The sequence below is a fragment of the Equus asinus genome, chromosome 8 (genome assembly GCF_041296235.1).
Source record: "Equus asinus isolate D_3611 breed Donkey chromosome 8, EquAss-T2T_v2, whole genome shotgun sequence".
NCBI lineage: Eukaryota > Metazoa > Chordata > Mammalia > Perissodactyla > Equidae > Equus > Equus asinus.
Window position 1 is genome coordinate 52,474,809 of NC_091797.1, and position 288,358 is coordinate 52,763,166.

At 39.7% G+C, this 288,358-nt stretch overlaps 3 protein-coding genes and 1 pseudogene across 6 annotated transcripts in view; 1 reads left to right on the forward strand and 3 right to left on the reverse strand.

Moving 5' to 3' along the window:
• Nucleotides 1-5,401, reverse strand: part of FAM8A1 (family with sequence similarity 8 member A1) — a 9,699-nt gene extending 4,298 nt beyond the window's left edge. Inside the window, exons 1-4 of one of the 2 annotated variants that reach the window (XM_044773200.2) lie at nt 4,555-5,398; nt 3,172-3,292; nt 1,399-1,522; nt 761-900 (exon numbers count right to left, since the gene is read on the reverse strand). In XM_044773200.2, the coding sequence (XP_044629135.2) occupies nt 761-900; nt 1,399-1,522; nt 3,172-3,292; nt 4,555-5,266 (1,097 nt within the window). In that variant the 5' untranslated portion in view covers nt 5,267-5,398. Of the gene's footprint in view, nt 1-760; nt 901-1,398; nt 1,523-3,171; nt 3,293-4,554 lie in introns of both variants that reach the window. The other variant, XM_044773201.2, reaches the window with a different exon arrangement.
• A 3,455-nt stretch (nt 5,402-8,856) lies between these two features.
• Nucleotides 8,857-11,632, forward strand: LOC106847198 (small ribosomal subunit protein uS2 pseudogene; annotated as a pseudogene).
• A 16,536-nt stretch (nt 11,633-28,168) lies between these two features.
• CAP2 (cyclase associated actin cytoskeleton regulatory protein 2) lies at nt 28,169-160,254 on the reverse strand. Of its 3 annotated transcripts, XM_070515600.1 has the most exons (14): nt 159,854-159,947; nt 150,319-150,374; nt 132,620-132,741; nt 129,042-129,142; nt 105,131-105,208; nt 66,818-66,961; nt 66,412-66,497; nt 60,985-61,090; nt 42,543-42,732; nt 41,335-41,510; nt 40,131-40,254; nt 39,956-40,038; nt 33,168-33,308; nt 28,169-29,593 (listed from the first exon to the last, which is right to left on the reverse strand). In XM_070515600.1, exons 3-14 carry the CDS (start codon nt 132,738-132,740, stop codon nt 29,510-29,512), a joined length of 1,434 nt encoding a protein of 477 aa, XP_070371701.1. In that variant the 5' UTR covers nt 132,741; nt 150,319-150,374; nt 159,854-159,947; the 3' UTR covers nt 28,169-29,509. The 3 variants fall into 3 exon arrangements, with proteins under 3 accessions (XP_070371701.1, XP_044629137.2, XP_044629138.2); XM_044773202.2 differs by lacking the exon at nt 150,319-150,374 and having other exon boundaries at nt 159,854-160,254; XM_044773203.2 differs by lacking the exon at nt 150,319-150,374 and having other exon boundaries at nt 159,858-159,993.
• A 70,396-nt stretch (nt 160,255-230,650) lies between these two features.
• RBM24 (RNA binding motif protein 24) lies at nt 230,651-242,771 on the reverse strand. Its single transcript, XM_014866401.3, has 4 exons — nt 241,994-242,771; nt 240,779-240,902; nt 239,280-239,334; nt 230,651-232,802 (listed from the first exon to the last, which is right to left on the reverse strand). The coding sequence occupies exons 1-4, from the start codon at nt 242,159-242,161 to the stop codon at nt 232,439-232,441; spliced, it is 711 nt and encodes a 236-aa protein (XP_014721887.1). The 5' UTR covers nt 242,162-242,771; the 3' UTR covers nt 230,651-232,438.
• Between the last annotated feature and the right edge of the window lie 45,587 nt (nt 242,772-288,358).

Here is a 288,358-nt window from a genome sequence, read left to right on the forward strand (position 1 = left end):
CATCAGCCATTATGGACTCTCATTAAAAGTAGTAGCCAAGATTATTATAATCACAAAATTGTAAGGAAATTTTGACGATGTCAGCAAAATCAAGGCTTCTTCTAGAGTCTCTTGTTCATATTTCTTTATATAACAATCCAGCTCTGAATCACTGGCAGCAGTTCCTGCCAGTTTCTTGTATTGCTCAACGGATTACCACCTACTCACCTCCACAACTTCCATTATCACTGTCTGTACCTCCCCCCACAGCCAGACGCCAACAGCGAGCCATGAGTACTGGGAGTATTACAAGTTCTATCACTTAAGAGCAGGAGCAAGATGCATGCATGCATAGCTGTCAAAACTCTTACTGCCTATTCAAGATGGGGTAATGACAGGGACTACCAAGCGGAAGCTCAAGGCAGATCAGTAACCCATTATCCAGAGATCTAGAGGATAAAAAAGCTAGGCACAGAGCCCTGCTATCGATAGCATCAACAGCCAAATCAGCCTCTCATTATTGTGACTTATATTTCATAAAATGGTTATCTTGAAAATGTATACTGAAGAGGGGTCCACAATCAAATAACAGTATTGAAAAACTCATAAACTTTGTTTCAAACTTAATAAATGTAAGCCTATCTATACATGCCATGAAAAAGAAAAAAAAAATACCAACATCCTAAAAATACTATATCAAATGGTATAACTTAGGAATTATATTACTATACTTAAATTTTTTTTTCATAAGTACATAGATTAAGCTAAGAAAAGAACTTACGTTGTAATGCTAACATTTGAGGAAGGGATCACTAAAACCCGACTTGGTGCAATAAGCACTGATGTGTCACATGTCACAACTCGAAGCCCTAGCAGGAACTTCCCTGGGGTAGCTCCACCTGCTCCCCAAATGCAAATTATCTAAGGAAAGAAGGATAATTTAGAAATAATTTACTGGCTCTACTATACCAATTTTAAAGGTAAGTTTTCCTGCTATACTATAAATGTTTTAAAAATTTCAAGTTGAAAGAATTTCATAGAATACTAAATGGTTAACTTTTTAATGCATTTCTGCAGGTCTATCATCTTCAATACAAGATTTCTACTGTAATATTTCTCTATGACCCATTATATTTTTTAGCAAGTTGTTTCTATGGAAAAATACATTTCAAGTTCCACAACCAACTTATATTTTTGAACCACAAGACAAAAATACATTACAAAGAAATTGCAAAATGTCTCCATTCAGAAACTTTTTTTTAACTTGAAAAGTATTACGTTAATTAAAGAAAACTTGGAAAAAAACAGAACGAGACATTTGACAAATACATGACTATAAATTTCCATTACTTTTTTGTCTTGGGCTGATACTCTAAAATTAGATTGTTAACTATTAATGTGCTAAAGCCAGCAGCTTACCTCATAGAAACAAACTAATAATCTGTATACAAGAGCCACAGCCATCATTTTCTGCAAGTCTTCCATTGACGTGTCCTCGTCTATTTCTTCTATTATATAGTGCATAGCAAACTTAGAGATATCCCTACACAAAATTAATAGTTGGGGGTTAGAAAGAATTAGTTACCAGAGCAGCTGCTTTTTTTTTTTTCCCATTAGTGTAAGTCACAAACTTTAATTGAAATTCTAAACTAATCTTCAGGTTTCCAACCATCTAGTTTCACAAAACGTTCCTTCGATCATTCAACAAATAAGCAGCACTATCACGAGCAGGCACTGGACTAGCCCTGGGGATAGAACGGCGAATGCGTTCAACATGGTCTCTGCTTTCCTGGAGGTTCTAACCTAGCAGGGAAAAACAGTGATAAGTAATAATAAAGCGGGATAAGGGCTATGATAGGGAACTGCAGGGTACTTAGAAACACATACTAGGTACTCTTAACTTAGTGAAGGCTTCCCAGGAATGACATTTGAGATCTAAAGGATGAAGAGAAGTTAGTCAAACTAAGAAGGGAGAAGTTCCAGAGAGAGGGACTAACGAGAGAAAACCCTGGAGCAAGTGTGAGGGAAGCTGTAGGCAGTTTAGTATGGCTCAAATATTAAGTGTGAGAGGCGACAGTGACTAGGAAATAAAGGCATATGTAAAACCCTATGAAAACATTAAGACTTTATCCTGATGGCAGTGAGAAGCCTCTGAAGGGTTTTGAGGCAGGAGAGGGGCAGAATCAGAATTTGTGATCTCTCTCGTGTTCTATCAGAGACTGGATGGAGATAAAACAGGAGACAGGACACTGAGATACCAGTCAGAAGATTTTTGCTATAACCCAGGCAAGAGATGACTGACTGGACTAGGGAGAAGCAATGACAATGACAAAAGGTCAGACAGCAAAAAGAGGAAATAGTCTGGGTTGAAGGTCAGGAGACAGCAGAAAGGAGCGCTTACCGGATTGGCTGTGTCGTGGGGAGGGGAGGGAGGGAGGGAGAGACAGGGAGGAAGCACAGTAACATTCAGACTGCTGGCAAGGGCCCTGAAATTTCACTACCAGGGTTTGAACTTGACTCTCACTTATTACCTTTCAAACTTTGTAAATTCTGGGTTTACATTCTTGTAAGCCCAAATTTCAATCTCTATAAAATGGAGGTATTAACCTCTGCCTCACAGTGACGGTAAGATTACACAAGAATCCATCTAAAGAGGTGAAGTCAATGCCTAGTTTGGAGAAAGTCCTTAGCAACTGATAACCACTATTATGATCATTCATCTGAAAGAAGGATTATTCAAATAAATGGCTCACTTTGCAGTTCACTTGGGACTTGCCTGATCCTATCTATAAGCAATCCCCTTCGGAAAAGCCATCTGGCTGATTATTAATACTTCATCTACCAAAAACTCTTAATGCCTTTGTCTTTAGGTACTCCACTCTGCACGAGGAAATTAGTCCTTGACCTAAGAAAACAGTGACTAAAATCAAACCAGGTTTGGAGTTTCCTTTTACCTACTTTTGATAGATGAGATTCCCACAGATCTTGTAGAATTTATTAAATGTTTTTCTCTCCTTTGTAGTTATTTCTTAAAACCGACAAGATAAAAACAAACCTGAAAAAGCTCCTAAAGAACTCATGACACTGGCACACAGATTATCCGTAGTCACTTGCAGGCATGAACGGAACTTAAGAAAGCAACATCTCTAGACAGTAGGCATTAAAACCTTTCTGCAAATGGCCTGAACTTACTTTATTCCACTGAGGTGCATAATGCTTAAGACAATGGTTGCTTTTATAAAGAAGAGAATAAAGAAATCCACCATCTCTGCCATAAATCTGTGGGCCAAGGACGGAATAACATACTCTCTGCCTGCAAAAAAAAAAAAGGAAAGAAAAAATTAGGAATACTAATCATTTCACAGAGGGCTTGGAACACTAGCCAGGTAATAAATGGGGAAGGTAAAGTCAAGATACAACTTAGCCATAAGAAACAATTTCTAACCTTGCAACAATTATTGGTATTGACTCCATCAATAGTGCACGTAATGACTCCATCGATAGTGCACGTTATTAAGATATAGCAACCCCACTTCTCTATTTCCTGAACAGTTTAAAGTTTGCTTTCACGTCCATCATGTTGAAAAGTGGTTTCACAGATAAGTTTAATTATTTAAGGTACTCAATACATTTCACTAGGGACTCAAATGAGAATCCAGGTGATCACAGCCTATGACACAAAATTAAACTTTTTTTTCTTTTTTACCAAAAATCAAGGTTAAGTATAGACAATTAATACAAAGTAAATCCCTGTGTTCCTCACATTACCACCTATTCATTTCGTTTGTCTTGCTTTCTAGGTAATAAATTCAAGGATTACGAATCTGTCATCCTAAATTCTAAATGGGATCTAATTCCAGCATCAACTAGTTCTTGTCCCATATATCTGTGGGCTGAATAAGATAAAAGTCTAAATAATAAACTAAAAAGTGCAAGCAATTCAAAATATTCTAATTCCCATACAGAACTAAACAGACAATATACAAGATTACGCCAGGGCCCAGTGAAAGGTTTATAACTCCAGTGGTAATCATGTAAATCTCTTTTTACATCCGTCAGTTCCACCGTCCTTAATATACCGGGAATACGTAATTATATTAGTTACATATTCTATGTTATCGATACCATAAATCTTATAGTACAACATATAGATAATGTATAATAAATCCACGTCTGGATTATTTCCAGCATTGCCAGTCAACCCCTCCACCCCCGCCCCGTCCCCAGAGTGTGGGTTTGTCATCTGAGAATTACGCTCTGCATCTCACTCTCCAGAGCGTGGCGATCACGGTTAAGAGGACGGAAGAGGGGCCAAGATTGCTTTACGCTTGGAAACTAGTCCCAAGAGGAAGGCAATCCATTCGGAGTGCCAGGTCTAAGGGAAGAGGAAACCGTCCAGCCCCGCTGGACGCTTCGCAAACGGACGCCTGGGCAAACGAAGGCTGATGCCCACGGACACAGCCCGGTCCGGGCGGCCGCGGCAGGTACCAGCCGTCACGAGCCTGCCCGCCCTGCCCCGGGAGCGCCGCGGCCCTTGCCGCTCCGCCCAGCCTCTCCCCCCGCAGCGCGTCTCACCTGCCTGCTGCCCGGTCTCGCTCGGGGCTCGCGAAGGGGCGGCGGAGCCTACCCTCGTCACTGGGGCTGCCCGGACGGCTGCCTGCCCGTGAGGAGCCCGGGGTCCCAGGCCCGCGACGGGGGCAGGGGTGGGGACGCCGGGAGCCGCCCCCGGCTCGGGCCCCGCGGCCGCGGCGCTCAGGAAGTAGAAGGGGTTGTAGTAGCCGAGCTGGGGGGTCTGCGGCCCGGCCGGGGGGGCGGCGCCGGCGGCCGAGAGGCAGCTCGGCGTGGGCGGCTGGGGGCTGCAGTAGGCGGGCAGGGCGGCCAGGCCGCTGTGCCAGGTGAGGTAGCCGCAGTAGGACTGCCACAGCCACTCGTGCACCTGCCGGGAGTACTCGCGGGCGCTCAGCCGCGCCGGCCTCTCCCGGGGCGCCGCGGCCTCGGGCGCCTCGCAGCCCGCCGGCTCCTGCGGCCCCGCACCGGGGCTGGAGGCCGCCTCCCCCCGCTTCCCGGGCTCGCGCGGCGGCTGCGACTCCTCGGCGGCGGCCGCAGCGGGCGCGAGGCCCAGGGCGGGGGGCCGGCCCGGGACCTGGGGCTCGGCCTGCGACCCGTCCCGGGGGCGTGGGGCGGCGGCGGCAGGAGGGCCTCTCAGGGAAGGGACGGGCTCGGGGTCCCCTCCGCCGTCGTCCTGCCCGGGAGGGCGGCCTCGGGCTTCCTCTGGCCCCTCTGCCATCGTCGCCTCAGCAGCACCCTCGGCGATCCTGTCACTGCGCCCTCTCCCTCCCCCACTGGGCCCTCCCCAACGGCCCGGTGGCCACCGCAGCAGCCGCAGGCGTCAACAATCCGCCACCGGAAGCGGAAGCCCCGCCCCTCAGCAGCGACGCAGGCCGCGGGGCGGAGCCGGGCAGGGAGGGCGTGGAACTGGGGCTGTGGGGCCGTGGGCTGGCCTGGTGGGACTCGCGGGCTTATTGGCTGTTGGGCATAGGCTGTCACCCAGCGCCGCCTCTCTCGCTCTTAAGGTTTTCATGAAGGCCCAAGGTTTCTCCAGATCATCCACGGGATGTGGACTCGGGCTGTCCCGGGAGAAACGGCTGATGGAGGAAGACGATTTCCGAGAGGGGTCCCAGAAGTCCGCGCCGCCTTGTCTGTTACCGAACTGTTTTAGTCTCCAGGCACTGGGCTCGTTGCTTATTTCCACCTGCGGTGTTCCAATTAAACTACTCCTCGGCCATGTGTACTCAAGAAGGTGGTACAAGACGTATCCCCTTAAGAGGATAAGAAATTAATAGTCAAACTAGGATATAGATCAATATAGTATGCCTCAGCTGCAGAGGTTTTCATTGTTAAGAGAAGGGAAGAGAGATAATGCTGATGGAAGAGCTAGACGCTGTCATCATCCTGGAGCTAACGTGTGTCCATAAAATCTTAGTTTCCACTGCTGTAGACACGAACTTACTACGCCAGTAAAACTGCATTTTCTCAAATCCATTGTCTCAACTTTTGGTGCCCTTTATTTTGTGTTAAGGCAAGGCCCTGTTCATTGTCCAGGGCTTTCAGCCTTCTCTGAGTACCCTAGCCCAGGCACGATTTCTCCTTCCTCTGAACTATAAATAACACCTTACATATTTATATGTTAATGTACTTTCTTATTTCCTCAAGTTGATTGAGTGATAGGAGTATGTCTTTGTATCCGCAGTACCGTACAGAAGACCTACAGTGGCCAAGTACTGTGGGTATACTTAGTCCTAACGACATGGAGAATCATTCTTGACTTTGTTTTGGGAGATATAAAAGTGAAAAGGTGTAACTTTTGCTGTTAAGAAGTTAATGATTTAGCTAAAAGGTGTAAATATTCCCCTTAAGAAGCTATAGAGAAGGACTTTCACTTGAAGACCTATTTATGACAATATGAGTATAATGTGAATCCAAAATAAGGGAAAGATCATGGTGGCCTGTAGCTAGAAAGGTTACCCTTACAAAGTTGGTTTTAAAATCAACTGTGAGGACATTGTAACACTTAGACAAGCAGCCCAAGTTTAGGTGAGGGAAGCAGGAGGAGTGGGAACAAAGGCATGAAGATGGCATGGAATGAGTGTGAAATACTGTGGTTTTGGAGACGTGGACTTTGTTTTGGATACCACAGATTATATAGCACCTGGCACAGTGCCACCCACATAGTAGACATTTATTTTAATCGGGCTTCTTGGTTGTAATTGTCAGAAATCCAATTATAACTGATGCAAGAGAAAACAAAGTATGTGAATTTATTGACTTGCATAACTAAAAACTTCAAGAGTAGTTTAGGTTTCAAGGATATCTAGTTACAGATAATCAAATAATAACTTTCGGAATCACCTCTTTTTCTCTGATGTTGATTTTGAGAAAAGTAAGAGTGTTTTTGTTTCAGTGAGAAAAAAAACCTAATTCTAACTGGCTTAAGCAAAAATGAAATTTTTTGCTTCATGTAACCAACAAGTTCAGAGGTTCTACAGAATATAAGAGGGTGCAAAAGTCCACATAATAGGCATTCCAAAAGAGAGAAGAAGAATTAATGGCCAGTAATTTTCTAGAATTAAAGAAAGATGACTCTTCAAATTGAAGAAGCATAAGTTTTGAGAAAACAATATATGCATCATGATGAATTTAAGCAAAGAGAAAATTTTAATGATCTTAATAGCAGTTAAAACATAACCTACCTACAAAGAAATGACATTTAGACTGGAAGCCGAATTTTCAAAAGTAAAAATATATGCTAAAGAGAGTGGATATATATAGTGCTGAGGGGAAACTATCAACCACCTAGAATGTTATAACGAAGTAAATCATGCTCAAGAATGAGGATGCGATGTAATGCACCACTGCCAATACAAATGACATCCTGGTCAACCCTAGCTCCTTCCCATCACACTCAGCTAAGGACTGAAGTCTCAGGAGTGTAGAAAGAGACATATTCATGAGACAAAAATATAAATGGATTCTGGATAGGTGACAGTGCATGAATTTTGAATCTCCATGAATCCCCACATAAAAACAGACTAGATAGTGAAACCAAAAATGCATAGAACAGCATTTATAATAAATCTAGATGACAGATAACTCCATAAACCCCAAAATACAAGAGGGTGGAGTCAAACCACAAATGCAAAACTTGCACAGTGTCAGTGCCCAAAAAATCAAATCAAAACTGTATTAAGAGATTAAGAAAATGATGTAAGACATGAAATGGCAAAATAAGTCAGAATAAGAAAAACTCAGAACTGAAGTAACAGAACTTGGGAAAGAATTAGAAATAAGAGAAAAAATGATTTCAGAAAAGAATACTAAACTAGAAGGAACAAACACAACAGATAGTGCCCAAAAGAACTAGAATTTGAAAATAAGATTTTTTTAAGTCAAAAAGAAATATAGAAAGAGAAATGATTTGAGAGAAATGATAAATATTGAAGCTAGGCAAAGAAGATCCAACATATGGATAGAGGGTCCCTGATAAAGCAAAGCAAAGCCAGTTAACAGAATACAACACATTATAATTCAAGAGAACTTTTCCTGAAATAGAAATATATACCTTCTATTTATATATATTCAAATATATTTATATATTCCTATGTATATTTATATATATATTTGAAACCTCATATCAAAAGAGCGTACTGTGTACCTGAAAACATTGAGAATGAACAAGATATGTTCTAGTAAAATTCTTAGTCTTTACATTTTGAAAAGTGGTCATTTAGGCCAAAAACGTAATTTATGAGAGAAAAAAATTGGATTATCATAAGACTTCAACGTTAACACTTTATGTGAGGAAAAAAATGGTGAAACATTTAAAATATTCAAAGAAAGAAAAGGAGAACCGAGGACTTTGTATCTAGCAAAACTAGCTTTCAAGTATAAAAGGATAGACTAATTTGTTATTAAAATGAAAGAACTTAGAGAATGTTATTCACTTGAGTTCTTCCTGAGGAATCTACTAGAGAATGAAGCTCAGCAACCAAAATGACTAACAGAAGCTTCTTGGAGAAATGGATGATTCTAGTTCTGGTGCAGGAAATTTATAGAATGAGTATGAAATACCTTGTCATACTAGAGAGCAGAGGAACTATTAAAGATGTCTAGGATCGTGCCCAAAGGATTCAGGAGCAAACTGGAAGAGGCTCCCTCCGGCCAAAGATGGGACAATTTGAGGTCAATAAGGGTAATGATTAGAATGGACCAAAACCCAATACGTATGTTTGAATACACAAATTCAAATAATGTGTAGTCTTACCAAAGGGATTACACCTGAGTCTGATCAAGCCTCTAGATCCAACTGCCCATTTGCAAGAAACAAAGGACAAAGAAGTATGCTGAAATATACCACGAATGTGCGATCTGCAAAATCCAGACTATGGAGAACCCTACAAGTCAAACGACTGAGTTCTTAAGTAGATAAACTGTAAGAAAAAGAAAGAAATAGGAAGAACCATTAGATTAAAGGAGACTTGAAGACATCAAATTAAAGAAAAGATCAAGACTAAATTTTAGTGTCTAGGAATACACAAAGAAATACAAAAAGGTGATGACTTTCAAAGTCAGGATAGTGATTACTTTTCAGGGAGGAAGGCATTTGTGATTGGGATGGAGCACACAGAGGCTTCTAGTATGGCTGACAAAATTCTATATCTGGATTTGCAAAGCAGTTACAAGGATGTTCACCTTATAATAAACTATCAAGCTGTTAAATTGACAAAAATGGAGGGTTAAATGAATTTGAGAAAAATAGTCTGAAAAAGCATGGTAAACTGACCACATGTACTCAAATCTTTTCCAAAACACCCATTGAAATGAAATAAGAGAATAAAATTATAAACCTACAAAATAGATGTAGTTTTGCAAGATAGAAGTTCACGACTTAAGGAAGAGAGCCTCAGAACTTGGAGGTATAAGGTACTTTGGAACGTGGAAGTGAAGCATGGGGCTTACAGGAAGCGGGTTAAGTAAAAGTTTTTATCAGTGACTCTATATCTCCCCATTTTCCCAACCCTGTTCTTGAAATTCCATCAGCCAAACCTGTGCCTCCTAAGCTAGATATTGGAGTATTCTTTTGAGAACCTGGATGGTCCCAGAGAAATCCTTCAATATGTTACCATTTGGGGGCCCAAGAACAAAAGTTTGGTTTGCCAGTTTATCACTCTACCAGTAGATAAGAGTAGACATTTAGGAAAAGTCTCCAGAACAAAAGTGAAATCTATAAATATGTTTGAGTTGTGGAAAATAATATTGATGAGCATTTGACAATTAAAAAAATAGTTGGATAGGCATACAGAAAATGAAACAAAATTTTTTTAAAAAGGCAATCATTAACCAGAAAAAGCAAGTCTTTCCATGCTACCCAGAAAGGCATTCATACGGCATTGTTCCGAGTTCCCGTTGTAACTTAAAGAGAAACTTTCACAATGTCCAGAGCCCTTGATATTCTGCAAAGGAAGGAGGTGGATGTTCTCAAATTCCTTGCAGCAGGAACCCTTTTAGGTGGCATCGACTTAGACTTCCAAATGGAACAGTTCATATACAGGAGGAAAAGTGATATCCACATCATAAATCTTAAGAGAACCTGGGAGAAGCTTTTGTTGGCAGCTTTTGCCATTGTAGGCATTGAAAACTCGCTAATGTCAATGTCATATACTTCAGGAATACTGGCCGATGAGCTGTGCTGAAGTGTGCTACTGCCACCAGGGTCACTCCTATTGCTGGCCTCTTCGCTCCTAGGACCTTCACTAACCAGATCCAGGCAGCTTTCCAGGACGGTGACTCCTGGTGGTTACAGATCTCAGAGCTGACCGCAGCCTCTCACAGAAGCATCCTATGTTAACCTGCCTGCCATTGCTCTGTGTAACACAGATGCTCCTCTGCACTACACGGACATTGCCATCCCATGCAGCAAGAAGGGAGCTCACTCAACAGGTCTGATGTGCTGGATGCTGGCCCAGGAAGTTCTGCACATGGGTGGCACCATCTCCCGTGACCATCCATGGGAGGTCACACCTGATCTCTATTTCTCCAGAGATCCTGAAGAGATTGAAAAGGAAGAGCAGGCTGCTGCTGAAAAGACTGTGACGGAGGAGGAACTTCAGGGTGAATGGACTGCTCCAGCTCCCAAGTTTACTGCTACTCAACCTGAGGTCACAGACTGGTCTGCAGGCACACAGGTGCCCTCTGCCTATCCAGCAGTTCCCTACTGAAAACTGGAGCACTCAGCCCACCGCTGGAGACTGGTCTGTGGCTTCTACTGCTCAGGCCATTGAAATGGGTAGGATCAACCACTGCGTTGTCTTAGAAGCTGTTCTTCCACAGACTCTTAAACAGAAAATGGAAATAGAGTGATGGAAAATAAAGTTTTTTACAAAGCCCAAGAAAGGAAATGAAATATAATCATAATTACTACTTATTCGTCACTGAATAATATTTACAGAGTCATAATAATATCAATCATTTTATTTTAATGAAAATTGTGATGTATTTAAGAGGGTGGGATATAGAGAAAGTGGGAGGAAGGCATAAGTTAGCTAAATGCTGATCTCCTATATTAAGAAGTTAATAGATGACATCTAAAACTGATATATATAAAAAAAAATTGAAGTAAATATATTATTTAGAAATATGGAAGAAAATGCCAGATGAAAAAGCTAAAAGAATTGAAAGTACTCAGGGTCACCTTCATAAAAGGCACTTAAACCTGTCAGAAAGTTGTTGTAATATCCTGATTTTGTAAAAGTCAAAACAAAAAACACTCCCATCTGCAAGAAAATAAGCATAACATCTATGTTGTGAAGACACCTGCTAGGGGTATGCAGTGCACACCCTGCACAACAGTGAGCTTCTTCCAGGGAGCAGGATGGAGGTCAGAGTGAGGAATGTGAGGCAGGGTATTGCCATTTTTTAGTTGTTTGATTTTTTAAAACTATATATATTACTCTGATGGCAAAGAGGAAGGAAAGTAGAAAAGAAGAGAAAGATATGGCTGATTTCTGGTATGGCTGAATAGAGAGGGTTCAAATAATGTCATCAGGATCTGGGTTCTGTCTCTACAATGCAAGCTCTCTTGTTAGGATCAAAAGATGGCTTCGGCCTTTACATTTTCTCCTAGTCTTGAGAAGGAGTGAGTTTTCTATGGGTGAAAGTTGTGGGCTAATAGATGGAGCCTGGAGCAGTTAAGGGATAGAAGAGTCAGTGAAAGAACAAGACAACAATAGCAGGAAAGAACACTTAGAACCAAATAGGAAATAGAAGATTCAAAAAAAAAAAAAAAAAGGAAAAATTTAAAATCTAGCAGAAGAGTCAAGGAAAATGGAGATGGAGAAAAGAACACAGAATTGAAGAGGACATTGCTGACTCTGACAGAACCGTTCCACGGAGCACTGGAAGCCAAATCGATCTATTGCAATGGTTTTCAAAGTCTGGATCTTAGACCAGCAAGCAATAGCTGCATCACCTGGGAACTTGTTAGAAATGTAAATTCTTGGGTCCCATGTCAGACCTTCTGAATCAGAGACTCTGGACCTGGGCCCCACCAATCTGTGCTTTAACAAGACCTCCAGTTGATTCTCATGCACTCTAAAGTTTCTTGGTGGTGTAAATTGGTACAATCCCTATCTGGGACAATTTAACAATATTGGTTATAATTAGAAATGCATATATATGTCCTCTGACTCAGCATTTTCACTTGTAGAAGCACATTTTACAGTTATTTGCATGCAGACAAAATGACTTATGGACAGGTTTGCAGCATTATTTGATTGGAAACCAGATGTCCATCAGTAGGGGATTGGTGAAGTCTGTAGTGGTGCATCTATACCATATAATGCTATGTAGCCATAATAAACATGAGGAAACTTTACATGCTATCTCCCAGACGAGTTGTACTGATATTTCCAGAGTAAGTTGCAAAAACAGGGGCCAGCCCCGTGGTTGAGTGGTTAAGTTCACACGCTCTGCTTCAGTAGCCCAGGGTTTCGCCAGTTCAGATCCTGGGTGTGGATATGGCACCTCTCATCAGGCTGTGCTGAGGTGGCATCCCACATAGCACAAACGGAAGGAACCACAGCTAGAATATACAACTGTGTACTGGGAGGTTTTGGGGAGAAAAAGAAAAGAAAAAAAAAACATTGGCAACAGATGTTAACTCAGGTGCCAATGTTTAAAAATAAATAAATAAACAAGTAAATGTATTCAGTTGCAAAAACAAGGCGCAGAATAGCATATCTATTGTGCTGTCATTTGTCTGGAATAAGAAAGGAAGAAAATAACATACATAATGCATTGACCTTATGTGTCTTGATAAAACCTCTGGAAGGACAAATATGAAATAATACAGTTACCTATTGAGAGGATTAGGAACTAGGTTATAAGGAAAAGGGTGAGAGGGTATTTGAATCCTGGGACTTTATTACTTAATCCAAAAAACATATATCTTAAAATTCTCCCATGAATTCTCTATTACTCTAAAGCAGGTTGTCATCGATTTTACTGGAGAGTGCTATGATATCACCTGCGATGCCACTGGTCTCCCTGTCTCCATCTCCAGTCCTGATCACCTCCAGTTCACTTCGTACACTGCTGTAGACAGAGTTCCTCTAAGTCCAGATAATCAACCAAGAGACAGAGCTTGTGATACCTTTCCTGAGTCCCACAAGTCCTCCTTTTCCCCAAGTGATTGATGCTGGAAAAGACTATCCCATCCAAGGTGACCAGGTCTCTGTGCTGCTCATGCATTTGCAAACCTCAATAATATACTGCATTCAAAGGCAGCACCGACTCATACACATAAAGTATCAAGGGGGCCATTTTATTTCTCTTTCTGTAATTGTTATTCAATGCTTTGGATTTCAGGTCCAAACTAGGAAATTTTACTTTGAAGATTTTATTTATTTTTTCCTTTTTCTCCCCAAAGCCGCCCGGTACATAGTTGTATATTTTTAGTTGTTGGTTCTTCTAGTTGTGGCATGTGGGACGCCGCCTCAGCATGGCCTGATGAGTGGTGCCATGTCCGCACCCAGGAACCAAACTGGTGAAACCCTGGGCCGCTGCAGCAGAGCACGCAAACTTAACCACTCTGCCACGGGGCTGGCCCTGGAAATTTTACTTTAAACATATTTGATATTTTTGGTTTTTATGTAACAAGATTGCAGAAGGTTGGCTTTATCTTTATGTAACCCTAACTTACTCTAGCCTCTGAGGTTTGGGAGCAGAGTGAGAGGAGGACAGCTGGTGTTTGGGTGTGTAGTGAACCGCTCTTGGGTGTGTATATATATGTGTGTGTGTGTGTGTGTGTGTGTGTGTGTGTGTGGTAAGAATACATAACATGAGATCTACCCTCTTAACAAAATTTTAAATGTACAATACAGTATTGTTAACTATAAGCACTGTGTTGTACGGCCGACCTCTAAAACTTATTCATCTTGCGTAGCTGAAACTTTATACTGATGAGCTGTTGTTTTTTTACTGCCAGTATCCTTTCCCCCTTCTAGCAACAGCCTCCTGCTTATGCCTTGGAAAACTGTCTCTCCCCCATTCTTTTGATTCTTGTGGAAGTGGGACTGTCAAACACAATTCTACCAACCTGCCCTCTTCTGCTTGCATTTGGGCCAGTCAGATTTTTATCTCAATAAAACTTGCATCTTGAATGGTGACTGAAAATGGTCCATCAGTCTAAGAAGACCGTCCATGAGTTTCTGTTACTGGATCTTTGGATTGTTCCTGGTTCCTCACCACTTTAAGGCCCAGTTGTTCACCTTTCCCTTTGATTCTGTGAGTGACTCATTATTCTTATAATAAGTATTTTTTTCTTATCAGCCAGAGTCAGATTCTTTGGATTGTAACCAAAGAATAGTAACTGTAACAGGATAATAATCACAAAAGTCTGTGCCAGTAGAACTACATGAAATAGACTTATTTTTTTGCTATTTGGCATCTCTTTGGAGAACTATGCTTCCTTCTATTCTTAATTTATGTGGTTCAGATGAGACTGACTTCACCCCTCTGGCCCCTAGATGTAGGCACATGAGAGTATCCAGCCCCATAGCCATTGTTCTGGGATAGGAAAGTGATATGACTTGGGCCACATAGAGTTATCCCTGGGATTTTACCATCTGAAGGAGGTACTCATGGTTCTCCAGACTGCTAGCTACGTGCAAGGATGGTGTGAACCTATAGCTGCTGGTGGCCATTTTTGATGCCACATGGATCAACCTTGCCTAAAAGTGAAACCAACATAGAGAAGAGTGGAACCAAGAGATGGAGAAACAGAAAAAGTCCTCTCGTGACATGCTTCTCTCCTGGATCCAGCTATGTCTGAAACCATCTCCTTGAATTTTAGAGTTGCTCAAGTTAATAAATTCCTTTTTCCTTTGTTTCTGTTACTCACAACTAAAAGAATCCTAACACAAAATGAGATTTCAAAGCTCTTCACATTCCTTCTTTTTCCTTGTCAGTGAACAAAATAGCTTACAAGTTCTCTCGTGTGCTATTTTCCTTGGGAAGGAGAAAGGTTGACATCACTGTTTATAGCTTTTTACAAGATTCACTTTTGACAAACTTCCTTAGAGCTGGGTCATAAAAATTCAAGTGGTACGATCTGGTGTTATTCTTGAAAGCATTCCTCCTCATTGATTACACACAGTGCCCAGGTCAGAGACCAGTGATGTTAAAGCTCTTCCCTTTATGAGGAGCCATTTGCTGCCTGGGCAGTGTGCTCCTCATTATCCCATAGTCGGGCTGCAGCCATTTCAGGAGTACGATGTACCAGCGGTTCTCAGTGCTGGCTGCACGCTACAGTCTCTGAGCAGCCTGTAAAAAATCACCCATGTCTGAGCCCCACCCCTAAAGGTTCTGATACAACTGGTCTTGGTTAGGGTCCAGCCACCCATATTTTCTAAAAACTTCCCAGGCAATTCTACTTTGCAACCAAAGTTGAAAGAACCACTGGCAAACACTGTGTCTCTAGATAGGCCTAGCTCAAATCAAAAAGTGTTGTCTCTGTTCTCCCTGAGTTCCTCAAGGAAGTCTCTGGACTTTCTCTGCCTTCTCTAGTCACAAATTCATTTCTCTACTCATCCACTGAGCATTTTAAGTGCTGGATACTATGCCAGGTACGAGGAGTACAAAGGTGAACGAAGCCCAGTGTTTGTAGTCGAGGGGCGACAGGATAGATGGAGAGATGGTATGTAAATAAGTACAGAGCAGAGTGTGAGCCCAAAGGAGGGAGTGGTTAGTCCCAGCTGCGAGGAGACAGAGCTGTGACTTGGGAAGGGCTTTTTATAAGAGGTGACTTTGAGCTGAATTGAGTCTTCAAAGTATTTATCATAAGGACAAAGTAGGGCAGGTTATTTCAGGGAGAAGGTGCAACAGGAGCAAAGTTCATGAAAATTACTAAACTGATGTTTATGCTCTGGGATGAACCAGGTAGACATGAATCTGGAGAAGTAGAGAGGGCTTTGAAGGGCTTTTTCCCTTATAAGGGAGTTTGGACTTTCTTCTGTGGGCTTTAATCAGGGAGATAAACCCGGTCATATTTGTTTTTTTAGAACTATCTCTCTGCTGGCCATGCAGAAGATGGGTTGGAATGGTGTAAAACTGGAGACAGGGTCTCCAGCTGGGAGACTGTCATCTAGATAAGATGAAGAGAACCTGAACCAAGGCAATAGTATTGGGAATGCAAAGGAGAGGAGGCCTTTGGGGGAAATTGAGGAAACCCGATTTGCAGAATTTGGTGACTGAATGGACTTCGGAAGAGAGAGAGAAAAGCATCACACAGTCTCTGGCTTGGATGCCTGAGTGAGTGGACCGTGATGCCATTCACGGGAATGAAAGCAGGCAGAAGGAAGTGCAAGGTGGCAGAAGGAGGAACAGTAAGTTACTCGTGGAATGTCCAAGGGATACTGGCCGTTTAACCTATCATATCTGTAAAGATCCGGATTGAGGAGTCGTAAGCATGCAGGTGGTCACTGAAGTGATGAGTAGGTGGAAAACCCTGTGAAAAGAGAGGAAAAAGAAGCCAAGAACAGAGGCCGGGGGAATACTAAAGAAGAAGAAGAAAAGGCTGAGAAAGAATAGTGAGGGGGAAGGAAAGTCGGATTGAGTGGGAGGAGATAATTTCCATAAGGAGGGAGCTCTACCTGGTGTCAGAACCATAAAGAAACCAAGGAGGATGAAAACTCTGGTGGGCATTTTTCTTTTTTGACCCCTCTACCTCTTTCTCCTTCTTTTGGTAACAGCACCCCAATTTCCTCTTACTGAATAACCCCTCTCCCAATATGTGCAGCCATGGTAGGACTGTCAGGGCATTCTGCTCCGCCTCTCCAAGCCATGGGGTGGCCATGTGACCAAAGCTCGGCCAACTGGACGTGCTCACCTGCTCTTGGAAACTTGAGTCAAGTGATCCCGGGATGGTGTAAATTTAATGCCAGCAGAGACCCTGATAAGACAGTTGGTTATCTCTTCCTATCTATACTTCTTCTTTAATTTCAGATGCTGTGATAGCCTTCCAATAAATTCCTCTTACGTGAAAGTTAGCAAGTGCTAGTTATGATCCTTCCAGCTCAAGAAGCTTAACTGCATTTGGTCACCGGTGGCTTTGCCTGAATAGTTTCACGGAGTGAAGGGTGAAAGGCTGATTGAAAAGGGAATGGAAGGTGAGCAAGTAGAGATAAGTTCTAACCTTTGAGGAGTTTGTTTTGGAAGAGAAGGTGTTAGGGAGTAGCTAATTATTTTTAACCATGTTTGAATCCACGTTTTGCTAGGACCACTGAAAAGAGATTCCTGAAAATTGAGCAGCCACGAATCTGTTGTTTTAGTATTGATTTCTCTAGTTTTTAGTGAGATTTTGTTTATCAACATATTGTAACTATTCTTACTAGTAATATATGACAAACCCACCCAATGATGGCAAATCACTCTTTGAAGCATCCACTTCAGAATAAAGGCTTGTCTGATTTGATTTGATACATTGATAGAAGACAATTTGAAAAAAAAAAGGTATGACCACCATCAAAGACTTCTTCTGAAAACACGTCCAATGCACCAAATAAAGGATTAAATTTTAAAATAATATGATTTTGGTACTGACTTTTAGAGATACACATAACAGAAGGCATCTTTTCCTTCTCTAGCCAAACTTGGAATGAAATGCTGTATGATGCTTTTCTGCCCTCCAGTGGTTGTTAAGCAGCATTAAGAAATTTATCATCTGTTTTAAATATTTTATAACAATATGTTTTCTTTATAACAGAATTTTTGATTTTAGGAATTCAAAGTGATTTATAAATGTATCAGCATTCACAAGAGGCACGTGTGACTCTTAAAAATGGGCAGAACTCATAAAGCAACAGCAAACCTCATTATATAGTGCCAACTGACTTTAGGTAACCAGCAGGTGGAGAGAGATCCAAAGCTAAGAACTTCACGCTATCCAAATCCAGCTTCAGAACCTTTAAAAATAATCGATCCAGTCTTCTCCGTTTTATACTAACAGAAACCAAGGACAGTTGACTAGCTCCAAGTTATATATACATAACCATACAGTGCCCAGGAGATTCTGGTAAAAAGGAAGACCATTTTAGGTTAGGATTAGATTTTACTTGCAAAATATGAGAATTGGGGGTGAAGTGAAATCTTCTTTAGGTATGGCTAGCATGACATAAAAAGCTGAAAATATGTAGAGTCTATGAAGAAAATGACTATGACATAAGGAAGGAAAGAAGCCAAAAAGAGAGTGGCCTGGTCTAGTGTTAGAAGGCATTATGATGTACAGAAAGGTCAAGGGAGGGAGGCTGAGTTTGCCTTTGACCCAGTCAGCAACAGGAAGATATTGGGACAGACAAAGCACAAATATTTGTAAAGTATAAAGTGTTGGTACCAATGAATGTGAAAAACATTCATTTGCCTCTGCCTGCTGCTTTCTTTCTTTCTTTCTTTTTTGCTGAGGAAGATTGGCCCTGACCTAACATCTGTTGCCAATCTTCCTCTTTTTGCTTGGGGAAGATTAGCCCTGAGCTACTAACACCTGTGCCAATCTTCTTCTATTTTTTGAGTGTGTGTGTGTGGGTTGCTGCCACAGCATGGCCACTGACAAATGGTGTAGGTCCACACCTGGGAACTGAACCCAGGCAGCCAATACAGAGCCCACTGAACTTAACCACCAGGGGAAGGGGCTGGCCCCCTGCTGCTTTTTTATTAGCACTGGAAGCAACCAATCCAGAGGGAAAGACACAGAAGCTCTCGAGTACTCAGGAGCTTATATACCTAACTCAAATTCTTCCCCTAGAATTTCCTCCTTGACTGTGGCACCACTCCTTCTTCCTAAACTCCCTCCAAGACAGAGCCAACTAGCCTAAATGCTACTCTCTCCCTCTTCCCTATTATTCACTTTATTTACATGATTTTTCCCCATCATGTTATCATTATCATCAAGTGGGGCCCCACAGCCAGTCCAATCTGGAGTTGCAAGCACACGGGACAGTAACTGAAACTTCAACCCAACTTCATCAGATTCCCACTCTGCTTTTAGCCCGTCTCTTTCTTGTGGTCAAAAGAATGAAAAATTCCACAATTCTCTTAGTTTCTTTTCCATTTTCTCTCTTGTCTTGGTTTTGTTGACCTGTACACTCTTTTATAAATTTAATGTCCTGGTTCATTTTATGCTTGTTAACTAACCATGATAACTTATCTTCTTTTTATGCAATAGGCTCCCCCACAACCCCTGATGAATTTTATGTACCTTAATAGGCCACATCAGACTGGAAAAATTACTAAGATTGTTGGTATTCAGTGTTGACAGGGTATGGTGAAATAGGTTCACTCATACATAGCTTGTGCAAGTGTAAGTTTGCACAACTTTTTTTTTTTAGGTACGGCACCACAGCATGGCTTGATGAGCGGTGTGTAGGTCCATGCCTGGGATCCAAATCCGTGAACCTCCAGCTGCTGAAGTGGAGCACGTGAACATAACCTCTATGCCACCAGGCCAGCCCCTGCACAACTTTTTTGAAGGCCATTTTAGTGACATCCACCAACATTCACAATATCTAAGCTTTGTGACTCATTAATCCCCATTTTATGAATCTACCTTTCAGAAATATGAGCATGAGGGTATAAAGATGCAAGTCAAGCATATTTCCTGGTAAAACAATAAAAATAAATGAGATAGCCATAAAAAATTTAAAGATTAGAAAGCAGAATGATAGTATAATTTGTCAATAAATCTAGTTCTTTGAAGGAAAAAACAACACAAGATCTAAAGTTATCGCAATGTTAATTAAGAAAAAATGGATAAATTACAGTATAGAACATTAAGAATTAGATAGAACATATAATTTAAAATACCAAAACAATAAAAAAAAACAGAATATGATGTTTGCCTTCATTCCAACAAATTAAAAAATCCAGAGATCCAGAGAAAATGAATTTCCTAGAAAAAGATAAATTGCCAAAATTGACTCAAGAAGAAGACAAAAACCTAAAGACGTTTATAACTACTGAAGAAATTTAAAAATCAAAGAGCTACCCATCAAATGGTTAATCTTTTAGTTATTTTTTAATTCTCATTTTCTAACTTCATTGTCTTGAGCTCAGAGACAATGCCTGTATATTTTGGCATTTTGGAATTTGAGATATTGGTTTTGAACTACTGTATGATTAATTTTAAAATGTCTTCCGTAAGATATTGGAAAAATAGTCAATATAATTGGCACTTTATAGCCAACTTGCAAAAAATAGAATGTTCCTTGCCTGCCTACCTCTCTTTTATTTTTATTTGCAAAAGTAAAATACGCTTGTTATAACAAATTAAACCGCAAAGAAATATCGGTGCACCCCAAAGGATTACCATCTACATTTTGAGCATAGATCTTTCTACATTCTCTTCTACTTTTTTCAAACATAAAAGATTACATTTTAATTTTTATAATTCGTTAATATTTGTTTTATTAATTTATTTCTCCTATATTCCTTTGATATGCCTTGTTTCCTTTTTCTAACTTTTTGGCTAGAATGCTTATCATTCTATAGTCTTTTATATATTGCACTTCCATTGTTGCTATTGTTATTGCAGTATTGCTTTCTTCTTTGATTCAGGAATTATTTAGAAGAGTAATTAAACATTTTCAGTGGTTGGATTACTTTGCTAAAATCTTTACTTCTCTGTTTGAGCTTTATTGCCTTGTTGTCAGAGACTATGACCCATATGATATTTACTTTTCAGACTCTAAGATTTTCATTTTGCCCTAATGCAAGATTAAGTTCATAAGACACTGGAAAAACAAGTATATCCTCTATTTTTAGAGTTCTAATAATATTTCAAATCAATCTTGTTAATGATATAGTTTAGCTTTTTGGTCAGTCAAATTTATTTTGCCTACTCAATCTGCGCAAGACAGAAACATATATATTAGAGCACATTACTTTTATACGTTTGAAAACTCGTGTTATTGCTTAATACATTTTCGTGAAAAACAATTCAGTACTGTGGCAGGCAGAATTCTAAGTTTGTCTCCAAAATTCCCGCCTCCTGGTGTCCGCACTGTGTAGAATCTCTCCCCTGGAGTGTGAGACAGATCTGTGAATCTTATTCCCATGATCAGGGTACATTATATAGCAAAGGTGAAGGGATTCTTCAGTGATAATCAAAGTCCCTAATCAGTCAACTCTAAGTTAATCAAAAGGTAGATTATCCTGAGTGGACCTGACCAAATCAGATGAGTCCTTTAAATGAGAGTTTGAAGGTCAGAGATGGAAGAGTTCGGAGAAATTCGGAGAGACATCCTCATGTTGGTCTTGAAGAAAGAAACAGCCATATTGTGAACTATCTATGGAAGGGGCCATGAGGCAAGGACTTGAGGGTGGCTTTTAGAAATTAAGAGCAATTCCCAGCTAATATCCAGCAAGAGAACGGAGACCTCAGTCCTACAACCTCAAGGAACTGAATTCTGCTAATAATCTGAATGAGCTTGGAAAGGACCCCAAGCCTTAGATGAGCTCAAATGAGAATGCAGCTCGACGCCATCTTGATTTCATTTCAGTCTTTCGAGTCTCTGACCAGCGCCCTCAACATCACGCCCAGACTTCGGACTACAGAAACAGGCATTGTTTTAAACCATTAAGTTTATGCTAATGTATTATGCAGCAATTGAAAACTAATACAGACACATAACGACTTCTGAGAGTGATATTTTTGGTGTGAATTGTATCCTTTATCATTATAAAATGAACTGTAAATTTCGGTTTAATGTATTTACTTTGAATTTTATTGCATTACATATTAGCATTGTGACTCCTGCTTTCTTGTTATTTGCATTCATCCAATATCCTTTTGCCCCTCCTTTTAGTTCTAATGTTTTGAGACACTTCGTTCTAGATGTGGCTTTTGAAAACAGTGTATATACTTGTTGAATTGAGTTTCTGTATTCTCATGGTATAATTTATCACATTTATATTTATTTTCACAATATCTGTGGTCTTATATTTTATCTTCCTCTGTTTTTTCTATCTCATTCATGCTTTTATTTTCTGTACTTTGGTATATAACTTTTTTTTGTTTTTTTTCTAGTGTTTTATAAAGTATGCATTTATTTTTAATAATTTTTTAGAAATTGAAAAGAAAGTTTGTTTCTCTAAAGAATTATTCAACCTACGTTTTTCTTCAAAGCAGTGTCTGTGACTCTTGCCCACTTGTGTCCTCAGTACCAGTCACATAGAAGTGTTCCAAAAATATTTAATTTACAGAATTGAAATCACTAGGTTCTAAGAAATTGTGCAAGTAAATAGCTTTTACCACTTTTTTTGAAATAAGCTTTTAAAAAATATTATTTGATTTTTCCCTTTGGATTATATTTTTTCATGTCGATTAAAAAACACTTCCTTCATGTGTACTCTTTTGAAACAAAAACTTGTAATCTGAAAGAGGTGAATAATAAATTTATGAACTAAAACATAATTATCTTCCTTTGAATGTATTTTAAAAATTATTGATGTCTAATAATCACAAAGAATTATGGGAATTTTAATAAACAAATACTTATAAGGCTTAATCTGACAAATTCAACCAATAAAGAAGAATAAAAAGTGAAAAGGTCTTTCCCTTCAACCCCATACTCCAAAGAGAGCTATTGTTGCCATTTTAGTGCATTTATCTTTCCATGTTTTTCCCTATGCTATAATGATGATAATAATAGTAACTAATACTTATATAACCTTTACTACGTGCTATACATATATTAATTTAATCCTCAAAACAACCAAGTGGGTAAGCACTATTATTATCATCTTTATGTCAGGGATGAACAAACTGAAGTGAAATGATTTTTCTCAAAATTATACAGCCAGTAAGTGATAAAACTAGGATCCATGCTCTCAACCACTATACTAAACTGTCTTGCATCAGATATATGTTTATATTCCTTTAGATGCAAACAAAATATAGCTTTTTTAATTGGCATACATTATAATAAAAATATTCTTACTATTTGTTTTTCTGATACATGCTCATTTTACTTAACATATTGCGCACATCTTTCCGAATTCTTTGAAGGTATTTCTGATGACTGAGCTAGTAAATCAGAGGGTTCCTTAGGTGGCATAATAGTTTAGGTAGCCTAACCTACTCTGATAAACAAATCCAAATAGGTAATAGTTTAAGCACAAGGTAAGTTTATTTCTCATGTAACTGCTTCTGCAGGTTCACGGCAGTGAGTGGCTCTCTTCCACATTGTGACTCAGGGACCCAGGCTCTTTCTAACTTGTTATTCTTGCATAATCAGAGCATGTTGTCATCTACATGATGAGACTAGTTGCCATGTCTAGGATCTGGTTGGAGGAAGGGAAAGGGAACATGGGGAAAACATGCTGTTTTAGAAAACTGAGTCCTGAAGTGGGATTTATATTACTTAACACTGACCTTCCTTCAAGAAGAATCTAGTCACGTGGGATCTGACTGCAAGGGAGGCTGGGAAATGTAGTTTACTAAGGAAAGAAAGACTAGATTTTGGTGGGCAGCTAGTGGCTCTGCCTCAGCAGTTTTATTATATATTTGTTTAATCATATTTGAGAAAAATTTTAACACATTGATCTCATTTTTAAAGGATTACATATCTTTAGAGGTGTCACAGGCATTTGTCAAACGCATACACCTCTGGTTAGTGGTTTCCAGAATGGAAACCAGGTCTTACAACTCCCATGCCAGAGCTCTTTCTAATTAATGCAAAATCTATTTTCAGTTTTTTGAAGAGTTAGTGCAAGTATGAACTTTTTTACCCTCAGGATAAGCCCTGTTGGAAACGTGTCTATCTGGTAAGATGTTAAAGAGAGAACTTATTTCTGTAAACTATAGAGTTTATAGAGTCAATCCAATTTGAGAAAATAGTTGTCTAGCCAGTTGGTGGAAGCAGGCTGCAGAATGTAGACCATATTGCTGTGTAATTATTTGAGATGTTAACAAATGAGAGAACATTTTGATAATTCTCTAGTGAACCAGATTTTAATTGTTAGTGATGGGATGTTACTCCCTGAATTCCACATCCACGGAATGGGCTCACATTAAAATAGTCCTGCTTTATTCTTCAGATAGCTGCATATCAGCTGTGACTGAGCACATAGGAAAATGTTGACCACTTATTTAGTGAATTTGGACAGGCAATTTTGATAACTTCAGTTTTCAAAGACTATTTCTTTTTCAACAGGCACACACAATTTCTTTTTGCTTAGTCAGATAAATATCTCTGTTTCGATTTGGCATTGTAGTGAGAGCTGAAGAAATGAGATTCGTAATGGTGGAGGAAACTCCTGGTTATTTCTTCCAACTTTTCTCTGTCCCAGGATATGGAGAATACATATAACAAACTCCTTTAAATACCACACTGCCATGAATTTATGTCCTTTTCCTGAAGATACATATCATACATGACTCTTGTAAAATATTTCGCTGGACCTCTATACATCTTTTACTAATGCTACCGTAGGACAATATCTTTAAATATCCAGAGAGGATCATAGACTTTGCTCATGCCTGATTGAGGAGGGCAATTACTCCCCTGGAACTGACAGTCTGCATCCACCTAACTCTGATATTTTTCCTACAGCTTTTAAACTGAAGAGAAATGTTGAAGCAGAGGGTGTTATACTATCAGCTGCATGCAGGGCAGGCTGCTGAGGGACATGCGTCATTAGCATCACCCCTGCTAGGGGATGTGTACCATTCATTATGTGTGGGCATGGTTATGGTTCATAGGGACAATGAACAGGAAAGATCAGTCTTCCCAAACAAATCTATAAAACCATTGTGTTCATGGGAAGACTTCCCATTATATGTTTATCAACTTATGAGTTGAAGAAATGAGGTCACAGAGTTATTAAAAATAACAAAAATTTTTAAAATACACACCTTCTGATTAGTTTCCAAGAATTATTGAGCTCATGGGAAATTACTAACTGAATTTTAGTGAGAAAACCTTTGTGATATTGGTGAATGAGATTTAAAAATTAGCATTATGGTTTGGTAAGTGTGGTCAATGATGCATTTCTTTCATCTGGATCTTCACGTCAGATGAGGTATCATTTTTTGACTCTGATGGTCTTAAAAACCAAGATAATGAAATAAATGTGGATTTAGAACTCAAATATTCAAAGTTGTGGGTTCTTTTTTTTCCCCCCAAGGAAGATTTGTCCTGAGCTAACATCCATGCCAATCTCCCTCTATTTTGTATGTGGGTCACCACCACTGCATGGCTGTTGATGAGTGGTATAGGTCCACACCCAGGAACCAAACCTGAGCTGCCAAAGTGGAGCAAGTCAAACGTAACCACTAGGTCACAGGGCTGGCCCCCCAAATTGTAGTTTTAAGCAAAAATTATCTTTAAATATAAAATAATACATTGTACTGGTGGGAAACATGAAAAAAAAATCTCTACTGCTAGGCAAACATTATCCTTTCTTAGCTGCATATTCTGTGCCAAGTTACTAAACAAACAGTAGAGGAACAAAAAACATTTGGAGAAATCGGGATGAATTATCAATGGTTAATTTCAGTTGACTTACTTTCTACTGGTAGCACAGACATAAATTTCACCATGTACAGAAACATTGAAATGGTCAAGCTTGAGGAAGATTGGCACAGATGTTAGCTCAGGGACAATCTTCCTCAAGCAAAAAGAGGAAGATTGGCAAGAGATGTTAGCTCAGGGCCAATCTTCCTCACCAAAAAAAAAAAAAAAAAAAAAACAACGAAAGAAAGAAAGAAAATGGTTAAACTTGCAAAAGAAATCTGTGAAAGACTATAAAGTCAGCTTGTCTCAGTTAAAGCAATTAAAACCCTTAAAATTCTGTCTGTATCTGCAGTGCCGCAGACAGTGCTAATGGTTTAAAATAATTCTTTTAAAATGAACGTGTTTAATGAAAGTCATTTTTTGGAATATTAAACTTATGAAATGATTCTTAAGGATTTGGTATCAGAGGCAATGGAAGGACTCCAGACTAATATCCAACTGTCTACTCTCCATTTCCCATTAAATGTCACAAAGATGCCCCGAATCAAACATGTTCAAGACTGCACCATGGCTCCCTCCAGATCCTGGATCTCTTTCAGTGTTTCCAATCACAGAAAATGGCTGATTTGAAATCTCTGTGAAAAGTATGAGGAGGCCCTTGACTGAACTAGAAAGGCAGATGAGGAAAACATGGATTTGTGTGGAAAATGTGCATTAGTTTTAGTTATGTTGAATGAAGTTGGGACAGAAAGCTAGAAATACTCAGTGGACTCTTGGAATTAAGAATCTGGGGAGATATGGGGCCTGCCCAGTGGCATAGGGGTTAAGTTGGCACATTCTGCTTTCGCAGCCCGGGGTTCGCTGGTTCAGATCCTGGGTGTGGACCTCACACAGCTTGTCAACCCATGCTGTGGCAGGCATCCCACATATAAAGTAGAGGAAGATGGGCACAGATGTCAGCTCAGAGCCAGTCTTCCGCAGCAAAAAAAAAAAAAAAAAAAAAGATTGGTGACAGAATGTTAGCTCAGGGCTAATCTTCCTCAAAACCAACAAAGAATCTGGGGAGATAGATTTGAGTTGGGGATGTAAATTTGGGAGTCATCTACATAGAGGTGATAGATGAAGTTAAGGGAGACAAATGAGCATATGAGAGGGGGGAAAAGGTAGAAAGGAGAGGAGGCAGATTGTGTATCACAAAATCAAAAAGAGTTTAACAAGAAAAGGGCAGTGTCAAGAATCTCAGTGGATGAGGAATGAGATAAAGCCACTGGATTTAATGACCTTTGAGAGTGTCAGAAACACGGTAAGACTAGAAGCCAAATTACAGTAACAAAAAGGTGTGTGCTTGTGTGTGTGTGTGTCTGTGTTCTAGTCCTTGCTTTACCTCTAACCAGTTGCTTGTCTTTATTCAAGTTGCTAATGTCACTGGACCTCTGCTCTTTCATCTTTAAAATAAGGGGCTTAGATAAACTCATCTAGATTCTAAGAAGTTGCAGTAGACATTTTCAATGATTGAAAGGGTAACTATATGTATTTCCTATCAGTTCTAGAAAGAATTTCCATAGATAAGGAGAAGTGGTTCGTATTGACTACTCACTTTAAGATCCCTTGCTGTGAAAGGAAGATTATTATAATGGATTATCTAAAGGAGATAGCAGTATCGAGGAAAGGATTTTCAAGACACCAAAGACTTTTGGATTATCATTTTGATTCTACAAATGATACTTAGTAATATTACAAAGTGAAGAGATCCAGGAGACCCTTGGCACTCAATTTTCTGGCTGATACTTACTTTTCTTTCGATTTTTTTGCAAGTGTGCATGACATGCAATTCTGCTACATACGAATTTCTTACTTCTTTGACACTATTTACTCGGTCATAGCACTGGTGACACTGGAATTCAGCAATGTGCAGGAGCGAGTGTAGTGGAAACACAGCGTTGCTTTGTTGTTTTCCTATACATTGCCAGTTTCTTTGTTTTTCTTTTCCTTTTTCAACAAATTCAACCTACCCAAAAAACCAGTAGGTGACGTGCGGCTGGTAAAATTATTGTTTGAACCTCAAGTCCAGGTTTTCAATGACTGTGGCGAAGCATTTTGACAGGCTGATGCCAAGTCGAAGGCGAGTCGGCAGAGTCTAAGAATTTTGACTGGACTTCTTTTTCAATATAAAATTATTACTACATAATGGGTATGGAGCATGTCCTTTTAAGAGTCTTTTCTTCCTACTTGAATTTTTTCGTCCAGACGTTTATTTATAAATTTATTATAAAAGTTATTCATATTTATATTACACATTAAAAAACATAGCAGATGTAATACTGTATCATATTTATAAATTAAATTTATTTTCTGGGATGTTTATATTAACACAGATGTATGAGGGGGATTTTCTCAGTGAAGAGGACTTGAATTATAAAACTGGATTCTAGAATTTTATGACAGTCATTCCAACTGCACAGGGCCTTATCCGATATCTATCTCAAAGACGCCACTCTTCAGGGAAGCTGATGGCACACTGTATACATTCTCTAATTCAACCAGCAGGACTCAGCTGTCTTTCCTTAAATCTGACATGTGAGCAAGGGGCAAATCAAAGCGGAAAAAAATAATTCTAACACCCAGAATTCATCACAGTATTTAAACAATTAGAACTTTACTTTATTTCAGAGTAAGTTTACAGTTGAAAAAAAGATATTTACTAAAGCCACCACATTATTCATATGGACAAAACTTTTATAGCAAAACCTCATCCATGAGCATTAGTAATCTGAATACTATATGGGTATAGAAGATATTTAAAAAACGGAAATGATATATTCCAAAGGCTGTAATAGGCACAATATATATGCTTGTATTGGGTCTGCAAGCATTATGCTATAATTCATTACACATGATCCGAGGAGCTGCAGACTTTCAGCACTGTGTACTGAAAAGATACCACGGAATAGCGTAGTCACTCTTGGGTTGAAAAAACACGTACTATCAAAATAGGAGCAGAAAGCCAAACCAACAGACAATTCCTCAGGTTTTGGAAGAAGTAATACATCTCTGGCTTTTTCATGTTCATTTTTGAGACTGCTTAGCAAGTCTGGCAAGTGGAAAAGGAGAACGTAATTTGTAATAAAACATTAAAGACATCATTTACGAGGCATCTGATATTTAACAGGTTCAAAATTGGGAAACAAAAACACTGAGCTTGATCTGAGAGCAAAATTGTGAGGTGTTATATCAGCTTCCTCCCTACCAATTTCTGGCATAAAAAGTTTCATGCGGAAAAGTAAGTTTTGCAAGTGACATGGCGCAAAAATATTTAAGATAAATCATTAGAATTTACTTTTGGCTTTTAGTAACTGTAAATTCAACAAGTCTTCCGAGGACCAAGAAACTGGATACAGTCCTTAGTACGGAATTTTCTCAAGTTTTGTAAAAACACGGGTTGAAGTTATTCGTGCCGACAGCGTATCCACGCTGATAGAGGTGAACATGTGGCAAAACTAAGAAAAAAATGGTATATTTTTTAGAGCACACTACTCCTACATCATATCGAAATTGTCTAAAGGGTAAAAACGTACATCTTAGATCCTCAAAGGTTTTATTTTCCAACTAGCAATTAAACGTAAGTGTAAAAGGGAATCATGCAATATTTTTACGTATCAGCTACTGTGTTAATGACAGGAGGGAACAGAATTCCTTTTTTCCCCTCTAAATGTTTAATGCTCACAAGTCATCCTGTGGAACTCAAATCACACACAAAGGCAAATCAGGAAGAAACGTTAAATACTTCAAAATGCCCACGATGGCGTGCCAGAAATGATGCTGTTTCTATAGCACGGAATTGTTGGAGGCCAAAACTAAAGTAGTAGGTGCTACTGCCACTTCTAGATCTTTAATGCTGCTTTTTTCCTTTTTTTTTTTTTTTTTTTGCATGGGGGAATTCACATCAGGGGGCTCGGTCTCTCGAGAGGTTAGGCCATAATTTCTGCAGGTTCAGTGACCAGCTTGGATCCATCCCATGCCGTCTTGAACTGTTCAGGAACAGGAAATTCTCTCTGGAAAAAGGCAAGAAGAACCAAGTTTTTTAAACCCAAGGTTTCCTTTTGCCAACAGACGGAAGGCTGATTAGTGTCACATGATGGACAAAGACATTCTACGGAACCCAAATATCATGGAGAGGTCTTCTGTGTCACAGGGAGATTTGCACAGTCATGTGTCAGTTCTGTGACTGTTTGCCAGCATCATCCTTAAAGCTAGCACTTACTAAAAACCAGCCATTCTTCTAAGCACTGGATATATGTGAACTCAGTTAATCTCCTACACATCCTTATGCACCAGATATTATTGAGACACACCTACAGGCAACAGGCCTGAGAGGTTAAGCAACTGGCCCAAGATGGCATCACAAGAAAGCAGGGCAGCCAGAGTCCAAACCTAGCCAGCCTCTCTTACCCACTACTCTCCACCAGACTCTAACACGCACACGAATCAACTAGGCATCTTGTTAAAATGCAGATTCTGATTCAGCAGATTTGGGAAAAAGAATGAGAACCTTTATTTCCAACAAGTTCTAAGGGGATGCCAAGGCTGCTGGTCCCCAGTCACACCGAATAGAAAGGATTTTCCCAGCATTGTCTATTCTTTGATGAAATATAAACATGTGCTTTGGGCTGTATACAAATTTCTTACTCTTTATCCTGTCCCCCTGGTCTTCCTATTGAGAAATACATGCACACCATCACATACGTACACCCACCCACACATACGCACACATACACGTCAAGAAAAATGCAGAATAGCCAAAATAAAACCAGTTTGGATTCTCTCCTTTCCCCAGAGAGTGATTCCCTAGTCATTTCAGAAAAGGATCGAAAAGGAAGGCAAGGAGCAGTCCCCTCGGCCCTGGTTTCAGTGGCCTCCCTGGACTTCCTGGCCACACAGCGCTGTCGAAACCCCAAGAATCTGATAAGCATGATGAAGAAATGAAAAGTAATAGGATATATTATGGGAAATGAGGAAGCCATTTGGTTTAAAACCAATGAGGCTTGGCCTTGTTTTTCCAGAAAGGCCTGACGTGGCCTGCTGAACATACATTGTACATCTGCTTTAAACACTTACAACATCCCAAAGCCAAGAATGATGCCCTTAAAGATAGAGATGTGGCTCCCCACCCATCAGCATTTCTTTAAGGGTAAGCATCTCTTCCCAGAATCTAAGGATTAATTACTGACTTGCCGTGTTCACCTTGTGACCACTGACTTGCTGACCCCTGACCTACTGAGTTCATCTTGTGACCACGGACCTGCTGTGCCAGCAAAGCATCTTGTGATTGCTGTAAAAGGGAAATTCCTGTCATATGTGATGTATACTCTTTGTTTCAAGATGGTAAATAACCACTCTGTACACTCTGCTTCTTTGGAGTGCTTCCTTCCTTTGTGAAGGTACTCCCCCAGGCTTTATGGTCCTTTAGGCTTGGCTCATAGTAAATTCACCCCAATTTTGATTGATAGATTGATTATGGATTATTTGCATCGACCAGCTGATGCCTGTGCTCATCCGCTGGTGAGATGTGATGTTTCAGTGGACTGCACACAGGAGTACATATCTTCCTAGATGTAGGATCCAGCTGTTTCCTTTGGAAGAAGGTGTTATTTATTTATTTTAAGGGGAAGGGTCTTTCTATAATGAGTGATGTTTTCTCCTTGAGGGAAATCTGCAATGGAAGGTCTTAAGATGAAGCAAAGAAGCCACAGTCTTAATAACTGAGTGTGTGTGTGTGTGTGCGTGTGTGGCTGTGGGGCTGTGTGTTTATGTAGCCAATATTCCTCTGGGGCTCTTCTTAATGAGTAAATGAGGCTTTCTATTTGCTCTTAAGTACCAGCCCAGGGAGAGAAGCTCCAGAGTGGGAGCACCTCTTTGACAGTTAACAGCTTTACAGCTGTTCCAAATCTTTTTGGGGAGTGAAGTGATAGTCACATGATCACAGATCTCCATTTATCTTGATGGATAAATCATCTTCATCATCCATTCCCAGATGACAATGCCCCTGGCAGGACCTCTGTATTGCTCCCTATTACCTCCAACCGGATAATTGCGGGGAGAGGGCCATGGACTGAGGGCACAAGACAATTCACCTGTGAAGGGAAGACTTGACTTTTTCAGCATAAAAGCTCAGGTTTTGACCTATACTCATCCTTTAGGTCAGTGGAGCTCAGTCTTGGCTCCACAGTGGAATCACTGGGAAGCTTTAACAAATACAGATGTCGGGGTCCCACGCCCAGGGATTCTCTCTTAACTAGTCTGGAGTGTTCATCCAAACCCCACTGCTTTTCTTAGTAGATCCGGTTCCCATGCAGCTGTGCCTTCTGCTGAAACAGCTGCAAAGGCCAGGAATCACCCCAAGTTTTGGCTCTCCCACCTGAAGCTGGGCTGTACTGGCTTCAGCTCCTCAGTAGTCTGCTTCAGGCGGAGAGCCCAAGGGGAGAGTCCTCTGACTCAGGGTTCAGCTGGCCATACACCTAGTAGTGAAGCATGGCCCAAGGCTGCCAGAGTTTTGCTTCTTAGACCTAAATGATGAATTCAAGGCTTCCATATGTGATGTGTGGCTGGGTAGTGCTGAAGAGCTTACTGACAGGTGGGGAAAGAGAGCACAGCAGCAGTCATATTATCTGCCTAAGGAGATTAACCGGACCGCCGACTGCTGTGTAGACGGCCAGTGATTGACCCACAGGCTGACAGGCGCCCCTCTTCCAAAGGTGTGCCTACTAAATTAGGTTTTCTCCCATCCTTCCCTAGTTCACAACACTCTTGCACAGTTAGAATCAAAGGGCATCATCTCTGGATTTATTTCCCTACTTCCAAGAAGTAACACCTAGTAGGAAGCAGTAAGTCGCTTTCAAACAGCAACAACCAGTGGGTCCACTGCACTGCGCGATGCAGAAGATGTACTGATGGATACTTTGCTCTTAGCGTGTGAGAATATCTGCATGCTTCTTTTAGAAGCTGCTTTGCTTGGGAGAGGAGACAAAGAAAATAAATGGTGGCAAAATCATTAGGCTAGTGTTTCTCAGAAGGGTTGTTGGATGGACTGATGGCATCAGAGTAACCTGGGGTGCCTATTAAAATACAGATTCTGGGCCCCACTCCAAGCCTCCTGCACCTTAGGTGCAGACTTTGTGAGCTGGCATGTCCATCAAGCTTCCCAGCTGACTCTCATGCTGAGTTTGAGACCCTCCGATGTATAAGTATACCTACACAAATAGGCCTACTTATTATCCCATTTTTTCTCCCAAGCATTTCCCCCTCTTTTCTGTTTGCCTTCACCATAGCAAGTGAAAATATTTAGTCCTAAGTAATATGAACTCAGATGCATGGTGTACTATTTGATAAAAGCTAGCTTATTAAAGTAATTATTAGTAAACTGCCTTGAGAATCACAAATCCAGGAGTAAGCATAGTCAAGAAGCTAACAGGGGAGAAGATATGTGGAAGGCAGCTCTGAATACCTCTCCTGCCCGTGAATTATTCTGCAAATGAAACTCATAGCTCGGGAGCTGATTAATCAATCTCTAAGAATGTTAATCACAAAGGCTCAAGAAAAGTGCTTTACAGACTTTTACAAGGTACTTACATAATCCCCATCCTGAGGGATAAGTATATTCATCTCGGATGACTTGGCGCTCACAATCGCACAATCTAGTGCATCTTCACTGAGGTATATGTGGCAGCCTTCTGTCTTATTAATGGAAATTGTTGGCACTTTCCCCATTACCTGAAATAGGAAAAAAAAAATCTTGGACCAAAGCAAAGAAACGGAAATTACAACGTCCCCAAATAAGTACAATTCATGGGCCTAATCAAGCCTTAGGAATAGCTGGGCCAGGGCTGGACAGGCTGGGTAACGCACCGTCTCCAGGCTGAATTGGTGGTGTCATTTGGGGACACAATGAAAGGACCACACAAGGGGATTCTCAAACCTCAGGGTCTCTTTCCTGAGACAAAGTGAAGGGATTAATTTGAAAACAGCAGCTGAATGTTGAGAAAAAGTCTCGCAACCTATTAGTGGATTTGAAACATATATTTGATTTCATGATAAAAGAAACAATTTGCATTTGCTTTTATGGGGTTAAAATTTAGTTTTGACAAATCTCTATGAAACTTGGATTAAAACAAGTAGTAATATTGTCACTTAAGAGTAAATAAATTATTCCGTAATTGAGTAGATTTTTCCTGAACGTAAATAAGAAGAAATAAGAAAGATTACAATTCTTTTCACATAAGTCCTTTGCTGGATAAAAGTCTCACTGGCTGAATGTGAAGCTTAAATGAGATAATGAATGTCTAGGTATTTTGAAATGTATTAATTTCAGGAGCCAAAACTGGAGACCTGGTTCAGGCCACTCATTGTATAGGTAAACAGGACCACAGACCAGAGGAGGCCACTCTTTGGATTGTTTACAAATATCAAAGTGCTATAAAACTTCTGATCAGTTTTAAATTTCCCTTTTAACAGTCAGTTTTCAGACAACCCCCCAAAATCTCTATAGGGGCAGACTGTTCCCCCAGTGACCATATTACTCTATAACTTTTCTTGTAACGGTAATTGAAGCGATAAAGACATCTCCTCTTTCACCCTGAAGAAAAGACTGGATTGCAAACCAAAGGAGCAACTCCTGTTGACGGTGCAGGTGATGTAAAGAATTCCTCAGGGGCAGTCCTGCCAGGTCACTACACTTCTCTGTTTTCTCCTCTCTCCATAGAAACTGGACACCGAGTTGGAAATGAGCCCCAGTAAAAACAAAGAAGGCAGAGGTAGTTCAAGGTCAGGTAAGCACAGGGCGTTGCCATAAATAAAATAAAATAGTAAGACATAAATGCATGTTTCAAAGATGTGTTGGCAGTAATGTGTCAGCAGTAATGTTTTGGCAATCTAGATTTGTTTATTTTATAATGATGAAGAGCGTTTACATACTAATCAGAACTGTATAAATATCCAGGCAAGGCAAGGAAAGGAGTAAATTGTCACTGAGTCTCAGGTGATTTGTTTAGGAGACAGAGTGGAAGCACATGAGGCAAGCACACTATGCTAATACATTTTATTTATATTTATGTATTGCTATATTACGTTAACAATATTGACATGCCCTATGTATCCAAAAATCTGAAAAAGCAATAGCAGAATTTAAAAAATAGCCCTGATTTTGTAAGAATTATCATGTCCTACCGTTTTGGTTAGTACTACATTAAAGTAGATTATATACATGCCTTTTTTTCCCTGGTAGCCTGTGACCACTTTGAAAACAGAGATTCTTTCTTATCAGCAGAACTGGGACAAAATGTACTCCTCTGCTGAGTGACAGGTGATACGTGACCTTACCCAGGCCAATGGCTTAGCATTTAATTCATGTTTCTGTATTAGTTTTGTTTTTCATGAATTTATTTCTTTATAAAATTTTAAAAAATTTCCATGGAATATCTTCATCTCTTCTCTTCCCCATAATTTGTACCATTTTCTTGGATACTTTGCTAAAAACATAATTATTGGACCAAATCATATGAACTTTGGTCCACGCCCTTTTTTTCCTTTCAATCTTTTTAACAGCATTATTGAGGTAAAATCTGCAAACGTAAAATTTACCTATTTTAAGCGTACGATTTAATGATATTTAGTAAATTTATAGAGTTGTGCAACCATCACTTCAATTTGGTTTTAGAATATTTCCATCATCCCCAAAAGATCCCTAATGCCTGTTTACAGTCAAGCCCTGTCCTCACCCCCAGGCAGCCACTAACCTGCTTTCTGTCTCTATTGTGTCCAGGCCCTTTTAAAATAATTTATTAAACGTTTTAAATAGGTAATGACATTCACTTGGTTTGAACATCCAAAAGTTCAAGAAGTATTCAGTGAAATGTCTCTCTCTTGTTTCTGAACCACGCTGCCAAGTTTCTGTCCCTCTTGGACAGACAGCCACGGTTTATCCTTCCAGATTATTTTTAGAATGCATGCCCACAGCCTTAAAAAATTATGATATACTCCAAACATAGAGGCATACAAAGAGTAATATAACAAATACATAAATACGTATATGTCTGTTAAACAGCTTTATCAGAGCTTAACATTTTGGCTTATTTGCCTTGTTTTTTGGGACTATCATCTTACAATATAGTTGAAGCCCCCTCTATACCATCCGACATCTCTTTCACCACCCTTCTTCGCTCCCCAGATGTAACTACTCTTCTGAATTTTTTGTTTATCATTCACACCAAGTCTGTCCCTTGGGTGAGGTGACCTTGAGCCCTCATAAGTATATTTAACACATGCATATTGTTCTCCACGTTTTTACTCTTTAGCTACAGGGACACATTATACAGTGCCTGCCGTTCTATCACCTGCCTTTATTGCTCAATGCTGCTTTTGAGATTTACCTATACTTATACATGTAACCGTAGTTCATTCATCTTAACAACTGTACGGTATTCTACTAGGTGGATTTATTTATTCATTTACCAGTTGGTGGTCATTTAAATTGCTTTTGTTTTCATTGCCATTATGAATGATACTGCAATAAACACTTTTTACACGTCTCGTCGACATATGTACAAGAGCTGCTTTAGCGTAGGCTGTGAATGTCTTTATTAGATGGTGCCAATTTGCTCCGCACAGTGAGTGTAACAGCTTTACTCTCCTGACATTGATATATCAGGGTTCCCATTGTTCCACTTCCTTCACAATCCTTGTACTATCAGACTTTTTAATATGCAGGCAGTCCTCAAGTTGCACAGTTCTGATATGCCTGAGTTTCAGTTAATGGGCTCCTTGCAAAGTAAGGACAGCCTGAATGCAAAACTGATGAGTGTGAAAAGATATATCTAATTGTAGTATTAATTTACACTTCTACTTTTATGAGGTAGATTATACATATGTTCACATACTTATCAAACACTTCAGTTTGTCCTTCTCTGAATTGCCTTAACATTCTTTGCCCATTTTGCTACTGGGTTGTTAGTCTTTTCCTTATTGACTTATGTTAAGTTCTTTATAACTTCTAGTTACAAATCCTTTTTGACTATCTGTGTTGCAAGTATCTTTCTTCAGTCCATGGTTTGTCTTTCACCTTTGTATATGATGTCTTCTGTTGAATATATAATTTTAATTTTAATATGGTTAGATTCATCAGTGCTTTTCTTTGTGTTTTTTGACCCTAATTAATTTCTTTCCTACTCTGAGGACATGAAGATTTTCCTCTGCATTTTATTCTCAAAGTTCAAAAACATTTCTTTTCGCAATTAGGACTTTACTTTCATGTATGGTGTGAGGTAGGAATTCAGTAGTTTTTTTTTCCCATATGGATTGCCCCAAAATATGTCTCCATGTATGCATTCATCTATTTCAGGGCTTACTATTCTGTTTCATTGGTTCATTTTTGTATCCCTCCAACAATATAACAGTTTACAATGACTCTTACTATCTGGTATGCAGGTCCCTTATTGTTCATCTTTAAAACTGTTTTAGCTACTTTTGTCCATTTTTCTTCCAACTGAGTTTTAAGACCATTTTATAGTAAGGACCCTGTTAAGATTTTGAGCTGAATTTCTTTGAATTTGTAGATTAAATGGGACAATTGATATTGATATCTTTCTGTACATTTATTTACATTTCTTTTGTATTTTTTTTGAATATCTTATATTTCTGCTGTTTAATTTTTTCCTAGGTACCTTATAGTTTTTTTTTCTTTTGCTATTTTAATCTTATTTTCTAATATTTATTTGTGGTGTAAAGAAATGGTATTGATTTTGCATGTTGATACTATACCCAATCATCTTGCTGAATATTCCTATAGTTTTGTAGTTTCTTGAATCTCTTGGGCTTATGTAAAGGCAATCATTTTGTTGGCAAATAAGGACATTTTTGTCTCTTCCTTTTCCAATTTTATATTTCTCAATTATTTTTCTTGTCTTATTGCATAGGTTACAACCTTTAACGCATTACTGAATGGAAGTAATGATAGAAGGAATTCTTTTCTTGATTCTGACTTTAATGGAAATTCTAAAGTTTTAAATGAAGTATGATTTTTGCTATAAGAGTTTGATAGATACCCTTAATTTGGTTACAGAATGTAGTATATCTTCTGTGACTTTTTTTCTAGGATTATCAGACATGGATATTATCTGTGTATATATGTATGTATGTGTATTTAGAAAAATGAAATCATTCTTGACATAATGGTATAAAAGTGTTTTCTTTTAACAAGATATCATGGTCTTTCTAGGTCACTTTTTAAAATGGTCGCATAGTACACTGTAACAAAGTACATAGTTACATTGTATCGAATTCAGAAGTTTAAAATTTTTAAGTAGACATATCTGTCTATCTTTTTTGGTAATTTCTTCTATTCTCAATTTCGATTTTTTTCTCCCTCCAGAAATTTGATGAATATTTAGAACTGTTTTCTCTACTTTCTTATAGTTTCATGTTTTCTATTTAATTCATTTGGTTTTTTACTTTGAACCTGATGTATTTACATTAAAAAAATAATGCTAACTCCTTATATATGGTATCATCATTGCCACCCATCCCATTTCTGTAAGAATAAAAGCTTGAAATAAGCCCTCTGAAATGAAGAGGGGGGATGTTAGATTAGATTATTTCCAAGATACTTTTCAACTGGCTAACTATGTACTCTCATCTCTGCTAAAGAATATTATTTCTGGTTTGTTTGTTTTGGTTGAAAATAATGTGAAGTGAGAAAGCCTGGCTCTTTACATAGGAACTTCCACCACGCAAAACAGTTCTTCAGAAATTGTGGACTCATTATTAGGTTTCTATGAACCATACTTGTCCTCGAGGAATTGAACTTTCTCTGACATGAATGATTTCCTTAAAATTTTCATGTGTAATACTTTGGGAGAGGCAGTGTTATTAAATGGATAAATGTGGTTAACAGAAATACAAATTGGGAGATAGTGTTATCAGAATGTAAACTTCATGAGAACAAGGATTTTTGTCTCATTTGCTCTCTGCATTTTTAGTGCTGAGAGCAGTACCTGGCATATCAGAGATGTGCAATAAATATTTGGCAAATATATCAATGAAAAATATGAGTGCTAAATGCTACGTGGTCTTGGGCAAATAACCCACGTTTTGGAATCTGAAGTGTGACCCAAGGATAGTCAAATTTCCCTGTTTACACAGTGAAGGTGACAATACGCTATATGTCTGTGGGGGATTGTTTGGTGCTTTCTTCTAAATGATTTTCTATCAAGGAATGAAATTTACAAAGGACTGGAAGCAGAATGGTTAGGGGATGGGGATAGACACAGAGGCATTGAAAAGAATATAGGGAACTGGAAAGTGAAAGAAATCAATGTATCCATCCAAGCTATGTGGCAAGAATATTTAAAATTTGGTCTGGAGAGAACTTAAAATTCCTTAGCTTAGCCTTGTGTTTCAGGGCAAGGAACTTGGAGTCAGAGATGAAGTGAATCACCCAGGGGCACAGAGTGGGTGAGGGCAGAGCTGGTGCTGGTGCCCAGGTCTCATGGTGCCCAATTCAGGGCTCTTTCCATTAAAGGGACACACACAAAACCAAGTTCTTAAATGGCAATTAGTGAAATGTAAAAAGTGCAGTTGAGTGTACTCTAATTAAAAGTGGCAGTGGTAAAAAGCCCAGTAAAACAAGAGAAAGCTCTATAAAACCAGAATCCAATTTTAACAAACGCCATAAGGGAACATCAAATAATAAGGGGTAATTAATAATATGAAAAGAGTGTAATCAAAGATAGAAGTTATAGTTGGCTAAAAGTAAGAAGCTCTTTAGCTTTTGGCGTATTATAAAATCCCATTGGGCTAAGTCAAAATTTCTAGAGGAATGCAGATTTCCTTCCAATCCTTCTTTCCAGTTTCTTAGTCTGATTATCTCATTGACTCCTCAGAAAAACTTCTCCTCCTCCTTACCCAGAACCAATTTTTCCCAAGGAAAAAAATTTCTCTTCGGCACGGTACTATTATGCCACGAGACTCTCTTAGTATTTTTGTTTATTCATTAGTCAATTCATTCGAATCAGTCACTCATCAAACATTCACTGGACACCTACTGTGTGCAGATACAGCAAACATTTCTGGGGTTGTAAAGGTTAATTAGCTGTTCTTGATGTAAAGATTCATTAGCTGTTCTTGAAATAGAGATGGTAAACCAGTCATTGCAGTACAAGATAGGATGTGTTATAAGAGATTGAAAAGGAGGAATTAACATTGTCTAAGAAGAAGATAGGGCTTCAAAGAACAGCTGATGACAGAGCTGTGTCTAGAGGGAAAGGGAATAGGAGGTTCCAAGAAGACACGGAGGGCCCTTGCAGGCAGAGAGGATGGTCTGTGCCAAGCCATAGCAGGGGCAAAGCATGACTGAAAGGGCCACTTACCTGCATTTGAATGTCCTTGGAGTTGATCACTTCCACAATGCCTACCACATTGTCAAACACGAGGCCAAACTTCTTACAGTTGTCTGGGGGGAGAAAACAACTCCACTAAATACACATAGCATGTTTATACAGAGCAACTTATGATAGTAACTACAGAGCCATAGTTCTGCCCTACCGATTATAATAGAATTTATTTTCCCTTTCATCTGTAGAGTAGACTTGTTGCAATTGAAAATGTAAGCCACTTGTTTCAGTTCAGTCTGTGGAATCACAAGGTCATTCCTGTCTTCTTGGTACTCCTAAAATGAAAACATAGGCAAATATTAAACATAAGGATGTGCAGATAAATTGAATCCATTGCCTACTGAAATTACTACGGAGTTCAGCATTCATTAATTATAGCTTTTCAATATGTCTTTTCTTTCAGAAACCATTTTCTCACAGACTAAAATACAGGTCTTACTTTGTCATTGTAACATTAGAAATGGATGGAACCACTACTTGGAAGAGGGTCAATTTGCAAAGAGTCAGGTATCAGGCCCCCTGGCCAGCGGGTGGGGGCTGAAGCAGGGATGTGAGAGCGTTTTATTGAGTCTGGATGCTGAGTCCAGACTTGGTACTGCAGCAAAATCTGCGGTGTCAAGTAGGAGTTAGGCAAATAGGCTAGTAAGGGTCACAACAGTGGTGTAAGTCCCAGTGTCATTTCAGACCATGACAACCCTTCCGGGGAATTTGGCCCTCCATCTTTAGCGAAGTGCCTGGATTGGCAGGGGGCACCAGCTTCCATCCACATTCAAAGTGTCTCTGTCCTGCTCACACAATGGTGAAAGTGGTGGGGGAAGTGGTAGCTTGTATCAGTGCCTCCATGAGTGGGATAGAAGGAAACACCCTGCAGCAGATCAGAATGGGGCACAGATGAAAACAAAGGGCTGTCAAATTCAGAGAGGCAGAAAGTAGAATGGTGGTTGCCGGGGGCTGAGGTGGGGAGGGAATGGGGAGTTGTTGTTTAAGGGGTACAGAGTTTCCATTTTACAAGAAGAAAAGAGCTCTCTGGATGGATGGTGGTGCTGGTTGCAAAGAATGTGAATGTACTTAATGTCACTGAACTGTACACTTGAATGGTGAGATGGTAAATTTCATGTTATATGTATTTTACCTCAATGAAAAAAAATTTCTAAGTTGAAGAAAAGAGTGCATGAGAAATAACAAAAACCAAAAATGTTTAGGGAAGCATTCAGAAATGCCCCAGTTTCTGTTTTAGCCAGTGGCTTCTGCCTCTGTCATTTCACTTAGAAATCCTTAAGACCTCGGTAAACGGTTCAGCCATTGGTCCTTCCATGGGACCATGTCAGGAATAAAGGTACAAGGGCTTCACTCACCACTCTCCATTTCTTTCCTTCCAACTCGAACACAGGAGCATGTTTCTGAGGAGGAGGAGACTGGGGAGACTTGGGGCCTGGCGCGTGGCTTTTGGTTGGAGATGGAGTTTGTCCTCCTTGAGCCCGTAGGCTGGGATTCTTGTATGTCTTCTGGTCATCTCTGACATGCCGGAGCCCTAGGAAGGTAATACACAGGCACATTTCTTTATATTTTATGCAAAGAGAAATGTCCCTCGCTTCTTAGATCAACACGATGTAAACAGCACAAGAATTTTTGATAATGCTGTTTTCAAAGCAGCCTAGTTAATAAGCAGTCAAGGTTAATATGCAGAGTCTGAGACTCTGCATTAAATTTAGAGTTAAGAGAAGCACTGTAAGTATTTTTTAATTGGAGGAACCTCTTCTTTAAGGAGATAAGATGATAGATAAAAATTCTGCAAAAAGCAAACCATCTTACCATGAAGGATCATATGATTTACTTCTCTCACGGCTAAATCATTCGCCAGACATAGCCTAAAAGGTTAGGGCACCCCAGTAAGTATATGTCAGAGCATGGAATTGACTTTAGGGTTATGAGTCCATTCCCTCATTGGCAGATGAGGAGACAGTGCAGCTGGTTGGAGCCAGAAAACAAGTTAGAATTTTGGGTTCTGAGCTCCCAGCCCAGTGCATAGGGACACTTCTACCACAATTCCTATTATTCATGCAAAGCAAAAATACATTTGCATAAAGTTTTGGGCAACATGATTTTATTGTTTAGAATGCATGTGCCCCTGATCCTGATATATTTTAAATATTGTATTTTTTTTAAATTAACTGTTCACTGTGAGGACAAAGGTAGTTCCATGATAAAATTCTTTGACAAGTCTGCACACTGCTTGAGAACAGAGGTGCTGTTGTTTGTCATTTTTATTTCACTCGATCTTGACGCCTTGGTTGTAGGTGTTGCTGCAGCATCCGAGGCTGAAGTGGTGATGCAGTGCAGTGGTCCATTTAGAACCCAATGTATCTGAGTTCTTTCTGGTCCACACTATGGGCCACTGAGCCCATCTATCTCAGGATGAAGAACGCTGCAGGCTTCTGTCATCCCAAGAGCAGCTCCCTGTGTGTTGGGGACTGGGATGGAATGATGCATCCATCACTGTGGGCTCTGGGGATCTGTGTGCCCGGAGCCAGAGGGAGACACCTTCAAGGTCTGGTTTTCTCACCTTTTGTAATCACTGGTCCTTGGTTAAGTTGGGCAAATAAAGCTGAGCGTGAAGGAGAGGACTGCTCTTTTCTGCCTTCATTCTCAAAAAGTGGAGGTGGCCCTGGAGGAGGTGGAGGAGGCGGGGGTGGAGGAAGGCCAGGCCCAGGGGAGAGGACAGACAATGCTGATGCAGTTGATGCTACTGGACCCTGTGGGAGAGAGAAGATGGAAAGCATTGCATTGAGACGGTGCCCTCGCCAAGAGCTAGGATTTTGTCCATGTTACTGAGAACCTGTTGTCAATGAGGGAGTGAGATTCAAGACTCACAAAGGGCACCCAGGAGGCACACTTGTGCATCACGAATCTGTTTGGGAGGACCTGGGACCCGGGGTGGGGGGGGGGGGAGTCACCTTGGGAATGGAGCATGACTTAGCTGTCCAGCCTTTTCAGTAGAAACTGCATGTCCAGGATTCACACTGCCAACTCAGAGGCAAACAAAGCCATATTCACAGGTTCACGTTCAAAGCTCAGCATTTGAATGAAACCAGGCCTTAGGCAGTTGAGAATCATAAGAAAAATGTGGTCCAAATGATAACAGGATTCGCTTTTTTGGGACGCTGGGAATTATAACCACCAACAGAGACAGAGAGTGGTGAAAAATACTGAGTGGCTACTAGATGTTTTTGAGCCTTTTTGAGAAGCTAAAGAAAGACATACTGAAACCTTTGGAACTCATTTTTCAAGGAAGTATGCCTCAAAATGACCCCCAAGCAAGGACCATATTTGATCCGGATGCCCGTCAAACGCGAAGGTGATAAGGATCCAGGACCCAACTGATGGTTTGGTTCATCTAATGCTGATTGTTAGTGAACCAACCAAAAATTGGATTTTTCCTGAGCATGACCTATGCTTATTTTTTTTTGTCTGCTACGTGAAGTGCATATGAAGTTGCAAGAGATTCAAATGGCAGTAAAAGGTGTTAGAGAAGAGGGGGATTTGTTTTAATGTTTGGAGAGGACCCCATAGATGAAGTTCTCACAGAGCTTAAAACTAGTAGGATAGAAACACACATGTACAATAAACTTAGGTGATATACCATTTTACTTTTAAACCCTGAAGTAGAACTAGATACCTATGAGAAGGAATTATAAGCTACTTCATTTAACATAATAGCCAGGAAACTTAAAAATTTGAGAGTAATGGAAATGTGGCTTAGGCTAGCATATTTTCCATATCAAATAGAAAATGCAAAACATCACATAAGTGCTAAATATGAACAAAGACAGCATATCCTTATTTTCATAAACAACTCAGTATTACAAAGGGTCAGGAAGTTTTAATCTGTGGTAGTTTTCAGTTGAAAAAAAAACACCACACTATTTTCAAAGGACTTACGTAATCCTTTTAAGTGTAGAATTACCCTGAAAACAAAAGATTCTTCTCTCATTCAGAATGCATGTCTTAAAAACTGAGCAGGCTGGAGGTCTCGTCTCCTGAAGATATAACTTGGGATGGTTTTTTGTTTTTAAGAAAGAGCAGCTTAACTCCATCAGGAGTCTCAGGTCAAGGAGAAAATAACTGCACAGTTCTTGAGACCGATCAATTTTTCTTTTTCCAGTATCTTAAATGTTTTCAATTATGTTACTGGAGTGAAATTTGAGAATTTGCTTTGAATCATAATATAACATAAGCTTTGCGCATCAAACAGTATTCCAGTCCTTAGTTCCAGACACTGAGAGCCACGAAGTATTACTACTCATAAGCACGTAATAACTCACATAGTCAGTGAAGGGACAGACCCCTCCTCCACGTCCGAAACACTGCAGCTTTATCCTCCTATTTTGTAGAAAGAGGAGACGATACTGGCCTCCAAATTTTAGAATGTCTTAGTTGGTTCCCTAGCTCTCAGAATTCAGAGCCTCTCTCCAAGAGCCTTTAGAGGACACTGAAACCAATAAGTCACATATTCAACTTTTTGGAACTTTGATACATTTGGATGGCTGACCCAGGAACACCAAAGGATTTACTGCAACAGATGTTGACTACAAAAGCCAAAAAATAAGAGAACCCAGGACCAGCTGAAAATCTGCCTTGGACTTATCCTTTGTAAGTTCTGGCTCATTCCTGTATCAGCCCCAGCGAGAGCATAACACTAGGCTCTGGTTTCCACGGTTACTGTACAATTAGCATTCAGGGGCTTTACTGTATACAGTGCACTCGAAAGCAAACTCATTAGACATTCCCTTACCAGGATCTCTGTGGGCTGCCCCTTGCAGCGCCAACTTCTCTCTGCCTCTTTCTCCTCTTCTCCTGCAGGATACTACAGCACATGAGACCAGAACTTTCTGCATTCTCACATGTGCCTGGCCATGAGTGGCAGCCACAGTGACACAATCACAGCCCAACACTAAAGTCTTCAGGTGTCCCAATAAAAACAGAGAGGAGATGGTCAGGGAAGGAAAGGGAGCCAAGAATTCTGGAAAGTCTAGCATGTGCCAGTCATTGTTTCCATTCAGGGAACACATATTCAATGCTCCATATAGGACAGGCTCTATGCCCAGGGTTCCCAAACTTGGCTGAACACTAGAATGATCTGGGGATCCGTTAGAAATTCCAACGCCCAGGCCATGTCACAAAAACGCTCTCTGGGGAGGTAGGACACAGGCATCTGTATTTTTTGAAGCTCCCTACGTGATTCCAACGTGCAGACAAGTTTGGGAACAACTCCTCTATGGTATGTGCTGAGACCGATCTGAGTTATCACAATATTACTAGGAATACATTGAAATCCCTCTTTAACAGAACATAAAGCAGGACATCAGAAAGGCTGACCCAATATTAAATGGCCAGTAAATGGCAGAGACATAATTCAAGCATATATCTGCTTGACCCTAAACGCTTCTTCAAGATTGGTGGTTGCCAGAGGTGGGAGGTGGAGGTAGGCAAAATGAGTGAAGGGGGTCCAAAGGTACAAACTTCCAGTTATAAAATAAACAAGTCCTGGGGCTGTAACGTACGGCATGGTGACTATAGTTAAGAATATTGTATTGTATATTTGAAAGTTGCTAAGAAAGTAGATCTTAAACATTATCATTAGAAGAAAAAAAATTTGTAACTGCACGTGGTGACAAATGTTAACTAGACTTATTGTGGCAATCATTTCACAATATATACAAATATTGAACCACTATGTTGTACACCTGAAACTAATATGTTATATGTCAATTATATCTCAATAAAAAATTACTTAAAAAACCAAAGCCTTCTTCAGGGAAATCCTTTACACTAAATTCACACTTTTTTTTTTACTAGTCACTAGTCAAATGAAAGAACCAGAGGCGTGGTCTACTTCAACACATATGTAGTGTTGCTCTTGGGCCTCTGGCTTGAATATACATGACTGAAGTATTGGGAGGTCATGTAATAACTGGCTTAGTTTGTAGATCCATCCCTCTATGCCTTAGCAGCTGACTGAGCTCCTACAGCCAACTGTTGAGCCAGGTTTGATCCTATGGTGATAGAAGAAGTCTTAGGTGTTAACGCTGGCATCTCAGCAGCAAATCACCTTTGACACTGGTTTGTTGTGACTCTGTGCCTTGGCTCTAGAAATTTGTCATATACATTTTTCCTGAGTACCCAGCAGTTCCAGGAATACAGTACTTGCACCTAAATCTTGTTTCCCTGCTTAGCGCTCAAGTTGTTCTAAGATGGGGTCCTGAACCCCCTCCTGGGGACTGGAAATTTAAGGCCATTTTCTCTTGGTGGGATTTCCTTTTGAGATAAAGTCTCATGGCAGAGGGAACGCACCAGGTTGTCTAGACTGAATGAAAAGCAGCGGATCCGATCAGGGCATATAACCTCAGCTGCCTGTTGACTGATCCACCACTTCTTATTCTCAGTGGGAGAGAGGCCCTGTGGGAAGTGGAGCTAAGAGGAGAAAGGAAGCCCAGAAGAGGGCAGATTTGGCAGAGTTCACATTCTGAGTTGGGTCAGTGTAGCGATGGAGAAGGATAGCTCCGAGATGGGCATACTTGTCTGGGGGGCGCTGGCAACCAGGGCTGGGGAGAGCCTCTGAACCAACATGCCTGCTCCAGGAACCTGAGAGGGTCCTCAGAGAGTCACAGAGGATAGCACTTAATTAGCTTACAGACTACATTCATTTCTCCTAGCAGAGGCTAAGGAGTCAGATCTACAGAAGCAGAATGAAGCAAAGACATTTAATAAAAGATGCCATTTACTTGCAAATTATCCGAATATTTCTGGTCTTTCTAAAAGAACCCCTTTCTTTTTTTTGTTATTTAAAACAATGTATATTTATTGATATCTGAATGTTACCTCTGAGCAGCAATTAGAATAGTGGAGTACCACTTTTATTGTACAAGCTTTTTTTGGTAATAGCTTTATTGAGGTATAATTCACATGCCATAAAATTCACTCATTTGTAGTATATAATTCAGTGGTTTTTAACCTATTCACAGAGGTGTGCAACCATCACTACAGTCAATGTTAGAACACTTTTATCAGCCCAAAAGGAAACCCCCAACCTTGAGCCATCAATCCCCAGTTCTTCCATCCCTCCCATTAAGCAACTGCTAATCTACTTTGTATCTCTCTGGATTTGCCTATTAAAAGAACCCCTTTCTTAACAGAAAAAAATTCTTTATAGTGCCTTAGACCTTGGCAATTAATTTTATTTCTACAGTGTAGAATTATACATCTAAAAGCTTAGAAGCTACAGGATTAGGATATCATGGGACTTGCACAAGGTCACATCACCCGGAAAGTCAAGGTGAAGACTGAAATAGAGGAACCTGAAGGGAGAAAGACTTCACCTTAGTTAAGCACCAATGACCCCCACACAAATGATTTTTTTTTTTTTTTTTAAAGATTTTATTTTTTCCTTTTTCTCCCCAAAGCCCCCCCGGTACATAGTTGTATATTATTTGTTGTGGGTCCTTCTAGTTGTGGCATGTGGGATGCTGCCTCAGCGTGGTTTGATGAGCAGTGTCGTGTCCGCGCCCAGGATTCGAACCAACGAAACACTGGGCCGCCTGCAGCGGAGCGCGAACTTAACCACTCGGCCACGGGGCCAGCCCCCACACAAATGCTTTTTTAAAGTCCTACTTTGTCATGTTGATGAAATGAGTCTCAAGTACCTTAGAGACCCGGACTGGGAACAACTGAACAATAAATTTCATTAAGGTCATTGTAACAGTGGCTTACAACTTAAAAACAAGACAAGCAGCACACGTGATTTTAAATGTCCATATTAGGAGTGCAAAAGTTCACTTATGTTGCAAGACCACAGCACAAAACCTAAAAACGCTGCTTTTGAAAGCTCAATTAAGATTAATTTTGGGAGCAGACGTTTGATTATATACTTTTTTAGGGGGGCACAAAAAGACTTTTTTAAAAGCCTGCAAATCCCTTTCTCTAAGTTAATTTCAACTGTCCTGGGTACGGCTGCCTCCTTTGATTTTAAATACATGAATTATAACTATAAAATAATGAAACCATTGTATGCAGCATGTGGAAAGCTTGTAATGTTTTGGTTGTATATACTATATATACACAATTATATAACTATTTTACATATAGTATAATTACACACTAATGTGCATCAAAATTTTTTTTGTTATTTGAAATAATTACTAATCATTTTATTACTTTAGAATTTAGATTTTATTCTGAAAGGAAAACTACTTCTAGTTCTTAAATGAAACATCCACCTTGCTTTGTTGGTGGCAACTACGTATGTAATTAACAACCCACTTCTAGCTTCCATGACAAACCCAGTTGCCTTAGTTGTCCAGCTAATTCTGATACAGTCTAGTTTTGGATCTAAGTAATCTACAAAACTGACTTCAGGGGGCCAGGCCGGGGGCACAGCGGTTAAGTTCCCACATTCCGCTTCGGCGGCCCAGGGTTCCCCGCTTTCGGATCCCGGGTGCAGACATGGCACCGCTTCTCAAGCCATGCTGTGGTGGGCGTCCCACATATAAAGTAGAGGAAGATGGGCACGGGTGTTAGCTCAGGGCTAATCTTCCTAAATAAATAAATAAAATGACTTCAAGGATGCGTTTTGTTGACTTTGTAGGAAGTATGACCAATAGGGTACTTTTAGAGGTTTTACGTTTTTGTGCAAAATTAAGCAAAAAGTGAAGCATGGCTGCTCAAGTTAAAAAAAAAATCAGCTATAAAGAAAATTTTTGTATGTAAGATTTTCTGTCCCAGATAATTAAATTGTTTGGAAATTTCACATTTTAAATTCTAAGATTTTTCAAACCCAACAATAGAGGTAGCAAGTGATTTGGTCCAAACAGAACCTAACTCTTTACTAGATGAATTGAAAATGAATTAGACTAAGTAGGGCTCATCTGTCAGTCCATTCGACAAGCCTTCACCGAGTGCCACCTTGCAAGGACCGGGGTATACAACGAAGTAGGCATACGTCCTGTTTGTTAGGAAGTTCATAATCTAGGGGGGTGGCAAGTGCACCAGTAAGGAACTGCAGGTGCACTCTGATATGCGGCATGTGTCACAAGAACAAGGGACACTGGAGGCACAAAGGAGGAAGTGACTGGCTCTCCTCAGGAGGGTGGGGTGAGGGCAGCCAGAGAAGGGGCTGATTCGGCTGAGGCCTGAACCACGCCATCGTATGCTTTGTAGGTCTCTGTCCCATAAGGAGAGACACCAAGGGGTTTAAAGCAAGGGAGAAATGTATGTATAGATAACATTAATCTCCAACTTTATGAATAGGTCAGGCAACCTATATCCTGGCCTGTGTTTTAACTAATTTTTTAGAAAGCAGAGACCAAGAAAATAAAAATACCTTGTGACAGTCTCTTGGAACAGGTGGATTGTGTCCCTCACAACAGAGCTTCTGTTACGATGTTTCTTCTATAAAACTAGCTTAGTGATAGTAATATTTTGAGCCACCTGTCTTTAAGTATTTGTGGAGATCGTAGAGAAACCTACAAGTGAAACAGCTAACGTGCAGTGATACTGTTTATGGGTTTTACTGCCCCCCTGTCCTTCCCTCATGGCCACTGTCCCAACTCTCCTTTGTACACACACACATACTGCTGTCTTCTGGTTCTTGGTCAGATCCTCTCTTTAGCTGTCTGTCTTTGAGCCATCCTGGCCCATTAATCACCGGGATTACAGTTAATGATCTCCAGGTAGCAGTGACAACTTACATGTGCCCAATTACACACGTCAAAAGCAGATTAAATATCACAAAGCCATTTCAATCACAAATACACTTACAGAAACATGCTTCAGCTACAGGAATTCACAGTGTCTCACAACTGAACATTTTTGTAAAATGCAGCTTATTAATTTTTCCAAAGACGAAGAATCTCAAATGACCTTGTGTAACATGGCACATAAAATAAGAAGAAGATAAACCTCTCATATACCACAACAGGAGGAAGGGATTAAAAGAAAGAACTATTGGGCTAGCCTCATGGCCTAGTGGTTAAGTTGGCTCACTCTGTTTTGGCGACCCAGGTTCAGTTCCCAGGCACTGACCTACACCCCTAGTTGGTGGCCATGCTGTGGCGGCAGCCGACATACAAAATAGAGGAAGATTTGCAAAAGATGTTAGCTCAGGGTGAATCTTCCTCAGGAAAAAAAAAAAGAAAGAAAGAACTACCAATTTCAGAACTGAAGACTCACTTTTTATACACATAGTTTTCACAGCAGCAAAAAATACTTCACAAATTCATGGTTTAGGGTTTGTTTACATTTTAGATGTCAAAACTAATTTCTTTCTATTTTCTGCAAGATGTACTTTGATCAAGAACAAGACACATTTCCAAATTTGTCAATTTCGGTAAGTACTTGCAAATTTTACATTCATATTTATATCACACTTTTATTGGCAGACAACTATAATCAAGAAAAAAGATTGCACATAAACTAACAGATGATCATCCTGTACAACGTTAAGTGTAAGCCAAAGTGAATTTATGACTTTCGTCTCTATTCTCTTATTTTTATCACTTTCTATAATTTTGAGACTTCTTCTGCCAAGGAAAACAAAGTTTCTGGAGGTCTTTGCAAGAAAACAGAATTGTTAAAAATACTACAATGAAGGGCGGTATAATATTTTAAGCATATGTTTATTAATAATTTTTTAAAAGTCAATTTAGGGAATATTTTCTATTTCATCTATGTAACAGAACACCACTGGAATTTCAGATTTCCAGTGAATTTCCAGTGCAACGGTACTTACATGCAGCCGAAATAAAACGATGGTCCTACAATTATGACAGAAACGTGGGGCCCATTTTGATGAGTTTTCTGCAGAGGCAAGACTCTAAACACCTCGATCTCAAGATTGAAGTACATGAGGGAAGGTAGTGAAAAACCTAAATCTTCTGGTTTCATCAATGACTTCTGATAGTTTCACTCTTCCCCATGCCTCCCAACCTCCTGTGGTCTCTGATGACCTGGAGGGTTGGAAGCTATGGCGGTAGTTGAAAAAAGACAGAACAAGAACCAAAGTTGCTTTGTAAAAACAGCTTTAAATTGGGAAACAGCCTGGGAATGACATATGCAGTTTACATTAGTTCATGGAAACCAGTAACTTTGGTGTTTATGCTTGTCGTTCTCCTAATTTAATATCTGAACGTGGTCCTTCAAAAAAAACGGGGTGATTTCTGTTCTACATGCCCAAGGCAGAAATGTTTGATAAAAGCAGACCAAGCCCTCACGGCAGAATATGGAACACCATCTAATTCACTCACGTGATCTAGCTATTTTGCATAAATGGTCTTGATAAGCAGCCTTAATTAATAGTTTGGCCTTGCTTTGGTCCTGCCATGTGAACCAAATCTGGGATTTCCAGATTGACTTCTCTTCTTATCTGCCAGGTTCTGCAGCTTGAAAATATAATTTCCCATAAAAAAAGAAAAGATAAAATTAAATCTTCCACGGGAAAATTTTCCAGAGTTAAAGATAGAGGATACCCATCAAAGAGAGAAACTATAGATAGCCAACAGTTATATGAAGACCAAGACAGACATGTGGCTTGAATTATCTGGACAACTACTTCATCCGGCCAGAAAAGCCTAGATCTGAACTATCATTGAATGAAAGTTTTTGTTTTTCTTTCAGATTTTAGGGTCATAAATAAACTACCGTATTTCTCAAATTATCCATACTTGGTAAATGGCAGAGGTCGGGGGTGAGGCAAAATAATAGCTGTTACAAAGATGATTACCATTTGGCTCTATATTAGGTACGTTATTTACCTAGGAAAAAATTTAAAAATAGAAGAGTCAACATCTCCTGAGCTTTAGAGTTGAGGCACACTAAGACAGAGCAACATTTGCCTCCATTTCAGTTCCAAAATCCACAGGAAAGGTTAATTGGTGCTTAAGTCTGGGATTAGCAAAGCTTGCATCAAGGCTACCACCTGGCCCAACAAACTGTGATCTGGGCTGGGCTGTGTGTTATATTCTATGAAAGGTTTGTTTTTATCTTTAGAAGGCAATCTGGACGTTTCCCCCATCCCTTCTTAAGAAAACCTTTTTGCTTAATCTAACATTGGCTTGCATTTCCTGAGTTTATACCAACTAGGAATTAGGGGCATGTGGGTGGCAAGGGACAGATACAGGGAGGCATTTGTGATCAACATGCCGTTGTCTGTAATAAAATGCGTTGTCCATTTCCATCACCATCATTTGATAGAAGAAATAAAGAAATGTTATTTATGTAGCTCTTGAACAACGAACACAATCTGTAGTTAATGGAATAACACTCAAAATTTCCTTGTGAAGAAATGCGATTACAAATTAAACTGTACAATTTAGCAAATGCATTTGGACATTGTGTTTAAGGCCGCGTATCAGTCACTGCTGCAGATCCCAGGCAGAATGGGAAAAGGATCGTCCTTTCAATGAGCTCACAGCCTCGGAGGAGACAGAAGACACTCGGTGTTCCCAGACAAGGTACTTGGCTCTTGGCCTTCGTGTCCTTGCTCAGGCTGGGCCTTTATTTGGAAGGCTCTTCCCCAATTAACTATCTAGAAAGCTCTTACATATCCTTCAAGGCTCAACTCAAAGGTCTCTTCTTTTTGTAGGTTTTCTGGAGCTCTCCTAAGGAAATTTTCTGTTTCTCTATTATAAGGACCTGTTAGAAACACCCTTATTATGATACTTCATATTATTTTGTAATTATTTATCTGTGAATTCAGGTTTGGTCATCTCCCAAGGCTGAGCTCTGAAGAGACACTCATTATTCATCTTAATGTCACCAGTAATGTGCCCCAGTGCCTGAAACATGGTAGGTGCTTCATAAATATTTACTGAAGTGACTAAGTAACTGCTTTATAAGGTAGAAAGCGTTAAGCATCACAAAAGAAGTACAGATTTTAAGAAGTCCTGTGGAGGGAAAGGATAACTTCCAGCTTGGGGCAGGGCATGGTGATAAGCAGGGATCAGAGAGGCCTTTGGGAGAGAAGATGGTTTGAAATAGACTTCAAAGGATGGATGGACCGGATTTGACATAAGAAAGCAAGAGCAAGGGGATCCCAGGAGCAGGGGACATGAAGGTTGTCATTACAACAAATAAATGTAACTGAACTGTTAGCCGTCACATAAGAACTTACAGATCCACATTAGTATTGTCTTCCAAAGCATTACCTTCTGATGCCACACACCTTGTTTCATGACTTTCTTTTAGGATTGCCTTCAGACCTGTTTCCAAAAACAGACACACCAAATAATCATTCATGCCTTATACTCTGCTCCTTTTGACTGGAAAGAGTATTATTTGAATTAATCTCTCTCCAGAGAGGGTCTCAATGGGTTTTGGCCATTTGAAAAGATAAAATTCACTTTTAAAGAAGAAAGATATGCTACCAGTTAGTATCCTAAAAAGGATGGGCCAAAGGCTTTATCTGCCATTGCCCTTTCTCACTGGAGGTGGGGAGGGACAGGGAGACGGAAAAAGCCATTCAGCAGTGGCAACACTTACTGGGAGGCCCAGTCTTAGGAAGTGGGGGAGTCCTGGGGGAGTAAAGGCTAAGGGGGCGGACCCAGAGGTGTGGCACCTCCGCAGTGAAGGAGAACCCAGGGATGCCCAGTGCGGCTCCGCTTTCGGCTGGACTGACAGCCGAGTTTTCTCAAAGTCTCCTCCTGTCCAGGCACCACCCGCTCTGCTCTGGGGAGCACCTCTGGCTGCACCCTTCAACCACAACCTCCTGACTTTCCTAAGAGGAGCTGGAGGAGAGAGGGGCAACAGGACCTCCCCCCTCCCCCACTGCCTCCAACATTGCGCATTAAAGAATTTTAAATAAACACGCCTTAATTAAAATATTCCTGAGGTGATGGTTTAAACAGGAATGTATATTAACTTGCTGGACCTCAGGTTTAGAGAGTTTGAGTTCTTGGTTATGAAACAGTTCTAGCAAATAAAATTATCTTGATCGTTAAATTAGGCAGTTTTAAAAGCTACTACTGTTTTGATTTAGGGAGAGAAAGATTTAAATACTCTAAAAACATTTATGTATTCTTATCAACTAACAATAAAACTCAAAGGTATTTATGAGACAAAAATAGTTCTAAATATAAAAAGCTTACTTAGAGCTTCAAAAGACAGCTAACTTTAAACTACTGTGAATGACATTGTAGACATTTATTGTTGACTTTACAGCACAGGTAAAAATAAAATTCACAAATAATCCCCAACCTTCAAATGGCAGAAATTGAACCTATCGGCAATAATCCATCAAATCAGACAACTGGTCCATAAACAATTAAGAGATCATTACACAAAATCTTCTTACTCCTTAATTCTATAAAACTGCATCTACCTCCAACCTTCCAGAAACTATTTTCTAAAGGTCACTAATAAGATGGATGATGGCAGCCTTTTTCCAATCCTTACTCTCCCTGACTTGTCATAGTTGATAGCAATAGCTAGTCTCTTTCTTATAGCTTTGAGACCCTCAAATCTTTAGTTCTTTTCTCTCTCTTCTTTGTTGCCTTGACTCATTTACTCCATTCCCTAAATAAGTTTTTATCTGTTTTATCTTCCATCACATTCTCTTTTTTTCTATCTTTCCATCTATTCCACTATCATCTCTAGGTCTCCCCTTTCAGTGAATTTCAGACCTGCATTTCACCTGCCTGCTCCACCTCTCCATCCAGATGGACGTCTCACTTGCACCTGCTGAAAGCTCATGTGAATACTTTCCTTACTCATGTGACTATCTGGTGAAAAAACATGGTGGAAGCTCACATGAATATTTTTCTTGCCCTTCTATTAGCTCTTCCTGTTAATTTCCCTATTTTTATTGATGTTACTATGATTCTCTCAGACTTCCAGATTGGAAAATTTCTGTTTAGACTTGATCTCTCTCTCTCTTTCCTCTGTCCTCCAACTCAGCGTCCACTCCATCTCTTTGCATTGCCACGGTCACACTCTAGGTCACATACTAATGACCCCTCCCCTAGCCATCCACTTGTCTTCTAACATGTATCAGGGCCTCTAATCTCTTCCCTTTTCCATCTATCATGAACAACTGCTAAATTATTATTTACAGTGTGTAACTTTCTGCTTAAAAACCTATCTTGAAGGAAAAAACCCTGCACATCACTACAGACCCACCTTCTCAGGTAACACATAAGGATTTCACTACCTGGCCCCAATTTGCCTTTCTGGCCTCACCTCTTGCTATGTTCAGCTCTGCAAAACTACCAGCTTTTCTCTCAAAGTACTTTGTTCACATCCTACGTGCATGTGCTGAATTCTCTGCTAGAAATTGCCCCTTCCTTTATTGTCTGCCTAAGGAACACCAAAATTGTTCTCATCCTTCCAGACTCAATCAAATGTCAACCTCCTTGTTGCCTTCTGTACCCACCCAGGTGTCTAATTTGCAAGGTTTACCTGCTAATAGAGCTTTGTATTGTTGTTATTTATTTTTGCATCATAATTAAAACCTGCTCCTTGATGGCAGAAACTGTGCCATAAATGTAATGTCTAGTGTGTGCTTTGTGCATGGTAGGTAGCCACTAAACGGTTATTAAGTAAATGAATTACTAAATAAATGAATGAGTAAAAATTAACGATCTCCCTTGAGGCTCGCTCAAATTGGACTCCTTTGGTCCAACTCGAACATACTAGAGCAGTGCTTTTCAAACTTCAATGTGCATATAAATCACCTGGGGAAATCTTGTTAAAAATGCAGGTTCTGACTCAAGAAGTCTGGGGTGGGGCCTGAGATTGTACATTTCTAACAAGTTCCCAGATTGCTCCTGGTCCAAGAACCACACCATACTACAGGACTCGGTGTTCCTCCCATGTTTTCCTGGTCAATGCAAGCATCGTGCCTTGCGCTTACCTCTAGCACATTACTCACCTTGTTATATATTGTGTTGTATTGTTCATGTCTTCTTCAGCTAGAATGTGAGTTTCAGTGGACAGGAACTGTGTCTATTGTGTCATATACCCATCTTTGTATTCTTCGCACCTTGCCCGAAACCTGGTGCACGTAGGTGCTTAAGCAATGTTTGTTTAATTACTGTAGTCTCTTTCAGGCTGAACTCACGGCCATTTCCAACCCAACTTCATTATCTGTGCATTTGGAGCTCCTTTCTTAGTCAATGACACTCCTAACTCCTCTGAGCATTCTGGATCTCTTCCACAGGAGAATGAAAGTAATTGGCTACCCAAAGCCCCCAAAGGGAGCCAAAAACCCAGGAGCAATTAAGTAGACTGAAAGCAGCAGTGGTCAGGCAGACTGGTGAGAACCACTCTCTGTAGACCCATAGAGGAGATCAATGAGCTTTGTGATCCAGACAACCAATACACCCTCTGAGGCTTTACTTAAACGCTTTGATTAACAAACAGAAGGCACAGGTTTGGCACAAGTTCTAAATGAAAATTTTGATATAAAAGATTGAGAACAGTTTTTGCTTGTAAAAATCAAGAGAGGCCAGAAGATTTGAAAACTTACAAGACATACATATTTAAAGACATGCTACAGAGTCTACATTATTTATAAGTCAGGATACCCTCTGGCTGAGTTTTAATTTGATCACAAGCAAACTGTTAAACTTTCGCTCTGTTAATGGACACTTGGCTTTTATATTGAGGAATAGGCTGAAAAGAAATATCCACCTGGAGGAAAAGGATTGATCATAGAGAGTCTCGCTTTGAGAAAAATAAAACCCCACTTTGTCTGTGATTATAACCACTCTCAACTATCTGCATTTTCTGGAGGGCAGGTTAGGATGCATGACAATTGGTGTATAGGATAGATTTCTTAAATCCACATTAACAGAAAGAATTACATCACCACTGCATAAGACTTTCTATACATCCATCTATGTGTAGTTTTACTCTATTCCGCAAATAATTATACCCTCGTTGTTCCAAAAGGCAAAGTAATTCGGAAAGACATACGAAAGGACAGAAATATGTTAACAAGTTTAATTCCAGAAAGTTAAGAAAACAACCACATTTTTATCCTATTCATTGAATTCTTTTCATAACCTTTTCCTGGCTATGTCCACACAGAATAGAATAATAATGTTGATCTGGACAATTCATAGAAAAAAATCAGTCATTTCAGTAATTATAAGTGGAAAGATTAGGCCTTAGTCTTTCAGCTTTAGTTATCTGATTTGCAGGAACTGCCAACGACTATTCCAAATCTGACCAACTACAAGGGATGATACACAACATTGTCTCTATTGGGTTCGTGCCAAAAGATCAATTTATTCAACAAAGCGCATTTGAAACCCGGCACTGAGGAAACTATGTAAATTAACATGGGAAAGAATTCCCAATAATTAAACCAACTGATAACTGCGAGAGTTTCTGGTATAGTCCTTCTAGTTCACGGTCAGGTTGAAGAAAAGCTTACAGAAACAAGAAGATTCCTTTTACCACAGTAAATGTAACAAGAAATTCCAGATAGATTACTCCACAGCCGCTTTTTCCCCCAAGCACACCCCTACCCCCGCGCCAGCACACTTGTGCACACACATAGATCCCACTCTCCAATCACGGTCCTGAAAAATCGCTGGCCTCAAAGTTTTACATTTTGCCGTGACAACTGAAGGGAGCAACAGTTGCCCGTCACAGCTGCAGCCTGAACACAAAGGTTAGGAGGTGGGAGGAGGCAAATTCAGTTTCAACTATTAACTCGGGGAATGATAATTTCTTAGAGTGGCGCACCCTCAGAAACTGAGTCCGGGGCAGCATGTTGTCCATCACTAAAAACCCCCAAGAGCTCAAATCTCAAAATCCAGTTTGAAAATAGAAGAAAACAACAGTTACTCAAAATACTTGAGATGTTAAGTCGCCTCAGCTTTTCAACTGTGTCCATTAAGATGGAATGCGTCTCTTAAAATTTCTGAATATTGTGGTCTCAGTGAACACTAACACGACATCTCTCCACATTCTCGGTGATCCTTATCATCTTACAAATACATACTTTTGGGATAGTTGTGACCAGCGGGCAAATAAATGATTTTTATTTATTTTTTTCTTCCCAAAGGCCATTTGATCAGACCATTCTAATAGCTTTTTCCTTTCTCCTTACAAAAATGCTGTGATTCTGGTTAAAATTGTTTATCATTTATTTTGCTGGTACATCGACAGACCATAGTAAGTGAGGAGAAATTAGTTTGATTTATGCTATGGATTATGTTTTGGAATCTTTTAAATAGTTTTTAATAATTTAGATTAAAAATTAAAAACTATAATTTTTATGATATACTTTATAATCATTTTTTTCTACCCCTAAACCTTAGAAGAGGACAAAAATATTAGGAAATATATTTCTATGCATGTGCCTTAAAGCCTGTCAAAAAATTTTGTACATATGATGTTATCTCTGAATCAACATTTTCTTGCCATAATCATTCCTCACTTTTAATATCTGGCCAAAACTTTATCGTACTACTTTTCCACTAAAGAAATGAAGTAGATGCTTTGCTTTATAATGATTACTATTTTAAATAGAAATTTCTCATAGCATAACATGTACTCAATAAATAATAGCTGTCATTATTATTATGGCAATCCATGCTGCCCAATGTATGCTCTAAGGATTATATTCTATATAAATGTATATATATTTATATTGTATAAATAGAACATTTATGTTTTATAATGTGTTTTTCAAATGTGGGATGTGACCCATTAGTGGGTCATGAAATCAATCTAGTGGGTCTCAGCTAGAATTTTATTAAAAAAATGAAATAGAAGAGAAAATATCTGAATGAATTTCACGTGGTAAGAGAAAGCATTGTTTTGTGAAACTTGTTTTAGCATTGTGAGTAGGGTGCGTGTGTGTATAAAATGTATTTCTTACTATGGGTTGCCTTTAAAAGTTTGAAAGTCATTGATTGTCACAAGGCACATATTTCCAATGAACATAATGAAAAGATAAGTATTCACTTTAGAAAAAGGAAAACAACTACATTTATTTTTCTATAATTAATAATCAATTCTTCTCTTTTATGTTCAAAACACGATTACTCAGCTTAGTACATTGCATTAAAGGTATTCAAACCATTTAAAAGTAATTTTCTATTCATTTTCCACAGGCACCATTAGAGAATTAATAGGCTAACATTTGTTGACATGATTATTTTCCCCAAATGGATTCTCACTCCTTTACCATTTATCTATCATGAAATAATAAGACATCCAAGGACTCTCGATGTTTAGTCTATATTCTCTAATGATGACCTATCTCCATGGCTAACACGTGACAATTCCTCTGTATGACACACCGATCCATAACAAAACAGCATCTCATTGGAAATCTATGAAAAATAATTCCAATTAGTCTGTACAAACATCCACCTACATCCACATACACCCTTCCATATTAAAACCTTTCAAATGTTTACAGGCTCTCTTCTCAGAAATCATAATGTTGTGTGTGAAGAAAAATAATCAACTTAGTTCTTGTATCTTGCACTGTACATTTCAGTACTATGCAGAAAATAGGCCAAGTAGAAAATAAAAAGAAGCATCAGTCTTTAGGAATCAATTTTAACATTTGTACACATGTTGGGGAACAAAGGCAGAAGTCCCATACTCCCTTGAAAAATCACAAACTCTGCCTTGGTATTCAGCCTGCTATACTGACATCAATATTCAGAACGAGGGTTGGGTGCTAGAGTATAGCTTTCAGCAGAGTGAAGGTTCTGCCCTTGAATAGAATTCACAAATACGCCACGTCGTCCTCTCAACATTTACTCCAGTGAGACCATCCACCGTGACCATTCAAAGGTAACAGTGATTTCTAATGGAAAGGAGTTTCCATGGGAATACTTTCTATAAGAAGTGCGGTGACTTAAAAGGGCAGGGAAGATTCTAAGAGTCCTCTGCCTCACAATTTAGTGCAAACCATTTACTGAGTACTTACTCTGTGCCAGGCACTATGCTGGTGACTGCAGACAGAGATGAGTTTCCAATCAAGTAGTAAAGTCCCAAAAGCACCAAGAAATTACAATTCTATCTGCTAAGGACTATGATTGAGCTATACTCAAGATATGAAGGAGGCGTAGAGAGCCACCCAACCGGGACTGGGAGCCAATGGAGATCAATGGAAATTTCTTAAAGAGGCAACGTTGGAGCTGAGTATTGGGGCAGAGGGAGGGGTGCTTCCCTGAGGGGACTCAGGTCACACGGCATAATATATGTTCGGGACATTGCAATACAGTCTAAACCATATGAGATTTGCAGATTTTGCCACAACAACAATTGGATTTGGTTTGACCTAATCATTGCATGTGTTCGGAATTTTACACGTGGTCTGGCAGTACTGGGATGCAGGGAGACACAGGAAGATGGGAGAGACGAGGCCGAAGAAGAGGGCAAAGGTCAGACCAACTTCTCACAGGGAATTCAAGTGGGAACAGATGCAGGCTGAGATTTTATCCTAGGTCTAGGATAACACTAGGATTACCCAAATATTCAAAAATATTATTTGATAAACTTTAAAACAGCAAAAAAGAAATTAAAAACATTTAAAAAGACAGTTTATTCATAACTCCACCTCCTTAAAATGGTACCTATTTTCAAAGCATCCTGTTTCCTTCCCTTTTTCTCACACAATTTCTTAATATATATGCCATCCTAGTACTTATAAACTTCTGCATTCTCCTTTATCACTTAACATTGACTGGTAAATCACTTCCTACGTAATCATCCTATACGTTATTGTTAATGGCTGTGGAGTGTTTCATTGCATTCTTACCGTGAATAACTCAACCATTTTCCTTCTGTATGTCATGTAGGCAGTTTCCAGATTGTAGGCATTTCCAGTCCTATGACAAATGACATTCTCATAAACAGTTTCTACATGTATATTTTGTCTTATGCTTTTCTTGAGGTAAATTCTAAAGTGTGAGATTACGAGGCTACCAGGAATGAATATTTTTATGGACTTTTATTACCTTGGTGGAAGGGGGCTTGGTACTCACTGTTTTGCTCCAAGTGAGGCCCGTGGTGTGGTGCTCCTTGATGTATGTTTGAAGCTCACTCCAAATGTTCAAATATGAATTCACCCAATCCACATGGCGTAAATCACTTTGTTATAAAAGAGAGTGGAAGAGAGTGGAGTTAGGATCCAAAATAAAATTTAAAAAAGACTGAGGGGCACATGGAAATCCAGTAACCAAGACTCCAGATGACTCTGGAGCAATTGTCTTTCCAGTCCAGTCACCAAGAGCTGATTCCAGAAAGAATCGTGTAAGGATGTTGGTCCAGGTCTCTCCGAGAGAAGCCAAGTGGAGAAGAGAGGACCACAGAGAGGGGACCCCACCGAACAAGCCAATTTGGGCTATGTGTCCTCATGTCATCTCTAATGGGGAGATGAACATGGAAAGGAGACCGTTTCTTTCTGAACTGCTTCTGATGCAAAATGAAAAACAGCTTTCAGGAGGGAGAATGGTACAGAGAAGAAAAAAAGTCCTTTGGCTGGTTTTCTAATAGTTTGGTTGAATTATTCAGTTGAAAGTATAACCAAATTAGAGAATTTTAGATTGGTAAGGAAGTTGCTATTATAAGAAAAGTTATTTCCTACAAATAGGTAACACATCATACTTTTAAAGGGACATTCACTCAAATTACCTTAATTTGATACTCCTGATGACAAGGGCATGATCAGTATTTTTATCCCAATTTTACTAAACCAAGAGGTAGTAAAATGCTTACCTTTTAAAACAAGATTAAGATACAGGATTGAGAAAGCTGTTAGAAATATTAAACTTAAAGACAGGAAAAAAAATAGTTGCATTTCCTTTGGATAATTTCCACCCACGTATTTTTTTTCCACTTTGAATGAAGTAGCGATAAATGAGAAAATGATGAAATCTCAGTTAACAAAAATGTAATCATGAACCTGGGCGGGTAAACTGAAGACAATCACTGAAGGAAATCTCCATTATTCAAGCTCTTGTCAATAATGACTTGTCTCTGGACATATTTTGTTTTGTTTTCCTTGAAAAGCTCCAAGTACCACCAGCATTTTTAGAATCCCATTGCATTATCAGGCCATTTAAGACAAGTGAAATAGGGAATTGAAGTCATAATTGTCCACCCCTCAAAAAGGAAAAATGTGAGCGTGATTTTGTTCCACATTTTCAGGTTTACCGAACATATTTATCAAATCTATGAAATACTTCATTGTCACTTTCTCTCACTTTCACAGTCAAAACCCAAAAGGCTAAGTGTGGCTCCACATGTCTCTCATGTCAGTTTCCTTATCCTATAGGGTTTTGTGCAGGTCTGAGTACAGTGCCTTGCACATAGGAAGCAGTATATACAACAGTTATTATTAGAGAACTAAAATCATCTCAACATAAATGCACACACATTTATATATATGATCATTTAATACATATTATGAATATGTATATATGTGTATGTAGATATAACACACACATGTCTGTAGACATTATAGAAATAGCAGGCTGCATGTTCAATATACTTTCTATTAAAAAGTTTAACAACTGGGGCCGGCCCCGTGGTATAGTGGTTAAGTCCGTATGTTCTGCTTCGGCGGCCCGGGCTTTGCGGGTTGGCATCCCAGGTGTGGATCTACACACCGCTCACCAAGCCATGCTGTAGCAGCGTCCACATACAAAATAAAGGAGGACTGGCAAAGATGCTGGCTCAGGGACAATCTTCCTCACAAAAAAACGAAAAACAAAAAAAGTTTAAGAACCGATGAAGTCCAAACCTGCATAGGCAAATTCATTTTTCTTTTAACTATTACAGTATGATTTTGACTTGAAGAAAGTGCTAGCAAAACTTGTAGTAAGGAATAACAGTATGGTGCCTTTTAACTTGAACTCAGTCTCTAAGAGACAACAAATTGAGCAGGACTCAACCACACACTGGGAGCTGCGAACCCATCCTCAGTTTCCATTTGCCCTGGAAGAAGCTATGGTGGGGGCATGTGACTTTTAATGATCATGACTCAGAGAGGTGGTACCTCCATAACATCAAAATAACTAACTTGCCCTATTCATTTATTAAAAAAGAGCCAAATGACAAGTCAAACCAGTCATAAGGTTTCACAGACAGAGTCCATTGCCCACAGCCCTTCTGTTTCAACCACAAGGAAACCTGCCTTTCAACTCAGCTCCACAGGCCTACCTGTCAGGGAGGCAGCAATGAATGACAAATGACTGCAACATCCCGCAGCTTTCACTGAGCCCACACAGAGTGAAGGCACGGTCAGCCTGGGTGCGTCCAGAAATCGGTGTTAGGCGAGTGGTGTGGAGTACTCTGTTTTTGTTGGGTTACCACCCCTGGAAGCTCAACAGTGACTGTTGGGACTGGTTTGACTGCTTCTGGAAGGGAAGTGAACGAATCCACCACACCTCTGGCTGCATACGTCCAGCACATTACACAGTCTTCAAGGGGTCCTTTAAGTTTGACTGAGTTGTCCTTGATGCTGCCAGAAGTACACTTCTACTTAATAGCTGACGTTGAGGGGCAAATACTGGACACTCTCCATATGTGTACAAACAAGTGGAAAACCCCAACCTTCTTGGCTATGCCACCACGTGGGGAGACTCACTGACACCCATGGCCTCAACATACACTCAAGTAGGGACTGGGAGGAGGACAGAAGCTCATGGACTGAGATCAAAACAAAAATGGCCTCCATGGGTGATAGGCAAAAACTCAGAGGTCTAGGAGGTGCCTAAGGTCTGAAAAGGAATGTATAGGTGTGTGTTTGTACATCCTGAAAAAAATACTAAGTGAAGAGGTCTTTTATGATGTGGAAGTCACTATGGGTATATGTTCATGCTGACACATTTTTACGCCCAGGTTTTGTAACTTAAACTTGTTCTTTCCTGAACTGTTCTTTTTATGTGAGCACAGCAGGCTGACTTCTATGTCTCATGCCTTTTCTCATCCTTATTGCACAATCTTACAGTCTCTAATGCAACATGGCGACATTTGGAGTTGTGTCATTGGGCACAAGCACAGTTGTGGTTGCCTCCACCACAGTTCTCTGGGTGAAGGAAATCTGTTACTGAGTGTCATTGCTTTAACCAAAGTTTCCTCAGGGTGGAAGACACCTTAGGAGGGAAAGAGGCAGGCTAAAGTCTCCTAAAGCTGCAACTCCTAAAAGCTACATGACCTATTTTGCTAACATAGATCGACAAAACTCTATGAGGGGAGCGGAGGGCTGTTTTTGGTTTTGTTTTTTTAATATAATAACTTTATTGAGATATAATTCACAACCCATACAATTCACCAACTTAAAGGGTACAATTCAATAGTTCAACATCTAAACATGTGCAATCAACACTACAGTCAATTTTAGAACATTTTCATCACCCCAAAAAGAAACCCCATTCCCATTAGCAGCTACTCCACATTTCCCCCAAACGTCCCCAACCCTAGAGAACTGCTAGTCTACTTTCTGTTTCTATGGATTTGCCTATTCTGGAATTTCATATAAATGGAATCACACAATATGTGTTTTTTTGTGTCTGACCTTCTTTTACTTAACATAATGTTTTCAAGGTTCAACTATGTTGCTGCCTGTATCAATACTGCATTTGTTTTTAGTGGCTGAATAATATACCACTATGTGGATATACATTTTATTTATTTATTCATTAGCTGATGGACATCGGACTGTTTCCACTTTTCGACACTATAAGTAATACTGCTATAAACATTTGTGTACAAGCTTTTGTGTGGACATATGTTTTCATTTCTTCTGGAAATATACCTAGGAGTGGAATTGCTGAGCGTGGCTATTTTTTATAGCCAAAAATATTGGTACATATTTCTTAAACTGAGTGGTGGATGTATGGGTATTCTTTGTATTATAATTCTTTATATCTTACCTATATTATATAGACATTCTTTTGTATCTACTCAATGTTTACTAAAACCAAAAGTAACCTAAAAAAGAAATAGTTACGCAAAATTGGAACATGTAATATTGGTCAATGAACTGGAACTACAGTAGGTATTTATTTATACATTCTATGCAATTTTTCTATATTCCATATAAAATTTGTCTTGTAATGTTATTTTCTCTTTTTCCTGTCTTAAAATGCACCTTTTCTTCTGGTTCATATTTTTGGATCTATGTTAGTAATATAAAGAGGTGAATTGAGGCAATAATCCAGACCATTCAGATCCTCAACTTTCTTTCCACCTGAACAGTCTGGGTCCATGAGTGAGACGCAGGGGCCCCTGCCTTTGCTGACTGATGGTCGCTTTGGCTTCTGCCACCTAATGGCTCAGAGGGGGAGCCACTCTTGAGCCCAGCGCCTAGGGGGTGGAACTTCCTTGCTCACACCTTTGCCTCATTCCTTCCCTGAGTGACTAGGCATCAGCCACATCACATTTAGCCAGCTGTTTACAGGGCAAGCCATGACATTATCAGAGGATGAGGAGTCTCATGATACCCCTTTAAGGGGTTTAGAGACATTTTCCTGGCTATTCAGCTCTGGCGTCTCTCCATTCAGTCCCATTTTCAATTCTAACCCCAGTTTAAGCCTCTCTAGGATCTGCTACTTGTGCTAGAGAAAGCAATGTCCTCTTAAGCTCATTCTTCAGGCAAAACCCCTTGATTCAGACTCACCTACTTCCAGCAGTCCTTTTTTTTTGAGGAAGATTAGCCCTGAGCTAACATCTGCTGCCAAGCCTCATCTTTTTGCTGAGGAAGACTGGCCCTGAGCTAACATCAATGCCTATCTTCCTCCACTTTATATGTGGGACACCTACCACAGCATGGCTTGCCAAGTGGTGCCACGTCCACACCCGGGATCCGAACTGGCGAACTCCAGGCCGCCGAAGCAGAATGTGTACACTTAACCGCTGTGCCACTGGGCTGGCCCCTCCAGCAGCCCTCTGAATGGCGTCTACTCTTACGATGTCTCTCTGTTCATCCCAAATGTATTTCATCTTAAGCCAGGCTCTGGTTTCCCTCTCTTCGGACTGGTTTATTGTCTCATCTCATTTCTGTTCTTCACTCACACTTCATTTCCTGATTCCTCCTTTCTTCTCTCTGATCACCCACCAACTTTATTTTGATCAATGTAGAAGTTTTGTGACCATATAGAGCTGGGCTATCACAAACCACCACAGAGCCCTCTCTTTATGATGGGAATATGTAAGAGTGACATGCATTGAGGTGGGGCGAGTTTATTCATTATAAGAGCACTGAGGCCGACCTTCTAAAACACTTGTATTACCTGGATAACTGATTTCACTCTCCACTTTGCTTTACCTGCAAAGATGGGATTTTTCCTTAACATTTATAGTAAACTAGGCTTTGAAAGAAATCAGTAATGAACTATATTATGTTTTGGGACAAATGTCTAAGAAGGGATCAAAGGAAAATTCGGTCAGTAAAAGAGGGTACGTACCTGTGTTTGTAGTCCTTTAAGACCCTGTTAGTGTAAAAGGTGGCAGCATCATTCATCTCCTTGACATAAGGACCAGGTTTGGGGGACTGAGAGAACAGGACCATCACCCAAGCATAGAAGGGAAAAAAAAAAAAAAGGATAAGAAAGAAAATGCCTTGAAGGAGAAGAAAAGCAATGGAGAAGTTAACTTGAAAGTTGGAAGCAAACTTTGCCCTGTAAAGGTGGATGAGACACTTCCCACGCCTCAGAACACAAGGCACTGAACTTCAAACAGGGCAAGAAAGAGCTGACGCATTCAGCCTGATCAGTGTAGCAGCCGCAGGACGAAGGAGCCTGAAGGTACTCTGAGCTCTAAACACTCCAAACATGTGACGAGGTGCAGGGGCAACATTCCATCCGGACTCACCACAGCGATCCATCCAAGGGCAGGGATGCTTTCGCTGACGGCCGAGAGATGATTAAACATTTTACTCCCCCGGTTTCTCTCTCTGAAAGTTTGGATTTCCTGAATCTTTTCTGATATTGGTTTCAGAAGTGCAGCCACGTCATTCTGTAAGCAGTCAAACAGGACTGTTACTAAGGACAGAACAGAAACACATGAAGCTCTACCCATGTTGACCCGAGCAGAAGCACTCCGGACTAGCCATTTGTCCAGGGGCCTAAAAGAACAGGTATCCATCTTTCAGAATAGAATGGATGTTTTTTTTGTTATGGTAATACTGTATTTTCGTTCTCTGAAGTATGAACATTGCACATATTTCTAACATTATGAATGCTGTGTCCGGAGACATGGAAAAAAACCAGCAGGACGATACAGCCGCTGTTTTGGAGAATCCTGCAAGGAGTACAGTGAAACTGCATAGATCAGTTATATTTTCCAATGGAATGCACGGATCACACACTAGAATAACACAGGTTTCAAACTGGGGCGGGCAAGAGGTCAGTAAAAGGATATCTTCCCATTCCTGTGAGAAAATGATGTGAGGGATGGTCCTTGGTTTTACCATAGTTACCATAATCCATGTGAAAAAGTGGAACTCTTTCATTGAGTCTCTTTTCAAGAAAATGTGACAGCTTCTAATATTTATAGTTACCTTACTGTGATTTGGCTTTCTCCATTGTCCCCGGCCAACTTGGCCTATGACTACAGGTCACTCCCACTTCCGATTAACTCAACCACTGACTTCTCTGGTCTTATAAAAAACGACTTTCAAAATTATGTGAGCTTGGTTCTGAAGTATCACAGAGACAGGTGCTTGTAACATCTCCCCATCCATCCCTGTAGCATTCTCTACTTTCTTTGGTTTTGAAGAGCAGATACAAGGATACCTGATTTTGTGTGTGTGCGCTCCAAAGAAACAGCAACAGTCTTGTACTTCAGCTTGGTAAAAACAGCCGAAGAGGTTTCAGCAGCATTTTACTAAATCTTGTTTGCATGAAGTAAAATGGAAAAGCCCTTAAAACTCCTTAATTTCTTTAGCCAAGACTTCAGGGCAAAGGTTCCCAGCCTTGGCTCACACTGAAATCACCCAGGGAGCTTTAAAAACCAGAGGCCTGGGGCCCATGCCCAGAGACTCTGATTTAACTGGTCTGGAGCTGGCCCGGGTTAGGGGGGGATTGGAAAAGCTCCCCAAGTGCAGATTTTAATCACTGCTACAGGGGTGGCTTAACACCCCAAAGGACAGTTGTTTCTACCAGGACAGCAAACCATTAAGAAAGAAATTATGTTCAGCTGTGGCAGCTTCTAGACCTCACTTCTCCTTCTTGACTCCTTTATATAACCCTCCCCTAAAAGAAAGATATGTAAGGGGTTTGGAATTACAATGACTTTGGTTCAAATCTCAGCTCTGACACTTACTACCCCTGGGGCCTTGAGCAAATGACTTAATCTGAGCCTTGGTCTCCTCATCTGTAAATCAGAGACAATGATACCTACAGAGATAAGACATTTTAAATCTCGTCAAGGGATTCTTTTTACTCCAAATTCAACATCCAATCAAAGGTGTGTCATAGGTTTTCCCAGAAGGCAGCTGATTTTCAATTATGGCAAAATTAAATTACTAAATTAAAATACTAAAAAGCATCCTAACTTTCCCCAACAATTTGCTAAGCCATAATATTTCTGATGCAATGACATTTTTGAGAAAGACCAGAATATCTGAATTGTCCGTGATACCTGGCCTATTGCCCCAAGGGAAAAAAGAACCAGAAACTGTGTATTTACAATGTTAGATAGATTTATTAAGGCCATCTTTGTTTATCTCTAACTTCTCAAGAACAAACTCTAAAGTCCGAGGAGACAGAATATTCTGGAAGATATTTTATATTGGTTATCTGATGAAAGCATTATAAAGATTGAGATGGTTTCCTTTTGCCTTAGTTTGGCAATTCCGTGAAGAATTGTGTTCATTTAAAAAAAAAAACAATTCTGAGAGAACTAAGTACAACGGCTATTTGCAGAACCCTAATAAACAGTACGGCTTTTATTCTGTGCCAATAGATTTCTCCCGTACTTTAAAGTAGGCTTACATTCTCCAGCTCATCTTGAACTTTCACAGCTGGAATCAAAAATAGAGAGAGAACATTAGAGTTATGGTGTGATTTCCATCAAGGCTGATCATGTGGGATGTCAGACGAAAAGCAAATGGGGGAGGCTGTTCATTAGGGGTACTTCCACCTGTTTAAGTGTTAAGACTGTATTAGGCGTGCTCAATAAATACAGGGTGAATTGCACTGATGTCAGTTAACACTACAAAAGGGCTTTCCACCAATACGAGAGAAATTTAAGAGGCGTCCTGGCATCCTGGGTTTTTCCAATGGAATGCCTTGGTGGTGGCTCCTCAGACACACCTAGTGTGACTAGTGTGCTTTGGAATGATTTCAAAACAGCCAGTTTTACATAGATCTCACTCAGATTGCTTTTTTAACTTCTCACTCAGGTTTCTTTTATTCTGAGAGACATTTCCCTGAAAGAAAATAATTTTTCAAGGCTCACGTGAAGATTAGCTGAAAAATCTACCCCACCCTTCCCCAGGTTTCTGGGGCTTTAACAGAAGGTGAAAAATGGCCAAAATGGAAGAGATGCATGTGCAAACTGCAAGAGTCAGCAAAGGTTTCCAGGGAATATCTTAGCTTGATGCATCTGTACTTTGGAGCGTATTTCAGGACTCCATGTCTTTATGACCCTAGTTTCTGCTTTAAAGTTGAAGCTTTGAGATCCATTATCAGCTTCATCTCAGTTTAGTTCCAGAAATAATTGTTTTGCAGAAAGCAAAATTAAAGAGCTTTATCAGCAAGCTTTGTAGAAACTTTACCCAAAAAGGGAAACCAAATTCCCACTCATGCTGTTTAGTACGGGATGGAACAAACTCTGAGAGTTTGACCTCGAAGATGTGTCACTGAGTAAAACGAAATAAGCCTGTTATTTCTGGAATCCAGGGTTTTTATGTGGTCCTACATCAGGTAGAAAATGGATCAATGTCTTGTTACTTCTTTTTAAGTAATTTCTTTTTCTGATTATAAAATTAATATATGCTTTTTGTGAAACATGGGCAAGTACAGATGGGAAAACATAAGTAAACAATAAACATTCTTAATTCCACTACATGAAAAAAAGCGGGCTAATTGGTTGTTTTCCCTGTAGACATAATTACTAGAGATATCTTCAAAAATAACAATAATTATTTTAAAAATAATGACTATTAAGACCATCAAGAATGGTTCTAAGAGTTCAATTCAAGCAGGTCAATTAAAATAAGCAGCTACACAAACAAAATCGCATCACTATATTCTCCTCAAGTTCTGTGAGAAGGCTATCATTTTAGAGAGAATGTTTTAAACATAAACACTACAAAGGCATTACTAGTACAAACTTGGGCAAACCTAACAGCATTAAAGTAAAAATTGGACTTTTTAATATTCGTATCCCACCTACGTTTAAAATTCTAGGAAAGCTCATATCAAGGAGCACTTCTTAATCAACCATGCCGCCAAATATCGACCATTATTACTATGGCTTATGTGTTTTTGTGCAAAGCTTTACCAGTTGATTCCACCTGGGTGCATGTGTGTGCAAGTGTGTGAGTTATAGCACAGAAAACATATGGAAAGATATACACCAAAGTGTTACCATAAAACATTTATTTAATTTTATTGGTTTATCCATAATCCTAAGTTTTCTAATATGTACATGCATTTCGTTTATAATTAAGGGAAAAGTTTTAAAACATATTAACCAGTTTTGTACCTTCAATGGTAGAAAAAATTTCACATAGGTGCTATTAAATTTACATATACTAAAACATATTAAGATTCTTTCTTACCATCAGGGAAGTAACTTCAGGAAATTATATTCAAAAATTGCCAGAATATTAATCTCCATAATATATAAGGAACTCACACAACTGAACAATAAAAAAACAACAGCCCGATCAAAATATGGCCAGAGGATATGAACATTTTTCCAAAGAAGATACACAGATGGCCAATAAACACATGAAAAAATGTTCAACATTACTAATCATCAGGGAAATGCAAATCAAAACCACACTAAGATACCAGCTTAAGCCTATTAAAATGGCTACAATCTAAAAATAACTAAATGTTGGAGAGGGTGTGGAGAGAAGGGAACCCTCATACACTGCTGGTGACAATACAAACTGGTGCGACCACTATAGAAAACAGTATGGAGATTCCTCAAAAAACTAAAAATAGAAATACCTGCGACTCAGCTATCCCACTACTGGGTATCTACCCAAACAACTTGAAATCAACAATCCAAAGTAACATATGCACCCCTATGTTCATCGCAGCACTATTCACAATAGCCAAGACATGGAAACAATCCAACCCATCGACTGATGATTGGATAAAGAAGATGTGGTATATATACACAATGGAATACTACTCAGCCAGAAAAAGAGACAAATTCACCTTGTTTGCAATAACAATGGAAGGACCTGTAGGGAATTATGCTAAGCGAAATAAGCCAGTCTGCGAAAGACAAATACCAGATGATTTCACTCATATATGTAATAGAAACAAATACACGGACAAAGAAAACAGTTCAACGGTTACCAGGGGAAGGGGGTGGGTGGGCACAGGGGGTGAAGGGGAGCACTTATGTGGTGACAGTCAAGAAATAACATACAACTGAAATCTCACATTGATGTAAACCATTATGAACTCAATAAAAAAAATTACCAGAATAAATTATTCAGACGAAAAAGAATAGTTAACATTTTCTCAGACAAAGGTTATCCAAATCAGGAACAGCATTTGCTTCTAAAAATATATTATTTGGGTACATTCTAATAACTGAAGCAATTGTTTTCACCATTTTAAGTCAGGAGCAAATATTTTTTTTATCAGAAATGTTATTTCGAGTTAACTTGCTTGGGTGCAATTATAGACATTTTCCTAGGCTAGTTCCCCTTCATGTTCTTCTTATATAAAAATTTTCCACTGTCCAGGAACATTCTGGAAGTTTCAGAATATGCCTCATGATAATACTTTCAGAAACATTTGTGTACTTAAGACAACCTGAGATTTTAAATCATTTGCAAAACTGTCACAGAAGTCAATTTAAATTAAAAAAACATACTGAGCACCACAAATATACATGATACTATAGGACTTGCCATTATATTGCATCATGACATATTCCTTGGAAAATATTTTTATATGTTCTTAAGGCTCTACAGTCCACATATATATCTCATTTTATGGTTGCTAAACTCTCTTAAAAATACACTCAAGAATCTGAAAGACTTTTGCTTATATTTCTTAAAAATGATTCTTAAAGGGGCTGGCCCAGTGGCACAGCGGTTAAGTGCGCACGTTCCACTTCTCGGTGGCCCCGGGTTCGCTGGTTCGGATCCCGGGTGCAGACATGTCACTGCTTGGCACGCCATGCCACATATAAAGTAGAGGAAGATGGGCATGGATATTAGCTCAGGGCCAGTCTTCCTCAGCAAAAAGGGGAGGATTGGCGGCAGATGTTAGCTCAGGGCTAATCTTCCTCAAATAAAATCATTCTTAAAGAGTAAAACCAAGGAGATTTGGTCTCCTTGGGGTAAGAATTCTTTGGAGAGTTGCATTATCTTGATACTTTAGAGAGAAGCTTCTAGCACACACGAACTCCTACTTACATTTTTAATACAAATCTTTCAACAACTCATTATACTCATCAGCACATTTTTTTTAGCAATAATTTTTTTAAAACAAACTCAGACATACAGAAAAGCATAGAAAACAATAATGATAGGCATTCATGTATATGAAACATAATTTAATATCACATTGGGGTCCAGGAGCATCACTATGACATTGCTTTACTGATAACTGCTGAAGGACAGCTGGAAATACAGAGACTTGGAGCCTGGGACATAGAAGCATTTAGATAAGATCTCAGAGGTTGCACTGAACCTTGTGTCAAATTGTTCTGTTTTTCTCATAAAGGTAGAACAGTGCACTTGCAGTTGCCAATTGGACATTTTTAACATAGTCTTTTCTGCAAAAGCATTCAGCAGATCATAGGCCAAAGAGCCTTCTCCAAAGTCATTTTCTTATTCTTCAGATAATAATTTACACTGTTGCTATCAATATATTTTGATTTGTCAGAATCATTTAAAACCTTATTCAGGATTTGGGGACCACTGACACAACGAACAATAGATACTTCTTTGTCAGTTACCACTTACTATTTTTTCTTTGCCACTGTTCACAGGTGCGAGCCCAATCTCCCATCATTTCTAGCTTTTGTTCTGCAGTATCCGAGGAAGTCCTCACTCTAAAACCTACAATTTATTCATCAGAACACAGTCCTGCTGACATGATATGTGAGCCACAACTTTTTCTAAGCTCTCAACATTTGACATGTCTCAAAAGGGTAGGTATGTGATATAAAAAGTGAAGTTCAATAGAAATCTAAATGTTTACACAGTGACCCACAATAGTTTGTGCCCTTACAATATCTCATGTCCTGAATATTGCTCTAATGACAGTGGTCAGAAGATGGTAAATAACAAAACAAAAGAACTAACAAACAAACTTTTTTTTTTTTCCTGAGGGAGATTAGCCCTGAGCTAATGTGTGCCAATTTTCCTCTACTTTATATGTGGGTCGCTGCCACAGCATGGCTGATAAGTGGTGTAGGTCCATGCCCAGGATCCAAACCCGCAAACCCGGGCCACAGAAGTGGAGCGTGCCAAACTTAACCACTAGGCCACTAACAAACAAATTCTCAACATTAACTGCTCCCTCAGGTTGCGATTGATAATTTTCATTCTAGTTGTTCTGACAGGTAGAGCCTTTCACTGGTAGTGCAAAAAGATAATAGTCCAGTCAGAGAAAACATATCTTTTGTATTCATGCATTAGTGTGCTGGGTAACAAACAAACATGGGGTGCACAGGCTGTTCTAGTATATCTCTCCTGGATGACTGGACTTGACAAAATGGGTTCCTAGAAAATGCTGGGTTCATGACAGGGACATGGGATTAGCTGGATTATTTGAGATCCAGAAAGGAAGCAGTGGGTCTTTTTTTGAGGAAGATTAGCCCTGAGCTAACATCTGCCAATCCTCCTCCTTTTGTTTTTGCTGAGGAAGACTGGCCCTGAGCTAACATCCATACCCATCTTCCTCTACTTTATATGTGGGACGCCTGCCATAGCATGGCTTGACTAGTGGTACGTAGGTCTGCCCCCAGGATCCGAACCACCAAACCCCCGGCCGCCAAAGTGGAACGTGTGAACTTAACCACTGCACCACCAGGCCAACCCCTAGCTGTGGGTCAATAACGGGCAATGACAAAGACACATAAAATCATGGCAGAGAGAAACCAGAGGGGAAGATTAAGTTGAAAATCAAAAGCTTAACCTGGTCATCCACAATAAGCATAAGAGAACAGACTGGGTGGCCAAGATGACTCTCATTTTGCACTTTGTTATTGTTCCAGCTTACTTTATTGGCCCAGCTGAGAAGATATCAACTCTTGCCCTATCTGGGTAGGTACCATGTGGCTCCTGACAGTGATGAATTTTACAATCACCTATAATTTTCCTTTATGGGATTCTGAACATTAAACTAAACAGCAGTAGATCTAACTGTGCTTTACTTAAACGCACACAGGCTTCACTAACTAACAATATCCAGGTATGCAGATTGGAGAAAACAGCCAAAATCATTCAAATTCACCAGCCTTTGAAAAGCTAAAACAATATACTGTGATCAGAAATTAGTTCTCTGAAATAGCAAAAATAAAAAAATCTGAACAGCCATTAATTTTTTTCCTACCAAAATTGGTTGAATGTTGACTGTATGCCAAACACCAGGTTGACTGGTTTTTACCAGTATGTCTACTTCCTAATGATAAATCTCAGTTAAACTACCAAAGCCACCATTTGAGAGATCCCAGCCCAGTCAACTGCATTTACTGGGTCATTGTCTTTCCCCCAGATAAGTGGCCCACGGTAAAGGGATGGCCAGATCTTTTCTCTGAGATTCATCTAAGCAGAATGTCGCTGAGATGGTGTAAATCTATAGTTCCCATTTCAAACTCAGGAGATACAAAGGATTTCAACAAACTACCCTGTGAGTCCTAACTTATTCCACAGGGTAGATGAGGCATTACTGTACAGAGCTACTGATACTTAGCTCCAATCATTCTTAATCAGAAATCTGCTTTTTCTTTTAAGGATAGCACGGTCTTTACAAGCTTCCACTGTTCACTTTGCTCAAGAGCAGTGCTTCCCACAGTGCCTTGAACAGAGCACAGGCCCCAGTTTGGTGAGCAGCTCAGCACAAATGGCGCTGCCTGGTCAATGGAGTTTGGGGGAATTCTGCATATGGCATCTCCTTTTTGGTGGTCAAGATTTACCTCAGAGTACTAAAGGAGGTACTAAAGAAACCTATTTACCTTTCTTTAACCAAGCTGTTTCTCAAGCTTTTTTGCCCGTGGAACTTTTTATCCCCCCCGCCACCTCCACCCCCAAGTTTTCCAGTGAACTGGTACTCTGCACAACAGATCCTAGGAAATGCTGCTAGAGGAAGTCTGCGGAGTGGCTTCTGGGATTCACAGGGATCAGCTAGGTGCTCATGGTGTATTCATTCGTCCTCCTCCTTTCCAGTATATTTTTGCTCATTACCATGGAGACGCTTCCAAGGGCTGTTAATGGAGGTAAAGACGTCTCTTCTCTCTCACCTCCAATACACACACACACACACACACACACACACAGTGGAGGTTTTCAGGAGCTATAATAATCTCTGGAGGGCACACCCGTCACCCTCTGCACTGAAATTCTCTTTTCTTGCTGCCTCTTCTGTCAGTCTTTCTTTGGCCAGCCTTGGCCCCGCTTCTAATCACCACTGGCAGTAACAATCTCTTTCCTCTCCTTCTTTCTCCTTATCTTCTTTGTTCTCTTTCTACTGTCACACATCTAACTTGAGCATGAAAAGGCAGACGATTTAGAAACAATGCCACTGAATCACAGTATTTTTTTCCTTCTGCAGAGCAAACTCATGGCCAATGCCATTTGCTTTAATCTTCAGGTCTTGAGCGATCTTTCCTCCCCGTGCTGCCCCACGGGCATGGGATGCTTCTTTGTTACCCAAGAGAGATTTCTAGCTACTTCTAGGTCCAGAGGAATCCCATGGCTTTTCCTGATTTAAGGCTCCCTTATGCCATGGCTCACATGCACGCAGAGTCTCACCAGTGCTTGCAGATGGCTGTGCTTTGTTTTTCACATTGACCCCAAAGGGAAAGTATGGCAAACAGTATGTGTGAAGCTGGCATCAAATGTGATGTACACGCGGAACTACTTTCTACGAGGCATGTGCAAGAAGGCCGCTCTTGGATTTTTGCCTTAGTTATTAGATATAAAGCCTATAGCCCTTGACCATGTAATAAAATGGAGATGATTGTACTCACCGTATCTCTAAAGAGAGTTATCTTGGTATCAGTTAGTTCATTTGTTTCTTCACTTATTCAACAAATATATACTGCGTGCCATCTCTGTGCCAGGCTGGCCAGAGGTGCTGGGGTAGAGCAGCAAACAATACAGGGACTCATACCCCTGCCATTTTTTGTTCAAGTCGGGTGGGGAGTATATTAGGGTTCTCCAGAGAAACAGAACCAATAGGATGTGGTATATAGATACACAAAGAGTTTATTATAAGGAATTGGCTCCTGCGATTACGGAAGTTGATAAGTCCCCAAATCTGCAGAGTGAGTCAGCAAGCTGGAAACCCAGGAGAGCTGATGGTTTAAGCTCCAGTGTGAAGGTCATCCAGCTTGAGACCCACAAAGCTGATGTTCAGTTCGAGTCCAAAATCAGGAAAAAGCTGATGTCTCAGTTTGAAGGCAGTCAGGCAGGAGGAATTCTCCCTTAATAGGGGAGGGTCAACTCATCAGATGGGGATGGGGCTCACTCACGTTAGGGTTTCATTTGGTCTACTGATTTAAATGTTAATCTCATCCAAAAACATCCTCACAGAAACACCCAGATAATATTTGACCAAATATCTTGGCACTTCATAGCCCGGCCAAGTTAACACATAAAATTAACCATCACAAGGAAAGACAGGCAATAAACATAACGAATAACTAAATTATATAATATGTTAGGTGTTAAAAGCCACAGGGAGAAAAAGGAGAGTTGAGCAAGGAGGTTCAGAAATGGGAAAGAGTTGCAATTTAAAATAGGATGGCCAGAGTAGGTCTCAATGAGAAAGTGACATTTGAATAAATACTTGGAGGAGGCATTAGCCATGTGGATATCTGGAAACACGTCTTTCCGGACAGAGAAAAGAACCATTGCAAAGGTCCTAAGGCTGGAATGTGTCTCCAGTGTTCAAGGAATAGCAAGCAGACCGGTGGAGCTGGAACGAGTGGAGGAGAAAGAGAGGGGGTATGAGATGAGAGAGGAAATGGTGGGCAGCAGGAGCACAGATCACATAGCCTGTTGAAAGGACTTTGGCTTTTATCCTGGATGAAATGGAAATCACCACCGAGTTTAGAGCAGAGGAATGACATGATGTGATCTTCCTTTATAAAGATGACTCTGGCTGCTGTATTGAGACCCCACTGTCGGGGGTGGCGGGTAAGGGTGTAAGCAGGGAGATGATATTTGAGACTCGCAATAATTTGGATGAGCAATGAAGGCAGCTGGGATCAGAGTGACTGTAGAGAGACAGTGAGAAGCAGACTCTGGAGTGGATGCGGGCTATCTGAGCAAAGGAGGAGTTAAGAATAAGTCCTTGGGTTTTTGACCTGAGCAACTAGAACGACGGAGTTGCCATCGCCTGAGAAGGAGAAATCGCAAAGGAACAGGTTTTAGCAGCAGACCAGGAGTTCAGATTTAGACACACTGCTTAGTCTACCCTTAACCAGCCTTTCCCCAATTCACTACTAATACTATCTGCAACATGGCTGTTGATATCCTTAATGTTTTTCCCCCCAGCTCGGTCCCTTTCTGGTTTCACTCTTCAGCTTGCCTTTGCTTGGGAGCATCTTCTCACATTCTCAATTCAGTGCAACACGATATATAAATGCGCAGTTCTTCACATACAAGGGTGCTTTGCGCCCGCAATCAGCAAGGAGTGAGCTCTGTGCTCTTTCTCCCCTGGTGATGGCTTGTGCTGAGTCATCCACTTTGGCCAGCAGCAAATGTTTGTGAGACAGCTAGCCTGGATGATGGGTACACTCTGTGGTTGGCGGTAAAATTATTTTTGTTAATTTCCCAGGTTAATTATTCATTATATCTGGAAACTAACTTGCCCATAAAGAGATCAAACCTTTGCACCTGGCTTCATCTGTATCGTATTTTAACTAATTGAGGTAACAGAGAGAGACACACTGTTTAAGATGGTTGATCTGGGGTAGACAAATCATGTCATAAGTGTATACTGGAGATCCAGCTTGCATTTATGCTAAATACAGTGCTTGTCACATAACAGGTAAATGAACGAATGAACAAATTAATGTTGAAGTGATAAATAAAAATGAACCTTCTGAGAAGTCAGATGTGATCTGGGTAGCAGAAATAAACTTATCTATCTAAAGACAGCAATAGTTTAGCCTGTTTTGACATGTGTACTTTTTTATTTATAAGTGAACAAAATTATCAGATATTTTCTTTTACATCTTCCTCCCCCCATTTTCCTTTCACCTTTTGTCTGCCTGGTGTCCACTTACCCTGATCTCATCATGCTTTCTTGATCCTTTTATCTGTTAATATATTTATTGGGCACCTATTATGTGCCAGGTATAATCCTAGGTATTTGGAATGCATTAGTGAGAAAGGAAAGACTTCCCCTATGCAGTGTATAATAGACAGTAAATAAATCACACTATGAAAAAAGGAGTAGAATAGTAAAAAAGCAGCAGGGGTGCTGAGAAGTTTTTATTAGTGTCAATGGCTTAAAGGAGAACATTTGGCTGAGTGAACATTTGGTTAATCCTGATTGCTCTAGCCAGTCTGTCACATGCTAGCTGCTGATCAGAATGGAAGATGGAGCAGCCATGAGGAGAAAACTAGAAGGGGATACAAGTTGTTTTCCCCCACAACTGGCTAACCTGAATTCAGCCACTCATGGGTCATATAGTTCCCTTTCAATTCCAGACACTCTTGACCTTGGCACATGGCACAGGATAATATGCTTGCTGCTGATGAGCATTACAGAATAAAATCCACCAGCTGTAGTTTCAAAGACCTGCTTGACCACCTCGGTGTCTTACCAATCTTGTTTTTTCTTGTAGGTACCTATTCTCAGCTCTGGGTCCTTCTTACTTCCAACCCACAGAGTTACTTTATTAAATATACTTGGTTTCTTGGGTTCTTTTTTGTTGGCGAGCCCAAAATACAAAATTAAAATATGAATACATGCACCTTCCCACTGGCCAACATCCTAAAAGAAGTTGGTAAGTTTACAGAGAGGAAAAATATATAACCATTTCCCACAGTTGGTTTTAGAAGATTTCTCTGAATTTCTAAGATGCACCTTCCCAGCATCACACGTTAGTGTTGCAAAGCACAAAATATCATTCTGGCAAAGGAAAGGCCAAAAGGTCAAACTCCTTCCTTCCTTCTGGCACATTAAGTGCTCCTTCCAGAACAGACATAGGCACAGGCTGGGCCAAGAGCGGCTGAGCTGGGCAGCCTATGGGATTTGGTCCTCATCAGCAGGCCATGTTAGGAACCCCACAAAAGTCTGTCTGAGCTGTGTGGCAGTGAGTATCATCTGAGGATCAGTTTAGGGGGAGGGAGAAAATGAATTATTGATTGCCTACTATAAATCAGACACCGTACTTTGTATTCTATAGCTTATTTAAACACTGCAAAACCTTTGAAAGATTGGCATTATTATTCTTGTTTTACAAATCAAGGGACAAGGTGGAGAAATACTTAATGACTTGCTCAAGATTACCTGGCTACAACTGGAACTCAAACCAAGATATATCTGGCTCTCAAAACTTATATTATTAGGCACAACAAAGAAAGCACCGGCTTTGGAGTAGGACACATCTGGATTTAAACACATCTTTCACACCATTTGGGGCTAATTCCCCTTTCTGAGCTCCATTATCTTCAAATGAAACGTGTGATATTCATCTGTGATGTTCTGATGATGACTAAATCAGATAATGTGTGCATAATTCTGACACATAACAGACATCTGAAAATGGTAGCTGTTATTATTTTCATAATTTCCAGCATTTTACTCACCTCAGATATCGAAGAAACAGTATGTCATTGATAGCCAAACAAAATGGAATTATTGCTGAGTTAAACATCATAGCTGATAAAGGCACTGAGGGCAGAGTGCCCACAATACACAGTCAGAAGGACAAGCTTAGTGCAGGCCCTCCTGGATGGGGAGGAAACTTGTGTCTGTTCATCCCAAGAATCCCAGGCAACTTTCTCATGTGCTCCTGGGACATGCTAGATAAGCTGAAGCACAGATGGGGCACCCTGACAATCTCTGGAGCATTGAGGGACAGTCTTCAATAGGACTGGCCGCCCAAACTCAATGCCAGGAATGACTGTATCACCTCTGAGGTATCGGCACTGGACTCTGAGAACGGAACGCTGTTGCCTGTTGGAACCAGCACTGAAGAGTAGTTACTCTGCTGCTGATTTGCTTTCAAGGCAATTTCTCTGGCGGCTCATTGTAGCCATCAATTTGATAAATCTTGGAATTAATATCAGTTTCTAGACTCTGGTGGAAGCGTTTCCTGGTGTTTGTAGGAGGGACCACAGGCAAAGACACATGTCAACCTCTAGTGGAAGAATGTCCTTGTGCTACAGATCCCTCAGGCATGAGGAAGGGCACAACGGGGTTTCCACACACCATGAGCACCGGAGTCAGTCCTGGGTTTTAGTCTTGACTCTGCCCCTTATTAACTGAGAGAATAATATTCATCTCACAGAACAGCTGTGAAGCAACAGGTGCTCCATCTTCCTTAATCCCCTCCCTCCTTACACTTCCAGAGGGTATAATTTGAGGCCAACTGTGGTCACTCGGAATGCATACTTCAATGACTAACACAAATTACTGCTATTTAGTGAGATGCTCTGATATGACTGATACTTATGGTTTCCACCTCGATAGATGCTAATTCTCCTAAAAACTTTGAAATTAAGTATTATTATCCTCATTTTTCAGCAGATGAAACTGAGGTTTAGGCAGACAACATTTTGTCTCTGAAATTAATGTTGGCTTGTAATATGAATGTTTTTTCTTTTTTTAAAAAAAAAAACAGGGTCTACAATTTTGAACAATTACTACTAATTACCACAATGACCACATTCCTAGACGGTCCCAGGAGCAAAAGGTTACAAGTGGTCAATGGAACTGTGGGACTGAGCCTCGTGATGGGGTGGGGGTCAGGTGGGACAATCCAGAGAGGCCATGTTTGCTCATTCTTTAAGGATGAGAAGAAAAGTGAGGGGAAGAGGTATTCTAGGCTGACAGAAGAGCAGACAGAAACACACAAAAAAGCACAGAGGCAAAAAAAGTCATGATGTGCAGGAAACAACAAATTTTCTTGGATGGCATGGAATACAAATCCTGCGGGGGCATTCTGGGTGATGAAGCTGCCCAGCCACAGGCGATCTGCTCTGGGGGAGCCCCACGTGCAGTGCTGAGGAATGTGGATTTTAGTAAGGAGCCTGGGAGGGTTCTAAGCAGAGCTGTGCCCGATTCAGAAGCAGAGAATAAACCCATCTGGCAGGAAGGGGAGATTCAGTGCAAGGCGCAGGGGGCCAGCACCAAAGCAGAGGCAGCGAGGCTGGTTGGGGGGGCTTATAAAGCATTGATAAGGGACTGAGGAAGGCAGTGACAAGGACAACTGGGAGAAGGGGGTGGATCTGAGAGGAATGTAGGACGAGGATGGATTCTGTTTTTCTTTTCTGCTGTATCTTGAGCACCTGGCACATAGTAGGCACTCAGAAATCAGGTGCTGAGTTGATGAATGAGGTAAGTATGAAAAGTGATGGCAGAAGAAGACATGGAGGCTGATTCTAAGGCTCCTTGTTTGGAGAATGCTATTTAAAACTACAACTGCCTTCTGTTAACGAAAGCAAGGAAAACTGCCAGATTCCATAGCAGAACAGAGATGGTGCAGGCCGCCTCCAGCAGCTCATCCTGGAAGCCAGAGGTGACCATGAAAACCTGCTACACAAGGACTTCCATATAGCCTGGGATTTCCACAGGACATGGATTGAGCAATCAAGCCCATCTTACCTAAATCCTAAGGGGAAGAGTGACTTCAGGTGGCCTTTGGGTTACAGTCAGAGTCAATAAGAGAAAACATTTTAGAACTCTAACCTTTAATGATCCCATGTGATGGTATTTGGGGTCCTTTTATAAGAAGCACTCCTATAGTCTTTTTATGATATCCTGGCCATGCTGCAATGTTATAAGTTATTTATCTAGGTTGTTCCCTTAAAATTTTTAAATTAGCAACAGTCACAAATTCCTGGAGTTTTACTTCCTATTCGTTTGTGGGATTTTTCTATTTTCTTGGTTCTTAGAACATGTTCGGCCACAAACATGGAAGATTGTTGTATATGAAGGATGTTCGGGTTCTTAGACTTTCACAGGGTTACGGCGCTGTGGACGGTGGTGACGTCCACTCGGCATCCATCCGCTATTCCTCCTTTCCACGGCCCTCCTCACCCTCAGAAGCCCCTGCACTGTGTGGGGCCCTAGCAGAGCCTGCCATGGAGGTGTAGTTTGAGGGCTACTTCAATAGAAGGTTCTACGATTCTGGTTCCTGACAATGAAGAGAAAGAGCTTTTAAAACAGGGAAAAGGAGGTAAGGGTGGGAAGACCTGGCTGCCATTTAGATTGTCCTTTCAAAATGCATACAACTTTTGGATAAGTACGACCTTATTAATAATTACTAACCCCTTTAGCTATCAGTTAACCCTTTTTCAGGGTCAGTGGGAATCAACCAAGGGCAATAAATAGGCTGACAAGAAAGGAAGAGGAGTGCAAGTGGGAGCTGGCATGGCAGGAAAGGGGTGCTGAGGTCCAAATTTACCATTCTCATTGCATCTCAGGGCTAGCCCTCGTCCTAATTCTCAGAACCAGCTCACTTGCCATCTTGGGCCAGATGTCACTGGTGACTAAGCCTGGCTGGGGAAAGCTGGGTGGCACTGGTAACCAGAGGCTTCTGCCCTGGGCTGGAAGAAGCCCAGGTGGTCACTGCAGGTCTCTGGCAAGTTCTGTAATTAAACATCTGCAAGCTTTGATCTCTCCATCTGTAGATGGAGTCTAACATTACTACCCATGCACTCTAGCATGACACTGAATATTAATAGGTGATAGAAGAGTTTTGAGATCCTTGAATTAAAAGGTCCCTCATAAACAGTCACACAAAATGCCATCAATACTTATACCATTTATATTAGGATTGGGGGGGAAACCCCTCAGGACTGGGAAATTTATTTATTTTACTATTTCTATTTGCCCTTCTACTTATCTCAAATTCTCTCCCTGCTGAACTCTTCAACTTCACAGAAGAAATACTGTCCCTTCTATACTGGCACTCTCACTGCGAGTAGAGAAAAGATCGGACAATAACGTTTGAATCTTGCATTTTGAATTCATGTAGAAGGCTCTTCATACTACAAAATCATAAAGAATGATTTTCAAAGACAGTGAAAGAAGACCATCTTTGGTTTAGAATAGTTTGTGTCCAGAGAAACAACGAGATGTGGATCCCAAGACAATGACACAATCCATCCTTCATATATAACAGGGGCAAATCCAGGCTTCTACAGGCAGCTGCTCAATGGTCTCAAAACCAAATTCTTATTGGGTTTTTTTACCCAAGACAATTCTAAGGTGCTGCCACAGTCAGATTTCCTGGTTAGGTACGTATGTGTTGCTTGTACTGAACCCAGGTCCACATAAAGTTACCCCCACACTTGACTGTCCAAAACTCACAGCACACACACTCAGCCCCATATGTTTCCTCCTTGATTTTTTTCCATCTGTAAAACCCTATGGGAAACATGTCAGATAGAGATGAGGAGTAAGGTGTTTACAAACTGGTAAAGAAATATGATACTTATCCTGTCAGCTGAACTGAACCTGACAGATGTATTTTTGGTTAAAATTAAAATTGTGAGCCCTATCCTGTTACCCATGATGATGCCACCAGATGCACAGCATGTGTCTGAAAAAGAGGCACCCGTGGTCACTTGAGCCAGGCTGCGGGTTCCAATAATTCACGACATGGGAGCTTACTATAAGGACTTGCCTGGGAGGTGGGCCCCACCCTTGTGTCGAATACACAGAAGCAGACTCATGAAAGTGGTATAGAAATGTCTATTTTCTATCTTTCCCTACCCATAAACATTCTCACTGTCAGGGAAGAGCTCTGAAAAGAAAACGAATGGAGTCAATCATCTTTGATTTTGGTCTGCAAAAATGGTTCTCATCACAGGCTGGTAGACTAGACATGTTCCCAAGGACATAAGCGTGGGAATGGATCAGTTCTTCCCACTGCTTGCTGGGACTTCTCTTCCCACTGGACTTACCCAACTCCAAATAGGAGTGACCTGTATATGTCCAGAAGACATATAGGAGAGATGCAGGAGAGAACTGAAAGGGCTATTTTCTAAGGCAAGCTCCTCTGGTCTTATTCAGGGTTCTCCTCTAATGGTTTATGAGCATGGTCCGGTTTTCTTATCACTGAACAATGAGCTGATGGTTCCTGGTGTGAAAACAATATTGCTAGCAATACCAGTGAAAGAAATCCCTAAACTGTTTTTAAGACCAGCCTTCCTAAAGGGCTCTGTGGTGCAGTGGTGGGAGCTCAGCATGTGACAATGCTATATCAAGGGTTCCTGGGGCTACAAACAGGCCTGAATTTCCATCCTTTCGTACCTTCCCTTTACGCACTAGTATTTGTTTCTTTTGCACAGAGGTCTAAGGCCAACCGTATCCCATTGTAAAAATAAATCCTAGTCAAGTTGTATCCTTTGCCATCACCTTATCTGCCCCGGTAGAACTAGTCTACTGCTGGTTATGTCTCCCTCGAATGTGGCCTCCTGCATGCCCACCATGTCTTTCCTTCACATTTACATGTGTTCCGTGAGTACACATGACATCTTAGGAAGTCACAAAGATTTTCACAGAATTGTCCATAAGAATTAAAAAGGAGACAATGGAGGGAAAAAAAGAATTAAAGAAAAGAGCTGTATGTTACTCTGGACTCTTGAGAAGGAATTTTGGGGATGGTAACACCCCCCCCAAAAAAGGATCTGAAGTAGAGAACCAACAAGACACAACAAACACAATATGCTAAGCTTCATAAAGAATAAATAAGTTGAACAAATAAAACTCACCAATTAACAGTCTGAGTCCTATATAACAGTTTTGCAATTTTGAAGGGAATGAACAAAGCCCTGGGGACCTGGGGCTATCCACATGAACACCTCTGAATGAACTAACGACAACAGCTTCCAAAGAGAGAGAGAAGAAGTAGTTATCACTATAGAGGAATATGGAGTGATATGAAACTCAGCAAAACCTGCAAATATTACAAAGGAATAAAAACACAAAGAGAAGAATTGGTGCAGCACAGACGGAGCTAGTGTCACCATGACATGCTAAAACATCTGGCCCAAGTTATGGCTGCATTACACAGATAATAATATTGGGAAAGTACCTGGCAAACCTAGTGTTAATCATTGAATTTTATCTCCCAAAATTCATACGGTGAAGTCCTAACCTAAGTACCTCAGAACATTACCTTACGTGGAAACAGGGTCATCGCAGATGTAGTTAGTTAAGATGAGGTCATACTGAAGTTGCGCAGGCCCCAATCCAAAATGACTGATGTCCTTATGAAAAGGAGAAATTTGGACGCAGACACATGCACACTGGGAGAATGCCATGTGAACATGAAGACAGAGATCAGGGCGATGTGTTGAGAAGCCACGGAATACCACATTGCCAGCAATTCCTCAGAAGCTAGGAGCCAGGCTTGGAAAAGATCCTCCCCTGGAGCCTTCAGAAGGAGCAAGGCCCTGCTGACACCTTGATTTTGAACTTCTAGCATCCAGAACTGTGTGACAATAAATTTCTGTTGTTTAAGTCACTCAGTTTGTGGTACTTCGTCACGGCAGCCGTAGCAAACTAAAACACTTATGAAATAGAATAAGGAAGCTCAAGCTTTGGAGAAGAGAAATCCAATGGAGTCAGGAAAGGATCATGATGAGCACAAATTTAGGAACAGTGATAACAGAAATTTGCTGACTGGAAATAGACTTTTGACACAGACATCACGAGAATCCAGTCAAATCCGCTCAGGGGTGGGTGACTTCACAGGCCCAAATTTCCCTTCACATGCTTGTCTATCACCTTTAAAAAAATACATAGAGACAAAGCAAAGCTTTAAAGCTATCCCAAATAAGGGAAGTTGGTACTTAATGATATGAGGATAATAATTTCGTTAGATTTCCCTCCTTAGACTTTGGGGGAGAATAGGGCTGGGTAGAAAAGCTATGACAAAGCCAAGAGAAAGAACTTGACTAGGGTCACCTTGCTCTGTGAAGGCAGAGGAGAATATTTTAAGACTTAGAGGACCTAAAACATTTGGCCAACTAAAATTAAAAAGTGGGTAACAAAGACTCATACCCATTATGTCATTGTAGGAGATAATTAAGGCTAGACAGAGAGTTAAAGACCTCTTTGAGAAACAAACGAACTAGAGTATTAAGTAAGGATTAATTAATAATCCTTTCACTAATAATGAAAACAGTTGGTAAATTAGCAGATAAATTCTTGGAACTATCAAGCATTAGCAGAACCTCAAAAGGGTCTCAACTAATAACTACAAGGAATGAACAGTAGAAAGGGAACAAAAGGCTCCTTTCGTTTCCTAAAAGGGAATCAAAGTTTATTTAGTTAATAATAGAAATAAATTGAAGCAATTAAAATGGTTTTTCTGAAATACATTAATGTTAAAATGGTAACAAACAAACCAAGGAAGGTTATCTTTTGGTCCAGCTCAAAAAGAAATAGAGTTTAAAATCCACTACAGAAACCACAGAAGTGAAAAGAGAAAGCAATAAATGACTACAACAAAGATAATTTACTTGGGCTTAAGGACAAATAATGTATTAAAAAGTAAATGTGAACAGCCAAAACTTGCTTATTAAAACAAAAAAGTAACTGACTGGATTAAAAAATAAAATTCAACAATCTGTTGTTTAAAAGAAATATTTTTAGCACCAAGTCATTTTGATAGATGGAGTGAGAGAAAATGATCTGAGATTTAACCCACTTAAATACAAAGGCGGACATACTTTAGCCTCTTCCATTTGTTAGATGCAATTTCACATCCCTGAATCCTGTTTATCTTGCAAGATGGGGTTAAAGGGGCTCCTTTGCTGTGACCCCTTCTCCAACTTCCCCATCCCACAGGCAGTGTTCAAGACTGCTACCCAGAGGCCCTCATTAGCTCAGCACTTATTACAATGAACCACAGTTAGACTTATCTTTTACCCTCATTAGACCTGGAGCTCCTCGAGAGAGCAGCTCTTGGTGTTTCTAAGCCTAGGTAATCAAATTATGGAACACGATATATCAAAACGAAAAATACACAGATTAGGAAGGAAAGGATGGACATTTCGGTCTATCATTCATTTGCATGAGCAAAGGAACATAGGCATGGAAGTATGTATGTTCAAAGAACTTGGTTGTCCAGTGTGATTGGGATACAGGATTCGTTTTTGGGGAGGAGTTTTGGGGAGAGGACTCAGACACCTAAACAATAAGTTGCAAAGAGCCTTGAATGTCATCCTACGCAATCTCTGGAGTTGATTGCATAGGCAATGGTGAACAACGGCAGGATTCCAGATGAGTTTTGTTTTCTGTTTGTTTGCTTTGTTTTGTAACAGTACCTATGATGAAAGAATGAAGAACAGAATGAAGGAGAGGGAGCTTTGAGGCAGAGAGACGAGTTACAAGGCCAGCGTTTGTCAGGGAGTGGTGGGAATTTTTCTTCTTATGTCCTTTCTTTATCTCTCAGTTTTTTAAAAAGCAAGCTTTATATTAAAAAATTTTTAAATTTTTAAATTTATCTCTTTCTTCTCCTTTCCCCTTCTTTTTCTCTTCTCTTTTCTTCTGTTCTCTTCTCTATTTCCTTCCTTCTGTTCTCTTCTCTCTCTCCTTCCTTCTCTCTTCCTCCCTCCCACCTTCTTTTCTCCCTCCTTCCCTCTCTTCCTTCTTTTTTTTTAACTTCTTCCTCCCTTTTTGCCCTCCTCTCTCTCATCCTTTCTTTCTGCATTAGGGCAAGGAGGGTGGAGCCAAGGTTGCAGATCCCATAGATTCCTGTGGTCAGGGCGTTGTTAGGACTCAGAGACTGGTTGGATGTGACAGGTGAAGGAAAAGGAGTAGTCAAAAAGACTTAGGAATTTCTAGTTCAAGTGAAAGGGTGGTTTGGGGTTCCATCAATTGAGAAAAAGAACCAGGAGGGAGAACAGCATTTGGTTGAAGTGTGTGCAGTTCTGGACAAAGTGCATCTGAAGCTCACATAGGGCATCCGGACCTAGGGTTAAGGAGTAAGAGCCTGGAGTCTGGAGACATACAGTTGGCACTATTAGCATATAGGTGATTGACACCACCATGGAAATAGATGAAATCAACCAGGAAGAGACTAGGTTTGAGAAAGTCCTCTTCTGATGACAAAGAATGAAATCCTGAAGGAATGTGTACATTTAAGGGGTAGAGACAGAAAGAGAAGTAAGAGAAAGAAATGAAATAGATAATTTAGAAAGAATAGAGTTTCATTCGCAAGGGAAGAAAAAGTTTGAGGAGGGTGATGGTCAGTGATAAAAGTTCTTCAAGGAGGTTGAATGGAATGAGGAGAATTAGAAAGATACCAGAGCACTGGGGAAGTCTTTTTTGGTAAAACGATAAGGAGAGAAGACAGATGACAGGAGACTGAAAAGTGATGGGGAAGTGAGGACATGAAATCAGAGAGGACAGATATTCTTGAGAAGTTTGGCAGTGAGGAGAAGAAAAAAGATGGTGTAGGGGGGTCAAGGAAGCTGGTTTTTGTTTTAAGGGATACAGAAACCTGATTTGCTTTGTAGACTAAACAGAAGGAGTCAGTTGGGAGAGAAAGAAGGAATGATTGATTAGATAAGGTTCCAGATAAATCAGGAGGTCAAGCAAATAAGGATATTAATAATGTTATCAGATTAAAAAGAGAATTCTGAATAAAAAGCAATGAGGGGTCACTATAGGATTGCAATAGGCAACCTACCTAAAATAGTAAGTGTTATTATTTAAAATAGTAAGAAACATAAAAAAAATACATATAAGAAAAGCAGGGAAAATGCCAGAAGAGATAAAATTAGTAACTGCATAACTTAAACTCTCTTCAAGACATGCCTGAACAAATAAATAAAGAATAGAGACAAAACTGAAAATGGCAATAATTAAGGAAAAACTAACAGGTATATCAAATGATAGAATTAAAAATATTTTCTTTTCAACAAAAACAGATCTTTCCCCAAAATTTATCACATAAGAGAAATAAAGTCACACTTAATAAACATATATCTACAATATTGTTAAACAATATTAGGAAAAAAATCAACTGAATTTAAGCAATATCATACAATTAAAATTTTCTTCTTATAAATAATATCAATAAAAGAGGCAAGCCATAGCCCAATCCTTGTACCCTTGAATTTCTCTTAGAACCTAACCCCTTAAATCTATTTTCACCCCAACTCTTCATGATTTCTCCCCAAGCTCAGCTGAGGACAGTGGGTGGTGTTTGCTCTTTATAAATCCTGACTTGTTTGATGGTCTTCTCATTCTTCTTCATAAATACAGATTATCTTTTATATGTATGGGCTAAAATTTATTAGAGAATAGAATAAAGAATTAAGGTATGGATTATAAGAATTTATGACTAACCAAAAGTAACTCAAAGATAGGAGAATGCTTAATCAAATCATGTCATATATAATTATTGAATACTGTATACCTATTAAATTACAGACATATGGATTATGTTGATATGAGAAAATGTGAGTATTTAATTATGTTACACGCAAAGAGCAGAAAAACTACTCTGACACAGAACTAAGGAGAATGTGAAATAATATAAGCCATTAGAGGATAATAATATTCATTACATTATTTCCTTTAGAATTTTTTAAATTCACTTTTTCTAACACAACAAAAAAACCAGGGACAAAATGGTAATCCTCTTTGAAGAGTCAAGAAAATAGGCAGATCATAGAAAATTCCAGCAAAAGTAGTCTTTTTAAGCGAAACAAGTCTATCTCCAGGTCCCATTAATAGTAAAATAAATGCTCCACTTAGAAAAACCAAACAAGATTAAAACCCCATAGAGCATTTCAGAGAAATAAACAGCTTGTTGGTGAAACTTGTGGCAACGTTCATTTGGCTGATTTTACAAGTCAGTTATCTTGATGTTCAGGTAGGAAGAACAAAGTTTAATTAGCATTTAAGGAAAAAACAAAGAACAAAAAAGCCAAATCAAAAAGAGATTAAGGTGATGCATACATGCTCAGAATTGGAAAATTTGGCTGTCAATTTTTTTCTCCTGTTGAGGGACATCACGCAAGTAATCTTTCTGTGCTTTCTTCCTTATCTACATGGGAAAAATATTAGTTTTTCTTAACCAACTCACTGCCAAGAGATAGTTATGCTGAGGGCTTCCATGATGGTCTTGTCGAGTATCACTCTCACTTTTGCTAGAGAACATGCATCCCACACGTATGGAGAGAAAATCCTCTTCCAGACACCCTCCGATTCTTACTGTAGAAAGTGACTGAGGTTGACTCTCCATGTACTATTTGTTTCCACCAAGCCAGACAAGAGGAGGTTCCCAGAGACTCATTTAATAAGTGATCTTGGATGATCAATAATCATCCTGAACATCTGGGATCTGGTTGGTTTTAGACGGTTTAGTCATTCTGTTTCTTGTTGAGCACCTTCTATGGGCACTGGACAAGAGCTGGGCATTCACTGCTCACAAGGACTGAATAATCACATCTTATTATATTAGTCCCTCCCTCCTACTTACTGGTAGTCATTTAAGTGATTACTCACTACCTAGGTCAACAGTCAAATTGATTTGGTGCCAGGAACAACATAAGAGCATTAAGAATCAATCAATATAGAGAAAACAACTAAGTTTAGGGTAACCTGACTCAAAATAAAGATATAAAAACAAGTCAAAGGAAATTAAAGTGGTCTGATGACATGTTCCAATAGCACAGGCAGCCCCATTCCTTCATTCCTGCTTTCTCACTAACACCCATGCTTCACTTTCCCGTCTTGGGGGCTACAAAGGATGGACAAAGACACAAACAAGAAAATAAGAGCGAAGTGCTCCAGAGAAGTCACATGCTAAAAAGCTCCAAGGTTTTTGGCTCCCAGCTCCCTCCCTCTCTTCTAATTGATAAACCTCAGGGATATGATTTTCCTTCTCTACTCTTTTTCTTCACATTCCTCTCATTGCTCTTCTGTGACTCTTTTCCCCCTGAAATCCTGAGAGATGGAAGAACAAAGAAAAGATGACTGAGAAGTCCACGGCCAAAAGAACCCTCCCAAACATGCTCCTCGGCCAGGTCTCCGAATGCCGTGATTCTTTGGTTACGACTGTTGAAAAGGATAATTCAATCTCAAGCACAGTATTAGAGAATCACAGAATGATTCTGAACGTCTCTGTCCAGGTCAGAGAAATGCTGTCAAGAGAGGAAAAGAAAAGGCAAGAGTTCTCATTTTCCACAAAAAGTATTTTAAAGATATGGATCATCCAGTGCATCTCTACAAAAAGACTCTGCATTCTAAAAAGTCAAGTAAAATCACTACAGCCCTCATCAGTTTCAGATAGGTGAGTTAGGATACAGACTTTTTATGAGCTGTATATGCAGTTAGAATTCATTAGGGACTCATAGTTAAAGTGAACAGGATATTTAGAACCACTTTACAGGACGTGGTGTTACATTTTCCCATTTTAAATAATTATAATGTTTGAGTTGTATCTTACTTTTTGTGAAGTATAGTTTGCCCTGTCTGCACTTTATTGGCTGTCACGTTGGTAAAAGATGAAGTTTCAAATTATATCCTCGCTCCTATGGGAAAATGTAATCCAATTTCTGACTTTCCGAGAGGAATCCTGTACATACCCAACTATAGGATATTCAGCCAAAGAAAATGATGGGACTCCTGCTGTTTGAATCATTTAAATCCAATTTGTGTGATGTGCTGCCCATTATTCTATGTGGAGAATCCATCTGGACGGAGCTGGGATGAAAGCCTGAAGTTCTTCCGCACTGCAGTTTCTGAGGTTCGAACTGCGACGTTACCAGCTTCGGAGGGCGGACGCTGGACACTCACCATAATTGCACAGCCTCAACAAAGTGCTGTTTTTCACAATTTACATGAAAACTCTGCACAGGGAAGAACCCGTTTAATGGGAACACTTTTGCACAGCATTTAAATAGCAGGCCAGCTGGATCTCCACAGCACACTCTTCCCAGAAGCTATATTCTCTAATCGTTGAATGCTTGAGCTACATCTGTCACCCAAATCTGGCTGTGACCATTTGTCATCATTAGCTCCACACATCCAGAAATGAACCATTCTGTGGGAGCCTCAAAGGCACTCATATTATAAAAGGGTGCATAAGAGAAATGGGATCTTTGAAATGAAATGCCTTACTAACACATATCACTATTCTTCCTCTGATATTCCCTTTTCCAAATTCCCATAAGGAATATTTTTTCAAGGCTAATTCTATGTGGCTGATCCATGACTTACATTTTATCAGTTATACCCTCAGCTGATATCTCAGTCTACACCAAAGATACCTCCAAATATCGAGTTCTTTTCTTTTTTGGTAAAAGATAACAGTATCACTAAATAAAGACATCAATTCACTCTGTTCGCTTCCTGCACCACACTGTAATCCATTAACCCAGCTTTTATTTCTCCAACAAACCAAAAGCAATCAGGAGCCCAAGGCTCTGTTCTTATCAAACTTGACGTCAAATAAAATATAGTTAAGACCACAATACCTCACAAAAGCAAAGACGCATCAACTAGAAAGATCCTCGAAGCTTTTAGAATCTTTTTGAAGGGATGGAAAATATGTACAAAAAATTAACAGTGGAATGTTTCTAAAATAACACAAACAAGTTACTGGTGCTTTGACGGAAACTACTATATAAGTGCTGAGGACATTCAGAGCTGCAAAGAGACCATCAGAAAGCAGGGAATATGTTCCTTAATAGAGGAGAGTGGGTAGGCAGGTTTGAATGGTGGTTGTGTTGGAGGCAGAAGGATGGTAACAGCTAAGTGCAAAGCACAGGGATATATGAATCATGACAAAGAACATCACTCAGACCCTATTTTTCCAAAGTATGTTCTCACACAAATGAGATAATGATAGATGTAGAAGTACCAAATGCTATGGCAGCTCTATAGTAGGCATCCAGTAAATGATTTGGTTAAAAAAAAAAGCCCCAAGAAATAAATTAATGGAGTAGAAGAAATGAAAGCGGGCTGGAGGATGTAAGGTGAACAGGGTCTAACAAAGATTTGAAGCAACTACTTACAAGCAGATTTATCTAATGAGCAACTCCAGATATGGAAACACTAGTCCTCACAGCAGCTAATCTCCCAAAACCTGGCAAGAACATTTTTTCTCTGTTTAGGTTTACGAAAAGACGTAATCATCAAAGAAGCACATTCTCTAGGTGTTTGCCACTAGAAACAAATATTAAGCCACACTGAGGGAAGCGATGTGGAAAATAGAAGAAAAAAAGCTTGTGCATATTTTCTTCTCTCAATGAGTTTGGGAAACGTATTTCCTTTAAAATAAACTGCCATCAGTAAGAGGCTCTCTTGTTCAGATTAGGAGAGGAGCTAGAAAGTGTATAATGGTGAATCGGGGTCTTTATTATTCTGGCAATGCTGACTTGCTCATGTTCAAAATTTGTGTTTTAAAATCTCTGGAAGGCACAGTACATTTCAATTACTTAGGATATACAGTAGCTTGTCTTCTCCTAAAAACAATTATGCAAAATTTATTCTGGATTATCTGTAATTTTAGTACTTAAGGAAGTGTCTGCATTTTCAATTAAGGGCTAAATATACAAATTAAAAGTGCTGCACAGTGAAGCTTAAATCGAGCCCTCACTAGTTGGTGCACATAAACACTAAGATCAAATGATGGTTTTGTCATGTGATTCGTCCCCCAGCACATACAAATATAGAACATGACCATAAAAAGTAACGGTCCATGCCCTCTGCTTAGTAATTTATGACGGCGGATCCAGCCTGGAATGCCAGCTGGAATTACCTTCTCCCGGTCTGCTATTTTCACATATACAGCTTTGCACAGATGATAGAAGTTATGTCCTGCAAAGAGGACCCAAGTTAAAGCTGCTGAAATGATGAGCAAGTAGCAAATCTGACGGCCAGAATACGTTTGGCTTTTAAAAAGATTTGTTGAACAACTCATTGACCTCTTTTAAAATTAATTTTTGATGCAGGCCGTAAGAGAAAAACTTGCAAGCCTTCCAATTTTTTTATATCAGATTTATGGTGGCTAGCAAGCAAACATTTAGCTTCACAGTAGAGAATGATAAATAGTTGATAATTATTTTATTAAAAATACAAAGTGATCTTAACATTTGACTAAATGGAGGATGAAAATTCCCTGGCCATATACATAGTTCTAGCCTTTATGCAGAATTTGCCATCGAGGCAGTCTGGAATGGTAACAAACTTAGTATGAAATAGTTGATAAAACAAAAGATATTATCCTTCTTTATTAACCTTTACCCCTCAGATAATCTCTCAAATCCCCTGTGTGTGATAACCACCTCACTTCCTTTGGGCAGCCATTCATTATCTAATTCATGTCTTACACAAAGAGAGATGAGCTAATGTGCTTTATCAGATTAAAAAAAAAAAGTCACCATGAGTGATGTCCAACAGAACAGGATCTTAGCAAATCCTTTCTGCCTCCATAGTCCTGGGTTTCTAAATACCTATAAAGCTACTAACCCATGGGCATAGCTCGCAGGCTCATTCACAGCTTTATGGTGCTAAAGCAAACAGTCTGGGCTGAAGAATGACAGAATTACTCTCCTTTCTGATTAGCCTCCTCCCCGTATCCTGATAAACTAACGATTAGCTTTCCTGTCGGGATTCAGCCCTGACTGGGTAGCTTCAGGCTGTCAACTCAAGCAGACCCTGCTGGTATCACACAAACCTCTCCCTCTCCTTCCTTCTCTGGAGCTTTATTCTTCATTAACCAGGTCGATGTCCAGCCTTCACATGCTAGCCAGGGTGTAATTACTACGGAAAGGCTCACATGAAAATCAAAGGCTTCTTTTTGCCTCACTTCTCCACCTACAACAGGAATTGCTACTCAGAAACTGGCTAGTTACAAAAAGTGATCCTGTAGGTATCAGTAAGCACTCAGTTTTCACCTGCTCTTCATAGACTGTATTTCAGCAGATATAAGAGTTGGGCTTAAGCCTGTACTCTTCCCTAGAAACTAAAGGCACCTATTGCCTTTGGGGGCTTTTGAGTAGCTGCTGCAGAGAAGCAACCCATTTAGCAATATCAGTAGGAGCAGAAACTTACGCATATTTATGAACTGAGAATATAGAATTAATTTGGAAAAGTCCACAGAGTGAGCCACTAGTTAGATTCTAAAGCGCTATTCCTTCCTGAAACTCTGTCAACCCAGACCACTGGGAAATACTTCTACTTAATGAAAACATAACTGAGTATGATACACAGGGTGAAAATGTTTTACCTTTTATTTCTTGTAGGGTTTTTTTTTCTATTTTCAAGATAAATGTAGAATTCTATCTTTAAAAATGCATTAAAAATACTTGCTTAGCACATATAGTTAACGGCAGTTACTCAACAGAATATTTTCTTGATGCCTTCATATTAAGAAAAAAGGCTTTACAGCAATATTTTAAAGTAGGCATTTCATTTTACATTAGGGCCAGAATTACTTGACTTCATTACATTATCTGTCATATGCCTCCTAACAACAGAACTTAGCAGCACTAATCATGGCCAAATCTTTCAAGAAGATTCAGCAGCTCTGATTGAGCAACGTGGTGACATTTTCTGGGCATGAACTTAAGGAACACGTGGGAGTTTGGCTTCGTTCATTTGTTTTCCTTTACAATTTCCAGACCTGCCACTAACACCACCTAGTTTACCCAAGGCGTGCTCTGAGATCAAAGTCACATGACCATTTTATTTGACATTTTAAAATCCTGGACAATAATTTGACACCTTATAGTTTTGGTAAAACATTAGAGAGGCAAAAAAGGATGAATTCACTCTAATTAAAAGAAATTTTGAGATATTTGTATAAATATATCTCTATGTATACCTCTCTAAATATACCCAAGTGCAATAAAAACACATTCAACTGTTAGATTTGAATGTTTTCTCTGGATGGCTAATGGGGGATTAACTTGAAAAACCCAGGTGAGTATTTAGAAAGATAATATATTTCCACTGAGATAGACCTCACTTTAGCCAAACCAAGTTACCCACTTTGGCAGACTGGCTAGCTGCTCACCAAATCTATGACTTCTTCATTCCAGACACACAGGCTGGTTAAATTCCCCTGCCCATCTTGCTGCTAGGAACGGCCTTGGGACTGAATGAAGGCAGAGGTGACATATGCCACTTCCGGGTCTGGCCCATAAAGCTTTCCCAGGAATGATCCTGCATTCTCTTTCCTAATTCAGTGGCTGAGGACCTAGAGGAGAGAAGGGCCGCAAGATGGAGTGGGTCTCTGAATGATCATATAGAAGACCATCAACCAAAAACACCAGAGCAGACCTTATGTGAGCAAGAAAAAATTTCCACTGTGTTAAGCCTTTAAGATTTAGGACTATTTTTTTTAATTATTTTATTTTATTAAGCCTAAAGGATTTGGACTATTCTGACTAAAGCTGAACACTTCTACTCAGTCACTGACTCTTGCATGCTTTTTCTTATTCAGTCCTCACATAGGAACCTGGGAACAATAGTTCCTGTGAGGTAAGAACTATTATCCTCATTTTGAAGATAAGGAAACACGGGCTTGTGAGAATTTAACTTCCTTCCCTCAAATGGGTAACTTGAGAAGTTGGCTTGGTTATTGTGGCTCAGTGGAAAGTATTGTGACCTTTACCAGATTAATCTGCCAGTAGTCACCCAGAAAAAGATAGAAGATTCTCAAATTTAGGAGACACAGATGAATTGGCTTTTCTTGCATTTAGATTAGCAGAGTTAATGAGTAGAAGATCTGGGATTCAAATCCAGGTAGGCTCAAGTCCAAAGTTTCTACACATCTGATCGCCCTCACAAATTAATATGTTTACAAAAATCTCAAACATATTTAGGCCCACTAGTAATGTGGATCTATCAATGCGCCAAGTAATTAGCTAAAGTCCTAAAGTGACTATCTCTGGGCTTTCTTGCTTAGTTTAAGAATAACAAATTGTTAACAAAGTAGATTCCTGCTCCATGCGTTAGAAAATCCACTGAGCGCTTTGAGCATAGCACTGTGCTCGTGTGCCTATTCACTCAGAGATGGAGGAATGGCCAGAAGGAGTCTCTCATCTTCCTTCCCTTTCTAATTTTTCAGACTGTGTAAACAATGAAAGGACAAAGAATCAGTTTTCGATTCTGCTCTATGCACAGGACAGCACTATTTCCCATTTAAGCGCAAGTCCAAATAAAGACAGAAAAGGGGAGGGAGAGTAGAAGAAGCTCTCTTTGTCACTTTTGGAGGAATGAAAAAACTCAGACTTCCTAGTCATCCTAATAGCATAAAATCCACAGTCAAAGACCATAATCATCTTCCCTGAAGTTGGAAACTTGGGGTTAATTTTTTTCCTCTGTGTAACAATACACATTAATTCCATGCAAACATATGCATACCATTTCCTTGTCAGGTCTGAGCAGCAGAAGAAATGCTGGGGAAAATATGGCAAGTGGGGGTGGGAGGGAATGAGAAAGCCTGCTGTGGTGATGGCACAACAGGTGTGATCTTCACGGTAGCTCTGCTTCCCGTCGGCCTACACGCTAACCAGGGCTACAGGTCGTGAGGCCTGGGTGGGAGACCCCCTGGGAGCCCCCTGGGGATAGCCTCCTTGGAAGTGGTGCCCATCCAGGGCTTCAGAGGCACTGGTCTACTGGAGGTTACGTGTTCAGCTCAGGCCAGAGTTTTGGGGTCACCCATGGTGGAGATGGTTAAAGATTATGTTTCACATCTCTCTCAGGTGATGTGAGATGTCTCAATGCCCAAAACACTTGTTTCACCTCTCTCTATCCAACTAAACACTTCCTACAGTTTTATTTTGACATATAACTCCTATGAAAGACTGTGTGGTATGGCTCTTATTATGTGTAGTGTCTGTGAAAAGGGCTATGAATGATCAGTAAAGGAACAGGTCCAGGTCTAGATTGCGTGGTGGCCAGGTCATTCATGTGTCACTGAATTTCATTTGCATGCGTGTCAATTAGAAATAACAGATTTTCTCTATACTCACCTGTTGTAAAAATAAATGAATAGTTGAGTGTGCCAGGGTCCCTTGAAAAATTCTGCACTTACAGAATAGGGACTTTTTGGCCATTTTCCATAATGAGAATCCTTCCATCAACTGGGAAAAGGTGGGCTTGTTAAATTATCACCAAAATTCTTAAACAATGATACTGAAAGAACTAGGCCGTGGGGTTTTTTTGAGGAAGATTAGACCTGAGCTAACATCTGCCACCAATCTTCTTCTTTTTGCTGAGGAAGATTGGCCCTGAGCTAACGTCCATGCCCATCTTCCTCTACTTTATGTGTGGGACACCTGCCACAGCACGGCTTGACAAGTGATGCACAGGTCCACACCCAGGATCCAAACCAGAGAACCCCAGGCCACCAAAGTGGAGTGTGTGAACTTCACTGCTGTACTGCCTGGCCAGCCCCCTGAGCCATATTTTTCCCCAAAGATTATTTTTATAAATTACAAGGGGAGAGAAGAAAAGCATGAGATGTTCTGCACATGTTTTATAACTTGTTCTATGTCATGAGCATTCACTGTCATGTTCCACTTCAGTGAGAACGGTGCTTTCAAAGTGCAAGGTGTGATGACCCATTAGTACATCAAGAAATTGATTCAGTGGGTCATGATCAGCCTTAAAAAAAGAAGAAAAGAGCAGAGCAATAAAATGGACTAGAAGAAAAATACCAGAATGCAGTACATATGGTAAGGATAACTGTTGTTTCATAAAACTGGGTGGTAAAATAAAATATATTTTGTTCTACGGTCATGGTTAAAAAATTTGAAAGCCCTGGGGCCAGCCCGGTGGCGCAGCAGTTAAGTGCGCACATTCTGCTTCTCGGTGGCCTGGGGTTCACAGGTTCGGATCCCGGGTGCGGACATAGCACTGCTCGGCACGCCATGCTGTGGCAGGCGTCCCACATATAAAATAGAGGAAGATGGGCACAGATGTTAGCTCAGGGCCAGTCTTCCTCAGCAAAAAAGAGGAGGACTGGCAGTAGTTAGCTCAGGGCTAATCTTCCTCAAAAAAAAAAAAAAAAAAGCCCTTATATTAGAGAATATAAAAACCATGTTTCTTGGTCCAAAATGAGAAAGGAAATTTGAAATTGGATGTCATCATTGCCAATCAGGGCTGTAGATGAAGCTCTTATCCTGCCTCTCCCAGGACAGATGCCGTGATTGGGATGGGGGAGGAACTGGGGAGCAGGGGAGAGAAAGCAAATGGCAGGGTGGCTCGAAATTTTGGTCTGTGGCTTATGGCCTTATTAAAAAAACCCAATTAATTGTTTTAGAGTCTGGCAAGGAGAAGGGAAAAGAGGCAATCTGTATTAGTTTTCTATTGCTGCATAAATTACCAGAAATTTAGTGGCTTAAAACAATATCCATTTATCACCTCACAGTTTCTGTAGGTCAGAAATCTGGGCAAGGCAAAGCTATGTTCTCTGCTCAGGGTCTCAAAGGGCTGAAATCAAGGTATCCACATGGCTATATTTCCATCTGGAGCTCAGGGTCCCCTTCAAGGCTCACGTAGTTGTTGGCAGAATTCGGTTCTCTGCAGCTGTAGGACTGAGATCCTTGTTTTATTGCTGGCTGTTGGCAGGGGATCCCTCTCAGCTTCTAGAGGCTGCCCTTTCACAATGTGGTGGCTGACATCTTCAAGGCCAGCAGGAGAAACTCTCTCCAGCCACTGTGACAGTCATATATGACACAACTTGATCACTGGAGTGACCAACCCACACCCTGCTCATAAACCTAATCAAAGGAATGATATCCCATAATTCTCAGGTCATGCTTCCCCTAAGGGGGAGCAGATTATACTGGGTGTGTCCATTAGGTGGTGGGAATCCTGAGGTCAATCTTGGAACTCTGTCTACCACAGAACCCCTGCTAATAGAATTCACCTAAAGCAACGACCATCAAGCATTTAGAACAACTTAAAAGAAATGCACACATCGACATTCTGCAAACGGGGCACCAGCCTTCTGCAGGACATGAAATAGACGTCCCTCTATGAAAAGCCTCCATGGTCAAATAAGTTTGGGGAAATGTGGGTTTAATAATGTTTAACACATTTCTTCACTGAACAGAGTATGGAATTTTCCCAAACATATTTAACCCAGGAACGTTTTTTTGAATTTGTGCTAAACAAATCCACCACTTTATTAATATTAATATTACTGTAATATTAATATTATTAAGAAGCAGTTGTATTACTACTCTTGTATTGTTCTTTGATTTCCTCTACGAGACCTTTCCTCATCCCCTTTGTCTACAAGGTCCCTACTGCTCCGAATTTTGGTACCACTAAAGGTCTACCTTGATTGATTGGCAGTTTGCTTACAATTGGTAAATACAAAATATTTTAATTGTTTGATGGTCACCCCCTAGTAAACTTAATCTCTTTGAAGGCTGGCACTCTGGCTTAAAGCAACAGCGCAGACCACTGGAGGCGGCTGTGCAATGGTGAAGCATGTAGGCTGAGATTTCTGGGGATCAGAGTTATCTGGGAGCAGTTTATCAGCATTGGCACTCATGAGCAAAACAGTTACCCTCCCTCTGAACCTCTCCTGGCTCACCTTTGCATTGTGAGTGCTGCACGAGATGATTTCTAAGGTCCCTTCCCATCGGATATTCCACATATGCCGGTCCCCAAGCCCTGCCCATCTGATAGGGGTTTTTCCAGAGCCTGGTTCACAGCAAGCACTTGATAAATATTTGCTAACGTTAATTGCAAGCTTGCATTGCTGTGGGTTCCAGCATTTTATCAGTGTTCTTCTTCTGTGTTCTAGGAGGTCGCCAGCTTCCACCCAGCCAGGGTGTTCACACCCCATCTTGGGTATCTAGCGTATACAATCCTCAGGCCACAAGTGACCTCTAATGTTGGTTTGGCCTTGCCTTATGCTTCTGCAGTCTAAGTAGTGCCCTTCATCAACGGGATTGCAGGCACCGCCTGGAAGGTTCTCTGCCCTAAAATATCTTCCCTTCCCAACGCCCGAAACTCCTATTGAAGATTCATTCTCTACCCTTTCCTCTCAGAGCCCTGTTACAACTCTAAGTAAATAATTGTATGAATAATTACTTTAAGTAAATAATTATCTGGGTGATTATTTAATAACTCATCCACTAGAAAGTAAGCCACCCTGTAACAGGCACATAGTAGCAAGAAACAGACTGCTGTTATGTCACTAACACTTAGGAGATGTTTGTTACTGCAGCATAACACAGCCTGCTTTGATATCGAAACGTCAGGAGAAAAGAACATGAGTTTGGTATTTGACTACTAAGGGATTTTGTGCTTGTAGGGATTTCAGGCGGTGACACCTAAAGTTTTGCTGGTCAAAGTGTTGAAACAGACTAGCAGAATCAGCAGCACTGGCAGCTTGTTAGAACTACAGATTCTTGGGCCTCCCCCGAGATTTACCAACCCAGATGCTGCACTTTAACAAGACCTCCAGGTGATTCAAATGAAGATTAGAGTTTGAGAGGCACTGGTCTAGAGGCAGCTGGGAATGAAAGTCAGAAGCATCTGAAATCAATTTGAGCTACAGGTGTAAATAGGAGAGCAATCCATGCACCACCGATTCTTGAAGTGTGGTTGGTCCCTGGACAGGCAGCAGCATCGTCACACGGGAACCTTTCAGAAATGCAGATTCTGGGGCCTCGACAAGTACTTAGTGAACTGGAAACTCTGTGAGGCCCAGCAATCTTGTCTTAACAACCCTGCAGGTGCTTCTCACACACACTAAAGTTTGAGAACCACTGCCATATATCACTGAGAACTGAAATTACAGGAGTTAAATTCTCCTGCAAGAAGAGAAGACGTGGACAGTAATAACATTGTTCCTATGAGAAAATACAACTTGCTATATGATAATCTTCTTTATGATGCATCTTCTAGAATGTTCACAGGAAAATCAAGGCCTCATCATGGACTATTTTCACCAAATCTGCTTTCCTATTGAGTGGAAGTACTAGGTGCTTCTGGGCAAAGATGGAGGGGACAGAAAGGGAGGTGGTCATCAAAAATCGCTTTGCATTTGCCTCCCTTATCTGGAGCACCGTGCCAAACGCTACAGGGAACCTTTCCAGCACGTGCCCTTCCTGAGTACAAGTCCCCTGAAACCATTCCTCTCCCTTTTCTCAAGAATGCAGTAGAGAAAGTGGAAACTACAGATACTATACCCAGGAATCTCCACAGCCACATGCTAAGCCACACATGATCCCTGACCATGGCTCATTTTGGAATGCCATGGTCCCAGTGCCTTCATTCATCTGTTCCCTAGTTCACTTCTTCATCTAAGATTTAGTGAGTTGACTTTTCTGTGCAAGGCCAATGGAGAGGCCTCTTGTTCTGTGCTTAAAGAAGGGATCGAGCAGGGCATGAGCCAGGAAAGTCATGGTTCTTCCCTTCATCTGAGACTCTCTATGATGCATTGAAGTCACCTCTCCTCCCACCTCAACCACAGAAAAGCCAGGCTAAGGCTGTTTCTAGTATGTATCACACCGCGATTTCCTAGCCTCAGTGTTCTCTTTTGTAAAGGGAAACAAAGAGGAGATTGAGAAGGCCAAGGAGGAAAATGCATCCACAGCGGAACATAGAATATTTCCATCCCTACAAAGCTGCTGCCTAGGCTGTGTGCTAACTCCTCACTTCACAAGAGGGAAGTGATGCATCCATCCAGGGTCGGGGTGGCAGCTCTGTCTGCAAGTTAGAATCACCTGATGAGCCCGTAAAACTCTCAAGGCCAAGACTACTCCTCAGACCAATTAAACCAGAACCTCTTGGAGTGAGATCCAGGCACTGCTATTTTAAAAAATTTTCTGGGTGATTTCTCTAAACAGGCAGGGCTGGGAACCACTGTTCCAAGGAGGGTCTGGGGTCTCAGGTCTTGGCCCTTTATAGAGCTGAGCTTCATCCCCTGAAAGTCAAAGTCCTAGTTTCTCAGGATTCTCAGATTTTCTTTTCTTTTTTTTCCTGATGAAGATTAGCCCTGAGCTAACACCTGTGCCAATTTCCTCTATTTCGTATGTAAGATGCTGCCACAGCATGGTTGACGGGTGGTATAGGTCTTCACCCAGGATCTGAACCTGCAAACACAGGCCACCAAAGCAGAGTGGGCTGAACTTAATCACTATGCCACAGGGTCAGCCCCTCAGTTCAACTTCTCAACTTCAGGAGTTTGTTTTAGAATTCAAAATGAGCTATTAAATTTAAGCTATTGTGTTATAATGAATATTTAATTATTTTTTATATTTATATGGTTGTTAACAGACTTCAGATACAGAGTATTTAGTCAAGAGAACAATTCTTATTTTTTTCTTATTAACAAGGTATGCTGGTTGTAGTTCTACTTTTTAATGAATAACTTCATTTATTACATAATTAGCACAGTTAAAACGTTGTTCTTATGCACCCTTGATAGAGGGAGCAGAGTTATGTGCCTGATACAATGTCAGTGGTTTGGGCTGCTGGTGGTGGGGCCTGGGTTTAGAGAGTGAGAAATTTACAGTGGCTTGGCAATCAGAAGGACCCCTGCCAATCGCCACTTTGCTCTTAATATCCGCTATTATTAATTTTTTTTTTTCCTGAGGAAGATTAGCCTTGAGCTAACTACTGCCAATCCTCCTGTTTTTGCTGAGGAAGACTGGCCCTGAGCTAACATCCATGCCCATCTTCCTCTACTTTATACGTGGGATGCCTACCACAACATGGTTTTCGCCAAGCAGTGCCATGTCCGCACCTGGGATCCGAATCTGCAAACCCCGGGCCGCCGAGAAGCAGAACGTGTGAACTTAACCACTGCGCCACCGGACCAGCCCCTATTTTTATTCCTTTCTATTTTGAAGTTTACTCTGGGCCTCATACAGCAATGTTATGGTAGGTTCAAAGTTGTTAAAATCATTCTACTGGTAACATCGGTGCACTTAGCACCAAAATCTCTAAATATCTTAAACCTAAGAAAAGTTAATCCATATTCATGGTGGCAGAGAAAAGAGAAGTAGAACATGCCTAAGTACGAATAGAGTCAAAAGATTCTCTCCAGTTTTGGTGTTTTGAGAATGAGAATCATCAGCATGCATATGAACTTATTAAAAAGCAGATCTCGGGCCGTATTCCTGGCCCAATGGATCAGAAAATGCACTGAAGCTCCCTAAATGGTCCATATACACAGTACTTTTAAGAAGCACTGACTTAGCCTAGCTACAGTGTTTAAGAAATAGGAGCTATCAAATTCATACACAGAATTTATACATGATGACAGATGTGAACAGTTTTTGATAACAAAGCAGCACAAAATATGAACTAAAAATCAGTAGTAAACACTTCCTTGATTATAAAACAGTTGTGAGACTAATAGAAAGGAAAAGCTACGGATGACATAAATATATTGACCTTTTAAACTGGTGAAGTCAACTGTTACAGTATGAATTCAGTCATAATAAGAGTATGAAGACAGAAGAAACATTCCACACTATGATCTGGATCTGAGACAGAACCTACACATGCTAAAATCTCATTTTCAGGATGTCTGTCACAGTAGCTGGTTCTGTTGCCTCCTTGTTTTCTGTCTCACATCACCCATTCCCTAGGCAGCCCCTCTCTCAGGACACACTCTTACCTCTTGGGGTTGTTGGTACTGAGAGGCCATCAGAAGGAAAGCCCGCTGGGCCTGGAAAGCACTATGCACCATTTCTGCCTGGGAACAAAGAGGAAGAGGGAAATTTAAATGTCTGAGCTCCTAAACAAAGAGTTACCACCACCAGCATTTCCACCTCTAGGTATATACCCAAGAAAAATGAAAACATAGGTCCATAAAAAAACTTATAAATTTGTTCACAGTAGCATTATTCATAATAGCTGAGATAAGGAAACAACTAGAATGTCCACTAGGTGATGGATGGATAAATGAAATGTGATATAGCCATGTAAAGGAATATTATTCAGCATTAAAAAGAAATGAAGTGCTGATGCATGCTATCACATGGGTGAACCTTGAAAACATTATGCCGAGTGAATGAAACCAATCAAAAAAGACCACATTGGCATGATTCCATTGATATGAAATGTCCAAAATAAGCAAATCTACAGAGCAGAAAGTAGATTAGTGGTTGCCAGGCACTAGTGGTGGGAGGGTGGAATGGGGAGTGATGGCTAATGGGTAGGAGGTTTCTTTTAGGGGTGATGAAAATGGTCTGGAATTAGATGGCGGTAATTGTTCCACGACTTGCCAAATATACTAACAACCACCGAATTGTACACTTTACAAAAGTGAATGTTGGGGCCAGCCCAGTAGCACAACGGTTAAGTTTGCGTGCTCTGCTTTGGCGGTCTGGGGTTTGCAGGTTCGGATCCTGGGCACAGATGTATGCACTGCTCATCAAGCCATGCTGTGGTGGCGTTCCACATACAAAAATAGAGGAAGACTGGCACAGATGTGAGCTCAGCAACAATCTTCCTCAAGCAAAAAGAGGAAGATTGGCAACAGTTGTCAGCTCAGGGCCAATCTTCCTTACATACACACAACAAAGAGTGAATGTTATGATATGTGAATTATATCTCAATAAAATGGTTAAAAAATGTTTGCACCATAAAGTGCAGTTGTTTTTAAATGGTGTCTTTCCTGTCCTCTTTCATGATGTGCTCAAATTTGTCCCATACCTTCTGGTGGAAAGAGAATTGTCCCTTAAGCCATCCCCATAAAGATATCCTCACCAAGAGCCAGTGGCTTCTACAATTATCATTAAGATGGATCTGGAAGAGATTTCAGTGCCACTTGGATTCAACCTACCAAACAGGAGCTGTACAGGTGGGAACATCTTCAAACACGTGGCATCGTATTCTCTTATCCTCACCCTCTACCTGCTCTTAACTAATTCACTAATTCTTTAATTTTTATTTATTTATTTTTATTTTATTTTTTTGAGGAAGATTGGCCCTCAGCTAACATCTGCTACCAATCCTCCTCTTTTTTGCTGAGGAAGACTGGCCCTGAGCTAACATTCATCCCCATCTCCCTCTACTTTATATGTGGGACACCTACCACAGCATGGCTTGACAAGCGATGTGTAGGTCTGCACCCGGGATCCGAAACCACGAACCCCTGGCCGCCGAAGTGGAATGTGCAAATTTAACCGCTGTGCCATGGGGCCAGCCCCAATATTCTTACTAAGTTTTAAGAGTATAAATTATATTCTTAGTAAGCCATTGTGAGGAATCTGTTTCTGTTCTTTAAGTTTTATTCTCTTTGAGGGCTAGTCAATGTCTTTCCTTTTGCATGTTATTTTCCTTTCTCACACACTATTTGTAGCTGCCATGTGGGTGATTTCTTGAGCTTTTTGCCACCATATTGGACATCAGTTAATTTTCCCTTTCGAGCAACAGTTTGAGAGCTAATTGCTTTGCATTCTGTCTACTCTTCGAAGGGCTGACAGAACCAGGAGATAGGGAAAGGAAGAGCTCAGCTGAGGTGATGTCCAGTCTTTATGAGAATTTGGGTGCTATTCATTCTTCTGGGAATGTTAAATATCCTAAACCAGAATTCACTCCATCTACTTGGAACACAGACCATTCTGATGGAGGGTCGCCTCAGATTTCAGATCATTTCTCCAATTCAGAACCCAGACATGAAGCCTTTACCTCTACAGATGGAAGCAGCCCCATGGTTTCTTTTTCCTGTTTCATATTTCCCTCTCCTAATTTCATTTCTTTTATGGTATATCTTTAAGGGGGTGGGGAATACAAGCAAAGTTAGGAACCAAAAGCTGCTCAGTGTTCAGTTACTGAAATGTATTGCTTTAGGTTATAGCTTTTTGTTTAGTTACTATCAGTGAATTTTTTTTCACCTTTTTTTTTTTGGCTTATTTGTACAGAGGGAAAAATTCTGATTCAATTTTATTTGGTCATAAATTTATATTCTTTTGTATATTCTTTTACACTAGCGATTTCATCTTTCGTCTCCTCCTTGTTATCTTCACATCTGTTTGGGGGCAGTTTCTATCTCTCTGCCATCCTGGATGACTAACTTCTCTAATAGACAGGTAAGAACCAGCTTAATACATTTTCAAACACGGGTAACTTAAAACAGCAATACCAGGATTAGGTTAACTTCATCCCAGTGTCAATAGCAGACAATTTTCTGGGCTAAAATGGTAAATGTGTTAACTAACTGGGAAGGGACTAGTTTTTGTCATTCCACTTCATTATCACGTTTTGGTATCTGACGAATTTTCCAAATACTTACTGAAATGAACACCTTAATCCTGTTTCTAACTTTTCTCATTATTTCTTATCCAAGGATTTTTTTTCCTTACTGAGAAGAAAATGCTTGAAATCAAACCAAGATTTGTAGGCTATTTATATTTAAAATCAAAAATTCAATCATCAACACTGTAAGAGATTAAGTCTCATGAATGTTTAAATGAGGGTGTATTTTTCTTTTTGGAGTACACCGTCTCCTCTTCTCTTTGTCCCAGTAGCCTGATTGCTGAGATTATATTGCTCAAATCTCAAATTTTTGATATTCCTTGAGGAGGATACAGGATGTTCAAATTTTATAGTCCTGGAGGCCATTATGACCCTATGAATGTGAAGCTCTAAGCTGCATGAATGTGTATCCATATATCGAAATGCGTATTTTCAATGGTTCAGAAGGAATTTTGTCAGTCTCTAATGATGACATTTCCAAAAAGAAGACTATGAGACAACTTTCCACAGCCTGGATATAAATAAAAGAACTGCACTTCTCCTAGCAACAGGAATACAGAGGTATCGTCCTCATCTGTGACGAGCCTTGCAGAGTCATCTAAATTGTAGTTGCTGTGGGAACAGTAAATTCGGGTTCGCCTGACTTCTGTAGTTAACATTGCAGCTCAGAGGTGGCATTAACAATATTTTTGTAGTTATCCCAAGATGAATGCTATCATTAGCCTTTCTTACTTTCCCTAGTTACAACATTTAGCCTGTTGCTAATAGAGCAATTTTCTGGCGGGTCTGATTAGCGAAGATGGCCAATTTCATTAATTAGTCTCTTCCCCCAAATGGCCTTTCACTCAACAATAGGTGTGGAGGTTGGAGTGGAGAATAGCTGAATACCTAGACGTGTGCTTCAACTCTTCCCTTCATTTTGCTTATGTAGGAAAATCTTTCTGAGGAGTCAGCTGTGTGCTTCTTCCAGCTCCCTGGAACTCTGGGCATCATTAGCAGACTCTAAACCACATTCATTTTTAACCTCATCAGTCCACATTTCAAAAGATTTTCATCACACCTTTGAGATATTCCGATCCACCTGCTTCATACTTCTGGAAAGTTCCATGAATCCCCTCCACCAGACAGCATCCTATTTAGGAGCAATTTTACTGAACTTGCTGAGTTCTGACAACTTGAAAGGGAGAATTTGGCTCACTCAGGCAGTTCAAAACATGGTGAAAGAAAAAGCCAAACGTAGGGATTTTCAGTAACGACAAATAATTGAGGGTTTTTGCTGAGTTTGTCCATCACACATGTGCAGGGCTCAGAGAGCCTCAGTGACCTTTGTGGGTAAACATGGGCATCTATCCACCTGTGAACACGTGTGTGCAGGGATGAAAGAGAGAGTCTGAGTAAGAGTGAAAGCTGTGCATTTTGTTTTGTCTGAACTCCATCAATAATCACTTAGGCAACTGCAGCTCTTAGGCAGATAGGTTGGTGGACTGTCTCATTCTGTGGTCCTCAGGGACAGAGTAGGAGAATGAATTTCAGTAATCAGTTTAAAGCAAGCAGACACCAGCTAAATATGACTTATTTCCATCTAATCCCCTGGCAGGAGAGCTGGCTCCCTGGGGAAGCCCAATTGATCTCTGAACACTCATCAAAGCTTTGCATTGTTTCACTGGGAAAGCTACAGGCCGCAAAGTACCATGTGGATGGCAAAATGAACAGGCACAACTCGGGGAAAAGGCACAGGTGAGACCAGGAAGAGATGCAAAAAGCATCCAGCCAGAGTGCCTGTGCTGAAGGCATTTCCAGATCTTCCAAAACTACATCAGCCCTCTTCCTGAGAACCAGACAGCCGAGGGAAGGGGCTCCTCTTCCTCTGACTAAGGACAGGAAGATGGGCATCTGCTCGTCGGATGCAATTTGTGAGCTCTGGGAAAGTCACTGTCAATGCTTTCCCCACATACCTTCCCAATTAGTCTGCCAATGTCATATATTTCATAATTAGAGATATTGCATTTTTAGATTTTATTCTTTAGGGGCCTCTACTCTACCGTAAAGGAGAAGTCCCCTGAGTTTCAGCCAATGAAGATGTAAAAAGGGATCTGATAGATGAAAGCAAGACAGGAGAATGGGCTGACAAAAAAAAAAGGTGACAGGATGCCAAAAACACATTTCACCTACAACTTGATTTTGTTTAAAACAAGACTGAAGATGCCTAATTTTGTAGCCATGAACATAAGCACTGACTGTATGAGTCAGATTATAAAAGGCATCTGTGTTGACATATTAAGAACCAGAAAGAAGGGGTACACCAGCGGTTCTCAAACTTGAGTGTGCATTATAGTCACCTGGAGTGTTTGGTAAAACAGACTGAGTCCCAGTTGAGTCCCATGCCCAGGATTTCAGATTCAACAGATTTTGGTGGGCCCAAGAATTTACATTTCTAATAAATTCTTAGGTGACACTGATGCTATTTGCTATAATCACTTATTAGGTCCAGGAAGTATTTTGTCTTTCAGATTTTCTAGGTAGATGATCATGTCATCTGCAAAGATAGTTTTATGTCTTCCTTCCAAATCTATATACTTTTTCTTTTCTTTTCTTACCTTATTGCATTAGCAAGGACTTCTAGTACCATGATGAAAAGGAGTGGTGAAAGGGAACATCCTTGTCTTGTACCTGATTTAGTGGGAAAGCTTTGAGTTTCTCACCATTAAGTATGATGTTAGCTATAGGTTCCTTATAGATAGTCTTTACCAAGTTGAGAAAGTTACTCTCAAGTCCTAGTTTACTGAGAGTTTTTTCCTCATACATAGGTGTTGTATTTTGTCAAATCCTTCTTCTGCATCTATTGATATGATCACGTGATTTTTCTTTTTCAGTCTGCTGATGTGATACAATACATTAATTGACTTTTGAATGTTAAATCAGCCTTGAATACCTGGAATAAATCCCACTTTATCGTGGTTAGAATTCTTTTTATACCTTTTGGATTCAATTTGCTAATATTTTGAGGATTTTTGAATTTATGTTCATGAGAGATATTAGTCTGTAGTTTTCTTTTCTTATAATGTCTTTGTCTTATTTTGGTATTAGGGTAATGTTGGACACATAGAATGAGTTAGAAAGTATTCCCTCTGCTTCCATCCTCTGAAAGAGATTGTAGAGAATTAGTATAATTTCTTCCTTAAATTTGTGGAAGAATTCAGCAGTGAACCCATCTAGGCCTAGTGTTTTCTATTTTTGGAATGTTATTAATTATTGATTCAATTTCTTTAATAGATATATTCAGGCTGTCTATTTCTTCTTGTGTGAGTTTTGGCAGATGTGTCTTTCAAAGAATTAGTCCATTTTATCTAGGTTATCAAATTTATGGGCATAGAATTGCTTATAGTATTCCTTTATTATCCTTCTAGTTTCCATGGGATCTGTAATGATGTCCCCTCTTTTGTTTCTGATATTAGTAATTTGTGTTCTGTCTCTTTTTTTCATATTTAGCATGGCTAGAGGCTTATTGATTTTATTCATCTTTCAAAGCAACTGCTTTTGGTTTCATTGATTTTCTCTATTGATTTCTTGTTTTCAATTTCACTGATTTTTGCTCTAATTCTTATTATTTCTTTTCTTTTTCTAATTCCCTAAAGTGGAAACTTAGATTATTGATTTCAGATCTTTCTTCTTTTCTAATATAGTCATTCAATGCTATAAATTTCCCTCTAAGCACTGCTTTGACTGCATCCCCCAAATTTTGATCTTATGTTGTCATTTTCATTTAGTTCAAAATATTTTTAAATTTCTCTTTAGATTTCTTCTTTGACCCATGTGTCATTTACAAGTGTTTTGTTTAATCTCCATGCATTTTGGGATTTTCCAGTTACCCTTCAGTTATTGATTTCTAGTTTAATTCCAATGTGGTCTGAGAGCACATATAGCATGATTTCTATTCTTTTAAATTTGCTAAGGTGGGTTTTCTGTACCAGCATGTGATCCATCTTAGTGAATGTTCCACGTGAGCTTGAGAAGAATGTGTATTCTGCTGTTGTTGGATAAAGTAGTTTATAGATGTACATTATATCCAGTTGATTGATGGTGTTATTGAGTTCACCTCATCCTTACTGATTTTCAGATTACTGGATCTGTCTATTTAAGAGAGAGAGGTGTTAAAGCCTCCAACTACGGTAGTGGATTCATCTATTTCTCTTGCAGTTCAACCACTCTGATGGTCTGTTGTTGGGTGCACACATATTAGGAATTGTTATGTCTTCTTGGAGAATTGACTCCTTTATTATTATGCAACACCCTTCTTAATCCCTGATAGCTGTCCTTACTTGGAAACTTGTTCTGTCTAAAATTAATATAGCTGCTCCTGCTTTCTTTGGATTAGTGTTAGCATGGTATATTTTCCTGCATCCATTTACTTTAAATATATATGTCTCTTTATATTTAAAGTGGGTTTCTTGTAGGCAGTATATAGTTGGGTCACGTTTTTTTGATCCACTCTGACAATCTCTTTCTTTTTTAGTACGTTTAGACTTTGACATTCAAAGTGATTATTAATGTAACTGGATTAATACCTACCATATTCATTACTGTTTTCTATTTGTTGCCCTTGTTATTTGTTCCCATTTTTGTCTTCTCTTCTTTTTCTGGCTTTTGTGGTTTTAATCGAACATTTTATATGATTCCATTTTGTCTTCTTTCTCAGTATATCAATTATATTCTTTTTTTACTTTTCTAAGTGGTTGCCCCAGAGGTTGTAATATACATTTACAACTAAACCAAGTCCACTTCAAATAACACTACTACTTCAGAGCAGTGTGAATACCTCATAATGGCAAAATAATTTTAATTCTTTCTTCCCATCCCTTGTATCATTGCTGTCATTGGTTTCACTTATATGTAAGCATAAATATCTATATACATAAGATATATAAATAAACATACATATTTGAATACATTGTTGCTATTAGTATTTTGAACAAATTATGTCAGATCAATTAAGAATATGAAAAATAAGTTTTTATTTACCTTCACTTTTTCCTTCTTTGGTGCTCTTCCTTTCTTTATATACAACCAAGTTTCTGAGCTATATTATATTCCATCTCTCTAAAGAACTTGTTTTTTTCCCCCTGGGAAAGATTTGCCCTGAGCTAACATGTGTTGCCAATCTTCCTGTTTTTTTCTTTTTCCCACCCCAAAGCCCCAGTGTATAGCTATATATTCTAGCTGTAAGTCCTTCTAGTTCTTCTATGTGAGCTGCTACCACAGCATGGCTAGTGACAGAGGAGTGGTGCGGTTCCAAGCCCAGGAAATGAACTCAGGCTGCCCAAGCAGAGTGTGCTGGACTTTACCCATTAAGCCATCAGGGCTGGCTCTAAAGAACTTGTTTTAACATTACGTGCAAAAAAGATCTACTGGCAACAAATTCCCTCAGTTTTTCTCTGAGAAAGTATTTCTCCTTCACCTTTAAGGGATTATCTTGAAAGGTACAGAATTCTAGGTTTGTAGTATTTTTCTCTCACCATTTTAAATATTTCACTCCACTCTTTTCTTGCTTGCATGGTTTCTGAGGAGAAGTTGCATGTAATTCTTATCTTTGTTTCTCTATAGATAAGGTTTCTTTTCCTCTGGCTTCTTTCAGGATTTTTTCTTTATCTTTGATTTTCTCTAATTTGAAAGTGATAGGCTGAAACGTAGTTTTCTTTTTTGGCACTTGTCCTGCTTGGTGTTCTCTGAGCTTCCTGGATCTGTGGTTTGATGTGTGACACTAATTTGGGGGAAATTCTCAATCATTATTGTTTCAAATACTTCCTCTGTTCCTTTCTCTCTTTCTCCTCCTTCTAGTATTCCTGTTATGTGTATGTTATGCCTTTTGTAGTTGTCCCACAGACCATGGATATTCTGTTCTTGTTTTTTTTTTTTAAGTCTTTGGTCTCTTTGTTTTTCAGTTTTTGAAGATTCTATTGATATATCCTCTAGCTCAGAGATTCTTTCCTCAGTGTCCAGTCTACTAATAAACCCATCAAAGGCATTCTTCATTTCTGTTACAGTGCTTTTTATCTCTAGCATGTCTTTTTGGTTCTTTCTTAGGATTTCCACGGCTTTGCTTATACTGCCCATCTGTTCTTGCATGCTGTCTACTTTATCCATTATTTCCCCTAGCATATTAACCATAGTTGTTTTAAATTCCCATTTTGATAATCCTAACATCTCTGACATGTCTGGCTCTGATGCTTGTTTTGGCTCTTCAAATTGTATTTTCTTTTGTCTTTTGGTATGCCATGTAATTTTTTCTTGATAGCCAAACACGAGGTACTGGGTAAAAGGAACTGCTGTAAATAGAACTTAGTAATGTGGTAGTGAGGTGTGAGGAGAGGGGAAGTGTACTTTAATACTGTGATTAGGGCTCAGTCTTTTAGTGAGCCTCTGCCACTGGAATGTGAAGTTCACAAGTGTGTCTCACTTTTTTCTTCTCCCTTATGTGGGATAGGACAGCTAGGTGGGCTGGACTTGGCTATTTCCCTTTCCCACGTGGATGACTAGAACCAGTTAGAGTTGAGTATTTCCCTTCCCCAGGTCAGATATGCTCTGATAATACCCTACCAGGTTAGGTTGTGATTAACTACTTCCCCTTGAGGGCAGGCCTTGTAAAGATCAGAGTGGTCTGGCTTACTTCAAAATGGTTCCTCTTCCTCTCCCCCTGCCAGAAGCCTGAGGAGATTTTTCTCTAATATTTACTATGGGAACCTGGTCGAGCTCTTGGAGGTAAATCTAACAATACTGTGGGGGCCCCCTATGAAGGGTCCCCTGGAGCTCTTAACTCTCAGAGTGGAGCCTCCCATAAGTCATCAATTATAGTTCAGGCTTTCCTCCTCAAGTCCTGGTTCTCCTGGCAGTTTCCCTCATGTGTAAGCCACAACTCCCTGTATTCGCCTGTCTCTCTGTTCTTGGAGACAGCAGTCTGCCCTGTGTCCTCTCTTCTCTCATGGATCTGAGAAGAGGTGTTGGCTTTTCAGTCTGATCAGCCTTTTACTTGTTGTTAGGATACAGTGGTGACTTCCAAACTCCTTACACACAGAACAAGAAACTGGAAGTCCTTCCTTCACTTGTTTTAAAGGAGAAAAAAGTTATTCCATTTCAACTTTCAGAAAACATTTCGGAACTTCACTCTCAGCTTCATCTTCTTGGTGACAGAGCATCTCTCCATTACCCGTCTTTTGATGTGTATGTGGAATTGTGCATAAGGTGGGGGGTGGGTATGAACATACAGAGACGATATGAACACCTATGTGGGAGGGGCTTAGGGGCAATTATCTGGTGGAAAGGATGGTGGGACTGTGATGATGGAGGTCACTAAGAGACTCTATGATAAACACTCTATTTTTACTTGGATTGTTTCTCTTTGTTAAAAATAGCAACGTTTTCTAAATATGCTTTTATCCTCATGACATGAGATTTTATTCTTTGTGCTTATTATGGTTATTTTTATCATATTTATCTCAGGATGCTTGGAGGTGCTCATGGAGATTATGGGGGAAGAGGGACTAACGCAACATCCAAACTGCCCCTTTACGCTGTCATAGCCAAGAACAAAACATACAAGTATGCAGTGTTTCTTCACTACGACTTCTTTAGTTCCCATAGACTTTACCTATTTTGCATGATAAGTTTGGGAAACAGCTCTCTCTCTTCCCAACGTGCCGAAGGAAAGGGCACAAAGAAGCAAGCCAGAATTGCCATTAACAAACTTGTACATCTGCTTATGCTAAAACTTGCTCTGAGGGCAAAATCTGTTTTGTCAGTAACGTTAAGCCAAAAGTCAAGAAATAAGAAATCAGATTGACTGCTATTTGTTGTTGAATCTGGAGTTGCCACAGTGACACAGAAGAACCAAGTTTTGCTTGGACTACAATCAGCCCCATCATGTCAGTCAGCATCTGAATATCTCACCTGGCCTACTCGTACCCTGCCAGTGCCTGGCCTGTGTCACTTGTCCTTATACCTACGGCTGGCAGAGATTACAGTGTTGATTCTATCTTATCAAGGAGAAAATAGGACTTTGAACAGTGTCTTCAAGAAATAGATAAGCCATCATATCAATGAGAGTATCTCTGAGTCGTGGGATTATGAGTGGTCTTTGTTCTCTTCTTCATAGAAAATTTTCAAATGTTTCTACATCAAATATTTAAATTTTATTATCAGAAAAAATTATTAAAAAGATATAACTGCATAAGATAGAAGTTCATTATTTAATTCACAATCAAAAAGTATTTTCTGAGTACCTCCCATGTACCTAGGTTCTACTAGCTATAGATCAGGGGAAACAAATCATGAACACAGAGAATGACTAGTGAATGGGAGTCATAAGTGATATGGTGCTGGCTATGTGAAACAGAAAACAAACATCCAATCTTGAAAGAAATGGATTGCTGATATCAACAACCCATGACTGAATGGGTAAGTTCTCCCATTCAGTTAGCTTGAGAAAACACAAGAAGCATTCTCATTTAAAAAAGGGGAATGTTTTCTTTTTTCAAGAAAAGATTTCCTTCTCTCTAGAACCAGGAAGTACAAGGCTTGGTACCTAGCCATTTCTAACCATCGTTCCCCTCAACATGGCTCTCTGGCTCTTCGAGACACAGGGTTCCCTAAAGCCTAGGACTCACCTACAGCTGCCTACAGTATCCAATGTGTACACAATAAAATGGAGTCTAAATTTACAGACTGTCTAGGGGAAGGAAACAGTAATGTCACACTCCACTCACTTAAAAATATGTTGGCAATGCTCCACTGAATCACAAAGACAAGTTAATTTAAAGACTCTGGCCTGCTTAAATACCAGCCAACTCCCAGTGATTCCAGGCTCTGCCTTAACCACAGCATATAGCAAAAGGGCAATAATTTTATGTTAGGTAAATGTTATAAATTAATATTTTTACTGCCCTTACAATTGACTGTTTTTGTTTTTTTCAATGATTCCACCTCCATTGGCAGAGAAAGGAGGCACACATATTGAATAGAGGTAAATAGTTTTGCAGTCTAGGAAGGAAAGATGAGTAGGTAGATTGAGAATGTCATTGTTAGACTAGTAGGCACATCTTACTAAAAAAATAATCATTCAGGTACTGATAATAAAAGAGGTTTATTCTTCATTAATAGCACTGTTGCCCTGGCAACTTCCAGCTCACATAAGTATTTACATCAGCCATGGCGCACAGTCCTGACACTAAGGAACAACTCTAACACACCTCTCTACATCCATGCCCGAATCTTCTAGTATATATCTCAGCCACATTATTGATCTCAGTTAATGTGACCTCAGCACCCAACCACCCCCACCTAAAACAGATCATATCCAGCCGAAAAGAGGCAATGTAAACAAATTTCTCGGTACATTAAAAAGATAAAAGGTAGAACCGATCACTGATTTTCTTTTGCAAAAAGGATGGCTTATATAGAGAAGTACAGCTCTGTCTTTATTTTCCTGCTCATCCAGCAGAGGGCAAAGTATTTTTAAACAATCAATACTATGAATATTAATGTGCATTCAAATCATGCATTGTTTCCCTAAAATTCTTATTTTCCTAGTTCTTAATTATCACCAAATAGCCTAAGGACTTTTAGACACAGTCTGTCTAAAGAGTATGAATCAGGACAACGTGTGTGTGAGTGGGAGGAATGGCGGGGGTGGGGAGGGACAGTAAATATTAGGGAGTGCTTGCCATTGACCCAGCACACTTCCAATTCGAGGAATCTTCCTGAGAAAATAATTGCATAATTATAAAATAATGTTTGTACAAGAATATGCACTGCAATTTCATTTCTAATAGAGGAAAAGCTGAAAACAAGTCAAATGTCACTCATTTTTTCAGTGATTATATATAATACTACTAGATGACCATCCTTGCAAGGATAGGACCAGGGTGAGGCTGGTGAGGAGCTCAGGCTTGCTCACTCTCAGGGTCACACCCTAGGACATCCCTTGTCTCACTCTTAGTCCCAGCTCTGCATTCTTTTTTATTTTGAGGAAGATTGGCCCTCTACTAACATCTGTTGCCAATCTTCCTCTTCCCCCCCCCCCCAAAGTCCCAGTGCATAGTTGTATATGCTAATTGTAAGTCATTCTAGTTCTTCTATGTGGAATGCTGCCACAGCATGGCTTGATGAGCAGTGCATAGGTCTGCACCAAGGATCTGAACTGGTCAACCCCAGGCCACTCAAGCAGAGTGCACGAACTTAACCACTCAGGCACAGGACCAGCCCTGGGCTCTGCATTCTTGTCCATACATTATTTCCCTCTTGTATGATTTGGATTGTTTAAATCAATTATGGTGTAACCACACAATGAAACACTATGCAGTTGTTAACAATGATAATGTAGACCTCAAGTTGCTGACACGGAAAGAGGCCCAGAACATATGGTCCAAGTCAAACAAGCAGGTTACAAACCAGAATGTGCAAAAAAGTTTACAAAATCTTTAATAGAAAACTAATCACTGTAATTATAAAAACCCAACATAGAACTCTTCTAAATAATTAATTGTTACAATTTACATTAAAAAAAAGGTGAAAGGGGCCAGCCTGGTGATGTAGTGGTTAAGTTCGTGTGCTCCACTTTGGTGGCCTGGGGTTCGTGGGTTCGGATCCCGGGTGCGGACTTACACGCTGTTCATCAGCCATGCTGTGGTGGCATCCCACGTACAAAATAGAGGAAGATTGGCATGGATGTTAGCTCAGGGACAACCTTCCTCAAGCAAAGAGGAAGACTGGCAACAGATGTTAGCTTAGGGCCAATCTTCCTCACATGCACAAAAAAAGATGAAAGATTTGAAAGAATTAAAAACAGTGAGTATTTCTCAAGGCATGGGAATAGAAAAAAAGAAAACCCTATTGTATGTTTCAATCCATTTGCTTTTCTAACAGGTTATAAATACTGATACAAGTTTGTATTCTGAATAAACCATTCTCCTAAATTAACTTCATTTTCAAATTCAATCATTGTGTAGCTACAAAACACTTGGCAGACTGGCCCCTCTCCAAATTCTCCAACTTGTTTTTCTAACACTTAAGGAATCTAAAGCATTTTATCAACATGTTTAAACCAAATCTTTTGACTTAGGAAGCCAGAACTGCTTCATGGTTGATGCATCTTGGGTCTATACAAGTAAAGGATACTTGGCTGCTCTAAGCCCACTCAGAAAAATTAGAGACAACAACACACTCCTTCTTCTAGAATGCACTGTAACACTACGCATTGTCCTTTCAGGTGGTGTTATTTAAGTCACATTTTTATTTAACTTCCATGCATGTGTACATGCCTTGTGTCTCCAAGTAGGTAATATGCTCTTGAGAACTAGGCCTGTGGGTACCTACATACTAGGGCCTTTAGTCTAACAGAAGCTCAATAAGCACTGCTTAATAATGAACGATGAGGGGCCGGCCCCGTGGCAGAGTGGTTAAGTTCTCGCGCTCCGCTTCGGTGGCCCAGGGTTTCACCAGTTCAGATCCTGGGCACGGACATGGCACCACTCATCAAGCCATGCTGAGGTGGTATCCTACATACCACAACTAGAAGGACCCACAACTAAAAATACACAACTATGTACCAGGGGGCTTTGGAGAGAAAAAGGAAAAATAAAAATCTTAAAAAAAATAATAATAATAATGAATGATGAAATCTTGGAAAGCCGTGTGATGGAGTAGAGAACCCGTGAGCTTCAGGTCTTCACATAGGCCTGGGACAGAATCCAACCCTACCCCTTACTACATGCGTGGCCATAAGCAAGTTACCCAACGTTTCTGAAGCTTGGCTCCTTTATCTGGAATGTTACCCAATCTAAAGGGTTCTCCTAATGCTCAAGTGAAGTAATGCTTGTGAGTAGCTGTGCAAAGAGCCTGACACATAACAGGCCATCAATAAATGCTAGTTCTCTTTCCTCTTCTTTACAATCGCCTCTCTTACTAACACAGAAAATGAAAATAAGGCGGGGAAATAAAGTTGATCTCTAGTGACTACAAAATTTGGCTTAGAACCAGATTTTGTTCATTCATCAACCATATCTACCCAGCATCAATCCATCCAGACTGAGGTCTTACTATGAACACTCAACCCATGAAAGGTCCTGCTGAACAGTGGTTCCCCAACTCCCCATGGATTCCCAGGCAGCTTGAACCCCTGACCACTAGGACGCCCTGCAGCCAAGCAACACGGGATCGACACCACTTGGTGCCTGCATTTTCTCTTCACTTGTCTTTTGCCACTCAGTGAACTCCCTTTCAGGCAATACTTTGATTCCAACATTCTTTCTTCCAGTACCAAATAGTCCTTCCCCCCTCTTCTGATGAGAACAGTAACACATACTTGTTGTAAAAAGTTCAAAAGACATGGATCTTCAGGAAGTGGAAGCTTCCAGTAAGTCGAACCCCCAAAGTGACCATTGTCAGCAATTCAATGAATATCCTTCCAGACTTTATTTTTTAATACAGTGAATCTTTCTTAGGTGTATATATCACCTTTTTACTCTCTCTTCTTTCAATTCCTGCTCAGTTATCCTCAGAAAATCTCTTTCCTTGCCTTTTTTGCCCCATTTGTGAATTCCAAAGTTACCCTTATAATAGTTGCTAACTATCAAGGAAGTGTAACTATATACTCATATAAAGAAAAAGAAAAATCCTATCTTTGGTAGCAAAAGTAGAAAAGAATCAGGCCCAACAGCAGCTGAAAGTACGTACAATCTACACAGGAATCTCCATCTATTTCTTTGTCTGTCTCCAATTATACTCACATTCCCCTAGGTATCAGCATTCATAATAAATGACTCCTTTTCATTTAATGTTATATCTGGTGGCAGACCATTAGCAAAGAGCTTGGGGACAGTGTTGATGTGTGTGCTACAGATGGAGCAATGCTCTTCTGTATCTTTCCTTCGGAACAGAACCACCATCACTTAGATTAGCTTCCATTAGGTCTATGGGCAAACATCTTCCAGGTTTCTAAGAACCAATTCACAAATGAACTTTGGGGTGGAATTCCCCATTTAAAAGTTTGAGACTGTCTGTATTTCAACATATTGAAGCAATCTACTGAATTTTTCCCTTTTCATCCAGATGATTAAAATTATATCGATACAGCTAAAGACTCCTGAAATCAGCAAGAGTTGATTATTAGAAATATGCCTTAAAGTCCTAGACATAAATTTAATTTCCTAACTGGCCCTTTCAGACTCCAAAGTTATTTCTTGCCTGTAGCTATCATTTTGAATATTAATGATCAAAGGGAAAAGCAACGTGCCAAAACCCAATCCAAAGAGAAAAACCACACAAAATTCTATTTCTTTTTAAAATCGGACCTTCAGTTTAAAATACTTACAGTAAAGATCACAAAAATATCTTGTCTCAGACAGAGCTCACGGGATTTCTACTGGCAATGACTACAAGTCAAAACATTGATGGATTTTCACGTTACTGATGAATTCTCATCTAGTTTTCTTAAGTTGCCTTAGAGTTCTAGTCTTTCAATGGCTCACTTTCCTCAACTACAAAACAGACACAAGAATGAAGGGAACAAGGGAGGTACTAGATAAAGTCTCAGGGCTGTGATAAATTCAGGACGTGTGTGTGTGATAAACAAAAATCTACAGAGTATGTTTCTTCATTTTTCACTCGCTAATTGATGACTTAAAACCTGGCCTTCATTTTTTTTAACTGCTAGTCTAGGATATTGCTTGATGTAGATTGTCAGCCATAGTACATTCACCCATCCATTGATTCAGTAATTCATTAAGGATTTGATTCATTCATTTAAACATTTGTTTTCATTCATTCATTTAGCAAATATCTATTAACCACTTATTATGTACACAGTACTGGACACTGAGAGGGCCAGGGGAAAACAGCATACTTCTGGAACCTTGAAATAAGCCCCAACACTCAACAGGTGGGCCTAAAGTGATAAATCACACTGCCTTTTCTGTACATTAATCTGTTTTAATTAAAGCAATTGAAAGTCAAGTATCAGCGTTCCAAGTACCTTATTTAAAATATTTATTTTGCAAAGTGTTTTCTGAAAGGGAAAAGATTTCTATTGCAAACACATACAAGTGATAAATTATTAATTCATTGAATACTCTTTTCTTTTATATCACTGAAACATCTTTTAGTTAATGTACTAAAAAGAGTTGGCTTGTAATGTGTTATAAAATGTATAAACTGCCATGTTCTAAAACTTACAACGTTAAGCCACAAAACTTACAATGTTAATCTAAATACAACTGGAAAGGGAAAAAATATACTAAAGGTGAGAAAGCATATTTTGTACTTGCCTTGTGCACTAACAAATCTGCAAACGCATTTCCTACAATCAGAGAGACTCTTGGGTCAGAGCTCCCATATAACTGACCGAGACTGCTTTTTTTTTTTTTTTTTTTAAAGATTTTATTTTTTTCCTTTTTCTCCCCAAAGCCCCCCAGTACATAGTTGTATATTCTTCGTTGTGGATCCTTCTAGTTGTGGCATGTGGGACGCTGCCTCAGCGTGGTCTGATGAGCAGTGCCATGTCCGCGCCCAGGATTCGAACCAACGAAACACTGGGCCGCCTGCAGCGGAGCGCGGGAACTTAACCACTCGGCCACGGGGCCAGCCCCATGAGACTGCTTTTTTTTTATATGTAGCTAATATATATAGCATTATGAAGGATTCTTAGGTGAATGGTGGATATGTGCACGCATGCGTGTGTGTGTGTGTGTGTGTGTGCATGTGTGTGTGTTGTAGGGATGGATGCATAGACAGAAATAACAAGATAACCTAAATGAAATCAGGTCATTACTTTTAGACAAAGTATTAATTTTCAGATGCTGAGGCAGCCTCCAGGCAAGCAATTAAATTATCCTGAAATCTAGATAGAAAACAACAACAAATGTTCCAATTATTGACATAGCTTTAGAAAGAAGGAAAGACAGGGAAAAAAGAAACAGGAAAGAGAAAGAGAAAGGGCATCTATCTTGCAGCACTGGGTACCATGATTAAATTTTGACATGAGAAGTAATCCTCTGAAAGGGTATTTCTGAGGAGAACAACATTTGGAGAAAAGTTGCTGGTTGCCCTCAGGAACTCCTGACATGGACCGAGTTGTAGATTCTTGCTATGCTTTTACGTAGAGCAACGCCATTCATGTGAGACTCGATAATCTAATTTTTCCCCAGGTGCAGACCAACAGGTGCCAGCTGGTGGGTGACATAGCTTACTCTCAACCACAGCAGCCTGGGCGTGCTCAGAATGCATCCCTGCGTATTTTGGCTCTTCCATTTTGCTTATGCCAGTGAACACAGAACAGAAAACAATAACCAGGGCTGGCATTCCAGTTTTCCTTAGAAGGTTTCCTTTAAGAAGCAAAAAGAAAATCACTCAGGCAAGTTTGGCAAAAGCATTATTGACCGTCCAGAAAGAAAAAAGGGCAAGTATCATCTTAACACGAGAGATTCATAAAACCTAATGCGTTGTTTCAGAAAAATATTTTAGTGACATATCTTATTTTTGGTAGCATAAATGGGGCGATCCTGGTCATTAGCGATGCCTGGTGGCCCTTCAAGAGATGTTTAGATTCCATGTCCAGTTTCTTATGAGTCAGTCGCCAAAGCTCTGAATGTGCTATGAAATTAGAATGCTCAATGAAAGAGACAGGGATTATATGTTCTAAAAACAAATGTGCTTAAGTAAAAGAGTGGTCAGAGGAATGTCGAACTAAGACCAGCGACTTAGCAGGAGATGAGCTGTGAGTCAAAGCATATGTTTGGTAGCAAAGTATGTGTTCAATGCTGAGAATAAAAATTCTCCAGATTCTTGGGAAGAAATGATAACAGAGACTGATCTATCTGTGACCTTTCTGAATTCTGCAAATTTGGTGCCAACAGCTCAGTGAGTGATGATCAGGCTGAGACGAGGCCAGTGTGATGGAGCCGAAGCAAAGACCCATGAGGGACACGGTTCATCTGTCCTGGAGGTCATCATTCTCCCTGTCACCTCTCTCAGCGCTGCTGTGAGGAGACACCTGAGAGACACGAGTTACAGTGATGTTCCACCCTCTCCTCAGCCCTGAGCCTGAGCCAGCCGTAATAATGACATTTCCGTATATTGTGGGTATTTGGTGGGGGGATGGTAACAGATGTAGAGTGCACAGGGCAGGACAAAGGTGGCAGGTAAGTGCCACTTGCTTCTCGCTAGGGATCCAGTTACCCCAAAGGTGGTGGGAGACACAGCTGCCCAGCAGGTCAAGGCCAGGCGTCTCCCAAGGCCTGATGGAGACTCTGAAGACAAGATTCCTGGCTCTGCCACTGAGATACAATGCTCCATTCAACACATCGCCTATGTCACCTAACCTCTCTAGTTTGCAGTTTCCTTCTCAAAGAAAGGAGAGAAAGACAGGTAAGAAGGAAGGAAAGCAGAAGAAAGGGAGGAAGGGAGGGAAGCAGAGAGGGAGGAAGAAAGAATGAAGGAAGGAAGACAAAAGAAAGGGGCTACTGGAATGTATGATTTCTACGGTATTTCCTTCTCTAATAATTCAGACTATCATTAACTGGCTAAGACAGTAAGAAAGGAGATTCCCAATTTAAAGCCTGTATGAAATCCAGAGCTGGAATTCTTTATACAAGTCAATTTTTGAATCTCTGCCATTTGGAGAATGTGAAGGGCATACAGATCCTTTGGGCTCGAGATTGCCGAGGTATTTCATGTCTAGTCATAATAAAAATAAATGTGCAAATTAAAAGAATTAGCAGGAAAATAGAAGTGAATGGCAAGCCCATCTTAGCTGAAGGTGAGTGGGAGAGTCCGGGAGATCTGTGTAGAATGGGCTGTCAGGTTGAGTCAACATCCAACCTGTGCTTCTGACAATTTTGGTGGGGGGGCGGAGGGGAACTATGGCAGGAGGGTTCACACAGACCCAGATTATAAAACACCAAAAATGCAAACGGTCACTTTTTATTTGAGTACGAATTACCTATAAATGTTTTCTAAAATCAAAGAAAGCATATGGATACAATTAGTAAAATAAATGTGCATTTTGTATGATTTATCCAAGACATAAGGTTACTGATTATTCCAGAGATAAGGTCCATGTAAAGGAGGAAGTGACATCCTGTAAGACCAAGACAGACAGACTCAGGGAGGCCTCAAGGTCTTTTTAAATGAAGGAGTCTGATCTTCTTCTCTAGCCTAGGAAAGCAGGGTGATACTTTATCTTTAGTGTTCTGGGTATCCTTTTCCTGACATGTTTTCTTCAGCTTGTTTCGCGTGTTCAGATGATTGAGGTGCCTTCCCTGGCACAGCTCAAGATGCTTTTTATAATGGGGATGATGCTGCCCTGTCGCAAGCTCTTTGTTTGGAAACCAAATAGCCCCCTCATGCTTTAACACTGAGACAACGAATGAGTCACTCCAACAGGCTGTGAGAGCCAGAAGGCCCTTGGAAGAGATGTTGTCCAGCCTCATAACTGAGGAGGTTAAGGGACTAGTTCAAGGTCATGCTGTATAAACTAGAGTCAGCTCAAAAACTCCAAATGCAGGGGCCGGCCCGGTGGCAGAGTGGTTGAGTTCGTGTGCTCAGCTTTGGTGGCCCGGGGTTCACAGGTTTGGATCCTGCACAACGCTCATCAAGCCACGCAATGGTGGCATCCCACATATAAAAAATAGAGGAAGACTGGCATGGATGTTAGCTCAGGGACAATCTTCCTCACCAAACAACAACAACAATTCTAAATACAAACTGTGGGTGCCAGTCAGAGGAGGAGGTACTTCTCACTTTGTACTCTTTGAACCTGTTACCTACCCAGCATGGCATAAAATGAACAAAACATTTTGTAGATGATTTAAGCAAATGACAAAGAATAGGAACATGTAGAACAGGGGTCATGACCCATCAAAAGTGCCGCTATAATAATTGTCTAAAAATGCCCATCCTTTATAAAGTCAGGGAACTCGAAGATGTAATATTGTGCAGTGTGATTTAATCCTACTGTGCTTATGCACATAATAGTTCTTAGTTGAATTTTATTGCCCTTTTGTTCAAATTGTGGTTCTCTCATTTTTACTATACAATTAATAAAAGAGAGTTTCTTTTTTACCCATTTTAAGCAAGAATAGGACATGAATGTTCCAGACTTCTAGAAACATTTAAAAACGTAAATTCTTCTGGGTGGTGAACACAACGTAATCTACACCAGAATCGAAATACAATGATGTAAACCTGAAATTTATGTCATGTTATAAACCCATGTTACCACAATTAAAAAAAAAAAGAAAAAAATGTAAATCCGATAAATCTCCAAAATTTTGGTTTGAGTTAGGAAGAGCTATATGATTTGCAGGTGTTTCAAGATTGTCACACGGTTTAGGAATAGACCTGAGATTAGTTGCATAGACCATGAATAACAACAGGACAGCTTTGTAATAAAAAATCACATTAGACCACTTAAGGATAAATGATGTCTGACCAAGCGCTTGGTATTCTGTAGGCCCAGTTTCTAGAGGAGCCTTTCCTTTGACACTGAGGACTATATTTACTCTAAACATCTATTACAAAATTATGCGTTGTTTATTCTTTCTTAAAAGGGGTGCAAGCTGTGTCAGTGTTCCTGGGTTGAAGAGTAATTTAAATAAGCCCTTTGGTTTATGTTGCATACAAGAAGGCTTTACAAGATCTAATCTTTTCTAAACCTGTTATGTTCTTCGGTTCAGCAGAGCTTCCTAATTGTAGCTATTAGTTCCCCTTTTTTGTGGTCTGTTCTGTCAATAGACTATTGAGCGTGCAGTAAATTAAGCCCAACCAGCAGCCAACACATCGAGACAGACGTTAAATCATAGCTTAGCTGCCCTTATTCATTATTAGTATCTGTAAAATAGCTTTTATGCACAGGGACAGGATTTAACATGATGCACATTTGTGTCATTCTCAAATTTCCATACTGTACAATCAGGTATGTGAGGGTTTTTTTCTAGGCAACAGGTGTGTTCTTGGAACCAAAGTTCAACCCCCACTTCTGGCTTCCGTGAGAGGCAGCAGCTGCAAGCTTAATGGCAATGACACATGGTTCTATAAGAGAGAAAAAATAAACCACTTGTTCAATGTATTAAAGTAATGGGCAGATGGACGATTGCTGCCTGGACTTTTTTTGTGTTGCAGAATCAGAGTCTAAACTTTCAGATGACAAGTGTTTTTCTCTTTCTTTCTCTCTCTCTCTTTCTCTCCTTTCTTCCTTCTTTCTCTCCCTACCTTCCTTCCTTCATTTTTTAAAACATAGTGAAAAACATAAATTTCTTTCATGATTGAGAATATTCCTTCATTTGAGTCATACTTTTTTCAGGCTGATGAGTGGAGAGAAGAAAAACTTAATATAAATCAAGCTATACTTCATTCGTTTATTTATTAACTCACTTTGTTCTAAAAAGAATTTAAAGGAACTGTTTACGATGCAATTTGAAGAGACTTACTATGCAAAGTCTACATTTTTTAAAAAAGCAAAATTAAATATACTTATTCATTGGCCTCATGATTCTCTAGTATAAAATTTTTGCATAGAATTTTGTGAGATATTACTAATAAGAGTTATAAGGTACTGTGTACCTCAGAAACATAGTGTCAATATTAATTAATAATAACAATAATGATACAATAATTATTGTAACTGTTCAAGAGAGTGAATATTTGTCAAGCACTCAAGAATCTCTTGTTAGTGTCTTGGCAGGAAGATTCCATTTTATATGTTAGCTTTCAGGTATTATCATGCCTCAGAATACAAGCAGCTCAGTCACTATCTCACGGCATACAAGGTTTCTTATAAACGAAAACATTAAGCTCAAGAACAGACCAGGGTAATTATAGAGCTCTGTGACACATTTGAAGTGAACATGTCTTATTAAAGACTTTTCTAAAACTCCTGTGTGTCAGAGCTTTCCCTCTTTTGCCAATGGGTATGTCAACAGGAATATTTGATAAAAATGGAGGTCATGGGAAGAATCTTCATTTTTCTCAGATGTGGTGAACAAATTGGTTTTAAATGTGATGAGATAAACGCCTATTTAATTATAATCCTGGAACCTCTGGTATAACTTGAGTCACCAGATCCCCTGGAAGAGTGGTGTTGGGTGTTGCATATGTCTAATTGGGGAAGGAGCAAAGAGAATCCCTTTTTACATTTTGCTTTCTTTTTTTTTCACCTCAAACCACAACTTTATTCAAGAATCAGATTTTCTATGAATCTATAGTGAAAATGGTTTTGCCGGGATTGTCTCATTGCTGAGAACTCTATAAGCAGATGGATTTGGAATGCAATCCTCTGTGAGAAACAAAGGCAAATGAAAGAGAAAAACCTGGTGATAAATTTCATTTAGGTTTTTAATTGGTTTGGCTACTGCATTAGGTTTTCACTGAATGCATGCAAATAACGACTAGCCTTGGAGAGGATGCTAAACATTTTTAAATGCATAAAAAGTGTCTACAACTGAGAGGCTGGCCTAGATATCATGAAAGGTCTCTATTAATCGAGAGATTATCCAATTCCAGGACTTTGCTCTTACTCAGGCTGTAGTTTTTTTAAAAACTGTGGTAAAACACACATAACACAAAATTTAGCATCTTAACCGTTTTTAAGTGTGCAGTTCAGTAGTGTTAAGGATATTCACATTGTTGTACAACAGATCTCCGGAATCTTTTCTGGAGTTTAGTTTGCATTGCAAAACTAAAACTCTGTACCCATTAAAGAAGTTCTCATTTCTCCCTCCCGCCAGCCCCTGGCAACCACCATTCTACTTCCTGTTCCTATGAGTTTGCCTGCTCTAGATGCTTCATAGAAATGGAATCATGCAGTATTTGTCCTTTTCTGACTGCCTTATTTCACTTAGCATAATATCCTCAAGGTGCATCCATGTTGTACCATGTGTCAGAATTGCCTTCCTTTTTATGCGGAATAATTCCCTTGTATAAATATACCCTATTTTGCTTATTCCATTCATGTATCGACAGACACTTGGATTGCTTCCATCTTTTGGTTATCGTGAATAATGGTGCTATGAACATGGGTGTACAAGTATCTCTTAGAGACTATCCTGCTTTCAATTCTTTCGGTTATATAACCAGAACTGGAATTGTTGAATTGTATGACAATTCTATCTTTAATTTTTTGAAGAACCGCCATACTCTTTTCCATACTGGCTGCACCATTTTACATTCCCACCAGAAGTGCACAAGGGTCCCTATGTCTCCATATCCTCACCAAGACTTGCTATTTTCTGTTTCTCTCATAGTGGTCATCCTCTCCACAGAACACTGGGGAGGAAAGTACTCACATGAGTCTCCACATCACCAGCAAGGATCCTACTCTTCTTTAAAAACTCGGTCACCATGCTGTTCATCAACTTATCAAAGGCTTCCACCGAGGGTGCCACACCTTGGGAAGAAGAACACTGTTATTCCTGGCAGTTTCATGAAAAGATGGTACTGCTTTGCCATAGGCAATATGGAAATTTAATATCATTCATGTCATTCTCATTCTATTCACTAAGTCATTCATTCACTCAGTCAGTATTTATTAAACACTTCTCAATGGCTCCAGAAAACAGTGTTTTGGTATTTTTCATCCTCCTGAGGAAGCACTACATAATTTCACTTAATTCTCCCCCAAACTCATGAGGTAAGTAGCACCATCACAGCTTTACCGGAGACGCAAAGAGAGCACCTAACTTGACCCAAGCTATATATCAAATAAGAAGCAGAACCAAACACGGAAGCAAACCTTAGTAATCCAAAGCCAGTCTGCTTTCCTCTATCCTGACCTGTCCAGGTGCTGTCACAACCTTGCAAACAATTATCAAGATTATCCAGGACAGCTGAAAGGTAATAATGAACTCTGGGCCAACAGGAAAAGAAAGTTGATTTCACACATCTGGTTCCTTCTGCACTTCCCCAGGGGAAGAGGCGGGGAGGCAGTGACAGTGGGCATTAAAACGACTGCCGAGCTAACACACACTATGTTTTGATCTGCCAAATTACTGCAAAAGCTGAAATGACAAGGGCCCAAGCTGGTAAGCTCTGCATTTCTTTCCCTGCTTTTTAATTAACAGACAAAATGTGTCTAAGTCCTTGACTTCTTGTCCCTAATACTGAGAAATACAATATTGGGAAACTCAGCACTAAACTATTAAAATCCAAACCAAAACCTAGAATTCCCTTTCTCATATGGGACAGAGCTATCCATGCACATAAACTTGAAAGGTTAAATGTCATTTTCTCCTTTTCCCAGTTGTGCATTTCCACAGGCCCAAAGGGTGACAGAAACAGATGTTTACAGCTCTCTGCATCTACAGACTAACTTCTAAGTGGGCTACTGAAGCTGAGTTATCTTAAAGTTCAAAATACAGTGTGTACCAACTTCCAGAACATAAAAGGGGCGCAGGCCCAAAGACTCCTTGTGGATCCATTTGGAAACAGCTAAACGTGTTTGTTGCCATGGGAGAGGTCTGAGAGGTCTTTGCTGAGTATTTAAAGCAGGAGAAAGTTTCAGAAATGTGACTGAGGCCTCTACATAGCAGAAGGTACAATGATAAAAGGGAATATTTTCCAATGTCCTTTCATCACTCAGTTCTGCTCATACCTCCTCCGGGCAGCCTTTAATGACCTGTCGTTCTCCCTAGCTCACATCCTTTGAGCATCCCTGAATCAAAGCATTTGCGGCCCTGAATAGTAATGCATCAAGACCAAAGATTCTGGAGGATTAGGACTGTGTATAATTCATCTTAGATTTCCTTGCACCTAGCATAGTATTTGTCACTTGGCACGCAGGCAAAAACATTTCTTCAAGTGTGGAGCCAAACTTACCTGATTGTCAGGGAAAAAAACCCACATCATAAAATACATCACATCACCAGTATCATAAGAAGGCAGTGCTTTGATTTGTGCATATTATGGTTTTGTAATAGATTGGGTTCCTTCTAAAGTTTCTTTTTAAATAAAAAAATTTTTTTTTATATTTAGTTATAACATCAGTGTAATGATGATGTTTATATTTAAGGTGAACGGTTGTCCTTAAGGATTTGCTAAAAATAGAATTTAGAAAATTTCCGAAGTTTACTAATTAAGAAGAAATGGAAGTGATGTTTAGGATTAGCAAAACGTTTTAAGGATGGATATCATTCAGACATTTTACTAATTATCATACTTACTAACTACCCTACTTCATTTCAAGTAGGATAATAAATTGCTAGCTAAGTTGTTTTAAAAGATCTTTAATAATTGGTTTGGAATAATTTGTTACATTACAAAATATCTGTTTAAACACTTAAATAATTTAATTATATGCCTTCCAATTTTGTTTAGCCTATTTTTTTTCTTTAAAGAAAATACAAAGTGCAGCCTAGTACCTCTTTGAGAAAGCAAGGCTCAAATTATGAGAGTTTTTAAAATTTCCTTTACTCCACAACACTAGACAATCTCCTGCGAGTTGGACTTTATTTTATGTATTCACAGGCTTTATGTTTGTAGTCAGCAATCTTAGAGAAATGCCTTTCGACCACCTGACGCCAAAGGCATAAGGAAACAAAGTTACTGAAGATATCATGAAAACATTTTCTTACAAATAAGATCTACTGAATGTCATATATTAACTGTATAGTTAACAAAAAGAGGCTTAAAATAAAATCAGAGATGTGTCTCAGTCGATGCGGAAAAAACGTACAGGCCTCTGGCAGCCTCCCTTTAGACAACAACCCCTTTCAATTCATTCAAAGCATTTTAACTTTCATTATGCTCAGGGGAAAAAAAAAAAAACCCAGCCTGTGTATTTGTGCTCACACAGTCATTTTTGTCCCAGGGCATGTAATACAAGGCACAGCTCCAAATATCCCTGAAATTCTACAAGCTCCAATGTGGATCTTGCCTGGTGAAAGCTTTTTTTGAAGCCCTCTCTTCCCTAAGGTTTTTCTCAGCCCCCAAAAGGCTGATAGGATTCAAAATGGGTCAGATAAGGAGGAAATGCACATGAGACAAGAACAGCATTGCCAGATTAAATACAGATCACCCAGTGAAATTTGAATTTCAAATAAACAATGAATAAATTTTTAGAATAAGTGTGTCCCATGCAGTACATCCCACGCAGTATTTGAAACACATTTAGACCAAAAAAAAAAAAAAAATGCAGTTTATCTGAAATTCAAACTTAACCGAGTGTCTTGTATTTTTATTTGCTAAGTCTGCAACCTGAGACTGGAAGAAATTGGAAAAATGACTGTAGATAACTTAGAGAGTTTGCCATATATGGTACCCTTTTAAAGAAAGTGGTTAACTTTTTATGTTTGATCATGTCATTTTTTAATTTTGTTTAAAGTGTGGTATTAGCTTATAATCTTAAAAGCATATTTGATTAGGAATAGGCAAAAGTCAAACAATGTGATGTGATCATGTTACATCGAAGTCATATTTGGCTTCACATCAGACTCACTTCCTTTCAAACTGCAGTTCTGAAATTTAATGACTTGTTCTCTTTAACATTAAAATCTACAGAATGATAATTCCTCCCAATTTACATTCTGAGAATATTAGTTTCTTTCTGATTATTACTTACATAATATATTTAGTCATTGAGTGTGCAACAGCAGTATAAATGTTAAAACAAAAGAATAATGACATTTGGCCCATGGATTATGCTCTTAACAGGCACAGATACTGGTAATTTTTGTGGACTGTGGGTTGAAACTTTCCCCTTCTCTTTTTCAGGGATGGCGTGCAACTGGTTAATGTCATGGTCGCATAAAAAGGAAGGAATAGGGAAGTGGAAGAAAGTAGATGGAAATATTCCTTGAGAACTAAACGATGGGGATAAAATTAAGTGACCCACATAGATACCAGTAATCACAACTGTTCGTGACCCTACCTCCATTGACACCATTAATTTCCCCACAGTCCCCAGGAGGCCGGTATGACTCTGCAGACAGCAACTCCAGTCGGCCGACCACCCGCTCCAGTCTTTCCATCAGTCCCTGCATCTCTGCCATTCTAGAAAAACACAAGCACAAATGGAGGCCACGTGAGCATCAGGGAGGATTAGCAAGCTGACACCATTAAATTTAACAGCAGCAAGAAGGAAAATAAAAATTACCCAGAATGGTTCTAATTACTTAGAGAGTATTTCTCCATGTCAGGAAAATATGTGAAATTCAAAAGAACATAAAACTTGGAACAAAAAAATAAACAAATTATATGGAATTTATTTTCTATTCAATTCAACGTCTTTTACAAGCCCCAGATGCAATACACAAATCTTCACTCTCTTTACACTACCATCAAGTGTCTCCTTGGCTGCTGCTTTGTGCTATGATACCATCTATTTCTAGCACTTACTTAAAAGCCCATGAACATATATCTCACAATTAATATTGTTAACTCTTATCCTGCTAATTGGTGGAAGCATATTTTAACTATTCCCAATAATTCTTTCTGTTAAAGTATAATTCTCCAGGGGACACTAAACCCACTGATAATCCTTGTTTACTCAATTACCTTAGACCAAACAGCCCAGCGTAGGAGAACTATGAGTTTACGAAACTGTGCATCACTCAGCAAGCAAGCAGGGTCCTCACCTCCAAGAGCTAACTGTCTTCTCCTTTTTATTAGTTTCAGTGTTTCTGTGGCTGAATTCTTTCAAAGCACAATTATTCTGAATGGAGGAGATTTTAATTTAAAATGTTAAAAATAGCTATTTCCCTTTGCTGCTGGTTATTTTTAGACAAAATTTAGTTTTTGGTGTGGTTTTTGGAGACAGGGACTTTCAGTTACCCAGTACTCTCGGCTGGGATAAACTGGATTTGAAGCTGACTAAGGGATCTGGATAAAAGTGGGGCTGGGTATCCATCCTTCCTGCTTCCTAACAGATCTTAGATAACTATGTGGAGGGTACACAAGGTATGAACCTTAAAAGTATTGGCCCTAGAACATAACATTATTACGGCAACCTCCGAGGAAGGGAACTCAATCTTATTTGGCCAGGTTCATGAGATCCAGTTTATCGGCACCATAACTCTGACTATTCCAACCTGTGATGGCTCTCGGCAAAATCAGGCTGCTGCCCCAGAGATAGTACCACATGCCTCCTCTTAATTAGTGTCTGTAGTTCTTCTCACTCTTAGGAACTTTCCAAGCATCATTCTGAGCCAAAGAGAACTGGCATGCCTCTACATCAGAGCCAACACTGCCCGAGAGCGTGGGTGAACTGTATTGCTCTAAGACACATAAATATTTTCTACTTCTGCTGGGAACCAAGTAATGCATTTCTCTTTTGTATTTTGTATTCCATTAGTTTTGAGCTGAAACATACTGATGACTTGCCACTGCCGTTTTTCAAAGCAAGGTTATACTTATCAAAACATGTGGACAGCTCTGCAATTCTGTGCCCAAATGTCAGATGGTCATCAGATACGGATGGGGGAGTTCACTGTCTATTTTGGAAAGTCATCTCCTCTGAAACTGCCAGCAGCTACTCTTTCAAAATATGGGGCAGTGTTCTCTGCATGGCTGAAATCAGCATCTAATCCCAAGGGGATTCAAAATTAGAAGTTTCTCATCTATTCTTTTCCTCTTAACGTCAGAGCTTTTGCTTCCATCGCAATTGGAAAAAAAAAAAAAAGGAAGAAGAAATTTAATTGAATCCTTTACGCAATCTTGCAAGGGAACTGGGTATCCTGTAGGTGGGTGAAGGCCATTTGAGTAATGATAAAAGCCCCTCAAATCTTTTAATAGTTGCCCATCTGTTCACAGTTATCTACGTTCCCTGTTATTCAACTTGCCAAATGTTACCACCATAGACCTAGCCTATGACAGAAAAAAAAATGTGTTGACTTTGTTAGCAAGCTCCCTATCCCCCAACAGAAAAGCTCCAACCACCTCCAGCAGCTCCCAGAGCTGTTTCAGGAAGGCCTGTTACATTTCACACGTAGGACTGCTGTCCCTGGCTGTGACTTCATTAGCCTCTCTGACAAGACTCAAACTCACACTATTTAATAGTGCCCCATAGTTGAAAGACAACAGGAGCTAGCCCATGAACTGCAGGGCTGGGCAGATTGGTGTGGAATGCAGTCTAAAAGCGACTCAGATGTCACTTCATGTAAAATCACTATGAACGAAGTCTTGCAACAGCCTCTAAAGGGGTCAAAATACAGCTCACGCAAGGAAGCTGGAAAGATGTCTCTGGGTTTAACATTGTAGAATAGTTTCTAAAAGAAATGGAAGAACAAATAAAAGAAAGAATACACCAGGATATCAAAAATATACATGTTAGCATTCCAAGGGAAAATGACGGAGTCCAAGATGGCTCTACCCTCTTCTCTCAAAACACACACACACACGCACATGTGCACACGCGCGGGGGCACACACACTTCTCTCCACATGTGCCCTCAGCTGCTATCCTGGCTCTCAAGAACGAAGAAAGAATAGAGCAGCAGATTTTCCAAATTCTTCCCAGGCAGTTCCCTTAGCCTTGGTTTTTCAAAGTGGATTTAGCCAAGTTTGATGAGGAGGTGGGAACTAGGAATTAAGAATTAGGCTGAGGAAATGGACAAGGCAGTCAAAGCAAATGTAGACAGCAAGGTCAGGGTAAGGAATGAGTCCGGGCCAGGTGGACAGACAGATGAGTTTGGATCAGGAAGCCAACAAAGAAGGGGGATACGGCAAGATGGCCGGACACAAGATGTTCTAAGAATCAGATGAGAAGCAAAGAGAAGTCAGATACATAGCTGGAGGATCAAGAGACTGGGTTAGCTGATACAGCTTGAACTTGACCTCTAGATTTTCTAGTCATTCTATTCAAGTAGAAACCAGCCCTGAGTCGAGGTCCCCTATAACCTACTTATAGAGGATAAACACAGACATTCGACCAGAGTGTGAGGGTAGATGGAAAGAACAAGGTAAGAAGCAGAGAATTTCTCAGCTTTCTCTTTTTAATGTCTTAGGAAATGATACTTGAGGTTAATCTTAATTTTTTGTTTTATATTAATTTTTGAGTATTCTCTTTTTTGAGTTTCTTCATAATGGGAAGTATAACATCCTTGTTTGCCTTTTTTTTCTTATTTGAATTTCCCTCTCGCTTTTCCTTTTTTAAAGTTTAATTTTTATTTTTATCAAAGATAAACATGCACAGAATTTAAAGCATCAATAATTCTACAAGGCTTATTACAAAAACACAATAGTCCTCTGACTGCCCCTTTCCACTCTTTGTCTCTAGGGTGAACCATTTTCAATTATTTTACCTGTTTCTTTAGTAAGGATCTCAACTCTAAATAACATACTTATATCTCGATGTCTTGTTTGGTTTTCTTCAGTTTGGGGCATCATCCATTGAGTTCCCATCAAAAACACAAGGGTTTACTTTTTTCTTGCCCAATCCTCACCACCACATACGTGCATATTTCCTTTTGTCCCATCCTCCCAATAGTGTTCTATCACAATTTTTGTGTGACCAATAATCAGCGTTAACACAATTATGACTACTCACAGCTGAGTCATGAGCTATGCTAAGATTATTTTTCATTTTTGCACAACCTGTTTTCCTAGAGCCATGTTTTCAGCTTCTCAGTTTTCTGTATACTTACAAGTTACTCATCTCCAAACTCTTGCCCCATTGTGTTAGTCTCCTTTCAATAAGACCAAACACACCTGGAATTCTATTAGTTTCTTCTTTTTAGAGGCATCTCTTCTGGGGAATTTCTCCAATCTGTATGATTGCTCTGTAGGCCTGCTGCACATCTATAACCTGGGATCTGCCTTCACCTTCATTCTAGAAATTTCTCTCTCCTCCCTCTTATGTGGTATCACCTGTTTCTTGGATTCTATATCCTTCTCTTTCTTGGTGTACTGTCTTCATCGGAAAGAACATTCTTCTGAAAAAAGATACCTGAAAGGTCAGTTTTTTTGAGACATTGCAAGTCTGAAAATATCTTTATTTTGCCCTCACACCTGATTGGTGGTTTGGCTGAGTATAGAATTCCAGGCTGAAGAAACTTTCCTCAGAATTTTAAAGGAAAGGCTCCATGTCTTCTAGCTTCCTAGGTTGCTGCTGAGAAGTTCAAAGCCATTCTGATTCTTCATCCTTTGAATGTAACTTGTGTCTTCCTCTCTGGAAGAAGTTTTTGCAATCTTCTGTTTGTCTCCAGTGTTTTGAACTTTCATGATGACATGCTTTCTTGGTGATCAAATATTTTCTTTATGAATGATTTTTGAGAGATGTAGAAAAGATAGGAAAATGGGCATTGCATATTATTTGTCTCTGGGTGAGTCTATAAATCAAGTTTTGGTATTTTTTTTCCAATAAAGAAGTTCGCATTCTAACTATTTAAACAACTTGAACTTCTCTCACACCAATTGCCTACATTTACAAATACTTCATACACTTCAATAAGAACACAGCGAGGCAGTATTCTCTCATATACTGCCTTGGAATAATAAGGCGTTCTAGAAACATTTTCCTAGGAGAAAAGATAGCTGTCACTGTTTAAAAATTTTTTTGTTTCATTGGTCATCTCATAAAACCCATCCTTAAAGTTCAGATATTTAGTGCCTAACATTGTCCAATTTTATGTCCAACACTATGCCAATAGTCCAATGACTATGCTTAAAGCACTAAGAGAGACAGCATTTCTACCCTTTTTCATAGCAGTTTCCAGAAAGGGAGAGTTCCCCACACTTTCAAACGTTTTGTAAGGTCTTGATTGTTTTGCCCATCTTTAACTGGGGCAGTACTAGCTGGGAGATTTTGGGAAAAGAGACTCATTTTGCTTTGCTTTAGTTACTCCCTGTACATAGGGTTGCTGTAAGTATGTATATAAGGCGTATAGAGTTCATCACATGGTCAGCAATAAACACGTTAGCTACTGTTATTAAGACATCCCATCTTGTTTTGCTCCCAGTGGGAACAGTTAGATCTACAAACCACTACATCAAGTCTTGATGTAATTGAAATGTTGAGCAATCACGTAGAAGATCTGGCCAATGGAAATGACTAGCCAAAAACTTCAGGTCGGTATACCCTTATTATTTTTTTCCAACATTTCATTTTCCTCTGTCCATGTACTTATTCCTCTGACATTTCTAAAAGGGGTTTTCTCAAGTCCACGTGTAATGGTTATTATAAAATGAAAGTTTTGGTAATTAGTGGTTTTTTAATCACATATGTTCCCCCAAAAGTTTTTTAATTGAGATATAACTGACATATAGCATTATATGATTTATTAGGTATTAGTCTTAGGTGCACAGCATAATGATTTGATATATGTATACATTGCAAAATGATCACCACAATATATATAATTAATATTCATCACCACATATAATTACAAGTTATTTTTTTCTTGTGATGAGAACTCATATCTACTCTCTTAGCAACACATATACAATACAGTATTGTAACTATAGTCACCATGCTGTACATTACACCCCTGGGACTTATTTGTCCTGTAACTGGAAGCCCCTATACATTTTTACAATGACTCTTTTGCTTTAAATAGCCCTTTGCAAAGGACACAAGCCCAATCTCCGTGGAACCATTTTCAGAAAATAACACTCCTTCATTCCTCATATTTTCTCACCCAAACTATCTTATGCTCAGTGGTGAGGGGTCTGCTAAGGCCCTAACCAGTCATAAAAAGCATCTTTCATAGTTGCTTTGAAAACTGACACCCATGACACAGAGTAAATGGTGATAAGTCCAGAATAACAGCCTAATGTCTATACTACATTCTTGGTATCTATAAGACTTACTGCCCAATTAAAATATTGCCTCGTGCTATCTTTTCTGCTAGCACATGCACACCTTGTCTCCCAAGGAGACCAGTCTGAGTTTTTCTGGGGCTGAGGTCTTATCTTACTTTCTTTGTATCTCCCACTGAGTCTGCATGCTGCCACGTACATAGAGAATTCTATAAATATTTTTTGATTGACTATTAATTGGCTACCACTCACTGCTTTTCTCTTGCCTGCCCACTCACTGGCATAATCCCAGATCAGGTGGAAAGCCAGATTTTCACAGGAGAAATTTTCGTTTAAAAGAATATACTAGATTAGGAAAGGAAACAACAAAGATTAGAGCAGAAATAAATGATATAGAGACTAGAAAGACAATAGAAAAGCTCAATGAAAGTAAGAGCTGGTTCTTTGAAAAGATAAACAAAATTGACAAACATTTAGCTAGGCTCACCAAGAAAAAAAAGAGAGAGGACTCACAGCCAGAAATGAAAGAGGAGATGTTACAACTGATACCACAGAAATACAAAGGATCATAAGAAACTATTATGAACAATTACACGCTAACCAATCGAACAATCTAGAAGAAATGGATAAATTCCTAGAAACATACAACTTACCAAGACCGAATGATGATGAAATAGCAAATCTGAATAAACTGATTACTAGTAAGGAGATTAAATCAGTAACAAAAACCTCCCAAATAACAAAAGTCCAGGACCAGATCGCTTCACTAGATTAGTTTTTCCCACTTAAAACCACCGTGGCTTCCCCTCATGCTTTAAAAGAGCACATTTGCTCCCTCTAATGTGAACTTTTGGGTTTTTCATAGCTCCTTTTTCTTTAGGACTTCAAATTTTTAAAAACTCCACATTGTCCAAAGGGTTTTGTAAATTCCTCACAGCAAGTTCATAAAACAAGTAAGGGAGAATGCTACCTTGGTAACATTTTCATCTTGATAAAAGAGCTAGGTCTCCTGGGTTGCTAGTTTACAGCTCTCCTCTCTAGGCCAAAGGTGCAGAAATAATTGCGGTGCGAGTTTCTCCTCTGATTCTGTAAGGAGACCCAGATCCAACGGATCCAAAGATCATGAGCTGAAGGTTCAACAGAAAATAGACTTGAAGTGACAGGAAATTGAAGACTTTCAAACAGTTTCTCGTGGCGAGGCTGGGCAACTGGCTTATATGTGAGCTCTCTGCAAATAATAAAGTCACAGTGGACTACTTTCTCTATAAATCCACCCAAATTAAAAAGTATTTGTTACACTACCGTCAAACCAGACTATCCTAGATTGTTAAATTCTCTTTACGATGACTGTATCAATTACCTTCTTTCCTTTCTCAGGAAGCTACCAATCACTGGGGAAGTGATCTGGTGATTCATGGTTACTAATGGGATAATGGTATATATCGAAGAAACAAACCATGATATTTATTCATTCATTCGTTGACTGGCTCATTGAATATGCTTGTCTCATCCATTCAGTTAATCCCCACTATCTGCTAAGCACAATGCTCATATCTAGAAAATCAAAGGTGATTAAAATACATTTCCTGCCCAGATGTAGTGGGAGGGGGTTGGAAGCAGACCCCGCTCAGTCAAGCCAGGGAGTTGTTTCCCTAAGAGACACATTCATACTGCCAAGGCACCCGCCTTCATATTTTTTACTTAGTCTCCTATAAGGGATTTCTGGAGCCAGCTTCTCACCAAAGAGCAAAAAAGCCACCATTTTCTTTTCACTACAAAGAAGTTTCAAGAGTCTCTGAGTTTTGAAACAGTGTAATCAGAATATGAGAGATCAGAGAGTTACACAAGTAAAAGAACACTTCGAATTTTTCACAAAACCGGAGAAAACATGTATGAGATCCCGATTAGCCAATTTATTTCTCTAAAGCCTCTCATAAAGTCGCACCACAGAGAAAAAAAAGCAAACTCTTCAGTGTGATTATCAAAAGGACCTCACCCCAGCTCTATGCGCCTCACCAGGTTCCTACGGTCCAGTCTCGGAGACAATTCAGCCCTCCCCAAACACATGCCCTACTCCTTCCTCTACGCTGCAGTTGTGCTGTTTCCACTGCCTGAGGGTCCTTCCAGGAACCGCTGCGCCCATTCTCCAAATCCATTGTCCACAAGCCAGGGGGAACCTCCCTTTAAGTCTTTATTTCCTGCATCTTCATCAAATCCAGGGTAGAGTATAGAAGGGCAAAATAATCCCCCACATGAAGAATCTACCTCCCATCCCATGGCCCGCTCCACTTTGGTGGCACCACTCCTCAGAACGATCCCTGATCAGTCTTGTAAGATAAATACTTCTCCTCTAAATTGGAATCTCTGAAGGTAAGAGGCTAGGACGCATAACTTGATGTAGTGGGTAAAGTATTTTTGGCATCAGAGAACCTTAATTTGAGACCCAGTCTCTTAACTGACAACCCATGTGACTCTGGGCAGATTACTTAACATGGCTGAGTCTCAATTTTCTCACTTCCAATACATGAATTCACTCCTTCTTCATTCACTAACTTAAGAAAATCGTATGTAAATGCGTTCTGAGGTGTGTTCTATGCCCGATGCTGGGGCTGGTCAGATTGGTGAGACCCAGACTCTATCCTCAAGGCTCCATGATCTCCTTGAGGAGTGGACAGTTTGGCTGTTGGGGACAGGCCAGCACAACAGGACACTAGGCCACAAAGAAGTGGGCTATTTAAGCATAAAATAGCCCAGTGGGAACTGAGACCATGGGGGAAGTCTAAATATATCTTGAAGGCTGGCTCTGTGCCCTGACTCGGGCTGGTGAGCTTGGGTAAGAACAGAGCCATAAAATCATAGACTCTGAATGCTCAGTGGGACCAGGACAGACTCCTATTACTCCCCTGTCTTGAATTAGGAACTCCCTTAGCTAAATGTGAGGCAAGGACCCTTCAGTGAAAAGGAGCTCCCGCCTCAAGCCCCTCCATGACCCTTTCCACACGCCTATGCTGTTGAGGAAGCTCTTTCTAGTCCTGTGTTCCCACGCTTCCCTTTTGATCTTCTTTAGGCCATGGAGGAGTTGGAGGTCAAAGAGGTGCTTTTAAGAGTTCCCCAAGGGCCACATCCTGGCACTGGGAAAAAAGAAGAGCCACAGAGACCCGCCTGGCCAGGCTGCCACAGCCTGGGCAGGGTTTTCATGGATGTTTTGTCCCTCCATCAAGTAAAGATGTTGCTCTCCTTGTATCCGGAATATATAAAGAATTCTTACAACTCAATAAGAAGACAGATACTCCACTTATAAAATGGGCAAAATATTTGAATAGACATTATTCCAAAGAAGATATGTGAAGAACCAACAGTGCACGTAAAGACACTCAACATCAAGTCATTGGGGAAATGCAAATTAAAGCCACAATGAGAGACCACTTCACACTCACTAGAATGGCTACGACCAAAAAGACAGATAATAACAAGTGCTGTTAAGAATGTAGAGAAATTGGAACCTTCCTACAGTGCTGGTGGGAATGTAAAGTGGTGCGACCGCTGTGGAAAACAGATTGGAAGTTTCTTAAAAAGTTAAGCATATATTTGCCATATGATCCAGCCATTCCACTTGTACTCATCTACTCAAAAGAAATGAAAACATATGTCTACACACACACCTGTACACAATGTTCATTTCAGCATAGCGACACACACAAAAGAAAGGAAACAACCCAAATGTCCATCAACTGATGAACGCATAAACAAAACGTGGTATATTATACAATGGAACATTATTCAGCAATAAAAAGGAATGAAGTGCTGATACATGCTACAACATGGATGAACCTCAAAAACATTCTGCTAAGTGAAAGAGCCAGACACAGAAGACCATATATTGTATGATTCCATTTATATGAATGTCCCGAAAAAGCACATCTGTAGAGACAGAAAGTAGATTTGTGGTTGTCTAGGGATGGGGATAGGAATGGGGAGTGAGTGTAAATGAGTGCAAAATTTCTATTTGAAGTGATGGAAATGATTCAAAATAGGACTGTGGTGGCAGCTGCACGATGCTGTAAATATACTAATAATCATTGAATCGTGCACTTAACATGGGGGAATTTTATGGTGTGCAAAATGGTACCTCAATAAAGCTTTAAAAAACAAACAAAAAATTAGTAATGCTCCTCTTTATAAAAACAAAGTTGAAAACCAGTTAAATCGGAGTGACTTTGCTGCTCTCATCTCCCAACAAAGTCACAGGTGGTAATTGAACTTAACCAGAGACTGCTCTGAGTGGCCACCCCCTCGCTCCTGGAACTCATTGTAGGGATCACCATAGTGACAGAATAGAACAGCGATTCTCACTGCTCCTCTCTCTCCTGTGCATCAGAATCACTAGGGAGAGATGGGGCTTCCTACATGCAGATTCCTGGGCCCCACTCTCAGCAGTACTAATTCAGTGGTTCTGGGTATTCCCAGCAATCTGCATTTTTAAGAAGCACACTTCAGAGTACAGCGGCCCACACTTTGAGAAATCCAATAATAGAGTTGCCCAGGAATGCTGTGGGTGCATGTGGGGATTGGGGGAGCAGTCAAGAAGGGTGGGCACTCAACTGAGCCCCAGGAAGCAGGGAGGCTACTAAAATCTAGTAAATCTCAAAGAATGAGGAGGTGGTGTTCAGAAGAAGAAAGGTGAGTAAAGGCATTCCTGAGCCTATGCCCAGCATGTGCAAAGACATGGAGGCATTACAGCCTGAAAATATTTATTGAGTGTTCACTATGTGCCCGGAGCTATATAAGAAAGCATGAGAAACAAGGGATTGACGAATAATTAGAAAGAGTGGTAGATAAAGCTGGGAGGAGACTTGGGAATTTACTATGGATGTGACAGTGGAATGAAGATCTGAGAGATGTATACACTGGGCAGGATCTGAGAAAGGATGAAATGGATTAGACGGGGTTGGAAGGGAAAGGGAGAAGGGAGGATGCCTTAAATGTCTTGCTCCCGGGTAGGGTGGTGCCAATGAAAACAGAGATGGGGTGGGGCTGGCCCCATGGCCTAATGGTTAAGTTTGGCATGCTCCATTTTGGCAGCCCAGGTTCAGTTCCCAGGCATGGACCTATACCACTCATCGGCAGTCATGCTGTGCGGGACCCACATACAAAACAGAAGAAGATTGTCAAGGATGTTAGCTCATGGCCAATCTTCCTCAACAGCAACAACAAAGAAATAAAGATAGGGAATGGAGGTGGCTAATGAAGAGGAGGACTCATATCAAGACATGTGAGTCTTAAGTGCCTTCAGTGATATTGAGATAACAGTTGGCAGTTGAAAGTAGGGACATGAAGCTCAGGGGACTTCTGGAATGGAACTATAAGTACTACCTACCTAATAATAACACTTGCCCCAGGATTCTTGGGAAGATTAAAGGAGATGATGAAGTGAACTTTGTGAACTATAAAATGATGCCTAAATGTCATTATTATAATTTATCTCTGAATGCTCCACAGCATCATCACTGATCTGTACCCAACGAGTGCTCAGACTGTGAATTATTATGGCATGTGTTATCACCTCGCCTATCCCCCAAACACGATGACCACAACATCTCACACATACACTTCTAAGGCCCTGTCATAGAACAAATAAACTGCAGAAACATGATTGACTGAAAGGCTTAAAGGGGACAGTATTTCATATGGTCAGTTATTTCTCACAATATGACTCAAAATATTTTACTTTATTAAACCCTGCCATTTTAGTGTTAAGAATGTCATGTCTCTCTGGAATAATAAAGGTAATAAGGTTTGCTGAAATTCCTTCAATCCTAAAATTCACTGGCATTTATTGTAAGATTTATATACAACTGAATAACAGATTCAGCAACTCTCTTAAAAGAAAAACTCTAAGGATCAGTTCTTAAGTGCTAGGCCGGTTTGCTGCATGGACACTTCCAACAGTGCGAGTTTGATCATTTGATTTAAAATAGGCAGGGGATGGATTTGGCCCAAACCCTCTCCTTCAACCCCTTTTTGCTTCTTCATGTGTCTCCAGACTCCCGAGTCTACTTTCATACTTCACTTCGATTTATTACTTGTAACAAAATCAGAATTTTTCAAATAGAGCTGCAGGCCACCAAAAGACTAGAGGTTCTTCTTTTTTGCTCTTTGGATCTGAGAGCCCAAAGTAAAAGGGAAACAGAGAGGGTGAAGAAGAAAGAAAGGAATGGTGGGGTGTTGGGGAAAGGGAAGGCATCAAAAGGAGGAGGGGCTGCCAGCGACGGTCAAGTGGGAATAAGCCCACTAAAGCCCATCCCTAAACTGCTAAAAATGCAAAAAGCAGCTCCCGACTCTGAAAGACAAATAACAGCAGGTGAAGCAAGCAGAGCAAACAAAACTTGAAAAAGGGACTTATTTGGGAGTACGCTTCTGGGTTTTTCCTCTATTCTCTCCAGGGCTGACCCATGGTTGGAACTGTGCAGGAGATGCAGGCAACAGAAACTCCGAGAGAACCCTCCTTTTTGTGGCCAGAAGACCTGGAAAGGAGGTCCCTACAAGTGAAAGAATGTGAGGGAAAGTCCAGGCTTTTTTTTCCCCTCATTTTTCTCTCCCAAGAGTGGCTGCAGCCACAGAACTGTGTGTCAGAACAGCAAGTAGCAGCATAAGCAGCTAAAAGTTTCTTTAAGAGAGACCTAGTCTTACTGCCAGAGGAGCGCCGAGGAGGGCCCTTGTAGCGCAAAGAGTGTGGGGAGAATCCCTGTTATCCTTCCCTCTCACTTTTCTCTCACTGCTTCTTTGCCCTGAGCATGGCCCCAGCCTTGGCGAACTATACTGCAGCAGCGAGACAGCTAAAACTTCAAGAGAAACCCAATCTTCCAGGCCAGAAGACCAGGAAAGAAACGGGCAGGAGAGTGTGGGAGGAAACCCAGAGAGGAGAGAGCTGAAGAAGGGGATCCTCTGACTGTGTGCATGAAGCAGTGCAAGCCCTAGTCTTGCCCCTGAGCTGTGCACGTGTGGGACAGATCTAAAGCCTTTGAGAACTGGACTACCAGATAAGCCACTGCTCAAGTTCCAGACTAACCTCTAAATAGCACTTCCATGGGACCCAAAGCAGCACAGCAAAGACTTTGAAAAACGGACTGATGTTGGAACCTTGCCCTCAGAATGCAAGACACAACTGGGTTGATCGCCTGGTTAAAAAAAATAATAATTGAGCATTTCAAAAGGACCCAGAGTCTCATAACATAATGCTCAAAATATCCAGAATCCAATCCAAAAATATTTGACATGCAAAGGACAGGGGAAATGTGATGAACTCTCAAGAGAAGACAATCAATAAATGCCAACACCAAGATGACACAGACTTTGAAATGATCAGAGAGATTTGCAGGAGCTATTTTAACTATGCTCCAGGAGATAAAGGTAAATACTCTTGAAACAAATGGAAAGATAGAAGTTCTCCACAGAGACAAAGAACCTATAAAAAGAAACAGGTGAAAATTTTAGAACTGAAAAATACAATAACAAAAAAAAACGCACTGGATGGGCTCAATAGCAGAATGGAGATGACAGAGGGATGTGACAGTGAACTTGATGATATAGATATTATATATTATCCAGCTTGAAGAACAGAGAGAAAAAAGGTTAAACAAATAAAATGAACAGAGCCTAAGAGGCCTATGGGACAACATTAAAGGTATAAGATTAGTGTCATTGGAATTCCAGGAGAGGACAAAGAGATTGAGGTAGAAAACATACTTAAAGAAATAATGACCCAAAACTTCCCAAACTTGGTGAAGGCGAAACAATTACAGATTCAAACAGTGCTATCTGTCTGGTTATTTCACACATACATGCATACACACATAATACCTCACAGTGAGTGCCTCCAAAGAGGGAATAAGAAAGATGAGTAAAGCAAAGATATAACTGCCTACGAAGAAATAAATAAAGTGTGACGGGCTAGCATCCCCTTATGAGAGGTGTCACAGGTACCAAGACCTATAATTCGTAAATGTCTTCCCTAAATCTAGCAGAACAAGGAGCCACTAGAACCATGTCCATCAATAAATTCGTTCATTTACAAACAACAAACTTTCAGAAAGTGTTTGCCACATTACAGACTCATGATTTTTGGTCAGAAAACAGAGGCAGGGCGAGCTACAAAGGAATTTTCAAATTTTTACTTGTATGTAACCTAGAAGAATTTTCTAAAACCCTCTTGCACATTTTAAGATGTACATGTACAAACTTTCACCAAAATGTGAACAGCTGTGAAGAAGGTAACTTCCAGCACTCTGTAAATACTGACATATAAAAGTAGAACTATTTTATCACTCACTGAAATATGTCTGTTGAAATTCATCATTATTCATTTAAAAAGAATGCACAAACAGGCTGCAATTTGACATTCACAAATTTTGCATAATTGCATTTCTTCCTCGAACTTAGATTTCCATTCTTCTTGCCGTATAGAAGTTTATCCTAGTTTTATATATTTTATGCTTTAATGTCATTTTTTCATTACCTTATCATACTTTTCTACATCAAAAATATGTAGGTAAACAAATTTAAATTCAATGGCAAAAAGAATGCTCTTCTGATTGTTACCATTGTAACTATTATTAGACTGCAACACATCAAAAGAACACAAATACTACAAATGTTGACACATCATTACTAAATGTAAATAAAAAGTATTTTTTCATTGGAAACCCCTCTCTTTTGAGCACTTTTATTTTTCAATTATTTCACGCATACGTGGATGAGTATACTTCTTAGTAGAATGAGTCAAGGTTGAACAACAATTTGATTCTTAATTTTTGTTTTTATCAGTGTAAATTCTGGGAAACTATGTTCATATAAACCAAGAGACGGGAATGGATGAAATTTTGTAATAGAAATGTCACTGAATTCTTTGAACTCCTTTTGAGTTACAGACTAAACATCACATGGTGATGAAATATCAAAAATTATTTTAATTGTCAATGTAAGGAAAAACTAAGGAAGACTCAATTGCTGTCCCTCTCTCACTCTGGAAGAAGCCAGTTTTACATCCATTAAGCAAATTCATTTCAGCATTCCTATCAATAATCTCCTTTGAAATGATTGTAGACTTTTCTGGCTCTCTCGTTTTTCAATATGTTTAAAAATATTCATTTTTCATTTGTATGAGAGTCATGATTTCATCCTCTTTTAAATTTTTCCTTTAACATCAGTTTATGATTTGATTAGATTGACCGTCTGTTGTTTCTTTTTTTTAACAAAGATTTAGAAAACACACGATTTGCAATGTCCAAGCATTAGAATCATTCACTTTCTCACTCCTAAAGCTGATAATCTGAAATGCCCTCCTTTTGCCCTCCACACCCCGTAGATTTTTATATCCTTGAACAATGCAATTTAGTAAAATGGGTTAGAGATAGGCCTTTTAGTAAAATGAACTAGTAAGATGGGTTAGAAATAGGCTTTCCTTATGTCAAGTGAGAGAAAGGCGATTATGGAAAAGAAGGTGGGAAAGAGAACCTGCTTCTCTATCACAGAGACCAGTCTGAGGAAAAAGTACATTTGGAAGATGATTTGGAAATCTTCTCAAAAACCTGTGAGCACGTACCTTTGGGAAGTCTTCGTGCATAGTTAAGGTACAGTTTGAAGACTGCTGGTCTAAACTAAGAAGCATAAAAATGAGTCCCATCCCTAAGTCTATATTCCCTAGGCTCATTTGCATTAAAAAACCTCTTTTTTAAAGTTTTCAGTTACCAAAGAACTTTAATTAGATAATCATCCACCTTCTATTCAGAAGAGACACTGAGGGAAGAGGAGTCTTAATGAAGGGAGAGGCCACTCTAAAGCAGGATGGAAGAAGGGGCTTGTCCACAGCAGGAACTTGGAACAGCCAGAGTGTATGATGACAATACTAAGAAACAAAGAGGAAGAAATGGAAATGGAGAAGGAATTAAAAGCCAAACTTTAAAAATTTTGCCTAAATACTTGTGTACCTGCACCATACCCCCAAAAATCTCTAGCCAGAGCTTCTAGCATGCTAGAAGTTGATGCCAGGAGAAAGCTGTCTGCGTTTAGTCTACCTAATGCCAAGCAACCAATTAGATGGACTTTTCCATCAACATACTCACTAGGCCAGATATCTGAGCTTCCTGCCACTGGAGAGAAGTGAGAAGTACCAGACAGTATTCATTAGATGGAAAGATCACCCTTATATCACACTAACACCTTACCTACACACTCTGGGCAATACATAGGCTTCTACACATAACGTGGACAGCCTCAACTACACATCAGACTATGATCAGACTGAAATATGCATTCACCACTTGGAAGCCTCCTTTACGCCATTAAGGAAATCTCATTGGCCAGTTTTCTTAGCGTGGTTCAATTTGACTATTTCTTCTGGCCTTAGAGTAAAAGAATCAATTTATCTCCTAAGAATGCAGTAATTCTCCTCTGAATAAAACTAAATAGAAACAAAGTTGGAACTACTCAGGAAGTAGATCCTTTGAGACCTATGTTCACAGCTTAGGTCATCTCCTGTCCATCATCTCTTCCTTCACTGACATTCATTTTTGCATCCCCAGTGATTTTCACTATGCTGGGCATATAACAGTCATTCAACATAGGGGAATGAGTAAATAATCAGTGGACCCCACAGTTTCTCTGGATTTCCAAGTGGACTGATACAAAGTAATAAAGGTTATTCTCTCATTAAACTGTGTACTAGTATAGACACAAGACAATCAGTTATCCATGGACTACAAGGTCTGTCTTTGGAGTCTCCAGCATCTAGCTTCTCCAGGGACCATCCTCCTCTTCGATACTGCCATTCTGACCACTTCCCTTCTATTTTCAGTCTCCCAGAACCCTCCTGCTCTTTAATACACTTTCCTATCAAAACATGAATGACTTTTGATCAGACTGTTATAATTGCAGAATGGCCTTTAAGTTCTGCAAACTTGGGGGCTAATAGGAACCTCAAAGTTTACCTAATTCATCGACTCATCAGAAAGGTGTGAAATTTTAAGAATTAGGGTTCCTGTACATTTTCCACTTAGCTAAGTGGTCAATGAGAAGCCAGAATTATTAGATGCCTAACTATCTAGACAGGGCAGATGAAGACCCCATCCATAATAATCAAATCTTCTTCTGGTTTTAGACAGCTTCCTATGTTCCTCCCTATATAAGTCTGTGTAATGAAAGGGAAACTGTCCTATTATACAATTTCTCAGCAAAAGGAGATATGTTTTCTATACATGGCAAAAGGATCTACTTAAGAAAAACAAAACAAAATGGAACTCCCCTGGATATAAAAGCTCCCGTAACAAAAGGACAACTGTTGTATGACTCCACTTATATGAGGCACCCAGGATGGGCAAATTCATAGAGACAGGAAGTAAAATAGTGGTTAGCATGGGCTGGGGGGAGGGGAGAATGAGGAGTTGTTTAATGGGTGCAGAGTTTCAATTTGGGATGATGAAAAAGTTCTGGAAATGGATGATGCTGATGTTTGCACAACTTTGTGAATGTACTTCACGCCACTAAATTATACACTTTAAAATGGTTAAAATGGTAAATTTTATGTTACATATATTTTACCACCAAAAAAACTTTTAAAAATTCCCTTTATAATGGCATATTCTGACCTTAGGGTGCTTTTCCTCTTCTTAAGTATAAGTAGAAATATCCTAAATGAGCTGCAAAAGCTCAGAGCCTGAATCAGGGCAGACTGGAAAGTGCTCAAGGCTAAAACACCAGATTTCCAGTTGGCTCCTTGTTATCAGAATAACCAAACTAAATCATGTTAGAAATACTGGATTATCCATCAGGATACACAAACAAGGAAAATGTCAGCGAAGGTTAGTAACCACTTACGTACCTTGCTTAAAGCAATCTCTCTTTGATTCAATAGTTAACGTTGTCCTCTGTTCCCTCCTAAACTCAGGTGATAAAAGGAGATGAAGATGCTCATGAATGATTGGGTCAAGTGGTCCTGCTGTGAAAATCACTTGTAAAGTTTTAGATTACGTTTTCCCCCATTTCTTAGGATATGAGAAAATAGATATTACAATTAGAATTTAAACAGAATGAAAAGTCAGGCTCTCAGCTCTAATCACTTTATCTAGTTTAGGGAAATGAAGAAGCTGGGTATATAGCATTAATGTATGCACTGGAAAAAGAATCAACTTTTTTTTTGTCATCAAAACACATGGCACATTCAAATTTACACAGAAATGCCGAGACAGATGGAAAAAAGTCTTCAAAACAGCACTCTTTGTAATAGAAAAACGTGGGAACCAATCCAAATGCCTATCAAGAACAGAATGAATAAATAAATTGTGGAATATTTGCCAAGAAATACTATATAGCCACATGTAACAATAGGGAAAATTCTTAACAATGCTGAGTTTTTAAAAAGTGAGAAGGTTATACATAACTTTTTTATAAATCAAAAAACAAACAAAACTAAACAACATATTGCTTAGGAACACATACATATGTCAGAAAACTGTATTACAATAAAACTAGGGAATTATTAACACAAAATTCAGGGATGGGGGGACATGGGGAACAGCATAGGCGAAGAGTGCAAAGAAAGATGCAACATATAGGTAACAATCCAGTTCTTTTGTTCTAGCCTTCTGTTTATTTTCTTTAACAGCTTTGTCGAGATATAACTCACATATGATACAATTCACCCACTTGAAGTGTACAATTCAATGATATGAGCAACCATCACCACAGTCGATTTTAGAACATTTTCATCAACTCAAAAAGAAACCTTGTACCCTTTAACTATCACCCCCAACCCCCAGCCCTAAGCAACCACTAATCTACTTTCTGTCTCTACAGAGTTCCCCGTTCTGGACATTTTCATATGAACAGAATTATACACTATGTGGTCTTTTGTGACTAGCTTCTTTCACTTAGAATAATGTTTTCAAGGTTCATATGTGTTGTATCACATATCAGTACTTTGCTCCTTTTTTATGGCCAAGTAATATCCCATTATATGGATATACTACATTTTATTTATCCATTCATCAGTTGATGGACATTGGGTTGTTTCCATCTTCTGGCTATTAAGAATGGTGCTGGTTTCAGAGAAGTGGAGGCTGGGGGAAGCACAGGTAAAGGACAGCACCCCTCCCCCTGCCCAGTGCTCCAGATCTACCATTGGCCAGAGGGTTGCACAGTGAGGAAAGCAGTCAGTGGCCAGAGCTGGGGAGCCCCTGATCATGCTGGGCCCAGAATTCACATCGTGTGATCCCCACCCAGTGAAGGCACGTGGCAGCAGCGACCAGATAATAACACCACACAGAGACAAAAATCGACACCATCAAGCAGTATGAGAAAGTATATTAAACCTCCAGACCATAAGGAAAATGACAAATGCCCAGAAACTAACCCTGAAGACACAGAAATCCATAACCTAAATGACAAAGAATTTAAAATAGCTATCATAAAAAAAACTCAACAAGTTACGAGAAAACACAGAAAGACAAATAACGAATTCAGGAGCTTCTTCACAAAAGAGATGGAAATTTTACAGAAGAACGAATCAGAATTGTTGGAGATGAAAAACACAATGGATGAGATAAAAAAAATTTGGACTCCCTAAACAACACAACTGACAATATGGAAGACTGAATTAGCAATTTAGAAGACAATACCATAGACATGTTTCAGAGGGAGAAGAAGAGAGAACTAAGACTAAAATGAAATGAAGAAGTTCTCAGAGAAATATCTGACTCAATTAGGAAATGCAACATAAGGATTGTAGGTATTCAATAGGGAGAAGAGAAGGAGAATGTAGGACAAAGCTTGTTCAAAGAAATAATAGCAGAGAATTTCCCAAACCTGGGGAAGAAGATGGAAATCCACATGAAAGAAGCTATCAGAAGTCCCAACTATGTTAATGCAAAAAGACCTACTGCAAGGCATACAGTAGTAAAGCTGGCAAAAGTCAATGACAAAGAAAAAAATACTAAGGGCAGCAAGGGAGAAGAAAATAACTTACAAAGGAACCTCTATCAGGCTTTCAGCAGATTTCTCAGCAGAAACCTTATAAGCTAGGAAAGAGTGGAATGATATAGTCAAAATCCTGAAAGACTAAAACTTTCAGCCAAGAATACTCTATCCAGCAAAAATTTCCTTCAGATATGACAGAGAAATAAAAACTTTCCCAGATAAACAAAAGCTAAAGGAGTTCATTGCCACAAGACGCCCCCCCCCATCAGAAATCTTCAAGGCCCTCATATCTGAAAGGAAAAAAAAAGCAGGAAAAGAGGCTACAAAGCCCTGAGCACAGAGATGAATAGGTAGGCAATAACCAGAAAATGGCAGCTCTCTATCAGATCAGATTGGTAAACACTTAACTTTTATATCAAGGATAACGAAAAGGAAAACACCAAACTAAAACTTATCTCATCATTTTAACCACAAACTCACAACACAAGATGGAATAAGACATGACAAAAATAATTTAGAAGGGGAAGAGGAAAGGGACAGAATCAGTATAGTCTAAGGAAATAAGAGACAATCATAAAATGGACTATCTCATCTACAGACTTTTTATATGAACCTAATGGTAACCACTAAACAAATAATTAGACAGAGACATACATGACAAACAAGGAGAAGATGAAGAAAACCAACACAGAAAACTACCTAACCAAATCAGTAGTTCAAAATACATGCGACTAGAAAAAAAGGAAATGCAGAAGAACTGGAAAACTCACACTAAGATGGCAGTATTTAGCCCTCATATATCAATAATCACTCTAAATGTAAATGGACTGAATTATCCAATCAAAAGACACAGAGTGACAGGATGGATTAAAGAACAAGACACAACAATACGCTGTCTCGAGGAAACACATCTCAGCTCTAAAGACAAATATAGGCTCAGAGTGAAGGGATGGAAGACTATACCCCAAGCTAATGGCAAACAAAAGAAAGCAGGCATTGCCATACTTATATCAGACAAAGTAGACTTCAAGATAAAACAGGTAAAGAGAGACATAGAGGGGCAGGATATAATGAAGAGACACTCCACCAAGAAGACATCACACTTATAAACATATATGCACCCAACATAGGAGCACCAAAGTACATAAAGCAACTATTAACACACCTAAAAGGAGATATTACAACAACACAAAAATAGTAGGGGACCTCAACACCCCACTTACTTCAATGGATAGATCATTCAGACAAAAAGCCAACAAGGAGACAGTGGAATTAAATGAAAAACTAGACCAGATGAACTTAATAGATATATAGAGAGCACTCCATCCAAAAACAGCAGAATATACATTCTTCTCAAGCACACTGGGAACATTCTCAAGGACAGACCATGTACTGGGAAATAAGGCAAACCTTAACAAACTTAAGAAGATTGAAATCATATCTATTATCTTATCCAAACATAATGCTATGAAACGAGAAATCAACTACAAGAAAAAAGCAGGAAAAGGGCCAAAAATGTGGAGACTAAACAACATGCTACTGAACAACCAATGTGTTGTCAAAGAAATAAAGAGAGAATTAAAAAAATATTTGGAGACAAGTGAGAATGAAAACACACAATATCAACTCATGGGATGTAGCAACAGCAGTCCCAAGAGGGCAATTTATAGCAATACAGGCCCACGTGAACAAACAAGAAAAAGCTCAAATAAACTATCTTAAACTACACCTAACAAAATTAGAAAAAAGAAGAACAAACAAAGCCCAAACTCAGCAGAAGGAGGGAAATAATAAAAATTAGAGCAGAAATAAAAGAAATTGAAACAAAAAAGACTGTAGAAAGCATCAGTGAAACACAGAGCTGGTTCTTTGAGAAGATAAAATTGACAAACCTTTAGCTAGACTCACTAAGAAAAAAAGAGAGAAGGCTCAAATAAATAAAATTAGAAATAAAAGAGGTGAAATTACAATGGATACCACAGGAAGACAAAAAATTATAAGAAACTATTATGAAAAACTATATGCCAACAAACTGGACAATCCAGAAGAAACGGATAAATTCTTAGACTCTTACAACCTCCCAAAACTGAATCAAGAAGAAATAGAGAATCTGAATAGAACAATCACAAGTAAGAGATTGAAACAGTAATCAAAAACCCCCCTAAAGAATAAAAGGTCAGGACCAGTCAACTTCTCTGGAGAATTCTACCAAACATTCAAAGAAGATTTATTACCTATTCTTCTCAAACTATTCCAAAAAAATTAAGGAAGACGGAAATATTCGTAGCACATGCTATGAGGCCAACATCACCCTCCAAAGCCAGACAAGGACAACACAAAGAAGGAAAATTACAGGCCAATATCACTGATGAACATAGATGCAAAAATCCTCAACAAAATATTGACAAACCTAATACAACAATACAATAAAAAGATCATATACCAAGATCAAGTGGGATTCATACTAGGGACACAGAGATGGTTCAACATCCACAAATCAATCAATGTGATACACTAGATTAACAAAATGAGGAACAAAAACCAATGATCATCTCCACAGACACAGAGAAAGCAATTGACAAGATCCAACATCCATTCATGATAAAAACTCTCAATAAAATGGGTATAGAAAGAAAGTAACTCAACATGATAACGGCCATATATGACAAACCCACAGCCAACATCATACTCAATGGGGAAAAACTGAAAGTCATCCCTCTGAGAACAGGAACAAGACAAGGGTGCCCACTCTCACCATTCTTATTCAACATAGTACTAGAGGTTTTGGCCAGAGCAATTAGGCGGGAAAAAGAAATAATAGGAATCCAAATAGGCAATGAAGAAGTGAAACTCTAACTGTTTGCAGATGACTTGATTTTATATATAGAAAACTCTAAGAATCCATCAGAAAACTATTAGAAATAATCAACAACTACAGAAAAGTTGCAGAGTACAAAGTCGACCTAAAAAAATCAGTGGCATTTCTATACTCTCATAACGAACTAACAGAACAACTCAAGAATACAATCCCATTTACAATCACAACAAAAAGAATAAAATACCTGGGAATAAATTTAACCAAGGAAGTGAAAGACCTTTGCAAAGAAAACTATAAGACATTACTGAAAGAAATCGATTAATGACATAAAGAAATGGAAAGATATTCCATGCACATGGATTGGAAGAATAAACATAGTTAAAATGTCCAGACTACATAAAGCAATCTACAGATTCAATGCAATCCCAATCAGAATCCCAATGACACTCTTCACAGAAATAGAACAAAGAATCTTAAAATTCAAATGGGGCAACAAAAGACCCCGAATAGCCAAAGCAATCCTGAGAAACAAGAACAAAGCTGGTGGTGTTGCAATCCCTGACTTCAAAATATATTACAAATCTACAGTAATCAAAACAGCATGGTACTGGTACAAGAACAGGCACACAGATCAATGGAACAGAATTGAAAGCCCAGAAATAAAACCACACATCTATGAACAGCTAATCTTCAACAAAAAGAACATACAATGCAAAAAGGAAAGACTCTTCCATAAACGATGCTGGGGAAACTGGATGGCCACATGCAAAAGAATACAAGTAGACCATTATCTTTCCCCATACACAAAAATAGACTCAAAATGGACCAAAGACTTGAAGGTAAGATCTGAAACCATAAAACTTCTGGAAGAAAATACAGGCAGTACACTCTCTGACATCAGACTTAAAAGGATCTTTTCGAATACCATGTCTACTCAGACAAGGGAAAAAAAGAAAAAAACAAGTGGGACTTCATCAGACTAAAGAGCTTCTGGAAGGCAAAGGAAACCAAGATCAAAATGAAAAACAACTCACCAATTGGGAGGAAATATTTGCAAATCATGTATCTGATAAGGGGTTCATCTTCATAATATATAAAGAACTCACACAAATGAACTACAAAAAAACAAACCAACCCAGTCAAAAAGTGGACAGAGGATATGAACAGACATTTTTTTCAAAGAAGATATACAGATGGCCAATAGGCACATGAAAAGATGCTCAACATCACTAATCATCAGGGAAATACAAATCAAAACTACACTTAGATATCATCTTACACCCATTAGAATGGCTATAATACCAAGATAAAAAACAACAAATGTTGGAGAGGTTGTGGAGAAAAGGGAACCCTCATCCGCTGCTGGTGGGAATGCAAACTGGTGCAGCCACTGTGGAAAACAGTATGGAGATTTCTCAAAAAACTAAAAATAGAAATACCAGATGACCCAGCTATCCCACTACTGGGTATTTATCCAAAGAACTTGAAATCAAAAATACAAAGAATTATGCACCCCTATGTTCATTGCAGAATTATTCACAATAGCCAAGATGTGGAAGCAACCCAAGTGCCCACTGACTGCTGACTGGATAAATAAGATGTGGCATATATATACAATGGAATACTATTCAGCCATAAAAAAAGAAAATCGTCCCATTTGCAACCACATGGATGGACCTTGAGGGCATTATGTTAAGTGAAATCAGCCAGACGAGAAAGACAAACATCACATGATTTCACTCACATGTGGAAGATAAACAAACTTACGGACAATGGGAACAAATTAGTGGTTACAAGGGGAAGCGGGGTGATGGGGCACACTTATATGGTATTGACAAATAATAATGTACAACTGAAATTTCACAATGTTATAAGCTATTATGACCAAAACTTTTTAAAATGGTTAAAATGGTAAAAAAAAAAAAAAAAAAAAAAGAATGCTGCTGGTTTACACATTTGTGTATAGGTTTTTGTGTGGACATATGCTTTCATTTCTCTTGGGTATGTACACTTAGAGTGAAATTCCTGTATCATATGGTAACTGTATGTTTAACTTTTGAGGATCTGTCAAAGTGTTTTCCAAAGCAGCCGCACCATTGGTATTCTCACCAGCAATGCATAAGGGTTCCAGTTCCTCCACATCCTCATCAACACTTATTATCTGACTTTTTTATTCTAGCCATCCTAGTGGGTGGGAAGTGGTATCTCATTGTAGTTTTGACTTGCATATCTCTGATGAATAATGCTGTTGAGCATCTTTTCTTGTGTTTTTTGACAATCTGTATATCTTCTTTAGAGAAATATCCATTCAGATCCTTTGACCATTTGTATATGAGTTATTTATCTTTTTATTATTGAGTTGTAAGAGTTCTTTATATATTTTGGATGCAAGTCCCTTATCAGATACATGATTTTGAAATATTATCTCCCATTCTGGGGCTTATCTTTTCAGAATTATCTTGTATTAAGCTCTAGCTTTTAAAGTTGCGATGGGGTCCCAGGTGGTCATTTGAATATAATGTTTATAGCTTACATAAATTTAGTATATTATTTTTATATATAAAATATTACATAATTAATGACTTTAAAACAAAACATCATGCATAAAGATGTCTGTTAGGAAATACTCAAGACAAAACAAAATACTATAGTGCCCCAAATAGATGAATGCTACTCTTGAAGGCATTTAACTTAACTTCCAGGCACTCAGAGAATCTGACTCATTAATCCTTTCAAAATTTCTTCACCGAACTCTACCACAGGGTAGCTGGTAGTAAACTACTACCAACAGGACAAGCCTGCCCCTTCTCCCCTCCTGTTTTCATGTCTCCCCCTCCTCTGCCAAACCAAGAATGATTTTTACATTTTTAAATGCCTGGAAAAAAAGAAGACTATTTTGTTACTGGTGAAAATTAGATTAACTTCAAATTTCAGAGTCCCTACATAAAGTGAAACAGAGCCACCTCATTCCTTTATGTATTGTCTACGGCTGCTTTTAAGCTACAACGGCATAGCTGAGTAGTTACTAAAGAGACCATATGACCAGCAAAGCCTACAAATTTACTATCTAGCCCTTTACTCAAAAAGTTTGCCAAATCTTAGACTATATCAGCAAATTAAATTACTTCTCGCTTCAACCATGAGCGGCAAAAACCTATTTCCTACTAGCCAAGACCACCTTGATAGTCACCTTCATGATTTCTCACAGTCAATTTCTTTTTCTCTTTCTCTTTAATAAATATTTACATGACACCTTGATTCAAATTTTATTAAGGAGTTTTAAACTTGGGGATTCACGGAGCAGTCTTTCCCTGCAAAATACGCAGTATCTTCAAGAAGTCACGATCCAGCCACACTCAAGCTATCAAGTTACTGTAACAAACTTTTATTGCCTGCTCATCACATGCTGAGTCAAGCACTGTTTGGTGCTGTAAGAACTACCAAAAACCCCATCCTTGCCCTCAAGAGGCTTACAGTCTCATTAGAGTCTAGTAACTATAAGAACAATTTCCCCAAAGATCACTCCACTGGTGTAATCTTACATGAAGTGGGCTTAGATATTTTACCAAGAACTCTGAGGCACGTTCCTAAATTAAAGAAATCTATATAAGCCATAAAGAAATAGTACTCTGCAAACAACTCTGGTAAACCATGGTGCATAAGGCCCCCAGGCTTCTGCATTCCCGTGACTACATAAGCAAAGGTGCTTGATCTTTTTGCTAAGTGTTCATCTCGCGCTCTGGCTGTTCAGACCTAATCCTAGTTCAATACCCTAAATGCAGTCACCTATTTTTACTCATTTTAAAGAATGCACCAATTCAAATACTGCTAAAATTTGCAGCCTATTTGTGATGCCAGACACCAGTCTAATGAGAATAAAGGAAAGGCCATCTGAATATGTTCTTTTTAGCCCAAAAAGTGATGAAAATGCGGCTATTTCTAAGAACAATCGTCTACCCAAAGCAGTCAGAGACCTAGCTGTGAGGTGCCCTTTTCAGAGCTGTGCCTCACTGCCTCAGTTGCCTTTGCATGTTTTTAAAGTGACTCATTGCCTCAAGTCAGGTTCTGCAGAGAAGCCAGGTCTGTTTCATTCTAGCACTTTCTGATCGAGGTGGCGAGGGTCAGATCCAGTGCAATGACAGCCCCCCCCGCCCCACATACACGCACCCCAGAGCCGAGGGAGAACCCCCAAACTTGGGCCGGGCGCGCGGCAGCTCCGAGGGCGAAGCCGCGGCCACCCGCCCGGCCCCAGCCCGGAGTCCCGAGCCCCGAGCCCGCCCCCGCCCGCACCGACTGCCGCGCGGCCCGGGCGCCCGGAGCGGGGCCGGCGGCGGGGGCAGGGCGCGCCGCGGCGCTGACCCACATGGAGCGGCCGCCCGCGCCCGGGTTCCAGGCGCCCAGGTCCCCGCTCCCGCCCGCGTCCCTGCACCAGGTCCCCGGCGTCCGGGCCCCGCAGCGCCCGCGCCCGCGCCCGGGCTGCCTTTATTCCTCGCGCCTCCGCCGCGTCGCGGCCCCCTCTTCACCCCACCCATTCGGCGCAACTTCCGAGCGCCGGCCGCGGGGCGCCCCCCGCACCTGCACCCCCGCCCGCCCCCCGTCACGGGCCCGGCCGCTCCAGGATTACCTGCCTGGGGGTCCCGGGGTCCTGTCCTCGGCAATGCAAATCCGTGTTCGGCCACTTGCACCCTCCTCCCGCCTGCCCTCCTCCCCTCCGCCTCCTCCCCCCTGAAAAGGAGTCGGTGTCAGTCACGCTGCTCCTGGGGAGAGTCGCCGGCGGCTTCCGGGAGCTCCAAATACAGACAAGCCGAGGGGGAGAGAGAGAGAGGGAGGGAGAGCAAAGCTAAGCGGGTGGCGAGTAGAAATAAAGGGGAGCAGAGAGGAGAGGCGGATGGAGGAAGGGAGGGGCAGATGGGCCGTGGGAGAAAAGAGAGGGAGATGGGGAGGCAGAGGAAGGGAAGCACAGCCTGCCAAGAGCCAGGCTATGGAAGACATGAATTCACCGCATCCGGCAGCCTTGCAAAGTGTGGAAAGATCCGGGAGGCTCCTGCCGAAGGAGCCCCAGATGGACTGGATCCTCAAAGACTTGTGCAGAGAAATGATGGGTCCCTAGGAAGCAGGAGAGCGGCCTGTGAGTCCCCCAACCCCGATATATGGATAAAGGCCCTGGCAGAAGATGGAGTTGGACATTTAATGCTTTAGCTAGCCATCGAGTTCAGAGGCACTCATATCTTGTAACAACATTCTTTTTAATGTATTTTACATGCGCCTTTCAAAGAAAAAGAAATTGTCTGGTTATTTAAAAACAAATGTACCCCAAACCAATCTATTTTTATGTGTGTATTTGTGGCCATTTCACCTTTATATATTGATTACGATTACAAAATTGGAGGCTTTTTACTTTTTTGTTAATACTATTAGAAGAAAAACGGTGATTTTCAATTTTCATCAGTTTATTGCAATCTAAAAAAGTGGACTTGAAGCTCTTCATTGAATGAATGCCAGGAAAATAATTACAGACAAGAGAGAAAGGGCGAGGAAATGTAACTGATACTTCTTAAGGCAAAATTTCCAAACAAACAAGGATGAATGTCTAGAAAATCAGTGTTCTCTGTTGATGTTAAAATTGCATCTAATTCAGTTCTGTACATTACAAGGATTGTTCTGACCCCAGAGGTCACAACCTAAATGAAGGTCATTCCTATTACACATTGCTCTTGGCCAACAGCGGTGATGGGGAGTGACTCTTTGCTTCCCTTTGTCTGGAAAGAAGTGAAACAAAATGACACAAACATTGATAAGTGAGTGCATACACTTCATATACCCGGATCCACCAGCATCTCTATCATGCACATGCCTTGCATTTGGTAGATATTCAATACATTTATACTGAATAATGAATAAATAGATGGATGACGTATATATGAATTTAGAACATTTATGTTTCAGGAACGCAAAAAATAATATATCCACAAGAACCAGTTGGTGCAGGTTCACAGGAAACTTCCATCATCCAGACTAATATGACTTTTCTTTTCTAGCATTAACTTCCACAAATATTAATAGAGCGTTTCCTTTAGCTAAGTATATTTTACATTGGAATATAAAATATTATGGAGTATAAAGGTGAATAAGGCACAAATCCTGCCTTTAGATTTATAATATAGTAGGACGGTGAAGAGAGTATAAAAATAACCACCATGTAAGGAAGACTGGAAGAAAAGTCCTAAGAGAAGTCTGAACAAAGTTCTGTGGATGTGCAGAAGACAGGGAGGTTGCTTCTAGTACTAGGGGTCAGAGACTGCATGCTGGTGGAATTGAGAGTTGAACCTTCAAGGAGAAATAAAGCAATAAGAGTGGATGGTGGGGGAAGGACACTCAAGATGAAAGGAGCAGCAGGGACAAAAGTGGAGAGGTGAGAAAGGATGGGACATGTGTGGAGGACAGTCAGTGAGCTCCCCTGGAATGGAGAGTCTTGAGAGCCAGATCTGGGAAAGAAGGATAGGTCCCAGCTGGTAGAGGCCTTGAAACATAGCCTAAGATGTTTGAACCCTAAGGGGCAGGCAGTGGGGGACTAGTGACAGTTTTTGAGCTGAATCATGATAAAAATGGTTAATTTGGTGGTGCTATCTAGAATTGGAAAGACATAGGAAGCAGAGAAATCCTCTAAGAATTAATTCACGAGTTGGAAAGGAGTAATAAGTCTTAATGGGGTAATGAGTCTTAACCTGGAGCCTGAATTCTCCCCTTAACTAATTGCACCTAGCATAGCATCCATCTGCTATGTGACATATCCCCCAAGGTGGTAACCCCCAGTGAAGTCTTCCTCACAACTCTCTAACATTTATGGTCCCTATTTCCAAAGAGACCTGACAATTCGAAGAAAGCAGGGATCATGTCAGTTTAAAGGTTCAAGGCTGTTTCCCCAAGGCTGACACAGAAAGGTCATTGAGTACATATTTGTTGATACATTTTTCTTTTGCAGGGTCAGTTCTGAAGGTAGTGTAGTTGGAAAGAAGAGGACAGATGCCAGGCTCTTCTAAATCTTCTCAGTACTCTTTGAGATTCCAACCCAACTCTCCCTTTCTCCTTAGCAGATGATCTTACTGTCTGCTGTGCAAGGAGACTGATGCCATGTTAACTTCTCTGCCTTCAAATTTTCTCTCCTCTACCTCAAAATTTCTCCTCTGCTGTTTATATCTCATTTGAATTAATGCCCCCTTCCTTGCCAAAGCTAACAATTTTCTCGTCTTATTCCACCGTGCGCCCCTACTTTTGTATCTAAGCATCTTTCTCTCCATTGATTTTGTCCCCCTGGATAACATTCCAATTGCCACCAGCCAGGGCTGTACCCAAGAGCTGATAACATGGTAGACACAGGGGGAAGAGGAGGGGCCCATCACTGGAATGGTTCTATTGTTCATCTGCCTTTCTTTATATAGCAGAAAACTTTGAAATTAACTATTTTATATGAAGGGGATTCGCTGGAATCTCGACAGAGAGTAGGTGACTCAGGACCTCGAAATTCATAGTCTATAAGGCTCATCCAAGCACTGGGTGGAATCCAGGCTTCCATGATCCTCTCCCAGAATCCGTTCTGAGGTCCAAATCAGTCTGATATGCAGAAGACTAATCATCGCTGAGCTGGCTTGGTGCAAAGTTCTCCCTCGAAAGGGTGTATTGGATGGAAACAAATGGACTTAAATAGACCCTCTTTCCTAAGTAGTGTTTATACTGAGGCACAGACAGAGAACAGGTCCCTGAATTCCAGTTGTGCCCTCAGTGAAATTATGCTAGGGCCCCAGGTCTCTCTGAATCCTACTCCACCCACATGGCTGCTGAGACTACTGAGACCAGATTATTGCCCCTGTGCTAGTTTACTTTAATCCCCTTTACCCTACTGTATGGTCTCTTACTGGCAAATGGAAAACATCCAATGAACACAGTGTTCTTTTTGGGAGCTTTTCCTGGTCTGTGAAGGGTGAAGGATAAAGATGGCGTGCCTCCACAAACACGCCTTCTCAGGAGTCAGAAGTTCCGAAGAACATGTTACCAGTGTTTGGTGAGAGTTTGTATTTTATTTTAAGAACTTCTAAGTGGAAAGTTATCAATGGCAACTTACCAGTGGTTGATTCACACATCATGGGTGCTGAGAATACAGCACTCGAAGTGAACTGATAATAGTAATCTGAGACTTATTGAGCACTTACCAAGCTCCATTTTAAGAATTTTATATATGTTAACTCACCAGTCTTATGAGGTGGGTCCTGTTTTTACCTGCACTTTATAAATGAAGAAACAGCCACAGAGAGGTTTAACCATTTGCCCAAGATCAAACAATGTTGGTAGTGGGATTTCGGATCCAGCAGTGTGGCTTGACTTTGTGCACTTAACCACGACACTTTACTGGAATAAATAGGAACAAATAGGAATGAACGGAAAACTACCAGTTGATACTATGACAAAAACTTACTACAAGACTAGATTTCTGAACAGTTATGATGGGATGGATGCCTATGCATCACCAAGAATACCTAGAAATAAAACTGATATCCTGCTTCTGTTGAGCTGATGTACCAGAAATGAATAAACCTGACAAAGGAAAGTGATGGAACTTTATAGTTCCTCAGAGCGAACTGTGCAGAGAAAGGGGCAGCTGAGTCATACTCTCTTGAGTTCATAAAATATGGACAAAAATAAGTTATATAGGTTAAGTGTCGTCTCATCTCTGTAATACAAACTCCCTTGGCAGAGGTTAACAGCACGTCACTGATTGCTTTGGGTGAATGAATTCTTTACATTCTTTCTTCTCAAAGAGGGAACCGGGGTAGCTCACTCTTGCATCCTAACCCTCCTCGTCTCCATTGGAGCATTGGAAGCTTGTGCCAGAGAAGTCAAAGACCCTGAAAACAAGTGTAAAATATTCCAAGCTTTTGCCATGTGAAGGTCCTTAGTAAGAATTTCTATCTTATTTACTTCCATGTGTCCTGACCCAGCTTCCATAAGAAAGAGGACTCTTTGATGGCTGTGCTATGTGGTCTGATTTTCCCTGAAACGGAGGAGTTGTACTGAGCTTTCACTTGATGGAGCAGGTACAAAGTATGGCAGAGCTGGCCACATCACATCACCTCTGCAACACCACCTCCATCGCCCACATTCCCCTCCACCACCAGCACATCCCCACTTCCTTGGCTACACCTTGCTCTCGGTTACATGGTTCTAGCACATTGAAACAAATTGAAGGTAGCAGCATACTGCCTTCTTCTTTCCAATGTGAGGATTCTTAGTCATTATTTTGATGGTTCTGTCCACCCACAAATGTTGGGGGGAGGGGAAGGGATATGCAGGAAAGTTGAGTAGATGAACTATAAATAGAAGAAAGCGAAGGTGAACACCACCAGTTTCCCCAGCACCACAGGCACTAAAAATGACACTTTTTATTTGTTCCGTGAGCAGAGATTCTTAACCTGCGATCTCTAGACAGGCTTCAGGAGTCTACTCAGGAGTCCATGAATTGTATGTAATGTTTTAGGTTTTGTGCACTTATCTGAGAAGATGATCCACAGCCTTTATCATATTGTTTTTGCAGTCATCTATAAAAATTGATCAAGATATCAATAATTTACAAAAGTGCCAAACAGAGAAAAGTGGTTCCTTCCTGCCTTTTCTTTCCAAGTCTCTCGGCAAAGCCAGCATCTCATCCTCAGGTAAAACGAAAGCTCTGGTTCTCTGGAGAAGAGGCATGAACAGGCTCACTCAACAGAATCACCCAAGTAGATCATATTTGCTATGTTTAACCTTTGGGGAATATCTTCTTTTTTTCAAGGGCGTCTTGTGATGGCCATTCCTTAACTCAAAGGGATAACTCACTAATCCCAGGCACTGAGGTGGGCGTGGGGTGAGGTTCAGAGGCATTTGAGAAGATGAAGGGGGCTGGCGGACACCACTCAAACCACAGGGCATGTCTCTAATAACCTACTTTGCAGATAAGATTGTCCCTGCATGAAAATTTTATGTAACTAGAAATAGATAAGACCGCTGGTCTTAAACCTAAGGAGTCTTTTTATATTCCACTGACTCGTTGGAACTATACCTAAATACTCCAGTCCACATTCATCTCTTCCTTCATTGAATACCTTTGAAATTTACAGTTTATTCATTAAATTTGAAAGAAATTGCTCAATTAAATTTTTTTTGCTTTCTATTTTTCAAATTTCCCATATATATATATATATATATATATATATATATATATATATATGTCAGTGCCCAAAAGCGAGATCTCAGATTTATTTCATATCATTATGGAATGCTGAGGAAAGGGCTGCTTATAGTCTCTTCCTCTTGGCACATGTTGACAAATAGCCTCCATTCACCTGTTAGCCAGGTGCCTTGTGCTGGGCACAGCTGCACAGCTCTACACACTGGTCCTAACCAAAGACAGTGCATGACGGGCAATCAGGGGTCAGTAAACAGTTTCATTGGTTTGCTTACGGAAATATTCCACATTTAAAGTCAGAGCTCAGAGAAGTACATAACTTTGTCCAAAATAGTCATGAAAATACAACTACTGCCAAAAGTGTTTAATATTTTTTTTTAACTCCGATTATTGGGAAGAAATAAGATAATAGCTTTGAAAGTGGAATTAATAACAGGAAAGCCAGATTCAAAAGTTTAGAGACAGCCTAAGGGAGAGAGATTATCCAAGAAAATTTAAGAGACCCAGAGGCCAAGTTGAACCCAGAGTGAGTGTAGAAAAAGATGCCAATACGGTATTTAACTCTTGTCCTCTTACCGAGTGTAAAGACGATTTGATGAGATGAAATTGCCTAAGGCCAATGGTTAGACAAGGGTTTATTAATAGGAAGGCAAGCTTATTTATTTTTCATTTTAATGTAGTATCTTAAAAATAATGGAAATATAGATCACATACAAATAACCATATCACCCTAACACAACATGCTAGTTAGTTGTATATTCTTTCATTTCTTTCATATTTTCTATGTGATATATTTTGTAGTTATAAGCTAAAAGTGAAGCCTAAAATAGAGAGTTAGATTTCAATTTTTAAATAAGATCATATCTATTAAGTGGAATACTCCTGTCTTTCTCATTTAATCATGGCAGAAGTGAGGGCTTATGCCATTGCTATAAGATGGGACAGCTAATGATGTTGAAGAAAGAAAAACAGAGGGGTGTGGGGAAGTCTACTTAGAACTTAGCCAAAATTAACAACCCTCTTATAAGTGACAGATCAAATATCCATCAACTTCGCATATAGAAGGCTTTTAATAGATATTGATTGGACTGAATATTGACACATAACTCAGGAAACAATCTGGAAAATATGCATTGTCTGGAAGAAATTTTCATTGTTTAAAATAACTGTAAACAAGAAATATAATAATTGTTGGTCTATTATGAGTTTAATGTATGTATATGCATTATATACTTAGTGGGTATTAAATACAGAATATGTTTAATACATATGAAATAAAAAATAAGTTGATGCACAAGTTCATAGAATCTCTAAGATAGCAAGTGGAAAATTCCAGAACAATAACTCTCCCTCCAATCAGGTAAATTCCTACTCAGGGCACCTAAAAGCTTTTTACAGTGAACAGCTCTAGATAGCCAAGTCTCTGCCTGTTTTGTTTCAACAGTCATCAACAAAACAGGAAGGATTAACTTCAAATAATTTTCCTGGGCAGATCTCATACTTGGAAAATAGTATTCTATTGAGTTGTTTGGATTCCTCAGTTTTTTGGAAATGATGCAATACGGATTATGTATTTGTAATGATCCTTAAAAAAATTAACAGAAAGCAATACAACTGACTTAAATTTTGGTCCTTCTTTCGACACCTCAAGAGTTTTGTTGATATGATCAGTTGTTTCTCATCGAATGTAAAGGATAGACTTATGAGTTACTCAAGTGTCTGATCTACATGAAAGGGAGATCTATGAGCCATCTTACCCAATTCTGGCCCGAGCAGTGACCATTTGTCCCCTCCTTCTCTCCCCCACGCTTCCCATCCTAGATCATCTCCATCATCCTGTGACTGAAGGAGAAAATAACTCCCCAGCTGTCGGTGGCTTTCTCAGCTGCCAACACAAGAACTTGATCATACAGAGGGAAATTCTTGAATTAAGGAGAGAGAGCCAACATGCACACTTTGGATTGCACCATCCAGATTGCTTGTGGTAGTAGTGGGGGGTACCTCTGCCTGTACCCACCAGTGCTCCTTGAAGCGTGTCTGAAGCTACAGTAGGCTCAGCTTTTTTGTTATTCTTTTAGATTTTGCACAACTGTTCTTTCAAATATCTCATGTGGACCATTAGTAGCCAGGTTTAAATGATATAGAGAGAGCATACCTTGTTCGCTTTATGCCATTTCAGAAATTCTCTGGGTCCTGTCGGATCTGTTACTAGTTAGTAGACTAGTGGTAGGAGGAAAAGTGTAGGCTCTGACTGAGGAGCTGGGGCTTTCCTTAGCACTGGCTCTTTTCCCGTGCTTCCATTTTTGAAGAATCAGTAGGCCTGGAGGCTGGAGAAACTGGAGGTGTGTGACTGAGAGGAGAAAGGCGAGGAAACCCATGGATCCATCTGGCAGAGCATGTGTGGAGGGAGGCCCTGGAGGAGGCAACAGGAAAGCTGTGGGGCACTGAGCAGGGCAGAGAGGAAGACAGAGTCAGAGCCAGGACCAGCCCATGGGACCAGGGTTGGGGAGAAAGGTGGCTGGCTGGGCTATGAGTATCACTAGTGGGTAGAACGAAGGCTTGGCTGGAATAAAAACTTTCGAGGCCACCATCCATGACTGGTGTGCAAGTCTCATTGAAAATAATTCTAAATCTCAATTGAAAGAGCCTAGAGAGGCTATGTTTTTGTTTTCATGTTTTAAGAAAAATAAAAGCATCCGTAAGTGAAATTCTGCATTTTTGAAACTTCAATAAGCACCTAACTATACTTCGTGGATTTCTCCTGGTAGTGATGAAATAAAAGTGGATGAAGTAAAACCAGTGTAACCTCTGCAATGTCTGTGTGGAGACGGCTGTAAACCAGAAGGGGGAAAATTCTTCAGCACAGAACAGAATACAGTTTATATGTCCAGGTTCTGACCTGACAAAGAAGAATACTGGGGGCCTAAATCTAAGTTGACTTTGAAAAACAAAGTGATTAATTTCTTACTACTCAGAGACCTAGCAATGAAAATTCATTCTTCATTCAACAAAATTTGATCTTCAGACAAGTCTTGAATGATTTACTACAAGCTCATAAAGAGTGTCAAAGAGATCTGTAAAATAAGACCAGGCTGCCCACATTTTTAAAAAGTAACTACAAAAAGTCTGAATAACTGTGTGGTGTCATTCAAACATGTTTGATGGTTGGTAAGGCTTCTAAAATTATAATTATACACTCGAATTTTTTTTGTTTGTATTATGTACTTTTATTTAGAAGATGATTCAACTACAGAATGAAGCTCTTTTAGCCTTGTGAAAACTCATTTTAAAATCTGAAAATTGTGTTTTTCTTTATTCTAACTTCAATAACTCAGAAGAGATTCTAGTATCTGATTTTTCCTGTCTTCAGGAATTTTGCGTGAAGTCTAATGCGGTCATTCATAAAAATTATAACGAAAAGTAACTGTAATCATAACTCTCCTGTGATATAAAAACAGTTGATGTCAGGAAGTAGCTATCTTGCTGAAATTTTCAGTCATCATCTGCTTGATCGTATCTAACAGAATAAAACTTCCTAAGAACAGGAGCAGCATAAGCCTTTCATTTATTTTGATCTGATTCCAAATATCCATTGAGAAAGCTTTGCCTTCCCACCCACCCAAAGACAGAGAACTGGTTGCAAATTTGAGCAAATGCTGACACAGATTTGCGTTTTCCAGGATCCTTCAAAGCACAAGTAAGAGCCCCATGGCCTCCTACGGAGTAGCCAAAAATAGCCAATTTTCCATGGGCCATTGGAAAATTGGCATTTATCAGTGAGGGAAGCTTATTCATTATGTAAGAGTACATTCTGTAGATAGTTTTTCAACTGTCCACATAAAATCCAGTCCTAGTGCCAAAGTCCCAGGTCTCATCTTTCCCTGGTGTCTGGAGCAGTGATGACGAGGCTGTGTTCTGAGTTCGCCTGAGGATGGCTGCTTCATGGTGGCATTTGCTCTGTATATTTTAAGACAGGCAGCCGGTACAGTTCAATAACTGTTCTAGTTCCTGGCACTGCAAGCAAGCAGACAGCAAATTTCGTTTTGCACGTTAGTTCAGATCTGTCATGTTCAAACACCTTCAGCAACTCTCCATAAAGCAGTGCTGTCCAAAAGAACTTTCTGTGGTGACGAGGTGTCCATTTAAGTTTGATTTGAAAAGTTCAGATGTTCTCCTCCACCACCACTGCCAGGAATCATCTTTGTCAGTTAGCCTTTGGTGAGAACAGAAATAGTAAAATGGCAATCCGACAGGAAAAGAATGACAAGGAAACAGATTTCTAGCAAAAAGTGCTCTAGAGTTGCTCTGTCCAATATGGTAGCCACTAGACACATGTGGCTATTATAATTTAAATTTAAATTAATCAGTTAATTAAAATAAAATGAAAAATTCAGCTCCTCACTGGACACATTTCAAGTGCTCAACAGCCACATGTGCTAGTGGCTACTGTTTTGGACAGTATAGCATTTGGCTGTCCAGTTGGTTGTAGGGGAAAAAGAGTTGAAAGGAAAGAAGGGTTCTACCACATACACAGCCCGTCTCTGACACTCTGTCCTCTTCCTCATCACCATTATCTAGTGATTCTAAGTTTTTCTGTTTTTTGTTTTAATTTTTCCTTTTTCTCCCAAAGGCCCCCGGTACATAGTTGTGTACTTTTAGTTGTGGGTCCTTCTAGTTGTGCCATGTGGGATGCTGCCTCAGCATGGCCTGATGAGCAGTGCCATGTCTGTGCCCAGGATTCGAACTGGTGAAACCCTGGGCCACCGAAGCAGAGCGCGCAAACTTAACCACTCGGCCACCGGGCTGGCCCCTAATGATTCAAAGTTTTAAAAACCACAGGCCTATGGTCTAAACTCATCAGCATTGCTTCTCATTTATGTAATACATTTGTATGATAAGAAGTTCAAACACTTTTCAGATATTGTTAGGGTTCAACTTTTTTAGCATCTTTTATTGATGGATAGTTGACATAAAGTAAATTGGACTTATTTAAATTGCATAATTTGTTAAGTTTTAACATCTGTACATAACAGCAAAACCGTCACCACAATCAAGATGAGTGTATCCGTCACCCCCAAGAGCTTCCTCTTGCTTCTTTGTAATTCATCTCTCTTCTCCCTCCATTCCCCAGCACCCACTGACCTACTTTCTGTCATTATTGATTAATTTCCACTTTTCTAGAATTTTATGTAAATGGAACCATACAGCTCATATTCTTTTCTGGTCTGGCTTCTTTCACTCTGCATAATTATTTTGAGATTCACCCATGTTCTTTTTATTATTATTATTGTTGAGTAGTATTCCATCTTATGGCTATCACTCAGTTTGTTTATCCACCCACATGTTGATGGACAATTGGCTTATTTCCAGTCTGGGGCTGTTACAAATAAAGCTGCTGTGAACATCAGTGTATAAGTCTTTGTATGAACATATGCTTTCCTTTCTCTCAGGTAAATACCTAGCAGTGGAATGTCTGGGTCACAGGGTATGTGTATTTTGAAATTTTTTAAGAAACTGCCAAAACACTTTCCAAATTGGCTGTACCATTTCACTTTCCCGCCAGTAGTGTATGAGAGTTCCAGTTGTTCTATAGCCTCACCAGCACTTGGTATGGTCAGTCTTTCCAATTTTAGACATTCTAATGTCTAACAAAAATTCCACATTGCCCATTCTAAGCTTTATTTCTTCATCTGACAGGCACGTTTTCAGCATATGACATTGAATTCTTGTTATCTCTTCAATTAAAGTCATCAAAGTAATGGGTTATTGATATTTTTAATAAATGAAAAAAATAACATCAATTTTTACTTTACAGTAAGATCTGAACTGAGGGAATTAAAAAGAAGGAATGGAGGAGAGAAATATTTTTATAGATCTAGACACAACCTCCTTTAAAGCCTGGATTAACCTATAGCTGTTTGGATAATCTACTATCCTAATATTTTGCAAAGAAAACCCTATTAGAGGATTAATAAAGCACAGAGATGAATTTATATAAACGATTTTTTTCAAAACTAACTTTAAAAAAAAAACTTAAACATGCTCTTGTCAAAATTTAAATAGTACATAAAGAGGAGTAGAATGTGAAATGTAAAAGTCTTCTTCTGTCCCTTGCTACTGCAAATCCTTCTCGCTGTGGCATTGTGCATAATCATAATTAAGAGCATTCGTGTGTGTGTACATTTCTCAAAAATGCCTCTACATAGAGTAAACACAGGTAAAGATGATCAAAATCAATCACTAAGGGGCCGGCCTTGTGGCTGAGTGGTTAAGTTCGCACGCTCCGCTTCAGCAGCCCAGGGTTTCATCAGTTCGGATCCTGGACGCAGACATGGCACCACTCATCAAGCCATGCTGAGGCGGCATTCCACATGCCACAACTAGAAGGACCCACAACTAGAATATACAACTGTGTACTGGGGGGACTTTAGGGAGAAGAAAAAAAAATAAAATCAATCATTAAGAAAACATAAGTTAATAGGCTAGCCCCATGGCCTTGTGGTTGGGTTTGGCATGCTCTGCTTCGGCAGCCAGGGTTCATGGGTTCAGATGCCTGGCACGGACCTTGTTAGCCATGTTGTGGTGGCAACTCACATACAAAAATAGAGGAAGATTGCACACAGATGTTAGCTCAGTGAAAATCTTCCTCACCAAAAAAAAAGAGAAAAAAGCAAAGTAAATTAAAACTACAATGAGACACCACCCTTCAGAGTGGCTAAAATAACAAAAAGAAAAAACTGACACTACCAAGTGCTGACAAAGATGAGGAGCAACTAGAACCCCCATACACTGGGGATAGGAAACTCAAAATGACACTGTCATTTTAGGAAAAAGTAAGGCAGTTTCTTATAAGGTTGAGCATGCACTTATAGTATAACTCATCAATCCTACCCCTAGATATTCAACCAAGTGACACAAAAACTTATCTTTACACAAAAGCCTATATACAAATGTTTATAGTAAGTTTATTCATAATTCCTTAATTCTGGAAACAGCCCAAAGGTTCTCTAACCGGAGAATGAATTAACAAACTGTTGTCTATCTATATAATTAAATCCTAATGAGTGATAAAGAAGGAACCAACTACTGATATACCTAGTAAGAGGGATAAAACTAATATTGCTATGCTAGCTTAAAGAAACCAGATTCAAAAGGCTGTATAGTGTGTAACTCTGTTTATATGACATTCTGGCAAAGGTAAAACTATAGAGGACAAAAAAACACATCAATGGTGGCCAGGACTTGAGGGCGAGGACTGGGATGGACCCCAAAGTGTCACAGGGGAGTTTTTTTGAGTGACAGAACTACTCTATATCTTGATTATGAAGTGACTGTACAATTGTATGCATTTGTCAAAACATTCAGAACTAGACACTAAAAAAGGGGAATTTTATTGTATGTAAATTATAGCTTAATTTTTTTAATGGGGAAAAATAAGTTATAAAAAGTGCTTGTGCATGTGTGTGTGTGCATCCTTTTTTTGTTTTAGATAATGAAATAATAGTATAAATTTATTCTTGCCACTTGCTTTTTTCAAGTAACAGAATGTCTTGGATATCTTATTACATTGGTACATAAAGAACTACCTAGTGGTAGATCTACTTTGTTTCCAAGTTTCTCCTGTTTAATCTCTCTTGAAATAAACGTCCTTGTATGTGTAAGTCTTTTCCCAGTTGTTCAAGTAAAAGTATGATAAGCTCTTTGAAATATAATTACTGAGTCAAAGAATACATACACTAGAATTTTTAATAGATACTGCCAATCACCCATGGAAAAAGTGAGCCAAGAAATAAACTTTGAAAGAATCAATAAAACTAAATGACTATGTCTGGAAGTCACATGGCCAGAGAGGTTTTTTAAAAACTTAATTTTTTTCCAGTTCTGAAATCTGAAGGATTGAGAAAATTGTGATGCCATTTACAGAAATAGAAAAGTCAGAAAGGGAACTGCTAGAGGTGAGATGGGATTAGCAGAGGAGAAGGTAAGGTGATGAGTTGACTTTTAGATCTGTTGAATTTGAGGTGAATGGAGAATAGCCAAGTGGACATGTCTAATGGGTAGTTAGAAATATGCTGTTTTCGGACAGAAATAGAGGTCCCTTAGCTATTGCTGAAGAAATGATAATTGACATATCATAGAAGATCGGGATTTCCAGGATCAATGAACTCTTCAAGCATAAAGGGATAACTGAGACCTGAAGTTTGGAAGGTCAGAGAGCAAACTCAAATGGAAACACAAAGTCACAATAAAAAAGAACCAGGAACGAACAGCATTATAGGAACAGAAGAAAGAGAATTTCAAGGGAAAAGAAGTAGTCACCAGTACTTTAGACAGAGCAACTCTCAGAATGACCAAGTGACACAAGCATTCCTATAACTGAACCAGTTAGATGAGGGATGAAAGAGTACATTGCTTCACAATAGAATAGGTCTACCAAAAGTCAAGGAGGATGAGGGCTAAGTGGAAAAAAGTCCTGGGATTTGCTAATTAATAGGTCACTTTTAATTGTTCACTGTCAAAGCTGAGATGAGGAGGTGGTGGAATTCACCCTGTATGGGGCTATAGAAAGTGAATTGTTAGAAAATCGTGACAGTAGGCAAAAAGAACTTTGAAAAAAGGAAAATAGAATGGTGACTTGAGAAGTAGAAGTTCTTAGCTCCAAATCTTCGCTCAGAATCAAGTCTCCTCTTCAGAACAGCTATGCCTTTCCTACAGTGAGTCAGCTCAGAGCTTGGCTCATTTATGCCTTATTCAGGAAGAAGCCTTGCAGCAATGGAAGCCACAGAAGAGAAGGTTAAAACTTAGACTACTGAGGTCAAACAAATGAAAGAAAGATAGATATCTAAATCGAGTGAATGCACATGGATGCTGTCACTCAGGAATATTTAAATTTTAATGTACATCTTTGCTTTATTTTATTGTCTATAAACATGGATTGGATCATTGACTGAAGACCCCAAGCTGATAATCAGATGATTAGATTCAGCTCCATTGTGAAATTCCATTTTTCTTAAAGAAAAGAGAATGTAACTATAAGGTAGTGACATGAATATCATGTAATAAATGGTAATGATATTGACATCATTTTATATTTTTGGGGTGTATTATAGTTTAAAAAAATGTTTTTAAGTTTGCCTTCAAATGAAAAGTAATAAAAGTAATACTTTTAACAAGGAGTCATCAAACTTTAAGATTAAAGAAATTTAATCTAGAAAGAAATTTTCACTTGAGAAAACTTCCGTATCTAGGGAATGTCCATTTGTCATCTTAGTTCTGAGGGAGTTTGTATGGTATTTTAACTTGAGGAATAAATTCAGAGCCAAATTTCTGAAATATGGATTTGTAATTGAAACACTTGCCATTGGATAACTAATTTTGTAGTACAATAAAAAATTAATTGAATGCCAATGGCAATGCCAGAGTAGTACCTCCAAAAATATTCTTCTTCATCAAAGCAATGTGAACACTGGAAAATTTTCAGAATCAATTTTTGCAGAACTCTGGAAATTAAAGGCTTGCAGCAATCTGAGGAGAGTTTATTCAAGAAAAATGGCCAAATCAGGTAAGAACAGTGAACTCTGTGGTGATTTCATTTACCTTATTTCCATTCCCCACACCCCAGGAACGTGATGATTTTAGAAACCAACAGCCCAATCTCACAGTGGAATCCCACAGCCTGGTAGGCACTGGTGGAGCAAAGCGGGGTGGGAGCTCTTTTAAAGCTCCATTCCCAGAGAATTGTCAGTTTTTGCCTGTCTGGTGATTGTCTGAAGATGCCACTCACAAATCATGTTTTTATTTGCTCTGATTTGGAGCATTCCTAGTAAGAACAGCCTTTTCTTCAGGAAAATTTTTCAAAATCAATAAACAGCAATTGAATAAAACAGTAGCAACCTAAGCAACCTAACCTAACTGTTGGGGTGAACAATAGGCTATCCAAAAGTCTAAAAGGAAAAACTGAGGAGTGAGATTCCAAGGGGACTTCGAAAGGCTCTAACATATTCCAGGGAATCTGGAAGTTCGTAGGCATGCACAGGAAGGACCATGTGCATGCTCAAGAAAGACCTGAGAAGGCGCTAAGTTTTCATCTCTGCTAAACTGTGAGTCTTTACACAAGCAGGAAGTGAAGTAGGTGTGTCATAATATGCACAAAAAGGGTCTTCTTCCCAGCAACGACCGGGAGACTTACTGGTTCCAGGCATTTTGGAAATCTCATAAAATCGTTAGCTGACCACTAAACTGACAAAGAACAAACTCCCATGGCCACACATGACAAGGAATACAGACTTTACAGAATTAATTCTGAAAACAAACAAACATAAAACTGCAACCAGTAACAACAACAAACCTGGGGAGGGGAAAGAAGCTGATGTCCAAAGTTGCCACATTGTATTATTTTGAATGCCCAGTTTTCAACAAAAAATTATGAGTCATGCAAAGAAACAGAAAAATATGGCCCATACATAGGAAAAAAGCAGTCAAAACAAACTTACTGAAGAAGCTCAAATTTTAGACTTATGGACAAAGACTTTCAAACAGCTATTTTAAATATGCCCAGAGATAATTAAAAGAAAGTATGAGAATTTTCATTAGAGAATATCAATAAATAAATAAATAATTATTTTAAAGAAGAACCAAATAGAAGTTTCAGAGTTGAAAAGTATAATAACCGAAGTGAAAAATTCACTAGAGAGGCTCAACTTCAGATTTGAATAGGCAGAAGAAAGAGCAGCAAACTTGAAGCCAGGTCAAATGAGATTATCCAGTGGGGAACAGAAAGAAAATGAAAATGAAGAGAGCCTCAGAGACCTGTGGGACACCGTGAAGTGAACTAACATATACATAACGTGAGTCTCGAAAGGTGAAGAGAGAGAAAGAAAGGAGCAGAGAGAATATTTGAAGAAATAAAGGCTGAAAACTCCCCCAATTTAATGAAGAACAACAAACACATACAAAAAATTCCAAGTAGGATAAATTCAAAGAGATCCAAACCTAAATACATGATAATAAAATTGTCTAAAGCAAAAGACAGAGAAAGAATTTTGAAAGCAGCAAGAGAAAAGTAACTCATCATGTATGAGAGATTTTAGATAAGGTTAACAACTATTTCTCGTTAGAAAACATGAAGGCCAAATAGGCACGTGAAAAGCTGCTCATCATCACTGATCATCAGGGAAATGCAAATCAAAACTACACTAAGATATCACCTTACACCCATTAGAATGACAAAAATATCTAACACTAATAGTAACAAATGTTGGAGAGGTTGTGGAGAAAAAGGAACCCTCCATACACTGCTGGTGGGAACGCAAACTGGTGCAGCCACTACGGAAAACAGTATGGAGATTCCTCAAAAAATTAAAAATAGAACTACCATACGATCCAGCCATCCCACTACTGGGTATCTATCCAAAGAGCTTGAAGTCAGCAATCCCAAAAGTCCTGTGTACCCCAATGTTCATTGCAGCATTATTTACAACAGCCAAGACGTGGAAGCAACCTAAGTGCCCATGAACAGATGAATGGATAAAGAAGATGTGGTACATATATACAATGGAATACTACTCAGCTGCAAAACAGAACAAAATCATTCCATTTGCAATAACATGGATGGACCTTGAGGGAATTATGTTAAGTGAAAAAAGCCAGCTAGAGAAGGATAATCTGTGTATGACTCCACTCATATGGGGAATTTAAAAATGTGGACTAAGAGAACAGTTTAGAGGATGCCAGGGGAAAGGTCGGGCTGGGGTTGGGCACAAAGGGTGAAGTGGTGCACCTACAACACGAATGACAAACATTAATGTACAACTGAAATTTCACAAGATTGTAACCTATCATTAACTCAATAAAAAATAAATACATACATATTTTAAAGCCAAAAAAAAAAAAGAAAGAAAACATGAAGGTCAGAAGGCAGTGAGATGACATACTCAAAGTGCTGAGAGAAAGATTGTCAACCAGGAATTCTATATCCTTCAAAAATGAAAGAGAAATTAAGACATTCCCAGATAAATGAAAGCAGAGGGCGTCCATCACTAGCAGATCTTCCCTACAAGAAATGCTAGAGGGAGTCCTTCAGGCTGAAATGAAAAGACACTGCCTAGTAACTCAAATCCACATGAAGAAATAAAGATCACAAAGAAAGGTAACTACACAGGTAAATATAAAAGGCAACATAATTCTTTGTCTTAAAGCTTTTCCTTTGTTTGATTTAAAAGACAACTATATAAAGCAATAATTATGAATCTGTGTGTTGATGGGTATAAATGTATAGAGATGTATTTGTATAACAACGGTACAAACGAGGGGGGAAGAAAGGGACCTTACAGGAGAAGAACTTTTGTATACTGTTGAAATTAGGTTGATATTAAACCAAACTAGATCTGGATATTAATCTGGGGATTAATTATAATCCCCAGGGTAGCTACTAATAAAATAACTAAAAATATATGTAGTAAAAGGATGTTAAAATAGAACATAAGAAAATCTATTTAATGCAAAAGAAGGCTATAATAGATGAAGAGATGAACCAAAAATGACACAATACATATAGATACAAAGGCAAATTGGCAGACGTAAATCCTATCTTGTCAGCAATTACAGTAAATATACATGGAGTAAACACTCTAAACAAAAGGTGGATATTGGTAAAATGGATTTAAAAAATAATCCAGGTATATGTTTTCTACATTTAGATTCAAATACATAAATAGCTTGAAAATAAAAGGATGGCAAAAAAAATACTGGGCAAAAGTTAACCAAATGAGAGCTGTCATGGCTATATTAATTATAGACGAACTAGGCTTTAAGACAAAAATAGTTACTAAAGAAAAAGAAGGGCATTTTCTAAAGATGAAAATGTCAGTCCATCAAGAGGATATAACCAATACAAACATATATGTACCTACAAATACAGCCCCTAAAATACGTGAAGCAAAAACTGACGTTCTTTTCAAAATGGAGAGAACAACTAGAAAACAAGAAAATAGACCTGAATAGCAATATAAACCAACTAGATCAAACAGATACCCACAGAACTCTCCACCCAACAACAGCAGAATAGAATACACGTTCTTCTCGATGACACACGGAACAAGTTCCCAGAGAAGGCATTTTATCTAGGATAGAACTAGGCCAAAACGTCAAGCCTCAATGAATTTAAAAGGATTGAAATCATATAAAGTATTTTTTCTGACCACAATGAAATGAAATTAGAAATGAATAACAGAAGGAATTTGTCACATATACGTGGAAATTAAACATCGTGCTCCTGAATAACCAGTGGATCAAAGAAGAAATCATGGGGGAAATTAGAAAATACTTTGAGAGGAAAGAAAACAAAAACACAACATAAAACTTATAGGATGCAGCCAAAAAAGTTCTTAGGAAGAAATTTATATCTGTAAATGCCCATATTAAAAAAGAAGAAATATCTCATCAATAATCTAACCTCTACCTTAAGAGAGTAGAAAAAGAAGAGCAACCTAAATGCAAAACAAGGAAAGAGAAGGAAATAATAAAGATTAGGGCATAAATAAATAAAAGAGAGAATATAAAAACAATACAGAAAATCAACACCACCAAAAGTAAGTTCCTTGACAAGATTAAAAAATATCACAAACTTCGAGATAGGCTAACCAAGAAAAAAGAGACAACACTCAAATTATTAAAATTAGGACAGAAAGGGAAGACATTATTAACAACCTTACAGAAATAAAAAGAATTATACAGGATTGGGACCGGCCCGGTGGCACAGCAGTTATGTGCGCATGTTCTGCTTTAGTGCCCTGAGTTCGCTGACTCAGATCCCGGATGCGGACATGGCACTGCTTGGCAAGCCACACTGTGGTAGGCATCCCACATATTAAGTGGAGGAAGATGGGCACAGATGCTAGCTCAGGGCCAGTCTTCCTCAGCAAAAAGATGAGGATTCGTGGCAGATGTTAGCTCGGGGCAAATCTTCCTCAAAAAAAAAAAAGAATTATACAGGATCAATATGAACAACTGTATTTCAAAGAATTGGATAACTAGGTGAAATGGACAAGTACCTAGAAAGACACAAATAACCAAAGCTAACTCAAGAAAAAATAAAAATCTGAATAGGTCCATAAGGAGAGATATTGAATTAGTATTTATAAAGCTTCCCACAAGGAAAAGTCCAGGTCCTGGTGGTTTCATTGGTGAATTTTATCAAATAGTTTTAAATACAAATACAATACAAATACAGATAATACAAATTCTTCACAAACTCTTTTAGAAAACAGGGCAGAGAGAGAACAGTTCTCAGCTTATTCAATGAGGCCAGGATTACTCTGACACCAAAAGTGGAGACATCCCTAAAAAATAAAAAAAAGAAAAGCATATGACCTTCTCTATAGATGCAAAAAGGGCATCTGACTAAATCCAACTGCTTTACGAGAAAAATATTCAACAGACTAGAGATGGAAGGGAGCTTCCTCAACCTGATAAAGGACATCTACCAAAACCCACAGCTGGCATCATACTTAATGATGAAAGACTGAAATCTTTCTCTCTAATATCAGAAAAAAGACAAAGATGTTTACTCTTGCCATTTCTGCTCAACATTGCACTGAAGGTTATAACCAGGGCAATAAGGCCATTAAAAAAAGACGTCTAAATTGAAAAGGAAGAAATAAAACTCTCTCTAACTGAAGATGACACAATCTCTATATAGAAAATGCTAAGATACAGCAAAAAACTATTCGAGCTAATAAATGAGTTCAGCAAGCTTGGAGGATGCAGTATCAACATACACCAAAAATTAATTTTCTTTCTAGCAATGGAAAATCTGAAAATGAAATTAAGGAAACAATTCCATTTAAGGAGTATTAAAAACAATAAAATATTTAGAAGGAAAATTAACAAAAGAAGTGCAAGATTTGTACACTGAAAACTACAAAACATTATTGAAAGAAATTAGAGATGATCTGGGGCCGGCCCCACGGCCGAGTGGTTAAGTTCACATGCTCCACTCCGGCGGCCCAAGGTTTCACCAGTTCGAATCCTGGGCGCGGACATGGCACCGCTCATCAGGCCATGCTGAGGTGGCATCCCACATGCCACAACTAGAAGGACCCACAACTAGAATATACAACTATGTACTGGGGGGATTTGGGGAGAAAAAGCAGAAAAAAAAAAAAGAAGATCAGCAACAGTTGTTAGCTCAGGTGCCAATCTTTAAAGAGAAAAAAAGAAATTATAGAAGATCTAAGTAAATGAAAAGATCCTATATTTATAGGTTAAAAAAATTAATATTGTTAAGATGGCAATACCCCCAAATCAATCTACAGAGTCAATGTAATCACTATCAGAATCTCAACAGTCTTCTTTGTAGAAATTGGCAAGCTAATTCTAAAATTCCTATGGAATTGCAAGGCACCCAGAATAGATAAAACAATTCTGAAAAGCACAAAGTTGATGTACTCACATTTCTTGATTTCAAAACTTAGTAAAAAGTGACAGCAATCAAGACAGTATGGTACTGACATAAGGCTAGATAGATAGATCAATGGAGTAGAATCAAAAGTCCAGAAATAAACTCTTAATTTGTGAGCAATTGATCTGTGACAAGTGTGACAAGACAATTCAATAGAGAAAGAATAGTCTTTTCAACAAAGAGTTGACATTGGATACTACTGAGGCAATTGAATAAATATATGCAAAAAAGTGAATTTGGATCTCTACCTCACATCATATACCAAAATTAACTCAAAAAACCAAAGACCTAAATATAAAACCTAAAATTATAAAACTCTTAAAAGAAAGCATAGATGGGGCTGGCCCCGTGGCCGAGTGGTTAAGTTCACGTGCTCCGCTGCAGGCGGCCCAGTGTTTCGTTGGTTCGAATCCTGGGCACGGACATGGCACTGCTCGTCATACCACACTGGGGCAGCGTCCCACATGCCACAACTATAAGGACCCACAACGAAGAATATACAACCATGTACGGGGGGCCTTTGGAGAGAAAAAGGAAATAAAAAATAAAATCTTTAAAAAAAAAAAAAGAAAGCGTAGATATGAATCTTTAAGACCTCAGATTAGGCAATGTTTTCTTTTCTTTTTTTTTTGAGGAAGATTAACCCTGAGCTAACATCTGCTGCCAATCCTCCTCTTTTTGCTGAGGAAGATTGGCCCTGAGCTAACATCCGTGCCCATCTTCCTTTACTTTATATGTGGGACGCCTGCCACAGCATGGCTTGCCAAGCGGTGCCATGTCTGCACCCGGGATATGAACCGGTGAATCCCAGGCTGCCAAAGCAGAATGTGTGCACTTAATTGCTGCACCACTGTGCCAGCACCCTAGGCAATGTTTTCCTAGCTACGACACCAAAAGCACAAGCAAAGAAAAAAAAAGACAGATAAATTGAAGTAGATTCCATCTCAAGAAACCACTCTCTGTGCTCATCCATAAGAAGCAACTCCTCATTCACTAGACTTTTAGCATGAGATTGCAGCAATTCAGTCACATCTTAAGGCTCCACTGCAAATTCTAGTTCTCTTGCTATTTCCATCACATCTGCAGTTACTTCCTCTAGTGAAGTCTTGAACCCCAAAGTCAACTATGAGGGTTTGGAATCAACTTCTTTCAAACTCCTGTTAATGTTGATATTTTGACCTCTTCCCATAAATCATGAATGTTCTTAAGGGCATCTAGAATGGTGAATCCTTTCCAGGATGTTTTCGATTTACCTTGCCCAGATTGATCAGAGGAATCACTGTCTATGGCAGTTATAGCTTTACAAAATGTATTTCTTAAATAATAATACTTGAAAGTCAAAATTACTGCTTGAGCCATGGGGTGCTGAATGGATGTTGTGTTAGCAGGCATGAAAACAACATTAATCTTGTTGTACATCTCCATCAGAGCTCTTGGATGACCAGATGCGTTGTCAATGAGCAGTTGTATTTTGAAAGAATCTTTTTTTCTGAGCAGATCTCAACAGTGGGCTTAAACTATTCAGTAAACCATGTTGTAAACAGACGTGCTGTCATCCAGGCTTTGTTGTTCCATTTTTAGAGTATGGGGAGAGTAGATTTAGCATAATTCCTAAAGGCCCAAGGATTTTCAGAATGGTAAATGAACAATGGCTTCAACTCAAAGTCACCAGTGCATTATCCTCTAATGAGAGTGAGCCTGTCCTTTGAAGCTTTGAAGCCAGACGTTGACTTCTCCTCTCTAACTATGAAAGTCCTAGATGGCATCTTCCAATATAATTCCAGTGTTTTGTCTGCATTGAAAATCTGTCGTTTCGTGTAGCCGCCTTCATTCATGATCTTAGCTAGACCGTCTGGAGAACTTGCTGCAGCTTCTACAGCAGCACTTGCTGCTTCACCTTCATGTTATGGAGACAGCTGCTTTCTTTAAACCTCATGAACCAACCTCTGCTACCTTCAAACTTTTCTTCTGCAGCTTCCTCGCCTCTCTCAGCCTTCATATAATTGAAGAGAGTTAGAGCCTTGCTTTGGATTAAGATTTGGCTTAAGGGAATGTTGTGGCTGGTTTGACCTTCTTTCCAGACCTCTAAAACTTTCTCCACATCAGCAACAGGCTGTTTCGCTTTCTTAACATTCGTGTGTTCACTGGAGTAGTACTTTTAATTTCCTTCAAAAACTTCCTTTAAATTCACAACTTGGGGAGCCATTTGGCACAAGAGGCCTAGCTTTCAGCCTCTCTCAGCTTTCAACATGCCTTCCTCATTAAGCTTAATCATTTCCAGCAGTTGATTTAAAGTGGAGACGTGCAACTCTTCCTTTCACTTAAACACTTAGAGGCCATTGTAGGGTTATTAATTGGCCTAATTTCAATATTGTTGTGTCTTAGGGAATAGGGAGGCCTGAGGAAAGGGAGGGAGATATGGGCTGGCTGCTCCGTGGAGCAATCAGAACACACACAACATTTATCAATTAAGTTTGCTGTCTTGTATGGGTGCAGTTTATGACACTACAAAACAAGTACAATAGTAACATAAAAGATTACTGATCATATGGGGCTGGCCCAATGGCGCAGTGGTTAAGTTGGCATGTTCCGCTTCTCGGTGGCCCAGGCTTCACCGGTTCGGACCCCGGGTGCGGACATGGCACTACTTGGCAAAAGCCATGCTGTGGCAGGCGTCCCACATATAAAGTAGAGGAAGATGGACATGGATGTTAGCTCAGGGCCGGTCTTCCTCAGCAAAAAGAGGAGGATTGGCAGTAGTTAGTCCACGGCTAATCTTCCTCAAAAAAAAAAAAGATTACTGATCACAGATCATTATAACAAACATAATAACAATGAAATGATGTGAAATATTGAGAGAATTACAAAAATGTGACACAGAGACACAAAGTGAGCAAATGCTGTTGGAAAAATGGCACTGATAGACTCACTCAATGTAGGGTTGCCATAAAACTTCAATTTGTAAAATATGCAATATCTGTGAAGTGCAGTAAAGCAAAGTACCATAAAGTGAGGTACGCCTGTGTGGATTTTTCCATATGACCCAGTCATTCCACTCCTAGGTAGCTACTCAAGAGATACAAAAACATATGATCACAAAAAAACTTGCATGCTAATGTTCATAGCAACATTTTTCATAATGTAAAAAAGTGGAAACAACCTAAATATCCATCAATGGATGAATGGATAAACGAAAATGTGCTATATCCACACAACAGAATATTATTCATCCCTAAAAAAGAAATGAAGTACGGTTAAATAAGCATAATTTTACTTCTTCCTCTCCAATTCGGGTGCATTTTGTTTCCTTTTCTTACTTAGTTGCTCTGGCTAGGACTTCCAGTACTATGTTGAATAGAAGTGGCAAAAGTGGGCATCTTAGTCTTGTTCTCGATCTTAGAGGAAAAGCTTTCAGCTTTTCGTGATTGAAAATGATGTTGGCTGTTGGTTTTTCATATATGGCCTTTATTATGTTAAGGTAGTTTCCTTCTATTCCTAGCTTGTTGAGTGTTTTTCTGTTGGAGGGTGCTGAATTTTGTCACATGCTTTTTCTGCATCAATTGACGTGACCACATAGTTTTTTCCCTTCATTCTGTTAATGTGGTGTATTCCACTGATTGATTTTCATATGTCAACCTGTCTCACATAAGTTTCTGATCTATAGACTAGCTAATATTGAAGGATGAATGAGTACAATATTTACTGTAATAAATAATGTTGACTACTTAAGAAATCATTCAGCTTTTGCCTGTATCTTTTTCTTGCTTATAACTTTTGTCTTATAATATTATTTTTAAAGATTATGGAAGTCCATTATTCTCATTTTATATAACTCAAGGTATTTTAGAGATGCACGAAGTGAATTGGTAATAAAAAAATTAGAATGAACTATTTGGAGAAACTACTTATTACTTTAAAGAAAATTCTTGAGATGATTTCAAACCTGTGAAACAATGTAATTATGTAACACTTTAATGGATCTATTCAATTGTAGTGATAGATATGTAATTTTCTTATTCTAGGAATTTTTTAGCTCTTGATATTTTGAAATTTAACTTTATCTTTAAAAATGATAAAGTGGTGGCACCTGCCTGGTGGCATAGTGGTTAAGTTCGCATGTTCCGCTTAGGCAGCCTGGGGTTCACAGTTTTGGATCCTTGGTGCAGATCTATGCATCACTCATCTGGCCATGCTGTGGCAGCATCTCACGTACAAAATAGAGGAAGATTGGCACAGACGATAACTCAGGGTCAATCTTCCTCATCAAAAAAATAAAGTAAAATAAAATAAATGATAAAGCTAGGATAGGTGTGTCAAGTGATGTCCGCAGCAGTCCTGTAAAGTGGAGGAGCAGCGGAACTGTGCTCTTAGAGCAGCACTCCGCATTAGAAATGTGACTTGAGACACAATTTAAATTTTCTTGATAGTCACATTTTTAATAGTAAAAAGAAAAGGTGAAATTAATTTTAATGTTTTATTTAGCCCAGTATATTCTAAATACCATTTCAACATGTAATCAAATTAATTTTTGTAAAATTTATTTATTTATTTATTTTTAAAGATTTTATTTTTTCCTTTTTCTCCTCAAAGCCCCCTGGAACATAGCTGTATATTCTTCGTTGTGGGTTCCTCCAACTGTGGCACATGGGATGCCACCTCAGCATGGCCTGACCAGCAGTGCCATGTCGGTGCCCAGGATTCAAACCAACGAAACACTGGGCTGCCTGCAGCGGAGCGCTTGAACTTAACCACTCGGCCACGGGGCCAGCCCCGTGACATTTATTTTTAAGATTATCATTGTACTAAATCTTTGAAATGTAGTATGTATTTTACATGTGTGGTTCATCTCAGTTTGTACTAGCCACATTTCAAGTTCTCAGTAGACTCGTGTGGCTCAGGCTATAGTGCAACTTTAGAGCTTTACAATTCCTGAAATTATAACAGAATTTTTTTTTTAAGATTTTATTTTTCCTTTTTCTCCCCAAAGCCCCCAGTACATAGTTCTGTATTTTCAGTTGTGAGTCCTTCTAGTTGTGGTATGTGGGATGCCACCTCAGTGTCCCCTGATGTGTGGTGCCATGTCCGTGCCCAGGATTCGAACTGGGGAAACACTGGGGCTGCCGAAGCAGAGCGCAAAATCTTAACCACTCGGCCACGGGGCCAGCCACTATGACAGAATTTTTAAATCCATGAAATCACATTATGGAATAGTTGGCTATAGCTCAGCATAATGTTTGTGAATGTCTTTTAAGGGAGGAGAGGCTGAGTTTCAATGAGAAATGATTATCTCACTATTTGCTCTATTTGGGGCCTATTGCCAGCCCTCAGAGGCCTTGGATAGATTGTTTTACTGCAATCACAGTTGGTTCCTGATTTTTTTCTTTTTTATCAAAAAGTTAGGTGTCTGGCAGTGCTCACCTAGTGCTAAATGTAATTGCCACTCATTTCCAATTTAGAATATTTGGCTTCAATTTAACATTTTAATTTAATTTTTAATAGGTATACAAATGTCTGAATGACAAAATGGCATATAATGGAAAGTCTCTCTGTTACCCCTGTCCCCTATCATCTCAGTTCCCAAGTTTCCAGTGCACAGTCATTGTTGTTTCTCATTTATCCTTCTATCTAATGAAGCTTAGCTTTAAGACACTTGATTTGCCTAGGGTCCTGGGTGGGGTGCTAGCAGTGTGTTCACAAAGAAATAGATTTTTGTAAGTGTTGCAAACATAAGATATTTTCACCTGTAACACATGAAGATCATTGTCTCTTTCCACTCCAGCTCGCCTCCCAATACATCTTCCCTCATGTGGGTGGTTGCACCCAGTTTTGGGTTTTAGCCAAAGGGAAGTTAAGTTAGGGATACATTTAATTTAGGCTTAGAAGTATATATTTATGTGGTTTAGAGCACTTTCAGGTATAGCTAAGTTATTGATAGCTGTTCTGATATAAGAATAGATTTTAGGAATATTCTTACCGTCCTCTCTGCTGAATCACTCTGCCTGATGACACATAGGTACAGGACCAGAGATTGTATCACTGCACGGACATGTCATAGCTTATACAATACTGGAAGCCCATGTGTAATAGAGGAAAAATAAAGTTTGAAATGTAGAGAGTCGAAAACAGTCTGTGGAAAATTCTTCCAAACACCAAACATGCAAAATTATAAATGGAGGATTTGGTTCTCATTTACATTGGATCAAAACTAAAGTTCTCTCCTGTCATGAATATACTCAATAACATATAATTATAAATGTACCATGCATTTTTTCTAGTAAGATTTGTGTAAAATAACATTTATCAGGAATTTCTGCATTGGTAGGACAGAAACCTGTAGCAGTGCCACAAAGAGTGAGTATATCTGTGTAAAAATGTCACAAATGTTGCATATTTCGATATATTGGACTGTATCTTAGCATATCTCATACAATTTACCCTGACAAAGTCTGGTGCTTTGTGAGGAAACAACACCCAGAACTGTTATTAATTCAGGAAATGATCAAACATGCTAGAGGAAAGACTAAATAATATATCTATTGTCCCCAAATAAAACAATGTTATAAATTATTATCATGCAAACAGGCAATAAAAGAGTAAGCAGCCTGAAAAGTTGGGGGAAAAGCATTATGGTGTTGTGTCAGAAATTAATTAATAAAAGTATTAATGCTTTATTCTAGATTTTGTGATGTTTGGAATATTTTCTTATATATGCCCATGATATGGTGAAATTCTCTGTCTTTTCCTCTTTTTTAAAAAATATATTCTTGCCTGAATAAAATTCTTGCCTGATAACTCCAATATCTGGAACACACACAGCTCTGTTTCTATCATCTGTTTTTTTCCCTTGGTTTTCAGTCATTTAGTTCTATTAATTGGAATGCCTAGTAATTTTTCTTTGAATGCCAGATATTTTGTATGAAAATTCTAGAGGCTCTGTAGATGTTATCTTCCTCCCGAGAAGGTAAATCTTTACTTTGCTAGGCAGATATCATCTTAGACTCAGGTGGGCAAACTCTTTTTGAAGGGACCAGATAGTAAATATTTTAGACTTTGCATGCCAAGAGGCAAAACCAAGGACATTATGTACCTATTTATGAGAAAATAAATTTTCAAACCTTCCTTTTTTTGTTGAGGAAGTTTAGCCCTGAGCTAACATCTGCCAATCCTCGTCTTTTTGCTGAGGAAGACTGGCCCTGAGCTAACATCCATGCCCATCTTCCTCTACTTTATATGTGGGACGCCTGCCACAGCATGGCTTGCCGAGTGGTGCCATGTCCGCACCCAGGATCCGAACCAGTGAACCCTGGGCCGCCAAAATGGAACGTGCAAACTTAACCACTGCACCACCAGGTCAGCCCCTCAAACATTCTTTATTGACGAAATTCAAAATATAGGGGCTGGCCTCTCTTACAGTTTAAGATCGGAAAATGTATCCACTGAAAACTGACATGTGAATAGAGACTTCCTTCTTGTTTTAAATTTTGCCAGAACAGTAGGTGCACAAAGCGTCTTGACATTACTTACAATTTAAACATTAGTTGTTATCAAATGACTTCACCACAATGTAAGTTTCATATATAGGTGTTGTTTTGCCTGGTAATTTTAAATTGAATTCATTAGGAAACATCATCAAATCTACAGCAAAACTAATTTCAGAAAAGAAGAAAGCTCTCAAATCTATAACCTAAACTTCCAACTTAAACTAGAAAAAGAAGATAAAACTAAACCCATTGTAAGCAAAAGGAAGGAAATAATAAAGATTAGAATGAAAATCACTAAAATAGAAAAACAAAAAGATAGAGAAAATAAATTAAACCAAAAGTGCAATAAAACTAACAAACCCTTAGCTACACTGACCAGAAAAATAAAGAAGAAGACAAATTACCAAAACCAGGAACAAAAGAAGGGCTATCATTACTGGCCTTACTAAAATTTAAAGAATTGTGAGGAGCACTATGAAGAATATTATGACAACAAATTAGACAACTTGGATGAAATGGAAAAATATTCCAGAAAGACACAAATTTTGAAAACTTATTCAGGAAGAAATAGAAAATCTGCATGTACCTATAACAAGAATTGAATTAGTAATTAGAAATCTCTCACAAAGAAAAGCTCAGTTCTAAGTGACTTCACTGGTAAATTTTATTAAGTATTTAAAAATAGTACTAACTCTTCACTAACTCTTTTAGAAAATAGAAGAGGAAGGAACGCCTCACCATTCATTCTATGAGACCAGTATTATCCTGATAACAAAGCAAACAGAAACATCACAAGCAAAGAAAACGAGCCAATATCGTGAACATATATGTAAAAATCACTGACAAAATATTAGAAAACAGAATTCAGGAGCATATAAAAAGCTACAATGATCAAGAATATGGTACTGACATGAGGATAAGCATATATATCAGTTTGGCAAGCCATTTTTATAAAGTGCCATGTAGTAAATATTTGAGACTTTGTGGTTTCTATTGCCATTACTCAACTCTGCCATCAGGGTGCAAAAGCAGCTCAAACAAGATATGAACACATGGGAGTGGTTGTATTCAATAAAACTTTATTGACAAAAACGATAGCGAGCTTGATTTGGCCCACAGACCATACTTTGTGATCCCTATTATGGATCAATGGAATAGAATTGAGAGTCCAGAAATAAATCCTTACAGTTGTGTTACATTAATTTTCAACAAAGATGCCAAGACAACCAAATGGAGAAAGGATAGTCTTTTCAATAAATAGTGATAAGGCCATTGGATATCCATTTGCAAAAAAGAAAGACATGGAATAAACAGACAATACAAACCAACAAACATAGAATATCTCACACTGTACTAAAAAGTTAGCTCCAAAGGAATCTTAGCCCTAAAAGAATTAAAATGGTTAAACCTCTATAAAAACACATTGAAGTAAATCTTTGTGCTCAGGGGTGAGCAAAGAATTCATAGATGACACTAAAAGCACAAGCTGTAAAAGAATAAAACTGATGAATTGGACTTCATTAAAATTAAAAACTTGTGTTTCAATAGACAATGTTAAGAAAATGAAAATATGAGCCACAGATTTGAGAGGAATATTTGCAAATCATATATCCCATAGCATGTATCTAGAATTTATGAAGAACTCTTACAACTGAAAATAAGATAACAAAGAGTCCAATTAAAAATAGACAGAAGACTTGAATAGACATCTTCCCAAACAAGACATGTGAATGGCTATTAAGCACATGAGAAAGTGCTCAACATGGTTAGTCATTAGGGAAATAAAAATTAAAACCACAATAAGATACCACTATACACCTACTAAGAACGCTTATGATCAAGGCGACAATACCAAGTATTGGCAAGAATGTGGAGAGACTAAACTCTCATACACTGCTGATGGGAAGGCAAAATACAGCCACTTTGGAAAACAGTTTGGCAATTTCTCTACAAGTTAGACATAAACTTACCATGTGACTCCCATATTTACTCCTAGAAATTTAGCCAACAGAAATGAAAATGTAGGTCCACAAAGAGACTTATACATAAACATTCTTATCAGCATTATTTGTAATGGCCCCAAACTGAAAACAACCCAATTATCAATCACTAGACAAATGAATGAACACATGGAATACTATTCAGCATTAAAAAGGAATAAAATACTGGTATGTGCTACAGCGCAGATAGACTTCAAAAGCATTGTTGTGAAGGAAAGAAGCCAGACTCAGAAGACTACATATTGCATGATTCTATTTATATGAAATGTCCAGAGAAGGTAAGTTAAGAGTCAGAAAGCTGATCACTGTTTGCCTAAGGCCAGTGCTGGGAATAGGGATTGACTGAAAATGAGCTTAAGCAAAAAAGTGGGTTATTATGGTTCCACAACCCCATTAATTTACTAAAACTCATTGAATTGTGTAATTCTGATAGGTAAATTTTATAGTGTGTAACTTATACTTCAGTGAAACAAAAGAAAAATAGGGCCGTTTTCTCATATAACAAGATATCTAGAGATATACCCTCCAGGTCTAGTCAACGGTTCGAACATGTTGTCTTGTCAGGATTCATCCAATCTCTTTCTCTTTCCAAATCGCCATCCTTGTGGTGGTAGCTTTCATCCTCAGGCTAGTTGCCTCATGATCTAGCCTGCCACTGATCTAGGCATTAAATTCACACCCAGCTCTGAAAGAAGGGAGGGGGAGGAAAGAGGATGCTGACAGTTGCGTCTGTTCCTTTTTCCCCGTAAGCTCTAAGTAGGCTTCAACTTACATCCTGTTGGACAGACCTAGTAAACGTGGAATTTTCCAGCCTAGACTCAAGGAAATCTGGGAAAGTGTCATTTAGCTTTGCAGCCTCTGTTCAGGAAGGCAGGGAGGAGAGATGGGAATGGATACTAGGATATCCAGCCAAGAATTTCTGATACTCTTTTCTTCTCCACCAAAGAAAGTCAATCTTAAGTAATAGATTTCCTCATGTAGAATGAGGTCAAACTATTTATGCAGATATTTTATGGAAGAAGGAGTACCCCTGGTACATGAATCATTCTAAAGGTACATAATTATGTTTCTTCTTACAGCCACATAGCTTTAATTGTTGTTCAAGTTTCTTCTTTGATATAAAAATACAGATTAAACTTCACAATGATGGGAAGGACCTCAAGATAAATATTAGAATAGCTGCAATTCTCATTCTTAAAATACTTTTTAGTAAAAAAGCAAATTTAGACAGCTGATCAAAATAGCTGGCAAAAAGACAAGAAAAAGAAACAAATACTGCTTTATTTTAGTGTGCCAGCCTCAAACCAGCCTTAAATATCTCTGTAAAATCTTTTATGAAGAAAGATTCACTCCAGGTGTCAAATGCTTGTTTATTTGTTTGTTTTTTAAAGGTATGCTTTTTTGGTGAGGATGATTGGCCCTGAGCTAACATCAGTTGCCAATCTTCCTCTTCCCTCCCCACCCCCCCCCCCAACAAAGCCCCAGTACATGGTTGTAGATCCTAGTTGTAGGTCATTCTGGTTCTTCTATGTGGGATGCTGCCACAGCATGGCTTGATGAGTGGTGTGTAGGTCTGCACCCAGGGTTGGAACCGGCAAACCCCAGTCCACTGAAGCAGAGCACACAAACTTAAGCACTCAGCCATGGGGCCAGGCCCCAGGGGTCAAATGCTATAGGCATTTGCTTTTTTACTCCAAATACCCAACTAAGTTTGTTCCCCTACTTCCGGTTGAGGAGGCTTGCTTGACTCATCAGAGTCTATTTGAGTATCTCTTTCCAACTGCAAGTTCAGTAGTGTCCGTACTGCTAGCTTGAAATCAGTCACGGTGGGAATATTTATACCACAGAAATTGGCAAATGCTACAAATCAGTGTTTTTCTTCTTCCTGGAGAGCAGTGAAACAACTACTAGTATACTCCGGCCAACTTGCATCAATTTTTAGAGTGATACACACACATTACACACACACACAAATTCCTCTCCTCCCATACAAAACATGAATCCCAAATGGATCCGTTTGCTATTTCCTTTGAAGGTTTATTTTTTTCCTTTCTTGACAACACCACCAACATCAAAATCAAGGTAGCTAGTAGCAATTTTTTGGCCTAAAAAGTTAAGCCATGAAAATATTGGGATAACGAATTTGAAGTTTTTGGTGGGGAGATGGCTAAAACATAAATTTTTGGCACAGTAGTTTTGTGCAAGAGCAACGTGGAAATCTTTTGGCAAGAAAGTTCCCATTAGCATCAGTCAAGTCAGCAGGCATGGGACAAAGTACAGTCCTCCCCTGAGGTCTAGGATCAGGGCAGAAATTGATCTACAGCTCTGGTCCCCGTTGTCTAGGAGTGAGGGGTTTTTTTCCCTGAATATCATCAAAAACTACCGTCAGAGTGTATAGGTATATAGAGGAATTGCTACACCACGGCTACCAGTATCTCAAATGGTAGCGGCCATCCTTGACACTAGGTGCCCTTGAATGATTGTGGCCAGAGGAGAAAGGTGAAGCAGTGCAGAGGAGCTCTACTCACCACTACTGGGGTGAGACCAAGGTTGAGCACAAAGGATTCTATCAGCTCCAGACACACAATTCTATTTCTTCTTCAATGAGATTATTCTAGCCTAGATGTTCATCATCTCTTCCATGTTTGGAATTTAAAGTGGTACTTTTGATAAAGAATTATGCACCATATTCAGTGAGGAGAAAACCCTTGGACCACCTATTATACTTCCTGTGCCTATCATAAGATTCTATCATTCTTGATAGAATTGATCAAATGAATAAAAGTATGTAAGACATAGTATTACATCTTGTTTTTAAACATTAAAAACCACAAGTCAATTTTTAATTTATGTCATAAATTGTACATTTTTGGAATCCCAGAATTGGCCTTAAAGATCCTCTGTCTGATACTTTTCCACTTCATCTAGCAAGACATAGCTTGGTTTCTGCTTGAACATCTCCATCGATTAGGAATACAAGATCTCAGAAGACTATCCATTTTATGGTTATGCTGAAGATCTTCCTTATATTGACCTGAAATTTGTCTTCATGAAATGTCCCCTCTTTGGTCCTAGTTTGGATCTTGAAGACCCTTCTTTCAACTATGTCATCAAATGTCTGTGGCAGCCAAATTATATTCTTAGTTCATTTGGAATGTCAGTCAGCTAAAATCCCTGTCTTATCCAATGAGACTTTATTAAACCATGTTTTCTGTGGTGAATGGGATCTGGATTTAGTTGTTTCTAACAATTACAAATCCACCTCATTGTCTTTGGATCCAATCCATTGATAACGACATTGTGATATTGTGATAAAATGAGAAATATATATTTGGTCTTTGTCCCCAGTTTCTGGCACAGAGCTCTTAAAACCATTGTAATTTTCCAAGTGATAGAACCATAGGAACATCTTTGGTTATAATGTTTGTTTTTTATCCCCAGTTCCTGAAATAGTTCTAAAGCAATAAAGGGAAAAGGACGGTCTTTTGTTATTCATAACAAGCCCAGATCCACCACACCGAGGTTTATGTTAATGAGGTGACTTTTGGAAGGATGTGGGCTGGTTGCCAGGGGGAATAACCTTGTGATTAGAGAGTTGGAAATTTCAGCCCCCTCTCTTGACCTCCAAGGAGGGGAGGGGGGCTGAAGATTCAGTTGATCATTCATGGCTCATGATTTAATCAGTCATGCCTACACAGTGAAGCCTTCATAAAAGACTGGAGAGTTTCTGGGTTGGTGAACTCACCAAGGTGTTGGGAGATTACAGAAGCTCCACACTCCTCCATATGTTGTCCCATTCATCTCTTCCACCTGCTGGTTCCTGAATTGTATCCTTTGTAATAAACCAGTACTGGTAAGTAAACAGTTTTCCTGAGTTCTGTGAGCCGTTCTAGCAAATTAGCAAACTTGAGGAGAGGGTCTTGGGATCCCCTGCTTTAAAGTCAGAAGTAGTGGAGGCCCAGACTTGGGATTGGCATCTGAAGAGGGGATAAATCTTGTGGGACTGAGCCTTTAATCTGTGACGTCTTGCTAATTGCAGGCAGTTAGTGTCAGAATTGTTTGGTGTGGAAGCCCACACATTTGGTGTAAGAAGTGGTGTGAATAGCAGTAGTAGTGTAACCACGGGCCCTCCAGGACCAGTTCAACTGAGCTCATCTTATCAACAGAGTAATTAAGAAATTGTCTTTCAAAAAATTTGCCAAGTCATGTAGCCAGAGCATGCACAGAGGAAGAAATCTTGATTTGAAATGACTGTGGAACTAAAGATTCTCCTCCCCATGGAACCAAAGGACCAGGACATGACCAGAACTTAAAAGTTGGACTTTTATCAGGAGTAAGGGGTCCATCACTCAGGAAGATCTGGTGTTAAAATTCCTTCTCCACCTTACGGTAAATGTTTAAAATCTCAGCATACATGTTTAGAACCTCGGCATAGATGTTCAGAACCTTACCATAAACACCAGAAGCCCACAATCAAAACCTGTCCTGCCAGAATTTCCACATGCCAGCCTGTTCTCCCTAACCTCTTAAATTTCACCCTGAATCCTGAAGTAGGAAGACAGATTTGCGGGTACATGCCCTCTGCCTCCATGCAGATCAACCTTGCAGAATAAAATTGACTTCTCCCCCAAAAGCTAATGCTGTAATTAATTGGCTTGTTTATGCACATTGGACAAGAGAACCCCAATTTTGTGTGGTAATAGTAATAGAGAAAAATAGAAGTTTTCTTTTAGACATTGAAACAAGGGGCCAACTTGCTCTAACTATACTCAGTTGTCTGTTTGCAAAAGTAGTTAGATAATGCATTGCTAAAACCCACCCTATAGATAACACCTGATGCCTGAGTCACCACGATAACTGGTGCTGGAGTTTTTCAGTTCCTGCAAGTCGACTCCTTGTCCGGTTCAGGCTGTTGGATCACTGACTCATCAACCAGGTCTGCACATAGAGCCGAAATCTCCTCCCTCAGATCACCTCAGCCACCACGTTGTGAACATCCTATGAAGAGCTATGAAGCTTGACCACGGTTGCGCAGATCATCAATTACCTCATTCTCCATACCTCCAATCATCTATTCCTGCTTCAGGCCACTCCACCCCTTTATCCCGTAAATCTCCCTAATCCCCATTTTTGGGGGAGGCAGATTTGAGACTGGTTCTCCCATCTTCTTGCTTGGCTGCTTTGTGAATTAAACCCTTTCTCTGCTGCAAACTTGTTGCCTTGGTGATTGGCATAATTGTGTGGCAGGCAAAACGAATCTGGCTCAGTAACAACATATTCATGAACGTATTCCTAATGAACCCATGGTGACTTTGATTGGTTACCTTTTGCTTTTATAGTAAAAACAATCACACAATTGTAAATGAATTCTCTTGTTGAAGTATATAAAATGTAGAAAGAAAAAGAATTAAAAGTGAAAATTCTCTTTTCACTCCTCTAGTCTAATGCCTTTACTCAAAGGAAACTACTGTTGAAATTGATGTTTATTCTTCTGGATACTTTCTTATATACTTACATGTATAAGTATTGATGTTCATATTTTCTTTCTTAAAAATTATATATGGATACTGTTTTATATTATCTCATTTAATGAAGTACCTGAGGATCTTCCATGACACTACATATTCTCTTTTTTTTTTTTGAGGAAGATAAGCTCTGAGCTAACATCTGCTGCCAATCCTCCTCTTTTTGCTGAGGAAGACTGGCCCTGAGATAACATCCATGCCCATCTTCCTCTGCTTTATATGTGGGATGCCTGCCACAGCATGGCATGCCAAGAGGTGCCATCTCCACACCAGGGATCCGAACTGGTGAACCTTGGGCTGCTGAAGCGGAACATGCAAACTTAACCACTGCGCCACCTGGCCGGCCCCCATATTCTCTTTAATAGCTTCAAAATAGTCCTCAGTTTACCACAATTTACTACTGTCCTTTTCTTGGACATTTAGGTTGTTGCCAAGTTTTTGCTTTTATAAACAATCCTGCTATGAACACCCTTTTATCTTCAGGCAAATGAGAAAGAATTCATGTAGTGTAGATTCCTAGAAATGCAATTGTTATATTAAAAGGCATGCACATTTTAAAATTCTAATGAATACTATAAATTTTTCTCCAATTTGTATTTCTTTCAAGAGTATCTGATAGTACTCCATAGCCTAGCTATGCACAGTGTGGTCCTATGACAAACAGAATTGGCATCATCCGGGAGCTCGTAAGGAATGTGGACTCTTGGGCCCCATCCAGACCCACTGAATCAGAATCCGCCCTTTAACAAGCTTCCCAGGTGATTCACATGGTCATTAAAGTTTGATACGCTCTGCTCTATACATTCTTTTTGTCATTAAAATATCTTCGATCTTTTTAACTTTTTCCCATTCTCCTTTACTTTCCAAGTACTTAAAAACTATTTATTTTATTAATATTCCCTAGAATTGTGTCCGGGATCTCTACCAAATGCATAGATTGATAACTGACAGAATCCACTCTTTATAAATATGAGGATAATATTTTCCCTTCTCTAATGTTTCGGCATGTCTTTCATTCTCCGAGATTCCTTGAGGACAATGGACTATTATTTAACAAATTTGTCTACTGGTTGCCTCCGTTTTTCTGGGACATAATTTATCCGGGTCAGGAGACCTAAATTTATTCAGAGCAGTGAGTTGCTCTCTTAAATTCTTCTCACTTGTGCTTAAATCTATAGGGCAGTTCACAGACCATCTGGAGGATATTTAAGAGCCATCAGAAATCTGTGTGCCACCCTTGAGAACTACTGCCTCAGGGGATCGTTTAACAAAAGCTCATGGAACTCCTACATTCATTTGGTTGGTTGGCTCTTGAGGGGGGTTTGCCCTCTCTGCCTTCTACCTCCCACAATGTCTCAAAGCAAAGAGCTTCTCTCTGCTTCCTGTCTTGGGGGAAGGAAGGCAGAGTTGTGCTGATTGGAGTGGATTTTTCCTACATTATTGCCTAAACTGACTTTGTATACACAACTTTTGAGACGATCATTGACCTTTATGCTGCTGATAAATATTTACTGAGTGCCTACTGCATCCCAGATACCATGTTTTACACACTACCAATTTTCTTTATCCTCGAAGCAGCCCTCTAAGATAGATACCATTATTAGTCATTTTCCAGAGTGAAAATTTGGGGATTCAATAAATGATAGTAAATGGTGCGATCCGACTTAACTCAAATATCACCATATACCCCCTACAGGTGACCAGCAGAATTATTGGGAGGATCAGAAACTCAGCATGACTGAAGACTTTTCATGCAAAGCATCACTTTGCTATTAAGTAAAGCGTATTATAAAAAGTGTTGCCATTTATGGCATTAGTAAATACGAAACTAAAACAAAATTGCTTTAACTATAAACATCAGAAGCATTCTTGGGTCTATTTGTTCCTATGAATACTCTGTTTCCTAGGGAGTTTAAGGATTGGAGTTGACAACAGCTCCTATTTCTAGATTTCCTGAAAGAGTAAGTTAAAGGAAAAATAAACTTATGGTTCTTAACCCTTGTAAAGAGATCGCAGTGGCTGCACAGGGTGCCGTGGTCCACCATTAGGGTTAACTAAGCTTCAAGGTCCTTGAGTTTCTCCCTTCTATGTCCCTCTAGCTGTAGTTTCCATAAAGCAGTTTTAAGTTGTTAATAAAATTCTATCAGCACAAACTGCTGGTCTTCTGTCTGCTCTCGATACTCAAACATCACAGGAATGCCCCAAATGTTTCCACTTATTTCAAGGATGTATTGATTGCAACTTTAAAGGAAGTCTCACACTGAAATCAACCTCAATGAAAAATAGATATTTCCTTCTCAGTACTGATGTGGATTAAGGCTGCCCCAGGTAGAGAAGCCCAAGGTGACCTGGCCTACATACCAAACTATATGACCCAGTGGATTTTTATGGTATGAATTAGGGCTGCCCCAGGGAGAGAAGCCCAGGGCATCCTCACCTACATGCCGATCTATATGACCAGATTCATATCTAAAGTTATATGGCCGCACAATAACCAGACCCCATCTGCACTAAAATCGTTTAATGACTTTTTGCATCATCTTTTCTTTTTCCAGTAAAAACAAGTCATGTACCCGTGCCTTATAAATTTAGCCCTAACCCTCAACTCAGGGAAGCAGCAGGACCTCTGACTGCCCATGGGTCCTGTCCCCATGCTATTCCGTACTATTCTCTAAATAAAAGAGCACCACTGCCAGACCTTGAGAGTCCAAGAAATCTTTCTTTCGACTCTTCCGCTCACCGTCCCCGCATCAGTACTTTTGGGGGGAGAGAACGTGTGTGTGTGGTTATCATAATATACAAGACCTTAGTAATTATTGCTGAAAGAACCATGATACTTATTAAAAGATTTTCTGGAAGCTAGAGATTCTATTTTCTCAAATATCCAATATACTCTCCACATTAATTTATGACCGGGAGAATCAGAACAAACAATGCAAGGCCTTCTTGGGGGCATTTCTTGATTTGGGTCCCATCACAAATGAAGTTTCTACATAAATATTAGTTAGCTGCACTCCATTGGCTCAACTGGCTTAGATATTGTAACCTAGAAAGAGAAAAAGAAGGATAGCAATGATCTATAAAGTCTATATTAAAAAGTACCAAAAAGGGTGAAGTGGTGTACCCACAACATGACTAACAATAATGTACAACTGAAATCTCACAAGGTTGTAATCTACATAATCTTAATTAAAAAAAAAAAGTACCAAAAAGGGGCTGGTCCCGTGGCCCAGTTGTTAAGTTTGTGCACTCTGCTTTGGTGGCCCAGGGTTTCACTGGTTCAGATCCTGGACGCGGACATGGCACCACTCATTGGGCCATGCTGAGGCAGTGTCCCACATGCCACAACCAAAAAAGGACCTACAAGTAGAGTATACAACTATGTACTCCGGGACTTTGAGGAGAAGAAGAAGGGAAAAAAAAAGAAGATTGGCAACAGATGTTAGCTCAACTGCCAGTCTAAAAAAGAAAAAAAAAAAAAAAAGGAAAAAAGAAAGAACCCTATTCCACTATAGGAATAACCATAATGTCCCCTCTGACGAATTTTCCTGACTTAAGGCCCCAAGGAAAACTGTGAGTGAAACATTTATAAGGCAAACAAAAGATCTTATGAAATTATGAGAAAAAATTTACTTGCAGGATAAGGTTGATGAGCAGAGCTGGGGGGAGATACCATATTTCCAGATTCTGTTCTTGGGAGAGAACCTAAAGGTTCTCTTGCAAAATGAAGTGATAGCTTGAGTGATTTTAATTAAGTTGGAATACATAGCAATTTGTTAAATTGTTAAAAAAATGTTCATAAAAGATAAAATCATGACTTTCATATACGTATAAAATAAATAAGGGTCAAAGAATTTGTTTAATTCATTAATTAATAAGGGAGCCAGTAAGATATTACAACTGGTTCTAAGGATAATTTTAAAAGTGGAGGCATAGGTAGGCAATGAAATATATTAGCAAATAGATGCAAAATTGGCTATTTCTTCAGAGTAAGGGAAAGAAAGAAATTGTCTCTCCACTGGACAGAATTTATTTGCAGGTCTATTGACAAAAAATATTTGCATTGAGGTCGGCCTAGTGGCACATCAGTTGGATTCACGTACTCCACTTTGGCGTCCTGCGGTTCACGGGTTCAGATCTTTGGCGTGGACATATGCACCACTTATCAAGCCATGCTGTGGCAGGTATCCCACATATAAAATAGAGGAAGATGGGCACAGATGTTAGCTCAGGGTAGATCTTCTTCAGCAAAAAGAGGAAGATTGGTGGCAGATATTAGCTCAGGCCTAATCTTCCTGCAAAAACAAATTGCATTGCATTTATTATCTACAACTTATAGAGTTGTAAAGTAGCTCAAAGCCAATGAAAGGCACATGCCCCATAGAACCAGATGACTCAGAAGAGTGTGCTCTATGCATAGTTTTCCATTGAAAACACCCAGTAGCCTGTTGGTACATTTCAAAGTCTTTCACAATTTTTTCCTACACAGATGACATAAAACCAAACACAATTATCCCTTTGATTGTCTAAAGTTCTTAGTATTTCATATTTGATTTCATTCCAAACAGAGCAATGGTATAAATTTATTTTTTTCGGATGGTAAAGATTAGTCTTTTCTTTGCAGAAGCAGAAGATTAAAATGGACATGGAGAGCTCAGTGCCTCTTGGAGTGTGCATCCCATGTGGTATTATAACGAGACCATGATAGATGGCGGGGGGGGGGGGGGGGAGGGGGGGGCGGGGCGCAGCTATCAGATATGAGGGCACATCAGAACCGGGAGATGGAAATGGGGGAACAGCCGACTTTGAATCCTTGGTGAATCTGGCCCTGGGGTTGTCAAATGAAACATCAAGAAGCATTCAAGATTTTCAATATTTCTGGAAATTTATTTCTCAATTCTTCTAAATCTTGGAAAATATTATCTTTTTTTCTTTTATCAGAACATCAACTTAATTTGCGTCTCTCAGATGAGCCAGTAAGTTTCTGATTTTTTCTCTTTTGGCTGTCTGACCCAAGAGTTACATAGACTTTGCATGAACTCTCTCTTCGTTTATTCTCTATAATTTTTTCATCCTGAAGTTCAAATTGTCTTTCTACCACCAATAATAACAACAGTACAGAAATTGTTCCGATGTAGCGCTGATGTTCCAATCAAAGCTATTTCTCTCAAGGTGATTCATCTTCTCAGACTTTCAAAAATGTGCAAACATTGATGTCATTACTAATATACGAGGAAAGCTTCAGTTATACCAAAGGCCAGAAATAAAATTAGAACAGAGAACTAATTAGCGTTGTATGTACTAAAAGAAACTGGCAGTTACTTTTTGTGTTTACCACTTGAGAATAGGAGAGTGGGGTTTATCAAGTTTAAAACCCAAAGCATTGACAAGGTTCCTTTCAAATCTTTTAAGATCCAAACAGTAGTACTACTGGCAGCATGCGACGTCATCTTTAAGAAATATAAAGACTGGCACCAGAGAACCAATTGCTCTGCATCAGGGAAAAAGTATTGAGTGCGTTTCGGCTTTTGAGCTTTTCAGAGCAACAAAATTGTGTCTCTTCTGACTGAGAAGCTGTAATTGTAGCTCTGATAAAAAGATTCCTTGAGACAAATTCTTCTTTTAAAAAGCCTTGTTTAGATTGTTTACCCTTAAAATTGTGTACAATGGGGCTTTGTACAAAATCGCGTTAGTGTCTGTACTGTTTTTCTGCAGGATTTAAAAGCTTATGCTCTTTGGGCTGTCACCTCCACTCCTTTAATGTATCTGGTTGAAGCGACTTCACGCTTGCAGGGGAATTTATCACTTAGGAGGATTTGGTCTGTCTGCCTTCCAAAGAACTTTGCAGTGGTTGTCGGGAATCGGCATGGTAGAATAGAATAGAAGTGGCTCTTGATGCATTCTATCATCTATTTTTTCCTCTTCTTTTTCAGTTTTTTCACATGCTGATGCTGGCTACTAAAAGCATCTTTCATTCCTTATGCCTAGCAACCGATCTACTTCAGGAATAGACAACTGTGTTGCAGCAATGGCGAGGAGTAAGAGCCCATCAAAGATTAGCATGGATTCTCCAGCCAGGACAGCCCGGATTTGAATTCCAGCTCTGTCTTTCACAGCGGGGACAAATCATTTCATTGCTCTATTCTCAGCTTCCTCATCTGTACAACAGGGATGATAATATTAACGCCTACCTCAATGGGTTATTTTAGAGATTAAATGAGCTCACGTTTGTACAGTGCTTAGAACACAGCTTGGCACTTGATACATGTTATATATTTTGAATTAGTTAATTAAGCTAAAATAGTTGCTTTCAACTGTGAAGGCTAGAAACAAGCTAAATGTCCATCAATAGGAGAATGATTAAATCAGACATAGTACATTCATACAGGAGTATATAATGCAACTATTAAAAAGAATGTGGCAAGTTCACCTGTATAATATGGGAAGATCTCCAAGAAAAAACCCACATATACATATATATATATACGTACATAGAAAATGCAGTCTAGAAGAACATGCAGGTATCTACAATCAGTGATTGTTTCTGAGTGGGAATGAGAGACTTGGGAATTCGAGAGGTTTATTTTTTATTATATACCCTTTTGTTCTACTAAAACATTTAATCCACTTTCATTATTACTTTTTCAATAAAGATCTAGTTAATTATGATTTTATTAGGGTAAAAAGGGATAATTGTGAAAGAGTAAGGACATGAACTTGAATTTGTTACCTAAAAGAAGAAAGGCAAACACAAGAGATTCTGAAATACTTTGCGGATATCTTTGGCATTAAACACAACATTAGTGTTTTCTTTGGAGACTGAAAGCTAGCAGTGGAAATTCTCAACCTCGTCCTCTTCTACAAGGCATGATTTTTGGCTGTGGTATAGGCAACAACTGATTGTAACTGAGGCACATTTTATTACTTATAAGTATGAAATTGAATGTGCTTCAGCCTGCCCATCCTCCCACAGGAGCTTTCGTTCATTTTTGCAAGAGGTGGATCCATATTAAGAGGACAAGAATAGAACCAGAAAGTGAGTTGCCACAAGGAAAACACAGAAAGCTGGTGAATCCTTATAAAGTGATGCCTGGTTGCCCCAAACATGTTCCCTATCAGTCTCCTGTGATGTCTATAATTCCCATCATTAGTCACTCATTAGGGTTAAGGTAGAGACTCTATAGACATGGGTTTTAACAAAGAGGAAACCATTATGCATGGAAGGCAAAACGTGAAGAAATTGAACTGTTAAGAGTTGGGTAGCTAGTGTGAATGTGGACTTCTGAGGTGGCATCCAATGGTGAAAATGACATTGACGTGGTCAAAATTAAGTTTGGATCCTGGCTCTGAAACTATTATATGTTCACTTTGGGAGTTAGTTCACATCTCTGAGCCTCATTTTCTAACTCTGCAAGATGATAATAATACTAGTATGTGTGATAACACGAAAAACTTTGTTTTGCTGTATATCCCCAAGAACCTAGAATCATACTTGGTATATAATAGCTGTTCAATAAATATCTGTTAAATAAACAAATGAATTAAATGAGATAATATAGACTACTTTAAGGTAGGAGATGGCCAGTATATCTTCGTTCTCTTCTTCTGGCTCCTGCAAGGCATTTGACTAGGTTCTTCATGGTATGTTCCTCACGGACTAGAAGCAAGGATTAGTAACTGTATCAACGACTATAATCAAAGGTGCATTAATGGATAACTGTCAGTCTGGTAATGGGTTTTAAGACTTAACATGGGACTGCCTTTTTTGTCTACTAAACATTTTTGTCGTCTACTTGGGTAAGAGTATAAACATATATTTGTATGACACCAAACAGAAAGAAAGGATATACTGGAGGAAAGAATCAGGAGATTTTGGTTGATTAATTTGAGGAACAGAATTAAATAAGATGAGACTTAGCAGGATAAATTTAAGGTCTTGCATTTGGGTCCAAAAAAGCCTTAGGCCCATGAACATGATGGAGGAGACTTTATTTAATAGCTATGTATGTGGGCAAGCCACAGATGTTTCTGTCTTCAAAAAACTCAGTATGTATCAACTTCAAGTACTGTTTGTAGCAAACAGGTCATGCAATCTTGAGTTGCATCAATGAAAGCGTGGTATCAACTCAGCAATGGGGTCAACTCAAGTTAGACCACGGTCCCAAATTACTCTGATTGCTGGAAGGCTGCATTGTACTTTTAGAGTCCCAGTTCCAAAACAATATATGAAAACTAGTTTGAGTTCAGAGATGAGTGATCAGGATCATGAAGGGACCTGGCACGAGGTGTGTGAAGTTTGATTGAAGAAAAGGAAAATTCAGCCTGCCTGAAGGAAAAACTTCGATGAGGCTAAGCTGTTGCCAAGCTGTCATATGGCAAAGAAATTAGATTTGATCTATAAGGCCCCAACAGCTAAACCATCTTTAATGGGGAGAATTAATAGAGAGATCTTTGTCTCAGTATAAGGAAGACTTTTTATGGGTAAAAACTGTCCAAAGATGGGATAAACAATAGTGATTTTCTTCATTGTAAAAAGAATGCATGTCCTTTTAAAAAATCAGAAAACAAAAAATGTTGAAATGCAAACATTGTTAATATTTTGAAACCACACCATCTGTTTAAACTCAAGCATGCTAGTGCATCGTTGAAAAAAGGTTTTGAGTTTAATAGTTCACTAAACTTGGCCGATGTTCATGCAGTGGTTGGCCCAGAGCTTGTCAGTGAATTTACAGACAGGATGGCACTTAGATTAAATAACACTTTGTGCTCTTTCCAAATCTATGAGCTTATTATCTTACAAATGTGAGAAGCATGATTCTATTGAGATAGTAGCTCTATCTGGCCTTAGCTCTAGGCCTCCTGTGAATATGTGAGTGTTAGCTCAATCCTTGGACTCTAACAGGCTCCATCCCCAGCTAGTTAACTAGAATGCAAAACTGATGCAGTTGCCAAGCAACTCAGATTTGGATAAATATGGCTCCCTTTTCTAGTGTACCAGATAAGTGGATAAACAAATATTGCCTTGAATATGACTCAATCTTATCCTATGAGTACACTTAGAAAATGAATGAAAGAACCAAGGCAAACATTTAGGTAGTTCAGGACAAAAATTTCTATGAATAAATAATCTAATAATTTAAAAGCCCAAATGGCTTGCCCTATGTGAATAATTTCCTCAATCCTACATTTTAATGTGTGAGTAGGACAAAGTCTCAACAACACTACGTTTATCCTTGAGTAGGCGGTATTTGGTGTAGCACCAGAGATAGAAACAAAAAAAGACAATAGAACTGGTATTTTTCTACTGTATTTGCAACTGTATTTTTTCTATAATTTGGAGTTGATTTGTGAGTTGGGATGTCTTTTTTTAGAATCTTGGACCACAGTCAGTAGCTGCTAGCAAGACAATGAGGTCAGTTTCTGGCAGCAATGAAATGGTTGTTTCCCCAACTAGACTGTGAGCTTTTTGAGGGCATTTATTTTTGTATTTCACAATATCCAGAAAGCATAGAGTACTGGATATTAATTTATTATGATTGCAGATCAAAGATGTCCTTGGCATAATGTATATTCACTTATGTTTCTCAAATTTATAGGCACAAAATATACACATTATACTAAATATACATAATAATATGCACACCAATCAAGACACCTGAAATGATGCAAATGAATCCTCTGAATATATTTATTATTACTGTGACACTTTAAAGCTTAAGCCAAGAAAAGCATTTTTCATGAAACTGGTGAAATATTGGTATACACTTATCAAACCTTTTTTCAACAATTCACTGCTATGCTTGTGTTTAAAAGACGATAAAGTTTCAAAATATTGTGTTTCTATTTCAACATTTTTCTGATTTTAAAAAATGGAATATATTCTTTTTACAATGAAGAAAACCATCACTATTTTATAATTTAAAAACATCCGAGGAAGATTCCTACTATTCTCTGTGGAGAGAGTGACATTTGCCTAAATCATGCTGAAGCAGTCCCTATTGGTGCCCATATGGCAGGGGGTGAGGAGTGATGATGGAGTGGAAATCTTGAACATTGAGGCTGAAGGCTCTCTATTTATCATGTGCTGTAGAGTTGGCCTGCATTGAAGGGCTGGCAGCCACACTTCTATTGAGGCTGAGGAGCCTGCGGTGGCTGCTGCTAAACTTTCCTCACATCTCTCTACTCCACACATCCTACTGTGCTGTCCTCACCCCCACCCCTACCCCACACTTCTCTCTTGGGATTTCTAAGGGTTTTGCATTGCCAACAGCTTGAGGAGTCACCAAGTCTAAGAGGCACAAGAGGAAGGGTATTGAGGGAATTCTTCCTGTAGCCTTGAAGGACAAATTGTTTCAAGCAGAAAAACTAGGCTGGATAAAAATAAGTGGAAAATCAGATTTTCTGAAGGCCACCTTGTGAAAAGTAAGCTCTCCCCTTAAAACACACATTACAGGCTCTATGTTACTACATTGTCACAACTCTAGAGGTTAAGCATTATCATCATTCTTATTTACATACAAAGAAATTGAGATGCAAAGAGGTAAATGGCTGAGACAAGATTTGTTTTCTCAGTCTGCTGGAGGCAAAGCCATTACGACCTTTTGAGAAAGATTGTTTAGAGAAGACAGAATCAGTAAGAGCAGCGGCTTTGTTTAATTTAAATCACCACCCCCACTACGGTTCTCTGTTATACGGGCAGAGGTGACTCTACTTAAATCAGGACTTTCTCATTCCTTTCGAAAATCTAAAGATTATGAGCTCTTTAAGGGCAAGATTGTGTCTCAAGAGCCCGTCCCTTTCGCATCCCTGGCACCTAGCATGATGCCCGACACCCAGGTGAGAGGCATGGAAAAATGAAGCTGATGGGCCAAGTTATCTCCATAAAAAGGTGTGAAGGAGTTTCAAGCTTATGCAGACCAGGGATTTCTATTTTACCTCGGCCACTAGTTTACACTGCTGGGAAACGACGTAGCTAATCTGCGCTTTGATTCTATGAGTAATAGAAGCCGGTAGAGTTGTGTGTTCTTGACAGTGCCTTCCGCCCCTAACCCTCTGTGTCTACAGGAAGGCTGATGTTTCTGTAAAGAACAGCAACTTTCTGCTGGAATACTTAGTTCATCTCAGCAGTAGCACCTGACAGCTCTTACAGAGCTCAAATCTGAGATGCACAATTTACCGCTTTAGAGGAAACTCAGGTGCTCCTAGCAAGAAATTAAGGAAAGTACACAGAAAATAAACGCAGGCACCACTGAAAAATAATCAGCTTGGGGCCGGCCTGGTGGCACAGCAGTTAAGTTCACGGGTTCTGCTTCGGTGGCCCGGGGTTCGCCAGTTCAGATCCAGGTGCCGACATGGCGCCACTTGGCAAGCCATGCTGTGGCAGGCATCCCACATATAAAGTAGAGGAAGATGGGCAAGGATGTTAGCTCAGGGCTAGTCTTCCTCAGCAAAAAGAGGAGGATTGGCAGCAGATGTTAGCTCAGGGCTAATCTTCCTCAATAAATAAATAAATAAATAAATAAATAATAAAAATAATCACCTTTTAGCTAAAAGTAGCTAATATAATTTAGTGGAGACCAGCCTGGAGACCTACTAACAAGTATATAATACAACTCTGTGATATGTAATAAGTAGCATTCCCTTAGGAAAGAGATCCTATATCATGTTTAAAGGATTTTGCGTACTTATGGAGGTAAAAACATTAACTTTCAGAATCTAAAGACTCTACAGGTTTCTCTTAGGAAGACGTTGTGCCAAGGCAAAATGAGAAGCACAATACTGATATGTTTGTATGAGCATACAGGAGAATTTTTAAAAGTCCAATTAATTCTTAATTCAAGACGTTGTCTTAGTAACTACTATTTCAAGATGCTCAGTGTTTGCAACATAATTCATAGCTTCACCAAGGCAGGAGAAAAATAGAAAAAGACAGAACCTTAAAATACCTTTGCCAATTAAATCCTGAATTATTTTTGACTCTGAGAATAGTCAGTCATTTTATTTAAGCTGTTAAGGATGATAAAGAACACATTGATTCTTCATGCTTCCATTTACATTTTCATTATTTCACAACCTTCAATGTGTTTTGGGGTTTCATCTAATCTCCTTTACCTCCAAATCCGAGATGTTGAAAGCGGACGTAAAGACCAGTTTAACATTGGATTTTTACCTTGAAGGTTAATGCCAACATGATGGAGTTCATGACCCAAGTGACCAAATTCCCATAACCCCAGGACAATCCCAAGAAATATGTACGATGTAAAAGGCAAGTGAGGCAGTGGGCCCACAAATCACACACCAAAACCAGCTAATACTTTCTCATTCCCTCTATAGAATGAGAAGCTCCCTGCTGAAAGGCACGGAGATCAAGGTGACTGTTTAGATTCAGAGCGAACCTCAAAGCTTTATTTCAAATTCCAATAAGTACCCTTTGTTAGGCCTTTTCTTATATGGTAGGTTCTTCTGTAAGGTTCTGTTCATCGGTTGCCGGAAAGCTATTCCCAACTCCTTTTTCCTTGACACCCCCACCACAGAGACTTAAAAGCCAAACGTTTGCTTTTCATAGTTTTTTTGTCTAGCTAGGGCTGATGATATGATGGCCCAGGGCCCATGAGACAAGCAGAATTCTGTTGGGCATCTCTAGGTGAACATGCTGTCCCCATAACAAGGGCTGGATGTCCTAGCGGAACCTTTCTTCTTTCCTCCTCATTCCTGTCTTGAACGCAGCCATGACATCTGGACCTTTAACAGTTATGTGGCCACCACAAGGCCACAAACGTAGGAAAAAGCGAAGAAACTTCCAGGGACACATGCCTCTGGTCTAACGCCAGCAGCCACCTTTTAATAGGATAAAAATAAGATCTTATTTTCTCAGATATTATAAATTGGGTTTTATATTGTTTGCAACCAACACATCTCTAGCTGAGAGATTATTTTACATACATCACATATAATTTCTACAACACCCTGCAAGGTTGCCATTATTATCCTTATTTTGTAAATGAGGAAACTGAGGCACAAAGAGTCAAATTGTTTGTCCAAGGCTACACAAAGGTCTCGGCACCTTGCTAGTGTTTCCAACTTTTTGCATATGTTGCATTTGCTGGCTAAACATGAATGCTTCATGCGCTTATAGCATTCTCCTACTCTCTCTTTGTGTGTGTGTGTGTGTGTGTGTGTTGTATTATTCCTACCAGGAAATTTTGGTTCTGGTTTAATTTGACTATAATCGACCTTCAAGGTCTCTCTTCACTCACTTTCCTTTTCTGAAAAATGATGGGTTGGATTGAAGTTCAAACGTCTCTTCCAGCTCTAAAGTTCTACGATGCCGTTGTGTATTCATAATATTGTGAGCTTCACAACACTAGGGATCATGTCTTTTTTTGTTTGTTTATTTTCAAGACCAGGTTGCTCTGCCCATGGCAGATATCCAGTAACTCTATTCAGGAAGTATGATTGAATTAAATTCCACTCTAAGGACCTATAAAAGAAGCATGAAAATGAGGGCCTAGAGAAATGTTATGGGGAATATTAATTCAAGCTCATGAACTAGAGGTTGGGAATGATACTCCTTAGAAGAAAGATGCCACACAAGTGCAGGATTCATTAATGTCCTCAAGGAATGTTTGCTACATATCTCTGTGTGTCTGGTCTCTTATGAGCGCGGGGCTGGTTGCGATTTTATGAGGAGCTGGGATTAGAGTTGAGGGGATGTATTTAAGGAGTTACAGTGCAGTGCAATGAGTGCAACGATACAAGGACACATGGGAGAAGAGAAACGACCCAGGCAACTCAGCTTGATGAGACGAGGGAAAGCTCCACCGTGGAAGCAATGGCTGAGCTAAGTTTTAAAGGGTGATTACAGATTTCAACAGCAAGCAAGAGGAGGTGGAGCAGGAATGACTCTGGCTGAGGAAATATGTCCAACACCATTCAGACACTCAAGAACATGTTTTCAGAACTGCAGATTTGGTCTGTGTGGCTGAGGGTTAGGAGCACGGGTGGCGTGTGGGGGAACAGGCTGGAGAACTAAGACGGTGACTGTTTCTAAAGGGTGGCATGGCCGTGCTGAGAATGGGTTTATTTTGGTAGGCAACGTGGGCACCAGGGATATGATCCGATTTGAAACTTTAGAAAGATCACTGGGTAATATCAATTTGTTATATGGTCAATGTCATGCACAGCGGCTTCTCTGTTATTCAGTATCCAAAATATGATCAATATTTATACAGTCTATGAGTAAGAGTGAAAGAAGGGTGATGGAAGACCCAGAAAGAGAATGTTGCAAGGTTCCAGGGGTAAGATGATGAGCATCTAAACTAAGGCAAGGTAATGGGCTGGAAAGAAACAGACAATCACGAGTGGTATCAAAGAGATAGAAAGATGATACTTGACAGCTGATTAAATGATGGTGGGTTTGGGGGAGTTGAGCAAGAACATAACACTCAGGAACCAAGAGCAGGGAGGAAGTTTTGTGAAGCCAGATGGTGAGATTTGCTTTGGACATGTTAAATTTAGAATACCGTGCAATATCTGAGGGCAAGATGCTCAGGAGAACATTGGGCAAATATGGGTCTAGTGCTCAGAGTATAGAGAATCGTGAGCATTTAGCACAGTGGTTCTCAACCCTTTGAAAACCAGCATCTCTTTTATACAACACGTAGTAATGCCCCTGCAATTCACAGATTATAGTACAGCCACATTTTTTAAAAATCCATATAATACCAAGTAAAGGAGAAATAAAAGGAAATCAGTATATTTTTAAAATAAAAATGTAATATTTACATATTCTGGCATGACTACACTTACAGTGAATATATACATATATATATATACACACACACACACACAAGGTTAATCCTTGCAGAATGCATTCATTTGTTCATTCATTTAACAGATGTGCATTGAGTGCCTTCTAGGTTACAAGTACAGCTTTAGGCACTGGGAAAACAGCAGTGAAACAACAAAGACACCATCTCTGCTCTCATGGAATTTACATTCCCTAACAGAGAAGACAAACAACAAGCAAATAAATAAGAAAGTAATAATATGATTTCATATGGTGATAAGAGCTATGAGAAAATAACATAGGCTGTTGGGATAAAGAGTGATGGGTAGTGAGGGGTTACTTCAGAGGGCAAAGTCAGGGAAAGTCTCTCTGAGACAGTAAGGATGAGAAAGAAGCAGCCAGGTGAGGCAGTCAGTGGTGACCTAAGGTGGAGAAAAGCTGGGTGTGTTTGAGGACCAGAAAGAAGGCCAACGTAGCAGGAGTGTAAAGTTTTAAGATGAAATCATGGAAGTAAGTAGAGGTCATATCATGTAGGCCTTGTATTTAAAAAAAGGAAGCTGAAGTTTTACTCTAAGTGCCATACAAAACCACCGGAAAATTTTAATCAGAGGTGTGATGTGATCTGATTTATATTTTTAAAAGTATATTCTGGAGACTTCCAATTATTATAACATGGCAGACCAGATTTACTAAAAGAAATCTAATCCCATTAAAATGGAATATTAATCTCTCCCATTAAAAACAACCAAAAATTCTGGGTAATTTGATACTTTTAATGCTTTAAAGATCCTCCAAACAAGTAAGGGATTTGCAGATACCAAAATGAAATGAAAACAGGAATCTTAGGAGATACATCCCTGAAACTGGCTTTCATCCTAAGGACATTTACTCAACTGTGATGAGCTTTAATCTCTGTTTTCATGGATGCTCGGGGCACAGAGAAGGAGAGCAAGTCTAGCGCTCACCAAAGCCAGGAGTATAATAGGAATCCCCCATCTAAAGCTCAGATCCCAAAAGGGTGAATCTTTAAGAGTGAATGAGAAATAAAATCACAGTGCAGGAAGAGAAAGCAGGCACTCTCATACCATGTTGGTGGGAGTATAAAACAGTATAACCACTTTGGAAGATAGTCTGGTGGTTTCTTTAAAACTAAACATAATCCTACCCTATGACCCAGAAATCCTATTCCTGAGGCCTTTACCCAAGAGAAATGAAAACACAGGTCCCAAAAATGACTTGGACAGAAATGTCCATAGAAGCTTTATTTATAATAGCCCCAAACTGGAAACTGCCCAAGTGTTCATCAACACAAGAATGGATAAACAAATTGTGGTACATACATACAATAGAATACTACCTAGCAATAAAAAGGAAGAAACTACTGATACATTTAACAATGTGAATAAATCTCAAAAACATCACATTATGTGAAAGAAGCCTCACACAAAAGAGCTCAAATGGTATGATTCTATTTATATGAAATTCTAGAGTATTCTAAACGACTCTAAAGAAGAAGAAAAAGTCAGAACAATTGATATTTCTAGGGTTGAAGACAGGGGACATGGACTGACTGGGAAGGGGCATGAAAAAAATTTTCTGGTCTTATGTTAATGTTATATATCTTTATAGGATTGAAACTTATGAAACAGAAAACATAAAACTTGTGCATTTCATTTATATTTTATCCTCTAAAAAGAAAAGCTGTAAACAAATATTGACTCAATTAATAATTCATATGTATGCCAAAGTGCTTAGGGGTGATGTGCTTTCAAATGCATCAAAAACACAATGGAGTGATAGATGGATAAAAAGGGTGGATACATACGTAGATATATGATAAAACAAGTATGATAAAATGAAAAATTTCATAATAAAATAATGGAAGAAGAAAGAGGAAGTATGGAGATGTGCCTGTTTTGACTCTGATGATAGATGGAAAGCAAAAAATAATTCATGGTTTCCCAAAGGAGGAATTTAAAAGTCACAGATTGTTAATGCCCATAAGGTAATCGGGAGAAACAAATTTAGGAAGAATGCTATTTCAACCCAGGCTCAAAGGATTCTCTTAGATAAAATTATAAGGAGAATAAAGTCATAAACAAATATAAGGAACGTAAGAAAACAAGAGGCCATGAGTGAGAACCAGCAGAAGAAACAGATTACAGAAACAGAGTATTTGAATTATCATATAGAATATGTTTAATATGCTTAAAGAAATATGAGAGGCTTATGATTATGAGCAAAAAACTAAGTGACTATAAGATCTTATCAAGCAGGTTAGATAAAAAGACATCCAGAAATTTAAAAAAAATGAAAAGAATAATAGAAGTTTAAAACAGTGGATGGAGTGACCAGTAGGTTAGACAAAATTGAAGAGAGTATTACTTAACTGGAAGATATCCAAACTGCAGCTCAGAGAGACTAAGAGATAGATGATATATGAAGAAGTTAAGAGCCAAGAAAGATAGAGAGAGAAGGTCCAAAATACATCAAATCAGAATTTTAGAAGGAAGCAGAGAGAGAATGGGAGGAGGAAAGAGTTTAAGAGAGAAATGCTGAGAACTGAGAACAGAATTATTAAAAGATATCAATCTTTAGACTCAGGAGTCCCAAAATATTACTACAAGTAAGCAGGATAAGCAAAAAGAAACCCATACCCCAGCATAGCAAAGTAAAATTTCAGAAAACCAAAAAAAAAAAAAAAACAAGAGAGAGAGAGAGAAGGAACATTTTAAAAGCAGTCAAAGAGGAAAGATGCATTACCACAAAGAAATGGCAATTAGATTTATAGGTGACTTCTCCACAGCAACATTAGAAGCCAGATGACAATGAAAAAATATCTTGAATGTTTCTAGAACACAACTGTAAACCCCAAATAATATGCATTGTGAAAACATACTAAGGAATGAGAGTAAATAAATATAATTTCAGATATGCCACTTCTCACATTTCCCAGACCAAATCTACTTGAATGATTGTACCGAATATCAAGGTTGTGGGTGTCCAGAAGGAGAGGAGAACCAGAAATCTTGATGAGCGTTAGTTACTCTATTATGTAGGGAAAACTCCAAAGGTGGTAAAAACAGAAAAAAGCAAGGCAAATCAGGAAGACAAAATTCAAGAGAGTGGCTACCTTTGGGAAGAGAGAGGGGGACATGATTGAGAAAGGGCACACAGGGGGCTTCAAAATTATTTATTGGTAATATTCTCTTTCCTAACCTGGGTGATATGTGCATTTGGAGTTTGTTTTTATTATTCATAACATAGAATGTATACATTGTATATGTATATATACAATGTGTTAAGAATAATAAATATATATTGAACTATATATAATATATAAATATATATTTATATAAATTATATAAATAAAATATATTGAAATAATATAAATATTTATAAATATTTTTATATAAATAAGTAAATAAATCTATAGTTTGACTCCTGGTGTGTAAATCTATCTCTATAGAGAGAGATATATACACACACACACACACGCGCACGTATACATGTTATTTGATAATAAAAACACCAGATCACTCTGGCTACTTTGTGGTGAATATGAATGGACCAACAGGGCCAAGAGTAGAAGCAGGGAAGCCAGCTGGGAGGCTGCTGCAGGAGACCAAAGGAAGCACGACAAGAGCTTAGCCTAGAGTAAGGGCATTGGAGATCGGGGAAGAGGCTGAATTCATGATCTATTCTGGATGTGGAGCTGATGAAAAATTGGATATGAGAGTTGAGGAAAGATAGGAAATAAAAATGACTGCTAATATTTTAGCCTGTATTACTGGGCTGATGGAGTTGTCAAGAATTGAAAAGAGGAGGATTAGGAAAGGAAGAGCTTGATGGGGAAAGACAAGAATTCTCTTTCTCCCTATTGAAGTTCCGATATCTATTAGATATTAAAAGCGAAGATACTAAATTGATGGATAGTGCAAGAATCTGGTGGAGAGGTCGTGGCTTGAGATGCAAATTAGGGAGCAGATAGGTGATATATTTCATCATCTGTAATATTAAAAGATTTGAGGGCTGGCCTGGTGGCCCAGAAGTTAAGTTTGCACATTCCGCCCTTGGGCAGCCTGGGGTTCGCCGGTTCGGATTCCGGGTGCAGATGTGACACTGCTTGGGAAAAACCATGCTGTGGTAGGCATCCCACATATAAAGCAGAGGAAGATGGGCACGTATGTTAGCTCAGGGCCAGCCTTCCTCAGCAAAAAGAGGAGGATTGGTGGCAGTTAGCTCAGGGCTAATCTTACTCAAAAAAAAAAAAAAAAAGATTTGAAAGGTTTAAATGTATACAATAGTTAGCTGGTTACATAAATTATGGTATTCATAATGGATGTCGTGTAACCATTAAACAAGGGTGCAGATTCACATAGACTGATACTAAAGGTGTTCAGGATATATTGTTAAATTTAAATAGCAAATGAATATGTATTATATGATTTATATAAAAAATAATCACATATATATGCTTGTGCATGGATGGAAAATTTCTGGAAGATACATAAGCAGGTGTCAACAGTGGTTACTTGTTCAGAGGTGAGGTGGAGGCAAGATAAGGGGAGGGTGGATTTTGCTTATCCTTTTTATTATTTTAAATTTTACTTTGAATATGTATTTTATAAATGAATACCAAGTAAACGCCTAGGTGGTGCCTGCGGTGGTGGTGGTGTTTTTTCCAAAAGAGGCTTCCAGTGATGATAGAAAGAGAACCAAACTAGGAAAGTAGAGACCTAGTTTCTTCGTTGACTCAGTGTGTGACGTGGGACCAGTCCTCTCTTCTACTTAATCTTTACTTTTCTCATCAGTAAAGCATCTTCACTGAGCGCACTGATCTCTGCATTCAAAGTCCCACCCAAGCTAATTTTACCTTATGCCATATTCTTTTTGTTTGCTTGCTTGTTTTTTTGAGGAAGATTAGCTCAGGGCTAATCCTCCTCTTTTTGCTGAGGAAGACTGGCCCTGAGCTAACATCCGTGCCCATCTTCCTCTACTTTATACGAGGGACGCCCACCACAGCATGGCTTTTGCCAAGTGGTGCCATGTCTGCACCTGGGATCCGAACCAGTGAACCCCGGGCCGCCGACAAGTGGAACGTGCGCACTTAACCACTGCGCCACTGGGCTGGCCGCCCTTATGCCATGTTCTATTCAGCCTTGTTTATTTACACCACACACCAACGCATGGCTTTACGTACTCTATTTCACATCGATCTGATCCAATCCACTCAACCCTATTCAACTCATCCAATCTTAAACAATCTATCCAATACTATTTAATTCAACAGTGAATCTGCTATGTCTCAGGCACTGTGTAAGTGACAAGACAATACAAGGCAGTCCTAATCCTCACAGAGTCCCTAGTCTAGTTGGGGAGACAGTCATGTAAACAGTTATAACACTCTCTCCAATAAGAGAGGCATACAGAAGTTCTAGAGGTGAAACAGAGGAAGAAGTGATGAACTCTATCTGGGAAGACCAGGGGAGGCTACTTTGTTAGATTGTATTACTGTTTACCAGCATCTACTTGCCCTCCCTGCGAGAAGATTCTACTGTCCCAACCCATTGAGGTCATGCTTGGCCATGAGACCTGCTTCTGCCAATGGAATATGAGAAGTGATGTGTGACCTCCACGCAAAAGTTTGAGTGGTTTATGCTTTGCCGCAGTCTTTTCCCTCTGTCACTGACCAGTCACAATCCATACAGTTTCTACCAAGTTGTCCTCATTCTCAGAGTGAAGATGACATGAAACAGAGTGGCGGCCAACCACGCTGGACTTGTAGCTTGAGTGAGATTCAAACTTTGTTATTACAAGCCGCTAAGATTTGGGGATTGATTCACACCGTACAGCTCTGAGGATTGATCAATGATGCTGGGCTGAGTCTTCCACACAAACAAATTCAATTTTCAAATTTGCTAAAACATTCAGGGTCAGGAGCACCAAAACCATATCCTTTGTGGGCAAGGAAACTCAAGCTGATCCTAGGAAGGTGAGCACCTTGCTTCGATGGAGTTCACCTTTGTTCCAGAGAATACAGTTCTCTCTCAACAAGTGATGAGGAAACAATTTCTGTCATATTACTCTTTTACGTTAGTTGCCATGATTTCAAAAGTTGAACTTATGCATGAATAAGACCTGTCATAAACAAAGACTGTCCCTGTCTTCAAAGTGGCTCCATTCTGAAAGGGGTAAATCAAACATTCAGCTTTATATAGAGAGACCCACAAAGCTATAAGTAAGGCAGATTTGTCCTGTTGTTCAGTCTTTTGTAGTGAGAATGGAAAAATCCGTTTTGTGGTCCAGACTGCTCCTTTCCTAAAAAGAAAACACTAGTGTCTAGTAGGAGATGGATGACGTGGATGCAAAAAGGTATCTTGGAAGCAAAGATGATCACTAAGATATCAGGCTTTGGGGGTCTTGAAACACTTTCCACAACTCCATTTGGAAAACAATCCACAGCACTTCATCAGGAATCTCATGACTTTTTCTTTTGTTCTTATTTCTTCTCTTGGTTCATGAAGCTTAATTTATTTTCCAGGTAGAAAACAAGATGATTTTATTTTATTTTTTTGAGGAAGACTGGCCCAGAGCTAACATCCATGCCCATCTTCCTCTACTTTATATGTGTGACGCCAGCACAGCATGTCTTGCCAAGCTGTGCCATGTCTGCACCTGGGATCTGAACCGGCAAACCCTGGGCTGCCAAAGCAGAATGTACAAAATTAACAGCTGCATCACCAGGCCGGCCCCAAGACGATTTTAAATATTGGCATATTTTTAAAAAGATACAGGGTTTCAAGTTCACAATCATTGACCTTAGTTGACCTTGAGCACTGCCTGGCAGTCCTCCTCAATTCTTCTCAACTTTCCCACTCTCCTAGCCTTTCATTTTAGGCCTTCTCCCTCCGCAAAACATGAAGTTTTGTTACTCATGGAGCTTAAATTCCTGGGGCATGGAAGACCAAAAATAAATAATCAAGCAAACATCCTTTTCAGGTAAGTGAGAAAAGTAATGACCAAGAATAAAGTAGGAAGGGGGATGGAGAGTGATAGAGATGAGAAGGAGGGAATAGCAGTTTTGATTGGCTAGTCTGGGAAGTTTCCCTGCTATTCCCTCCTTCTCATCTCTATCACTCTCCATCCCCCTTCCTACTTTATTCTTGGTCATTACTTTTCTCACTTACCTGAAAAGGATGTTTGCTTGGTGTGTTCAAGGAAGAGAGAGCAGCTACAGTGGAGAAAGTAGGGGGACAGCAGTAGAAAACGAGATTGGGGAGGTAGCAGGGAGCAGCTAGAACACACAGAACCTTGTAGACCACCCTTACCTGTGCCATCCTCACTCTTAGCTAATGACTTCACTTTCTATTTCATTGAAAAAATTGAACCAATCAAATACGAAATTTTACCTCACCACCATACTTACCTCCCTATCTGCATCCACACACTTACAATTTGTCTTCTCTCCTCTTACATGGATGACCGCCCATATTCCAGCTTCTTGATTTGGATGCTGCTTCATCCCCTCTGCCTAGCAATGACATTGCTCCTGCAGTTGTCTGCTTTCCTACATCATTAATATTTTCCTCTCTACCAGGTAATTCTTTTTATTACTGTAATCTTCTATCCTAAAACACCCTCCTTTGACCCTCTCCATTCTTTACTTCTCTCAACAGAAAAATGTTCTTCATCTGTCATGTCTATAGACTACTGTACTTGCCGTATCCATTCCTTTCATCACACTCGTTCCTGCACCCAGGACAAGCAGAGGTTTGCTCCCACCTCTTCACAAAGTTTCTCCTGTCAAGGTCACCAATAACCTCCGCGTTGCCAAATCCGTTGTTCGTTTCCTAATTCTCATTTTCTTAGCTCATCAGTAGCTCTTGGCACAGTCCAGTACTTTCTCCTTCTTGAGGCGTGTTCTTCATGCCATCTCTTAATTTTCCTCAGCAGCTGCTCCTTCTCAGTCTCCTTCTCTGGAACTTCCTTTTCTTCCTTATCTCTAAGTGTTGGGACACCTCAGGGTTCAGGCCTCGGCCGCCCCTCATTACTGTCAACACTTACGCCGTAGGTGATCTTAGCCAGTCCCGTGATTTCAATACACTTTTATCTTTATGACTTATACACAGTTGTCAGAATAGGTTAAATTTTTCTACGAGCTACCTTCAAACCTCAGCACTTTAGAACAACAAAGATTTGTTTCTCTTTCACTCTAAATTTCCATCAGGAGTCAGCAGAGGTTTCTGCTTCTTGTGGTCACTCAGGGGCCCAGGATGACACATACGTGCACAATCCTCTAGGCAGGAAAAGGGACATGGTGGTGAATCACACTCTTAAAGCTTAAAGCTTCTGCCTGAAGTGACACAATCACTTCTGCTCTCGTTTCATTGGTTATCTCTAGTCCCATGGCCATGCCTAAGTTTAAGGGGTCAGGAAGTAGGGTCCCACCATGGACCTAGAAATATTGGTGAATAGCTCTATTGATTACAATAGTTCTCGCAGCTTATCCCAGACCCTGACCTCTCTGCTGAACTCTAGACTGGTGTATCGAGCTGCCTCCTGGACATTTTCTCTTGGATATTTAATGGACAATTCAAACCTAGTATATCCAGATCAAAATTCTTGATTTCTCTCTCATCCTCACCTCATATTGCCGAATTTGTCATTGCCTTCAACTCTGCCATCATGGTAAGTGGCAACTCCATTCTACCTGTTACTCAGGCCCAAACCTTGGAGTCATCTTTGACTCCTTGCTGTTTCCCAAAGCCCACACTTGACCTAGCTGCAAATTCTGTTGGCTCTTTAATTAAAACATAATCAGAATATGACCCCTTCTCATGCCTTTATTATGACCATTCTAGTGCAAACTACTATCATCTCTCGTGTAGACGATTGTGGCAGTCTATTAACTGTTTTCCCTCCCTAGAGTCTATCCTTCACACAGAAAGTAGAGTAATCCTCTTGAAACATTGTCATCTTTTGATCCTCCTGGGCTCAGAACCTGTCAGTGGCTCCCTATCTCACCACAGTAAAATCCAAAGTTATCACGGTCTATAAAGTTCTCTATGTTCTGGCTGCTCCCTGCCACCTCCCCGACCTCATCTCCTACCACTCTCCCTCTACCTTTTTCACTCTAGCTGCACTTTCTCCCTTGAACACACCAAGCACATTCCTGCCCCAGGGCCTTTGCACTTGCAGTTCCTGTGCCTGGAATGATCTTCCCTTGAATGTCTACATGGCTTGCTCCCTCACATCCTCTTGTTCCCTGCTTAAATGTCATCTCATCAGAGAAACTGATAAGATACCCCTACCCTCTTCCTGCCTCTATCGCTCTCAATCCCTTTTCCTTCCTTATTCTTTGTCGGGGCTTTTTCACCTCCTGGAAAAGTATATTTACTTGTTTGTTTATTTTTGGTCTCCCTTACTCCTAGAATGTAAGCTCCATGAGTACCAAAGTTGTATATTTTTCTACTCCTGTGTCCCCAGTGCCTAAAACAATGCCTAGCACATATTAAATACTTAATAAATATTTGCCAGAGAATAATTAAGGAAAACAACAACTAAAATATCTAACCTTTGTTCAGTGCTTGCTCCTTGCCTTGCTCTGTGCTTTACGTTATCATACTTTAGGAGGCATCATCCTCTCTTACGGAGGAGGAAATAGAGACTTAGAGAGGGTATGCGACTTGCCTAAGGTCACTCAGCTGGCAAGTGATGGAGCCCACTGTGGGTCCCAGGTCAGTCTGCCTCTGAGTCCACGCTCCTGGCCATCATCCGCTAATGACCTTGTCCTGCCAGGATTTGGCACACTCCCTAGTGAGCAATCTATTAATGCTCTCTTAAATTAGAACCTAAAGTAAGGAAGGATTAATAATTAAATGTTACCATAAAGAAGAACTAGACAGATCTAGAAGACTGTGAGCTTTAAATGGAATAAAAAATAGATTTGGGAATTCTGTTGATTTTCAGTCTTCCATATTGGATCTAAAAGGATCCAGATAACCTGGCTGATATAAAGCCTACAGCTCCAAAATATCTCAGGCTCTCAAAATACCTTTGTCTTAAAGACAAACAAACAAGCAAACCTCTGGTCAAATTTCTCACGTTCCTGTCTTTCTTTCCTTTTTGTAATCAAGGTGTAATTGACAAATTGGTCGGGTGTGTTTCTGACCAGACTTTGACCCTAACAAATTAGGCTGGCTGAAAGGAGAGTGGTGTGTTGAATGCATCTTCTAAAATTGCCTCTGATCTAAACTATCTGGTGATGTAACTGGAAAGTTCAGAGAGTGCTGCGTCACCCTGAGCATATTCTGTTTCCCTGGAACGAGGGCATCATTGGCTCTGTCTTCTACAAACAGCAACATCTCTTATTAATAGGGTTCTTTCTCCACGGGGCCATGGATTATTGATGGATCTCACTGTTAGGAAAGGCCCATGCCGCCCTAGACAAATATGACAGCTCTTCAGCCTCATTTCAGCAGGCACAGATGTCCCCCGGGAACAGCCCACGTGCATACTCGCCCAAGGCAATGTGAGGGTGGCTGTCACTCAGAGGAAGAGCACCATTTCCCTGGCTCCCTGCCCATAGAGAACGAGGAGGGGAGGGACGCTGCAACTGTTGTTGCCCCAGACAGACATCATTACTGGATCTCTCAAGTTGACCAGGAAGCTCTCTCTGGACCCAGAATATTAGCGGTAACCTATTTGCACCAAAACACCTTCTTTTCTCTTCAAGCTCTTTCTCATGTCTTTCTTCTTAGTTTAGGCATTTTATTACATGTAAACATGCACCGAAACATGCAAAGTTCTAGAAGATCTATTGTAAGATAAAACAGATTACCAAGGAAATGCTTGTGTAATTATTTTTCCTATCTTCTTTTCATACATGCTTGAAGAGTTGCTCTGTTAGCAGCATAGTAGGAAGGACTTGAACTGAAATCTTGTGTTATTATTATTAGAAGGATGGGACTCCTGAGGTCACCCAGCCAAACTCTTTACAGATGAGGAAACTGAAGACAAAGAAGTAAAGCGACCTGCTCAAGCACATAATGGGATTACTGGTGGGGCATGGACTGAACTTGTGGCCTTTGGCCTCCAGTCCGGTGTCCTAATTGTATAGCCTGCTGGCTTCTTCTGGACATGAGTTTCTGCTCTTTATTGCCATGAGTCACTCTGTGCTCCTTCGTTCTGGCTACTTTTCCTCTGATGTGCATCCTCGCTGGAAATTTGGACCCACATCCTAACATCTAGCAAGTTGGTTATCAAGTTTAGAAAAAGTATTAGTCTCCTAAAAATTTGGGTGATAAATTGTGTCTAATAACGGTTTAACATATCCTACTGACACCTGAATTTCTATTTTATTATTAAAACCAGTCAGTAATAAAGCAGAAGTAACATCTTACATAGATATATCCCGGGCTCTGCCACTCAACTCAACACACCAGTCTCTACATTTCAAAAATGGGCAAATATGGCCACAGAAGGAGGCAGAGAACTTATTTTTTACAAATTAGATATTGGAATGAAAAAAGGCATTAAATATAAATAAAGTTGTATTAAACAAAGAAAACTTTGTTAATGTGGCAGTTTTAAAGATGGCGCCAAATTCTTTTTGTCCCTCTCAACAAGAGGTGGGGTCTCCTGCCACTGACTCTTGGTTGGCCTTAGTGGACTCACTTGGAATCCACAGAATGTGGCAGAAGCGATGCTCCATAACTTCTTAGGCTAGGCCAGGAGAGGTCTGGCAGCTTCCACCTGGTTCACCGTTGTGTGAGAACAGCAACCATCCTGGAAGTGGCCCCCCCAGGCTCCAGCTGTTGGGCCCGTTAGGAGTTCCAGTTGCCTCGGCCGTTTGATGGTGCCTGCTGATTGTAGAGCCGACTCTGTACAGCAGAGGAGGGCTAACCCCAGGGTGCCTTTTCTGAGTTTCTGACCCACAAGCAGCGAATGTAAACAAATTGCTGTTTTGGATTTTATACCACTAAGTTTTGGGGTGGTCTATTGTACTGCAATAGACCCTGGGCCAGTTAAATAGTTCAATGCTGCTCTTTGTTCAGATTTAGAGTTCTTCACGCTATGGTGCACTTTATTTTTATTTTGCCACCCTCAGAGAATACTTCATCTTTTCTTTGTTGTGCTTGCATGTTCCCATAGTCTTTTTATAGCTTTTCTGCTTGGATTCATGTCTATATTAACTGACATCTCCTCTGTGTCTGAAAAATCTATAAACAGGTACTAGGTATATCTAACTTGACCTAACTGAAATCATGAGGATGATTAAAATGTTATGATTACCATTGCAAATAATCCCTCCAGAATGATTGTAAGAAAGACAGCTAATCTATAACACAGTGAAAGTTTTAATTTTAAGAAACTAGTTCCTGCCATTTTAGTTACTCCTACTTTATTCTATCAGAGATTTTTAAAAGTCATTTATTTCAAAGATCTAGCAAAAATAAGTGAAGTCAAAGGAATGTTAGCTGCCATGTACTGGCTGTTACATGGAAGCAAAATCCCAGAGACATGTAACATATTTAATATGACTTATAAATTGGAAATGCCCAGAAAAGATTAGATTTTAGTGCTGCTATCATTGTAATATAACAAGGAAATGGAACACTATTATGGCAAAAAAGAGTAAGAATGACTCTGGAAATGAAAAATAATTACAGCTTTCGTTTTTAAGTTGTAATTTGTAGAATCTACTGACTACATCAATTGTCTACCCTAGGGCTGTTTAGATTACGAAGTTTTGGAATTACAGGATCTCAATTATGACACCAATTAATCTTTCACAGTTAGAGACCTTCTATCCTTCTAACACAAACTATTTTTATCAAGATCCAAATTGTTACCTAATTAGTGGTAGCTAGAAAGAGTTTGCCCTTTGTAACTTGGAGATACACATGTGTATGTGTGTGTGTGTGTGTGTGTGTGTATCAATTCAACTGTTCTTTCTCTCAGACTGTAATCAATGCAGATTTCTAAAGAATACACTCAGATGTGTCAACTGATTCTGATTGAGACGACAGTCAAAATGAGTAAATCCCACTTGGATAGACCTTGCCTATTGATTTTCCCCTCATCCCAAGAACCTGGACTTAATTAAGTGTATAAAAACTTCCCATTTGCTTCAAAGCATGGTGGCTATGTATTTATGTACAATCAAGAGATTTAGCTTTAATACTGGTTGATAGCCTGCTTTGGAACAATAGTCTTAATAGCATACTAGCAACACAAAGATACTTCAACAAATTTGTTCCAATTTCTGGGGTTAATATAGAGGAGAGCAATATTGGCCAACCCCAAAGAGAACTAGGATATTACCCAAGACATCTGTACTTTTCTTTTAGCATTTTCTTGAGTGGAAATAAAAGAGTGACAACTGCCAAGTCAGAAACTTCTAGCTGTGCATAGCAGCGTGGCATCCTAAAAGTTGTCACTCTCTGCTTTGCAGAGGTCCTCAGACTCTTATTACATCATTTTTTTAAAAAAAATCCCCCTCAAAAACTAAGCTTATGCTGTTTCTCTTAATCACTCAGAAACCATCATGTTAGAGAAATCTGGTAACCACAGGAACCACTACAATTCTCATGTAAGAACCACCCTGAGGAGTGACAATCACATTGATTATAGAAGCTTAGAATCCTCTAGAAGTGTTGGTAGCAAGCAAGTGAAGCCAAATAGTGTCCAACGTGAAATGAAATTTCTCTCCAGCTTATAACATTTACATTTCTGTACACAGTGGGGATGCCAGTTAACATTGCATCCAACTGAGAGGGTATTACATAAACTGGTGAGGCTGCAGCCACAGAGAATCCGCATTTCCTTGGGGAGAACTCTCTTACTTTGGACGTGCCCTGTGGTTCTCTCCCGCATTTCTTTGTGCAAACCTCTGGGGTGTCTCATCCTTTCAGAAACGTATGAGTTGACTCATGGAGCGCAGGTTGTACGAAAGCTGAGATGAAATTTTTTCTTGATAGATTTCAGGGCTAATTTTGAAAATGCATTGTTATAACAGTTATGTTTCTTCCCCACATCAGCATGCTGAAATGTCTCATTCTGAGAGAATGAGAGACAGCCACTGTGCCAAAAGTGGCAGCTGGGAAAGATTAAAAATATATATATATACAGATAAAGGAAGCAAGGACTGAGAGGTAAGAAAGACAGCTGGGAGATTTAAAGGACGTGGCCTCTAAGCAGCTGAAAGAGACAGTGGTCCAGGGAAAGACTGTTTGCAAGATAAGAAGCTTTGTGCTTGCTGAAGAAATATGCCAAAGATGATAAGAAATGCAGCTGTTATGAAAGCGAGAATTATCACGATTCTCGGTATGCCCGGGACGTAAAGACATTCAACACGTGCACTTAAGGGACAAGCACAGTGACTTATTTTACCAGTCAGTTTCACTTCTCAAACTCTCTGGGAGTGAGGACACTGTGCATACCCCTCACTCAGCCATTCTCAAGCTTCTGTGGCTCCTGTTTCGGGCATTACTTCTTCAAGTTCTCCTGTTTTCCTTAATATCCTCTCCATTATGATTGAGACAGTCAAGCTATTAATGGCAGATGACTTGAACCATACTCCTTTTTTTTTGGTGAGGAAGATTGGCTCTGAGCTAACATCTGTTACTAATCTTCCTCTTTTTTTCTCTTTCTCCCCAGAGCCCCAGTACATAGCTGTATATCCTAGTTGTAGGTCATTCTAGCTCTTCTATGTGGGATGCCACCACAGCATGGCTTGATGAGTGGTGTGTAGGTCCGTGCCCAGGATCCAAACTGGCAAATCCCGGGCTGCCAAAGTGAAGCATGTGAACTTAACTACTCAGCCATGGGGCCAGCCCCCAATCATATACCTTTAATAACTATATTCTGCATTTAAATCTAATGCCATTATTATTAAAATTGGCAATGTTCATCAAAAGCTTATAATTTGACATTGGCATAAATTGAGATATACTCTTATTTAATTTTATACTAGTTTATAACAGTAAATCACAGTATTAGCATAATATTTTTCCCACAAAAGCATAAGCGCATGGAGGTCAAGATGACTAGATAGTCATTATAATCTTTAGTGCTATGACTAAACATATGTTGACCATAGAAATGAGCGTGGAGACATTTATGCAATGCAATCTTTATTATGGGTTTTAACTGTGTAAATAACTCACCTCGGGTTCCTTAGATTTGGTTTTGACTCTACAGTGTATAGAACCAAAGGCATGTTTATTAAGCTTCCCTTAGAATTTCTGAGACGATTCATGGAGACCCAGAAAGAGACTGCTAAAACAATCCAGTGGCAGTTAGTCTTTGGCATCAGCCAGACCTGGGTTTCAACTCACAGTTCTACCACCTTCTGTTGTGACTTTAGGCAGATTACGTTAGCCTCTCTGTCGTGTGAAGATAAGAATGCCAAGCCTACTGTGAGGTCATGAGGATTTAAGATAACGTGTGCAGTATCTGGCACAAATGGATGCCCAGTAAATGGCAGCCAAAAATCTAGATGTTTAAAGTAAAGAAACAAATGATGGTAATAAAGAGAAGAGTATTCAATTTGATGTTGATTATTACCAATATTTCTTTTCTAATATAGATCCAGGACACAGAACAACTCTTTAGAAGGGAAAGCAAGAGGCTTGGGGAAGCCACCAAAGAGAGGATCTGTGAGGTAGGGTTTGACACTTACAATTCCCCTCGGACTTCTCGCAGGACTTCAGACACTTGCTCTAACCTCACATTTGCCCAGTTACATTCTCCCAACGTATTATCTTTCCATCAGGCGCTGGTTTATGCCAAGCACATTGCTGAACACGGTCCACGACAGAACATATGGAGCATTTTGAAAATAATATCGGTGAAGTAGGCACAGTGTGGAAAATTTGCATGAGAAAATTTCTTTTAATATGGTACCCCAATGATAAGCAGGTACAGAAAGTACAGTTGGATGTCAGGCTAAAGCTCAAAAGAGTGGATTCAGTTGTGATTGGGAAAGAATAGAATTTGTTCAAGGCAACACTGAAGGCTTCTTCAGCCTCCCTGGAATCGTCTATCCTCCTTCCCGATAACTCACACCTACATGTAGGAATTTTCCCTCCGCTAATTCAGAGGTCGCTTGCTCATGCGTAACAGGAGACTGAAGACAAGGAACCAGTGGCTCTAAGGAACCCCAGGCGAAGCTCGCTGGGTTCATGAGAAAGAGGAGAGCCAGGAGGCAGCATGGTGAGGTGGTGTGCACACAGGATTTGGTTTCCATCCACCCCGCCTTGAACTCCTGATTCTGCCCCATGCTGACACTGTGTCTTTAGGCTGCTTACTGCCTTTATTTTCTGTCCTTTGTCTGAAAAATGGGGATATTATTAACTACCTTATGTTGTTAAGAGGACTAAATGCGAGTACCTGGTACGTGGTATGTTGCTAGCGGTTAGCGGTGCAGGCCTCTTGCCTCACATCCCTTCATGAACTTTCCATTATTTCTCCAAAGGCCCATCAGCAGCAGTCAACCAGCATCAAGACAGAAGCAGCACAGCAAGTGCAAGTACAGACGTTAAGAGCTCGAGTTTCTCAGCCACAAATGACTTTTCAATAGTTGAAGGAAAGTATACTGGATAGCAAGATAAGTACATTTTTTGTAATCTTCCCCCTTCTCCTGACTTGCTTGTCTGCTTAAAATGGGAAGTGACGACAGATAAGATAAAAGAATGCCAATGTTCCCTGTCCCTGGGGGCCCCAGGTCCAGGATGAAGCTCTATCTAATCCTACCAGAGGTACCACAACTGTCTGTTTCCAAAAGTGTTCAGTTACAAAGAATATACTCCATGTTTTAAAACGTCTAAACAGTCGCAAGCTCAAAAACTCAGCTGTTGCCCTAAATGTCTTTTATTTAACTAGGAAACAGAAGAAAACCAAATATGTAATTACTGTCCTTTAAATGATTCCCCTACTCACCATCCCCAGATGAAGTCTCCTACCACCCAACAAGCCACCTCTCCCTCTATTGCATCTGTGGTCCCCTTAGTGGCAAGCCCTTGCCTCACATGATCAGGCCCACGTGACTCCCACTCCTTCATCTCGTTATGTACGTGAGTGAGTGCAGAATGGAAATGCATACCCTAAGATTCTCCAAAGGCATGTACTATCTCTCCTTTCACCTCATCTGAGGCACCTGCAGCATAGACGGCAGAGCCAGGAGTCAGAGTATTTAGAAAGTAAAGCTGCTACCTGGTTGGGACTGTCAGATGAGCATAGTTTAAAAATAGAGCTAAAATGCAGCTTTCTACTTGGCAAAACTATGTTTTTGTATTTAAAACTCGCTTTGGAAGTCAGTTTCAGATACTTGCCCTTTTATGAACACATTATCTGAGCTATTAAATGAAAAGAGATAACGATTGGTACTCAAGCCCTGTTATAATGTAATCAGACTAGCCTCTAACAGGGGCGAAGTGGAAAACAACGTACACCCTCCAACTCACTCAAAGTTTATTAATAGCTTCGTGGGAGCATCTTGGATTTAGAAAAGCAATGGCGTTCATCTTCCAGAAGACAAGTGACTGGAGAGAAGGGGATTTTACAGACTTTCTCTCTAAGAAGTTGGTCAAGAATGACCAAATCTGTGTAATAAGACAGAACTAATTTATGATATCAAAGCCATAAATGTATATCATTTTTTTAATCTAAAATTCTAAAGTGCTTGTACACGTATCGTCTGATTTCTTCCCCATTTTGATTTATGACTGGGATCTCAAAGCCTGCAATTTAAATGACTTAGCCAAGTCATTATTGAACGTCTAAAATTCAGCTCCAAACAAATACCCAAAATGAAACCTCTTCTGTACAAAGTGCTTGAGCAAAACAAGTTAGAATTTCCATGGAAACAGCCTGGAACTCTTGAAGAAGAGAGGACAAAAGTAAGCATGAAAATGCATTTATTTATTTTTCGGTTCTTCTTCACCTCTGCCCCTTCAAACCTCAGGATGTCATCTTAGTGAACACGTTCAGGCCTCAGAGGTAATTAAGAAGAACAATATTTGACAGGAGTGAGGAAGGAGCTAAATATAGTTCCCCTGTGAGAGAAATGTATTCCGTAATCTCCTCGTCTCCCCTCCTTCCCCAATCTGGGCAATCTCTCCATCTTTCCACGTTATTTTTGTGCGGCTCTTGTTGTGCAGCAAATTGAGCTGTTACTTGGTTGGGACAGAATAAAGATAACATCATGAAATACAATTCTGTCCTTCTTTGGAAGGTTGATTTAATATGAGACAATTGAGATCAATTTCCAAATTAATACATATTCCCTCAGTATAATTTCTATTTGCCTAATATTTTAAATTTCTAAAATGCTTTTATATCAGTTAATTCACTTATTAAGTACAACCTGAGAGGTAGGTAGAACAGCTATGTTGTGTACCATTAACTCACATTTTACCAGGGTAGAGGGGTTCAAGATCACCCTGCTGTAGGTAAGGAAAGCAGGACTCACCCAGCTCTTTGGATCTCAGACCCATTGCTTTACTCCACAAATAAAGGCAGCTTGTCTATGTAAGTAGACATTATATTGTGGCTACTTCCCCTTCTTTATTAGATACTAAGAATTTTTATTTGTTTTTTAGAAATGTATGCTTTGGCATTATAAAGTAAAAATCTTACACTCTCTATAACTGCTAATATTGATATTATTATAGAACAGGAAAGACCCCCCCCCCCCGCCCCACCCAAGAAAGGTACAGCCAGGGGTAGCTGGACTTTTGGCTTTCCTGAGTATGGCTGTTTTTGACAAGCTTTTTCCGGAACTGTCTGACCTATTTTTAATTGATAAATCAAATAATGTTTCATTTTAAAGTTCAGCAATCAATATATGGCCTATTGAGCACAAAAGTGACCTTCCATAAATCTGAAACATTAAATGTAGAACATGTCTTTTGGAAGAATGTAATCATGGGTGCATTGACTGAATTAAATAACTTAGAAATTACTGATCTAAGATAAAAATTTGGGTGCAATAATATCTCTCCCTATGGATAAGCTGGTATTTATTTTTCTTTAGAAAATTAAAGGCAATTAAAGTTTGAGATTGTGATGGCTCTAAATTGGATGATAGTTACTATAAAGTAGAAAGTGTAAATGGAACCCATTATCACAACTTTCTGATGCTTATAATTTTTAAAAACTAATAGAGTTCAATAAGATATTATATCATGGATTTGGGAAATATTAAGATCAAGAGACCAACAAAAACCCAATCCATAATTAACATAACTTATACAACTTAAGACCATCAATAAGACAGTCATTAATTTGTCTAATCTCACCTTAATAGATATTGCCACATCATTGTGGACAGAAATTTAAAAAATGAAAACATCCCAATAGGTGACTTCCTCTTTGGTTAGCTTTCACTGCAGAGCATTACAACCAGTTCCAATGATGATTTATCAAGTGCTTACTACATATTTGGCTCTGTGCCAAGCAGTTGATCTACTTTTTATTTAATATTTAAATAACCACGTGAGACACGGATTATTTCCCCAATATTATAGATAAGTCAATAAAAGCCTTACCTAAAAAGTGAAAAAGCTACTTGCTCCATTCACAATGCTCGAAAGTGGTAGAGTCTAGCCCCAAACCTCACTTGACCTGACCCCAGCGTCACTGTGCTCCCCCAGCTTCTGGTTGACCGGTCCCCCGTACAGCCCACTGCTTTCCAGTGATCTTCAGTTAACCAGTTCTCAGTGACATGAATTGTCCCTTAGGGTTCACTGTTGGGGGATGACCTATATTACTTGCTAAATATAAGGTGGATTCTGACAATGAAATTTACTTAAAAGGTATAAAAACAGGGCATCTGGGAAGCTTTCTGATCACTGAAACTGTTACATGCAACTCATGACCAATGATTCCAGTTAAGAGAAATCATTCTACATTTACAACAAAATTAGAAACAATCAATGCAACGGAAGTTTTTAAAAATTATATTTAATACAAGTGAATAGATTAGAAGATCTGAAATGTCATAAAGCAATATACACAATGAATAAATAATTTGCACAGGAGAGTCATGTCTACATTACATAACACTGTCTAGTATGGGAATACTTAAAGTAAATCCAGTGATAATGGAGAGAGTCCATAAAAATGCTAACCTGTCTTCCCTTGTATGAAATTGTTCAAGTATAAAAATCCAATACAGTGTAAAATAGTATTCAATTTAGTTTAAGAATAAAAATTGCAAGTATTGCAGTTTCAGAAGAAAAATGTAAAGCAGCATTTAAAAACTACATAATAGTGTTAAACTAATGAAGTACCAATAAATGAGATTTATATGAGCAAAAATCAGAGAAGGAAGCATGAAACTAGCAATATAGCCTGTTTAAAAAAAAAAGAAACCTAAAAACTAAAATAAACTAAAATGTGTTAATGTAAGAGTACTCTCTTATACAGTGCACATATGAATTTAAATAAATCCAAGTCAACATCTTTAGTTGAATAGGTTAATATTTAATATGCTACATCTAGATCTACTAAATAATTTATGCCATGAGATGAATACATAATTTTACAGTGTCACATCTAAAGTTCCTTCCTTTAGAGTGCAGCATAGTAAAACTTAAAAATAAATATCTTAAATAGCATTACTATTAAGGCACAGTATAAACCACATTATCATTAACCTTTGAAGAACTGTAATCTCAGTAACCTTGTTGTCTCATGTACTGTACTCACTAATAAATAGTTTTAAATATGACTCTGAAATAGATACTAAAAAGTGTAAAATTATTTAAAAAGGGAAAAAAATAAATGTCCTTAAGACAGTTCTTAAGGGTTTAGAGTCTGCAAACTTTGCCTGCCTTTATTCATAAGCCACGAGTCGACACAATAAATAGAAAGAGAAGGCTGTCGTAGTAAGAGCCTGATCCTATTTCAGAATCAGAATTGCTGACACCAGCAGATACAAGTTTCCCAAAATTGAAACAGGATGGGGAGAGGGATTAGAATGTGACAAGCTCATCAAACAAGCACAAGTGATGTGTTCTTTCCAGAACTGTGTGTGTTATTGATTGTCTGTACAGCTGTTGCACCCAATAATTCCACATCACTTGTTCCACAGTCCCACTCATCCACAGGATAGATGAGAAAATAGCTTTGGTGCCTGTCCGCCATTTTACCCACTGCCACGCTCCTAGGTTGATTGTTCGATGCCCATTTTTGAGAGAGTAAGAACATTACCTTCTTACTTGAAAAAGTTCTAGAGGCCATAGTGACTGCTAAAAATGACAATCAGTGCTTTCACCATTTTGTTTAAAAAAAATCTGCTTTTAAATGTAATTCAAGCTACATATTGCTCACTCTGTATTCCCTGGTTCAACTAGATTCAAATGCATTTTCTAACTTGTAAAAGGCAGTTTGCTTCCCTGATACTATAAAAAGAGCAAAAATAAAAACCCCCTTATAAAAGTGAAGTTCCATTGTTCCTCCTGCCATCATTTCGTAGCGGCCTTTCATTTACTCAGCCTCTTTGGGATTGATTTCCACAACTGCGCCCACTCCCCTCGATCTCACCTCTTTCTCATCTAGAACACTACCGGAGTATACAAAAAAAAAATTCTGCTTCACGATAGCATAGCTGTTTTTTTGTTTTTGTTTTTTTTAAAGCTGTTAAGTCAATGTTAACTCTCTTATTAGCTACTAAAAATCGGGAAACGGGGAGGGAAAGAGAAAATTCAACTTTGATCAGAGGGCTGGTCTATTGCATTCGGTCTGTTTGCAGCTGCTGAGGCTGATACTGGCCAAATGCGGCGGCGGCAGCAGCTGCGGCGGCGGCGGCGGCAGCTGTCCCAGGTGCGGCCGCGGTGATTGGCTGCTGCACCGCGTAGCCATAGCCCCCCGCGGTGACGTAGCCGGCAGCAGCTGGAGAGGCTGCGTACGGGTACTGATCGTAGGCAGCGGCGGCGGCGGCGGCAGCAGCTGCCGCCGAGTATTGTGCGTACGCAGCTCCAGTGTAATCAATGTAAGGTGTGGTGGAGGCAGCAGCTGCTGTCGGCTGGACATGTGGAATGACCACTCCAGGCTGCACAAAAGCCTGCGGATAGACATAGTGGGCAGGTATCCTGTTGAGAAATGGAAAACAAAGTCAGGCAGGGGTGGCCTCCTATCTGGTGCGTGATTTGTTCAGAGATAAGACAAACTCAAATTTAGTGGTTATTATAAGCATAGGGTTGCCACAATATCTGCTTTCCAGCGGTCAGTGACAGCACTCTGGCGATGGCCAAAGTCACGGAGTGCCCCGAAGGGAATTCAACACCAAATATATGATCCCCTCCCTGCTGGAATTTTTATTTATGCTCATTTAGAACCAATAAATATCATTTAGAAAAAGTGTGGAAAATAATCCAAGGTTCATGAGGGCTACGCATATACGAGGTATTTAATAAATGCTTAATTGGGTGAGACTTTAGAAAATTTTGGAAAGCCTTCATTAAACTGTTGAGCAAATAGAAAAATTCTTAGCTGTGAATATAGGACTCAAAAGGGAATCCAAGATCATTCAGTTCTGTGGGGGTGATGGCCGGTTTCTCCAAACAAAGAGAAATTTCAACAAAATCCATAGGTTTATTATCATGGCAACCCTACTTGAAATTGCTATGCAGACTCAGCACACATTAATCTCTCTGCAACCTCAGTCACCCTTATTAAAAATAATAATAAAAAAAGAAGCAGGCGACAAAATAAACAAGGAGTTTAAAGTTCACAAGTGTGGTACACACAGCAGAATCACACTTCAACGAACTGTGGTGCGGCTCACTCGACCACAAGAGGCTGTTGTGGGAAGCTACGGAAATGCTATTAACACTCATGGCAGTGATTCCCAAAGAGATGTGCAGCACGCTTTTTGTCTTTCTTTCTTTCTTTTTCTCCATAAAATTCATAAGGACACAAGGGTCAATCAAACCTGTTTGACTATCAGGCAACTGAAGGTCAGCCAGCTTGTTTATCTCTATGCAAGACAGACAGAAGGGGTTTTGGGGGAAAGGATGAGGTTGAGGGAAAAGGCAGGGACAGGGAAATACAGCTAAATATTTCCAAAATTCATATCAACGTAAAAGGTTTACATCATAATATGAGTAAGGAAACATTTTCTTTTTGCGCATCTACGAATTTCTTTTATGCTACAGAAACAGATGTATTAGCATATCTGTTTAAAATCTGCCCTGCTAGTACTTTCTACGAATCAATTCTCTTATGTATTATCCTGCAAAAGTTCAAGAAAGTGAAACAAAATCAAGTACCTTTTAAAATTATACATTCAGAGATCACATACAAGACATACTCCAATGACCTTACTTAAAAGTTAATTCTGTTAAAAAATAAATCACAAGAGGTATTTTCAAACACCCATGCATCTCAATTCTCACTCTTGCGATTCATTACTGTCCATTTAAACCTCTACCATGAATATCTGATTTCTTCTTCTTTCTTTAAAATAATCTCCAACAAAACCCTCCACATTTCTAAAAATATGACACCATAATGCCATCTGGTTGTTGGCAAAGCCCACTCATAAGAAGTACAAGCACAAGTGACAATCTTCAAATTTTAAAGGACTCAAAACAGAAAACTTCACATTTAGATATTCAAAAACATAGATTTTGCTTTGCCTTTTCAGAGTTTCACTGAAAGCACTCATTAATGAACATCCATGGAAAAGATGAATTTATCACAGAGGGTAGTGAACTTTGACCCCAATGATAAAAATACACTCAATTTTACTAGACTCGTAGATCTTTCCCAGTGCCAGGAGAAACGACGTCATCAAGTGTTTCTGAGGACACTTAGAGATGTTCTTAATTGCTTGTCAAAAACCAGACGCACGGTCATGCACACACTCAAAACTTCTCTGCAGGTCAGGTGACTGGCCCACTCACAGCGACAGGTGTGGCTTTATGAAACACTGTCCCTGGAGGCCGCCGTGGCCACAATGTGCAGACACGGCTAAGAGAGCCTATACTTATGCCAGTTTACATGTGGTGATGGACAGCAGGGGCTGCAGCTGGGCTATTTTTGATCCTGTCATGCGACAAGGGTTTCCAGCGGGTAAAATGTCTTTATAAGGCCAAAGTAAAACGTCTATCAGCGGCAAAGGCCAGCCAGTATGAATCTCACTGATACGGAAACATTAACCCCTGGACTCCCAGAGTTCTAACATGATGGTTGCTAGGTTTGTATCTTTGAAGAAAGACGTTAAGTGAAAAAAAGTTTAGCCTACAAAAAGGCAGGACAAAAGTGTGTGTGTGTGTGTGTGAAGAATGCATTACAAGATAGGCAGGTTGCTCACAGGACTCTTGTCTCTGCGTTTATTTTCCATTAATAGTTCTCACTTGATAATGCCAATCCATGAGAGTATAAAGTTTCCTGGAACATCAGAACCCTACACGAAGTCTGGCAAGGGGTAAGAAGATGTCTGGAAGACGAATGAAACCCTAAAGTCCTTTAAGGCTTAGGGAAAAGACAACCCAGAAGACCATGGGGAGCCCAAAAAATCTCAGTTCAGGAAGGAGGGCAGAATCAGACTAATGGGTAAGGTGGCACTTCTGAAGCAATTCCTGTATTAGGAGTTCTTTTAATAGCCTAAGGAACCCATTAAGGCAATTTGGGAACCTCCCTCCTACTGGATACCTACCAACATCCTTTCTCTCAATTAATCACAGAATGCATATACCTAGCAGTTACAAAACTTGGGGCACTTTTCAAAGACAATTTGCTAGGTTTTCCTTTTTTCCCTTTCTCTTCAGCTCCCTCTGACATCTCTCTGTGACTCTTGACATCATAACTGGTTTCCTCTTCTAACTTATCACAAAACTGCTGACAAAGTCTTCATCTCATTTGCTTGCTCCAAGTTACCTATGGCTCCTAACATCATATCAGACTAAGTCCAAATTTCTTAAACTGTGGCTTGGTAGGCCTTTTATGCTTCTGGCTCCAAACACTTAGTCAACGGCTTCTCAATCTTTCCTGGACATGCCACACACTCCTAGATCCTCACACCATCCCTCTTGCAGGGAGGCCAACCTTCACTCCATTTCTACCTGTTGAAATCCAAGTCCGATCCACCCTAGCTCCAGCACTCACTACGTGTGGAGCCTTCGGGAATTTGCTTCACCTTTTAGGTTCATCTATTTCATATGTGAAATGAACCTAATATTTCCAACCCTGAATTGCTGTGCATTGAATAAAATTATCTATGTGAAAAGCTTACAATGACGACTACAGTAGGTACTCAAACAAGAGTTCCCTATCCTCACCATTCTTTAAAATCTAGGTCAATTTCTACCTCCTTCATGAAGACTTCCTGGATCCTCCCACCAGCCTGATGTCTCTCTCCCTTATCTGAAGCCACATGGACAGCCCTTCTGGGCGCTTGTCAGTTTTCTTACTAGATTACAAGAGAGAATGGGGTTGTGTCTTTTTTGGCTACAGCTTGACACAGAGGAACGAACATGGGTTTTGAGGTCAGGTAAACCATGATTCTGAACCTAGAACCAGACTGTCACTTACTGGCCCCATGCGAAGTTAATTAACCTCTCTGTGTCTCAGTGTTTTCAACCATGAAAAGGACATTAACAGTGGCTTCATCCAATAATTATTGTGAGAATTAAATTATATAATTTATGGAAATCCCTTATCAGTAAAAGTACCAAGCATGTAGCAGATATTCAGTTAATGTCAGTTATGGTCCCTCCTGTCCCCCTTAGTGGACAGTATCATACCTAGTACATTGTTAACACAACTAGCATAAAACTTAGCACTTAAAGGTGTACTGAATAAAGGTTTAATTGTATTTTAACCCCGATCTACACTAGCCTAGAACATTCTACTCACAGATCCAGTCTCCCTTCTTTAAGGTTTCAATAAGAAAATGCTTCTTTCAAACATAGAATATTTCTAATATATTAGTCAGCAAATTCACAAGTTTCTATACATCTGCCCCCTGTGTTACATCAGAAATTCCTTCAGGCCAAGGTTTTCTCTTTAAAGGCCCAGAGTAATCTAGGGGTCATTTAAGGACCACATTAAAAAAATAGTTCAGTTACTAGAATTTCAAACAAGTCAAGTAAAATTAAAAATTCTCAAGCTTCGTTCCAGGCCTAAAATAAGAGCATGTGGCATTCAAATAGAATTTAGGATGACCAGGTGTGATTTGTTGGGTACAGACTCTGGGAGTTAGAGCAGTGTTGAGAACTCCTTAAAAAAGAAAGAGAAGGCTAGCTTGGTCCATCTGGAATGCTATCTATTTCTAATAAGAATCTCAAGTTCAAACAATTTATACAAACAGAAATGATCATCATCCTTTATAAAGACAGCACATATTAGAAGGGAGGAAAAACAAAGGTTACTATCGAGACAGGCTTGATTTAAAATTTCCATAGACCACCTTTTCCCCTGCTTGTTCTTAGTTTCCTGGTGCTACTTTCTTTCTCAAGGATCTGTAAGGACTACCACAACAGTTCAAATTTCCGCATCTAGCTCTCCAGAGCCTCCAGGAAGAGTCTGGTTTCTCCACGCACTGAAGCTTTTCTCCTCTCCGTCTTTGCTCATGCTCACCTCAGCCCATACCCCTCAGACATGTCCAATCTTCTTCCTACCTGTCCAGAACACAGCCATTGGTTCAAGTCTAGTTCCAGTCGCCACAAAGCCTAGTTCAACTCCTCTAACTCACCTACTGTCTCGCTGTTCTGAAATCCTTTTGTACTGAAAACAATACCAAGAAATTTAGCAATCAATAGTTCCAGATGAGTATGTGTTAGTTTTGTTTCCCAAACTCAAGTGCAATCTCCTCATTTTGCATGACCCACTAGCACAGCAGAAACTAAATACATGCTAATACCTGTTGATCAATTTAGTGTGTGAGGTCATGACTAAATTCACCATCACTTAAGATGTATGTTCTCCTCCCCAATCTCACCTTATAGTCTAGTTCAGTGAGGGGGGACCCACAGAAGTAGTTGGACCCATCAACCCACTATTTGGTGTCAGTATCCAGGATGGTTTGGATGTGGCATTGATAAATAGTTATGGACATATGAGGTCCCTTTCTAATCACATGGGACAGAAGACTTTTCTATGGTTGAAAAAAAGTAAGAGTTAGCAGTAAGAGTGAGGTATCAGTATGTTAAAGGGAGGATTATAAGAAAGTATTCATGGAAAATATAACTTGACTCTTCCAAGTCAAATTATTGTTACTTTTTTCGGCCTATTTTTGGAGACACAGAAGGTAGATAACTATGTAGACAGATTCCAACCTTCCTGGTTACACATATAGATGTTCAGGCGCTACACTAGAGAAGAAACTATTGCAAAGGATAAAACACTTCTTGAACAATTAGAATATTTCAAAAGGAAGTTTAAATCTCTGGCATTAGAGTTACAGCAATGTTGATCAGGTAGAATACAGCCCCAAAAGACCCTAAGTGTTCAGAATAGATGTAGGTCCTGCCCATGCTGTGTCAGAGTGGAAGGGAAATAGGGAGCTCAGATGAGGAAAGCTGGCAATCACAGGACCAGAGAGGACACAGACAGGAGCAGGCTGTTCACCTGAGTCAGGTCTGAAAGGTGACAGCGCTGGTCTACTCAGAAAACCAGCTAGTGTTAATGAAATCTGATGAGAGTTGTTGAACCTTTCCACTGGAAGGCCTGAAAGTGGATTCACATTGCAAAAAAAAGAACCCCATTCCCAGAAAACTCCCCAGTAAAACAGAAACTTAGGTCATGCAGGCAATGAATCTGTATTCTCACAGAGGGAAATCACACAATTTAGCACTCACTACAAAAATATGGTTAAATGGAAGTTACAGGCTACAGCTTAAAAGCAAGAAAAAAAAAGGCCCTTTGCTTCCCATGGCAAAGTCAAAAGTCAACACTTCTCAACACCACCACCAAAATCAAAAACACAAAAAGCCCGTTCCCCGAGGAAAAGAAAACACTTCCACTACAGCTCTTTTCAATTAAGTAAAAAGCACACAGTTTAGCTATCAACACCACTTCATTACTGTAATAAATAAAATAAAGCACACGGAGGTCTATTGACTATTGTGAAAAATAAAACAACAACACCAACATCCATGCATCGTTAATCACCATCTGAGCTTGTGTGTCTGAGTCTACTGGTTACAGAGTTTAATTCCAAACAGAACTATTCCACCTCTTATCATCGTATCCTTCTGATCAGTTAGCTTAACTGTATACGAGCCCTGTCAGGTTAGAAAGAGATAAATACAATTGAGTCAAGTTGAACAGTAGTCATGGTGTTGGGAGACAATCGTCTTGTACACAAGTCATACCTGGTATTTTTGTTTTGTTTTGTTAATCATAAGCTCAAAATTTGTCTGGTTTGGATGCTGCATACTTGGTCAGATAACTTGACTCATCTAAAAATATTTATATTATCAGCATGAAAAATACACAAATGTACATAAATATGTATAACCAGGAACATTCTGTGACATGATGGTCTTGTCTATATATAACAGAGGCAAGTTAACAAAGGATAGCCAGATTGAAACTTACAAGGGCCTGATTAATGAACTTACCCGAAAGGTCTTTGTATAAGGGCTGGATGAAGTTGTTGAACGCCAAAGGCAAAACCTAACAATAAAACACACCACATTCTCTATTTGTGCATGGTTAGGCATTCATTCCTCCTACATATCAAATGCAATCACAACTTTCACTTAGAAAAGATAACCATTTGTTTGATACTCTAGAGAAAGTATTACATAAACTTTTGAAAAAATCATTTTTATTAATTTTTTTGGTCCAAATAAAAATTTTAATTGGCTACAAGTGGAAATTAAAAGTTATCTGCAAAGTTTAGTTGACAGACATAGAATAAGACCTTAGAAAATTAGACAGGGGAAGAATTCTCATGGATTGAAACCAAGAACAATAGGACTTGATAATGAAGTTACATGTCACAAATATTCCCACAATTCTGAACCATGATCTATAAAAAGTCTCTGTAATTTGGAACATTCTGGAATGCTTTTTTTTACAGATTATAGTATAAAAAATTCACAGAAACAAACTCCTTTTCTGGATAGTACACACACACACACACACACACAATGTATTAGACAAATACATGTCTTTTAAATACATGCTCATGGATGGATATTTGTACATGCACTCATTTTCTTGACAACCTAGTTTCTTAATAAATCCTTTTGGATGCAAGTGTCAACCTCTTTCCAAAATTTCAGATGGGAAGACTTAAGAGTGAAGAGTACAAGATTTAATCAAACAAAGTTACTTACCAGAGAAAAAGCTTACATTTTCTCAATAGTCAACTCTCAATCATCTGTGCTCATGCAAAGCGCAGTGTTGTAAATAATCCAAAGGTCCTATTTGCACACAGACAAAACTGCTCTCTTTTGGTACCTAACAGCTACACAACTTTGAAGTAAAACATTTCTCATCTTTAAGCAACAGCTCCTTCATCCATAACTGGAGGGTCCTGGAGTATGTGAAATTCTCTCTATTTTCTTCAATTACTAAATGTTCTGTGATTTCATGTTAACTATTTACCATCCAGGCACCACCCCCAGCCCATGCTTCTCTTGGGTCAGCGTTCAAATCAGGCTGTCTGCTCTGAGCACAGGGCAACTGGTGGCAAAAGGAGAGACAACACGAAGTATTGAAGTATAGCCAGCTGGAGTTGACAACTTTGGCCCATATAATCCACGCGTGAATTATCTACAAGCGGCTAAAAACCGGAAAACAGAGAGCAGACTCTGACCACATGTTGGATAGGAAACAAATGAATCAAGCCGAAGACTGGGTATGTACAAACTGTCCAGACTCCCGAGATCTATTTTTGCAAATAGGTACATTTCAAGTCCTGAAAGGAGTGTTTACAGCTCTCACTTATCTTGAACGTCCTGGTAGAATAACCAGCCATGGTTCAACTTCACTACACACATCTACAGATTCTCAGGGAATCAACGTCTTCTGAAGAAGAGATTCACTCTATTGGGAAGTGGAGGTCTCTGGGGTGGGGGTGGGGAGCGGGGTTCAGAGGGACATTTCTCACCTGGTTGCATGATCCGTGGTTTTGCTCCCAAGTATGCCAGATTCACGTTGGCCTTCCTGCCATCAATGATGGGGTTGGGATCCTTGCAGGCCCTTTCGGCAGCAGCCCGGTCGGCCATGGTGACCTTAGCAACACACACACACACACAGGACATACACACAAAGCTCTGAATCAATCCGTGAAGGAAACTAAGAGTCACATCGGAGAAGTCGTTCATGATCAAACTGAGGGGGTTCTTAAACATTTTCTTTCTTTCTTTTTTTTTTGCTAGAACTTACTCCTCGATCCCCCATCGAAAAAAAAAAAAGAATAAAGAAAACAGGAAGGAAGAAAGAACCCTCCCACGCACCCCCCGCGCCCTCCCCACAGACTAAAGGGTGTTAGGAGGGCCTAGCAAAGATTTGGAAGCCTGAATTCCGTCGTCGAACTCCTCACCCTTCCTCCTCGGACTGCCCTCCCAGGTCCCTAACCCGGCCAGAGAAAAACTGTTTGCTTGAAAGAAAGTCCAGCCTCACATCCGCCCGGTGCTCCCAACAACCCGCAAACACTTCCCAACGACAATAGCTATTGTCCAACTCTGGGGCTGTTCTTAGGCAGCTGAATTTGTACGCTTAAATCTCTAGGAAGCTTAATATGCTCTCTTTCAGTTCGGCAAAGAACCATAGGATCATCTTTTTAAAGAACCCACCTTTGCAATTAAAAAAGGGGGGGGTGGCATAGGGGAAGAGCCCTAGACCTCCTGGGGTGTCCCCTCCCTGCCCCAGCCGGACCCCAGAAGACACACGCATTTTCACAAAGCAACAGTGCGCTTAACGACCGGCCTCCAACCCGGGAGTGCAGTTCGGTGGGACTGCGGCCCCTCCCTCCCAACCCTCCGCATCCCCAAATCCAACAGTCGTTACAGTTCTTTCCTTCCACCCGGCTCCGCCTGTCCCCCGATACCGCATCGCGCTCGGTGCCCTCGGAACCCAGCAAGGCGGGTGCCGGCCCTTCCTCCCCAGCTCCGCCGCGCGCAAACTTTCAGTTCAGCAGGGAGGGAACCGGCAGCGCCGCTCACGCCCGCGGGGTTCCTCCCACGGTCACGCCGAGCCCCTCACTCCAAATTCCGACCCCCCGGAGTCCAGCGCCACTGCGTCCCTCGCCGCCCCCGCGGTCCTCGGTTTCCCCGCCGGGCTCTTTGTCGCCCCACCCCCTCACCACGTCCGCGCAACTTACAAATCCATAGCCCCGGGACTTGCCCGTCTGCCGGTCGGTGATGACCACCGCCTCCTCGATCTCGCCGAAGACCTCGAAGTACTTGCGCAGGCTGGCGTCGGTGGTGTGGTAGGGCAGCCCCCCGACGAAGATTTTGGTGTACGTCGTGTCCTTCTGGGTCGTGTGCATCTTCGCGCCCTCCCCGCGGCTCGGGCTCCGGCTGCGGCTGCGGCTGCGGCTCGGGCAGCGGCTGCGCCTCCTCCTCCGGCTCCGCGTCTCCCGCACCCTTTCGCGGCCGCCGGGGGCCAAGGGCGAGCCGGTGGGCGAGGGCGGGGGCGCGGCGGGGGCGAGCGGCCGGGGGCGGCCGAGGGCGCTGGGCGCGCGGCTTCCGAAGTCGCCAGCGGCCCCGGAGACTTGACTTCGCTCTCTCCTCCCGCCCCCCCTGCCGGTCACGGTACAAATTCTCCGGATCGTCTGGGTTAGGATCCGGTTCTGTAGAATGTGCAAGCGGTTTCCACTCACCCGGCGGGGAGGCCAAAAATGAAAAGAGAGGGTGGTCCTCAGGCGAAGAACGGGGTGCGTTCAGAGGTAGATTTTTCCTTCCTAGAAATTAGGTAGGTGTCTTGGGTGGGGCGTGGGTAGGGTCGGCGGTGGGAGCGTCCCGGCGCGGAGGCGGGCGGGCGGGGGGGCGCGGCGGCGGGGCCAGGGTGGGGGGACTCCGCGCGGCTTCGGCTCCGGCTCTGTCCCTCCCGCCGCGGAAGCTGGAAGACAAGTGGCGAGCACGGCTCTCCACCTCTCTGCTCCCTTCCCCCGCGGGCCGGGGGTCGGCGCCCGGCTGGGGAGGGGGCGGGCCAGACGCCTGCGATTGGCCGCGGCCGCACCTGGGGCGCCCGGCGCCGCCGCCCCCCAGCTGTTGGGAACAGCTGCTTCTCTCCCGGCGCGGCGCGGCGCTGGGCCGCCGGGCTCGGGCTCTGGAGCCGGCGCTGGGGTAGGGCTGGGGATGGCTGGAGGCGGCCTTGCTCTCGGCGGCGCCTGCCCTAACCCTTCAAAGTCCTAGGGACTCGGCGTGGCTCCAGCCGGGACCTAGGGCGCGAGGACTGCGCCCGAGGAGGGAGCTGCGTCGCTTTCCAAAACGACGAGCTCTTTGCGCTCTGTCACGGTGACGGGGCCGGCGACCTGGACTGACTGGGGGCCCGGAGGCCTGGGGCGGTTCGCTGGAAATCTAGTTCCCTCCCAGACGTGGAGGGCCAACGAGCTCGGCCAACGATACCTGAGCTGGATACTCTGGGGTCTGGAGCGTGAGAAGGGGAGCCCCTAACCTTCCTTGACCCCGAAGATCCCGTCCTGGGGAGAACCAGCGAGGAGGAGACAGCAGGAAAAAAAAAAGGGTCTAGCGCTCGGGTGTGCTGGGGGCAACCATTAGCTTTAATTGCTCACGGCTCAGCCAAGCTAAGTAACAGTAGACAGCTAAGTCTATCAGGCACCGCCTTCTGTTTCACAGGACCATAAATTAGTAATTTAGTCCCCACAGTCACCAAATTTGTGTTTCCTCCCTAACTATTTGGGAAGATTGGTACAGATTTCTCATCATAAATCGTCTTTTTATTTTTTCTAAGCAAAGAATTAATCCATTTCCTTCTATTTGAATTGCAAGAATGTTTAGTGACTTGTCCCCAACTGTTTTATCAGGATGTAATTGTAAAAGGTGTAATTTTTGAAATCAGCTTGTTGCATAACTACTGGTTTCTAGCAGCAGACGTTTAAAGCATTTGTAGAAAATACAGACTTTGGTACACCCCATAGATATTTATTTTTTTATATCAGCTTTTTGCAACTTCTTATCAAGAGGACATTTTAAATTTTTTTCTAAAGGGGTGCTTTTCTTTTGGTGAGGAAGATTGGCCCTGAGCTAACATCCGTTGCCAGTCTTACTCTTTTTTTTTTTCTTTCCAAAGCCCCAGTATGTAGTTGTATATCCTGATTATAAGTCCTTCTAGTTCTTCTATGTGACCACTGCCTCAGCATGGCTTGATGACCTTTGCTAGGTCTGCTCCTGGGATCCGAACCTGCAAACCCCAGCTAATGGAGTGGAGCACGCTGACTTAACCACTATGCCACAGCGCCAGCCCCAAGAGTGCATTCAATTAAGCCGTAAAATCATTGTCATATTTGAGGTTTGGATGAAGATAATGTGAGCAGAATGCTTCACCCACCATCTTTGGGGCACAATTTGCTTTTAAGTCATTTCTGCCCAGAGTGTCTGCTGAAATCCATACATTAATTGCCCCTGGGCCATACCATTTCCTCCCTTTAAAGCAGTTCAATATGTTAACCTACTAGAGAGGCAGATACTGTACTTCTGTTTCTCTTTCCAGGGCACCTCTGCAGTCAGTCCAAGAGGATGAGATATGTTGCATTTGCAAAAGCTAATGGGAATGCGAATATCCTTGTGCAAAATGTTAAATTCTGTTTTTCATCTTGCTGACGTCTGCATGAGGTTGGCCTCTTGAGGTCCCCAGTTTCTTTAAGTGTGAACCCCCAGTGGGAGATAGAGAGAAATAAGAAATCTGAAGTTCTTTTGAAAAATGTTTTTAAAGTCCAATTGAAGAAAAATATTTTACAGGCATATGAGAGCCAGAAAGTGAAATTGTAAACAACAGCCTCTTCTCTTTGCTTAAGTAAAGTACAGGTTTAAAAGGGACTCTGTGTACTGGTATGATGAAAGATAATTTTTAAAAATTAGAAAAACAAAGCAGGCCATGAAGCAGAGGAGGCATGTTTTTTAATATTCAACATCCATCTTGCAGTGTCACTTCGGAATTATTGTACTTAGATGAGGCTCAGGCAAAAACTTTTTTGTGAGGGGAAGCTGCTTACAGAGAAGGCTTAAAGACAAGAGTGACTTTGGCTGTCTCACTTCTCTTCTGCCCGGATGGGGAGCCCACCCTGGAGGAGACTGTGATGATATCAGAGAGAGCGGGAGTCTGGGAGTGTAGCCAGCAGGGTGGATGTTCACTAGGTAGAGTGGTGAGATCTACAAGGAAATTCTGATCCCAGGTTGGGCTACCTGTGTTGTAGAACTCGGCTTCTGGAAATAAGGTGCTTCCCTGCCGTAGTCCCAGAGAAAATACTGCAGCCACCCTCCCTCTACCCCATGCAACCCTGTTGGTGTGCTTTTATTCTTTCAATCGAGCAGTAAATATTTGATAGCTTTGCGTTGCAACTTTGTTCATTTTGTATGAAGTGATGCCTGGATATCCCTGATTTTGAATTCCAAAGATAATTAAAGCATTGCTAATAATCCGGTGTGAGGTGATACACTGAGGACGATGGTGAAGAGGAATGGAGATTCCTTATTTTCCAAACCAATTTAAAGAGAAGCCATCATTCATACTCAGCTTTTCTTGACAAACCATCCAGCGCCCCCAACAGGCAGGCAGGCAGGCACTGTGCTAGCGATGTAGGCATTATTGACACTGTGGGCTTTGTTTTACATCTGCACAAAGGTGGGTACAGTTACAACTGCGAGATCCACTCTTGGTGGATTTATGAACCTGAGCCATCAGACCATGTAGCCTTGGGGCCATAAAATCTTTCTGAATTCAAAGTTTCAAGGTTTTAAGTACCAAATATTTCTGTACAATTACCCATTACACATCCAGGTTTGAAAAACAATACTTGGGTAATCCTTTTGCTTTCTCAGCGGCTTTTGGCAGAGAAGAACACTTATATATTCACAGACATTGTACAGTATGATGTGTGCTTCTTTGGAAAGAAAGAGCCATAAAATACTTTGCAAGTTATAAATAGGTTCCAAGCTTGTCATATCCAAATTAGTACATATGGATGGCCCTGAATCCTTGGTTCCTACTCCATGGCAAGATCAATATTATTTTATTACTTACAGTAAATTATTGTCTTCTTTGTTCAAAATGTTTATCTGACTGTTAAAGGCCAGAACCAAACTCGCACGTTACACATTCATTTATCTATTTTCTTCCCCCCGCTATAGTAATCATGGACATCAAATCCAGGTCCAAGGCTTAGGAAGAATTTTGAGAAAAGAGAGTCATATTTCGTGAAGGTAGAGAAGCACTTCTCCAGCTCGTGGAGGTGCCTCTTCCAGAAATAGGATTGCTTTGGAGAGGAAATCTCCTGTGGGCAGAATTCGTCTCTTAGATGTCACTGGATGTCCTACAGGTCAGCTAGATCCTCTACAGAGTTCTATATCTATGAACACTGAAGAAATATTGCTGGAGGGAACTGACATCTTAAAGATATCGGTCTATAAGCTTGATGGGAAAAAATACATTCTTGATTAGAACTGATCATTTGCAGAGTATTTAGGCCGGGAATCTTCTTTTGAAAAACAAAAATGTGACTTAGATGAAGTCTTTTGGCTGTTTGGGAATGTTTACCATCTTTTGAAAGTCTGAGTGAGCATTCTGAATTAAACCCAACAGGTTTTCTGCCCTTTTGAGAAGTCCCATGATCAGCTGTATTTCTGTTTCTCTGGACGGGTTGGTAATTTTCTCTTAGTAACAGATAACAAATGTGTGTAATAGGTTATGCTGCTATTTTAGTGTGCAGAAGAATTGGCAGTCAGAAACCTAGTCAGTTCAGCTCAGATGCATCTCTGGGAGAAGTCTATTCATGCTGCATTAAACCACATCTAAGCTGATAAGTAAAGTGAAATGGAAATTTGTAGCCGTTATTCAATCGTTAAAATCATAATGCCTCTTTTACATCAAGCATCCAGCAAATAGAAAGCAGAATAGGGTTACTTGGAAGATGAGGGAAGGGCAGCAATGAAAGTGAGGGGAGACAAAAAAAGTTCACTGCCGACTCCTCCCTACCAACAATTTCACTCTGCCTGTGTGGAAGTGGCTTTAGGTGTATGCACAGTGTAGATTCTGTTATGTAAATCTGAAAGGCAAGGAAGAGAATGCAAACATTTTAAACCCACTGTGTGCTTCTTCACATTTTAAATTCAGGATGTACTTCGGTTTTAAGTCTTTAAACAGTGAGCCTCGGAGCTGCCAAGTTATTTTTAGGGAACTGATGGTCCTCTCCAAATGTATTGAATGACTCTCTTGATGACAGATTCATTCTGATTATGGTGCTTGTGTGCTGGTGTGGTGGAAATAGCCCTGGATCCCAAGACAGGAGACCTAGGGCCCAGCCCAGGCAGGGATTAATCGGCTCCAAGAGCTCATCTCTTTACTCCATTAGAAAGTACGAATATGGTTAGAAAAGCCTGTGACAGTCTTCCCTGAGCAAACACGCCCAAGAATGGAGGGTTCTAGTCTGACCCTTTATTTACAGATGTGTTTAGTTTATGAGACAGCTAATATTAACACTCAAGTGCTATTTATTTACCTTTTAATTTAAACTATTTAAGATCGTTTTGTAAGATTGCTGTTTTCTCTGCTAATAAAGGAAAGGCATATTCATGACAGAAAATTATGAAAAAACATAAAGATGTACAAAGAAGAAAATCAAAATCACCCACAATTCTACTCAGAATAATGTGACATTTTAGAGGGTTTAATATCAGGTGTTTCTTGTACATAAATATACACATGTAAGTGTACAAACATGAATTATCCTCCACATTTTGTTTTACTATCAGCTTTTTTCACCTAAAAATATATGGTGAATATTTTTCCCTATAATTAAATAGTTCCTACAGTTCTAAATGCTGAAATAGCATTTTATTATGTCAATGCCCCCAAATTTATTTAAGCAATTTCCTTTTGTTGGGCATTTATATTGTTTCCAATTGTTCCCTACTATAGAGGGCTCTGAAATGAACATCTTTGTTGATAAATTTTTTTACACGTCCTTGATTATTTCCTACAGCTGGTTCCATAGGGATTTTGTTTGGTCCGCTGCTAACCCCCCTAACTCCTAGAATAGTGTTGGGCACATAAGAAATGCTTAAATATTTGTTGAACAAATGAATCAATTCTGACAAGTTTATATATTAGGTTGAAGGGTATGCCCATATTTAGATCTGGTACATATCGCCAAATTGCCCTCCAAAAGGTAGTATCAGATTTTATTTCTACCAGCCGCACACTGATGTCAGTTTTCCAGAATCCTTATTGACACTGCTGTATAAGATAGAATAATTTTCTTTGCAAGTAAGAAAAATCCTAACTCGCACTGACTCAAGTCATAAAAAGGAACTTTTTGTCTCCCGTTATTGAAAAGTCCAGAGACAGGGCAGGCTGCAGGTGTGGTTTGACCCCAAGGGTCATGTTGTCACCAAGACTGACTCCGTTTGCTGAGATCCTTCTGTCTTTGCCCTCCTTGGTGGTTGACCTTATTCTTTAGCCGACTCCTTCAAGGCAGCAAGTTGGCTGCCAGCAGCTCCCAGAGCCATGAGCCTCCCTGTTCACAGGCAGAACAAACACAGATCTTCTTTCTGCCTAATTATCAAACAAAAGTCTGATCTTCCTTTTGATTATATCATCTTAGGTTACAAGCTCATCTTTGAACCAGTCTTAGAGGCCAAGAAATGTGGTTTGCTGATTTGCTTAGGCCTGGGTTCCGTTCTGCTTTCCCATCATGAGACAAATCCCTAACGCACATTGGTGTGCTCAGACCCGTGATGGCCCATTTCTGGAACTGGGGAACCTACTCAACCCCATGGTTGTGAGACTCTGGGTTCTTTTGGGACAAAGAAATAATAACATGAATGCTTTGGAAACAATAAAAAACTACATTGCATGTTAACATTTAACTTTTAAAATGTATGTGTTTTCTAGGGTAAAAATACTCTCCTCTCACTTAATTTTTTTTCCCGTATGTCTATGGATCATTTGTTTTCCTTTTGAGAACTGTCTTTTTTTTTTCTTTCCTAATGGAGTTTTTGTTATCTTTCCTTCAATTTTTAAGAACACTTTGAAGAGCTGTTTTGATAGACCCACGCCTTGTAACTCAGATCATCCAGTCCAATCCCTCATTTTGGAATTGAGAAAACTGAGACTTAGAGAGAAATGGCTTCTGAAAGGTCATATGTCTAGCAAAGGACTCAACTGGGATTCAAATTATCTCCATTTTACCTTTGAAAAAAACATTTGTTAAATTTAGATATAACTTTGGTATACTCAGTTGCACAAATCTAAATGTACACATGGATACACCCATGTTACCACTACCCAGATCAAGATGTAGAACATTTCCATCAGCTCAGAAGGTTCCCCTGTGCCCTATCCCAGTCAATAACCATCCCCCTACAGACACACACACACACGCACACACAATCATAAACACTGTTCTTACTTTTATCATCATGGATTTGTTCTGTCTGTTCTTGACCTTCATGTCAATGAAATCATAGAGTATTTATTTACTCTTTTGTGTCTGGCTTCTTTTGCTCAATTCACAATCATTTTTGGAGATATTGAAACCTCTTTCCCAGTAATTGAAGGAAGCAAGATTAGGCACAAGGAGAAGCTGAGCTGCAAGGCAGTCTCAACAGTTTTCAGCCAACCCTAAGGGGAGTTCTGAAGCTGGGATGACCTTTCAGAGTTGAGAGAGCTGTGTCTTACACCTTCTCAGGGATCAGTCCTTGGACGTGGGCCACCCCAGGAAGAAGGCATGATGTCGGGCGATGCAGCCCTCTTCAGTCAATGTATTCCCCATACGGGGCTAACAGCTGCCGGAAGCACTCCTGGCACCTGGGAAAATAAACCCTTCATTCCTGAAGGGGGAGAATAAGCCGTGAGTGACAGTGCCCTTCACAGTCTGGCCCTTGTGCCTCTTGGATTTCCTTCTTCGTATGAGTTATGAGAGCAGCCCCTCCAAGATTCTGGTACTCCTTTTCCCGAAAGAACTTAGAAGTGGAAGGTTAATGGGATGAACCACAGCCTCCACAGGTCCAGGGGGTCTCGAGCTACAACTCCTCTTCACCTTCTTCACTATTCTAGATTCCACTCATCCTCAGCTAGCGTGCCATTTAGTCTTGGTGGTTTGCTTAGTTTGGTGGTTTGCTTAGAGTTCTCCAGAGAAACAGAACCAATAAGATACATAAAAATCATATTATCAAGCGAGTCTGATCTTCCTTTTGATTGTATCGTCTTAGGCTGAAGTTCACCTTTGAACCAATGTTAGAGGCCAAGGAATGTGATTTGCTGGTTTGTTTAGATCTGGGTTTCATTCTATTCTGTCCATATATATCCTCCTCTCTTGATTTTAAGGAATTGTCTCATGCAATTGGGGACTGGCAAGTCTGAAATCTGTGGGGCAGGCCAGTAGGCTGCAAACTCAGGCAGGACTGCTATGTTATGGTCTTGAGGCAGAATTCCTTCTTCTCTGGGAGACCTCAGATTTTGGTCTCAAGGCTTTCAATTGTTTCGATGAGGTCCACCCATATTATCAAGAATAATCTCTTTTTCTTAATGTCAACTGATTGTAAATGTTAATCTCATCTACAGAATACCTTCCCAGCAACATCTAGACTAGTGTTTTAGTGTTTGGGCAAACAATTGGACACCATAGCTTAGCCAAGTTGACATGTAAAATTGACCATCACAGGGTATGATCAAGACCCTCATTAAGAGGGGTTGAGCCCCTGGTCACCATGCCCCTCTGATGATGTGGCTGCTGCACTTGTCCATTTATTGTCAAAGTAGGGCAAGGGAGTACCAAGAGGCATCCAGGTGGATTATGTGAGTGCCAAATTTATTCCTGCCCCTGTAGTATAAAACAGCCCCATTTTCTCCTGATCATTGTGATCAATTACCCCTGTCATGATGATGACCCCTGTTCTTGGAACCTGAAGTGCCCAGGTGGCAACTGTTGCTTAACATTCCATGTGACTCTCGCTATGTCTCTTTGGAACCAGGACCTCTATACTCACAGAGCCCAGAGTTGCAGGGGCAGGAAGCACAGGCTTGCCAGAGAGTCACTGGGGGGTGATGGTAAACAGGGCCTCTCTTGATGTCACCCATTGGTTCCCAGACCCTTATGTTCCACCTACTGGGAACTGTGCCACAGTAAAAAACAAGTATTTGGTCTTCATCCTCCTTTCCTGGCACACAGCTCCTAAAATCCTTGGAATTTATTGTCTTTTCTATGCTAATTAGATGACTGGGGGAGGGGGGCTAGATGATTTCAGGAGAGGGGCTGGTTATTAGATAATCCAACTTCTATTAGAGGGTTAGAACTTTCAGCCCCACCCTCCAACGTCCAGGGAGAAAGGAGGGCTGGAAATTGAGTTCAATCACCAATGGCCTATGATTTAATTGATCATGTTTATGTGCATTAAACACCCCTCAAAGACAGCGTTCAGGGGGCTTCTGGGTTGGTGAACACATTGATGTGCTGGGAGAGTGGCATGCCTGGAGAGGACATGGAAGCTCTGCACCACCCCACCCCCTCCCTGCTTTGCTCTGTGCATCTCTTCCATTTGGCTGTTCCTGAGTTGTATCTTTTATAATAAACTAGTTATCATAAGTAAAGCACTTTTCTGAGTTCTGTGAGTTGTTCTAGGGAATTATGGAACCTGAGGGAGCGGTCACGAGAACTCCTGAATGTGTAGTCAGCCAGGCAGAGTGTGGGTCACCCTGGTGACCTCATATGCTGGTGAGATCTGAAGTGGGGGCAGTCTTGCGGGACTGAGCCCTTGACCTGTGGGGTCTGCGCTAACTCTGAATAGTTAGTGATGGAATCGAATTGAGCTGTTGGACACCTAGTTGATATTGGAGAATTGGAGAATCCCTTGTTGATATTGGAAAAGACACCACACATTTGGTGTCAGAAAAAACCATGCAGGGACAAATCACCTCATAAAAGTCATTGATTTAAACCATTCACTGTGTCCTGGAAGAGGATGCCTCAATCTTTCAAGGTATCACCTCTGAGATAGCACTTGAGTTGTGTTTTCAACAGACCAGTCCATCCTTCTATTGGGCCAGCAGCTTCTGTGTAGTGAGGGATGCGATACAACTGATGGATTCCGTGGTCGTGTGCGCAGCCTCTTACCCCTTTATTGTAAAGTGGATCCCCTGGTCTGTTGCAATATTATGTGGGATCCTGTGCCAGTGGATAAAACACTTCTCCCTGTGGGCAGAAAAGACAAATTCATGCCCAAAATATATACTTATATGTATCATGCATATCAAAATCTCTGCTCCTTCCTGGCTAGAAGGAGTGCCATGTAGTCAGCTTGCTACCAAGGGCCTAGGTGGTCTCATAGAGGGATGGGGACATATTGTGGAAGCAGCATTGGTCTCTGCTGCTGGCAAGTTTGACATCTGATCGGCCTTGGTAAGAACTGTAGGGTTTGTGCGTAGCCTCCATCCCTGCCACCATGGCTACTCTGTTCACACACTGGTTGTGCCAGCCCCAGGTGGCTCATGACACAAGCTGGCTGATATCAACTGGTCAAGCCACTTTGTCTATCTGATTGTGGTAATATATTTTGTGGTGGTTACACTCTGTGTGTATTAACATATGCTACAAAGATCTTCACCCTTTGTGCCCATTCCCATATAGCCATCCACATGCCTCTTTCTCTCAAGACTTTCTGGTTCCCAATCTTCCAATCTTTCTTCTTCCAGGACTCTGCCAGAAGGCGAATAATTTGCTGCTGTCTATCTGTATATATTCTAACCTTGAGCCACTTCTTTTTCCACATAAAGGTTGACGAACTGAAACATTATGCAAACTGTACCAAAAGGGAGGATTTCCCTTCACCACTGTCTTTCAAGGCTACCTTTGAATGGGGCTGTAGCACAGCTACCATCAATTTTTGGCTCATACCCCACACAATAGACTGACTCATCCATGAACCAAGCTGGGGATTTTTCCTGTTCTGTCAGCTCTTTGTAAAGGATTAAGCCTTAGGGATGTGCTGAAAGAGGTCTGTGCTGCTGGCTAGTGTAGCTTGCTTGTGCCCTCTGGTTCTGTTCATGCTTACTTCTGGATATAACACTTTCAGCTTATGATGAATTGTTGTTGGGCTTGTTCAACCTTAGAACCCAGTGGTTCTGACAGAACCCTGCCCATGATAGGGAGTTATGTCTGCATGTCATTTGGTATCCCGTAGTCAGGCACTCTGTCTCTACCAGGGCCCAACAGCATGTCAGGAGTTTTTTTTCAAAAGGTGTAGTATTATCCACTGCAGTTGGCATCACTTTTCTTTGGAAACTTAGGGATCTATGTTGTAATTCTCCTAGGAAGACTTTCCATAAACTCCACATTGTATCTTTTCTCATCTCTCAAGGTGTGTGAACCAAGTGACAGGGCTATTTGCATCACAGCCTGGACTTGGTGTGGAGTTCTTTCTTGCTTTTGACCCCACTGAAAGGTTATAGCCTTTTATCTCACCTGTTTTAATATGGGCAGGAAAAGTATTCCCAGGTATGGAATATCTGCCTTTATGACCCAAAGAGGCCCACCAAGCATTGTTCTTTCTTCTTTGTGATAGGAGGGAGAAGATGCAATAATTTGTCCTCTACTTTGAAGGGGTTACTTAAAATCTTTACTAATGTGGCTGGTCCCTGATTATTCACAGGGTTCATTTCCCACTCTCTGAAGCACATATGTCTTACTAAGGCTTCTAATATAATAGTTACTTCTGGGGCCAGCTCCATGGCTGGGTGGTTAAGTTCGTGCGCTCCGCTGTGGCGGCCCAGGATTCAGATCCTGGGCGCGGACATGGCACCACTCGTCAGGCCACATTGAGGCGGCATCCCACATCCCACAACTAGAAGGATGTGCAACTAAGATATACAACTGTGTAGAGGTGGGGTTTGGGGAGATAAAGCAGGAAAAAAAAAAAAAAAAGATTGGCAACAGTTGTTAGCCAATGTGCCAATCTTTGAAAAAAAAAAAATAGTTAGTTCTTTCTCTAGTCCAATTAGCATAATGTCATCAATATAATGGACCAATGTGACATTCTGTTGGCTGTCTAGCAGTTTTAGGTCTCTTTGGTCATTATGTTGTCAAGTATTTTTTTCTGCCCCATTCTCATTTTATTCCCCCTCTGGGAATTCAATTATACCTATGTTAGACTATTTAATATTGTCCTATGTGCCCCTGAGGTTACGTTCATTTTGTTCTTGATTTTTTTTCTGTTTTTTCAGGTTGATAATTTTTACTAATCTGTCTTAAAATTCACTCACTCTTCTGCCATCTCCAATCTGCTATAAACCCAATGAGTGGTTTTAAAATGTCAATTATTATACCTTCTACAATAGAATTTTCATTTTTTAAAAGTTTCCATTTCATTGCTTAGATTCTCTATCTGTTCATTCATCAACACCATATTTTTCTTTAATATTTTGATCATATTTATAAGAATGCTTTAAGCCATTGTCTGCTAAATCCAATATCTGGGCCATCTCAGGGTTGGTTTCTATTGACTGCTTTTCATCCTGACTATGGATCACAGTACCTATTTCTTGGCATGTCTAGTAATTTTTTATTGAAAATGCCCTTTGGCAATTATACATTAGAGAGACTTTAGATTCTGTTATGTTTCTTAAAAGAGTTTGACTTTTGTGCTAGTTGGGAATTAAGTTACTAGCTGATCACCTTAGATGTGTGAAGGATTGATTTTACATTTTGTTGAGGGAGAACTGTGGAGATGTTTTCCAAGCTCCACTAACTTGGCAGGACTCAACATACAAACACTTTCTCCCCTGAGGATCTTGTCTGGACATGGTTTTAGTCTTTTAGGGGATGGGTAGGCCTTAATCTAGGCACAGCTCTTAATTCTAGAACAGCCTTTTGGGTCTCTCAGCTGAATCCTGGGATGTTAATGAGATATTGAGCTATTGGCCAGACTGAAATTTCAATACTTTCAAATTTCCAATTTCCTCAGCACTTGCTTGCCTTCTTGTATTTTTTCCCAAAGTAGTCACTCTCTGGTGAGCCTCATGTAGTCTTGCCCTGTGCAGGTACAGCCCAGCCCTTAGCCAAGAATTTATAGGAGAACTCCCACATATTTCTCCTCCTCTCCTGCCTTTCAAGGCTCTTTCTTTCTTGGTGCTCTTCTCCACAGATTTTGGGCACTTGATCTTTCCTAAAATCTAATCTCTGCCTCCTCAGCTCAGCAAGACTGCCAAGCTCTTCCAGGACTCCACTTCACTGTGCCATGGTCAGGAGGTCAGGAATTTGTCCCTCAACAGAGAGCTAGGATAATCCTAATGTTCAGCTCAGAGTTTTCCTTCTTTCAGGGATTTTAGTCTAGTGTTGTCTATTGTCAAATGCCTGAACACAGTACCCTCATATATTTCATCTAGTACAGGCATACCTCATTTTATTACACTTCACTTTATTGTACTTCTTAGATATTGCATTTTTACAAGACCCTCCACCAGCAAAAAGATTACAACTTGCTGAAGGCTCAGATGATGGCTAGCGTTTTTTAGCAATAAAATGTTTTCAATTAAGTTCTGTACATTGTTTTTTAGACATAATGCTATTGCATACTTAACAGACTGCAGTATAGTATAAACATAGCTTTTGTATGCACTGGAAAAGGAAAAACTCATGTGACTCTCTTATTGAGATATTCGCTTTATTGTGGTGGTCTGGAACAAAATCTGCCATATCTCTGAGATACGCTTGTATTTACAGTTGTTTACAGAAGAAGGGCTACTTCAGTACCAATTACTCTGACTAATCTGCCATAGCAGATGCAAAAGTCTACCTTCTATAAGTTTATTTAAAAATGTTCACAGATATATTGAGATATAATCTATAATCAATCATAATTGCACACAAAGTGACAATTTGATGAATTTTGACCTATATATACACACACATGTGAAGCTGTCACCGCAGTTAAGAGAACGAACGTTTCCAACAGCTGAAAAGTTTCCTTGTGACCCTTTGTGATCCCTAGCCTCTGTGCCTCCCCATTTCCAGGCAATCACTAAAATGCTTGCTGTCCCTAGAAATGAGTCTGATTTCTAGGATTTTACATAAAAGGAATAATAAAGTATGTATTCTTTTATTATCTGTTTTCAGCACAATGATTTTGAGGTTCACCCATGTTGTGTGTATTAATAATTTGTAACTTTTTATTTCTGAGTAGTTTTCCTTTTATGGATATAGCACAATTTGTTTATCTATTTACCTGTTACTGGATCTTTAGATTGTTTCTAGTTTGGCCTATTACAAATAAATCTGCTGTAAACATTCACAAACAAGTCTTTGTATGGACTTATGCTTTCATTACTATTTGGTAAACATCTAGAGATGGAAAGGTTGTGTCATAAGGTAAGTGTACATTTAACCTTTTAAGAAACTGCCAAACTTATGAATCTTACACATTTTGATATGTTGTATTTCATCATAATTCATCCTAAAATATTTTCTAATTTTCATTTTGACTTTTTTAACCCATGGGTTATTTGGAGGTGTTTTAGTTAATTTTCAAACATTGGGAAATTTTCTAGTTATCTTTCTATTATCAAGTTCTATTTAATTCCACAGTGGTCAGAGACACACACTGTATGATTTCAATCCTTTGAAACTTGTTAAACTTATTTATTGTTCAGAGTGTGTTCTATTTTGGCAAATATTCTATGTATACTTGAAAATGATGTGTATCCTGCAATTACTGTGTAGTGTTCTTTGTATGTTAGTTAGGTCAAGTTGTTAATTGTTTGCCAAATTTTCTATAATTTTAATAATTTTTTTTGTCTGCTTATTCTATCAGTTACTGAGAGAAGTTTGGTAAAATCTACAGCTCTGATTGTAGATTTGTCTGTCTCTCCTTTTGGTCCTGTCAATTTTTGCCTTATATGTTTTAGAACTATATTATGAGGTACATATAAATTTATGATTCCTTCCTGTTGATTTGATCTTTTTATCCTTATGAAATGTCCCTATTTATCTCTTATAATAATTTTTACCTTAAAATCATCATATGATATTAATAAAGCCATACCCACTTTAATGTTTGTGTGAAATATATTTTCCATCCTTTTAGTTTAAACCTATCTGTGTCTTCGCGTTTATTTTGCATTTCTTGTAAGTGACCTAAAAAGTTGTATCTATTTTATATTCAGTCTGACATTCTTAGTGTTAGAGTATTTAATCTGTTTATATTGAGAGTAATTTTTTTTTTTTTTGAGGAAGATTAGCCCTGAGCTAACATCTGCTGCCAATCCTCCTCTTTTTGCTGAGGAAGACCAACCCTGAGCTAACATCCGTGCCCATCTTCCTCTACTTTATATGTGGGACGCCTACCACAGCATGGCCTGCCAAGCAGTACCATGTCCACACCTGGGATCCGAACCAGCAAACCCCAGGCTACCAAAGTGGAACATGCGAACTTAACTGCTGTGCCACTGGGCTGGTCCTGAGTGTAATTATTGACACAGTTGAATTTAAGTCTACTAGCTTATTATTTTCTATTTGTTCCACCTGATAGCCATTCCTTTTCCCTCCTTTTCTGCCATTACTCCATTATATTTCCTCTATTATCTTTTTTGGTCATAACTTTATTCTTTTGGTAGTTACTCTAGAAATTACAAAATGCATTCTTAATTTCTCACTACTTCCCTTAAATCAGTACTATACCACATCCTGAACAATGCAAGAACCTTTATCTCCATTTACCCCCTCCATGTTTTGCTATTTTTGAAAAGATATTTTATTTCAACATGTCTTTTAAACCACAAAAAACTTTATCATTGATACTTTAAATGGTCACTAGTCTTTTTTGTTTACCCATACATTTACTCTTTCCTGGTGCTTTTTATTGCTTCTCGCACTTCTGTGCTCTGATTTGCAATGATTGTTTTTGCTTACCTTGAAGAACTTCCATAAATAGCTCTTGTAAGACTGGTCTGCCCATGAGGTATTTGCTTTAAACTTTTTTTCTTAGAAGTTTTTATACTGCTGTTATTTGCTGGGGATATTTTCTCTAGTACAACCTGGAATTCAAAGTTGGCAGTTATTTTTTTCTTTTGGTACTTTAATGATGTCTTTTTTGACTTTAATAGTTTATATTGAGAAGTCAGCTGTCATTCTTATTTTTTTCTTTAAGGGTAATGTATGTACTTTTTAAACTGCTTTTAAAATTTTATTTTTTTGTTTATTTATTTTTGTTCTTCAGCAGTTTGACCATGAAGTGCCAAGTTGTAGTTTTCTTTGTATTTCTCTTGTTTGGGTTTTGTTGAACTTCTGGATTTTATGTCTTTCATCACATTTGGAAAATAATGAGTATTATTTCCTTAAACATTTCTTCTACTTTATTCTTTCTTCTTCATTGAGAAGTAATACCTCATTTCCCCTCAAATGGCATATATGTTAAATTCTTTAATCCTGTCCCTGATCTGTTTTGTTTTTTGTTCTGTTTTTCTTCTCTTTTTGCCCTTTGCTTTAATTTGGTTATTTCTATAAACCCTCCATTTTGTTCACTAAGCCTGTCTTCTGCTGTGCCTGGTCTTCTATTAAACACATCAAGTGACTTCCTATTTTAGATATTATATTTTGCAGTTCTAGAATGTTCATTTAACACTTCTATGAATTATAAAACTCTCTGCCAAAACATTCCACGTTTTAATTTATTTCGTTTATATTTTTCTTTAACTTATTATTTGTAATTATTTTGAAGTCCTGGTAAGCTAACTCTAACATTTGGGTCTTTTCTAGGTCTGCTTCTACTGACTATTTTTTTCCCTTGATTATCATCACCTTTTCCCTGCTTCTTCACATGTCTAGTAATATTTTATTGTATTCTGGATTGTGTTACAGAAGCTCTACATTATGTAATTTTTCTCTGAAATATGTTGAATTTTGTATCAGTAGGCATTTAAATTACTGGCAGATCACTTTGATTCTGTCAATATTTGAATTTAGAGTGTTTGAGGGTTATGGTTTTCAGTTATTTTGTTATTCCTGGAAAGTAGCCCTCGCTTTTAAGCGTGGACTTTCTAGAGTCTCAGCTGAATGAGTGGAGTGTTCGTCCAAGTCTTTTCAGTTTAAATAGGCTAGAGTTTTAAGATCTTATAGCATTTTGCAACCTCTAAAATCTTTGCTCGTCAATTAGCCTCCCAACAGCTGTTTCTTCTTTATATATATATATGTATTTATTTATATTTATATATATTATATGTATATATCTTTATAAATATATTTATATTCCTTTCTTTTTAAGTGTGTCCCACTTAGCTTGAAATCTAAGGAGAATTTTTATGCAGATTTTTTTTGGCTCCTTGTCGTTAGTTCTCCCTTACCTGGTACCTGTCCCCCTAAATCTCATCAGTCTTAGCAGATCCAAACTCTTATCTCTGTTTCTTCTCTCCAGTGAAACTGACACTGTGTGCTTGGGCTTTATTTCCCTATGCTAAGGATTGGAAAATAACTTCAGGGAGAAATCTGGAATGAATGGGGGACTCATCTTGTGTATTTCCATTCTCTTGAGAGTTGTACTCCTGAATTGTTTGCTGTCCAATGCCTGCCAACAGTTGTTTTATATATTGTGTTCAGCCTTTATAGTTCTTATTTAAGGATATGAGTCTGATGCCAGCTACTTCATCATAGCCTGAACCAAAATCCCTTTAAATAAATTATAAATATGGATATTTTTGGGAAAACTCCTTCACCCTAAAAATATTAATGTGTTTCTCCATTTTTAAATTCATCAAACAAACTTGTCTTGAGGCTTGTTATATAGCAATTAGTTGGATTTCCAGCAAACTCTTACCAAAAATAAGATTTCTCTTTGTTTTTAAGGTACATATTCGTACAGAGAAATCTATTGGAATAAGTAAATATCTTCTTCACACTAAACTTTTAGCCAAAAGACAAAGAAACTATTCATTTTAGTGATCAGATTTTGAAATGCAGAAGCAATAAAAAATCATGGGTCCATCAATTCAGCTTCCAGATGGACTGCTTATCCATCGATTTCTAGGCAATTTTCTATAAAACTGATTACAGTATCTCAAACTTAAGCCGAGAGCATATTTGTATTAATCACAATGTTTAGGAACAGTGTAAATGAACTAAGATTAACAGAAAGAGACAAAATTACAATGCAAATATGTCCTTCAAGAGAGCTGTAGGCTCAAAATGTAAATCTTCACTGCCTCAGAATTCTTTCTTTTTTCCTCATGGATATGTAGGTTTCTTGTCTACAAATGTAGTTCTTGACCTCCAAGCATGGAAATGTTATCGTCATTGATGTAAGCTCTTGCACCTATTGCCTAGGTGTACATATTTGAGTGTTTTAAGAGAACATGGGAAGGAGGAACCAGACGTGTCTGGCAAGGCCATGCACATCCCCCATTCTGTCTACACTGGACTGAGAAGAGTCATGAAAATAGTGATATATTTATTTCCAGATGTGTGGTTTTGTCAGAGAATCATAGTGCTTTATACTGGCTTGGTTTTCTCTTTCTAGGTGAAAGTTTGTGGGCCTGGAAATGTCATTCCAGATGTTTTCTCTGACATCTGAATATTTATCTTTCATCACTCAGCCTTGGTCCTGCATAACCACAGGTGTATGGCCTTGTTGTGAGAGGCAACTGCAGAGGGGCAGCATAGCGACCAGTTGATGGAGTGCAGAGGGCCAGTTAAGAAAACAGGCTGTCTGTCTATATACTTAAAGTACTCCCATTAGAAAGTAATTCATCAGGCTCTGCCAAAGAGACAAACACCAATAAATTAGCTAAAAAGCACACTGAAGAGTCAAACTCAATCAGGGTTTCTGTCAGATTCTTGCGGTGATTCTCAGGGGACCTTGTACAAATCAAGAAACCTTTCTGCTCAGTGTTTTAAATCACATTAACAGTGAAAGCAATGTTAGAAAAATTAAGATACATGTGTATATATATATATATATATAATTATGGCTAAGATATCTGTTTCTTTCTGTTTATAAAACAAAGCAATTCATCTAATTATACCCACAAAAACTCAATGAAACAACCCAAACATTTTATGAAAATAATTTATTTTTGCTTATCTGTTCTGTTTCTATCTTTTTATAAGGTCACTCTAGACTATAGGGTGACAAGCATAGAAGCAGGGAGATCATTCGGAGGTGACCACAGTTATCATGTGTAAGAGGTGAAGGGGCTCAGACTATGGTGGTGGCAGGAGAAGTGGTGGGAAGTGGTGAGATTCCAGAGATATACTGAAAGTTGAACCAATAAGATTTCCTAAAGATTGAATATGGGATGCGACAGAAAGAAAGGATTTAAGGGTGATATCAAGGATTTTACCCTAAGCAGGTGCTTTACGAATAGCGTCATTATAGAGGCTCCTCTCTATGAAACTGGCAATTTTGTGAATTACAGATAAGTTAAAAGTTCATTTGGTGCTATTGATTGTTGCCCCTGTTGCTTTCTGACAAAATGTTTGTTTTTGTGTAGATTTAGCCCAGATGTAGAAAATAGGCAGACAGAGAGTGTGTGCCATCTGCCCTCCCCTTGGAGTTTCCTTGTTGATGTATCTCTCACCTTTGCCACAGGTGGGAGTTGAAGGGCCCAAAGCCATGCCTTTTGTTAGGATTTTAGTAGAGTCTACAGAACAAAAATGACATGCTAGTTGTGTCAAACATCAGATAATGATTCACCATGTAATGAAAAGCCCTGACCTTCAGGCTGGGGATATTTTCAAGGAGCTGGGTATTGAAAGTTCTAAGGATTGATTGTGATTACCTTGAAATGTCATTTAAATAATATATTAACATACATCTATGGACATGAATTAGCGCATGACCTACTGCTTCTTTGGGGAAACTAAAGACAACCAAAGACTATCATGTACTGTGAATAGATTTTTATGGAGATATTTTTTTTATCCTACTTGTCAGGATAAAGAGCAGGGCAGACAGCTTTCCAGCTTACCAAATGTTACCAAGCCCTGAATGCTTCAGCCTCAACGTAATTATATCCTTTTTATTTATTGATAAACACCATATGCCTGTCATGTCAGATCAGAGAATGTCAAGGAGTCATTCATTAGACTCGGCTCCAAAGCCTCCCTCATTATGCTCCACTTCATTCATTCCTGCTAAGCCCTCACTTCTGAGTTCCCCTGTCTCTAAGGGCTTCACAACAGGGTATTCACTCAAATTGCGTGTCTTTGATAGTTGAGCCATTGGTGGTATGGCTAATACGCACCTCCCTTCTTTCAATTATTTGCCCTGATGTGGGGAGCCATGATTCAGATAATTCCAAAAAAAAAAGAGAGAGAAAATAAAAATTATTTATAATTAGTTCAGAAATATATAAGTAGCCCTTGAAACACTTCACTCTTCCTAATCATAGTTTACACAGACTAAATTTAAAGTTAATTTGCATCCTCTAAGCCTACGTGAGCTACAGAGGAGGGAGTCATGTTTAGTGTGACAGATGGCAGGGTGGTACTGTTTTGGAATTCAAAAGAAAATATATTGTAGAATTCCCAGTAAAAAAGGGCCCTGCTTTTGGTATAAGCACATGAGAATGCACAAGGTGATGATGATAATGATCATAAGAAAAATAACAATAATAATGGCTAATAATTTACTGAACTTTGAATACCTGCCATATACTGCTCTGGGCATTACACTTTTTTTTTTGAGGAAGATTAGCCCTAAGCTAACATCTGCTGCCAATCCTCCTCTTTTTGCTGAGGAAGACTGGCTCTGAGGTAACATCCATGCCCATCTTCCTCTACTTTATATGTGGCACGCCTGCCACAGCACGGCTTGACAAGCGGTGCCATGTCCGCACCCGGGATCCGAACCAGTGAACCCTGGGCCGCTGAACTGGAACATGCAAACTTAACTGCTGCGCCACCAGGCTGGCCCCTAGGCACTACACCTATATTAAGCCTCTTTCTCCTCATATGATTTATGTATTATTATTGCTCACATTTTACAATTGAGGAAACTGATGTTTAAAAAGGATAAGCAGGGGCTAGCCCGGTGGCACAGCAGTTAAGTGCGCTTGTTCCGCTTCTCGGTGGCCCGGGGTTTGCAGGTTCAGATCCCGGGTGGAGACATGGCACCGCTTGGCAGGCCATGCTGTGGTAGGCGTCCCACATATAAAGTAGAGGAAGAGGGGCATGGATGTTAGCTCAGGGCCAGTCTTCCTCAGCAAAAAGAGGAGGATTGGCAGCAGATGTTAGCTCAGGGCTAATCTTCCTCAAAAAAAAAATACAGAAAATATTTTTTAAAAAAATAAATAAAAAATGAAAAGGATAAGTAACTTGCTCATGCTCACACAGCCAATAAGTGGCAGAGCTGAGATTTGAATCCAGATGGCCTGATTCCACATTCTTAACTTCTAGATGATGTTAAATCATGTGAAAATATCAACAATAAAATATAATATGTTGCTTAGCTTGATAAAAAGGGAAATGTCTAGGTGCTAGAACAGAGAAGAAACTCAAAGTTGGAATCATAAGAAGAAACTGAGAAGTAAAGCCCCAGGGAAGATCAGACCCAAATACAGACCCTAAGAACTGGACAGGATTTTAATGTCCACTTTGGGGACAGGATGCATAAACTTGGACCTGTGCAGGGAGAGGAGCTTGGAACAAAGCTCCTTATTAAAGCTGGGAATGCTGGAGGCTTGCCTCACATGTGAAAGGACCAGATAAACTTTGCCCAACCACCCAGAAAGCTAAAAGGAAGGTTGTCATCTTCTTAGAGCAATGGTAGACAAAGATATTTGTAAATGAGTGAGCAAATCTGAATAAAGGAGAAAACAAAATTCCAAACCAATGTTACATGCAGGTACGGAGTCCACATTTTTATTACCTACAGTGTACAGGAGCGTGAAGCTTAGAAATAAACATAAAAATTAGTCCATAGCCGGTGAAAACCTCTGGGGCTTTGATGGAAGGAAATGTAAAAAGCTCTACAGGGACAGTCGCACTGCTCAGGGAGGAGGGGCGCCCTTGGCGGTGGGAAACGGAATGTGAACTACCAGTAAAAAATTATGGACTACACAAAGTAACGAACCACTGTGAGGATGAGTTAAAAGATAAAACGAGTAGTTCTCTAGGTATTGAACATAAGAGATAATTGGGAAAATGCTCTAAGTACATTTAAAATTATTAAAGAGACAAAAGAAAGAACAAAGAATGCATGGCAAGATAGAATACTGTGAGTTAAAAAGTAGATTTTTAAAAGAACCAAATAGGACTTCAGGAAATTAAAAAAATAAAAATAAAAATAAATAGATAAGTAAACAGATTTGATACTGATGAATGGAGAAGTAATGTGCCAGTGGATAGAGCTGAGAAATTCATCCAAAAAAACAAGATATGGGGGGGGGGGGGGGAAATTACCTCCAGAGATAAAAAAGATGGAAAATGAGAGAGTAAGACATATGGAGGATTGAATCAGAAGGTCCAACACATGCCTAATAGGAGTTCAGACAGAAGAAACAATATTTGAAGAGAAGCAAAATTTAAAGAGATAATGACTATTTCTCAAATCAAAGAAAAGCATACAGACGCATACCCAATTATGGACAGAATAAATACAAATAAATCCACATCTAAACACATTGGAGTAAAACTGTAGCACACTAAAGAAAAATAGAAAATCTTGGAAACAGATGGAAGGAAAGATATGTAGTAGAATGCTGTAATGGGACCCTTTTTGTCTCAATTTCTGTGGAGACCACTTAAGGCCAATAGCAAAATAATGAGCAAGCTCTCCCTCATTTCAAAGACAGGTACTAAACCAACTATGCAGGATGGGGGAAAAGGAGTGTTAAAAACCATCACACTTATCCCAAACCCACTTCATGAGTATAAAGGTTTGAGTGGAAGAAGCCAGAGGAGCATTTCTTAGGAAAATTATTGAAGAGCTGTGGCATTTTCCATCCTTCACATTTGTGTGTGTGTGTCTGTGGTGGGACATGGGAAGTCCACTCATCTTAAGTCTACTAAAGGGGACTTTGAGAGGATCACTTGGAGAGTCTGATAGTGTCCCCTAGAATCTGTGAAAATACAACGAACTAGTTTTTCACTCAGTCTTAAGAAGCCTTGGTGAAGGTGAAAAGCTTTGGCTGTAACCACTTAGAGGGGCCAGGTGAGGCAGGAAGGAAGAGTGGTACTTGAAACTTCTCCATTTGGCTTGGGAAATATATATTGCTTCCTAAGCACAAAATAGACACTGTGGACTCTTGAACTGGAACCGTCTTGTTGGAACCTGCTCAAGATGGAGGCCTGCCGATTGAGGGGAGCCGAGCAATAAAAGATTGTGCGATGGGCTGCTAGGGGCAGCAGGTAAAGGCAGGTTGCCAGAAGTTAACTAGAGTATTGCCTTTGCCAGAACTGCAACATGGAGTCTCACTGAGGAACTCAAAAACCCAAATTGCCCCCAAGTAAAAGAATCACCATTGATATCCAAAAATCCCAGGAAGCTTGCAAACCAGATCATGACGTATCAATAAAGTAAGACATTTCCTGCCAGACCTTCCTCCTTTCCCAGCAAACTAGCACCAGGCCCCTCACTCTACCCCAGGGATCTAAAAATCCACCTAGTTGGACAGCAGGGGCAAGAATTAGAGAAGCATAAGGAGGGAAAATAGAGAAACCAGCCTCTTCCCTTTCCTTCTGCAAGCTTCTAGTGTGAAGCAGGCCCTAGTTGGAGGGCTTTAACTTTCAATAAATTCCCATTGGTTTACTAGCACACAAGGAAGGATGTTTTATTTACTGAAATGAAACTTTCTATTTTTGTTAATTAAAAGTACCCAGAAAATTTTATTAGCTGAGAATAATGAAAAAAGTCCTGATACCTTCCCAAGATTTCATTCGAGGGGGAAGGGGAAAACTAGCTCCACAGAGTGGGTTTGAGCAACCAAGAGGAGATTAACGAAGTAATTTTCTCCTTGTACCCTATTACACTGCTTTCTCAATGTACTTATTATGGAGATAATCTCTATAAGGGTATGACAGACTAATAGCAGACTTCTCATGAGCAAAATTAAAAGTTAGAAAACTGGGGGAAATAATAGAATTCCATTCCCAACTAAATCATCATCCAAGACCAAGGCTGAAATCAAGGCATGTTCAGATACACATGCACAAAAGGACTATGAGTTTACTTCCAGAGCTTAAATAACTACTGAAGGATGTATTTCAGTAAGAAGAAAATTGAATGTAAATGGAAAAAGTGGGATTCAAGAAAAATAGTAAGAAAGAAATTGATAACATGTTAGTAATTCTAAGTAAGCATTGATTCATCGGGGATTTGGTTATAAGCAAGATAAAAACAACATACTAGATAACAATGTGGAAAATGAAAAGGACAATAAGAATGAAGAATTTAAGATCTTTGTGTGTTTTAGGAGAAATATAGGGATATTAACTTAAATTTAGTTAAACTTGATTAATTAATCATTATTAACTGCTTTTGTTACCTATTTCATTAAATTCTTATTTATTTATTTTTTTTAAAGATTGGCACCTGAGCTAACAGCTGTTGCCAATCTTTTTTTTCTTTTTCTCCCCAAATCCCCACAGTACATAGTTGTATATTTTAGTTGTGGGTCCTTCTAGTTGTGGCATGTGGGACACCGCTTCAGCATGGCCTGATGAGTGGTGCCATGTCTGCGCCCAGGATCTGAACCGTGAAACCCTGGGCCACTGAAGCAGAGCGCACGAACTTAACCACTTGGCCACTGGGCTGGCCCCTAAATTCTTATTTTAAATTATATCCTTCCTTTTATTTACATTAGGCTTACTCTCCTAATCTTTTTCTATCTTTTTATGTTGAACACTTATGTCATTGAATTTCAGGGTTTTTTCCTATTCCAGTAAATGCATCTAAGACGATGAACTTCCTTCTAAATTCTATCTTAGTAGCATCCTAGATATTATGAAGTGCTCTCAAAGTCATTCAGTTCAAAACATCTTTCTAATTTTTATTTTATTTCTTCTTGGCTCATGAATTATTTAATGATTTTTCTTTTTTTCCAAAAATGTTGTGGGTAGGGGGAGAGTTTGGCTATCTTTTTGTTCTGGAATTCTATTTTTATTGCATTGTGATCAAAGAACCTGCCAGAGTCTGTTTGATATTAATTCTTTGGTATTTATTGAGACTTTCTTTGTAGCCTAGAATGTTGATTTTTTAATAAATCTTGATGTGTGTTTGCAGTGAATATATATTGTCTTTTTGCTGAATTCAGGATTTGTGTGTGTGTGTGAACATATTTCTAACAGGTGTGAATGCATTTACCTAGGAGTCATAAGGGTATACACATGTTTAGCTTTAGTAGATACTGCCAAGCAGTTTTCCAGAGTGGTTGCACCAATTTACACTCCCACCAGCAGTGCATAAGAGTTCCGGTAGCTCCACATCCGCAGCAACGTTGGTATAATTAGTCCTTTAAAATGTTATCCATACTGGTGGATGGATAATGGTGGCTCTTTATGACTTCATACTGCATTTCCTTGATTGCTGATGAAGCTGGGCTTTTAAAAATTTATTTATTGGCCACTGGATATTCTCTCTTGCAAATTTTTTGTCCATTTTCACCTATTTTTCTATTGGGTTAACTTTTTCTTACTGATATGTAGGAGTATATATTATATTAAATGCATATTGCTGTATCACAAATTTCCCCAAAACTTACTAGCCTAAAAGAACATTTATTATCTCACAGTTTATGTGGATCAAGAATCTGGGTGCCATTTAGTTGGGTGCCTCTGGCTTGCAGTCCTTCATGAGGTTGTAGTTAAGCTGTTGGCCAGGGCTGCAGTCATCTCAAAACTTGACTGATGTTGGAAAATCTGCTTCCAAGCTCACTGCTGTGATTGTTGGCAGACTTCGCTTCCTCACACATGTTAGACTGAGGGCCTTGGTTCCTTATTGTATCACACGGACCTTTCTATAAGATTTCTCACAATATGGCAGCTGGCCTCTCTTAGAGTGAGTGGGCAACAAGTGAGACAGCGAGGGAGAACCTAAGATGGAAGCCAGTCTTTTTATAACCTACTTGCATAAATGACATCCATTACTTCTTATGCATTCTATTTGTTAGAGGAAAGCAATAAGATCAGCCCACAGTTAAGGATGGGATTACACAAGGCTGTAAATATTGAGAGTCAGAAATTACTGAGAGCCATCCTGGAGACTGCCTACCATGGAGTTATTTATGTATTCTAGGTACATGTTCTTTGCTGTATATACGTATTACAAATATCTTCTTCAGCTCTGAAGCTTGCCTAGTCTCTCTTAATGGCATCTGTTGATGAACAGAAGTTCTTAATTTTAAGGTAACCTAATTTATGGTTAGTACTTTTTGTGTCCTCTTTAAGAAATCTTTGACTACTCCAAGGTTATGAAGATATTCTTCTATGCAATCTTCTAAAGCAGTGGTTGGCAAATTTTTGCTGTAAAAGACCACGTAGTAAATATTTTAGGCATTGTGGACCAGACAGTCTCTGTTGCAACTATCCAGCACTGCCATTATAAAGTGAAAGACCCTGTGTACAATGTGTAAGTGAATGGGCATGGCTGTGTCCAATAAAACTTTATTTACAAAGCAAGTTTCAGCCCAATTTGACCTGTGGGTTGTAGTTTGCTGACCCCTCGCCTAGGTGCTCCAATTGTTAAAATTTTGCTAATTTTCTTTTTGTATAAAGCTCTTTCTTTTGGATAGATATATAGATATAGTCATATGGGCACATATTTTGCTGAGTTTTTTGAATTACATTGCATATGTTTCATACATGATGACTCTTCCCCCCTAAATTCTTTAGAACATTTCCCAGCCTTTTATTTTGTCTTTCATAATGCTTACAATTTTTAAGACCATTTGTTAAGCCAAATATCACTCAATATGGATTCATCTGATGGATGCCTGATGATTATATTCAGAATCAACATTCTTAACAGGAATAATTTTTATGTAATAATATGTCTCTCGGGCTTCACAACAGGAGGCACATGATGTCATTTTGACTTATTATTAGTGATGTTAATTCTGATCACTTGGTTAAGATAGTGTTTGCCATTTTTCCCCATTGCAAACTTTACTTTTTCTTTTGTAATTGATAAATAAACCTGTGGGTGAGTACTTTGACACTGTGTGAATATTCAGTCCCCCCCCAATTTTTTATCCAATGACTTTGGCGTCTGTTAATACATGCTTGAGTCAATATTACTGTGGTAATTTATACTCTTGTTTTTTTCTTGCCTTATTGCACTGGCTAGGACATATAATATAGTGTCAAATAGGAGTTGATAGCAGGGATCTGTGTCTCTATCATCTCAGAGGGAAAATGTTCATTCTTTCACTGTCAAGTATGATATTTGATAGTCACTATTATATAGAGAGTTTTTTGGTTTTTGCTTTTGTTTTTCAAAGAATCATGAGTGGATATTGCGTTTTACTAAATTTTATCAAAAGGTTTTTCCTGCATCTGTCAAGATAATGATATAGGGGCTGGCCCAGTGGCGCAGCAGTTAAGTTTACATGTTCCGCTTCTCGGGGGCCCAGGGTTCACAGGTTCAGATCCCAGGTGTGGACATGGCAATGCTTGGCACACCATGCTGTGGTAGGCGTCCCACGTATAAAGTAGAGGAAGATGGGCACGAATGTTAGCTCAGGGCCAGCCTTCCTCAGCAAAAAAGAGGAGGACTGGCAGTAGTTAGCTCAGGGCTAATCTTCCTCAAAAAAAAAAAGAAAGATAGAATTTTTCTCCTTTTTTTCTGTTAATGTGAATTGTAGTGATGGATTTTCAAATTTTAAATCAATTTTGCATTCTTAGAATAGAATTTGTTTAATTTCCAAATATTTGAGAATTTTTTACTTATATTTTTGTTATTAATTCCTAGCTTAATTCCACTGTGGTCAGAAAACCTATCCTGAATGATTAAAATCTCTGAATTTGGATGAGACCTGCTTTATGGACCAGCAAATGGCTAATTATGATAGATGTTTCTTATGCATTTGAATATGTGTTCTGCTCCTACTGGATGTAGTGTTCTATATATCCCAGATGATTCAGGTTTTAAATTATGTTGTTCAGCCTTTTTTATATCCTTACTGATATTTTTCCTGCTTATCTTTCAGTTACTGAGAAGGGTGGTTTAATTCTCTCATTATGATTGAGAATTTGTCTATTTTTCTTTTATTTCTGTCAAATTTTTCTTCACATATTCTGAAACTATGTTATTAAAGTGCATAAAAATTTACCATTGTTGGGGCTGGCCCTGTGGCTGAGTGGTTAATTTCGCGTGCTCCGCTGCAGGCGGCCCAGTGTTTCGTTGGTTCGAATCCTGGGTGCGGACGTGGCACTGCTCATCAAGCCATGCTGAGGCAGTGTCCCACATGCCACAACTAGAAAGACCCACAACAAAGAATATACAGCTATGTACTGGGGGGCTTTGGGGAGAAAAAGGAAAAAAATAAAATCTTTAAAAAAAAAAATTTACCATTGTTATTTATCTTTGGCCCTTTTTTATCTCTATTAATATTTCTTACCCTAAAATCTACTCTGTCAGATATTGGTCTAAGTATATAAGCTTTCTTTTGCTTAGTGTTTTTATAGTATCATTTTTTCCATCTTTTATATTCAACTTTTTTTGTCCCTATATTTAGAGGTTGTCTCTTATAAGTAGGATATAGTTTATTTCACTTATTTTAATCCAGTTTGAAATATTCTTTGAGTATTTAGCCTGTTTTCATTTAATGTGGTTACAGATACAGATATTTTAAAGTTCATATTATTTTATTATTTGTTCTCTATTTGTCCTGTATCTGTTCTGTGTTTCTTCCTCTCTCCTTTCTTTCATTCTTTTGGACTCATCAAGTATTTCTTTCATCTATCCCCACCATCACCATACATGCATATACTACTAACATAAAGTAATATTTTACCTCTTTATAGACAGTGATAGGGTTTCAGAGCACTTTAACTCCATTTACCCCTTCTACCTTTTGTGGTGTTGTTATACATTTTAACTTTGCATATATTTGAGCCCTATAAAATCTTCTTCTGATTGTTTTGTCCGGTCAATATTCACATAGATTTACCCACATTTACCCACTTTTGTTTGTGCTTTATTTCTACTTGCATTTATGTGTATCCACATGGATCATTTTCCTTCTACCTAAAATATTTCCTTCAGTATTTATATTATGGGTTTACTGGTGACATAGTCTCTCCATTTGCATTTATCTGTTAATGTGTTTATTTCATCTTTACTTTTGAAAAAAAAAATTGTTTTGCCAGATATAAAACTGTAGGTTGGCAGTCATTTTCTTTCATTACTTGAAAAATGTCATTCCATTGTCTTCAGGTTTCCAACATTTCTGATGCATCTTAATATTCTTTCTGAGATAATTTTTCTTCTCTCTCCCTCTGAGAACCAGTAGAGAATATAGGAAAAAATATGTTTGAAGACATAAGATAGATACTAAAGCATTGAAGAATTATAGGGCCAAAATCTGGCAGAAAATGGAAACTCAGAGAGCTGGGCTCAGTATTTGTGACTGCTTTCTCTTGGAGGCAGCTGTTGATTTCAGAAGAGGCAGCTGAAAATCTAAGAAAAGTTTTCCATTGACTCATAAATCTAGGACAAAAAATGAAGATTATGGCCTGCCAATGATGGGGAACAGGCTGGGAACCCTCACCTTGGCTTTGGGTTGGGACCCAGAAGAACTATATCTTAGGAGAGACGTCAAGCCAGAAATAGACCAGTTTTGAATCATCTCAATCTTTGCCTCGATTAAGGTGACCTGGGATTGTTAATGCCTTTGCCTAGCCTGTTAGAAGCAAATATAAGTCTCTAAAGAAAGATAACATCATCTAAACCCTAAAATCACCTTTACCATCTTTCACATGTAATGTTTCATACTTAATAAAAACTAACCAGTCACATGAGGAGACTACATACACAAAAGACACAATAGCAATAATAAAAAATAGAAACAAACCTATTGATAATGGAGTATCAGATAAAGTTTAAAATATTCAGGAAATTTTTAAAAAGCAGATGAAAATTTTGACAGATAAATGGAAAACATTAAAAGAACCTAATGATAATTTCAGAAGTAAAAAAGTACAATACCCAGCCCCGTGCCTGAGTGGTTGGGTTTGCACATTCCTCTTCAACAGCCCGGGGTTTCACTGGTTTGGATCCTGGGCCTGGACCTAGCACCACTCATCAAGCCATGCTGAGGCGGTGTCCCACGTAGCAGAGCCAGAAGGACCTACAACTAGAATATACAACTGTGTCCTGGGGGGCTTTGGGGAGAAGAAGAAAAAAAAATACAACAGCTGAAATCAAGAACTCAAAGGATCAGTTTATTAACAGATTAGAGTCAGAAGAAAAGAGAATTAATAATTGGAAGATAAATCATAAGAAAATATCCATACTGAATCCCAGAGCAACAGCAGTAACAAAAAATGAAAAACACCAAAAAGAATATAAGTCATAAGGCGTACAGTGAAAATGTCAACATATTTATTATTGGAGTTCTGGAAGAAGAGGAGAGAGATGATGGGCAGAAGCAATGTATGAGAAGATAATGGCTGAGAACTCAAAACAACAACAATCCTGAAAGACATCAAGCCACAGATTTAAAAAACACTAAAAACCTCAGGAAAGATAAATACAAAGAAAACCATATCTAAGCCAATCATAGTAAAACTGCTGAAAAATAAAAAGAGAGAAAAATAATCCTGCAAGCAGCCAGCTGGGAAACAATAAGAGTAACAACAGTTGATTTTTCAACAAAACAGTGGAAGCCAGGAGTCAGTAGGACGATATCTTCAAAGTTCTCAAATAAAATAACCAAATGCTGTTTTTGGCTGGACTCATCCAGACAAGTGGAGCTGACTGGGCATAGCTCTTCTCCATGCGTCTCTCATCCTCCTGAGTCTAGCAGGCCAGCTTGAGAATGTTCTTCTCATGATAGTGGCAGAGACACAAACAGATATATGAAAGTAGCTTTTAAGCTTCCGCTCATGCCCCATCTGTTGAGATCTCATTGGCCAAAGCAAGTCACATGACTAAGCTCCTAATTAAAGAACAGGGGAGTAGGTTCTGTCACTTGATAGGAAGGGCTGTGAAGTCATGTGGGAAAGTACATGGCTCTAAGAAAGGGTAAAGAATTGGAGCCATCAGTGCAACACGCTGCAAGGTTAACTAGTGAAAAAGAGCTAAACAGGTAAGTTTTTGTAGCCTGTTTCTCTGGACAGAAGTGAATCAGGAGCACCTACCTAAATAATTCTAGCTGTTGTTCTGACCAACTCTAAAGAGATTAGGTAAGGGGTATGAAAAGCATTTAAACACTCGTTCTGTTTATGCTTCTAGAAAGCAGACGCTTCATACCGCAGATGCTTTAACTAAACTTTAAAAGCAGCTCCTTTCGCAGGACAGGAGGTAATTAAGTGAAGGGAAAAAATTGTGTTTATACTTTAAAACATGGGAGTGATAGTAAATTGGGATGAAGAAAAACAATTACATATGGATTTGGTAGCATCTTCGTTAGGCAAAGCACTATGTAGAATTAAGTGAGATTAAAAATACATATACACGTTATTCCTTACCCGGCTTCGTATTGCTAAATTGGACCTATAGTCCAAAAAGAATATGGCAGAGAAGGCATAAAAATGATTCCAACTTCAATGTTTTAAGACATCGAGGCCATTTTTTACCCCTCTATCCAAGAAGAAGAAAACAAAGAAGATTCTAGTACGTTGGGCTTGAGTCACTTATACTTGCTTATGGAGGGCTACAGCAGAGGAAAATGGCCAGGACAAAGAGAAACTAGCCAAAGCGGCCTCAGAAGGATTTCTGGGCGTTAGAGGCAGTGTGAGGTAAGGCGTTGCTTGTCAAACCAGCCCGCGGTGAGCACTGAGCAGCAGCAACACATTCCCCTGACAGTCTAAGCTGGTGGCTTGCAAGCATAAACTTCCTTTGAGACTTGTGTTGTCTTTAAAAATTCATGTGAATTTTGTTTTCTCCTGCCTAATAAATACGTTTGTTTTTTAATAAAAATTTTGCTTTAACTTACTTATCCTAAGGTAATAGTCAAGATTTAAGAAGAAGTAGCATATTTGTGCTATGGCTTTGAGTATTTCCTGGCACATGAAGTTATATCTCCTGGGATTAGGGAGTTCTGTCTAAGAACGTCAGGTTATAGTATTGGCTTGGGGGTCAGGAGAACTGGGTTCTCCTCTTGTCTTTGCCCCCAGTTCGTACTAGTGTTGGAGAAGTGATTTGAGCTGTGGAGACCTCAGTTTCCTTCCTGTAGGAGGAGACAGGGCTAGACCATCCCTCCAGTTCTGAGCCTCCACAGATCTCTGCCAACTGAGAGGCTAAATTCAACCTTGGCGTTGGCCTACAAGCAGACATTCTTCTTGAGCTCCTCTACCATTACACCGGCACGTCTAGGGCTCATTTTAATGACGCATCCTAGAGAATGAGAGCCAATTTTCCCTGACAAGCTTATCACACAGATTGGTAAAATCCACTTTACATACAACCAGGAATGGTTTCTCATTATAGGACAATACAGAGGCAGCAAACAATGACAGAATAGGAAGGTAAATACCCTACACAATCAAACTAGAGACAATGCCAATAGAAGTTTTTCTTTAATATACCAAATTAACATACTTTTCATGGGGAGATTGATGGACTTTGGCCTAGTAACAGATGCAGGGTTTTGTTTTGGTTTTTTTTTTTTTCTGATTCCATCAGCTTTGAAACTGAGAATGGAAATGAGACACCTGCATTAATAAAACAACAAGGTGGCGTTTGGACACTTAAACTAAACAAAAGAAATTGGACCTGGGAGGGAATTACTTATTTATGTCATCTCATGTCGAGCTACCTGCCCCCTTAACGAGGCCTGGGATGCTCCCTTTACATTGGTCCTTAAGGCAAGTGGGAAGGGCTCTGGGATGGTGTGTGGTTTAGGTCAGTGGTGAGCTGGTAGTGGGGGGTCATTTGGTTCAAAGCTTCCTCATAAGGGAGTGTGCTCCCTCCCCCTCTTTGCTTGAAGGCAGTTTGCAATCCAGCTCATGAGAAGCAGGAGATATTCTCAGGAATATCACAATGTGATATATCCAGGAGGCAGTAACAAAGTTAAATCAAAGTGAAATAAGGTCAAAGGTCTTAATCAACTCTGAAAAAGAGAAACTCCTGAGGAGCTGGTGGCAGCCTGATTTTTTTCATCTCTTATAATTGACCTGAGAAGAGTGTAAACAAGTACAGGGCATTGGTCAGAACTTCTCGAACAGGGAGCTTGAAGGGCAGAATGACCTAAATGTCCTCATCCATCTCTGGTTTCTGCTATCATCCCCCAAAATACCTACAGCTGTTCTCATGTAACCTTGTTTAATGTTATTTAAATAAGATCACCTTGAGTCTGATGTGATCTTGTAGAACAGAACTATTTCACAATCTCAAATAAATTCTTAAAAGGATTTTTGTGTATACGCACATATGTGTTACAAAACGTAAGTCTTGTTATTATCTCCAAGTTTACTTAAACACAAACTCCTTGTTGCACCTGGGCACATCCCATATGGAAAGCATTTATATGGACTCATGCAACTTTTGTCTTGCTATAAAATCAATTCTTCCAAGAGCATTTTCTCCTTGTCTTGTAACTAGGAAGAAAGGGTCAGTTTTTGAAAGTGTTGGAAGAAAATCCACAGAAGGCGGCTAGTCTCCCCAGCAGCGCTTCACCCAGAAGTCATGCTTCCCACTCTGATCTACAAGGATATGATCAGTGACCTTCTCATGGTGCTCACAATGAGAATATTGGGGCCCAGCATTAAGGAGAGATCAAAGGAGCCCCGCGAGCTGAGAGTCAGAGGGTGACTACTGGCTTCTTAGGGAGGGCCAGTAAGATCAGAAAGATTAAACCCTAAGGTCATTGCTTGTTGATGAGGCCCAAGATAGAATTCCTGGTAGGAGGGGCGGGAGTTCCTTCACTTCATTTCAGCAGCCCCCTGATATGGCTGCCATACCAAAGCTCTTTTATTTCCACTAAACCTTTCCTTATCTTGGTTCCTTCTAGTTATCCAAGGTGACCAGCCCCACACCTGGCTGCGCTTTCCTCTGCAGCTCCCCTAGGCTTCCGGATCAATTATCTCAAGCAAGCTCTCATCACCACCCATACTTTCCTCTTCCCTCTGATGCCACCCACATCAGCCAATCCTGTCACTCCATCACCTAGGCTGAGCATAGCCATTCATTTCTTCCATTCCTAACCCTGAGGTGAAAAATGCTTCTGGGAAAAAAACCCCAAACTAAAAGCAAAACCTAAACCAAAAAGTAGATCAGGATTAGCTCCACACCGTTGTGAATTTCTAGCCTCTTCTTGTTTTCTCATCCCTGCCCAGCAAATTTACCCATTTCCCAAGGCAGCAATTCCAGACCATCATTTCTTATCTCAAATCCTGAATCTACCCTGAGCCTCTCACTCTCAGCAGAAGACTTAGACTCCCGCCTCACCGAGGATAAGAAAGTCATGAATTCCTTCAAGTTGCCTGCCTCCCACTCTCTCTGCAGCCATCTTTTCTTTTTCCCCTAAGAAAGTGGTTTCCTTGTCCCCTCCTCCACCTGCCCCCCCCACCCCCCTCCCGGCTCATCTCTATGTGAACTCTCAATTTGAAACTCCCTCTTTTTCGGTACTTGTTTTAGCAACTGTTTTTTCTCTCCTGTATTTTCAATATCCTTATTTAATCTTCCTTCATTCTATGAACATACTCAAATCGCCACCATTATTTAAAAAATAAAAATCTTCTCTACATCTCTTCTTTCTTCTGTGATCACTCCCATCTTTTCTCCTCTTCACGACCTCACATAATGTTTACATTTTCTGCCTTTGTTTCCTCATCTCCCATTTTCTCAACTCACTGTGGCCTGGCACAAATCCAGTCATGGTAATGGACAGACATTGTCAGTGGTCACACCTGGATTAATTTCCATATATTCCCTCTCAGTGATGGTGGAGGAAATATTGGTGTCCTTGCTTGACCGATTGTAGTGGACACTGTGGTAACCAAGCGGATCTCCCCTTTAGGCACTTGTTCCCCAGCTCCTGGGAGTGTCACCTGTCTAGGGTTTACCCCTGAGTTCTTCCCCAGTGATTGCCCTCAGCAGAGAGAGGTGCCTCCCTTAAGATTACTCTCCTCTCCAGAGGCAGCCTGCATTCACTGCCTTGCTGATCTGGAGTCAGCATAGGGGCCCCTTGCCTCAGTGAGGAACATCTTCAAACAACCATCCAAGCTTCAACTCTTTCCGTGAGATTGACTGAAGTCTTTGTTACAACTTCATGGCAAGTTTAATTCCTCCAATGAGAGAAATGTCTGCCCAGTCCAGCTTTCTTCCCTTCTCCAACAGCTGTGACTTCTGAGAGCACGCCCAAAAAACTTCCTCCAAGCAAATGTCTATCTCGGAGTCTGTTTCCTGGGGAGCTTGATGTAAGACACAGGGGACACTAATTATTTTCCCAGAAAAACTGATAATAGAGTGAGGAATTCCTTACTCTTAATCCCAGCCGCTACCTATCAGGCAGCTTTGCTGGCACATACTGATCCAGGAACCTTTCATCAGGCTGAATCCAAAAATATAATTTTGCCCAGGCAACAAATAAAGTTGAGTCCCAATTTCTAGGGTTTTTGTCCAATTCTTCCTTTTCTTGTATAACTTTTATTTGGGACAATACTGGATCAAAGCCTCTTCCTTGGAACCATAGTCAAATTTCTAGGAATTAAAATTGTAATGGCACTTCTATCTCAATGATGTGCTCCCTTTTAGAGAGGCTGTGTCCTTCTCTGTGTCCCTCCCCTTTTTTTGGTGCCTGCCCCATTAAGTCCTCAAAGATTTGCTCTGTGATGGATGTTTTAGCTTCTTCAAGTCTCCACACTACCATTCTGTGAGCATCACAGCATTAAATGGAGTTCTTGGTTCCGCTTTGATCTGGACTTCCAGAATTGATGGAAACACTAGTGACTAAAAATATGCCGTTTATTAGGATCATAGAGTATGTGCTTTTTGGACTAGATTTACATTATTTTGATATGTCCAATTTGAGGGTATTTGAGGGTGAATAACTATTCTAATCTTGAGCAAATTGACCTTCCTTAATTCCAAAATATATTCCCAATCCAAACTTTTCTGCCCATGCCTTTTTTAGCATGTATATCTGTTGTTTAACATTGATAAACAAGCACTCTAAAAATGTAATGTCTTTAAATAACAACCAATTATTATTTCTTACCTGTCCTGGGTTTGCCTGGACATTTCTGCTGATCTGGACTGAGCTCTGTTCATCTCAGCTGGGCTTGCTTATGCATCTACACTCAACCTGAGAGTCGGTTTGGGGCTAGCCGATCTAGCAGGGCCACAGCTGGGATGATGCAGCCTTGCTCCATGTGGTTTCTCCTCCTCCTGCAAGCAGCTAGCCTGGGCTTGTTCTCATGGCAGGGCAGGGCTCCAAGAACCAATAGGACTAATTGCGTAGGAGAGCAAGCCCCAGTGCACAGGCCCTTTGCAACCTTCTGCCTGCATCGCATTGCTCAGAGCCCAGAGTCAGAAAGGAAGAGGATAATAAATTATAGACCAAAGGGCTTGGATACCGGAAGCCACTAATTGAGGCCATTCATGCTTGCACTCTACCACTCCAGGCCCAGTCACTATCATGTCCTAACTTGATGGCTCCTATTACAACTGTTGCCCTTCTCCTACTCTTGGTGCTCACAATCCATTCTCCACTTTACAGGCAGATCATCTTTTAAAAGCATCAATCAGATCATGTCCCTCCCCTGCTCAGAGCCCTTCATGGGCTTCCTGTTGCACTTAGACTAAGATCCAAATACCTTACTATGGCTACCAGTTTGTAAAGGATCTGATGGCCCCCGCCTGTCTCTGTGCTCTCATGCTATAACTGCTCTCCCCCTTGCCCACCTACTCAGCCACTCTGCTCTTCCCTCTGCTCCTCCAAACTCAGCGATCTCATCCTTGGTGCTCTCTCTGTCAGGCATGCTCTGCCCCCATGTGTTTGGATGGCTGACTTCTTATCTGTCAGCTCATACATTCTATCCCCATAGAGGCCTCTCCTGGTCATCTAAGGTGAAATAGCTGTGCCACTTCCCCCAATGCCACAAACTCTATCTTATCACCCCTTTTCTATTCTTTATAGCAACTTAGCATCTGAAATTATTATGCTTTTTAGTCTTTTTATTTTCTCTTTCTTTCTAACTGGATTGTGAGCTCCGTGGCAGTAGGAACCTTGTCTATCTCGAACATTGCTTTCTCCCTAACCAACAATAATGCTTATAGATACTCACACACAGACATTCAGTCAATAGTCACTGAATAAAGAAGCAATCAATTTAAAATCCAGGCATATTGGCCTAACATATAAATGCATATATTCTACTGCATTGATTTAGGATACAACATGAGGCCATATCTCTTTTAGTATTCAAAGTAATTTGATTCTAGGCTCTTGCTGCCCTCTCTCATTACAAGGTCTTTTCATCCAACTATTCTGATTAATTCTTTCCTCTTTTTGTGAGCCTATTTCTTATTTCTTACCCCTCGCCCAATGTAACTGGACAATCCATAGCCAGCCCTGTTTTTCTTCTGGTCATTGTGCACTAGCCCTCAGGTGGACACTGTAGTGGTCCACCAGACAAGTTGGGATATTCTTGATGGTGGCTGGGAGACATCAGTGAGTGTGGAGCAGACTAGCTATGGGAGCAGAATTTCTCTCTGGCATCTGCCATTTGCATCTTGAACTTCTGAGGACAAGACAGGTTGTTGATTTACAATTCCAGTCGGAGTAAGCTTTCTGAGAGGACTGCTGGCAACAGTTTTTCTATGGGCCCCGTGTGGTTGAGGCCTAGTAGATTATTCTCCAGTGGAACATCGTAAGAGCAATTCAACCAAATCCTCTATAGTTTAGATTCACAGACCACCTTGAACAGCATAGGAACTTCCTAGTCTATTACCTAGGCTCTTTTTGCCATATTGAGTTCTGCCTCCTGATGAGATCTGTGTGCGTTTCCTTGGGCCTCTGCAAATAACTAAGGCTCGGTAGCTAGTCATTCAAACTAATATTTTAAAATGGTTTCATTTTGTCTCTCCTGCCCAAAGCCTTTCCCTCCTTGTTCTTTCTCTGCCTGCCCTTCCAGGTCCTCAGGGACAGATCTCATCAGCCTTATTGACGAGGACTTCGCTCCTATCTGACTAGTTGCCCCGAGGGCCCGTCAATGCTCTACACTTCTTCAGAGTCCTTGCTCACGTTCTTTTTCACACATGGAATAAAGTCCCTTTGCCCTAAAGCAGGAAGACCTGGAAACATTTCCATGAATGTAGTAAAGTTTAGCTTTAGGGCTCCTCACAGACACTGGTCCTTTTTAAGGCCCTGGGAGGGACTCTAGCAGTGTATTCATATGATCATTACAAAATTAGCAAACAAAAGTTATTCTAACTACAATTGATGAGACCGCTCTCTTTCCCCCGGTGTTGGGTAGTGTTGGGTGGTGATGCGTGGCATGGGCATTTTGGGGATCCAGCTTAGAGGAAGTTAAGTTGGAAAAACATTTAGTTTAGATTTAGTAAAAAATGTTTACATGATAGGCAGTCGCTTCCATATATTGTTAGGTTATTGCTGGCCATTGTGGTATAGGAATGGCTCCTACGAATCCTCCTATTGGCAACTCTGCTAACTTTCTGGGTGGGGTCAGGGGGTTGGTTAGGGTATGCATAGCTCCTTGAGTCCCTGGCACCAGAAATACATGAGTAATGGAATAGAAACAAGGTGTAAAACATGTGGAGCTGGAAGGTAGTCTACAGAAAGTTCTTCCAATCACCAAATGTAGAAAAATGTAAGCCAAGCGTTCAGTTCTCCTGGACTTCTAGTCAAAACAGAAGCTCTCTCTGGAATATACTCTTAGTGCAGCATATACAATTGCATATGCACTATACATTTTTTCCTATTTCTGTGGCAATCACATGAAATAAAGTAATCAGGATTCCTGTGTTTGTAAGACATAAGCCTGCACCAATACTATAAACAGCAAGCATATCTGGATGTGAAGTCACTTGTTTTATGCATCCCGACTATCAATAATAAAAAGCAAATTTCAATTATCCTTGCTAAAAGAATAACTGAGATATCGTTGTATTTTCTCTATTGAAAATGTTACAAAATCAATGTCATGTGAAGGGACTGTCAAAGAGTATACAGTCAGAAAGTATAGGAAGAAATATTAGAGATACGTGTCAGACAATTACATGATAAAATAATATGTTGTATTTTTAGATTTTTGTCTGCTTAAGTTTTGAGTTTGTAGTGTTCCTTGTATCTGATTTTACATTAATAAGTTTTTGTTATGTTTTTAAAATAGGGCCTAATTGTATAAGCTTTTATCCCCATAAAACCTGGATCTTCTTCTGGCAAAAACAAAGCATAATTTATTATCTTAATAATTATCCCAACATAAAAATAATAATTCCTATTAATTGAGCACTTGCTATGGGTCTGACATTATTTTAAACACTTTATGTAATTAAACACTTTATATAATTCACTTGTGTGTGTGTGCGCTTTATTTTTTATTTATTTTTTCCAGTTTTATTGAGATATAATTGACATACATCACTTTGTGACCTTTAGGTGTATAGTATAATTGTTTGACTCACATATGTTGTGAAATGATTACCACAATAAGTTTAGTTAGCGCCCATCATCTCATATAGATATAATAAAAAGAGAAAGCAAAAAAAGCAAAAACAAAATTTCCTTATGATGAGAACTCTTAGGGTTTATTCTCTGAACAGCTTTCTTGTATATCATACAGCAGTGTTAGCTATACTCGTCATGCTCTGCATTACGTCCCTAGTACTTATTTATCTTGTAACTTATGTATCTGCTTCATTCTGCAGCCTGTGCTCACCCAGCATGCTCTGCTTCTCTTACCCTCCGTGTTACATAGTTTCAAGCTTAAGTACATCTTTCTCATGTTGACTGCCTGCTGCTTTACATTTGTGCTCCTTGATTACAGCCGGAAGTTCCTTGAAGATAAAGGATAGAACCTGAATTTCTTCCATATCACCCTCAACACGTGGCAGAGAGCTGAACTTGGGGTGGAATCTCTTTAATTCTTGACAATCAAAATTAATTAGAAGTCATGTCTGTCTGGAAGATGCCCCAAGAGAAGTACAGGAACCACCTCAGGAATAAATGAAAAATAATTTTTTTTCTACTTCAATACAACATGCTATCACATGGCACTGGTAGGGGAAATCAGTGATTTTCAATTAAAAATGTAAAAGGAGTAAATATGCAGTTTGAAGCTACAGGTAGGCATTGGGTTTCTGTTCTGAGCCGTCTTTGCTGGCTGGCAAGTACATGTGTAAAATGCTAGTTACCATAGCAACCAGCACAGCAAGATTTTTCCTCCCTTTGGTTTATGAATTCAAATCAATAAATGTTTATAAATAACTCTCCAATTGGCCAAAAGAAGTAAAAGCATAAGCCAGAACAATCCTTCTGTCCTGTGAATGTGAGTCATAGATATGCTGGCCATATTCTGAGGACGGAAAAAGGCTATCCATGGAATAAACAATTGGCCACATTATTTTCTTTGTACGAGTGCTTAGGAAAAACCCACTGAGTGAAAATCTATTTCACATGCTTTCTGACAACAAGAATACAAAGTGTGCACATCCAAGGGGCATAAAGACAAAAGTGCAGACATCAGGGATGCTGGGCCTGAAAGAGAACATTGGTGTAATTGGACCTAAATGACTCTACTGAAGTTCAAATGCAATAGGTAGAGACGTTATCCTGCATTTGTGGATTATATGTTCTCTACGATATGCAAGCGGAATCATACAAAAGTGGAATTTAGCATGAAGAGTCCCAACAAAATCAAATCAGGCCACCAACTATTGTAAGGAGTCTTTCTATAGCATTCCAAACAGATGGTCAAACAGCCTCTCCTGGGATATTTTTAGTGAAAGGGAAAGTCGTTTTCCTCTAATCTCTATCTAGTAGCTGTTAAATTTATTTCCTGAGCCAAAATCTCCTCCCACTCCCATCCCTTAACTTCCATCCATTGGTCTTAGTTTGTTCTTTGGCACAACAAAGACCTAATCCATCTGGTTCCCTCTCGGTGACAGTCCTTCAAACCTTTGAAGGCAGCCATTGAGTCTCTAGTCTTCTCTAATTATTGGTATGGTTCCAACCTCTCTGCTTTCCTGGATTTTTTCGTCAGAATGCTATTAACTTGTCAGTATTCTTCTCAAAATGTGGACTCTCAGAATGATCTGTGCAAATTCCCAGATGTGGGTTAAGATTTCAATGAAACTACTTCTTATGCTTTCTCTATCTATAGATGACATGGCTAAGATATGTGCAAGTGTGTATTTGTGTGTGTGTGTGTGTAGCTACACTGCACTGTTGGCACGTATTCAGCTTCTGGTAGGCTAAAACACACAGGGCACCCCATCCCAGAAAAGGAATGAATCTTATAAATGTTTCTCCCAGGAAGAACTAACCAGGGCAGGGATTCCCTGGCAAGCCACTAGCCTGAGAAGCAAAAAGAAGCAGCCCTTCTGATGGTTTTGGCAAATATTTTAGCTGGCTGACATAAAAGGAGAAGGAGTAACTGTCCACAAGATGTGATTTGAAGGCCCTTAGGGAAGACTCTCCTGTCCCCAAATGCTTCATTCATTCAAATGCCAGATTTCACCATTTGGAAATGTTAAACATCTCCTGGCTGTTTTTTTTTTCCCCCAAAGGACATATTAAATCACTAACAATTGAGCGTGAATGAGATGGTCCCATTTCTTTCTTTCAAGAAAAAGGAGAAACTGGGGCAGTAAGAAAGCACTGATTTCCCGGGTTTGGAGGAAGGGAAGAGGCATTAAAATAGGAGGAAATCATTTAGAAAGACACAGTAGGATGCTCTGAAGGCTTTGCAGTTCCACTCGAATGCCAGCCCTGCTCCAAGGTTCAAGTTCTCTAGGCGGGGGGAGGGGTCACATACTCAAATGTACATGAATGAAAGAAATGCGAGGCTAGAAGAAAGAGGACAGTGCCAGCGTAATAATAAGTGGACTCCAGACAACAGGGAGTGGTTGGAATATGGAACCTGGAGGGTCCCGCTAAAGGGGAGACCATTGATCGGTTACAGCCAGATATTGCAAAGGAGGAAGGCAGGCCCTGTGCTGGCAGATCTTTCAAATTTTCAGAAATCTGGAAGTTTATGTAAAATCTTCTAGTTTGGGAAAGTTGACCAATACTCTGGGAGTCAAACAGAATAACTCTTGTGGAATCTAAAAGAGACAAACTCAGAGAAACAGAGTAAAGAGATGGTTTCTAGGGGTTGGGGGGTGGGGGAAATGGGGAGACATTGGTCAAAGGGTACAAACTTGCAGTTAAAAAATTGCCAAGTTTGGGGATCTATCTAATTTACAGCATGGTTCTTATAGCTAATAATCTGTATCGTATACTCGAATATTGCTGAGATAGATTTTCTTTTGAAGATTTTATTTTTCCTTTTTCTCCCCAAAGCCCCCTGGTACATAGTTGTGTGTTTTTAGTTGTGGGTCCTTCTAGTTGTGGCACGTGGGATGCTGCCTCAGCATGGCTTGATGAGCGGTGCCATGTCCGCGCCCAGGATCCGAACTGGCGAAACCCTGGGCCACCAAAGCAGAGTGCACAAACTTAATCACTCGGCCACGAGGCGGCCCCTAAGAGATAGATCTTAAATGTTCTCACCACAAAAAAGAAATGGTAACTACAGTATATGATGGGATGGAGGTGCTAGCTAATGTTATTGTGAAAATCATTTTGCAATTTATAAATGTATCAAATTAACACATTGGACTCCTTAAACTTATACAATGTTGTGTGTCAATTATATCTCAATAAAGTTGGAAAAAAAATTTGTAAACAAAACAACACAAAATATCTCTGCTGCCAGCCATGGTGGAGGCTGCCAGTTGGTGGCCTCTAATATCAGAGTCTGTTTCAATAGGATCTGTATCTACGTCTACTTCAATGAAACATGTAGCAGACTCCAGAAACAACAGCTTAAACTGGGTAGAAGTTTCTGCCTTACCACTCCTTAAACCTGAGAGGGCCTTCGAGGAGTCTACTTGGAGAGTTGAAGTGTGTCTCCTGGAGTTTGAGGGAGAGTAAGTGGTGATGCCTGCTGGTTTGTATTTGGGCAATCTAAGGGCAGGAAGCTGTGACCATCTGCCTGCAGTGGCAGAGCAGAGAGAAAGAGGATTACACTGGAAGCAAATAGCACTTTACTATTCTGTGTGTGTGCATGTGCGTTATCCAAGTGTGTCTGAAAAAGTTACAGAACCTGTCTGAGACAGAACTAGATCACGGAGCGGGTTTGAATAGGTAGAAGGGGCGGGGGGAAAAGCCCGGTTATGTCTTCAGGCCGTTCAATAAAGCAATCACACACACACCCACATACACAACACACAGAGGCACAAACGTATGCGGTTTCTGTTTTCTGAAACTTCTTTATAAAATTAAAGTGTTCGGGAGATTTTCCTGAATCAGTATCAGCCTTATTCTTTCTCTCAAATGCATATTCAATTGTATGCATAATGTACTTAAACAGCCTCCTATTGGAGGGTATTCATATTGATGCTAATTGCTTGCTACTACTAATAATACTGCAGTAAGTTTCTTCATTTGCATGTAACTTTACATATATATGAATATGTTGTAGGATAATTACTAAAGTGGAATTGCTGACAAACAGTATGTGAGCTTTTCATTTTGAAAGATGTTATCAAATTGCCCTCCAGATAGGCAATATAAATTTACAAGCCCACCAGCAATGTATGCTACACAAAGTGTGGTCAGTGGGCCAGCAGCATAGGCAATCACCAGGGAGCTTGTTAGAAATGCAAATTCACAGGTCCCACCCCAGACCTCCTCAATTAGAATCTGCAAGTTAACCATATCTCCAAGTGGTTTGTATGCATGCGGGATTTAAGAAGTCCTGCAGCCTGTTCATTGACAGCTGTCAGTCTGACTGCGTCTCTTTATGGTTTTATTTTGCATTTCCTTTAGTATGAGTGAGGTTGAGCATCCTTTTATGTGTTTCAGAGCCATTTGTAAGTCTTTGTATATTAAAGGAAATTATCTGGATGTCTGTGACATGAGTTGCAGATAATTTTTGTTGGTTGTCTTGAATTTTTTATATTTTTTCTTCCTTGTACAGAATTTTTACTTTTTACATAGATAAATTTATCTTGTTTCTGTGTTCTGAGTCATAGAAAGCTCTTGCCCACTTCCTACTTACTGTAAATTTTTTTGTTTTCTTTAATACTTTATGATTTTATTGTTTACATTTAAATATAGTTTTCTCTCTGGAATTTATTTTGCGTCAAGGAGTGTGATGTGGATTTAATATTTTCCAGATGGTCACTTCCTTGTCCTAATACCATTTATTGAGTAATTCATCTTTTCCCCATTTATTTGAAATGTCACTTTTATCATATACTAAATTTCCCTATATGAACTCTCCATCAATTGCTTATTGTATGGTGCCGCCTTTAGATTAACAAAGATTCTCTACTGAACTGCTGACTTTGTTCTCCCAGGTCTGTGCTCCTGATGATTATAATTTACTTCTCTTGTATCCCATTCCATCAGAGTTTCTGCAGGTGAACTCATCTGATAAGAAAATACGGGATAAAGGCTTACCAAGGTCTGGAGGTACATTTTTCCTTTTTCTTTTTGTTTTATTTTTAAACATTGCCTTGAAACAAAGACATATTCTGAAAGAGATAAGAAATTCTAGAGTAGATTGGGTTTTTAGAATTTATTATTTTATACCACAGAAGCAGCAGCTTATTGTGCTTTCCCAGTCCTAGTTCTAAATTAGGAAATTAGATTTAACATACGGTCTCCCTTCCCCCCTCTCCTTTTTTTGAGTTTTCAGAGCTACTCGTTGGTTATCTAGCACTCTTTGTATTGCTGTCTCATCATCTTCAGTGCCTTCACACCTCTGATTCATTCATTTCTTTTTTTCTTGAATCAAAACTTAAAAGTATATCAAATAAGGTTCTTGACACATTCCTTTCAGCATCTCTCTCTTTAAAGAAATTTGTGTCAGCTCTGCTAACAATTAAAAACGAGAATTGGAACTCAAATATATCGCTTAAAAAGAACTGTTTTCTCTGATGACATAAAATGAGGACACGTTATGCCCAGATCAAGGCTGGTTCCTTGTGGGTCTCAAGATGTTCCTGCAAACACACTTGTGCGAGTGTTAGCAAATGAGATCAAACAAAATGAAATGAAATCATGGGAAGTAAACAGAGGATTCCTTCTTACGGGCACCACACATTTTAATACTATTTTAGTTTGGAAGTAGAAACTCCATTAAATTAAAAAATAGGAGGGCATTTTCTCTTACCCATTTTGAAACAATTTTAACTGCCCTCCTTTTGACAGACTCACTTGAATTTTGCAAACCTGCAATTTGCGGACACTCAATTGTTACTGATACTGTTAGCAACAAGCGTGTATTAGCATATGTACCCTGTGTTGAAATCAATTTCCCTCTTGAGGGTCTGTGTGTGGTAACATTGTTACAGAGCCTTGGCTAAGGGCCATGAAAGGCTTATATATACCATACTGCTCTGCTGTCATCCCTACCATCTTAGCCTAGAAACACATAGCCTGAGACAAGGTAGGGCCTTGGTGTAGCTAGCATACTTAGGGAATTGAGCCCAAGAAAAGAGGAGTGGGGAAGGGAGGCCGAAGGGGAGTGAAACAGAGAAAGACAGGAAGCCAATTCATGAAAACATCATTGAGCTGGTACTCCTGTTGTCAGTTGGGGATCTAGTCCACTGTGAACCCTCTGAGAAACCTAGAATATTCTTTCGGATTTTCCAGAAGAGAAGGAGCAAGGGAGTATTTACTCCTCGGCTCAACTTCCCTGCTCAAGAATTGTTCTGAAGGTGTTGACTGCCTCTTGTCCCAGGCCTGTATAAGTGGCAGAGGAGTTTCATGGTCTCCCCAGGCATCCCAGGTGGAGAGATCTGGGCAGTCAGCAAGAGATAGGCTACTCTGCTGAGGCTAGTGTGTCAGGCTGCATGTGAGGGCACCTGGCTGCCTCAACAATGCGCAAAGCAAAAGGAGGTGTTGAGAAGGTATATATAGCTATTAAAGATGCCCCCCCAAACTACACACCAAGAAAACTATTCCTAAACAAAACTGGGCTTCTGACTACACTTTGTCATCTGCTCTGGGCATTGAATTTTGGGAAGGATGTGGATGCAACTTGTTAAGATGGCCACAGCAAGATGGTGAGTGACAGTGGACTGCTCCTTGTGGCCTCCATGCATGTCTCTCAGGGGCCTGGGGCTGCATTTGCAGAGTCCCATGGGAAGCAGGGGGCATGGACACAGGGGTGAGGACACCCAACCGG

Coding starts and splice junctions, on each gene's coding strand:
- CAP2 (XM_044773202.2), bottom strand. CDS start 132,740: ATGGCAGAGATGCAGGGACTGATGGAAAGACTGGAGCGGGTGGTCGGC. Junction 66,498..66,817: donor CCCTTGGATGGATCGCTGTG/GTGAGTCCGGAT, acceptor CTGTTCTCTCAG/TCCCCCAAACCTGGTCCTTA. Junction 40,039..40,130: donor AATAAATTCTATTATAATCG/GTAGGGCAGAAC, acceptor TTCTCCCCCCAG/ACAACTGTAAGAAGTTTGGC.
- RBM24 (XM_014866401.3), bottom strand. CDS start 242,161: ATGCACACGACCCAGAAGGACACGACGTACACCAAAATCTTCGTCGGG. Junction 240,903..241,993: donor AGTCCCGGGGCTATGGATTT/GTAAGTTGCGCG, acceptor TGTGTTGCTAAG/GTCACCATGGCCGACCGGGC. Junction 232,803..239,279: donor CTTATACAAAGACCTTTCGG/GTAAGTTCATTA, acceptor ATTTCTCAACAG/GATACCTGCCCACTATGTCT.